Below are 205,000 nucleotides of genomic sequence, written 5' to 3' on the forward strand. Positions count from 1 at the left end.
ATCGAATTTTTGAGTGGCCAACGCCTTTTTCCAAAATAGTGGCCCTTAGAGAGTATCTGTGCCAAATTTCATGCTTGTATACCAAAGTGAACGATTTTTTTACTAATCTGCTGTACTAACAGAAGTACACACAACCTTATCACAGCTGAATATTTCATCACTGTTAGAGCCGACTTTTGGGTGGTCATTTACATTTAATAAAAAGATTTTTATTCTAGTTCAAATGAATTGTAGCACACCACAGTCAACTCTAATCAAATAAAACTATACTTATAATAATGTAATTTCCCACAAAATAGTGGCTAGCAAAAAATGCTGCGTCACTAACTAAATAATAGCCAGAGTGGGGAATGTCAAGCCCTGAATGTAGGCCTATGTAAGAAATGCACACAAAAACATTTTAAGTCTTGTATTACCAAGACACGCACATAAATATATCCAAAACAAATGCGATGATCATGTCATGCAACTGGTGAATTAGAGAACCAGCAGCTATTTTGGTCAGCTGTACTCAACAGTGTTTGGCAGAGAGTCTGCTCTGCTGCCCAGTCTGAGCTTTAGTGCTGCCAGTCAGCGCTCTGATGGGAAGGTTTTCACAGCAGCTTGAGACACTGACCTCCAAAGAGATTAAACTGCAGAAACACAAGAAGGAACAAAAAAGGACAGACATTGCACAGACATTTTGGGTGGCAGGGGCTCAAAGAAAAAAGGCCTAATAGAAGTAGTAATGGAAATTTAAACAAAATGTTAACTCCTTGACGCCTGAATTTATTCACAATTATACAAACAAAATATTATGTGTGTTTCTGGCTCCAAGCTGATGCTAAATTAAGTAGAGATTGTTAATTTGTCTATAGCATATGGAATAGATATAAATTTAGGTATGATGCAAATTAGTGACAACAGGCATTATGGTAAAATTCTTTACAAAATGGTAAAATTAATAAAACACATAGTAGATTTCATTCATGTCACAAAGTTGTTAGAACTTCTAAACTGTAAATGACAAATACATGGATCTTGACAACGGCAAGAAAGAAAACACTCTCCTACTCCCTAACATTGACAGTAGTTTCTTTAGGGTTAGGGGTAGGGTTAGGTTTAGGGGTAGGATTAGGTGTAGGGGTAGGGTTAGGGTTAGGGGTTAGGGTTAATTTCGCTTCTGTGAACCGGATATATCTCCCACTCCAACCGGTCCTACGAGAAACCAGCGCATGCAAAAGGTTCCTAGGTATGTATCGCATCTAAACAAACCGGCATTGGGGGGAATACACACGCTATCTCGCCTGCAGTCGGAATGGAAGGGGTTTGATGCAGATTAGCGACAGTCGGCGTTAAGGGGTTAAATATAAATATGTTAACACATTTCTGACTACCTTACCTTTTTTTTCCCTTAAGCAATTGTATATTTAATAAATACTCAACAAGTAATCAGTTCACACAGGCCTATATTAACACATTTCTGACTACCTTCCCAAATTATTTTATTTCCCTTATGCAACTGTTCAATAGATTTAATGAATACTCAACAAGTAATCACTTCACACATACTATTTAGCATTCACCAGGTTAATCATCAGCAAAGGAGACTCTGCTACAATGTGCAGGTTTCTAGTTTCAAGTATATATTTAGAATAAGCACCAAGGAGAGGGACTTAGTTTCACTAAGAATTGGTTTATTTTGCAAATGGTAATAAATCATGATCATCATTTTGGTGCTATTGGAATAAGTAACACTTCAAAAAATCTTTGTGAAAAATCTCAACAAAAATCTTCCCACTAAACTGAAAAAGGCTGTTGCTGCAATTTGCTGTTTGTTTTGGTGGTCAGCGTGGTAGCAGTACAGTAACTTGGTCTCGTCATTCCTTTGTGTTGTGATCCATCTAGTGGTCCTTCTGTGTCACAACACCAGGTAGTGGTCTACATGGAGGCCTGATGTTGCTGCTGCAGTGGAGCAGGGAGTCATGGAGACATGCTGGGACATGAGGAAGGCTGTCAGCTCTCAAGAACAGTTCAGAGTTTAAATTAATACCCCACATTCATCAATTATTGTTGTTTGACTCTTTCAGAGAGATTATACAACATGTGATGTCAGTATTAAAATGTGGCTTTAAACAATAATGTTAACTTACAACATACAAAACTAAAGTTATTGTTATTGTCAGACGTTACCTGCAAGAAGAAGCTCTGCAGAACAATTATAGATGAAAACAGGAAAAATGTCTCAGGTGCTATGGCAGGCCGTTTTAACATTTAATCGAACCATACTCCTATCTGTAATTACATTTTAGATATTTATAATAGCATTTCTCCGAGTCAAAATTATATTCTAACTAGTCAGAATTGTAATTAAAGATATCCACAATAACATTCTTACTTGTAGCAATTGTTTTTCAAGATATCTACAACTTTGATTTTACTAGTCAAAACTACATTTAAATCCTTAAATAGTATAAGTGGCCATTTTAACATTTAGTAGCTAGACTGGATATTTATTACAGGTATCTGTATTTAATTCTTCCTAGTTAGAAAGAACTTTCTAGATATCTGCAATAGATTTTATTAGAATATGTCCACATCCTGTTGTGTAGACCAGTTTTTTTAGGGAACAGCATTGTTAAAAAAGCTCTGCTTACTGTAGATTTCCTCCAGTGCTCAAGTCACTGCTTGCTCAGACCTTGAGTTCAACAACTGCTTTATTTTTGTTTTTATTCTACAAACAAATATTTACAGATTTATTTAACTCATAAACCATCTTACAGTATTCATGAAACAAATAAACAATGACCAAAGTGACCAGTAATTATCCAAAACACTTTTCAGCCGGTATAACAACAACAACACATACTGTGTTCTGTAGACATTATGGGATGTAATAGGCCTTACTCTTAAATGAAGCTTCATGACACAATGAAAGATTCAGCAATATGTTTTCCCGTGGCTGCAAATCAAATACAAATAAATGTGTATCTGATTACATAATCAACACATAATTTGATGCATCATGACACACGTTATTTGGACGATATCTATTTAGACATCTGTTAAACCCACAGACATTTATTATAACTTCCATAAGAAATCAGTTTCTAAAAGATACCAAATATGTCAAGATGAAGTTTGATTCAATTTGCAAAGAATTGCTGCACATTTAACCATATGATAATAAATGTAATATAGTGTAAATCAGTCACCACAGGAAACAGATTATGTAGAAAATAAGATGTCAAATATTTGTTCCTTTTGATTGAAAATAAATCAATACCTGAAATGAGATCAGTGATTAGTTTATTCTGACAGGAGAGATGATCAGAGGGGCAGAGTTTTTACCACCATCATTACTATATGGACCGAAGTACGGGAAGAGTTTCTCAGTGAAGGAGCAGCCAGTAAAGGAGTAGATAAGAGCTGCAGCATTTACGTCATAAAAGGAGACCAGACCCTCCTCATAATCCACAAACACCCCCACCTTCTGAGGAGGAGACTTCAGAGAGAGACGGACTGGAGGGTCAGCAAGAGCGTAGCAATCATTTCTCTTTATAACCACTATAGTCCAGAAACCTTTCTGAGGGCTCGCTGTGATTTCTCTCTTCCTGTTGATAGACTCTCTGGCCACTCCTAAAACCCATTCAGTGTTTCCTGTAAATTGAACCTCAAAGTAAAATCTGCCTGAAGAGAAACTCTGTTTTCCTAAAACAATACAGTAACGAGAAAATCTCTGTGGGTTGTCTGGGAGATTCTTCCTCACATCACCATGATTCACTTGTTTCCCATCATCAGACAGGATGAGTTCAGGATGTGCTGTATCAGGATCAAGAGTCACATCCACTGCATACTGCTGGACCCACTTCAGCTCAGACTCAAGCAGCTTCTTCATCTCTTTACTGAGTGTCTCCTCCAGCTGAACCACAGCTTTCACCACAGTCCCCTCATATGATGATGGACGGAGGCTGACCTCTGTCCAGTCCTTGGTGGGTGGAGGTTGTTGGATGTTTAGGGACTGGACACTCTGGAGAAGATGGAGGTGATCTTCAGAGCGTGAGAGCTGCTCCACCTCAGTGCTTCTCTTCATCAGCTCAGAGATTTCCTGTTCCAGCTCTTTGATGAAAGCTTCGGCCTGTTTTTCTGTTGTTTTCTGCTTCTCTTTGATGGTGTTGATGAGCTCATTCAGGCCTCTCTCAACAGACTCCTTCAGAGAAGTGAAGACCTGAACACCTTCTGCTATCTCTCTGTCTGCATCTTCCTCACTGAGGTAGACTGAGTGTTTGACCTCCTGAATCTTCAGTCGTCTCTTCTGGATCATCTGCTGAATTTCAGCCTCTGTCTTCCCCAGCTCTGCCTTCTTTCCTTCATATTCTTCTTTCAGAGGAACAACATCATGCATCTTGTGGTCTAAAACAGTGCAGAGCATGCAGACACATGTCTGGTCGGTCTTACAGAACAGCTCCAGAGGTTTATCGTGCTTAGTACACATCCTGCCTTCCAGGTTCTCCACAGGGACGATCAGCTGATGTCTTTTCAAACGTGAAGCTGTCAGATGAGGCTCCAGGTGAGTCTGACAGTAGGAGACGAGACACACCAGGCAGGACTTCAGGGCCTTCAGTTTGGTTCCAGTGCAGACGTCACAGGGAACTTCTCCTGGTTTGAACACTTGTTGCTCTGAGCTGCTGCTGCTGGCTTTCTGTTGAGCTGACTGTCTGAATTGAGCAACCATCTCAGAGAACAAAGTGTTGACTCTCAAATCAGGTCTTGTGGTAAAACCCTCCTTACAGATGGGACAAAGGCACCTGTTACTAGTATTCCAGTGTTCAGTGATGCAGTTTTTGCAGAAGTTGTGTCCACATGGTGTGCTGACAGGATCAGTGAACACATCCAGACAGATGGAGCACAGAAACTGATCTTCAGATGACAGATAGTTTGCAGCAGCCATATCTACACATAGTGTGAAAGAAGAGAAAAATATTATATTCTAAGTGCAGTTTTAATTTAAGATGCAAGGAGACCCACAACAGGGGGTACTGATGGGCAGCCAGTCATAGTCCCTGTGCATTTCTCGGTTTATCGAACACTGCACATGATTTAAGGCATTTACACATTGGGAACGTTTTTTTCGTGCTATTAAATTGCACATCAGTATTTTTTTTTATAACTGTTGTTTTCATCATCAGTACTTTCATGCAACTTGAATATTACACAGTGATAAAGCAATGTAATTGTTTTTATGGAAAAGGTCAGTTTTTATGAGCTTTACACTGCGAATATAAGCATCACAACCAATCACGTTGTGTTGTTTACTTATGAGGATCACAATACAACAACACAGAGGCTGCTGGCCAAACGTTACTTGCTTTCAACCTTAACAAAGCTTTTACCAAAGACACTTTCTGTTCTTACCTTTCACAATAAGAGCCCTTGACATATGCTAAACTGTTTTACCAGATGGAATTAAATTTACTTTTTAGTATTTAGCTAAAAAGAAAATCATAGAAATAGCTTGCAGTAGCTTAGGGTCTGGTCGGACAGCACAGGGGGAGGCGGGTCTGGAGTCTCCAGAGCTAACCCCCGTCACTCCACTCAGCAGCTGGGGAAACAAGACAGGAGACCTCAGGTGGTCTGGAGGAGCTCAAACTGCAGACTCTAGTTAATGTATATGCACTTAATCTGGCACCAATATTCAAACCTTTTTATTAAACAATTGTCGCAAATTCTGCCGGTAAGAAAAGTGGCCATGTTAGCTCAGTTGGTAGAGCAGGCTCATATATACAGAGGTGCATGCCTCGACGCAGAAGCCTGACCTGTGACGATTTCCTGCATGTCTTCCCTCTCTCCCAGCTGATTTGAATTGGTTCAATCAACTCAGAGTAGGTTAACTCAGAGTTCACCACCACAATAAAAAGGCAGCATGAATGGAGCCATCATACTACGATTCACCATGGTAACAACCACAAACAAACTAGTACAAACATGTGCACATACAGCAAGTTTGAACATACAGTACAGGCCAAAAGTTTGGACACACCTTCTCATTCAATGAGTTTCCTTTTTATTTTCATGACTATTTACATTGTAGATTCTCACTGAAGGCATCAAAACTATGAATGAACACATATGGAATTATGTACTTAACAAAAAAGTGTGAAATAACTGAAAACATGTCTTATATTTTAGATTCTTCAAAGTAGCCACCCTTTGCTTTTTTTATTAATAAGGGAAATAATTCCACTAATGAACCCTGACAAGGCACACCTGTGAAGGTAAAACCATTTCAGGTGACTACCTCATGAAGCTCATTGAGAGAACACCAAGGGTTTGCAGAGTTATCAAAAAAAGCAAAGGGTGGCTACTTTGAAGAATCTAAAATATAAGACATGTTTTCAGTTATTTCACACTTTTTTGTTAAGTACATAATTCCATATGTGTTCATTCATAGTTTTGATGCCTTCAGTGAGAATCTACAATGTAAATAGTCATGAAAATAAAAAGAGAACGCATTGAATGAGAAGGTGGGTCCAAACTTTTGGCCTGTACGGTATATTTCGTTAAAAATGCAACACAGCAGCTGCTGCAAAAGAGAGATTTTGCATGGGAGAAAAATGCTGCTAGAGTAAATATGTAAGCTCTAATATAGTGTATTAATTTCATTTAATCATAAGTATAATATTAAAGCTGCGTTGTACGTGCCCTCGCACCTCTTTGCACGTAGGAGTTACTGGCGGACGCCGCTCCTCTTTGCGACCGTGCATTTGTGTGGCACTCAGACACTGCAAATCATCACCAATGAAAAGGGAACTCCCTGCTGAGTTCAATGATTTCTCACACAAGATGTCATACAGTTCTTTAGCTGTGAAAGGGGCGTGGCTAAAGCATAGGGGGCGGGCCAAACCATGACAATCAAAAAGGAAATTTGCTGAGTTCAATGATACCTCACACAATAATGTACATCAAATGGGTCATTAGTTATTAAAAAGGGGCGTGGCTAAAGCATAGGGGCGGGCCAAACCATCACCAATCAAAAGGAACTCTCTGCTGAGTTCAATGACACCTCACACAAGGCTCTACCTTAAACGGTTCAAAAGTCATAAAAGGGGGTGTGGCCTGAGTAAGTGGGCATGTTTGAACTATAGGGGTCGACTCAGTATCACATGTAGACCACACATAAGTTTCGTGTAAATTGAATGATGTTTGTCATATGAGGCGGATTTGCTGTTGCCAGCGGGGGGCGCTATGACAAAAAGTCAATTTTGGCCTGTAGATGTCCTCAGGCCTGGACCTTTGTCAATCATGAGAAATTTGGGGCAGATATGACAACATACACGAAGTTACGACTTCTTCGTTCATCGATAAATGCTCAAAATGGCCGCAACGCCACGCCCACACCGTTGGACGAAAACTCATGCTTTTAATAACTTTTCATCGGTAAGGTCTTGAGATGGCACAAATTAATTTTAAGTTGATCGGATAAAATCTCTAGGAGGAGTTCATTAAAGTATAGGACCTTGACTTTTAGGCCTACTTCCTGTTGCCACAAGGGGGTGCTATGACTTTAAGTAAATATCGGCCTTTATTTGTCCTCAGGGTTGGACTCTTATGAATTCTGAAAAGTTTAGAGCCAAATGGACAATGTACACTCAAGTTACACCCACTTCCTGTTTCGATGGCAAAAGACACAAAATGGCTGAAAATGACGAAAACTCAAGCTTTTAATAACTTTTCATTTCTAAGGTCTTAAGATTGCAAAGACCAAATTTGAAGTTGATCGGATTAAATCTCTAGGAGGAGTTTGTTAAAGTGAAGCCCCTCAAAAAGGCAATTCATTTCCACAAAAGAATAATTCCTTCAATTCCAATAGGGCCTTCGTCGCTGTCGGCGCCCAGCCCTAATTACTGGTGAAATGGTATTGAAACTTAATTTATTTCATTTAGGTGCAATACTGCGGACAAAAAAAGTCCTAGTCCTACTAATCCCATTCGGAGGCTGCAGCACCATCAGTAACAGCATTTTAATTCATAATCTTTTATTTCAAAGGGTTTACATCATTCAACTGCAATACTGTGGAAACTCTTTTTTTTAAATGGCTCCTACTGGTTTGTGTCCAGGAAACATTACAAAAATGTTTAAAAAACGAGCGATTCATATTCATCTGACAGCGCTTTGCATACAGTGGCTTTACTAATATGCTCCGCATCACCAATGTTGTAAAGAAAGAAAGCCATTTGCTAAAAAACGTAATGCGACACAAAGAACCTGCTGGGATTTAAGAGCATGTCCACGAGTCAGTTACCATAGTAAGGAGGAGTTACCCCTCTCTTTCAGGTTTGATTAACCTCCCTTTCTGAAACAAAAAACCCAGAGTTTCCCTCATCTCAGGGTTAACAAACTCCGAGTTTTCACTAAACCTGCTTTCTGAAACGGACTCCTTGCACTGAGTTGTGCACAAACAAGCCCTTTAAAGTGGGGGCAGCAAACTGAAGCCCTACTCCAATAAAACAGCACAGGATATGTCCACAGTTTTTATTAAAGAATAGTTCTGCTAACAATGCTCTGCTTACTGTACATTTCCTCCAGCTGCTTCACATTAAAAGCCTCCCAATGGTTCTCTGGTGTAAAGCTTTTATTGTGAAACAGCCAGAGGAAATAGAGAAAGTAGTGTGTAGGAGGCGATCAGTAACCAGTTCCTAAAGTCCTGAGAACTGACACAGAGAGACTGTTTAAAGCTGTTAAAGTGGACTACTGTATAGTGGGCCTGCAGACAAACAGCCATAGTTATATTGTTACAAATTTCACAAGTAATTAAAAGAGTGGAACATCCTTTGTGAGTAGAGCTGAAGTTTAGTGTTAATCCTGGTTGTAGAAAGTGTAAATGTGATCAGCTGTACTCACCAGTGTTTGGCAGAGACTCTGCTGTGTTGTTGAGAAAGACCTGATGAAGTCAGTTTGAGTTTTCTTTCAGAGAGAAACAGAGACTTGTCTCGACTGCAGCGTGGCTGACACTCTGACAAACTTAACTTTCATTTCTGGAGTGTGACGTTGTATCTCTCCTCTTTCCAGTGTTGCTCCTCCTCTTACTGCAGCTCTGTGGTCTGTTTCCTCCCTCTCATGGTCACTCTTATTGTGAAATACCAGGATGTTGTCTGGTTGATATGGAACAAAGGCCATGCTATAACTAACAATTTATTATGTGTCTTAAAATGTTAATGTGTCTCAGCTTTATTTTAACCAGAAGAGTTTAGTTTATAGTTTATTGGACACAAAGAGAGAGATTTCACACACATCTGCAACGTTGCATCAAATCGTCCAACAAATATAATATGTATCATCAACAAGACAATCAGAATATCAAGAAATAAAATATATACTTACACATTAACTATAGGTCTTTTCACACATTGAATATGTAACATTGGGGAGTTAAAAATATCATCAAAGATAAAGAGAGTTACTTCCTGTTTGCTCTCATGTTGTATGTAAAGTGTTTTGCTGGATTCATTCATTCATCCGAACAGTTTACATGAATGAAGACTGTAAATAAAGGTTTTTTAAACATCTGCCTCTGTAGAAGCAATATATTATTTTATATTGTAATAAAAGTGATATAATGTGTAAAATAAGAATGTTTTAGATATGTTACTATAGTTCTGACCTGTTTCTGTTATTTAGTCTACCCTCATTGAGATTAATTTGATTTACTGTAGTATCGTCTTAGATTTCATTAGTTTTAGCAGGTGTTCCTAATAAACTGGCAACTGAGTTTATTTCTCAAAAGAGGAACCCAACATGTGGATTAATTCTACTTCTACCGTTCACCAGATTTCTTTGTTTCAGTGATTTTTCAGAAATAAACTTCTGTGTTAAAACAAGACGAGAATCAAGAAAATGAGACTTCAAAAAAAGTTCTTGGAACAAGCCGTGGCGTTTTTATATCTAAAAAATTGGTGGGGCACAATTTCAAAAGATGGGCTAATGGTGCGTTCTATTATTCTCAGTGAACCGACTCGGACCTCGGATATGACGTAATTTCCACACTTCAAGCGTTCTGGTATGTTTTGCGCATCCGAGTCGGAGAAAAAACACAGACACCACCCGGAAAGCTGTTGCTATGGTAGCACTGGCCGAGTAGTAACGCTAGCCAAGTTAACAAACAAGGCTTCATTCAATATTGCACTCACAACAAGACCGATTCCCATACCAACAGGCAGAGAAACAGAAGCAGTAAGGTACTGCAGTAATACGAGTGATTAAAATCTTCATTTAAACAGCCAAAGCGGTCCAAAAATAATGACAACAATTCATACTACAAGTCACACAGGGCGCTTCCATCTTGGAATCCATGTCGGAGTTCTTGCTCGGTGTCCTCACGGTTGTCCGAGGAAAGGTGGCGTGTTGGTGCTTGTTGCTAGGCAACGTCTGTTTTCCACTGTTTTCTACAGTATCTCACTCTGTTACCATGTCAACAAACTGCATGGCTCCACAAAACAGACAGCGTTGTAATGTGAACATGTGTGATGAGGCTACCAGCACCAGTTGTTTAGCTGTCAACTGCATGCCCGGCTACAGGCCCCGCCAGATCACGGTGCTTTTAGGGGCCATGGTAGTAACGTTAGAGTTTAGCCAGAAAAAGTTAACGTCATGCAGCGATGCATACATATCCATTCTATGACAACAACCGAATATGTACACACTGGTCACCATATAACGCAGCCAATATCAATCAATCCAACACAAGATCATAAACATACGGACCAGCACCACAAAGGAAGGATGATAAAATGGGTTTTCACTCACCAAGACTGAGGGCTCTCTAAGACAAAGGCCACGCAGCGGTTCTACCTCTGGGCAAACTTGACTTATTTTGTAAGCTAACCACTCCACGTTAAACCAAGGTTACTTTTACCAGCAGTTTGAGTGATGACGATATCCAGAGGCTGGTGGGCACCAAGGTGTTTTAATTCCAGTTTCTCCTCCAACATGTCGACTTCATTCACAAAATGAAAAAAAATTCTTTTCTTATGCATGGCACTAATACTGAAAGTTCAACTTTATTCTCGACATTATCAATGTTTTCAAAATTCTAAAAAAATAAGCTAAGATCATTCTCGACTGAAATACAACTTGTGTGTAAACCAGCTTTTCTGTTCAGTTTTTGGTGCTCAAGTCACTGCTTCCTCAGGCCTTGTGTTCAACAACTGCTTTATTTTACAGTTTTTATTCTACAATCACATATTTACAGATTTCTTTGACTCATAAACCATCTTACAGAATTCATAAAAAAAATAAAAAATGGCCAACGTGACCAGTAATTATCCAAAACACTTTTCACACAAGATAGACACATCCATTGACTTTGAATACCCGGTATAACAACGACACATCCTGTGTTCTTTAGACACTATGGGATGTAATAGGCCTTACTCTTAAATGAAGTTTCATGACACAATGAAATATTCAGCAATATGTTTTCTGTGGCTGCACATCATATACAAATAAATCTGTATGTTTTGCAACATTTGTTTGCAAATGAACTCAAACTTAGTTATAATAAATGTCTGTGGGTTTAAAAGAGGTTTATATAGATATTGTCCAAATAACGTGTGGACGATCCCACATGTAATGGGATACATATAATAAAACCTCTTAACAATTAAGTGTAAATCAATCAACAGAAAATAGAAATAAATCAATAAATGAAATAAATGAGGAGAGGATAATGCTATTCAAAATACTATCTACGACTCCTCCCACCCACTCGACAACACACTGTCTACACCCAAACAGTGCCACAGAAGGTCATTCCCGCCTGTGGCTATCAAACTATATAACTCATCCTCAAGTGTTACACACTTGGAATGTCAAAACTGGACTTATAGTAACACATAGTATGTCTACATCTGAGTCTCAATATTATTGGACAATTATGTGCAATAATTGCTCAGTTACATGTACAATATCTGTTATTTATTCATTGCTGCCACTTATATTTACGTTGTACTTTATTTTCATACTGTACTCTATGTTTACACTGTACTTCAATAGCATTTGCAAATCCATTGTTTTAGCAACAGAATCTTTTCAACCATGGCTGTATCTACCATTAAGGGTCACTAAACAGTGCAGTGGTCATTGATGCCATCCAATAATAATGTAATGTTAGCTAGTTTTCACTTGGATGAACGTTAACGTTACCTGATATGGTTTGCTAGCTGGTTAATTGTATGATTAATGTTGTTATCCTGACATTATCAGAGAACAGTAACTTTTAATGTTACCCTACGCTGTTACTATATAAATATATCAACTTAGTTGTTGTGTTTAATTTCTTCACTGAGACAAACTAAAATGAAGAGACTACTTCAGAAAAAAGCTTTCCTTTGGGAAGGCACGAGATGAACAAGATCATGAGGAGACCCAAAGAAAAAAGAAGGTGCTGAATTCTTACTGCCCGCCCCCCCAGGATTTTGAAGCTACTGTTATACAATAGTTACTCTCCAAATGTCTTAGAATGCGCATATTTAAGTCAGGGAAATAAAATCTAAAGTTGGACCTCTGTAATGCTAAAATCCTGGATACAGTCCTGTTTTTGACCTAATCTTACTTTTTAACATAATCTCACTTTACTTCTGCTTAACTTTTTATTTCTTGCAATGTAGCTATTATTACTTTATACACTTATCGTCTATCTTTTTTCTTACTCTTATTTTTTACCTTGACTGTGAGCAACTGCAACTAACAATTTCCCTGAGGGATCAATAAAGTATTCTGATTCTGATTAGTTTACTCTGACAGGACTGATGATCAGAGGGGCAGTGTTTTTACGGCCATAATTATTACCAGGATTGAAGTATGGGAAGAGTTTCTCAGTGAAGGAGCAGCCAGTAAAGGAGTAGATAAGAGCTGCAGCATCTACGTCATAAAAGGAGACCAGACCCTCCTCATAATCCACAAACACCCCCACCTTCTGAGGAGGAGACTTCAGAGAGAGAAGGACTGAAGGGTCAGTAGCAGCTTTGTACTTATTTCTCTTTCTCAACAATATAGTCCAGTAACCATCCTCAGGACTCAGTGTGATGTCCTTCCTGTTGATCGACTCTCTGGCCACTCCTAAATCCCATTCAGTCTTTCCTTTAACTTGAACCTCAAAGTAACATCTGCCTGAAGAGAAACTTTGCTTTCCTAAAATACAAAAATGGTTAGAAAATCTCTTTTGGTTGTCTGGGAGATTCTTCTCCACCTTACCAAGATTCACTTGTTTCCCATCATCAGACAGGATGAGTTCAGGATGTGCTGTATCAGGATCAAGAGTCACATCCACTGCATACTGCTGGACCCTCTTCAGCTCAAACTCAGGGAGCAGCTTCTTCATCTCTTTACCGAGAGTCTCCATCAGCTGAACCACAGCTTTCACCACAGTCCCCTCATATGATGGACGGACGCTGACCTCTGTCCAGTCCTTGGTGGGTGGAGGTTGTTGGATGTTTAGGGACTGGACACTCTGGAGAAGATGGAGATGGTCTTCAGAGCGTAACACCTGCTCCACCTCAGTGCTTCTCTTCATCAGCTCAGAGATTTCCTGTTCCAGCTCTTTGATGAAAGCTTCGGCCTGTTTTTCTGTTGTTTTCTGCTTCTCTTTGATGGTGTTGATGAACTCATTCAGGCCTCTCTCAACAGACTCCTTCAGAGAAGTGAAGACCTGAACACCTTCTGCTATCTCTCTGTCTGCATCTTCCTCACTGAGGTCGACTGAGTGTTTGATCTCCTGAATCTTCAGTCGTCTCTTCTGGATCATCTGCTGAATTTCAGCCTCTGTCTTCCCCAGCTCGGCCTTCTTTCCTTCATATCCTTCTTTCAGAGGAACAACATCATGCATCTTGTGGTCTAAAACAGTGCAGAGCATGCAGACACATGTCTGGTCGGTCTTACAGAACAGCTCCAGAGGTTTATCGTGCCCATACACATCCTGCCTTCCAGGTTCTCCACAGGGTCGATCAGCTGATGTCTTTTCAGGCCTGACGTGGTCAGATGAGGCTCCAGGTGAGTCTCACAGTAGGAGACCAGACACACCAGGCAGGAATTCAGGGCCTTCAGTTTGGTTCCAGTGCAGACGTCACAGGGAACTTCTCCTGGTTTGGACACTTGTTGCTCTGAGCTGCTGCTGCTGGCTTTCTGTTGAGCTGACTGTCTGAACTGAGCAACCATCTCAGAGATGAAAGTGTTGACCCTCAAATCAGGTCTTGTGGTAAAACCCTCCTTACACATCGGACACAGGTACTGGTCATTGGTATTCCAGTGTTCAGTGATGCAGTTTTTGCAGAAGTTGTGACCACATGGTATGGTGACAGGATCAGTGAACACATCCAGACAGATGGAGCACAGAAACCGATCTTCAGATGGCAGATAGTTTGCAGCAGCCATATCTACACATATTGTGAAAGAAAAGAAAACAAGTTATTGAAATTACAGTTTTAATTAAAGCAGCAAGCAGTGGTGAATGGGCCCTCACACGTTTGCGTTGAGGATACTGATGGAGCGCTGGTCAACATGGCTGTGCATTTCCAGGATAATCAGACACTGTGTGCATGAGTTAGACATTATTTTACGTGGAGCATGTGGCACTGAGAAATAGGTGTTGTACATTTTGTATCACTTCCTGTGGCCACAATGTGGCAATAGAGAATATACACTAATGAAACGTCATGTTGCTGTATACCATGTGTAGACAACACCATGTCAATTTCATGTTAATCGGATGATCTGTGTCACATACAACTTACTTCCTGTTGTCAGTAGTTGGCGCTATGACTATGACTTAATATAGGCATGTAGATGTCTTCAGAAATTTAGGGCAGATTGGACAGCGTAAAACTTCCTGTGTTATGGTGAAATATGCAAATTGCCTCCTCCCATCCCTGATGAGTATTTAGGAGCACTATGGATCCCGCTGGTCAAGTCCGACCTCGATCCTTGCACAACTTTGCAATTTTCGCAAGCTCTGACATATATTGCAATTTTAAGAGGTTTTTAAGCATCCCAAGTTCCTCAGAAATGTAAAAAAAAAAAAAATCTCTACAAAAAAAACTCTTTTAGTGACAGGGAGCGTTGAGCGCCTCATTGTTTGTGTAAAAAGAAACAAGTGTGATGACTGTTGTCTAAGTAAATCATATGATGGTGAAGTTGTTAGCGTTGTGGGTTTCTGTTATATTTCCTGTTTTATTTTGTTAACTGTTGCTCTGTGTTTTGATTGATTCCTGTTTCACTATTTGTTGTTTTTCCTGAATTCACCTATATGAATATATGTTTGGCTTGGTTTACTTCCTGTATTATTTTGTAGTGTTTGGTTTCATGTGTCTTGGTTTAGCTTTGTTTCCTGTTTGAGTCTAATTTGTCCCTAATACGTTTCACTTGTTGGCCCCCTCCCTGCATGTTTGGCCCTGTGTTTAATATCCTTTGTTCTGTTCAGTCCTTGTCATGTCATCATTGTTGTTGACTGTTCCAGTTTTCTACTTACCCCTGTGTTTTGGACTTTTTGATGCCATAGTGGAGTCCAGCTACTACTTTTGGAATTTTTTACCTTGTTTAGATTCTTAAAGACTCACATAAGCCTGGATTGTTTTCTGTTATAATTAGGGCTGTCAGTATTAACGCGTTAATCGCGATGCGATTAAGGGCCGAGCATAACACGTTAATTTTTTTAATCAAATGCTGCCATTTATTAATTTATTTTTACATCACTCGGCTTCACGTCATGCGTAACAGGCTACTATTTTGACCCTTTGCCACACCTTTACTTATCATCAAGCTGCCATACTTCCTCGTAACACATCCTACTGCTGCAGGCATGATGGAGAAATGCAGCAGCAACACGATGCTGAATGGCGCTTTTTATTTTCCCGAACTCCCGGACGGCTCGTAGACAAGTCGAAAGCCATATGCACATTGTGTAAAGCCAAATTTAAATATCACTGAAGCACGTCAAGCTTGAGCTACCACCTACGAGCTAAGCATAGTACAGTTAACGTAACTCACATTTTTCACGGCAGACATGTTGACATGTCATAGTAGGAAAAGCACAGGTGTATTCAAAACCATTAATGATGGCTGCATTCCACTTAGGAGAGACCCTTGTATTGTGCATGCTGACTCACTGAAATACCTTACTGGGACACTTGACGGAATTGAGCCATCGTTAAGGTTATCAATTTCAGCTGTCCTTCTCCTGCTATGAGAAGTCTGCTGTGAAAAAGGTCCATAAAGCACTATTTTGGAGAGTGCTACTCGCCGACCTGTTATTGAAACCAAAGTGCAAACGCTGTCTCATCAACCGGTGATCACTGGACGTCAGTGAGTTATCAAAATTATTCAGAAGTTACTGCACACCATATTGACTCTGGTAAGTAGGGTTGGGTACCGAAACGTGCCGACCTAAACGGTAGTAACAAGACTGAATAAGAACGAAAATTTCGGTGCCTCATTTTGGTGCCTGACTTTACACTACACCTGACAGCAGGTAACGCTTGCCTACCTTTAGCTAGCAGCTGGATTAAACACGGTTAAAATGCTGACAGCTAACGTTAAACAGTGTAAAGTGTGACTGTATTTCACTGTAGAGGATTCCAACACTGGGACCTAACAGTCTGCTCTGCAGCAGAATTAAACAACCCAGACAGTGCATTAACAGATATGCTTAAAACAGGTAGCCTTGTGGTGCATTCACAGTAATTGTAAAATACCCTTTTCCCATCTGGTGGTTATATTTGTCGTTCAACAGCAATTTCTTCTTTTGTTTACAGTAAATAAATAATAAACAAATACAAATCTTAAAGTCAAGTTCATAAAATAACTTTCTTTGCATTCATTTGATTCCCAATCAAGATACGCTGGTAATAATTGCTTTCCATTGTTAATATGTACTTAAAAACAGTTCTGAAATGCAAAATTATAGAATTTTTTTATCGTTTGACAGCCCTAGTTATAATGAATTCTACACCTGCATCTGCCCTATCATGTCGTGCACTTTGGGTCCAGAATCCTGTTCCTGTCTCAGCACTTGGCCAGCCCTGACGGAAGTGTTTTAACAAGCCCGGACAAGCTGAAGCGCTATTCTGATAAAACAGCACAGAATATGTCCACACCTTGTTGTGTAGACCAGTTTTTATTAAATAAAAGCACTGCTAACAAAGCTCTGCTTACTGTACATTTCCTCCAGCTGCTTCACATTAAAAGCCTTCCACTGGTTCTCTGGTGGAAAGCTTTTATTGTGAAACAGCCAGAGGAAATAGAGAAAGTAGTGTGTAGGAGGCGATCACTAACCGGTTCCTAAAGTCCTGAGAACTGACACAGAGATACTGTTTAAAGCTGTTAAAGTGGGCTACTGTATAGTGGGCCTGCTGACAAACAACCATAGTTATATTGTTACAAATTTCACAAGTAATTAAAAGAGTAGAACTTCCTTTGTGAGTAGAGCTGAAGTTTAGTGTTAATCCTGGTTGTAGAAAGTGTAAATGTGATCAGCTGTACTCACCAGTGTTTGTCAGAGACTCTGCTGTGTTGTTGAGAAAGACCTGATGAAGTCAGTTTGAGTTTTCTTTCAGAGAGAAACAGAGTCTTGTCTCTACTGCAGCGTGGCTGACTCTCTGACAAACTTCACTTTCATTTCTGGAGTGTGACGTTGTATCTCTCCTCTTTCCAGTGTTGCTCCTCCTCTTACTGCAGCTCTGTGGTCTGTTTCCTCCCTCTCATGGTCACTCTTATCGTGAAATACCAGGATGTTGTCTGGTTGATATGGAGCAAAGGTCATGCTATAGCTAATGATTTATTATGTGTGTTGAAACGTTAATGTGCCTCAGCTTTATTTTAACCAGAAGAGTTTAGTCTGTAGTTCATTGGACACAAAGAGAGAGACGTCACATGTCACACATCTGCAACGTTGCATCAAATCGTACAACAAATATAATATGTATCAATAAATAAAATATATACTTACACATTAACTACAGGTCTTTTCACACATTGAATATTCAACATTGGGGAGTTAAAAATATCATCAAAGATAAAGAGAGTTACTTCCTGTTTGCTCTCATGTTTTATGTAAAGTGTTTTGCTGGATTCATTCATTCATCCACACAGTTTACATGAATGAAGACTGTAAATAAAGGTTTTTTAAACATCTGCCTCTGTAGCAGCAATATAGTATTTTACATTGTAATAGAAGTGATAGAATGTAATGTGTAAAATAAGAATGTTTTAGATAGGTTACTATAATAGTTCTGACCTGTTTCTGTTATTTAGTCTACCCTCATTGATGTTAGTTTGATTTACTGTAGTATGTTGTCTTAGACGTCATTAGTTTTAGCAGGGGTACCTAATAAACTGGCAACTGAGTTTATTTCTCAAAAGAGGAATACAATATGTGAGTTAATTCTACTTCTACCAGTTCACCAGATTTCTTTGTTTCAGGGATTTTTCAGAAATAAACTTCAGTGTTAAAACAAGACGAGAATCAAGAAAATGAGACTTCCAGAACGTTCTTGAAACCACTAGATGTTCTCTTTATAAACTGGTGAAGATGGAGGAGATGGTGTCTCCTCCTGAAGGAAAACATATGTGAGGTTGTTGGTTGTGTCCTCGTCCATCATGAGTGATTATTCTGTACATGACCGACAGTGTGTTCACTCTCATGTATCAGGAGTGTTTGGTGGTCAGCGTGGCAGCAGTACGGTAACTTTGTCTCAACATTCCTTTGTGTTGTGATCCACCTAGTGGTCCTTCTGTGTCACAACACCAGGTAGTGGTCTACATGGAGGCCTGTTGTTGCTGCTGCAGTGGAGCAGGGAGTCATGGAGACATACTCGGACATTAGGAAGGCTGTCAGCTCTCAAGAACTGTTCAGAGTTTAAATTAATACCCTGCACTTATCAATTATTGTTGTTTGACTCTTTCAGAGAGATTATACAACATTTGTTGTCAGTATTGAAATGTGACATTAAACAATGATGTCAACTTACAACATAGAAAACTAAAGTTATTGTTATTGTCGGACACGCAAGAAGACAATCTGCTTAACAACTATAGATGAAAACAAGAGAAATGTCTTAGGTGCTTGTTAGGGCTGCCGTCGGCACCCTCATGTGTATGTTTAATTGAGTGTGATATGTGTGATGCAAAGCAGGCTGTGTCATCCCATGCTGAGGATTGGATGGACAAAGGAAGTCCCGCCCAGTTCCTGGAGGACAAAGCTGATTGATGCGGCATGCCACCACTGACCGGCCAATTGAGGACGTCTGCTTTGATTGATTGTAGTGATGGGACAACCGACTCTTTTACGTGAGTCGGTTCAACCGGAGGGTCGTTAGTTGGCCTACCGAGTTAACAGATTCGGTCACCGGTTCGCGTGCCCTCGGCGGCGGGGGGGTGATCGCGTTCCCCCGCCAGGAACCAAGACACCACAGAAGATTCGAACGGTTGCGGTTACATTCGGTCTCGACATACTATTTACACACTCACACTGACCGACACTAGAATCACGCACTGGCCACGGTTACATTCGGTAGCCTGGTGGGCGGTCTACTTGTGACAGTCTAACTACCATGTAGCAACATTCACTTCTAACATTTAACTTCACATAACTACCAAGATAACATGACGTGTATTTGTATGTCATATAATACTTTCCCCTTGGTAATGTAGCCTATGATTTTCCATGAATACAATTCTAAAATGCACGAGACATAAAGGCTTCTGGGATCGGTTGATAACTCAAACTTGCCGAGAACCTAGACACCCGTTTGATTACATGACTCATGCATTAGGCACGGTTACGGTCTTGTACGCGGTCTCCTGGTGACAGCCTACCTATCATGTAACAAACATTTAACTTAACATAACTACTAAGATAACATGACGTGCATTTGTATGTGATATCCATTAATAATGTAGTCTATGAATTAGTATGTACACAATCATCTAAGATGCACGAGAAATAAAGGCTTCTGGGATTGGTTGATAACTCAAACTTGCCGAGAACCTAGACACCCGTTTGAATATAGACTCGTGCAGTAGCCTCGGTTACGGTCCTTACGGTCTCGTTCAGTAGCCTGGTGCGCGGTCTCCTTGTGACAGCCTAGCCTAGCTACCACGTAGCAACATTCACTTCTCTAACATTTAACTTAACATAACTACCAAGACAACATGACGTGGATTTGTATTTTATGTACTTCCCCATCGATAATGTGTAAATTGACATGAACACAATCCTCTAAAATTCACCAGAAACAAACAAGGCTTGGTTAATAACTCAAACTTGCCGAGAACCAAGACACCACTTGATTACATTAGACTCGAGCAGCCGGTTGCACGGTTACATTCGGTCTCGTTCAGTAGCCTGGTGCACGGTCTAGGTAGCTCATTTCCTGATTGATTCAATCACCACCACACCAGTGGAGGCGCTAATGAGCTAGATTACTACACACACAGTAGCAGAAGAATACCAGCTACACACAACGGCACGAATGTTCTCTTAATACATCCATGCACGAATGATGTAAAAGAAAAAAAGAGGAATGAGTCGGTTCATTGATGTATGGCACTCGAGTCTCCCGGGTTAAGTGACACGAGTCGGGTTAATTAACCGGCTCTTCGGTCAGTTCGTCAACACTAATTGATTGCAGCTGAGGGCAGCTGCCAGACCAGATTTGTTTGTGAAAATGTTTCTAAGGAAGGCTTGAGTTTTAAAACTGATACCATCTTTGCATTTAACAGGTTTGTCGTGTTTAGCCACATTAGGTTCAGGGGTGCTGTGAGTATTGTGTTTTGTTTTGCAAAGTACCTTAGTTAGAGAGGATTCTTGTTTAACCTTTTGTTTTCTTATAAGTGTAGAAATAGTCTTCCTTTTGAGGATCTCTTTTTGTTATATTCTGTTTTTGATTTACATAGGACCCACCGGCCCATTTTTCCATTTGTAAGCTTTTTTGTTAAATTTGCCTGATTCTAAAATAAATATCCTTTCAAATACCAATTACATCTGGTTTTATGTTTATGTCCTGATGCCCCTAGCTACGGGACGTAACAGGGCTATAGCAGGCCGTTTCAACATTTAATCAAACCACACTCCTATCTATAATTACATTTTAGATATTTATAATAACATTTCTCCTAGTCAAAATTATATTCTAACTAGTCAGAATGGTAAATAAAGCTATCCACAATAACTCAAAATTAAATTTAAATCCTTTAATAGTATTAGTGGCCATTTTAACATTTAGAAGCTAGACTGGATATTTATTGCAGATATCTGTATTTAATTCTTTATAGTCAAAAATAACTTTCTCTATATCTGCAATAGATTTTATTAGAATATGTACACATCCTGTTGTGTAGACCAGTTTTTATTAAAGAACAGAACTAATTACAAAGCTCTGCTTACTGTACATTTCCTCCAGTGCTCAATTCAAAAACAATGACTGACTGAGTCCTTCCACCTCATAACTCAGCTGTACGTAGCTTTACGTGTTGAAAGTTGAAAGCAAAAAATAGTAAAGCAAACACTGCTTCTTCTAATTAAACTATACGCCGAATTATTAATTGAGGTTTATTATTTCACAAAATCTATTCAATCAACGTCTTTGACATTTGTGCTTCAACATTTAAGACCAAATCCTCTTTAATTGTCACATATTGTAATGGAGTCTGGTGTGACGTTTTCTCCAGACAAGAGAACAGCAGATATCGGCTGTAGGGACTCCTGTATAAAGCCTAGCTCACAATAACAGTGTTCTGGCGCCATGTTAGATCCATTTTATTAATGCGGTGTAAACTAAATGTGTCAGTAATTAGCTTGTAACAAGCTCCGGTTTGCTGCAGCCCAACTAGCTAGCTGGAGGTCCCCGTTAATCCCCGGGCTAAAGAACGGCAGCTAAATTACCTCCGGTGGGAAATACGGCGGCGGTGTTCTGTTGTTCCTGTTCTTTTTATTCCTCCTTTTCCTGCCTCGTTTGCCTCTTTTCGTTCGCGACTTTTTCGACGTTTTCTTGCCGTTATTGCCGGAGCCAGAGCCCTGTCCGTGTCTGCTGTGTCCGGGCGACACTGCACCACTCTCGGAGAAACCCCCCATCGCTGAGCTCAGGATGAAAACGGTTCAAACTCACGGTGATAAAATAACATGTAATACCAATAATAAAGACATCACATGTCCCTAAACACACGGCCTGCCTGTGTGGAGACCTGCCGCGGAGGATGCTCTCTCCTCAGCATCACAAACACCGTCAACTTGGCTCCGCTCAACAGCTTCCGGCTCTTTCAAAATAAAATGCAACAGTGTGGCTCCGGATGTCAAAATCCCATTCAGTTTCTCAATAAGTGTTACCATTGACCATGCAACTTTGTGTTTTTCTGGGTCGAAATTTCAACATTTTGTAGTTATTTTTCTACACTTTGACATTTTTGTCGATTTTATTCCAATTTTTTTTTTTTTCACAGTTTCCAATTTTTTTGTCACTTTTTTGATGGTTTTTTTATTATGTTTTTGAAATTTTTTAAAGTTTTTTTTGTCGCTTTTTCCAATATACAGTACAGGCCAAAGTTTGGACACACCTTCTCATTCAATGAGTTTCCTTTTTATTTTCATGACTATTTACATTGTAGATTCTGACTGAAGGCATCAAAACTAGAAATGAACACATATGGAATTATGTACTTAACAAAAAAGTGTGAAATAACTGAAAACATGTCTTATATTTTAGATTCTTCAAAGTAGCCACCCTTTGCTCTGATTACTGCTTTGCACACGCTTGGCATTCTCTTGATGAGCTTCAAGAGGTAGTCACCTGAAATGGTTTTCCAACAGTCTTGAAGGAGTTCCCAGAGATGCTTAGCACTTGTTGGCCCTTTTGTCTTCACTCTGAGGTCCAGCTCACCCCAAACCATCTGGATTGGGTTCAGGTCCGGTGACTGTGGAGGCCAGGTCATCTGGCGCAGCACTCCATCACTCTCCTTCTTGGTCAAATAGCCCTTACACAGCCTGGAGGTGTGTTTGGGGTCATTGTCCTGTTGGAAAATAAATGATGGTCCAACTAAATGCAAACCAGATGGGATGGCATGTCGCTGCAGGATGCTGTGGTAGCCATGCTGGTTCAGTATGCCTTCAATTTTGAATAAATCTCAAACAGTGTCACCAGCAAAGCACCCCCACACCATCACACCCTCACACCTCCTCCTCCATGCTTCACGGTGGGAACCAGGCATGTAGAATCCATCCGTTCACCTTTTCTGCATCGCACAAAGACACGGCGGTTGGAACCAAAGATCTCAAATTTGGACTCATCAGACCAAAGCACAGATTTCCACTGGTCTAATGTCCATTCCTTGTGTTTCTTGGCCCAAACAAATCTCTTCTGCTTGTTGCCCCTCCTTAGCAGTGGTTTCCTAGCAACTACTTGACCATGAAGGCCTGATTTGCGCAGTCTCCTCTTAACAGTTGTTCTAGAGATGTGTCTGCTGCTAGAACTCTGTGTGGCATTCATCTGGTCTCTAATCTGAGCTGCTGTTAACTTACGATTTCTGAGGCTGGTGACTCGGATGAACTTATCCTCAGCAGCAGAGGTGACTCTTGGTCTTCCTTTCCTGGGGAAGTCCTCATGTAAGCCAGTTTCGTTGTAGCGCTTGATGGTTTTTGTGACTGCACTTGGGGACACATTCAAAGTTCTCGCAATTTTCCGGTCTGACTGACCTTCATTATTTAAAGTAATGATGGCCACTCGTTTCTCTTTACTTAGCTGATTGGTTCTTGCCATGATATTAATTCTAACAGTTGTCCAATAGGAATGTCGGCTGTGTATCAACCTGACTTCTGCACAAATCAACTGATGTTCCCAACCCCATTAATAAGGGAAAACATTCCACAAATTAACCGTGACAAGGCACACCTGTGAAGTGAAAACCATTTCAGGTGACTACCTCATGAAGCTCATTGAGAGAACACCAAGGGTTTGCAGCGCTATCAAAAAAGCAAAGGGTGGCTACTTTGAGGAATCTAAAATATAATCTATAAAATATAAAAATGTTTTCAGTTATTTCACACTTTTTTGTTAAATAAATAATTCCATATGTGTTCATTCATAGTTGTGCCTTCAGTGAGAATCTACAATGTAAATAGTCATGGAAATCAAGAAAACCCATGAATGAGAAGGTGTGTCCAAACTTTTGGCCTGTACTGTATGTATATATATGTTTTTCAGTTTTCAGTTTTTTCAGATTTTGTTTCAATGTTCTGTTGTTCTGATATAGAGAGATTTTATAAACAGGTTAAATTTGACCGAGGATAACCCTCGTATTGTCCTCCTGCCCACAATACAACTTTTTCTGCTGCTTTTTCCTTGACGTTTTTGTCACTTTTTTCATCGTTGTTACTCCCCCCCCCACACCCCCATCACTTTTCTTCTGCGCTATTTTGACGTTTGTTGTTTTTTCCCCAACGTTTTTTAAGCTTTTTCCATAATTTTTGTCACTATTTAACATTTTTATAAATTTTTGTTCAAATGCTATGAATTTAAATGAAACACCCAAATTCAATGAAAGTAGTGACCTCGTCATTTATTTCAGTTGTGGGGAGCGTTTTAGGGAACCATCAACGTTATTATTTTGGACATTTTGGTTGATAGAAACACAAATTTCTTATATAACTGTTGAACGAGAGTATGTGAAAACCCCAAAAAACAGCTAAAATTATACTCCTGCTTTTTGAAATGCATTTGTATTAATCCAAAGAACAGTTGAGAATGTACTTCTGCTTCTGATATAAGTTAACCCAAAAACAGCTAAAATATATTTCTATAATACTGCTTTGATTTTGGTTTGTGAGTATTGATTCGCTTTTAAAACTATGTCATTGCTTAGAAATGTAATTATGCTAAACGTCGTGTTACTGATATTATTATGAAACATGCTTAGAGACATCTTAGTGTGAATTACTGTGTGTAGCTGCCCTTTTGACCCCGCAGCTTAGAGAGGAAGTATGTGCAAGAGGCCGCAAACGGATAAGGTGTGTTGTGTAACTATCTGCTTGAACCTGCGGCTGGAAAGAGGAAGTGCCCTAGATACACCCAGGAGAGAAAGATGTCTGCGTTTACCTGGTGATGAGCTGAGCTGTTAGATTGTATGTTTGATAGTAGAAGGCATATGCATACAGGAAACGTCGTCATATGAGATGTTTTTACGAATATCCAATAAAATGGTAAAACACACCTCACTGGGATAGGGTTGAACTCCAAGAAATGTACATATAAAAATGGGTGCTTGGCCAAAATCCGGCGCTCTTGGGCTTATTTTCTGCTCTCTTGACCTGAACCCTTGCTGTAGGGACATCCTGTGTCTTAAGAGCGTTTTTAAGTGATTGAACTTAGTTCATTTTTCCATTTATTCATTTTTTTCTTATTTGTTTTTTCTTGTTAACTTTTTGCTTCAAATAAAATAAAACCACCTGTGTTAGTCTTGAGCAAGGGGACCCAAAAAACCTTGTAAGTCTTTTTTGCCTTTTTAGAAGACTTTTCTCCTTTTTTCCTTTTTCTTCTCTTTGTCCTCCACTTCACCCGTGTGAGCGGGGAACACCCTTAAAGGATGAAGTGGGGCCTCCTCTTTAACCACGTGGTTGGCAGCAAACCCGGGGACCGACCTGATAAGCAGACTTTTGATCCTCCAGCTGATCGGAAGCTTCTGTGACCAAGGCAGAAGTGGCTGTCCAAGTGTGAGTAATTAATTGTAATGGTTTGGTTGTAAAGACCTAATGTGTGCTGTGTATTTCACATACGGGGGACATCTAGGTTGTCAATCAAAAGCCTCTTGTCTCGTCATCGGGTTTCCACCGCAGCGAGGACCCGTAAATGCGGCTGTGTGTGTGTCTCTCTAAAAATAATCCAAACCATAGGGAAGTATCTGAACTAACTCCTTTGAAATTATAATATTTCTGATAATATAATATTTTTAATTTATAATACAATATTTATAATATTTGAACCTATAATGTTTCAATACCTACAGTATTAAATATGGGGAAGTATCTGAAATAACTCCCTTAATATAGGCTTAACCATCTGCCCCACTGACAGTATCTGTAACGGCTGTACGGCAGAAGAGGGCATAGAGGGCGAGGGTTATCGAGGGGGAGAAAAGAGGTTGGCTTTAAAAGAAAAAGTGATACTATGCCTCGATAACTGTCAGATCGTTCCACATAACTTACTTTTAGAAAATGGACCCGAGGACAACAGGATGGTTAACCATTATGTCTAAAAACTTGAAATGATCAATTTCATAATAACAACAACAGCAGGTTCTCCAAATAGGAAAGTGGCTTACATTTAAAAGTAAAAGGTACAACTGTTGTGGTAGGAAGACCAAAACCAGCAGTTTAAAGTGATCTAGGAATAACACCATAGAACTGATTTAGGAATAACACCATTAACATTCTTGGTCTCAACAGACTTTGTTTCTGCAATTATGCCACAATAATTCAGACTTTTTCTTTCCTGTCTCATTATTGAGGAATATAACAAATAAAAATATCAGACAACCACTTTATTGTCCCATCAGATTTGCACTTTACCTTTAAATTTTAGATATTTGAAATGGGGAAAAAAAAAATTCATCAACACATTAATTTGATGCATCATGACACACGTTATGTGGACAATATCTATTTAAACCTCTGTTAAACCCACAGACATTTATTATAACTTCCAGAAGAAATCAGTTTCTAAAGACACCAAATATTTCAAGATGAAGTTTGATTCAATTTGCAAATAATTGCTGCACATTTAACCAGACACGTAGCTATCGGTAAGCAGGGTAAGTAGTGCTTATGGGCTCAGACCAATCAGGGGCAGGGCCCCCTATCAAATTGTCATTACTCACACAATCCCAACAGTCCCACCTGCAGCCACTGACCAAACGGGTCAAATTAATTCCCTTGTTTCTGTTATGAAGACAAGACGTGTGTGACTCCAACGTCTCACATTTACCAACAAAACGTACAGCGAAAGACCATGCAAAACATTTCAGACCGTCCTGCCAACATGTATACATTGTAACATCAATGTATGCTGTTACAGTTTTTCACTATAAAGTCAGCGGCTGCTGTTTTAGTACTGTCAGCTCTCTGCAGTGGGCAGGGCTGCTGCTCCATCTCCCCCGCGACTGACGGCGCACACACAAACACACACACACACACACACACGGTGGATGCAGGAAAAACCGGAGATGAGACGTACAGGATGAGTTAAATTGAGGACAGCTATGCTCATTTAAGTGCAATGATAAGTTAAAGTCCAATAAGTTTATCAAACCGTATGAATGTGTGTGTGGCCAGGAAAGGGAATTAATTAACAATATATAGAGCAACAAGCAACTGCAGTGACATATATGTTCATATTTGATTAATTCAATAAATTATAATTTTTTTGTCTTAAATACACCAGCCATTTTCATATTATACCAACATTTGCAGCATCCTGAGCCTTTTTGGTAAGGTTCCTAGGAAATCTCAGCCCAGAGTAATTAATTTATGGTTATAATTATTATTCTCCCCAAAACAAGTTTCCTTTCTATTTTTAAAGAACTATAAAAATTGCAACTTTCTTTTGCAACTTTCACGGTCTTCTGCAACTTCATTGCAACAAACATACAAAAGAAATTGCAACTTTCATGGCAATTTTTTACAAAAGATCCCGTGAAATCAGGCATTTTGGGCTGCAACAATCTCCAAAAAAAGCCGCCAAACCCTTGAAGGACTGCCCTTGTGTGTTTTTTCATGTTTTATGGTCCACATTCACCAGTGTTTTTGTTGTTGTTGTTGTTGTTGTGGTGTGCGTAGGCTATTCCTGATTTTGTCATCTCCTCTCTTATATGCTGTGTCTCTATGATCCTATCCTGTCCTATTCATGGTAGCCTACTCATGGACATTGCGCCGTCATCACGTGCTGTAGTAGGGGTCCCGCCTTGATAATCCTGCATAGGGGCCCGGTGTTGGCTTGTTACACCACTACATTAAACCATATGATAATAAATGGAATAAAGTGTATATCAGTCACCACAGGAAACAGATTATGTAGAAAATAAAATGTAGAATATATTAATATGTACATTGCTTCCCTTGATTGAAAATAAATCAATACCTGAAATGAGATCAGTGATTAGTTTACTCTGACAGGAGACATGATCAGAGGGGCAGAGTTTTTACCATCCTTATTAAGACCGGGACCAAAGTAAGGGAAGAGTTTCTCAGTGAAGGAGCAGCAAGTAAAGGAGTAGATAAGAGCTGCAGCATCTACGTCATAAAAGGAGACCAGACCCTCCTCATAATCCACAAACACCCCCACCTTCTGAGGAGGAGACTTCAGAGAGAGACGACCTGAAGGGACAGCACAAGCTTTGTACTCATTTCCATTTCTCAACACTATAGTCCAGTAACCATCCTCAGGGCTCAGTGTGATGCTTTCCTTCCTGTTGATCAACTCTCTGGCCACTCCTAACTCCCAATCAGTCTTTCCTTTAACTTGAACCTCAAAGTAAAATCTGCCTGAAGAGAAACTCTGCTTTCCTAAAACAATACAATAACGAGAAAATCTCTCTGGGTTGTCTGGGAGATTCTTCCACACATCACCATGAATCACTTGTTTCCCATCATCAGACAGGATGAGTTTAGGATGTGCTGTATCAGGATCAAGAGTCACATCCACTGCATACTGCTGGACCCTCTTCAGCTCAGACTCAAGCAGCTTCTTCATCTCTTTACTGAGTGTCTCCTCCAGCTGAACCACAGCTTTCACCACAGTCCCCTCATATGATGATGGACGGATGCTGACCTCTGTCCAGTCCTTGGTGGGTGGAGGTTGTTGGATGTTTAGGGACTGGACACTCTGGAGAAGATGGAGGTGGTCTTCAGAGCGTGAGAGCTGCTCCACCTCAGTGCTTCTCTTCATCAGCTCAGAGATTTCCTGTTCCAGCTCTTTGATGAAAGCTTCGGCCTGTTTTTCTGTTGTTTTCTGCTTCTCTTTGATGGTGTTGATGAGCTCATTCAGGCCTCTCTCAACAGACTCCTTCAGAGAAGTGAAGACCTGAACACCTTCTGCTATCTCTCTGTCTGCATCTTCCTCACTGAGGTCGACTGAGTGTTTGATCTCCTGAATCTTCAGTCGTCTCTTCTGGATCATCTGCTGAATTTCAGCCCCTGTCTTCCCCAGCTCTGCCTTCTTTCCTTCATATCCTTCTTTCAGAGGAACAACATCATGCATCTTGTGGTCTAAAACAGAGCAGAGCATGCAGACACATGTCTGGTCGGTCTTACAGAACAGCTCCAGAGGTTTATCGTGCTTCGTACACATCCTGCCTTCCAGGTTCTCCACAGGGTCGATCAGCTGATGTCTTTTCAGACGTGAAGCTGTCAGATGAGGCTCCAGGTGAGTCTCACAGTAGGAGACCAGACACACCAGGCAGGACTTCAGGGCCTTCAGTTTGGTTCCAGTGCAGACGTCACAGGGAACTTCTCCTGGTTTGGACACTTTGTCAGATGGCGCATTGCTGGTAGCAGCCATAACTACAGTGTGCGAGAAAAAAATAATTTAAAAGACAATTTTTATTATTTGTTTAAAAAGAAATGTGTGCATTTGTGGGCGTTATGGAGCTGTGTGTGTGCGTGTGCATGTGTGTGTGTGTGTGTGTGTGTGTGTGTGTGTGTGTGTGTGTGTGTGTGTGTGTGTGTGTGTGTGTGTGTGTGATGGAATAGTGGCATTCAAACGGGACTAAGGCCACTAAATTTGGACTTTCATGGTCAAAATGTTTGGTGAGTGTAATTAATAATGTGTAGATTATCCTTTGGACACTTGGATAGGCGCACTGAGCAATCTATTGGTTTAAAGTTGTTATTCTGTTTGTACCAGGGGTTAAGTGGGACCTGGCAGTTGGGGGAACCCTAACATCCTGGTAACAGCTAGTTCACCTGTTACCAAGGCCGTAGGTTTGATTAAAACATTGGAGGGGGGCACATTATAACTGGGGTGTCTGGGGGTCTTCCTCAAAACTTGTTGAGAGTCTAACACTTAATTTCCTGTCTAATATCGTTGGAAAAAGAAGTAAGGCTGGATCCGAATATCCGACTATACGGATACAAATCTACCTTTTCTAAATGTTGGGGGCTTATTCCCTGCAAATCTACGCCTTTGCCTGTTACTCCTTCTTCCAAATTAATCAGAGCACAAGGACAAATTGCTTCCTAAGTTACATAAGTAACATTGCATATTAAACTGAGTCTTATTCAGTCAGTCCACATAAAACACACCGCAGTTACATACTTAATAGAGATCACGTAGAACATTAAGGACAGAACAGCATCACCGATCGGTTTTAACTGAATATCCTCAGCTAAAAACAACAGACCTGCACCACGTTACCGTGCCGATAACGAGCCTATTTGTAACCGGTAGGCTACCGGCAACATGATCTTCACCTATTTAAGTGACAGGTAGTACCCGACTGTCCTGCTTTTATTACAGTGTGAACTCACCACAGACTCTAGCCTTGTTCATGGACTCACAGCAGTGCGCTGGAATAGATATTTGGCGCTATTTTAAACAAACGGGAAACAGGGATGTATGAAACTGGCAATGATCCAAGGTGCCGGAACATCTATCCGATTTGGTCTGACCCAACATAACTGTTAAAGAAAAATTCAGGCGCAGCACAACTCCTCTACCATTCGTGAAGGAGGTTCAGGGAGACTTTGACTACTTACACAGAAGCATTTAATGAATTCTCAATTGAGGAGAATTTAGGATTACACATTACAGTGTTATTGCCATCCCAACATTCTGAAGTTCCTGTCTTTCTGAAGGTTTATTTAAACTCATGCTGGATGCATTAGGTTTAGCTGAACCTTATAAAGACCTGAAAGATATTACGGGCGCCTCAAACAGACAGGCAGAATGTGTTATGTGTTGACTTCCTGCGTGACCTTGGCAGTCTTATCAAACAGCTGTTACTGTTAGAGACAAAGTTGAAGTACTTGTCCACCTGGAAAGGTTATGAGGTTATATTGGCCACTGACCTGAATGAGACCTGGGTACCACTAACTCAACTTACAGAGCATGAGCTTGGAATGCCACTACAGTAATGTTACAACAAATAGAGACTATACTGAAATAAATGTTAATGTTTTGTTTTGTCTATAAATAGTTTTTTATCTGTTTACAATCTTGAATCATTCATGGCGTCGTTTACAGCTGGAGAATGTGTTGCTGCCGAGTGCACAAGTTGTATCAGCAGGTCACAAATAACAATCTGTTTCCTTACAAGTATTGTGTCTCTCATGTCCACCCACTCTTTCTTCCTGAAAATACAAATTAAAAAGGGAGACTGACCTGCTGGTCCTGAGCTGGTGTCTGGCAGACTCTGCACCAGATCATTCCTGTTGATCTCCTCTAAAACCTTCTTGGTCACCTTCAGAGCTCCGTGAAGTTTATAGGTTTTCACCATCTCATCCACCGTGTCCTGCCTTTCTGCGTTCTCTAACTTTGACACTTTGATGCTTTGGTAGCCTTCCAGGATGTCTTGCTGCAGACACCATTTAAATTTCTTAAATTCCTCTTCTTTTAAATCCTCCAAAGTGTTGAAAAGGTCCACTGCCGTCATCGTGGCTTCCTGCTAAAATCAGAAAGTTTTGTCAATCTGAAAGAAAATAGCCTGGATGCCAGCCGAACTTAGCCCCGCCCACACATTTGAGGTCGGGGAGTTCGGTCTGGACTTGATCCGTTGTGGAACAACTACGCTCGAACAAGAGCTGGTAGGACGAATCAAGGACACTGTAGGTAGGACACTGGGCCGCGGCTGCAGCCCAGTGTCATCGCAGTTCGTGAAATGGTCACATTCCGATATCGTGTTGACGACTATGAAATAAACAAGAAAATCGTGTCCCTGTACACGAATCAATAGATCAAAATAATGTGACCATTTCACGAACTGCCGTGAGCCCGGATTGGTAATAATGAATATAGCTAATGGTTGTAATTCACCATGTGTTCTATTAATACATCCATGGTATTATCTTATGTTACATCCGAGGAATGTATGTATGCTGTAAAGCCTGTAACGTGGATGTAACGTCATTAGCGTTTTCCAAACGGTTAGTAGCTAACATCAGCGGTAGCTAGCAGTTGAGTTCTGTTGACAACTATGCGCCTCTCAACATACGTCACATACTCCGTTGCTCTGATTGATTGTAGGTCTATCCAATTGAGTGCAGAGGCATTTTCGTTTGAAATACGCCCCATAATCACAGCCCAGTGGAGCGGTATCAGACTCATATTCTGACTAGAATCTGAGTATGACGACATCAGGCTGGAAAGAAAACTGAAACACAAATGTATCCGAGCATTAGTTCTCATTGGCCAACACAGGAGCTGTGTTGATGTGATGTATGTGTAGTTTAGTCAGTTAGAGCTCCTGCTGCTGCTCTGTGGGCTGGACCTAATGTCATTTTGAAGTGGCTCGTTGACGGGAGACCAGGGCTCGAGCTTAAGGACCTCCCGTTGTCCCAGGGCCGATGAAATTTATTTTTGGGACGAATTTGGGTGGTTGATAAAATAGAGATTAGTTGAAAGAAAAAGAAAAACCGCAAATGTTACAATGAACGGCAAAGTCACCGCGAGTATTGACTGTCAGAGTGATGTATAATTACATAACAACGGTGTCCCGTGGTGGGGTACTTACTTTAACGTAACAGCAAGGAAACAAACACAAACCAGATCCAGACCCTGATAACGTTAGTTCTTGAATTAAAGGCTGTCTTGATGTTTTAGCATCACACTAAACACTACTATAATGTACAAGAAAGATAACATCGTCATGAAACTACAACTTTAGGCTTAACACATCTGATTGGAATGAGTGGAGCACTCCCCCGTAAGTTTGCCCCCCCCCACAGGTATCTATCTTGTATTGTCTATCTGGTGAAGTCTTACTTGATTAGGTTTATATTTGATTTTAGAACTAAGCTTGTCTAATGAAAAGACATTGAAAAGACAGAGTCATTACCTGGAGAGGCCTGAGGGCACAATGGCAGGAGCATCTGATCTTGACTGAGACAACCCTCCATTGGCCAGCTTTCATTTTGCCAGATTGTTGACTGAAGTTATTTATATTATACACCACAAACTGTCCCAGCCTATCACACCTCAGCTCTACCCAACCCACGCGCTCTTTGCCCATATTAGGATTACCCGGCTCCAGTAACTGACAGAGACAAACTGCAGGTTTCAGCTTGTCCCTTCAGAAACCTCTGGATGTGTTTTTAATCAGTCTATAGTTCAGGATTAACATTATTGATATTTATAGTCATAATATTAATTAAGTATTAAGTATCTTTTATGTTGTTGTTGAGGACGTGTGTCCACCAATCAAAACCAAGACAGATTTACACTTTTGATGGGATGAAGTCTGTGACACACACCTGCCAATTAAAAACAACTCTCTGTTTTCTCATCCGATCAAACCCAGGGAATACAACACAGGCCCCGCCTCCTAAAGGCTTTGAGTAGTTGTGTAGAGTCAGAATAAACAGCTGATCAAGTTTCAGAGAATAAAGTATTCAGGTTGATAGAGATGTTCTGACACTCCCTCATATCTCAGCAGTGAAGTCAGCGGAGATTAAAATCTAACTTGTTTCCTGGTGCTGATTAAATCTGACTCAACTGAAAATAAAAAGGCTCATTTTGGCCAAAACGTCACACATCATAGAATAATTACCGAGTTATTTCAAAACTACAAACAGTTTACAATAGTGCTGAAAGAATATATCTCACTGCTTTCATCTTAAAGTATATTATGTAGCCCCAAAATATCACAAATGATAGTTGAGTTTCTTATTAAAGGTTTTTAATGTTACCTGTCAGGCTGCTCCGCTGTTAAAGTCCCGTTCAGATGAGGTCAAAGAGACGTGGTACCTTCATCAGCAGACACTGACAGATGCTGCTGCTGTCTGAGTTCATCTGACCGACATCTGTCACATCGTAACACCTTTATATCTAGAAACATCATGTGACGTGAGAGCAGGACCCAGTCACACCTGTAGTGCTGCCAGTCAGCGCTCTGATTGGACAGTTTTCAGGTTAATTATGTAATGTGGGAGAAACAGTTTGAACTCATAACAACATGTACAAACCTCGAGTTTCATTCCAAGAAACTGAAGTAGGAATGTTGTTCGTCCAGCGTTGGCTCGCCTCTTACTGCAGCTCTGTTGTTAGGGTTTGTTTCCTCGTACGTTTTTATTATTTTAGTTACGTACAGATTTTAACATAAGGTGTAGTTGGTACTGTCCCTTCGTCGGTTGCATGTTTTCATACAGAAGGAGCTTTACCTGACAGCCTACATTTGGGTGGTCATTTACATTTAAAAAGATTGTAATTCTAGTTCAAGTGAATTGTAGCACACCACAGTCAACTCTAATCAAATAAAACTATATTTATAATAATGTAATTTCCCACAAAATAGTGGCTAGCAAAAATGCTGCGTCACTAACTAAATAATAGCCAGAGTGGGGAATGTCAAGCTCTGAATGTAGGCCTATGTAATGAAATGCATACAAAAACACATTCCTGACTACCTTACAAATGTACTACAGGTGTTACCTCCAAAACGTTTAAACTGCAGAAACACTGAAGCCCAAAAACAAGAAGAAACAAAAAAGGTTGATGGACTCGTGACAACATGTACAAACCTCAAATTTCATTCCAAGAAACTGAAGTAGAAATGTTGTCCGTCCAGCGTTGGCTCGCGTCTTACTGCAGCTCTGTAGTTAGGTTTAGTTTCCTCGTACGTTTTTATCACTTTAGTTACATACAGATTTTTCCCTGGCTCAAAGGAATACACCACCGTTTGTTGAAATAGAGCTTATCACGTTCTCATCTAGCTGTAAATAGGTGGGCCAATGCATTTTTTGTCTCAGTGCATGCATTGTTTTAGTCCGGTGTAACACCGGCATTGCCGCCGCTAGTTAGCTTAGCGTAGTGAATGGAATCCTATGTTGCCGGTTAGCATGTTGTGAGTAAAAGTGAGCCAAAAAGAAAAAAAAACCTGATTACTTCTTGTGGCCTGCGTATTCACGAGTACAAATAGCAATGTAGATTAAGACTAGACCATTTCCTAGGCAGATATTGATTTGGGACTATATTGGATGGAAGTAGGCTACAGCTAAAGCCTTGCTACATGGTGACGAGAAATCACCCAGCAACTCCGTGTGAGTACAGGTCTAATATGGGTCAATCTATCCCGTAAAATAACCATATGTCATGTTTACAGTAATCACTTACTCTGTGGACAGCTGTTTATTGGGTCCATTCAGCGTTTTTTTCCAATTGACTTTATCACACCGAAAACAAAGTCGAGGACTGCAGGATGCCTCACGTCCTCGGGCTGTTGAGCGATCCCAACCTCGGCCTCCCGTCGTCCTGTTTCCAAAGCACGCAGCTCCTCTTCTGAAAACTCTGGTTGGTAGAAGTATGCTTCTGGCTCTGGACAGTCTGAGATCCAATCCTCTTTGTCTCTTATTTAACTTGTGGAGAGCGTTGTAGGGAACCATCCACGTTATTATTTTGGACATTTTGGACACTCAGACGCCGCAAATCGTCAACAATGAAAAGGGAACTCCCTGACGAGTTCAACGATAGCTCACACAAGACTCTATGTCATACGGTTCATTAGATGTGAAAAGGGGCGTGGCAAAAGCGTAGGGGGCGGGTCAAACCATCACCAATTAAAAAGGAAGCCTCTGCTGAGATGAATGATACCTCACACAAGACTACCTTAAATGGGTCAGCATGTATGAAAGGGGGCGTGGCTTGAACATAGGGGGCGGGCCAAACCATCACCAATGAAGAAGGAACTCTCTGCTGAGATGAATGATACCTCACACAAGACTCTACCTTAAACGGTTCAAATTTTATGAAAGGGGGCGTGAGTAAGTGGGTGTGGTACACGTAGACCACACATTCTGAGTTTCATGTAAATTGGATGATGTTTGTCATATAAGGCACATTTCATGTTGCCAGCAGGGGGCGCTATGACCAAAAGTAAATTTTGGCCTGTAGGTGTCCTCAGACCTGGACCCTTGTCAATCGTGAGAAATTTCGGGCAGATACGACAACGTATACTCAAGTTACAACTTCTTTCCATCCATCCATCCATCTTCGTCCGCTTATCCGGTGTCGGGTCGCGGGGGGAGCAGCTCCAGCAGGGGACCCCAAACTTCCCTTTCCCGAGCAACATTAACCAGCTCCGACTGGGGATCCCGAGGCGTTCCCAGGCCAGGTTGGAGATATAATCCCTCCACCTAGTCCTGGGTCTTCCCCGAGGCCTCCTCCCAGCTGGACGTGCCTGGAACACCTCCCTAGGGAGGCGCCCAGGGGGCATCCTTACCAGATGCCCGAACCACCTCAACTGGCTCCTTTCGACGCAAAGGAGCAGCGGCTCTACTCCGAGCTCCTCACGGATGACTGTGCTTCTCACCCTATCTCTAAGGGAGACGCCAGCCACCCTCCTGAGGAAACCCATTTCGCCGCTTGTACCCTGGATCTCGTTCTTTTCGGTCATGACCCAGCCTTCATGACCATAGGTGAGGGTAGGAACGAAAACTGACCGGTAGATCGAGAGCTTTGCCTTCTGGCTCAGCTCTCTTTTTTCGTCCTGGCGGTGCGATAGATTGAATGCAATACCGCACCCGCTGCGCCCGATTCTCCGACCAATCTCCCGCTCCATTGTCCCCTCACTCGCGAACAAAACCCCAAGGTACTTGAACTCCTTCACTTGGGGTAAGGACTCATTCCCTACCTGGAGAAGGCATTCCATCGGTTTCCTGCTGAGAACCATGGCCTCCGATTTAGAGGTGCTGATCCTCATCCCAACCGCTTCACACTCGGTTGCGAACCGATCCAGTGAGTGCTGAAGGTCGCAGGCCGATGATGCCATCAGGACCACATCATCTGCAAAGAGCAGCGATGAGATCCCCAGCCCACCAAACTGCAACCCCTCCCCACCCCGACTACGCCTCGATATCCTGTCCATAAATATTACAAACAGGATTGGTGACAAAGCGCAGCCCTGGCGGAGGCCAACCCTCACCTGAAACGAGTCCGACTTACTACCGAGAACCCGGACACAGCTCTCACTTTGGTCATACAGAGATTGGATGGCCCTGAGTAGAGACCCCTCACCCCATACTCCCCAGCACCTCCCACAGTATCTCCCGGGGGACCCGGTCATACGCCTTCTCCAAATCCACAAAACACATGTAGACCGGTTGGGCATACTCCCAGGCTCCCTCCAGGATCCTTGCGAGTGAAGAGTTGGTCCGTTGTTCCACGACCAGGACGGAATCCGCATTGTTCCTCCTCAACCCGAGGTTCGACTATCGGCCGAACCCTCCTTTCCAGCACCTTGGAGTAGACTTTACCAGGGAGGCTGAGAAGTGTGATACCCCTATAATTGGCACACACCCTCTGGTCCCCCTTTTTAAAAGAGGAACCACCACCCCAGTCTGCCACTCCTTTGGCACCGTCCCCAGACTTCCACGCAATGTTGGAGAGGCGTGTCAACCAGGACAACCCCTCCACACCCAGAGCCTTGAGCATTTCTGGACGGATCTCATCAATCCCCGGGGCTTTGCCACTGTGTAGTTGTTTGACTACATCAGTGACTTCCGCCTGGGAAATCGACGACAATCCCCCGTTATCCTCCAGCTCTGCCTCTAACATAGAGGGCGTATTAGTCGGATTCAGGAGTTCCTCAAAGTGCTCCCTCCACCGCCCTATTACCTCCTCAGTGGAGGTCAACAGTGTCCCATCCTTACTGTACACAGCTTGGATGGTTCCCCGCTTCCCCCTCCTGAGGTGGCGAACAGTTTTCCAGAAACACTTTGGTGCCGACCGAAGTCCTTCTCCATGTCTTCTCCAAACTTCTCCCACACCCGCTGCTTTGCCTCTTTCACGGCAGAGGCTGCAGCCCTTCGGGCCCTTCGGGCCCTTCGGTACCCTGCAACTGCCTCCGGAGTCCTCCGAGATAACATATCCCGGAAGGACTCCTTCTTCAGTCGGACGGCTTCCCTGACCACTGGTGTCCACCACGGTGTTCGTGGGTTACCGCCCCTTGAGGCACCTAAGATCCTAAGACCACAGCTCCTCGCCGCAGCTTCAGCAATGGAAACTTTGAACATTGTCCACTCGGGTTCAATGCCCCCAGCCTCCACAGGGATGCACGAAAAGCTCCGCCGGAGGTGTGAGTTGAAAGTCTGTCGGACAGGGGCCTCCTCCAGACGTTCCCAATTTACCCGCACTACACGTTTGGGCTTACCAGGTCTGTCCAGAGTCTTCCCCCACCCCCTGACCCAACTCACCACCAGATGGTGATCGGTTGACAGCTCTGCCCCTCTCTTCACCCGAGTGTCCAAAACATACGGCCTCAGATCAGATGAAACGATTATGAAATCGATCATTGACCTTCGGCCTAGGGTGCTCTGGTACCAGGTACACTTATGAGCAAAAGCGTAGGGGGTGGGTCAAACCATCACCAATTAAAAAGGAAGCCTCTGCTGAGATGAATGATACCTCACACAAGACTACCTTAAATGGGTCAGCATGTATGAAAGGGGGCGTGGCTTGAACATAGGGGGCGGGCCAAACCATCACCAATGAAGAAGGAACTCTCTGCTGAGATGAATGATACCTCACACAAGACTCTACCTTAAACGGTTCAAATTTTATGAAAGGGGGCGTGAGTAAGTGGGTGTGGTACACGTAGACCACACATTCTGAGTTTCATGTAAATTGGATGATGTTTGTCATATAAGGCACATTTCATGTTGCCAGCAGGGGGCGCTATGACCAAAAGTAAATTTTGGCCTGTAGGTGTCCTCAGACCTGGACCCTTGTCAATCGTGAGAAATTTCGGGCAGATACGACAACGTATACTCAAGTTACAACTTCTTTCCATCCATCCATCCATCTTCGTCCGCTTATCCGGTGTCGGGTCGCGGGGGGAGCAGCTCCAGCAGGGGACCCCAAACTTCCCTTTCCCGAGCAACATTAACCAGCTCCGACTGGGGGATCCCGAGGCGTTCCCAGGCCAGGTTGGAGATATAATCCCTCCACCTAGTCCTGGGTCTTCCCCGAGGCCTCCTCCCAGCTGGACGTGCCTGGAACACCTCCCTAGGGAGGGCCCCAGGGGCATCCTTACCAGATGCCCGAACCACCTCAACTGGCTCCTTTCGACGCAAAGGAGCAGCGGCTCTCCGAGCTCCTCACGGATGACTGAGCTTCTCACCCTATCTCTAAGGGAGACGCCAGCCACCCTCCTGAGGAAACCCATTTTGGCCACTTGTACCCTGGATCTCGTTCTTTCATGACCATAGGTGAGGGTAGGAACGAAAACTGACCGGTAGATCGATACAACTTCTTTGTTCATCGCTAAACACTCAAAATGGCCGCCATGGCCACACCGTCTGACGAAAAGTATTTGTTTTAATAACTTTTTATTGTTAAGGTGTTGGGATGGTACAGACCAAGTTTGAAGTCCATCGGATGAAATCTCTAGGAGGAGTTCGTTAAAGTATAGCACCTTGACTTTTTTTCTTCTTATGAATCCTGAAAAGTTTCGAGGTAATCGGACAACGTACACTCGAGTTACACCCACTTCCTGTTTCAACGGCGAAATGCACAAAATGGCCGCCCTGCCACGGCCACGCCCTATGACGAAAAGTTTTTCTTTTAACAACTTTTCATCTTTAACTTCTTAAGATGGCACAGACCGAGTTTGAAGTTGATCGGATGAAATCTCTAGGAGGAGTTCGTTAAAGTACGACAAGTGGAAATGGCCAAAATCGCACTAATTTCGAACATTTAATTCAAAATGGCGGACTTCCTGTTGGGTTTAGGGTATGGCGCTAATGAAGTGTTTTGTACATCTTGACATGTTACATATGTGTACCAAGTTTCGTGAGTCTACATTAAACGCACTGCATGGGCTCAATTTTCTTAACTTTCTAAAATACGTAAATTTTCACCAGACTTGAATATATTAAGCCCCTCAAAAAGCCAATTCATTTGACGGGAAAATAAAAATAATTAAAGCTGCGAGCAGCGATGGACGGGCCCTCGCGCCTCGCGGGTTACCGGCGAACTCCGTTCCTTGCGACCGTACATTTGCGCAGCACTCAGACGCCGCAAATTGTCACCAATGAAAAGGGAACTCCCCGCCGAATTCAACGATACCTCACACAAGACTCTACGTCATACGGTTCATTAGCTGTGAAAAGGGGCATGGCTAAAGTATAGGGGGCAGGTCAAACCATCACCAATGAAGAAGGAAGTCTACGCTGAGTTCAATGATACCTCACACAAGGGTTTACCTTAAAAAGTTCAAATTGTATGAAAGGGGGCGGGGCTTAAGCATAGGGGGCAGGTCAAACCATGACCAATTAAAAACGAAGTCTCTGCTGAGTTCAATGACACCTCATACGAGACTCTACCTTAAATGGTTCAAATGTTATGAAAGGGGGCGTGGCCTGAATATGTGGGCGTGGTCATATTATAGGGGGCGGCTCAGTATCACATGTAGACCACACTAAGTTTAATGTAAATCGGATGATGTTTGTCATATAAGGCGCATTTCCTGTTGCTGGCGGGGGACGCTATGACCAAAAGTCGATTTTTGGCCTGTAGGTGTCCTCAGGCCTGGACCCTTGTCCATCGTAAGAAATTTCGGGCAGACACGACAACGTACACTCAAGTTACAACAAAGTCTTTGTTCATCGCTCTTACACTCAAAATGGCCGCGACGCCACGCCCGCACCGTCTGACCAAAAGTTTTTCTTTTAATAACTTTTCATCGTTAAGGTGGTGGGATGGTACAGACCAAGTTTGAAGTCCATCGGATGAAATCTCTAGGAGGAGTTTGTTAAAGTATAGCACCTTGACTTTTAGGCTTACCTCCTGTTGCCACTAGGGGGCGCTATGACTTTAAGTAAATATCGGCCTTGATTTGTCCTCAGGGTTGGACTCTTATGAATCCTGAAAAGTTTCGAGGTAATCGGACAACGTACACTCAAGATACACCCACTTCCTGTTTCGGCGGCGAAACGCGCAAAATGGCTGACCCATATATATGAATATGTACATTTGTTCCCTTGAATGAAAATGAATCAATTCCTGAAATGAGATCAGTGATTAGTTTACTCTGACAGGAGAGATGATCAGAGGGGCAGAGTTTTTACCACCAACATTCATACAGGGACTGAAGAATGGGAAGAGTTTCTCAGTGAAGGAGCAGCCAGTAAAGGAGTAGATGAGAGCTGCAACATCTACGTCATAAAAGGAGACCAGACCCTCCTCATAATCCACAAACACCCCCACCTTCTGAAGAGGAGACTTCAGAGAGAGATGGACTGGAGGGTCAGCTAGAGCTTTGTACAGATTACTATTTCTCAACACTATAGTCCAGTAACCGTACTGAGAGCTCGTTGTGGTGCTTCCCTTCCTTTTGACCGACTCTCTGGCCACTCCTAAATCCCAATCAGTCTTTCGTTTAACTTGAGCCTCAAAGTAAAATCTGCCTGAAGAAAAACTGTTGACAGGATGAGATTAGGATGTGCTGTATCAGGATCCAGAGTCACATCCACTGCATACTGCTGGATACTCTTCAGCTCGGCTTCAAGCAGCTTCTTCATCTCTTTACTGAGTGTCTCCTCCAGCTGAACCACAGCTTTCACCACAGTCCCCTCATATGATGATGGACGGATGCTGACCTCTGTCCAGTCCTTGGTGGGTGGAGGTTGTTGGATGTTTAGGGACTGGACACTCTGGAGAAGATGGAGGTGGTCTTCAGAGCGTGAGAGCTGCTCCACCTCAGTGCTTCTCTTCATCAGCTCAGAGATTTCCTGTTCCAGCTCTTTGATGAAAGCTTCGGCCTGTTTTTCTGTTGTTTTCTGCTTCTCTTTGATCGTGTTGATGAGCTCATTCAGGCCTCTCTCAACAGACTCCTTCAGAGAAGTGAAGACCTGATCACCTTCTGCTATCTCTCTGTCTGCATCTTCCTCACTGAGGTCGACTGAGTGTTTGACCTCCTGAATCTTCAGTTGTCTCTTCTGGATCATCTGCTGAATTTCAGCCTCTGTCTTCCCCAGCTCTGCCTTCTTTCCTTCATATCCTTCTTTCAGAAGAACAACATCATGCATCTTGTGGTCTAAAACAGTGCAGAGCATGCAGACACATGTCTGGTCGGTCTTACAGAACAGCTCCAGAGGTTTATTGTGCTTCGTACACATCCTGCCTTCCAGGTTCTCCACAGGGACGATCAGCTGATGTCTTTTCAGACGTGAAGCTGTCAGATGAGGCTCCAGGTGAGTCTCACAGTACGAGACCAGACACACCAGGTACCACATGGTATGGCGACAGGATCAGTGAACACATCCAGACAGATGGAGCACAGATACTGATCTTCAGATGACAGAATGCTCACAGCAGCCATATCTACACATGGTGTGAAAAAAAGAAAACATGTTATTGAAATCACAGTTTTAATTAAAGCAGCAAGCAGTGGTGAATGGGCCCTCGCACATTTGTCGCGGGAATACTGATGGAGTGCTGGTCAACGTGGCTGTGCATTTCCAGAATAATCCAACACTGTGCGTGTGATTTTCAACCACTGTGCTGCGGCACACTTGAGTGCCGTGAGAGATCATCCGATTTTACCTAATTGGTCCAACAAATTTTTTTATTGAGTTACTGCAAGTAATTTGCCATTGTTGCGCATCTGCGCCTGCAATATGATGACTGGCAGAGAAATTAAATACTATTCTGTATCAGTAGGTGGCAGTACAGCGCAATAAGTGTTTGAGAGTGTGTAAGCGCTGGGTGGGCATAGAGCAGGTTGTTTACATCGTACTGATTCAAGATCAGCTTTCTATGAACGAGTTGAGATTGAAAGAGTGGAATTAATTAGTAACGTTTAGTAACCCGGTCAGATTGGGTTGTATCAGCGAGTGAAAGTGTGGAAAAGGGAGAGAAAGTAGTGGCTGCTATAAAAATGTCCCGCGAATAAAAAAGCTTTTTTAAAAGAGCTGGGAATGACGAAGAGGAGGATGTCGAGGAGCTAGCCAACGTTAGCTTGGAAGAATCGCTGCCTTCTACCAGCTACACTCAGCCACAGCTAACGGTGGCTAACGTTAACTTTAGCGAAGTTGTTGTGGAAAAAGACAGAGATGAGGCCGGTGGTCATCAGCATTACAGAACAAGGTAATGGCCCCTCAGGTACCATCATCTCTGAAGACCCTGCACTACGGGGACCGATTACAGAGACCGTCCGGGAGGAAGTTATACCCAGAGGGATATTAGCCTTTCAGAATCAGGCGGCTAAATGTCCAGCATCTCGGAGGGGGGACGAGGCTGGCGGCAGAAAGACCCGCTCTCTCACTAACGAGGCACTGACCCGACACCTTCACAACGGTGAAACGGTACCACGGGAGTGGATTCTAGATCACTGTCCACCGGAGACATTTGTTGCGTTGCCTGTAAAGTGCTCCCAACACACAGCAGCGCATGTGTAGTAGGGTTTAGCGAGCTGCTGAGGGAGCTGGACTTTGAGGATTTGATCTGCGACTTTGCAAAGAAAAAGACAAGAAATTAGAACTTCTAAAGGTAAGAGCTATTATGCTATCTGTAAATTGACTAGGCTAATATAATCTGTTGTGACCGTGTGACCAGATAATGTACATATTTAGTTTAGTTTATTGAAATGCCATGCATATCAGACGTATTGCATCATAATTTTGTGATGCTGCTATAGGCCTGTGTGAGACTTAGTGGTCAAGTGCAGTAGCCTATATGTTGGCTTTTGCAATTTGTGAAGTTGCAGCTGACTAAGTGACTGTTATTTTGCAACCTGCACTCAGCTGTGTTGTGTGATGGCATTGTTGTATCTTCAGTCAATCACGTTTCAGAATTACTATTGTGCTTTCTGCTTGGGTGATTTTTAGTGAATACTATATTGCCATAGTCTTGAGCCATACAATGCTTTGGTATGATATAATTCATTGTAACATGTCTTGTGATGGGTGAGTCAGATGGCAGTACTTGGTTTATTGAACTGGAAAGGCAAACTTCTTTTTTTGATTATTTTTTATTTAATAGTGACAGTGGATAGACAGGCAAGGGGGAGAGAAAGAGAGGGAATGACAAGCAGCAAAGGGCCGCAGGTCGGATTCAAACCCGGGCCGCGCAGCCTAGCCTACATGGGGAGAACGCTCTTACTGGGGGTGTTAGAGGCCGCCCCAATTCATTAATGTTTTGACCAGTAGTGATTTGGCATGTGATTTATGTATGCCTATTATATAGAAACAAATAGGCTAATCTGTAACTTTAGAATTTGTCACATACTTCTGAGTTCGCGGTGCAGTACGCACCGTAAGACGTAGTCTATTACTGTGTAGTAGGCTACATGTTACCCCACAGATACACATGTGAAAATGAAATGAAAGCAGTCCTACATACAGTACATACAGTATATACAGTAATCATTACTCCAAATCTTTTATTCCTTCCACCATCAGGTTATTGTATTTAGACAGTAGCCACTTTAAATAGGATCCGTATTAATATCTTACATGATAAAGTATGCAGTGATGCCTATTCTTTTTCTTGTACTGCTATTTTTCATATTTGTTTAACTTACCAACTTATTAGCTGTTTGGCCTCTGTTAGTTTTTGGACATTTTGGATGATGTTTCATGTGACCACTTTGCATTTTGAAGTCAGGAAATTAGCCTTAGGGTTTAGTTTTATCTTAAAGGATAAGACAAGGAACTGAGTAGAAATGGAAGAAGAGGATATGTCTGTCACTTTTGACTTGTTAACATATTGGTTTCTTGACTGGTGGTTGACATATGTGGAGCTCTAATACAGTAACGGAAGATGTGAGTGCAAAGATTTTGCAAACGCAAGTTACACATACCCTGGGGGCTAAGCCCCCCCCCTGTCTTTCAATCCTAGTGACGTCCCTGGGTTTGTTTAACGGTAAAGAGCGTTTATTCCCCGCCACACTCTACGAGCGTGCAGCTGACTCAGCTTGTACAGTAATTCCTCCTCGGCGGGAGTTATCAGCTACAGTTCAACACAACTTTCAACAATATCTGGATCAGTGATATTCTTCACAACAGCACATAGGACGCAGTGGTCCGATCACACATTAATGGTAAACAAAATAGCAATACCTTTTACTCATCAATAAACACCCTAGTTCTCAAATCTGCCCAGAACTATAAAAGCCTCTTACTTTTTGGTGTACAGTCCGTTGCTTATCCGGCGGATTTCCCGGTGAACAGAACTGAGTTAACTCTCACCAGAGATTAACGACCCGTACCGTCCAGGGCAGTGGCGCGGAAACACGGTCCAGTCGACTTGCAAAGAAAACGCGTTGTCTCTTCTTCCTTGAGACGGGGCTGATTCACCCCTCTGCAGATTTGGTGTAACACGGGCTTCGTATCCACCAGGACCCTGTGGTATCACGAACGATACAAACGTCTCACTCGACCAGCGAATGATACAATGTTGATTCTCGAACAGCGCTGAACGATGTGTCTTCTTACGGCGATGAAACCACGAAGAGCCCCGGGCTGTGACCTCCGGCTACTTTTATCTCCCCTCCGCCGCCTGCTGGCGGCGAGTGGTGCGTTCAAGGAGCCGCGGCCAATCAGAAATCCCGAACTCAACGAAGGTGTGAGAATTCGTCATTGCAGTTCTCAAGCCCTCCACCAGTCTGCCATTTTCCTCATGTCTTGGAGGTACAATCTCCATTTTGGAGACTCCTTTGTTAGGAGTGAGGGGTCACAGGCCGGTCTTTGGCCTCAGGGGAAGCTTCAGGCCTCACAGAATAGTCTGGATCATAACTGTTAGGTTCCAACACCAGTTCAAACCCATGCCCACTTGGACCATAAATATGCCATTCAAGACCCATATATGTGTTCCCAGATCAAACCCATGCCCACTTGGCCCATAAATATGCTATGCAGGACCCATATATGTGTTCCCAGATCAAACCCATGCCCACTTGGCCCATAAATATGCTATGCAGGACCCATATATGTGTTCTCAGTTCAAACCCATGCCCACTTGGCCCATAAATATGCTATGCAGGACCCATATATGTGTTCCCAGATCAAACCCATGCCCACTTGGCCCATAAATATGCTATGCAGGACCCATATATGTGTTCTCAGTTCAAACCCATGCCCAATTGGCCCATGCCTGTCCCTTATGGGGCCCATGTAATCAGCTCATATGGGCTTCCTATGTGGGACTCATACTACAAAACCTACATGGGACCCGCTGATTTCACCCAGCCAAAGCCCATGCCCACATAGTAACCATGGAACCCGTACTTAACCCATCTGGGCCCCATATGCCATTGCTGGCTGGGTTAAAACCAGAGATTATTTCTAAAATGCAAAATGTGAAATTATCACATCATCATCATGAAGCAGGCAATCAGTGTGTATGGAGTAAAAGTCAATTGGCTACACTGTTGCATGGAGTTCACAGTCAAGATCAGGTTTATTGTTTCACAATCAACTATATTAACATTTTATGTTGATGCACTACTACAGTATATATTCTTATTATTTTTATTTTAACCAATTGGCCTTACATCTGGCCTCTTCCTCCCTGTCATCTTCATCCTCCTGATCACTCTCTACCTCTGTCCCTCTCTCTGAATCTATAGCCTCCTCTTCATCCCTCACAGTCAATTCTTCCTTTCCCTCTTTTCTTTCACTTATTTCTACATATCCCTCTGTGGTCTTCTGCTCTGACCTGCCTGGTCTCTCCAGTGTACTGCCTTCTCCTTCTTCATTTTCCTCCTTCTCTTCCTCCTGTGCACTACTCTTTTTTTGAATACAAATGATCGGTCTCAGCAAGCTCTGTGTAGTGTGTTGTAACGTAACGCCACCGAAATGGCAACCCTCTGTAAACGTTATGAATTCAAACATGCCAGTTTGTAATATTTTGTATTATGCTGTTCTTTTTTTTTTACTAATATCAAAACTAATCAAAGGGCAGAAAGCTCTTAGAAATCACGAGGGAGCGATTTGACTTTTGGTTAACGTAGCTAATAGACGCGCTGTTGTTGATGCTGAGTCGCCTTTACCAATTTTAAATTAAATGTGTGTTATAACTTCCCCTGGGGAAACTAACTTCACTTTCAGAGGCTCGGGGTGCAGCTCAGTCGCTCCGGTCTTTGCCGGGATGCAGCACCACCACTCCGCAGCAGACTCGCTGTGACAGACCGTGGTAAAGTTGGTTTTATATTGGACGTTGGATATTCAACCATCCATCCATCCATCTTCGTCCGCTTATCCGGTGTCGGGTCGCGGGGGGAGCAGCTCCAGCAGGGGACCCCAAACTTCCCTTTCCCGAGCAACATTAACCAGCTCCGACTGGGGATCCCGAGTTCCCAGGCCAGGTTGGAGATATAATCCCTCCACCTAGTCCTGGGTCTTCCCGAGGCCTCCTCCCAGCTGGGCGTGCCTGGAACACCTCCCTAGGGAGGCGCCCAGGGGCATCCTTACCAGATGCCCGAACCACCTCAACTGGCTCCTTTCGACGCAAAGGAGCAGCGGCTCTCTCCGAGCTCCTCACGGATGACTGAGCTTCTCACCCTATCTCTAAGGGAGGCGCCAGCCACCCTCCTGAGGAAACCCATTTCGCCGCTTGTACCCTGGATCTCGTTCTTTCGGTCATGACCCAGCCTTCATGACCATAGGTGAGGGTAGGAACGAAAACTGACCGGTAGATCGAGAGCTTTGCCTTCTGGCTCAGCTCTCTTTTCGTCACAACGGTGCGATAGATTGAATGCAATACCGCACCCGCTGCGCCGATTCTCCGACCAATCTCCCGCTCCATTGTCCCTCACTCGCGAACAAAACCCCAAGGTACTTGAACTCCTTCACTTGGGGTAAGGACTCATTCCCTACCTGGAGAAGGCATTCCATCGGTTTCCTGCTGAGAACCATGGCCTCCGATTTAGAGGTGCTGATCCTCATCCCAACCGCTTCACACTCGGTTGCGAACCGATCCAGTGAGTGCTGAAGGTCGCAGGCCGATGATGCCATCAGGACCACATCATCTGCAAAGAGCAGCGATGAGATCCCCAGCCCACCAAACTGCAACCCCTCCCCACCCCGACTACGCCTCGATATCCTGTCCATAAATATTACAAACAGGATTGGTGACAAAGCGCAGCCCTGGCGGAGGCCAACCCTCACCTGAAACGAGTCCGACTTACTACCGAGAACCCGGACACAGCTCTCACTTTGGTCATACAGAGATTGGATGGCCCTGAGTAGAACCCCCTCACCCCATACTCCCGCAGCACCTCCCACAGTATCTCCCGGGGACCCGGTCATACGCCTTCTCCAAATCCACAAAACACATGTAGACCCGGTTGGGCATACTCCCAGGCTCCCTCCAGGATCCTTGCGAGAGTGAAGAGTTGGTCCGTTGTTCCACGACCAGGACGGAATCCGCATTGTTCCTCCTCAACCCGAGGTTCGACTATCGGCCGAACCCTCCTTTCCAGCACCTTGGAGTAGACTTTACCAGGGAGGCTGAGAAGTGTGATACCCCTATAATTGGCACACACCCTCTGGTCCCCCTTTTTTAAAAGAGGAACCACCACCCCAGTCTGCCACTCCTTTGGCACCGTCCCAGACTTCCACGCAATGTTGGAGAGGCGTGTCAACCAGGACAACCCCTCCACACCCAGAGCCTTGAGCATTTCTGGACGGATCTCATCAATCCCGGGCTTTGCCACTGTGTAGTTGTTTGACTACATCAGTGACTTCCGCCTGGGAAATCGACGACAATCCCCGTTATCCTCCAGCTCTGCCTCTAACATAGAGGGCGTATTAGTCGGATTCAGGAGTTCCTCAAAGTGCTCCCTCCACCGCCCTATTACCTCCTCAGTGGAGGTCAACAGTGTCCCATCCTTACTGTACACAGCTTGGATGGTTCCCCTTCCCCCCTCCTGAGGTGGCGAACAGTTTTCCAGAAACACTTTGGTGCCGACCGAAAGTCCTTCTCCATGTCTTCTCCAAACTTCTCCCACACCCGCTGCTTTGCCTCTTTCACGGCAGAGGCTGCAGCCCTTCGGGCCCTTCCGGGCCCCGCCGGTACCCTGCAACTGCCTCCGGAGTCCTCCGAGATAACATATCCCGGAAGGACTCCTTCTTCAATCGGACGGCTTCCCTGACCACTGGTGTCCACCACGGTGTTCGTGGGTTACCGCCCCTTGAGGCACCTAAGATCCTAAGACCACAGCTCCTCGCCGCAGCTTCAGCAATGGAAACTTTGAACATTGTCCACTCGGGTTCAATGCCCCCAGCCTCCACAGGGATGCACGAAAAGCTCCGCCGGAGGTGTGAGTTGAAAGTCTGTCGGACAGGGGCCTCCTCCAGACGTTCCCAATTTACCCGCACTACACGTTTGGGCTTACCAGGTCTGTCCAGAGTCTTCCCCCACCCCTGACCCAACTCACCACCAGATGGTGATCGGTTGACAGCTCTGCCCCTCTCTTCACCCGAGTGTCCAAAACATACGGCCTCAGATCAGATGAAACGATTATGAAATCGATCATTGACCTTCGGCCTAGGGTGCTCTGGTACCAGGTACACTTATGAGCATCCCTATGTTCGAACATGGTGTTCGTTATAGACAATCCATGACTAGCACAGAAGTCCAACAACAAACAACCACTCTGGTTTAGATCAGGGAGGCCGTTCCTCCCAATCACGCCTCTCAGGTGTCTCCATCATTGCCCACGTGTGCGTTGAAGTCCCCAGCAGAACAATGGAGTCCCCCACTGGAGCCCCATGCAGGACTCCAGTCAAGGTCTCAAGAAGGCCGAATACTCCGAACAGTCAGAGTTTTCCCCCCACAACCCGCAGGCGTGGGGAGGCGACCCTCTCGTCCACGGGGTAAACTCCAACACAGCGGGCGCTCAGCCGGGGCTTGTGAGTATCCCCACACCCGCCCGGCGCCTCACACCCTGGGCAACTCCGGAGAAAAAAGAGTCCAACCCCTATCCAGGAGTATGGTTCCAGAACCGAGACTGTGCGTGAGAGGTAAGCCCCACCAGATCTAACCGTGGCGCTCCACCTCCCGCACCAGTTCCGGCTCCTTCCCCCACAGAGAGGTGACGTTCCACGTCCCCAGAGCCAGCGTCTGCCGCCCGGGTCTGGTCCGTCCGAGGCCCCTGACCTTCACTGCCACCCATGTGGCATCGCACCCGACCCCAACGGTTCCTCCCACAGGTGGTGGGCCCATGGGCTGGAGAGATGGGAGCCACGTAGCTTGTTCGGGCTGTGCCCGGCCGGGCTCCGTGGCAAACCCGCCACCAGGCGCTCGCCCGACGAGCCCCCCGTCTGGGCCTGGCTCCAGACGGGGCCCCGGGCTTCCTCCGGGCAGGGTCACTCCATCTCTACCTTGCTTCTTCATTGGGGTTTTTGAACCATTCTTTGTCTGGCCCCTCACCTGAGACCACTTTGCCTTGGGAGACCCTACCAGGAGCACAAAGCTCCAGACAACACAGCCCTCAGGTTCACAGAGACACACAAACCTCTCCACCACGATAAGGTGATGGTTCACGGAGAAGTGGATATTCAACGCATTTGAAAAATCAATTATTCAGCATGACCTTCCAATATAAAACCAACTTTACCACGGTCTGTGACAGCTCGTTCTCTCCTTGCTCGCTGTGCAGGAAGCTACAGACACTGTTCTTGACGTGATTTAACATAATATTTTGATGGAACGGGTTGCAGAAATCCGCATATAATTAGGAAAGTGAGGACTGCGTTTATAATGTGATCTGACATAATACTTGACGGGGCCAGGGCCCCTTAGATGTCCTGTGCTCCTGGGCAAGTGACCAGTTGCCCTAATGGTTAATCCGGCTCTGGGAAGAACTGGACAGGTCTACAGCCCTAACCCATCCACAGCTACAGAGAGGTGACCTACAGAAAGATGGAAACATGTCCACCTCTTCTTCAAACCTGAGAATTAAAATGAGACACGCTGTGGATCCAGGGACTTTATAAAGGACTTCCTTAACTAGGACATTTGTTTGGTTGAAGAAAGAAACTGTTGGTGAGCCTGAAATGCAGCCCTGGAGGAAATGACTATTAGGGTATATAAGCATTTTGTAAATACATAACACTCCGATTACATGAACCGACCAGAACACTTACTAACATAACGTTATAGCATAGCACTCATAATATAATAAGCCAAAGCTTTCTATTTCATACAGCTGTCAATTTGTTAAATATCACTTGGGAAAGAGAGAAAAATGTGTTTTTAGCTAACTGTACTAACACCACAGCCACATTTTCCCGCAGCGCGCCCAAAGGAAAAGATGTCGACCAGATTCCATTAACTATTCTTGCACTTTAAAGTTTGTTTCGATATTGGGAAAGTTAACTAAAACATAATGACTGACTGAGACCTTTACCTACATCGAAGAGATGAACTTGTCAATTCGGCATACAGTGACATTACCTGAATATCTGTTAACACAACAGTTTGCCCTGTAATTCCAGAGTCCTTCCACCTCATAACACAGACACACGTTATGTGGACGATATCTATTTAAACCTCTGTTAAACGCACAGAAATTTATTATAACTTCCAGAAGAAATCAGTTTCTAAAGACACCAAATATGTCAAGATGAAGTTTGATTAAATTTGCAAAGAATTGCTGCACATTTAACCATATGATAATAAATGGAATAAAGTGTAAATCAGTCACCACAGGAAACAGATTCTGTAGAAAATAAGATGTAAAATATGTGAATATGTACATTTGTTCCCTTGATTGAAAATAAATCAATACCTGAAATGAGATCAGTGATTAGTTTACTCTGACAGGAGAGATGATCAGAGGGGCAGAGTTTTTACCAGTAACATTAGGACAGGGACTGAAGAATGGGAAGAGTTTCTCAGTGAAGGAGCAGCCAGTAAAGGAGTAGATAAGATCTGCAGCATCTACGTCATAAAAGGAGACCAGACCCTCCTCATAATCCACAAACACCCCCACCTTCTGAGGAGGAGACTTCAGAGAGAGACGGACTAAAGTAGGGCCAGCTAGAGCTTTGTACTCATTTCCATTTCTTAACCATATCGTCCAGTAACCGTACTGAGGTCTCAGTGTGATGTCTCCCTTCCTGATGACCGACTCTCTGACCACTCCTAAATCCCAGTCAGTCTTTCCTTTAACTTGAACCTCAAAGTAAAATCTGCCTGAAGAGAAACTCTGTTTTCCTAAAACACAAAGACAATCAGAAAATCTCTCTGGGTTTTCTGGGAAACCTTTCCATAGTACAGAGTATACAAATTTAGGAAAGAATGATAGGAAATCACTAGCATTCACTTGTTTCCCATCGTCAGACAGGATGAGAGCAGGATGTGCTGTATTAGGATCAAGAGTCACATCCACTGCATACTGCTGGACCATCTTCAACTCGGCTTCAAGATGGTTCTTCATCTCTTCACTGCGTGCCTCCCTCCACTGAAGCCGAGCACGGAACCCGAGCTCTGGTTTGGCCACTTCTTCTTCAGATGGCACATTGCTGGCAGCAGCTATAACTACGAAAATCAATACATGTAATTAAAAAGACAATTTTATTTGTTTAAAAATAAATGTGTGCATTTGTAGACGTTATGGAGCTATGTGTGTGTGTGTGTGTGTGTGTGTGTGTGCGTGCATGCATGCATGTGTGTGGCTAAGTGTATATGATGGAACAGAGGTATTAGTATATAATGTTTATGTAATAATGTATATTTTTTATCTGGAAAATAGTTTTTTATCTGTTTACAATCTTAAATGATGCATCGTTCATGGCGATGTTTACAGCTGGAGAATGTGTTGCTGCCGAGTGCACAAGTTGTATCAGCAGGTCACAAATACCAATCTGTTCCCTTCCCTTAAGTATTGTGTCTCTCATGTCCACCCACTCTTTCTTCCTGAAAATACAAATTAAAAAGGGTGACTGACCTTGTGGTCCTGAGCTGGTGTCTGGCAGACTCTGCACCAGATCATTCCTGTTGATCTTCTCTAAAACCTTCTTGGTCACCTTCAGAGCTCCGTGAAGCTGATAGGTTTTCACCATCACATCCACCGTGTCCTGCCTTTCTGTGTTCTCCAACTTGGACTCTTTGATGCTTTGGTAGCCTTCCAGGATGTCCCGCTGCTGCAGATGCCATTTGAATTTCTTAAATTCCTCTTCTTTTAAATATTCCAAAGTGTTGAAAAGGTCCACTGCCGTCATCGTGGCTTCCTGCTAAAATCAGAAAGTTTTGTCAAACTGAAAGAAAACTGAAACACAAATGTATCAGAGCAGAAGTTCTCATTGGCTAACACAGGAGCTGTGTTGATGTGATGTATGTGTAGTTTAGTCAGTTAGAGCTCCTGCTGCTGCTCTGTGGGCTGGACCTAAAGTCATTTTGAAGTGGCTCGTTAACGTGAGACCAGGGCTCGAGCTAAAGGAGCTCCTGTCGTCCCGGGGCCGATAAAAAAAGGGTTGGGGATGATGAAAATTATTTTGGGACAAATAATTGGGGGGTTGAAAGAATAGAGAATAGTTGAAAGAAATAGAAAAACTTCAAATGTTACAATGAACGGCGAGGTCACCGTGAGTATTGACTGTCAGAGTGATGTAACGTTACTATAACAACGGCGTCCCGTGGTGGGATACTGCTGCGATTTTTTACGTAACAGCATGAAACAAACTGCAGGAAAACACAAAGCAGAGCCAGACCCTGATCCGCTAGACTCTGACCTCACGGCAGCTGCAGCGGGGAGACGGTAAGTTTGCTAGCCACTTTATTGGTCGTTAACATTGCTGTTAGCGTTAAGTTACAGTTAACGCTATATAACAAGACAGCAGCCGACGTTGGCATTTACAGTGAGCGTGCTGAAGATAACATTATAAAGTTATGTTAAGAGTTAAAACGGTGGTAAAACTCTCCTTACAGATGGGACAAAGGCACCTGTTACTAGTATTCCAGAGGTCAGTGATGCAGTTCTTGCAGAAGTTGTGTCCACATGGTATAGTGACAGAATCAGTGAACAGATCCAGACAGATGGAGCACAGAAACTGATCTTCAGATGACAGATAGTTTGCAGCAGCCATATCTACACATAGTGTGAATAAAAAGAAAAACATATTCACAATCTGTGAACACACTGATCTTGGCCTACGGTTACTTTAGTAACGTTAGTTCACTTTGTCCCGTGTTGTTAGGCAGATGTTTCTCCATGTTCAACTATTGGTAAGTGACACCTTTCAGTGTTGACCGACTCTCAGCTGATCTCTGATCTCATGTTAGTTTTCTCAAACTGTTAAATGCAGAAATTCATGTTTGTGTGTGAAAAGCTGCAGTCTGTGTTGAGAAGCCACCATGACCTGTGAGTAGCAGAATAACTAGAGTTGATTTGATTCTCAGTAATCTTTAATGTGCAGTAAAACTAATACCAATACTAATACCACCAGTTCAGCATTGAAAAAATTACTTATACATTACTAGATAAAATTACACAAGTATCAGATAAATGTACTTAAAGTACACAAGGCAGTAACATTTCCCCTGTGGGTGTGGTACTATGATCTGTATACTTACTGATTACTGCCTTCAGGTGTAAGCTGCATTTTACTGCTTTACATGAAGATGAAATTATTCTTTTCATTATTGAACAACCTGCTGATTATTTTATTTGTCTTTTAAAAGACCGGAATGTGAGAAATGTCCGTCACAAAGTGGCGTCTTCAGTCAAATCTTCAAACCCCAAAATAATATCTTAGTGTTATTTAAAGGTCCAATGACATGCTTTTATATAGACCTTAGTGGTCCCCTAATACTGTATCTGAAGTCTCTTTTATATAGACCTTAGTGGTCCCCTAATACTGTATCTGAAGTCTCTTTTATATAGACCTTAGTGGTCCCCTAATACTGTATCTGAAGTCTCTTTTATATAGACCTTAGTGGTCCCCTAATACTGTATCTGAAGTCTCTTTTATATAGACCTTAGTGGTCCCCTAATACTGTATCTGAAGTCTCTTTTATATAGACCTTAGTGGTCCCTAATACTGTATCTGACGTCTCTTTTATATAGACCTTAGTGGTCCCCTAATACTGTATCTGAAGTCACTTTTATATAGACCTTAGTGGTCCCCTAATACTGTATCTGAAGTCTCTTTTATATAGACCTTAGTGGTCCCCTAATACTGTATCTGAAGTCTCTTTTATATAGACCTTAGTGGTCCCTAATACTGTATCTGAAGTCTCTTTTATATAGACCTTAGTGGTCCCCTAATACTGTATCTGAAGTCTCTTTTATATAGACCTTAGTGGTCCCCTAATACTGTATCTGAAGTCTCTTTTATATAGACCTTAGTGGTCCCCTAATACTGTATCTGAAGTCTCTTTTATATAGACCTTAGTGGTCCCCTAATACTGTATCTGAAGTCTCTTTTATATAGACCTTAGTGGTCCCCTAATACTGTATCTGAAGTCTCTTTTATATAGACCTTAGTGGTCCCCTAATACTGTATCTGAAGTCTCTTTTATATAGACCTTAGTGGTCCTCTAATACTGTATCTGAAGTCTCTTTTATATAGACCTTAGTGGTCCTCTAATACTGTATCTGAAGTCTCTTTTATATAGACCTTAGTGGTCCTCTAATACTGTATCTGAAGTCTCTTTTATATAGACCTTAGTGGTCCTCTAATACTGTATCTGAAGTCTCTTTTATATAGACCTTAGTGGTCCCCTAATACTGTATCTGAAGTCTCTTTTATATAGACCTTAGTGGTCCCCTAATACTGTATCTGAAGTCTCTTTTATATAGACCTTAGTGGTGATGTAGCCATGATGTCTCTCTCTCTTTCATGGGTGGGCCAAATTCTCTGGGCGGGCAAAGCAGAGAAAGGGGAGGTAACCTTCCCCCTTATGACCTCATAAGGAGAAGATTCCTAATTGGCCCATCTGAGCTTTCAATTTTTCAAAGGCGGAGCAGGATACCCAGGGCTCGGTTTACACCATAGGCAGGCTAGGGGAACTCATATTAAAGTGCTCATATTCTGCTCATTTTCAGGTTCATAGTGGTATTTTAAGGTTGTACCAGAATTGGTTTACATGGTTTAATTTTCAGAAAACACCATATTTTAGTTGTACTGCACATTGCTGCAGCTCATCTTTTCACCCTGTGTGTTCAGCTCTCTGTTTTAGCTACAGAGGGAGACATCACACTTCTTTACCATCTTTGTTGGGAGTCGCACATGCTCAGTACCTAGGTAAGGTTTACATCAGATAGCTAGCTGTTTCTCCAACTTCAGTCAGTACAAGGCAGGATTAGCAGAGACTTCCAACTTTGTGTGGAATACCTGCAGGACAGGGACATAAATAGTTCTTTTGTAGATTATGGTTAACTAGTGTGTGTTGTAGCAGTGTTTTTCCATTGAGAAGGAGCTAGCATGCTAGCACTAGCATGTTACGGTTAGCCGTTCGTTTCGGCTAGTGACGTAGAAAGCCATGCAGCTCAGCCAAAAACTGAAGGCAGGACACATTCTGAAACCTGTATCTCACTTTTCCAACTTTGTATGCGTGTGGAAGCACCAGAGACACAAAATAACACCCCAAATCCCAGAAAAAGTGATTATTTCATAATATAGGCACTGTTAAAAAACCTCATGGAGTGAAATTTTCATTCCATGGGAACTTTATAATAATTAAACACCACTGCTGATGTTGGACATGTTAGTTAATGTTTACTTAACCCTAATTATTTTGTTGTAGATGAAAAATCAATAAATCATTTACCAGTTTATAAGTTCCTTGGAGTTCAAAGTGCTGCAGTAAATCCTCCTTTTTTAAGATTAGATAAAACTTTATTGATCTCCAGAGAACAAACTCAGTTGTTGTAGCAGCACAAAGACAGATGGAAGTACAGGGTGCATGTTTCTAGTGTTTATAATATTTCATAAAGTGCTGTAACTTGAGCTCCGTAGACATATTTTGATAAGGGAGATTAAAGCTCAAAGTCGATCTCTCCAGTTAGTTCAACAAGTAACGTTATCTGTCCAAAACTCGTAATCACCTTGATACTGAATTCACTCTCACCAAACTGGTCTTATAACTCCATGACAGGTCCAAACTGTTCCACTTTAGTTGAGGTTATGGAAAAATATTTATGACATGATTACAATGGTCTCATGACAGCCAATGTAAAAAACAACCACTTCATTACAGTTTAATGTGATGTCGACACATAAAGCTAAATTGCTTTTGATAATTGGGCCTGCCATGACATATTTATGACAGGGTAGCCTAATGCCAAGTTGTCAAAACACAAACATGTCAAACAATGCTAACTTAGCATTAAAAGTGTCATCATTTAAAAATGACACTTAAAGCTATAGTGCATAGTTTCCACCGCATCCATGAGGAATTGTAAGTAATCACAACAATTCTGCGTTTGTTTCTTCATCCCATATCCTGTTTAAATAAATATCAATATAAATGTAAAAGTTGATATATCCCCCAGTCCTGGATGTTAAAGGGGTAGAAATGGAAACTAAATGTTAAAGCAGCATGCTAATTAATGCCAACCACACATGAAAAGCTGAAGTCATATATTCTGTATATTCTTCTTTTCTTCAACCAGCTTTTAGTTCTTGAAATAAAGACTGTCTTGTTGTATTAGCCTTGCTAGCAGCATGACACCAAACACTACTATAATGTACAAGAAAGATAACATCATCTCAACTTTAAGCTTTACGTGCTCATACGATGCTCATTTTCAGGTTCCTAATTGAATTTAGAGTTTGTACCAGAATAGGTTTACATGGTTTAATAAAAAAAAAAAAAAAACATATTTTTGTCGTACTGCACATAGCTGCAGCTCTTTTCACCCTGTGCGTAAGACATCACACTTCTGTTCCATCTTTGGTAGGTCCAGCTAGGTAAGGACTACTAGCCAGTCAGAAGCAGAGTATGAGGGAGACAGTAGCTAGGTAAGGACTACTAGCCAGTCAGAAGCAGAGTATGAGGGAGACAGTAGCTAGGTAAGGACTACTAGCCAGTCAGAAGCAGAGTATGAGGGCCCTGACAGTACCTAGGTAAGGACTACTAGCCAGTCAGAAGCAGAGTATGAGGGCCCTGACAGTACCTAGGTAAGGACTACTAGCCAGTCAGAAGCAGAGTATGAGGGCCCTGACAGTACCTAGGTAAGGACTACTAGCCAGTCAGAAGCAGAGTATGAGGGAGTGTCCTGCCAGTACCTAGGTAAGGACTACTAGCCAGTCAGAAGCAGAGTATGAGGGCCCTGACAGTAGCTAGGTAAGGACTACTAGCCAGTCAGAATCAGAGTATGAGGGCCCTGACAGTACCTAGGTAAGGACTACTAGCCAGTCAGAAGCAGAGTATGAGGGCCCTGACAGTACCTAGGTAAGGACTACTAGCCAGTCAGAAGCAGAGTATGAGGGCCCTGACAGTACCTAGGTAAGGACTACTAGCCAGTCAGAAGCAGAGTATGAGGGCCCTGACAGTACCTAGGTAAGGACTACTAGCCAGTCAGAAGCAGAGTATGAGGGCCCTGACAGTACCTAGGTAAGGACTACTAGCCAGTCAGAAGCAGAGTATGAGGGCCCTGACAGTAGCTAGGTAAGGACTACTAGCCAGTCAGAAGCAGAGTATGAGGGCCCTGACAGTACCTAGGTAAGGACTACTAGCCAGTCAGAAGCAGAGTATGAGGGAGTGTCCTGCCAGTACCTAGGTAAGGACTACTAGCCAGTCAGAAGCAGAGTATGAGGGAGTGTCCTGACAGTACCTAGGTAAGGACTACTAGCCAGTCAGAAGCAGAGTATGAGGGCCCTGACAGTACCTAGGTAAGGACTACTAGCCAGTCAGAAGCAGAGTATGAGGGCCCTGACAGTACCTAGGTAAGGACTACTAGCCAGTCAGAAGCAGAGTATGAGGGAGTGTCCTGACAGTAGCTAGGTAAGGACTACTAGCCAGTCAGAAGCAGAGTATGAGGGCCCTGACAGTACCTAGGTAAGGACTACTAGCCAGTCAGAAGCAGAGTATGAGGGCCCTGACAGTACCTAGGTAAGGACTACTAGCCAGTCAGAAGCAGAGTATGAGGGCCCTGACAGTAGCTAGGTAAGGACTACTAGCCAGTCAGAAGCAGAGTATGAGGGCCCTGACAGTAGCTAGGTAAGGACTACTAGCCAGTCAGAAGCAGAGTATGAGGGCCCTGACAGTAGCTAGGTAAGGACTACTAGCCAGTCAGAAGCAGAGTATGAGGGCCCTGACAGTACCTAGGTAAGGACTACTAGCCAGTCAGAAGCAGAGTATGAGGGCCCTGACAGTAGCTAGGTAAGGACTACTAGCCAGTCAGAAGCAGAGTATGAGGGCCCTGACAGTACCTAGGTAAGGACTACTAGCCAGTCAGAAGCAGAGTATGAGGGCCCTGACAGTAGCTAGGTAAGGACTACTAGCCAGTCAGAAGCAGAGTATGAGGGCCCTGACAGTACCTAGGTAAGGACTACTAGCCAGTCAGAAGCAGAGTATGAGGGAGTGTCCTGCCAGTACCTAGGTAAGGACTACTAGCCAGTCAGAAGCAGAGTATGAGGGAGTGTCCTGACAGTACCTAGGTAAGGACTACTAGCCAGTCAGAAGTAGAGTATGAGGGCCCTGACAGTACCTAGGTAAGGACTACTAGCCAGTCAGAAGCAGAGTATGAGGGCCCTGACAGTACCTATGTAAGGACTACTAGCCAGTCAGAAGCAGAGTATGAGGGAGTGTCCTGACAGTACCTAGGTAAGGACTACTAGCCAGTCAGAAGCAGAGTATGAGGGAGTGTCCTGACAGTACCTAGGTAAGGACTACTAGCCAGTCAGAAGCAGAGTATGAGGGCCCTGACAGTACCTAGGTAAGGACTACTAGCCAGTCAGAAGCAGAGTATGAGGGCCCTGACAGTACCTAGGTAAGGACTACTAGCCAGTCAGAAGCAGAGTATGAGGGCCCTGACAGTAGCTAGGTAAGGACTACTAGCCAGTCAGAAGCAGAGTATGAGGGCCCTGACAGTAGCTAGGTAAGGACTACTAGCCAGTCAGAAGCAGAGTATGAGGGCCCTGACAGTAGCTAGGTAAGGACTACTAGCCAGTCAGAAGCAGAGTATGAGGGCCCTGACAGTAGCTAGGTAAGGACTACTAGCCAGTCAGAAGCAGAGTATGAGGGCCCTGACAGTAGCTAGGTAAGGACTACTAGCCAGTCAGAAGCAGAGTATGAGGGTGTGCTACGCTAGCAGCTAGGTGAGCATTATAATGTGTGTTCCAAAGTGACCACGTTGGTCTCTGAAGTAAAGGCTGGACTACAATAGAGCTGTTTGGAGCAGTTGGTGAACAGTGTTTTCTGTTGGAGATGGTAAATCCCTTTGAGGGACTTTGGGCTTTTCACTTTATAAACCTATAACATGCACAAAAAGATATATAACACAATAAAGGAAAAGGAAAAAGCCAAACAGCATAATATGAGCACTGATTGGAATGAGTGGAGCACTTGTAGAGATCATGGGATTTCCCAAACTGAATAATTACCGCAATATAAACACCAAACTGCTTTGCTAGCTCTAGCCTGTTATAACTAAGAGATCTGCAGATATTTTCCTCCTGATTTTCCTCCTTACCGTCTGTGAGATAGCGCCGTCACCATCAGCTGACCCAAAACATTTCCAATGAAAGTTGACTTCAGAGCGTTGTTACAAATGAGTAGTTTAATCCGATGAATCACTTTATATACTAGTTGGAGAGATGTTGTGTGTTCCACTGTGGCTCCTGAATTACTTACATGAATACAAATGTTTTTTATTTCAACTCCGTAATGTTGACAGAGAAATGGTGGAGTGATATTTAAAGTGGTGCTCAAATGCCTCTGGCTAACCACTCAGTATGATGCATAATACAGTCACTAATCATTAGTGCTGAATCGCAGTTAATCAATAACTACTCATTAACTAACCAGTCGTTCCTCATTCGGCCCTTATTTATTGATATAGTAACTACCAGTCTGTGTATCAGTAACTAATCATTAGTGCTCCAATCACAGTTAACTAAACAGTTCTCATCAGTAACTACCTACATTTTTGTGTACCTTATTGTCCTTGCGTCTCGGTGTTTGAGCCCTTATTATTATTTCACATTTTCTCTTCCTGAAGGGCCCCTGACAGCTGAGGGGCCCTCAGCAGCCACTAAGTTTCCTCCCACCCTTGGCTGGCTCTGGTCCATCTAGAAAGGGTTTTAAAGCCTCTTACTATTGGCTGTTTAGAGCCGAGCCCTCTCAGTGCCAGATCAATGTCATTTACCTCAGAGAGAAATTCTGAAGAATATCTGCAAGCATCAAATAGATATTTTGAATCAGCCAATCAGCATGAAGAAACCTTTCTACTGTCCAGTTAAACAGCGACACATCACAATGTGATCAAAGTGATCCTTATTATCAGACATTTTCAGATTCCTCTGGTAGGATTCTCACCTGCTGAACTCTTCAGGTCCACTTCTAGACTCTTTCCACCTCCGTGTGTCGAGGAAACACTGGCAGAGACCAAGCTGCTCTTTACTTTTCTTCCTCGTCCGTCTGGGTGCATCTGATCTGAAGACGCCGACACACCTTCATAAGTTCAGAGTCCAAGTCTTAAGTCTAAATAACGTCAGACCCTGTCCAACAGATAGTAGATGTCACTCAATTAGAAATGTGATTTTATCACCTGTGTTCGGTGTTGGAGATGTGTAAATGTTTCTTGTGATCTAACAGGTGTCAGACACATTTAAGCTTTTATACAGAGTTTTATTTAGCACATTTAGCAGGACCAGGGCAGCAGCTTGGATCACAATCCAGGTGCCGCCACAATCCAAGAAAATCTGGAAGAAGGCACAAGAACTCTGGAGAAGAAGCTAAGTTAGTAACATGCATTAATGGGACATGAATGCACACAGATAGAGGGAGAGTTATAATAAATACATAAATAAATGTCACAATCGAACTGCATTCAAATTCTAAATATCTAGTTGACAAATCAGATTGTGGGATCTACTTGTTGTTTAATGATCCTTCCTTACCTATTAAGGGTTTTTGATTGGTTATCTGGTTTCAGGATTCTTAGGGTTAACAATCTCTTAATGGAGGAACATGAAGTAGGGGTTTATAAAGAATTGACTTTGGATGCAGTCAGCCTTACAGTGCAGACGCTCTATTGCTTGCTCCTGCTTCTGCTTGCATATATTTGCTGATAATCTTGCTTTTCCTCTGAGAGAAACTATGAGCAGCGGCTCTTGGATGCTTATAAATCACTGGACTATACATTTTTTCTAGACATAGTAGGCTATTGTCATATCTGAACATTTTTCTGCGTGAGCGTGGCCTACCAATAGCTCAAGCCTGTCCTAAAGTGACTGTAGCTAAAGCTAATTAGCAGCAAGATGCCACCCTTCTCCATAGAGGACTACTACAAACTCCTTCAGAAGATTGCAGTTCTGGAAACCAAAATGTACCGGTTAGAAGTAAACGTGGAAGTGAACGGATCGTGTGGAAATGACACCACTTTACCACTGAACCAAAACAATGGACAAAAGCATGCTAACACACGGCTAACTAGCACCAGCAAGACCACAAAGAAACAGGAGGGCTGTGGAACGGATAATAAATCTACAAGCGGTAGTCCTCCCTGGAACTCTTTTGGTGCAAAGCCTAAGAATAAATCATTTTCCTGGGAAATGGGAGGACGACTAACGGGCAGGACACAGCGCCCTGAGATTTGTGATATGACCGGCTGGCCTGCATTACCACCCAGGCAGAGCGCCTCTTCAACCCCCTGTACTTAGTAGGACACAGCCGTGGACAACTGCAAAAGGGAAAACCACCAACAAAATGCCTCCCCAACAACTGAGTGTGCAGGTGAAGAACAGATTTGCTCCTCTGCTGCAGGACCCTGGACATGACCTGGATTACGTCTCATCGTCACACAGCAGGGTAAGGACTGAGAGCAATTCTAAAAGTAAAAAGCTACAGGGAAAGCTAATGACTGGGCCCCTAACTCTGATTGTGGGTGACTCTGCTGTAAAAGATATAAAAAGCAGTAAAAACACAAAAATACTCTGTTATCCCAAAGACATGGTGTCTGACTTGGCCCAAAGAATCCCAGATATCGTAGCAGCACACCCAACTACTAAGAACATTATACTGCATATAGGGTCAAATGATGTTGTAAAGCAAGAGTCTGAAGTGCTGAAACGTGAGTTTATGGATCTGCTGAACACAGTCAGCTCCATAGATGCGAAAGTGTTTATCAGTGGCCCTATACCGCCAGTCAGAAGAGGAGTTGAGAGATTCAGCAGACTGCTGGCACTGAACACATGGCTTTCATCTGCATGTACCGACCATTCTCTGCAGTTCATTGACAATTTTAACATTTTCTGTGGCTGCAGACATCTTTTTAAAGCAGATGGACTATTAACAAGTCAGGAGTAAAGCTGTTCACCACTAGCCTACTTTACTCTCTGCACCACCCATCTGCTCCCTTGGCCAAGGGCACGAGACAAGATACATCAACACAAACAAAACAAGAGGAAGACACAACAAAGTGCGGCAGTGATCCACTACAGCCCCCACCTGAGCAAGGATTTGACCATGGGAGACTACAGAGCGGAGACAAGAAATCTCAACTCCCCTGTTCACCTATCCAACACTCCTCAAACCCCCTTACCAACCTCGACGAGAACTCATCGCCCTCCCCATTCCATAGGAGACCAAAGAGCGGAGATGAGAAATCTCAATCCCCATTCTCACCCGTCCAACACTACTCAAACTCCTTTAACAACCACGACACCTTTGAGGACGTCTCTGAGGATGAGTTGCTCTCTCCTCTTTCCCCCATCCCCATGTTGGAGTTCACTGACCAGATGAAGCAGCTGGTGAATGCTGGAACCAAGTATGCCCCCCTTCCTTCTCCCATCGTTCGCCCCCAGCCAAAAGTAAAACGCCAGGCACCTCTGCCCCCTCAAGAGCGGCAGCTAACTCATTTTCCCCAAACTGATAAGGATGCTTGTTTGCAAAATGCAGCAACCGTTAACTGATATGGACCGGGTCCAGGCTGCATGACTAGTAGCACTCATGACTCTTTCCAAGACAAGCCTGGGCCCTGCGTATCAGATTCTTCCACAATTTATGTTGTAATACGTAATAAAAAAAGAATAACGAATAAGCACTTAACGGCAAACTTTGCAAACTTAACATCCATTCCTCGTCAGCCACAGTCAGTCACAAAAAATGAAAACGCACTAACACTAGCACTACTAAACGTTAGGTCCTTGGTAGGAAAATCATTTTTAATCAATGATTTTATTATCAACCACAATCTTGATTTTATGTTTTTAACTGAAACCTGGTTGGACCATAATAACAGTGCTGCTGTTCTCATTGAGTCAGCCCCCCCTAACTTCAGTTTTATGAGTGAGAATAGAGTGAATAAGAAAGGAGGTGGAGTCGCCATTTTGTTTAATGTCTCATTCCAATGTACGCAAATATTTTACGGAAATTTTGCTTCTTTTGAATATGTGGCTCTTCAGCTAAGATCCTCCCCTCAAGCTATACTTATAAATATCTACCGGCCACCTAAATACTGTGCAAACTTCTTTGATGATTTTAATGAACTGCTGTCTATAATCTGTATTAACATTGACCGTGTAATTATTGCTGGTGATTTTAACATTCATGTTGACAAACCCCAGGACCGAGGAACTAAAGAACTATGCTGTGTTTTTGAGAGCTATGGACTGACTCAGCATGTGACACAGCCCACGCACAATAAGGGGCACACTCTGGACTTGATTATCTCCAAGGGTCTGAACATTTCCAAGGTTGTGGTGACTGATGTTGCTCTCTCTGATCATTCCTGTGTTTTCTTTAACGGCACTATCTCTCTGCCCAAAAGTGTTCAAACAAAGTTAATCAGAAAACGGTATATCACTGAAAACACCAGTGAATCATTCATTCATCTTTTCTCCTCTACACCCACCCTCTCAGGGGTCTCAGTCAATGAGCTTGTAGATAACTTCAACTGTAAAATTACGAATGTTATTGATGCTATTGCTCCCACTAAGGTCAAAGCTGTCTCTGGTAAGGAAAGATCTCCATGGAGAAATGTTATAGTGGTGAGAACAGAAAAAAGAGAGTGTCGAAAAGCTGAACGTAGTTGGCGAAAATCTAATCTCCAGATCCATTATAACATCTATAAAGAGAGACTTCGCATTTATAATTTGGAACTAAGGAATGCAAGGCGGTCCTTTTTCTCTGACATTATCGCCAGAAACAATAATAATTCACGTGCTTTGTTTACTACTGTTGATAGATTAACAAACCCTCCAGTACCAATAGCATCTGAACTGTTGTCTACCAAGGCTTGCAATGACTTTGCCTCCTTCTTCAAAATTCAGAAAATTAGACAAACAGTCAATGCTTCCATATCAAGTACAGGATATGTGTTGTCACAGTGTTCACACAAAACAAAATCAAACATGACACAATTTCATACGATCAACCTTAAAAACCTGGAGGAAATTATACAACATCTGAAAACCTCCTCCTGTTGCCTTGATATTCTACCAACGGGTGTTTTCAAAGTGTTTCGAATTGTTTGGCTTCTGATCTTGTAAATATTGTAAATACATCTCTGCTCTCAGGTATCTTCCCATAGGCCCTAAAAACTGCAGTCATCAAGCCACTCCTAAAAAAGAACAATCTAGACACGACACTAATGAGCAACTATAGGCCAATATCAAACCTTCCATTTTTAAGCAAAATCATAGAAAAAGCGGTTTTTCAACAACTCAACCTTTTCTTATCACTAAACAATAGTTTTGATGCCTTCCAGTCAGGTTTTCGACCACACCACAGCACTGAGACAGCTCTTATCAAAGTCTTTAATGACATCCACTTAAACACAGATAGTGGCAAAATTTCAGTCTTAGTATTACTTGATCTCAGTGCTGCATTTGATACGGTAGACCACAACATATTACTTGACCGATTGGAAAACTGGGTTGGTCTTTCTGGCTCAGTACTAAAGTGGTTTGAATCATATTTAAAGAATAGGGACTACTTTGTGTCTATAGGTAATTATACATCTGAGCATACAAATATGACATGCGGAGTTCCCCAAGGCTCAGTTCTGGGGCCTCTTCTGTTCAACATCTACATGCTTCCACTGGCTCAGATTATGGAAAACAACAAAATAAGTTACCATAGTTATGCAGATGATACACAAATTTACATTACCTTATCGCCAGGGAATTATAGCCCAATACAACAACTGAATATGTGCTTGGAACAAATTAACGACTGGATGTGCCATAACTTTCTTAAATTAAATGAAGAAAAAACTGAGGTGGTAGTTTTTGGAGCAAAAGAGGAACGATCAAAGGTCTGCACTCACCTTCAAACGACAATGTTAAAAACAACAGACAAAGCAAGAAATCTTGGTGTAGTCATGGACTCAGACCTGAATTTTAACAGTCACATTAAGACAATTACAAAATCAGCCTATTATCACCTTAAAAATATATCAAGGGTTAAAGGACTTATGTCTCAGCAGGATTTGGAAAAACTTGTCCATGCTTTTATCTTCAGTAGACTTGACTACTGTAACGGTGTCTTTACAGGTCTCCCTAAAAAATCTATCAGACAGCTGCAGCTGATTCAGAACGCTGCTGCTCGAGTCCTCACTAAAACCAAGAAAGTGGATCACATCACTCCAGTACTGAAGTCTCTACACTGGCTTCCAGTACCTCAAAGAATTGATTTCAAAATACTTTTGCTGGTTTACAAATCACTAAATGGTTTAGGGCCAAAATACATTTCTGATCTGGTATTACACTATGACCCCCCCAGACCTCTCAGGTGGTCTGGGACAGTTCTACTACACTATGAGCCACCCAGACCTCTCAGGTGGTCTGGGACAGTTCTACTACACTATGACCCACCCAGACCTCTCAGGTGGTCTGGGACAGGTCTACTTGTTGTCCCCAGAGTCAGAACTAAACAGGGGGAAGCAGCGTTCAGTTTTTATGCTCCACATATCTGGAACAAACTCCCAGAAAACTGCAGGTCCGCTGCAACTCTCAGTTCTTTTAAATCCAGGCTGAAGACATATCTTTTTAATGTTGCCTTTCTTTAAATAACCTATTTTTAAAATTGTTTTCTAACTGTTTTTAATGTTTCATGTCTCATGTAAAGCACTTTGAATTGCCTTGTTGCTGAAATGTGCTATACAAATAAAGCTGCCTTGCCTTGCCTTGCCTTGCCTTGCCTTGCCTTGCCTAAAACAGGCAATGTTGTCAAAGTAACAGGAGGAAAATGCAGCCTCACTGTAATTTACAGTTAAAAACTTTTTTAGAACACTTTTGTATTTTTTTTGCCACGACGCAGTGATTAGAGACAATTCTCTCCGACCAAATCTGCAGGTTTTTTGACATTTTGGGTGGCAGGGGCTCAAAGAAAAAAAGCCTAATGGTAGTAGTAATATAATGTTAAATAGGCCTATATTAACACATTTACATTTACATAACACTTACTACCTTCATATTATTCCTCCTTTTCCTGCCTCGTTTGCCTCTTTTCGTTCGCGACTTTTTCGACGTTTTCTTGCCGTTATTGCCGGAGCCCAGACTGATCTCATGAATTAGCGTATCTATGACACGCCAATTTGTATTCCGTTTTTGCGTGTTATCAAGACGCATAATTGCATTTTTGCGTGTATATCAACGCAAATCGGCCGCCATTGACCTACATTGCGAAAACACAGGACTTTCACCCGGGAGAGCCGTGCGGCGATTTTTCAGCCGTTTATTTTTTTATTTTTTGTTTTAATAAGCCTTACCCAATGTTTCTTTCCCAAACCCAACCATTTAATGTGTTCCTAAGCGTGTTTTTGTCGTTATTGTCCATGTTTTTTGTCACTGTTTTGTTACTAAAGCTTTTCCCTGTGTCCTTTTCCTAAACCCAACCTTTTTTTTTTTTTTTTTTTTTTTTTTACAGGCGTGTGACGTTGTGTTGGGTATGTTTACATCAGCTGTATACAGCGTAGGCATACACGTGGATAGCTGAAAATGCGTACAATAACACGCCATTTTGCTTTATGAAAGTGGCGTGTATATTTACGCAGTCATGATGCCATGTTGCGGAGCCAGAGCCCTGTCCGTGTCTGCTGTGTCCGGGCGACACTGCACCACTCTCGGAGAAACCCCCCATCGCTGAGCTCAGGATGAAAACGGTTCAAACTCACGGTGATAAAATAACGTGTAATACCAATAATAAAGACATCACATGTCCCTAAACACACGGCCTGCCTGTGTGGAGACCTGCCGCGGAGGATGCTCTCTCCTCAGCATCACAAACACCGTCAACTTGGCTCCGCTCAACAGCTTCCGGCTCTTTCAAAATAAAATGCAATTTAGGAATAACAACATTAACATTCTTGGTCTCAACAAACAGACTTTATTTCTGCAATTATGCCACAATAATTCAGCCTTTTTCTTTCCTATCTCGTTATTGAGGAATATAAAACAATTTAAAAAAAAACATCAGACAACCAATTTAAATTAATTAAAATTTAAGAAATACACAAGATTTCAGAGTTCACAGTTTGCTGAGACTTTGCTCGTTTTAGTAACCGTGTCAAAAGACACGTCATATATTTATGATTGTATACGTCTTAGATCCTAATTGTCACATCAGATTACCATTTTACCTTTAATTTTAGATATTTAAAATGAAAGAAAAACAACACAAACATTTGTGGTGTTGTTTTTTTTTTCCATTTGTAGATATCTGCAATTGCTAGTTTCTAGTCATAATTCTTATTGTAGATATCTGAATTTGCATAGCAGTCACAATGCCAACTTTCCACATAGACCCAGACATAAGGGAACAACATCAGAGGAGGAACATCTTCAGTTTGGCTTTAGCATTTTGAAAATAAAGTCAAAATGTTTAGAAACTCTGTTTTCCTAAAACACAAACACAATAATAAAAATCTCTCTGGGTTGTCTGGGAGATTCTTCTTCACATCACCATGATTCACTTGTTTCCCATCATCAGACAGGATGAGTTCAGGATGTGCTGTATCAGGATCAAGAGTCACATCCACTGCATACTGCTGGACCCTCTTCAGCTCGGACTCAGGGAGCATCTTAGAATTTTGAATATCATCCTCAATATTTTGACTTTAGTCTCTATATTTCAACGTTATTCCTTTGGACCATAGTCTCGAAATGGGATTTAGACTTTCATTAAAAAAAGTTTTCCTCCTAGACTGAAATACAACTTGTGTGTAAACCAGCTTTTCTGTTCAGTGTTTGGTGTTCAAGTCAGTGCTTCCTCAGGCCTTGTGTTCAACAACTGCTTTATTTTACAGTTTTTGTTCTACAATCACATATTTACAAATTTATTTGACTCATAAACCATATTACAATATTCATGAAACAAATAAGAAATTACCAAAGTGACCATTAATTATCTAAAACATTTTTTACACAAGATAGAAACATCCCTTAACTTTTAATACGCGGTATAACAACGACACATCCTGAGTTCTGTAGACATTATGGGATGTATTAGGCCTTACTCTTAAATGAAGCTTCATGACACAATGAAATATTCAGCAATATGTTTTCTGTGGCTGCACATACAAATACAAATAAATGTGTATCTGATTACATAATCAACACATTAATTTGATGCATCATGACACACGTTATTTGGACGATATCTATTTAAACCTCTTTTAAACCCACAGACATTTATTATAACTTCCAGAAGAAATCAGTTTCTAAAGACACCAAATATGTCAAGATGATGTTTGATTCAATTTGCAAAGAATTGCTGCACATTTAAACATATGGTAATAAATGGAATAAAGTGTAAATCAGTCACCACAGGAAACAGATTCTGTAGAAAATAAGATGTCAAATATATGAATATGTACATTTGTTCCCTTGATTGAAATCAAATCAATACATGAAATGAGATCAGTGATTAGTGTATTCTCTAATGCCACTATTCCATCATATACACTTAGCTACACACACACACACACACACACACACACACACACACACACACACACACACACACACACACACACACACACACACACACACACACACACACACACACACACACACACACACACACACACACAGTAAAAACGTCAGAGATTTAAAGAATGTGACAAATGACCAACCAGTATTTCTTTAAACAATGTTCAAAGTTTATTCAGAAATCTTTTTCAGTAGTTCTGTCTCCATCTAGAGGCTGAAACTAAGAACACTCCGCTCCTTCCTTGACTGAATCACTTTCAGAGTCAAAGTCCACTTATTAAAAACGGACTTTAACAGCTTTTCATTTAAAAGAGACAATGTGCAACAGTCAGTTATCATAGAGATTCATCACAACTCTCAGATTAATCTCAGCTCTCTGGAAAGGACTGGATCCAGCTCACAGAGAGCAGCGATCAGAACTGAGCTGGCTGCCCTTCCTTTTCTTCTCACCGTGTCCATCACGTCTCGGGCTTTGTCTGCTCTGCCTCTCTGTGTTCTGGCTGACTGCATTTCACCATCAGTTATAACACCACGCTCAAGGAGTTTATCCAGAAGCTGGTTCAGAACAGGATCAGACACTCGCTTTACAAACTCTGGCCGAACTCGCCACAGCCTGTCCTCTGCTGGGTCATTCCTCCGTGGATTTGGTCCAGTTGGACCTGGAAGATAACCGGGGTAAATACTTTGTCAGTTTGTGTTATCCTTTAAGAAGTAATCAGAATTCAAAAGACAGACATTTATATTTAAAATTTTATTTATATGTATTTTTATGATGGCGTTTAGTGTGATGCTTCTCTTCCTGTTGATCGACTCTCTGGCCACTCCTAAATCCCATCTAGTCTTTCCTTTAACTTGAACCTCAAAGTAAAATCTGCCTGAAGAGAAACTCTGTTTTCCTAAAACAAATACAATAAAAAAAAAATCTCTCTGGGTTGTCTGGGAGATTCTTCACATCACCATGATTCACTGGTTTCCCATCATCAGACAGAATGAGTTGAGGATGTGCTGTATCAGGATCAAGAGTCACATCCACTGCATACTGCTGGACCCTCTTCAGCTCGGCTTCAAGCAGCTTCTTCATCTCTTTACTGAGTGTCTCCTCCAGCTGAACCATAGCTTTCACCACAGTCCCCTCATATGATGATGGACGGATGCTGACCTCTGTCCAGTCCTTGGTGGGTGGAGGTTGTTGGATGTTTAGGGACTGGACACTCTGGAGAAGATGGAGGTGGTCTTCAGAACGTGAGAGCTGCTCCACCTCAGTGCTCCTCTTCATCAGCTGAGAGATTTCCTGTTCCAGCTCTTTGATGAAAGCTTCAGCCTGTTTTTCTGTTGTTTTCTGCTTCTCTTTGATGGTGTTGATGAGCTCATTCAGGCCTCTCTCAACAGACTCCTTCAGAGAAGTGAAGACCTGAACACCTTCTGCTATCTCTCTGTCTGCATCTTCCTCACTGAGGTCGACTGAGTGTTTGATCTCCTGAATCTTCAGTCGTCTCTTCTGGATCATCTGCTGAATTTCAGCTCCTGTCTTCCCCAGCTCTGCCTTCTTTCCTTCATATTCTTCTTTCAGAGGAACAACATCATGCATCTTGTGGTCTAAAACAGAGCAGAGCATGCAGACACATGTCTGGTCGGTCTTACAGAACAGCTCCAGAGGTTTATCGTGCTTCGTACACATCCTGCCTTCCAGGTTCTCCACAGGGTCGATCAGCTGATGTCTTTTCAGGCCTGACGTGGTCTGATGAGTCTCCAGGTGAATCTCACAGTAGGAGACCAGACACACCAGGCAGGACTTCAGGGCCTTCAGTTTGGTTCCAGTGCAGACGTCACAGGGAACTTCTCCTGGTTTGGACACTTGTTGCTCTGAGCTGCTGCTGCTGGCTTTCTGTTGAGCTGACTGTCTGAACTGAGCAACCATCTCAGAGATGAAAGTGTTGACCCTCAAATCAGGTCTTGTGGTAAAACCCTCCTTACACAGGGGACAAAGGCACCTGTTACTAGTATTCCAGTGTTCAGTGATGCAGTTCTTGCAGAAGTTGTGTCCACATGGTGTGCTAACAGGATCAGTGAACACATCCAGACAGATGGAGCACAGAAACTGATCTTCAGATTGTAGGTAGTTTGCAGCAGCCATATCTACACATGTAGGGTGGGAGAGAACAAAAACATTTTATTCAAAATACAGTTTTAGTTATTTGTTGAAATAGAAACATGTGCCTTATCTGTCCTTTTAAGCATATGCTAGCATAACTAATTGTAGCTACAGCCCACACATAATTCAACGCATAATCAGCCAAATCAGCCATAATCAGTGCATTATTCGCCGCACTTTCGCCACATAAATTGCTGATTTCCACGCAAAATATGCAGGGCTTGCATGATTTCATAATCCCCGCATTTTCGTTGCAAAAAAGTCAAATATATCTTAGCAGAAAGTTTAAAATGTGGCGATTACTTCACACAAGAGCAGCCATTTTCCCTTGTTGCCATGGGAATCGTTATGAACGTTATGAAGTGTCAGCTAGCAAGATGGCGCCTTTGTCCGGCACGGCCGCTGCTATGTCACATTTGTGTTGTTTTGATTGGTTTGTTTTTGTCTCTTATGGTCACATTAACCCTGCCTTTTAAATGATTGTGTCACCGGAAGGGTGTATATGGAAGGACTCTGTAACAGCTGGGAGACATATAGTCAAACTTTTCCACCCCCGTTGGTGTGTGTACCCAGTCTATATGATTACCGATTTTTGTTTCGGGGCCGTGGAAATCCCAAGAAGAGACGAAGGAGAAGGGGTTGCAGAGCTGGCGTTCAGGTCGGGATGGGGGTGCCCAAGCTTCTTTGCGGGCGGCGGCCACGGTGGCTGCTGCCGGTTTTTCCCCCGGGATACGGGTGCTGGGGGCGCTCCCTTGTGGGGTCGCCTGCAGCTCGCCCTGCCCATTCGACAAGATCCCCTTTGGTCATCGTGGGACGGTGGTGGAGACGCTGTTAGGAAACTGCAGTTTGTGGCCGACCGGTCTGACCAGCGATTGACCGCACGGCACCGCTGGAAACCTCGTGACTGCACCAGGTGTTTATACCGGCCATCATCGCTCCGTTTAGCGCTGCTTAATGCTCGTTCCATCACTAATAAGGCGCATGCCATCAACGATCTTTTCACCAAGGAAAAGATGGATTTTATGTTTCTTACAGAAACGTGGCAGAGGGATAAGGAAGCTGGACATTAAATTGAGCTCTGCCCTGCAGGCTGCTCTGTGATTGGGAGACGCCGAGGCGGCGGCCTTGCTGTTGTGTATCGTGACAGATTCTTATGCAGAGTAATCCCTTCTGAAACTTTCACCTCTTTTGAATCACAGATGATTAAGGTCGGTTCTGGTAACATATTTTATTGTTTGCTAATTTACCGCCCTCCTGGTCCTGCAGGCATCTTTCTTATGGATTTTACTGATTTTTTAACCTCTATAATTAACCTGGAGAAAGTTTTATTTATTGGAGATTTTCATCATATTGATGATATGTTATGCTTTTAATAGCCAATGTTTAGCAATTTTAGATGAAGTGGCTCTTATGAAATCAAACATGGTCTCTCTTCAAAAACCCTGCCCCTGGATAAACACATCTATTCAGAGCTGTAGAAGTAAACGTCAGAAAATAGAGCGCTTATGGAAAACAACTAAACTTGAAGTTCACAGGCTTTATCTTAGAGAAAGTGGTAGCAGAGCAGCTTACTACTTTCTTAGAGATTAAATATCAGTCAGGTTTCCGTAAAAAACATTCTACGGGAAACTGCACTAGTTAAAGTTTCGAGTGATATTTTGATGTCAGCAGATTGTGGAAAGCATACAGTGTTAGTTTTATTGGACCTTACATCTGCCTTCGACACTATTGATCACAATATTTTGATTAATAAACTTCAGGATCTATTAGGGATATCTGGATCAGCTTTAAAATGGTTTTCGTCTTACCTTACCGGTAGAAGTTTTAGTGTTTTTATAAATCAGATCATGTCAGACACTGCAGGTCTATCGAGTGGTGTTCCTCAGGGTTCTGTCCTGGGACCGATTCTTTTCCTTTTGTATATACTCCCTCTAGGACAATATAATCGGCCAGTTTAAGGATGTTTCTTATCACTTGTATGCAGATGACATTCAGTTATACTGCTCTTTTAAGCCTACTGAGTTATATAAACTGTCATCCTTACTCAACTGTCTGAGTGGGATTAAGCAGTGGTTAAATGATAACTTTTTACTGTTGAACTCAGCTAAGACTGAAACACTAATCATTGCCCCTGAGCAGAGCATCTCTCAGATAAAACAGCATCTCGGTGCCTTAGGCTCGTCTGTTCAGCCGAGTCTCAGGAGCTTAGGGGTTGTTTTGGATGCTGCCATGTCTCTGGAGAAACACTCGAAGCAACTTATTAAAAACTGTTTCTTTCAATTAAGGAACATTTCTAAGATAAGAGCCTTGGTGTCAAAGGCTGAATTGGAGATGATCATTCATGCATTTATTTCGTCTCGTTTAGACTATTGCAACAGTCTTTTTATTTGTCTTGATAAGAAAGATCTTTGTCGCCTCCAGACGGTCCTGTATTCTGCTGCTAGGCTCTTAACCCACACTAGTAAAAGGGCACAAATCGCTCCGGTTTTATTTTCACTTCATTGTTTATCAGTGAAATTTAGAATACACAAAAATTCAAAATTTTGGTTCTAACTTTTAGAGCCTTACAAGGTCAGCGCCCCCATACATCTCTGACCTGATACAGCTGCGTACGTCCTCACGTAGTCTGAGATCAACAGGTCAGAGATTTTGAGTTGCCAAGCTGTGGCACCTAGGCTGTGGAATGCATTGCCTCCTTCCGTACGTTGTTTGGACTCAGTTACAAATTTTAAAACCGAGTTGAAAACTCTTCTTTTCAAAGAGGCGTTTAATTAGACTATAGTGTGGTTATGCCGGTTTTATGTGGTTTTCTGCTTATTTTGTTTATGTACTGTAATGTATATTGTGTAGCCATCCATTTGTTGTGAAGCACTTTGTGATTTTTATCTGTGAAATGTGCTATACAAATACATTTTACTTACTTACTTACGTGAACATCATCGAAAAGCAGGGTGTTGGAGGTTGATTTTGACATGTAGAGTCTCTTAAGTTGGTATCCAATAAGAAAGCTATCTTAATATCTGATGTCTACTCAAATTTCTTTAAGTGCTCCTGCTGTCTGTTATTAACGATTTTTGAAAGTCTCTTTTGTATCTTTTATTTCCCTCTGTTTAGATTATTACTTTTATTTTTACGTTCATATATTATTTGTATATATTTTTGTATCTTATTTGTTTACGTACTGCGATGACTGAATATCTGTAAACTATTTTTTGAAATAAAGTTTTTTTTTTAAAAGCAGGGTGTTGGGGAAATCTTTTGTTTTTTCTCTTTTTCTTCAAAGCGCAAGTTCCCGCAATTTCATTGCATAAATATCCCACATATTCCATTGCATTTTGTAAGAAAACCTAACTTTCCTGCAGCGGCGCAGGGTTCAAATCCGACCTGCTGCCCTTTGCTGCGTGTCATTCCACATCTCTCTCCCCCTTTCATATCTATCCACTGTCCAGTAAAAGGAAAAGCCCCAAAAAATAATCTTTAAAAAAAAATGTAGCCTAACTTTAGAGCATTATTAACCCCTTCCTGACAAGCTAGCATAACATAGTTGGTACCGATGTATTCCTACGGTCTTCTAGTAACTATGTTACAGACAGAAATCGATGCTGGATTGTAAGACTCGATATTGGATCATTGAAATGAAAATTGCTTTAAATCGAAAACTCGATTTTTTAAAACCCAGACTTAAAAACGTCTGGGTCCTTGTGGCCATAGACTACGTTATGAAGTGGCCTGAGGCATCGGCTTTACCTGACCGAGTGAAACTGGATCATATTTCATGAACAAAATGTTTTCTATTTTTTCCTCTGATGTCCTCCGGCTGCTCTGCCTGGACTCAGCTCAGCTGTGCTGCCAGGACGAGGAGCTTGGAGCACCGGGGGAGTGTTGGTGTTTACACGATGGGAGGAGGAGGTTTTCAGACCCGGGTCGGGGGGGGAATGCTGGTGGGAAGCTGCGCCGGTGTCGAGCCAGAACCGTAGTCTAGCAAAATGTCTATCTTTAACTATCTTTATTTATCTGTCGTTTATTGTTGTTTTACTGTTTGCTAAAAGTTTATTGTTATTCTTATACTGTATTTTTTCTATTGAAAGAGTGTTTTGTAAGATGCTAAAATCTGCTGCTGGAAATCTAATTTCCTTGCGGGAGTCATCCCAAAGGGATCAGTAAAGAGAAGTCTAAGTCTAAGTCCTCCGTGTCATGAGCGCTGACAGTAAAAAGTCCACTTCTGATGTACTGTATGTTTCTGTAATAATGGCTGATCTCCTGTTGCATTACTTACTTGAAGCTAGATTTTTGGTTTTGCGGATCATAGCGTTTGTGTTTTAACAACATGACATCATGACAGTGCCTAGCAGTGCTGTTTATGCTAACCAGTAGAACAGGCATTTGTTAATATGACCCCCCCCCCCCCCGGGACAAGTGCACTACCCTATCCCACCCATTGTGTTCTATTTATTTACAAATGTACATACTGTAATTACACTTATACATAACCATACTGCTCTTCGTACTATTCATCCTGCACATACACTTATTCTTAGTACTCTTATAATGGTACTGTTACCACACTGCACATAGCTGTACATACTGTACATATCTGTCTATATGGTTCAGACTGAATATCCATATTTAGTCTGTTTTTCTGATAATATATTCTGTTAATACACCGCATCTATCTATATTATTCTCACTACTATTATAAAATTACTGCTATAAAATTGCACATATCTGTACATGTTGTTCATACATTGTTCATATTACATAGCCATATTTATTCTGCTCTTATAAGGTAACTGCTAATACACTTATAGATAATATAATAATACAGATATTTATATTTAATTCATATTACTCTAAACCACCATCTGTAAACCAACTGTATACTACTGTGCACTATATTTCTTGTCCTGTCTAAGCCGCCTTTTTTTTTTTTTTTAAGTAGTTATCTACTAACTACTCTCCCCCAAAACCGTTTTTTCCATTTGCATTCCCACTGGCCCAGTGGCCACAGGGACTGACCTTTAGTTATTATAATTACAGCCATCTAACCACCACTATATGGGAAAGTGCTGAAGTAGGAGCTGAAAGAGTTACTGTGGTCAGAGGAACTTAATAATCCCCAAATTGGTCCAATCTAATCTAATCTAAATTAAAAGTAGTCTCCATTAGCAGCCTGGGCTGATTAATCCAACTTGTATCACCAGCAGTATTATGAAATAGTGTGACTAGTTTTCCTCCATCTTAATACCAAGCCTGTTCTCTGAACTAAACAGCTTTGGAGTAGTTTAGCTCTTTTATCAAGTACAGTCTGACATCAAACTAGTAAGATCACTGACGTCACCACCAAACAATGACGTGGATGTTGTGTTCATGGCTGGGCATCTAAACTACTTTAACCCTTGTTGCTGTAGCTTAGCTTGCTCCGTGTCTTTGTGGGCTAATGTTAGCTTCATTTCATGTAGAATAACCAGTAGGTTAGCTCCCTAAACTTTCCCAGTAGCTTGCCTAACATATGACAAGGAGATGAATATATATATTCTATAAGCCATGAGAGGAAGAGTGGGACTTGGTGCCTGAGTAGAGCTCAACTTTAGTCTCCATCCGGGTGTTGAAAGTGTAAATATGATCAGCTCGTGATGAACGGTACTTACCACCGGGGGGGCTGCGGTGTGTTCAGGGACACAACCAGACGCTGGACAGCTGCCCGTCCTCTTTAAACGGTACCGTTGTGTTCCTGTTGGGAGTCCAAAGCGAGCTAAACTCTGTCGGACCAGTTCTATCTCCACAGCAACAGCAGCCCGACTAGCACGAGGAGAGATCACGGGGGGTGCTCCACGTGGATTTACGTTTCCTAGGACGGCGACGGCATGTCCCGCCCTATTCTGCCTTACTCCGCTCTGATTGGCTTATCATTGCATTCTTTCTGCAACCCTAACCAATCACACTCCTCGTGCCTTAACGTAACCAATCCGACCAACCAGGGCAACACGTACTAGCCAATCAGAGGCAGAGAAGGGCGGGACACACACACACACACAAACACACACACTCACACACACACACACACACACACACACACACACACACACACACACACACACACACACACACACACACACACACACACACACACACACATACACACACACACATTAATATTCTTACATAGCATTTGCTAAATGGCACAACAGCATTGTAATCAAAGATAGACATTTTATAAAACAGGATTAAGAATTAATTACAAAGGAGAATCGGCGCAGCGGGTGCGGTATTGCATTCAATCTATCGCACCGTTGTGACGAAAAGAGAGCTGAGCCAGAAGGCAAAGCTCTCGATCTACCGGTCAGTTTTCGTTCCTACCCTCACCTATGGTCATCAAGGCTGGGTCATGACCGAAAGAACGAGATCCAGGGTACAAGCGGCTGAAATGGGTTTCCTCAGGAGGGTGGCTGGCGTCTCCCTTAGAGATAGGGTGAGAAGCTCAGTCATCCGTGAGGAGCTCGGAGTAGAGCCGCTGCTCCTTTGCGTCGAAAGGAGCCAGTTGAGGTGGTTCGGGCATCTGGTAAGGATGCCCCTGGGCGCCTCCCCTAGGGAGGTGTTCCAGGCACGTCCAGCTGGGAGGAGGCCTCGGGGAAGACCCAGGACTAGGTGGAGGGATTATATCTCCAACCTGGCCTGGGAACGCCTCGGGATCCCCCAGTCGGAGCTGGTTAATGTTGCTCGGGAAAGGGAAGTTTGGGGTCCCCTGCTGGAGCTGCTCCCCCCGCGACCCGACACCGGATAAGCGGACGAAGATGGATGGACAAAGAAAGTGCTTTTGGTAATCATTTCTGAACAGAATTATAAAATCAAAGACACACACACACACACACACCAATAACTCAACGGTGCATCTCCCCTAATGATATTATGAATTAATAAACTGCTCTGTGAACTTAAACCCACATTATAAGTTATTCTCACTTCATAATTGAGCCTAAATATGATTCTATGAATGTGTCAAATGCATGCAATAAAAATACTATAAATAATAAGTTTAATTCACTATACAAGTATATTTTAACACTCATGTTGTCCTCTGGTCAAATTTGACCCGTTTTCAAAGTTTTTTTAGAATCAGAAAATATGGGACATCGAAATAAGCGCCAAAAATGTAAAAAAACTAAATAAGAAATGACAAAACATTTGGAAAAGCAACAAAAACGATGAAAAGAAATGTCAAAAACCCAGGAAGAAAACGTCTAAAACTTCAGAAAAAGTGACAAAAACGTCAACAGAAAGCAACTAAACCTCAGAAAAAAATGACTCAAATATAGAAAAAAGGAAACAAAACGTTAAAAAAAGCTCCTAAAACGAGGTGTTTTTTATGGCTGTCGGCAGGGGCGTTGGACCGGGGGTAAAACCAATACTGATTACCAGGGCCCAAGGGGAGAGAGAGCCCTTGAAAAGTCTGGAATATATTTGATTTTACCTGAATATTTTCATTTTCTAATTACATTTCATAATGCATGTCAGATGAAATGTAAAGTGTATTGGCTGAATAACTTGGTTGATTGACTGACTACATTTTGTATACAAAAAAAGACTATCTAAGGTCTCACCCACCCCTTGCTAATGCGCCAAAAGGTGTAGTCCATCTGCACGCATTTTATTTAGTTCAGTTGAGCGTCTGGTGGAGATGTGGAGCGCAAATTCTAGTATAGAAATGTCTTTCTCAAAGAAAGCCAAATCAGGCTGCCAGAAAAGAAAGGAAAGACAGGAGAAGGAGAGAAAACTAAATGAGGGGAAGCAATTGGTAACTGACTTCTTTTCAAAGAAAGCTGAGCACAAAATAGAAAACGAAATGGTGCTAAACTGCTTGAATATCTCTCCGTGACTGTTAGCGCTAAAAACGGACTAAGACAACCCATATAAAGAGCAGAACATACACTTTGAAATGATAATTTGGTTATACATGTAATCTGAGGTAAAGACTAAACACATAAACACTAACAATGCTGTTTGCATTCAACACACCATTATAATAGCCTAATTTAAAACACGTTTAATTTTAAATGAATAGGCTATAATGTCTATAATTAGCAGTAATAGACTAATCAGTGTCATAGGTAGCTTGGTAGCTCATCGTTAGATACATATCATGTCAACATTATAGTTATGTCAGATTTAGAAGCAGCACATCTTAACATTGTGAAACACATGGCCCTCAGTTTCAGAAACTGTCCCACCAGGGAGTGGAGTAGCAACAGACCCCTCAGCCTCCTTTTTGGATTTGAGACAAGGTGAGCTTATATCAATATTAAAGCAAACCATGTTTAGCCATTTTGACTGAAAGGTGTTAAGTAACACTAGCATGTTAGTGTGTTTTGTTATATTAGGTTACAATTAGGATAAGAGGTTAATATCAGATGTATCCTTCATAGAGAAAGATGATGGAGAAGATGTGATTGAGGATGATGGGAGTGAAGACAGCAGGGAGCTCTGAGCACAGTGTGGAAATGAGAGATGAGGAACTGGAAAGTAGGCAGAGCAGTGCAGACCAGTTTTTGCCAGAGGATCCAGGACTATGGCCAGATAAATTAACGAATGATCAGAGAGACACCATAGTACGCAGGCTGGCAAGTACAGAGAAAACAAACAATTCATAGTTATTAGTCATAGGCTTATTCATAGTGAGAGTGCAGATGCTTTATATTGCATCCCATGCCTTCTGTTTTCTCATGAGCTGACAAAGCCATCAAGAAGTGCTCTGAACAGCAAGGATGGAGTTAAATTAGCACACATTAAATGGCAAAGAATGTATATCAGATTGCCAGAACATGAGGCAAACATGCCTCATAAACAGTGCTATGTGAAATGGAAAAGCCTTCAGCACTCATTACTGGCAGCAACTGGAGTTGATGGTCACCTTCAAAGACAACTACTTGCAGAAATAGAGAAGAATGGGCTGATTCTACAGAGGCTTTTGCATGTGACCCTTCATTTGGCATCACAAAACCTTCCATTCAGAGGCAAAAATTCTAATTTAGATGATGTCCACAATGGGCATTTTCTTGGCACTTTAGAGTTGTTGGAATATTATGATCCTATTTTCCACGAGCACTTGGAAAAAGTAAGGGAAAAGAAGAAAGAGGGGTCAAGGTTAACACACTATCTGAGTCCTGAGATGCAGAATGAATTCGTTGACCTCTGTGGCAAAAGAGTGTTGAACACTATCCTGGCAGAAAGAGAAGCTGCAATTTACTTCTCAGTGATATGTGACTCAACACCAGACATCTCTCACACTCAACAGAATGTGCTATTGTTGAGATATGTACATCAAGATGTAGAAAGTGATGTATAGAATTTGAAGACTTTCGTAAAAAGACAGGCAGGGAAATCTCTGAAATGATTCAGGCAGTATTGCAAGACAGGGACATACCATTAGAGGACTGTAGGGGACAGGGTTATGACAATGGAGCCAACATGTCAGGTAAAGTGAAAGGCGTGCAAGCTGAGATTTTAAAACAAAACCCGCTTGCTACGTACTCCCCCTGTGCTTCCCATACCCTCAATTTGATGGGGATATTTCTTTGGACATTGAGGCTGCAAACATCAGGGCACTACAAGTGGAAATGCAGGATCTTCGTTGTGAATGGGACTCCCTCCTTGCCGAGGCCTGCTTAGTAGCCCAAGCCATGGAGATCCCTGCTCAATTTCAGGGTGAAGAGAAGCGGAAACGGAAAAGGAAATGTATGCCAGATGAGAGTGAAGAAGATGAAACTGAAGAGAATGCTGCAACTGCATTCAGAAACCAGGTCTTTTTTGTTGCAATGGACAACATAATCAGTGATTTAGGTGCAAGGTTTCAGACCACAGCCACCATATGCGAAACATTTGCACCAATTCTGAAGTTGGCAGATATGTCAGAAGAAGAGATTAAAGTATCATGCCGGGCTCTGACAAGAATATACTACAAAGACCTCACTGCTGAATTTGAGGATGAAATGCTGCACCTGAAAACAATACATGTGGCCACATTTCCTCATAATCAGTCCCCTCTTCAGCTCCTTAATGACATATACAAGCTGCAGCTACAGAGCATTTTTGGACAAATCTGTATTGCACTGAGGATTTTCTGCACCCTACCTGTCACTGGTGCTGGTGGTGAACGGGCTTTCAGCAAACTTAAATTAGTTAAAAACTACTTGAGGTCATCAATGTGCCAGGATAGGCTCAACAGTCTTGCTCTTCTCTCGAATGAAAGCCAATTGGCAAAAAGACACGCCGGTGGGCATTTACTGGGGAATAAACTTCAGCATAAGCTATACATTTGAGGAAGCCATAGCATGTAAGCAATAGCATTAGTTTCGTTTTGCCTTTTTTCTTCAGATAAAAATGACTAGTGAGAAGTTTTGTTTGTCTTTTACTATGAATGTAGCTTTTTCTTAATGTACAAAACTAAAATGGCATGTTTTAAGATTTAATTTATGCCTTGAAGTAATAAAGCATAATACAAATAATGTTCTCAAGTAAAAATCATTTAAGTAAAGTGACTGTAGACCAGAGTATGTTAAGAAAGTCTGAAATGATGACTTAAGCACATAAAGGGGTGGGGTCTTCTGCTGGTGTAGCCCATCCGCCTCAAATGCTTTACTGCATACCTCGGTTGTAATTTGAGTCAAAGTTGATCTGCTATCAGTTGAGTCAGTCGGCCCATTCAATCAATCGGCATTTTTGCCCACAGGACTGGATGTTTTTCCTTTTTCAGATTATTCTTTGTATGTCTACTCAACATCTCTGATCAATAGATGATTCTTAACTAAACTTTTAAATCAACTTTTTCTGCTTTTTTGTGTAATTTGTTCAGGAAGTATGTTCCATTCTTGCATTGATCTATAAATGACCATTAGCTTTTGGTAAAGTAAAGTTATCTCTTGTGGCATGTCTAGCAGAGATGGGGACTCAAGTCTGAGACTCTGACTTGCGACTCGACCCAAAAGACTTCAGACTTGACTCAGACTCAAGCTTCGAGACTCGTCAGCAACCTGTTTTCATGCAATTGTAACCCTATGGTGGTAGTTCTGGTTATAAGCAGGCTAAGAATCTATTGTAGGAGTTATCTAAATCTAGATTCGATGAGGTTGGTTTTGTACTAATCATATGGCCAGAAAACTCACAGGTTCCACCCCAAATGAAGCACAGGACAACAGATTAAAGTTTGAATGAGGTTCTTATTAAAATAATTTTCCTTATTTTCTTATTCAAAATTTTTAGTTGAGTTCACACAGCATTACTACCACTAATATACACAAATCGGCCACAAGTTTTGAGACTCATGAAACAAAAAACAAAAGGAAAATCTTTCAAAAGAAAAAGTAGTTACCCTTGAGTGCACTCAAACATTTTAACTGTCCAACCACCCCTTCAATACTTAGCGTCCATATCAAACCACCCAATGGAACCGTTGTTAGATGAGGCAGTGGACCAAGGAACCAGGCACCAGGGCGAACACAGAAGAATCCTGCTCCGATGGAAAGAACATCAGGGATCCGGGACCAGAAGAAGCCTAAAAAAAAACCAGTCTACACAAAAATGTGCAGAAAATTAACTAATGTTCAACTAAATGTCCTTTTTTCATCTTTTCATCATATTCATTCATAAAATGGAATTGGACAAACAAAAGTACAGTATAGCATAGTAACTCAAAATTGGCATACTTGACTCAAAACAAAATTATTTCCTTTCAAAATGCATTTTTCATTGTACTAAACATTAGAATATACAACAAAATGTACCTGTGGGGTAACATCAGATGCTATTGTTGATAGCCAGACTGGTTTTTAATCCACTGAAATCCACTGTAACGTTGAAATGTAAACTTTGTAGTCATTTCACTATTTTAGCTTCAAGCTAATCAACACTAAATAAGAGTTTCACTCACCGAGATAACTTTGTTTACAAAAGATGTTGTATAATGTTCAATATAGTTCAACCTCAAGGATATATTTCAGCTTCTAGATCAATTTTAATCGTAATAGTTACTTCTGCTCGAGCTCCCATTTTTCAGGCTTTTTTCAAGGCAAAAACGAATGCCAGGAACAGCAGAAGAAGAACGAATGCCAGGAACAGCAGAATTAACGTTTCATTGTGCACTGCCACCTAGTGGCGAACTAGATATTGCACCTTATTCCATGTTTAAGCGTTTGCATTAAAGATAATTTCAGGGCTTTATTGGGGCAAAATGTCTGAAATCTAAAATTCATTCATGTATTTATATTTTCTTTTATTGGTGCATATACGTTGGGGAAAGGTATGACAAGCTGCATGTCCCCTGCCCTTTGCCATAATGTGCAACATAACGCATGTGCTATGCCTATGTGCGCGCACTCACATATCAAAAAATGCATTGATGATGGCGACACCAAGGCCTCCCAGAGTTGTGCCTTTTGTCATTAGTTTGGCTTTCAATAACTTTGTGAACAGTGGCAGTAAAAGAACAGCTACATGCAAGGTGTGTGGCACCAAGATAATTGATGCCGGATCAACAATGTCAAACTTCATCAGGCATCTCCAAACGCAGTTAAATAGGTCAGTCACTTGCTAATATGAAAGAGGCGTTACATTTAGCATATATCATCACAGGTAACAAGCTAACCATTGCAAAGTGTTGTGCTAATGCTGGGAACAGGCACAATGTATCTTTATAGTTGTATCCATATGATGTGACAGACTTGGGTTAATATTTCACCAGGTTGTTGTTAAATAGCAATACGGAAAGTATCAGTTCTCACATGTTTGCACCATGGTTGGTGTATTAACTTTCAATACAGATGTTTACCTCAAACTTTGAACACTGAAAATGTAATGTATGATGAGTTTGGGCTTTCCAGCCAGTTAGTAACACAGACAAACATGTATTCTTTGGTGCAGATACCAAAATGTTTAAAAATACACTTATGAAATTGAAACAGAGTTCTTAATTTGTGTTTCTTCAGATTGCATTGCAGAAGACCCCATAACGTTATCCTACAACTGATTTTGATACTGTACTGTATGGAAGGGAGCTACAGGACATGCTTTGAATTCATAAGATTTAACAATACAGTGTTAGGGACAGATCAGATGGCCAGAGACTTGAAACTTGACTCGGACTTCCAAAAAATGACGTGTGAACATCTCTGATGTCTAGTGGCATAATCTTTTATTTAAACTAAACGTTACATTATTTAAAAAAAAATAGATGGTTTCTTTGTTACAAGAATGTTCCTAAAAAATACAAATTATGATTAAAGTAGTCTGTTTTTCACAAATAACCAACCTAAACATTTGTGAATTGCAACATTTGTTCTATATCCACACCTGAGAGTAATACAGGCTGCTGTGTTTTCTACAATTTGCAATTTTGTTATTTTTTCTTGAGTTGTATTAGGCCATACTGTTGAACAATAGACAATATTAGACAATATTAAATATTGAATCACCACTTTGGTTGAGCTTTGTGACAAACATGGTGCAGATCTTTTAACAACAGAAACACCACTTCCAACTTATAACTTATCAACCATCTTATTTATATGTTTTGTCCATGACAATTTACTATCTAAAATGACTCCAAGAGGTTTTGGTCTCTTGGACCTGTTCAACAGTTAGATCATTTATGCAAATGTTCAGCTCAGGTTGATTATAAAGAGTATGATCTGAACCTAATATTCTTTTCATCTTTAAAAGATTAAAGCCCAATTCATGGTTGTGTGCAAGATCTATGTCTAAAAAAAATGGAACTACATGTCGCGGCGACACAGAACGCAACAACTGTGATACTGGATATTTATTTCAGATATCTACAATAAATATCTAGTATAACTATTAAATGTTAAGTCAACTTACCATGTAAGACCAATAAGGGAACAACATGGGAGGAGGTAGATCTTTCAACATTGTTCCTGATATTTCAACCTATTTTCAATATTGCAAATTTTTTTGATCATTTCGACTTCATCCTAGTCATTGATTTTTCTCTATTGCAATTTTTTCAATTAATATTTATTCTTTTTCTTATTTCTGGCACAAATACTGAAGGTTCAACTTTATTCTCAACATAATGTATGTTTTCGAAATAAAAAAATAAATAATAAAGATCGTCCTTGACTGAAAAACAAATTGTGTGTAAACCAGCTTTTCTGTTCAGTGTTTGGTGCTCAAGTCACTGCTTACTCAGGCCTTGTGTTAAACAACTGCTTTAGTTTACAGTTTTTATTCTACAATCACATATTTACAGATTTCTTTGACTCATAAACCATCTTACAGAATTCACGAAAGAAATAAAAAATGGCCAAAGTTACCAGTAATTATCCTAAACACTTTTCACAGAAGATAGAAACACCCATTAACTTTGTATACCCGGTATAACAACAACAACAACAACAACAACACATACTGTGTTCTGTAGACACTTACTCTTAAATGAAGCTTCATGACAAAATAAAATATTCAGCTTTTCTGTGGCTGCACATCAAATACAAATAAATGTGTATCTGATTACATAATCAACAAATTAATTTGATGCATCATGACACACGTTATGTGAATGATAACTATTTAAACCTCTGTTAAACCCACAGACATTTATTTAAACTTCCAGAGGAAATCAGTTTCTGAAGACACCAAATACATCAAGATGAAGTTTGATTCAATTTGCAACGAATTGCTGCACATTTAACCATATAATAATAAATGGAACTAGAACTGCAAGCAGTTATGACGGGGTCCAAGCCTCCCGGCCCCAGATGCCCCAGACGACCTGGGGAGTGCGTGAAAGCGGGACCCAAAGCGTAACGGTGGAGAGGAAAATGTCATCAAATATCGAGAGGTTTGAGCCACATGGTCTGCGGTACGTTGCCGTTGAAAATATCCTATTAACATTGATTGAGTAAAAGGGCCAAAACTGGTCTATGTTGACTATAGCGCCCCCTAATGGCGATCTTAGCCAAATTTGGTACAGAGCCTCAGTGCGGTATGCCGAACGAGCATCACAAGTTTCGTGTTGATAGGAATTACTACGGCAGAGAAATTGCAATCGCAAATGTCCCATTTACATGCATTGAGTTATGTTTTTTGGAGCCCCAGAGGGTAATGGCAAACAAGAATATAAAGTTTGGCTTTGATAGCATTTATTTTGACCAAGATATGGCAAAGTTCATGTTTTTGTAGCTAGCTACACAAATTTGTTCATGCGTAATCTGCGCAATTTTAATCCGATAAAAATTCTTTTGATAACATTTTGTCAGGTAGACCTAGAGATGCTACGAACCAAGTTTCGTGCAGCTCTTGGAGGAGTTTGAAATTTAGGATAAATCTAAATTTTTTGCGCATAAAAGTATAGGCAGAAATGGGCGGGGCCTATATCAGGAGATTCAGCTGAATTCAGGGAAAGCGTGGAAATGTGTATTTTTAATTTGCAATGTACAGTTTAGGAGTTATAAGGCCAAACACGTTTTCTCTGATATAGCACCACCTAGTGGTGGAAATGGCTGAATTTTTTGGCCCAGGTCATTGCAGGGATCTGGAACAGTCCTGAAAACGGCAACCCCCCACCAAATACGGTTTAAACTGTAGCATCACTTTTAGGCGGAGAAAAATAATAATCCTCAGGAAAACAATAGGGTTCCACAGCTTCGCTGGATCTGTGAACCAGCCCCCTCAGGCTTGGACCTCTAATAAAGTGTAAATCAATCACCACAGGAAACAGATTCTGTAGAAAATAAGATGTAAAATATATAAATATGAACATCTGTTCCCTTGATTAAAAATTAATACCTGAAATAGTTTATTCTGACAGGGGAGATGATCAGAGGGGCAGAGTTTTTACCACCATCATAACAACAGGGACTGAAGAATGGGAAGAGTTTCTCAGTGAAGGAGCAGCCAGTAAAGGAGTTGACAAGAGCTGCAGCATCTACGTCATAAAAGGAGACCAGACCCTCCTCATAATCCACAAACACCCCCACCTTCTGAGGAGGAGACTTCAGAGAGAGAAGGACTGGAGAGACAGCATTAGCTTTGTACTTATTTTCACTTCTCAACGACATAGTCCAGTAACCTTTCTGAGGGATCGTTGTGATGATTCCCTTCCTGTTGATCGACTCTCTGACCACTCCTAAATCCCAATTAGTCTTTCCTTTAACTTGAACCTCAAAATAAAATCTGCCTGAAGAGAAACTCTGTTTTCCTAAAACACAAATGCAGTAAGAAAATCTCTCTGGGTTGTCTGGGAGATTCTTCCTCATATAAATATCAGTTACTTCTTTCCCATCATCAGATAGGGTGAGATTAGGATATGCTGTATCAGGATCAAGAGTCACATCCACTGCATACTGCTGGACCCTCTTCAGCTCAGACTCAAGCAGCTTCTTCATCTCTTTACTGAGTGTCTCCTCCAGCTGAGCCACAGCTTTCACCACAGTCCCCTCATATGATGATGGACGGATGCTGACCTCTGTCCAGTCCTTGGTGGGTGGAGGTTGTTGGATGTTTAGGGACTGGACACTCTGGAGAAGATGGAGGTGGTCTTCAGAGCGTGAGAGCTGCTCCACCTCAGTGCTTCTCTTCATCAGCTCAGAGATTTCCTGTTCCAGCTCTTTGATGAAAGCTTCGGCCTGTTTTTCTGTTGTTTTCTGCTTCTCTTTGATGGTGTTGATGAGCTCATTCAGGCCTCTCTCAACAGACTCCTTCAGAGAAGTGAAGACCTGAACACCTTCTGCTATCTCTCTGTCTGCATATTTCTTACTTTGGTCAACCGACTGTTTGATCTCCTGAATCTTCTGCTGAATTTCAGCCACTGTCTTCCCCAGCTCTACCTTCTTCCTTTCATATTCTTCTGTCAGAGGAACAACATCATGCATCTTGTGGTCTAAAACAGTGCAGAGCATGCAGACACATGTCTGGTCGGTCTTACAGAACAGCTCCAGAGGTTTATCGTGCTTCGTACACATCCTGACTTCCAGGTTCTCCACATGGACGTCACAGGGAACTTCTGGTTTGGACACTTCTTCAGATGGCACATTGCTGGCAGCAGCCATAACTACACGCAGTGTGAGAGAAAAAAAAATACATGTAATTAAATAGACAATTTTTATTATTTAAAAAGAATGTGTGTGTGTGTGTGTGTGTGTGTGTGTGTGTGTGTGTGTGTGTGTGTGTGTGTGTGTATATGATGGAATAGTGGTATTAGAAGGGGACATAGGCCACTAAATTTGGACTTTAATGGTCAAATGTTTTGGTGAGTGTAATAAATTATATGTTGATTATCATTTGGACACTTGGATAGGTGCACTGAACAATCCATTGGTTTAAAGTTGTTATTCTGTTTGTACCAGTGGGTTAAGTGGGACCTGACATGTGGAGGAACCCTAACATCTTGGTAACAGCTAGTTCAGCTGTTATCAAGGCCATAGGTTTTGTTACAAAATTGGGGAGGTGGTAGGGCACATTAGAACTGGGGTGTCTATGGGGGTCTTCCCCAAAACTTGTTGAGTGTCATTTCCTGTCTAAAATCGTTGGAAAACATATTAACTGGTAAGAAGTTAGGCTGGATCCGAATATCCGACTAAACGGATATTCGTTTGTTAGATAGGTTTAAGATTTTACAATTTTGTCAAATATTTGCTTTTTGTTTTGTTTTTCCTCCTTTTGTTTTTACTGTAATAAAGTTGAAAGGTTTCAATTTATGGAGTGACCCAATCCAAAGTCATGTATAACCAGCGACAGCTCAAGTAAGAAGGATATATTATTATTTTTATATCTTTAGGGACTGGGTTCTTTTGTATTTTTTAAGAGGGACAAATCTACCTCTTCTAAATATTGGGGGTGGGGGGGCATGGGGACAAATCCCCTGCAAATCTATGCCTTTGCCTGTTACTCTTGTTATGTTCCTTCTTCCAAATTAATCAGAGCACACAAGGCCAAATTGCCTCCTAAGTTACAACATTGCAAAGGCCAAAATATTAAACTGAGTCCGACGCAGTCAGTCTAGATCAAACACACCGCAGCAACATGCTTCATGGAGCTCACGGAGAACAATAAGGGCAGAACAGCATCACCGATCTGTTTTAACTGAATATTCTCTTTCTACCTCAGCTAAAAACAGACCTGCAGCACGTTACCATGTCGACAACAAGCCTATTTTTAACCGGTAGGCTACCGGCAACATGATCTTCACCTGTTTAAGTGACAGATAGTACGTGACTGTCCTGCTTTTATTACATTGTGAACTCACCACAGACCCTTGTCTTGTTCATGGACTCACAGTGGTGCACTGGAATGGATATTTGGCGTTATTTTAAACGAACGGGAAACAGCAATGTATGAAACTGGCAATGATCCAAGGTGCCGGAACATCGTTCCAGATTGGTCCGACCCATTTTAACCTCTGGTGTGTACACATTTTATTTTATAAACAATTAAAGGTATACAAACATAACTGTTAAAGAAAAGTTCAGGCACAGCACAACTCCTTTCCCATTCGTGAAGGAGGTTCGAGGAGACTTTGATTACTTACACAGAAGCATTTAATGAATTCTCATTTGAGGAGAATTTAGGATTACACAGTACAGTGTTATTGCCATCCCAACAATCTGAAGTTCCTGTCTTCATGAAGGTTTATTTAAACTCATGCTGGAGGCATTAGGTTTAGCTGAACCTTATAAAGACCTGAAAGATATTACAGGCGCCTTAAACAGACTTCCTCCATGACCTTGCCAGTCTTATCAAACAGCTGTTACTGTTAGAGACACAGAGTTGAAGTACTTGTCCACCTGGAAAGGTTATGAGGTTATATTGGCCACTGACCTGAATGAGACCTGGGTACCACTAACTCAACTTACAGAGCATGAGCTTGGAATGCCACTACAGTAATGTTACAACAAACAGAGACTAGACTGAAATAAATGTTAATGTTTTTTCTATAAAATAGTTTATCTGTTTACATTCTTGAATCATTCATGGTGTCTTTTACAGCTGGAGAACGTGTTGCTGCTGAGTGCACAAGTTGTATCAGCAGGTCACAAATAACAATCTGTTCCCTTACAAGTATTGTGTCTCTCATGTCCACCCACTCTTTCTTCCTGAAAATACAAATGAAAAAGGGTGACTGACCTGCTGGTCCTGAGCTGGTGTCTGGCAGACTCTGCACCAGATCATTCCTGTTGATCTTCTCTAAAACCTTCTTGGTCACCTTCAGAGCTCCTTGATGTTTATAGGTTTTCACCATCACATCCACTGTGTCCTGCCTTTCTGCGTTCTCCAACTTGGACACTTTGATGCTTTGGTAGCCTTCCAGGATGTCTTGCTGCAGACACCATTTGAATTTCTTAAATTCCTCTTCTCTTAAATCCTCCAAAGTGTTGAGAAGGTCCACTGCCGTCATCGTGGCTTCCTGCTAAAATCAGAAAGTTTTGTCAATCTGAAAGAAAATGCCAGCCGAACTTAGCCCCGCCCACACATTTGAGGTCGGGAAGTTCGGTCTGGACTTGATCCGTTGTGGAGCAACTATGCTCAAACAAGAGCTGGTAGGACGAATCAAATTGTCAGACTTTATACGATGATAGACAGATGATCAACAGTAACGTAATGATGAACGCGAATGGCCCGCGGGACTGCCCCCGCCTATGTCACCCTGCGCTGCGCATGCTCATATGACGGTTCTCTCGAGGTCCTGTAGCTGTAATAACAGCCCAGTCTCATGGCAGTGTGAAATGGTGACGTTATTTAATCTATTGATTCGTGTACAGGGACACGGTCATGTCATTTTTTTTGTGCTTGTGAGCACGAATTTTAAACTAATGTATTTCAATGGGAAGCATATTTCATGATAACAGCACGATTACGGTAGCAAGTAGTTTTGAAAACCCGAAAATCCGCCTAGGGAGGTTGGTTGTGGTGGTGGATAGGTCAAACAACACAGGACTTTCACCCCGGAGACCGGAGATCACGTCCCGTGTGTGGCGGTCCGTCCTATTGTTGTTGCCGGCGTTTGGCGTTTCATTTCCCCGTTGTTGCGTTCCCCCAGAGGCCGCGGCTGCAGCCCACTGTCATGGCAGTCCGTGAAATGGTCACGTTCCCATTTCGTGGTGACCACCATGAAATAAACGAGAAAATCGTGTCCCTGTACACGAATCAATAGATCAAAATAACATGACCATTTCACGAACTGCCGTGAGACCGGGTTGGTAATAATAGATATAGCTAATGGTTGTAATTCACCATGTGTTCTATTAATACATCCATGGTATTATCTTATGTTACATCCGAGGAATGTATGTATGCTGTAAAGCCTGTAACGTGGATGTAACGTCATTAGCGTTTTCCAAACGGTTAGTAGCTAACATCAGCGGTAGCTAGCAGTTGAGTTCTGTTGACAACTATGCGTCTCTCAACATACATCACATACTCCGTTGCTCTGATTGATTGTAGGTCTATCCAACTGAGTGCAGAGGCTTTTTCGTTTGAAAGACACCTCATAATCACAGCCCAGTGGAGTGGTATCAGACTCATATTCTGACTAGAATCTGAGTATGACGACGTCAGGCTAGAAAGAAAACTGAAACACAAATGTATCCGAGCATTAGTTCTCATTGGCCAACACAGGAGCTGTGTTGATGTGATGTATGTGTAGTTTAGTCAGTTAGAGCTCCTGCTGCTGCTCTGTGGGCTGGACCTAATGTCATTTTGAAGTGGCTCGTTGACGTGAGACCAGGGCTCGAGCTTAAGGAGCTCCCGTTGTCCCAGGGCCGATGAAACTTTTGGGACGAATTTGGGTTATTGATAAAATAGAGAGTAGTTGAAAGAAAAAGAAAAAACGCAAATGTTACAATGAACGGCGAAGTCACCGCAATTATTGACTGTCAGAGTGATGTAACATTACAATAACAAAGGTGTCCCGTGGTGGATACTGCTGCGATTTTTAACGCAACAGCAAGGAAACAAACTGCAGGAAAACCCAAAGCAGAGCCAGACCCTGATCCACTAGACTCTGACCTCACAGCAGCTGCAGCTGCAACGGGAGTCGGTAAGTTTGCTAGCCACTTTATTGGTCGTTAACGTTGCTTTTAACGTTAAGTTACAGTTAACGCTATATAACGAGACAGCAGCCGACATTTGCATTTACAGTGAGCGTGCTGAAGATAACGTTAGTTCTTTGAATTAAAGGCTGTCTTTATATTTTAGCCTTGCTAGTAGCATCACACTAAACACTACTATAATTAGTTGATCAATCCTGGGTGTGTAAAGAAAGATAACATCATCATGAAACTACAACTTTAAGCTTAACACATCTGATTGGAATGAGTGGAGCACTCCCCAGTAAGTTTGTCCCCACAGGTATCCATCTTCTTATGTCTATCTAGTGAAGTCTTTCTTGATTAAGTTTACATTTGATTTGAGAACTAAGCTTGTCTAATGAAAAGACAGAGTCATTAGCTGGAGAGGCCTGAGGGCACAACGGCAGGACCATCTGATCTTGACTGTGACAACCCTCCATTTGCCAGCTGTCACTTTGCCAGATTCTTGACTGAAGTTAGTTATGTGGCAGTCTTGTCACACCAAAACACCACAAACTGCCCCAGCCTATCACACCTCAGCTCCACCCAACCCACCTCCAGTAACTGACAGAGACAGACTGCAGGTTTCAACTTGTCCTTTCAGAAACCTCTGGATGTGTTTTTATTCAGTCTATAGTTCAGAATTAATATTACTGAAAATTATAAACATAATATTAATAAGTATATTTTATCTTGTTGTTAAGGATGTGTGTCCACAAATTAAAACCAAGACAGCTTTACACTTTTGATGGGATGAAGTTTGTTACACACACCTGCCAAATAAAAACAACTGTCGTTCTGACACTCCCTCATATCCCAGCAGTGAAGTCAGTGGAGATTAAAATCGAACTTGTTTCCTGGTGCTGATTAAATCTGAATCAACTGTAAAGGCTCATTTTGGCCAAAATGTCACACTTCATCAAATAATAATGACCGAGTTACTTCAGATCTACAAACAGTTTACAATAGTATCAATAATATCTGAAAGAATGAATCACTGCTCTCATCTTAATTATGTAGCCCCAAAATATCACAAATGATAGCTGAGTTTCTTCATCAAAGGTGTGTAATGTTACCTGTCAGGCTGCTCCGCTGTTAAAGTCCCGTTCAGATGAGGTCAAAGAGACGTGGTACCTTCATCAGCAGACACTGACAGATGCTGCTGCTGTCTGACTTCATCTGACTGACATCTGTCACATCGTAACACCTTTATATCCAGAAACATCATGTGATGTTAGAGCAGGACCCAGTCACACCTGTAGTGCTGCCAGTCAGCGCTCGGATTGGACAGTTTTCAGGTTAGTTATGTAATGAGGGAGGAACAGTCTAACCTCATAACAACATGTACAACGAGTTTGACTCCAAGGAAACTGACATTAGAATGCTGTATATTTTTTTTTTTACATTCATGTATTGTGAAATTGTGTCTCCTTATTAGGGTCCATTAGTCTACTAATCCAGAATTATTTATTTATTTATTTGTCTGTTAGTTGTGTATTGTGTTTGATTGCTGTATGGTTGGTGGCAAACCAGTTTCCCTATCGGGATAAATAAAGTTTTTTCAATTCAATTCAATTCAATCCAGTCACTCCGTCACTTACTGTAATGGAGGGCTGTGGTATCAGGACTACACGTTGCTGTGAGCTTTGTTATTCTGGTAATTTGCTGCCGCCACAACTGAACCCATTAACTAACTAACTTTATTCTTACTCATCACCTACACAGAGTGTATATAGTGAAATTTGTTCCTGCAGTTTAACCCATCCTAAGTATTAGGAGCAGTGGACAGCTAACAGTCGTTTGGGTTTTTTTCTGATACCGGTGCTAAAGCGATACTTTTAAAAATATTGCTGCTGCCTGAACCGATAATTTCAAAAGTAAAATTTAAGAACGGCTTGTTTGCTGCTAAGGCCATTTGGTCTAAATGACATGATTTATTAATAATGGAATAACAATAACTTATTTCACCTTTAAATTGCTGTTAAACAACAAAAAACAACCACCAGATGGGAAAAGGGTATTTTACAATAACTTTCCAATCCAATCCAACTTTATTTGTTAAGCGCTTTAAAACAACCAAAGTTGACCAAAGTGCTGTACAGAAGAATAAATAAGACATCATAAAAAAAATACATAACAATATGACATGAATAAAAATAAATAACTGCGCAATGAAAAACAATCTAAATAATTAAAAGAAGTAAATTAAGTCAACATCTTACTAGGTGTCAAAAGCCACAGAGAAGAAATCGGTTTAAGACGGGATTTAAAAACAGACAAAGACGAGGCCTGTTTAACGTGCAGAGGCAGATCAGTCCATAATTTAGGAGCTGCCACAGCAAAGGCCCGGTCTCCTCTGAGCTTCCGCTTAGTTTTAGGCACACTCAGGAGCAGCTGATCGTCTGACCTGAGAGAGCGAGTGGGGATATAAGGGCGTAGAAGCTCTGAGAGGTGGGGGGGCTCAGGGCTTTAAAAGCAAATACAATTTTAAAATGGATCCTAAATTGAATAGGCAGCCAGTCGATGGGGAAATGTGCAGCATATATATATATAGATTAAAAACGGGCAGACCATATGATAAGACAATATCAAGTGTGTGTCCGTGTTCTTGTGTGGGTCCAGACACAGATTGCACAAGATTAAAAGAATCAATAAGGTTTAAAAAAGGAGAGCAGGGGCCACGGGGCTGGAACACCTCTTCCGGGCCAATGACAGGTACCAGCCAGGCGTCGACAGGGTACAGCGAGTGTCGAGGAACAACGAGGCCAGGCATGGCTCCAATCTCAGTCCAAAAAGGTGTAGAACAACGCAGGACTGCAGGATCCTGCACGAGACAGGCCTTCAACCTCACCAGCCGGCGGCTGTGTTTTCCCCGAGAAGGTGGGGCCAGGGCGCGGCAAAGGTGAGGCCAGAACCCTCGCCAGGAGCGGGGGAAAAGTTTCACGTCCACCATCATCCAATTTTACTACTTCTTCGGCAGAAAATCGAAGATCCAGCAGTGTTTGCCGATCATACACCAGTAGAGAGTTGACATCCAGAGCAAGGAGCGAAACAAACAGCACAAACACACACAGCACAGGCGGTGACAGACGGAAGGCCACATACACTGGCGCCATCTTCCAATTTTAAATGGAGCAAGGCTACCTGTTCCCAATCACTAAGAGATGGTAGTTTGCTGAAGGGCTGAGCATTTAACAGTCATGTCCTTTGAACTTTGAATGCACCACGAGGCTGTCAAGGTTCAAGTGAAGTTTCAAGTCTGTTATTCTTCCAGACAACAACAGCTGCAGGCTGCTACATCCCGCGGTTGTAATCCTCTACAGTCAAATACAGTCACACTTTCATATTTTTAACCGTGTTCAATCCAGCTACTAGCTAACAGTAGGCTGTAACGTTGCCTGCTGTCAAGTATAGTGTTAACTAGCGTCAGGTGCAGCGATGCTTCTGTTGTAACGTCTGTTTCGGAGCATCAGAGAGAAGTGCAGGCATTTCAGTGGCACCAAAATGAGGCACTGAAATCTGTGTTGCTATTCCGTCCGGTAGATACCGGTCGTTTATAGGCACCGGTGCACTGGGTTTCTGTACCCAACCCTTCAGCTGATAGCATTTGAAGAGCAACTTGGGGTTCAGTGTCTTGCTCAGGAACACTTGACTTTTATATTACTCTAAACCACCTTCTGTAAACCAACTGTATACTACTGTCTACAATGCACTAGACGTTCTTGTCCTGTCTATGCACCACCTGTGCCTTGTATATCACATTGCACTTTTCTGCTTCTTTGCACTTCTGGTTGGACGCAAACTGCATTTCGTTGTCTTTGTACTGGTACTCTGCACAATGACAATAAAGTTAAATCTAATCTAATCTAATCCTGAACCACAGAGATGCAGTTCCAAGTAGCCTAACTAAAATCCTGAGAACTGACAAAAAAGTGGGCTATTGTTACCAATTTCCCATGAAAGGAAGAGTGGGACTTGGTGCCTGAGTAGAGTTGAAGTTTAGTGTCCATCCTGTTGTTGAAAGTGTAAATATGATCAGCTGGAACGGTACTTACCACCGGTGTTTTGGAGGAGACTCTGAGTGGTCTGCACTGAGGTGTGTTCAGGTACACAATCAGACGCTGGACAGCTGCACATCCTCTTTAAACGTTAAAGTTGTATTCCTGTTGTGAGTCCAAATCAAGTGTGTATCCAGTGTGTATCCAACAAACATTCTAAACGTGTGGCCAGGCTGTTGCCTAGCAACGGAAGCTAAACCCAAACCACAGAGATTCAGTTCAAAGTAGCCAAACTAAAAACAGAATTATAAAATCAAAGACACACAAACACACACACCAACAACTCAACGGTGCATCTCCCCTAATGATATTATGAATGACCTGCTTTGTGAACTTAAACCCACATTATAAGTTATTCTCACTTCATAATTGCACCTAAATATTACTCCATTATAAATCTGTCACATGCATGCATACTGACTGAGACAAAAACTCTTCTTTTAACTCATTTATTAAAGGGATAACCAAGGAATCATCTCATTTTAACACAAATAAAGAAAATACTAAATACACACACATAACACTCCCAAGCCTAATTACTCCAACACCGACCGATTTCCCCCCTAAAAAATACTACTAATAACATATAGGTTGTCCTCTGGTCAAATTTTTCCCGTTTTCAAACTTTTTTTTTTATAATGAGAAAATATGGGATGTTGAAATAAAATGTAAAAAACCTAAATGACAAAACGACAAAGCAACAAAAACGATGAAAAGAAACGTCAAAAGCACCGGAATAAAATGTCAAAAACTTCAGAAAAAGTGACATAAAAAAAACATCAAAAGAAAGCAACAAAACGTCAGAAAAAGTGATTCAAAGTTTGAAAAAAGCTTCTAAAACTACAGGTTTTCATGGCTGTCGGGAAGACAACACGAGGGTAAAGAAACACAAGAACATCAACAGCTGTACACACAAAATAAATGACATTGAAAAGTCAAAATAAAACTTTTACTGTCTTTCTTCTGTTATGGCTTTTTAAAGATACTTTTACTGTCTGTCTGTCTCTTGTATATATATATGTTTTGTTGTTGTTCCCTTTATGTAATATGAGGTAGTCTGTATGTCTGTATGTATTTATTTGTGTGTACCCCTCTTGTACTATGTTATGTGTACTTTTCTATCTGGACCTTGAGTCTGTAAAATAAAGTTATATGTAACTGTGAAAAGGCTTCCTTTCTCCCTTTTCACTGGGCCTTATTTCCAAAATTTGGTGTCTGCTTATATCTTAATTTCACTGTAATGTTGTAGGTTATTTTAGTTTATTTGTTACTTTATTATTTGACATAGGCCTGGGTCCGTTTCAGGTAGGAGGTTTAACAAACTCTGAGTCTAACCCTGAACTCTGAGTTGATTTACCCTGAGATGGAAACTCTGAATTTTCGGTTCCAGAACAGCTGATTTTAGTTGGTTCAATCAACTCGGAGTAGGTTGACTCAGAGCTAAGCGCGTGCACCACCACAATAAAAAGGCGGCATGAATGGAGCCATGATACTACGATTCACCATGGCAACAAACAAACAAATGGGTCGGCGGAAATACTCATGCGCACAAACAGCGAGTTTGAACATGCATTTCGTTAAATATTTAATCACAGGTAACATTATATTACTGGTGAAAACTGGAATTGTATTACACCTATTTCATTTAGGTGCAATCCTAAAAAAAAAAAAAGTAAGCTACTACTAATACCATTCTGAGCCTGCAGCACCATGATCATTAACAGAAATATAATTTATAATCATTTAATTCTTTTTAATGGCTCTCACTGGTTTGTGTCCAGCGAACACTACAAAAACATTAAAAAAAAACATTTGAGAGCAAGGCACACTTTCCTGACAGCTCTGCATACAGTGGCTTTAATAGGATCCGCATCACTATTTTGTAAAGAAAACTTCCGTTTGCAAAAAAAAATAATGTGACACAAAGAATCTGCTGGGATGTTAAAGTCTGTCCACGATGTCCCCTCTCTCTAAGGTTTGATTAACCTCCGTTTATGAAGGATTTGAGCCAGAGTTTCACCACCATCATTACTACAGGGATTGAAGTATGGGAAGAGTTTCTCAGTGAAGGAGCAGCCTGTAAAGGAGTAGATAAGAGCTGCAGCATCTACGTCATAAAAGGAGACCAGACCCTCCTCATAATCCACAAACACCCCCACCTTCTGAGCAGGAGACTTCAGAGAGAGAAGGACTGGAGGTTCTGCAGCAGCTTTGTACTCATTTCCATTTCTCAACCATATAGTCCAGTTACGTTTCTGAGGGTTCAGTGTGATGTCTCCCTTCCTGTCGATCGACTCTCTGACCACTCCTAAAGTCCATTCAGTCTTTCCTTTAACTTGAACCTCAAAGTAAAATCTGCCTGAAGAGAAACTCTGTTTTCCTAAAACATTAGCACACTTAGAAAATCTCTCTGGGTTGTCTGGGAGATTCTTCCTCACATCACCAATATTCACTTGTTTCCCATCATCAGACAGGATGAGATTAGGATATGCTGTATCAGGATCAAGAGTCACATCCACTGCATACTGCTGGACCCTCTTCAGCTCAGACTCAATCAGCTTCTTCATCTCTTCACTGAGTGTCTCCTCCAGCTGAACCACAGCTTTCACCACAGTCCCCTCATATGATGATGGACGGATGCTGACCTCTGTCCAGTCCTTGGTGGGTGGAGGTTGTTGGATGTTTAGGGACTGGAGACTCTGGAGAAGATGGAGGTGGTCTTCAGAGCGTGAGAGCTGCTCCACCTCAGTGCTCCTCTTCATCAGCTCAGAGATTTCCTGTTCCAGCTCTTTGATGAAAGCTTCGGCCTGTTTTTCTGTTGTTTTCTGCTTCTCTTTGATCTTGTTGATGAGCTCATTCAGGCCTCTCTCAACAGACTCCTTCAGAGAAGTGAAGACCTGAACACCTTCTGCTATCTCTCTGTCTGCATCTTCCTCACTGAGGTCGACTGAGTGTTTGACCTCCTGAATCTTCAGTCGTCTCTTCTGGATCATCTGCTGAATTTCAGCCCCTATCTTCCCCAGCTTGGCCTTCTTTCCTTCATATTCTTCTTTCAGAGGAACAACATCATGCATCTTGTGGTCTAAAACAGAGCAGAGCATGCAGACACATGTCTGGTCGGTCTTACAGAACAGCTCCAGAGGTTTATCGTGCTTCGTACACATCCTGCCTTCCAGGTTCTCCACAGGGTCGATCAGCTGATGTCTTTTCAGGCCTGACGTTGTCAGATGAGGCTCCAGGTGAGTCTCACAGTAGGAGACCAGACACACCAGGCAGGACTTCAGGGCCTTCAGTTTGGTTCCAGTGCAGACGTCACAGGGAACTTCTCCTGGTTTGGACACTTGTTGCTCTGAGCTGCTGCTGCTGGCTTTCTGTTGAGCTGACTGTCTGAACTGAGCAACCATCTCAGAGATGAAAGTGTTGACCCTCAAATCAGGTCTTGTGGTAAAACCCTCCTTACACAGGGGACACAGGTACTGGTCATTGGTATTCCAGACAGATGGAGCACAGAAACTGATCTTCAGATTGTAGGTAGTTTGCAGCAGCCATATCTACACATGTAGGGTGGGAGAGAACAAAAACATTTTATTCAAAATACAGTTTTAGTTAATTTTTGAAAAAGAAACATGTGCCCTAACTGTCCTGTTAAGCATAACTTATTGTAGCAACAGCCCACATTTCCCATCATGCCTATTGAGTAGTTTAAAGGGATACTTCACCGATTAGCATTAAGCTTTGCATCAGTAGAAACCCGGTAGTATTTTTGAATGACCGTGCTTCGCCCCCTCATGTCCCCCTTAGACGAGAGATCTCTGTATTGTATTGACCCTCTGACACTAAAATCGTCGTTTTGCGTCATCTGAGGTAGGCCTGCACGATGAATTGTTGTAAAATTGCAATCTCAATTCACCCCTGTTCGCAATTTAATTTTTTGTATGACTTCAATTTTTATTTCTTTTTTTTCTCCTTCAATTAATTCATTGAAAGCATTTGACATTAACATGTTTTAATTATGTAAAGACTATTAAGATTATGTTCAAGGAGTTCAGATAGAGCCTGTATCAGGGCCATATTTAGTTGTGCTATACGTCACTATTTTTGGTAGCCTACTGTACTTAAATGGCCAGTATGTACTTTATTTTCTTTATTCATTGAAGCCTCTGTGTTTACGGGCTTGTGGTGATGCGCAATGTGCTTTATGTGCCAAAAACAAAATCTATGTTTGGTACTGCCATTTTGTTTTGTCTTCTCATTGGTTCATGTGAGCAATAAACATTACACTTTGTAAGAAAACAATCGTAGCAGAGAACCGGGACAACAATTCTTCAGCTAAAAAATACTGATTCTTATTTGTGCCCGAATCGTGCAGGCCTAATCGGAGGCTTTTTTGGCCGAGGCTATGAGACTATAGCCAGATCTAGTTCCGCATGTTTTCAACCCGCCCATAGGGGCTGGGACTGTCACTACCCGATGTGAGTCAAGTGTCAGCCATCTTGAAGCTAAGATAAAAGGCTCTCTCTCTCTCTTTAGTACCAAGAGGCGAAACTCTATAGAACGTTGTGTTGCGTTCAGTCCAATTCTAAAGAGTGCAGCTCCGCCATCTTGGACTGAACGCAACACAAAGTTCTATTGAGTTTCGCCTTTTGGTACTTTGATACTCTTTGTTATGTGCATTCAAACTACCGCACGGGATACATTGGTACAGATCGGAGAATATGCAGGAAACGTTATTACAGACTCAACAAAGTTCAGCTCTGAGTAGAGCTGAACTTTAGTCTCCATCCGGGTGTTGAAAGTGTAAATATGATCAGCTGGTGATGAACGGTACTTACCACCGGGGGCTGCGGTGTGTTCAGGGACACAACCAGACGCTGGACAGCTGCCCGTCCTCTTTAAACGGTACCGTTGTGTTCCTGTTGGGAGTCCAAAGCGAGCTAAACTCTGTCGGACCAGTTCTATCTCCACAGCAACAACAGCCCGACTAGCACGAGGAGAGAAGACGGGTGGGGGCGTTTTCCTAGGATGGGAACGGCATGTCCCGCCCTATTCTGCCTTACTCCGCTCTGATTGGCTTAGAATTGCATTATTTCTGCAACTCTAACCAATCACACTCCTCGTGCCTTAACGTAGCCAATCCGACCAACGAAGGCAACGTGTTCTAGCCAATCAGAGGCAGAGTAGGGCGGGACATAACGTCGCCAACTTAGAACACACACACACTTTTTTTTGTACAGGACCGACATGGCTACATTAATATTCTTACATAGCATTTGCCAAATGGCACAACAGCATTGTAATCAAAGATAGACATTTTATAAAACAGGATTAAAATTACAAAGAAAGTGCTTTTGGTAATCATTTCTGAACAGAATTATAAAATCAAAGACACACACAAACACACCAATAACTCAACGGTGCATCTCCCCTAATGATGTTATGAATGAATAAACTGCTCTGGGAACTTAAACCCACATTATAAGTTATTGTCACTTCATAATTGCGCATAAATATGATTCCATAAATGTGTCAAATGCATGCAGACTGACTGAGAGACTGAGACCAAACCTCTTCTTTTAATTCATTTATTAAAGGGATAACCAGGGAATCATCTCATTTTAACACAATAATACAGAAAATACAGAACACACACACACACAACACTCCCAAGCCTAATTACTCCAACACCAATCGATCCCCCCCATAATAATAATAATAATAATAATAATAATAATAATATTATTATTATTATTATTATTATTATTATTATTAATATTAATAATATATAGGCCTATATAAGTATATGTTAACCATCATATGGTCCTCTGGTCAAATTTGACCCGTTTTAAAAGTCTTTTTATAATCACCAAATATGGGACGTCGAAATTAGCGCCGAAAATGTTAAAAAAAATTAAAATAAAAAAACGACAAGAGGTTTGGAAAAGCAACCAAAACGATGAAAAGAAATAACACCAGAAGAAAAACGTGACAGAAACTCACCCAAAACATTGAAAAAGGGACAAAAACGTCAAAAGAAAGCAACAAAAAGTCTGAAAAAGTGATTCAAATTTTGAAAAAAGGAAACAAAACAGTTAAAAAAAGCTTCTAAAAGGAGGTGTTTTACATGTGGGGAAGACAAAACGAGGGGAAAGAAACACGAGAACATCAACAGACGTACACACTAAAGAAATGACATGGAAAATTCAAAACTAAAATCAAAAATCCAACTTTTATTGTCTTTTTTTCTGTTATGTCTTTTTTAAGACTAATTGAAAAGGTGAAACTATAATAACCTTGCTTGGATGTTGATGTACAGATTATAAAAAAGGTTTACTGTATTTGGAATGTAGAGGAAGTTTTCTTTTTGCAGCAGGGGAGAAGTTTTCAAAGTTTAGTAAAGTGAAACAAATAAGACAGTCTGAGACTAAAACCAAGTTGTTGTTTTTTTGTATTTTTTTAAAGATATATTTGCAAATATAGGAGGAAAAGAAGTTCACAAGAAGCACTACAGCTCAGTGTGGAAAAGATTATTCAAATGAGGTAGACGGTATAGTGAGCTTAAATGCACATAGAAAAAGGGGAGTGACATTCAAAGACAATCAATTCTTAACATGACTTTGCACTTTCTTACAGCAATGAAGATACAGATGCTCTTAGACACATAAAGATATAGATCCAGTGCTGACACTAGCTGAAAAAGCCTGAAAGCGCCATAAAACCCACTTGATCTAATCCTGTGTTCCTTGCCCCCCCTGCTAGGGTCACGTTCCCCGTCCATCTAAACTGACAAGGAAGGATTGTAGATTATCAGTTCACACGAAGGGCATACACTCTCTCCCAGACTCTCTGTCTCTTGTAGTTAAGCAAAAATCAAACCCACATGGGAAACTGAGTTAGACTGCTGCTTCATTAATGCAAGAAAATACCATGTGCTAATAAAACAGGATTATAAGGAATAATGCTTAAATGTGATTTTTCCCACTACAGGAAATATGTTTATTTACTTTTATGTAGAAAACAAACTTTGTACATCATTCTGACCCAAAATGAAAGACTGTATTTATTTGAAGGCCATGTCAGGAACAGCAAACACTAGAATACAACAGGGAACAAGTTCCAGATGATGGCTCGGTTTGATTTAGCCTGGGTTAGACAAGTGGGATAAACTTGATTTGAGTTGGTTCAGCTTCTTGGACACGATGACAGGACAGGATGATGAAAGGCTCCGTTGTTAGGATGATTTTAAGGTTGTTCAAATCATTTCTGATTGGCTATTTGGGTTGTATATTACAGCATTGGGACAGCTGTTTGTGACTGTTATATATCTGTAAATATGATTCAATAGTTTGAGTTATGGAGGAGCAGATAAGAGTAAACTTCTTCCTATTTCTTTTCAGTTATGTGATATTTATTCACGTTTATGAGACTTTGTTATATGTTCATTTTAATGTTATTCTTGTTTTGTCAGAGGCTACATCCTGGGCTTTAACCCTGCTGTTGTCCTCGGGTCAAATGTGACCAAAAAAAGTTTCTATATCAGAAATCTGGGTTTCTTTCAAACAGTTGGTCTGGTCAAGACATTTGGGCGTTTTTTTGTGTGTTTTTGTTTTCTGGGAGAACTCAATCTTTATCTGGAGACAGTGCTTGAGTGCTAAATTACTTCCGGTGGGAAATACGGCGGCGGTGTTCTGTTGTTCCTGTTCTTTTTATTCCTCCTTTTCCTGCCTCGTTTGCCTCTTTTCGTTCGCGACTTTTTCGACGTTTTCTTGCCGTTATTGCCGGAGCCAGAGCCCTGTCCGTGTCTGCTGTGTCCGGGCGACACTGCACCACTCTCGGAGAAACCCCCCATCGCTGAGCTCAGGATGAAAACGGTTCAAACTCCCGGTGATAAAATAACATGTAATACCAATAATAAAGACATCACATGTCCCTAAACACACGGCCTGCCTGTGTGGAGACCTGCCACTCTTTTGGCGTTTTTTTTTTAATGTTTTTGGCAATTTTGTACGTTTTTTTTCCGCTTAATCCAATGTAGGCCTATTTTATTTCACTTTTTCCATTTTTTTTGGTCATTTTTTTCAGATTTTTATTTTGTTTTTGTTTTGCTTTTTTCCTACACTTTTGTAGCTTTTTCCTTCGTCACTTTTTTTAACGTTCTTTTGTTCGATATAGAAGTTTTTTTGTAAACGGGTTAAATTTGACCCAAGGACCCTCCCACAATACAACCTTTTCTGCTGCTTTTTCCCGACGTTTTTTTCTCACTTTTTTCAACGTTCCTTTATCAATTTTTGTTCAAATGCTATGAAATTCAATAAAACACCCAAAATCAATGAAAGTAGTGAATTGGTCATTTATTTCACTTGTGGACAGCACTGTGGGGAACCATCCACGTTATTATGTTGCACATTTTGGTTGATAGAAACCCAAATTTCTTATATAACTTACTTTTAGAAAATGGACACAGATTCTGTAGAAAATGAGATGTAAATATATGAATATGTACATGTGTTCCCTTAATTGAAAATAAATCAATACTTGAAATGAGATCAGTGATTAGTTTACTCTGACAGGAGAGATGATCAGAGGGGCAGAGTTTTTACCACCATCATTTCTACACGGACAGAAGAATGGTAATAGTTTATCAGTAAAGTAGCAGCCAGTAAAGGAATAGATAAAAGCTGCAGCATCTACGTCATAAAAGGAGACCAGACCCTCCTCATAATCCACAAACACCCCCACCTTCTGAGGAGGAGACTTCAGAGAGAGAAGGACATCAGGGTTAGCTAGAGCTTTGTACTCATTTCCATTTCTCAACCATATAGTCCAGAAACCATTCTGTGGGCTCAGTGTGATTTCTCCCTTCATGTTGATCGACTCTCTGGCCACTCCTAAAACCCAGTCAGTCTTTCCTTTAACTTGAACCTCAAAGTAAAATCTGCCTGAAGAGAAACTCTGTTTTCCTAAAACACAAACACACTTAGAAAATCTCTCTGGGTTGTCTGGGAGATTCTTCCTCACATCACCAAGATTCACATGTTTTCCATCATCAGACAGGATGAGATCAGGATGTGCTATATCAGGATCAAGAGTCACATCCACTGCATACTGCTGGACCCTCTTCAGCTCAGACTCAAGCAGCTTCTTCATCTCTTTACTGAGTATCTCCTCCAGCTGAACCACAGCTTTCACCACAGTCCCCTCATATGATGATGGACGGATGCTGACCTGTGTCCAGTCCTTGGTGGGTGGAGGTTGTTGGATGTTTAGGGACTGGACACTCTGGAGAAGATGGAGGTGGTCTTCAGAGCGTGAGAGCTGCTCCACCTCAGTGCTCCTCTTCATCAGCTCAGAGATTTCCTGTTCCAGCTCTTTGATGAAAGCTTCGGCCTGTTTTTCTGTTGTTTTCTGCTTCTCCTTGATCGTGTTGATGAGCTCATTCAGGCCTCTCTCAACAGACTCCTTCAGAGAAGTGAAGACCTGAACACCTTCTGCTATCTCTCTGTCTGCATCTTCCTCACTGAGGTCGACTGAGTGTTTGCCCTCCTGAATCTTCAGTCGTCTCTTCTGGATCATCTGCTGAATTTCAGCCTCTGTCTTCCCCAGCTCTGCCTTCTTTCTGGCTTTCTGTTGAGCTGACTGTCTGAACTGAGCAACCATCTCAGAGATGAAAGTGTTGACCCTCAAATCAGGTCTTGTGGTAAAACCCTCCTTACAGATGGGACAAAGGCACCTGTTACTAGTATTCCAGTGTTCAGTGATGCAGTTCTTGCAGAAGTTGTGACCACATGGTGTGCTGACAGGATCAGTGAACACATCCAGACAGATGGAGCACAGAAACTGATCTTCAGATGACAGGTAGTTTGCAGCAGCCATATCTACAAAAAGTGTGAATAAAAAGAAAAACATATTAAAAATCTGTGAACAGACTTATCTTAGCCAACAGCCTATGGTTACATTAACAATAATGTTATCTGTACAAAACTCTTAATCACCTTGACAGGTCCAAACTGTACAATGGTCTCCTGACAGCCAAGCTAAAGAAAAAAAACACTTTATGGGCACCTGGGTAGCTGACCTGGTAAAGCAGGCGCCCATATATAGAGGTTTACGCCTCGACGCCGCGGCCGCCGGTTTGACTCTGACCTGCAGCCCTTTGCTCAGGTCTCTGTTTTAGCTACAGAGTGAGACATCTCTTCTTCTGTACTATCTTTGATTGCACTCGCACATGCTCAGTAGCTCAGATCGTAGAGCATGTCAGCTAGCTCCATAGACAGTAAAAGAAAGGCTGTTTCTCCACCTTCAGTCAGTTCCAAGGCAGGATTAGCTGGGAGACTTCTTCTAAACCAGGGAGCACATGGAAGTAGTTCTTTTGGTAGATTATGGTAACGCTAGCATGCTAACGTTTGCAGTTAGACAGCTCGTTTCGGCTTGTGACGTAGAAAGCCGTGCCGATTCTGACTAGCTCGCCCGGAGACTGAAGGCAGGACACAGTCAGAAACCGAATCTCACTCAGAACAACATGGATGAATTTTTTTCACAGTTTGTATGTGTGTGGAAGCACCAGAGACACAAAATAACACCCCAAATCCCAGAAAAAGTGATTTTTTCATAATATGGGCATTTTAATTAACCTGATTTGTGTCACTGAACCAGGAAGAGTGACTGATTTAGAATCATCCAACCTGTGATACATACCTGTGTTTTCAAAGTCCTGGTCAAACCAGAAGGAGGTCCACTGAAATGGGTCTCAAGTTCCAGAAGCTTGTTGACGTGGTGTTACGGACACTGAAAATGATAAATCATATGAATGTAATGTTAGTAGTTATGGCAAATACATTTTCCTCATGCATTTATGTCTGGTAATACCTCCTGATAGTATGACTTAGAGTAGTTCCAGTTCTAAAGTGTTCTTACCTGTGTTGTTGGTCTGTGATGCTGAGGAGGCAGAGAGAGAACAGTTCATATATCAGTAGAGAGGGAGGATGTCCTGGGGTCACATGATTTAAGAGAAACAGGAAGGGACAGAGGACACTCTGTGGTCACGATCTCACAAACTCTCTCAGAGACGGAGGAACTTCATAGACTGCAGTGAAGTGTTTTTTTGAAGATTTGAATGTCACGTGATTTCACAGAAACAGTTTGACTTCAAATCATCAGTTTAACCAGAGGGGAAGTGAGGGAGGAGTTCTCTTTAGAAGACTTTTATTGGTCACCTAAGACAAAGTTCAGCTGTACATGTAAAATAATAAGTGTTAAAAATAATAAATAAAATAATACCATTAAATACTCACAGTTAATGCTTTACCCCACAGTGACATTAGTTACAAGAGACAGAGACAAAGCGACAGGCTGCCATTCATTTTCAACAGGAGGGGCCGTTTGCCAGCGACAAGCGACGAGCTCGCCACTGCCACGAGCAAGGCGGGGCCAAAATAGTCTATTTTATGCAAATGCTGAGCGATGCAACAAAGCGACAGCCAATCGGAGCGTGAGGGCAGCGTGACGTATGTCAGTGGCTCGAGTCGAAGAAAATAATTCAAGATGGCGGAAAACGCTTCAGGACATCGTATTTATGGATATATCTGATAAGTTTGGCATTTTATCTCATATATTTTGTTACTTTTATCGAGAAATAAATACGTTTAAATCCAAAAACATCATTCTTGTGACTTAAGAATACCTCTGAAGTAACTTTTAAGACGTGCTTGAAGGGGGCACCGGAGAATTTCTGTTTACGGTTGCCAAGCAACCAGGAGTAGGATAGGCACGCCCAGGAGCGCCCACAAGCGAGTGCATGTTGCTCTCTTTTGTAGCTAATGTTACTGTGGGGTTCAGCCGCAGATGTCAGTTTAAGGTTGTTGTGGTTTCGTTGTGCATCTCATTGAGGAAGTTGTTAAAAGAACTCTGGGTGAACTCTAATGCACCAAAGGTTAAGCTTAAAGGTGTTCTCAGTGATGTGACGAGTTTTTTAGGCTAGCCTACAACATTTTTTGTCACATACAGCAAACATCTCCTCACTATCTGCTAGCTACCTGTCCCCTGAACACACTGTAAAAACATCTCCTCACTATCTGCTAGCTGCCTGTCCCCTGAACACACTGTAAAAAAACGCAGTCTCTGGAGACATCCCAGGCTCCACAAACGGGTACAAAAACAAACTGCTCCAACCTGCACCACCAAACATAACAAACAGTGTTCCAGCCAATAACCATCAAGAAGGAGCAAGTTGACCCATCACTGCATCAGTGTTAGCACGTAGGCTACTTCCACAATGTGCATTCATGACTCAACCAACTCCTAGTTCTAGTTAGATTTGTTTTCCTCATGTTCAAAGCCAATTCTGACTTACCAAACATTTCTAAATGGTTTCAGTGAAACAAATTATAAGAACTATATTATAAGAAGATTCTACTGGTTACAGTGCCACATGTTGAGTGCCAGTAGCATTTGCTTTCTTTTGAGTTTATAAACTCATATGTGTTGATTAATAAGAACTCTTTTGCGGATTTAGTAACAAACTACTTAAAATGATTTCATAGTTACTTAAAACTCTATAGTTTTAAGATTATTTATGTCCTATTTTTTGACAGAACAAATCAACAGCATATTTAAATAAGATATTAGAATTATTGAATCCATATATGTTGCTACACAGACTAGGCAGAATCAATACAGTATAGTTATGTAACAAACATTTTCCTCATGCATTTATATCTGGTGCATCTCCTGACCTCTGGCATTATAAAATTAGAGGAATCTGTATGTGGAAACTCTCTCTAGACTCCATCTTTAGAAACCTAAGTCCTGTTAAATGGCCATCTATCAAACGGACTAATCACTTGACTACTTTTTCTTTAGTTTTTTAGGAAACCCTTTGAAAGGCCTGTTGATCTCAGGAGCAGAGCAGTAGCTGATGTAACATGCAGGACGACTGACTGATTCAGAATCATCCAACCTGTGATACATACCTGTGTTTTTAAAGTCCTGGTCAAACCAGAAAGAGGTCCACTGAAATGGGTCTCAAGTTTTAGAAACTTGTTGACGTGGTGTTAGAGACACTGAAAATAATAAATCATATGAATGTAATGTTATTAGTTATGGCAAATACATTTTCCTCATGCATTTATGTCTGGTAATACCTCCTGATAGTATGATTTAAAGTAGTTCCAGTTCTAAAGTGTTCTTACCTGTGTTGTTGGTCTGTGATGCTGAGGAGGCAGAGAGAGAACAGTTCATATATCAGTAGAGAGGGAGGATGTCCTGGGGTCACATGATTTAAGAGAAACAGGAAGGGACAGAGGACACTCTGTGGTCACGATCTCACAAACTCTCTCAGAGACGGAGGAACTTCATAGACTGCAGTGAAGAGGGGAAGTGAGGGAGGAGTTCTCTTTAGAAGACTTTTATTGGTCACCTGAGACAAAGTTCAGCTGTTGCAATACAAGTAAAATAATAAGTGTTGTAGAAATAATACCATTAAATACTCACAGTTAATGCTTTAAGCTGCAGATGTCAGACAGGAATGTCAGTTTAAGGGTGTTGTGGTTCTTGCTAAAGAAGCTGTGTGCATCTCATTGAGGAAGTGGTTAAAAGAACTCTGGGTGAACTCTGATGCACAAAAGGTTAAGCTTAGGTCTTTAAATCCAGAATTAGCCTTATATGGTAGATTCAATCAGGAGAGACTTCGTTTGCAGATATGCCAAGATATTTATTGTACAACTGCATGATATTGAATGTACAAAGTCTTTTGGAGATTGGACTCCATCGAATTAATCTTCTTAAAGGGGTAGGGAATAGGAACATAAGCCCCAGATGGAGTCCAGACACTGGTGGCGGCGGCGAAGAGACCAGAGACTGGACCGAAGAGGCAACGGAGCGGACAGCCGGGAGAAACACAACGACCGGAGGCAGCAGGGGAGGCAGCAGGACAACCTCCTGTGGTGCTCGGTGGTGCATTGTGGGTGTCTGAGTCTGGTAATAAAGGTTCTCCTCAGACTGACTTAGACTTGGACTTCTTAGTTAGACGATGACTCCCGCAAGGAAATGACATTTCCAGCTGCAACTTTCAGCAGCTTACAAACCACTTAGAAAAATAAAGAGGTATAAAAAATACAGTATAGAAAATACAGTATAAGAATAACAATAACTATAAACTTTTAGCTAAATATAGGATGTAAACAAAAAGTAAAAAAACAGTAAAAAAACAATTAACTACAGATAAATAGAGATAAATATATATATAGGACTGTGTATGGCATTGTGTTATTATACAGTGAATAAATTTGCATAAATTAGCAGTTAGAGCAGATAGAGTGTCCAGGTATGTATGTGAGTAGATTATTGTTGGGACCATCAGTGGTGTTAAACCTGATTTTAACCAAAATGCCTCAGATTAAACTGACCTCTGGATACAAGACACACATGTGCTCAGAGGCAAAGAGCTCAGAAACAAAAGACTACAGGCCTACTTGCCCCAGCCTGGTGAGTTCACAGTCCCAGCCAGAGGGGAAAGAGCCTCACAACTGGCAGGAAGTCAAAGAACTACAAGACTGTAGTCTTCACACTTTCAAGTGTTTCTAGTCTTCCTATTGGTTCAGTGGACCATAAACACAACATGAGGTCTTAACCTATAAATAGCCAGCGCCAGGGACTCGTTCTGTTTCATTTCTGTGGAAATCTATGGACAGAAACAAACGGACTGAACGCACCGTAAGAAGGCTTACGTCTGGGCAGAGATAAATAGTGTGTTTCATTAATGAGCAAAGGTTATTGCTACCACTTGTTTGCCATTAATGTGATCTGATTTTAATCATGTGCTACTGGTCCAGGATGTGATTATTAATCTGTTATCAGTCAAATTACTCTGTTGATGGTTTATGTTTGAGACTGTGTACATTACTTCCCACCTTTGAGAAGTTTATTGTCTGCAATCTGAGTCAGTTGTCCGATCGCTGAAAGTAGCAATGAAAATAACTCTTTCTCTTTTATCAATCAAATTTTATAAAACACCAAAATTCACTGAAAGTAGTGAATTGGTCATTTATTTCACTTGTGGAGAGCACTGTAGGGAACCATCCACGTTATTATTTTGGACATTTTGGTTGATAGAAACCCAAATTTCTTATATAACTTACTTACTTTTAGAAAATGGACCCAAGGACAACAGGAGGGTTAACCATTATGTCTAAATGCTTTAAATTATCAATTTCATAAAAAGTGCAACAGCAGGTTCTCCAAATAGGAAAGTACATTTGAAAGTAAAAGGTACAACTATTGTGGTAGAAAGATCAAAACCAGCTGTTTAAAGTGATATCAGAAGAACTGATTTAGGAATAACACCATTAACATTCTTGGTCTCAACAAACAGACTTTATTTCTGCAATTATGCCACATTATTTTTTTCTAAACTTTTTCTTTCCTGTCTCATTATTTAGGAATATAAAAATATCAGACAACCACTTCACACCATATACCTCTTAGATCCTAATTGTTCCATCAGATTTGCACTTTACCTTTAATTTTAGAAATTTAAAATGAAAAAATAAAAAAAACATTTGTGTTGTTGTTTTTTTCTCTCTATTGTGTTTCTAATCATAATTAATCAACACATTAATTTGATGCATCATGACACACGTTATGTGGATGATATCTATTTAAACCTCTGTTAAACCCACAGACATTTATTATAACTTCCGGAAGAAATCAGTTTCTAAAGACACCAAATATGTCAAGATGAAGATTGATTCAATTTGCAAAAAATTGCTGCACATTTAACCATATTTTAATAAATGGAATAAAGTGTAAGTCAGTCACCACAGGAAACAGATTCTGTAGAAAATAAGATGTAAAATATATGAATATGTACATTTGTTCCCTTCATTGAAGATAAATCAATACCTGAAATGAGATCAGTGATTAGTTTACTCTGACAGGAGAGATGATCAGAGGGGCAGAGTTTTTACCACCTTCATTATTACAGGGACTGAAGAATGGGAAGAGTTTCTCAGTGAAGGAGCAGCAAGTAAAGGAGTAGATAAGAGCTGCAGCATCTACGTCATAAAAGGAGACCAGACCCTCCTCATAATCCACAAACACCCCCACCTTCTGAGGAGGAGACTTCAGAGAGAGAAGAACACGAGGGTCAGCTAGTCAGCTTTGTACTCATCTCCATTTCTCAACCATATCGTCCACAAACCTTTCTCAGGACTCAGTGTGATTCTTCCCTTCCTGTTGATCGACTCTCTGGCCACTCCTAAAGTCCATTTAGTCTTTCCTTTAACTTGAACCTCAAAGTATAATCTGCCTGAAGAGAAACTCTCTTTTCCTAAAACGCAAACACACTCAGAAAATCTCTCTGGGTTGTCTGGGAGATTCTTCCTCACATCACTATCATTTACTTGTTTCCCATCATCAAACAGGATGAGATTAGGATATGCTGTATCAGGATCAAGATTCACATCCACTGCATACTGCTGGACCCTCTTCAGCTCAGACTCAAGCAGCTTCTTCATCTCTTTACTGAGTGTCTCCTCCAGCTGAACCACAGCTTTCACCACCGTCCCCTCATATGATGATGGACAGATGCTGACCTCTGTCCAGTCCTTGGTGGGTGGAGGTTGTTGGATGTTTAGGGACTGGACACTCTGGAGAAGATGGAGGTGGTCTTCAGAGCGTGAGAGCTGCTCCACCTCAGTGCTTCTCTTCATCAGCTCAGAGATTTCCTGTTCCAGCTCTTTGATGAAAGCTTCGGCCTGTTTTTCTGTTGTTTTCTGCTTCTCTTTGATGGTGTTGATGAGCTCATTCAGGCCTCTCTCAACAGACTCCTTCAGAGAAGTGAAGACCTGTACACCTTCTGCTATCTCTCTGTCTGCATCTTCCTCACTGAGGTCGACTGAGTGTTTGATCTCCTGAATCTTCAGTCGTCTCTTCTGGATCATCTGCTGAATTTCAGCCCCTGTCTTCCCCAGCTCTACCTTCTTTCCTTCATATCCTTCTTTCAGAGGAACAACATCATGCATCTTGTGGTCTAAAACAGTGCAGAGCATGCAGACACATGTCTGGTCGGTCTTACAGAACAGCTCCAGAGGTTTATCGTGCTTCGTACACATCCTGCCTTCCAGGTTCTCCACAGGGTCGATCAGCTGATGTCTTTTCAGACGTGAAGCTGTCAGATGAGGCTCCAGGTGAGTCTCACAGTAGGAGACCAGACACACCAGGCAGGACATCAGGGCCTTCAGTTTGGTTCCAGTGCAGACGTCACAGGGAACTTCTCCTGGTTTGGACACTTTTTGCTCTGAGCTGCTGCTGCTGGCTTTCTGTTGAGCTGACTGTCTGAACTGAGCAACCATCTCAGAGATGAAAGTGTTGACGTGCAGCTCAGGTCTTGTGTTAAAAACCTTTTTACACATCGGACACATGTACTGGTCATTAATATTCCAGTGTTCAGTGATGCAGTTATTGCAGAAGTTGTGACCACATGGTATGCTGACAGGATCAGTGAACACATCCAGACAGATGGAGCACAAAAACTGATCTTCAGATGGCACATTGCTGGCAGCAGCCATATCTACACGCAGTGTGAGAGAAAAAAAAATACATGTAATTAAAAAGACAGTTTTTATTATTTGTTTAAAAAGAAATGTGTGCATTTGTGGGCGTGATGGAGCCCTTTGTGTTTGTGCGTGTGTGTGTGTGTGTGTGTGTGTGTGGCTAAGTGTATATGATGGAATATTGGCATTAGAATGGGACAGAGGCCACTAAATTTGGACTTTCATGGTCAAAATGTTTGGTGAGTGTAATAAATAATGTGTAGATTATCCTTTGGACACTTGGATAGGCACACTGACCAATCCATTGGTTTAAAGTTGCCATTTCATTTGTACCATGCGTTAAGTGGGACCTCACAGGTGGAGGAACCCTAACATCCTGGTAACAGCTAGTTCACCTGTTACCAAGGCTGTAGGTTTAGTTAAAACATTGGGGAGCGGGGGGGACACATTATAACTGGGGTGTGTGGGTGTCTTCCCAAAACTTGTTGAGCGTCTAACACTTCATTTCCTGTCTAAAATCGTTGGAAAGATATTAACTGGTAAGATGTAAGGCTGGTTTTAGATTTTACATTTCTGCAATCAAATATTTGCTTTATGTTTGGTTCTTCCTTCATTACTGTAATAAAGTTGAAAAGTTTCAACTTTTGGAGAGAGGCAACCCAACATCATGTATAACCGGCGACAACTCAAGTAAGAAGGATATATTATTGTTTTTCTATCTTTAGGGACTGGGTTCCTTTGTATTTTTTAACAGGGACAAATCTACCTCTTCTAAATGTTGGGGGGGGGGGGATATCCCCTACAAATCTACGCCTTTGCCTGTTACTCTTGTTATTTCCTTCTTCCAAAACAGCCAGGAGTTGAGTTTCTATTCAAACTAAATAGTGACTGGTGTGATAACTGCATGCCAAATTAATCAGAGCACAAGGACAAATTGTCTCCTAAGTTACAACATTGCAAAGGCAAAAATATTAAACTGAGTCAGATGCAGTCAGTCCACATAAAACACACCGCAGCTACATACTTAGAGATCACGGAGAACAATAAAGGCAGAACAGCATCACCGATCTGTTTTAACTGAATATTCTATTTCTACCTCAGCTAAAAACAGCAGACCTGCACCATGTTACCATGTCGATAACAAGCCTATTTGTAACCGGTAGGCTACCGGCAACATGATCTTCAACTTTGCCATTTTAACCCCTGGTTTGTACAAATTTTATTTTATACACATTTATACATACACAAAATTAACTGTTAAAGAAAAATTCAAGAGCAGCACAACTCCTTTCCCATTCGTTAAGGAGGTTCAGAGAGACTTCATTAATTACACAGAAGCATTTAATGAATTCTCAATAGAGGAAAATGTAGGATTACACAATACAGTGTAGGTACCATCCCAACATTCTGAAGTTCCTGTCTTTCTGAAGGTTTATTTAAACTTATGATGGAGGCATTAGGTTTAGCTGAACCTTATAAAGACCTGAAAGATATTACAGGTGCCTTAAACAGACAGGCAGAATGTGTTATGTGTTGACTTCCTCCGTGACCTTGGCAGTCTTATCATCCAGCTGTTACTGTTAGAGACACAGAGTTGAAGGACTTGTCCACCTGGAAAGGTTATGAGGTTATATTGGCCACTGACCAGAATGAGACCTGGGTACCACTAACTCAACTTACAGAGCATGAGCTTGAAATGCCACTACAGTAATGTTACAACAAACAGACTACACCTCACTTTGAAGCATCTTGAAAGTCCTGTTGCATATGCTAGACTGCTCTTTGTCGATTTTAGTTCTGCCTTTAATTCAATCCAGCCAGATATCATGCTTAGGAAATGAGTTCAGTTAAATGTAAATCCCTTTTTAATCAGGTGGTATCACTCATTTTTGTCAAATAGGCCACAGCAGGTGAAGTTTAATTCCTCCTTGTCTGATCCAGCAGTGTGCAGCACTGGTGCCCCCCAAGGGTGTGTCAGTTCACCTCTTCTGTTCACACTGTACACCAATGACTGCATCAGCTCTGAGCCAAACCAATATATAGTTAAATTTTCAGATGATACTGTCCTTCTCAGTTTGCTTACTAAAAACAGCAATATCAGCTTCCACCAAGTTGCTGTGGACAAGTTTGTTAACTGGTGCGATTTACATCAGCTTCACATTAATACTAGTAAAACTGTGGAAATGCTGGTAGATCCTAGATCAGCTGGAGATCAGAGCCCTGTGGCCATTCATGGTTTTGACATCAAGCAGGTGTCCTCCTTTAAATATTTAGGAGTGCATATTGACAATGACCTAAGTTGGCGCACACATGTAACAAATGTCTGTGCCAGAACTCATCAGCGTCTTTATTTTTTACGCAGACTTAGAGTGTTTGGGGTCTGTACAAATATCATGTTAATCTTCTATAGAGCAACAATAGAGTCAATTCTTCGGTATGGTATAACCAGCTGGTTTGGAAATTTGACAGTTAAATCCAAGACACAGATTTTTAATTTGGTTAAGACGGCAGGCAAAATTATGGGAACACCTGCACCCCTCAACCTGCAGGAGCTTTTTAATTATGCAACAATCAGGCAGGCTAAGATCATCCTATCTGATAACTCTCATGTGTTGTTTTCGGAGTTTGAGTTATTGAACTCAGGAGTGAGGTACAGGGTTCCTCTTTGCAAATATTATAGGTATAAGCACTCATTTGTTCCTCTCGCAGTTAAGCTCATAAATGAGCAGCACTAAATGTAGGACCATGAATTCTATTAATGTAAATTTGTGACTGAATGTATGTATGGATAGGACTGAAGGAATTACTGCATTTTGTAAAATGGATTGTAAGTATATTTATATTTCCAAATGGATACATTTTTTATACTGCCTTTTTAGAAAATGGTAACTTGTAATTTTGCACAGCTACTTGAGTAGCCTTTATGTTTAATGTCTAACTGTTTTAACCCTGTGTTTGATGTGTGTCTATGTTACTCTTGCAGCAATTTCTCTCTGTCCAAAACGAATTTCTCCTTTGGGAGACTAATAAAGAGACTTTGACTTGACTTTGACTTTTGAAATAAATTTTAATGCTTTTTTTTATCAATAAAATAGTTTTTTATCTGTTTACAATCTTAAATGATGCATCGTCCATGGCGTTGTTTACAGCTGGAGAACGTGTTGCTGCCGAGTGCACAAGTTGTATCAGCAGGTCACAAATAATCTGTTACCTTGCAAGTATTGGGTTTCTCATGTCCAAATACAAATTAAAAAGGGTGACTGACCTTCTGGTCCTGAGCTGGTGTCTGGCAGACTCTGCACCAGATCATTCCTGTTGATCAGTTCTAAAACCTTCTTGGTCACCTTCAGAGCTCCGTGAAGCTGATAGGTTTTCACCATCACATCCACAGTGTTCTGCTTTTTTGCGTTCTCCAACTTGGACACTTTGATGCTTTGGTAGCCGTCCAGGATGTCTTGCTGCAGACACCATTTGAATGTGTTAAATTCCTCTTCTTCTAAATCCTCCAAAATGTTGAAAAGGTCCACTGCCGTCATCGTGGCTTCCTGCTAAAATCAGAAAGTTTTGTCAAACTGAAAGAAAACTTAAACAATAATGTATCAGATCAGAAGTTCTCATTGGCCAACACAGGAGCTGTGTTGATGTGATGTATGTGTAGTTTAGTCAGTTAGAGCTCCTGCTGCTCTGTGGGCATTTAACTGTTTACATGCTAGATCTAGTTAACGGCGTAAGGTTACTCGCATAGTGATGAGGCTGCCACAGGGGGGCGTGATACACATTGCTTAAGGCAGTCAGGAAAATGTCCTAGGATGTAATGCTGTATGTTACGGCCCATACTGTTCACATGTCAGGAGACAAATAAATGAGAAGCCTCTCAAGTTGTATGAACGTGTCACAGAGCATTCATTCCGCAGGCTGGACCTAATGTCATTTTGAAGTGGGAAGTTGACCTGAGACCAGGGCTCGAGCTTAAGGACCTCCCGTTGTCCTGGGGTCAATACATTTTTTTTTATTTTGGGACAAATTTGGGAGGTTGAAAGAATAGAGAGTAACAGACCGTTGCCATGCAGAGAAGAGCGTTACTATGGACGCAGTTCTGTTCACTCTGAAGCACAGCTATATCAATCCGCTGAAAGAAGTCCGGATCATTCATCAGCTGTGGCAAAAAGTGGGGAAACGTGGAGCAACTTCTGTCCTCCAATTCAATCAATGACAGCAGATCTGGTCAGCGCCCATTCGCTCTACATCTTTATATACAGTCTATGATCTCTACATCTATATATATGGTCTATGATCTCTACATCTATATATATGGTCTATGATCTCTACATCTTTATATACAGTCTATGATCTTTACATCTTTATATACAGTCTATGATCTCTACATCTATATATATGGTCTATGATCTCTACATCTTTATATACAGTCTATGATCTCTACATCATTATATACGGTCTATGATCTCTACATCTTTATATACAGTCTATGATCTCTACATCTATATAAACGGTCTATGATCTCTACAACTTTATATACAGTCTATGATCTCTACATCTATATATACAGTCTATGATCTCTACATCTTTATATACAGTCTATGATCTCTACATCTATATATACAGTCTATGATCTCTACATCTTTATATACAGTCTATGATCTCTACATCTATATATACGGTCTATGATCTCTACATCTTTATATACAGTCTATGATCTCTACATCTATATATACGGTCTATGATCTCTACATCTTTATATACGGTCTATGATCTCTACATCATTATATACGGTCTATGATCTCTACATCTTTATATACGGTCTATGATCCCTACATCTATATATACAGTCTATGATCTCTACATCATTATATACGGTCTATGATCTCTACATCTTTATATACAGTCTATGATCTCTACATCATTATATACGGTCTATGATCTCTACATCTATATATACAGTCTATGATCTCTACATCTATATATACAGTCTACGATCTCTAATCAGTAACAGCCAGGTACAACAACGCTATTTAGTTAGCTTACATTGCAACATGTTTATCTTAAAGGTGTGTCAACATGCAGCGGCTGTGCAAAAAGGAAACAAGATGAATAAGGACATAAAAGTCAACATAAATATTCCCAAAGAAGCCATTTACAGTGTCTCACTCCACCATTAATGGAAATGTTTAGTTTAATGTGAATAAGAGCAGCCGATAGCCCGCTAGCTCTCTACAATGCCTCAGCTAATGTTGTGCCAATTCCTGCAGTGATTAAAACAGCAGCTGGGTCATTTGTCCACCACGGCAGAGCCCCATAAAATATACGGCTACTACCACAGCCCATAAGGTGGTGTTGAGTAATGAGCTACAGAGTTGATGTTGCTATGGACGCAGAGAGACGGAACAGACTATTTTCTTTAGCGGAAGCAATACAATCGTAGTTAAATCAATGAACTCCTTTTTAAATCAATATTTTGTGTCAAATTATTGATTTATTTGGTAAGTAGCCATTCAAATTCAAGACAGGTCCTGATCACCCTGTCGGGGTTGTATTATATATAACAACCGCCTCGCTCTACATTATCCCTTACTTAACGTTACAGTTAATCATATATAACGAGACAGCAGCCGACGTTTGCAGTGATCAGTGATGCAGTTCTTTCAAAAGTTGTGAATCAAAACTATGAATGAACACATATGGAATTATGTACTTAACAAAAAAGTGTGAAATAACTGAAAACATGTCTTATATTTTAGATTCCTCAAAGTAGCCACCCTTTGCTTTTTTTGATAACTCTGCAAACCCTTGGTGTTCTCTTAATGAGCTTCATGAGGTAGTCACCTGAAATGGTTTTACCTTCACAGGTGTGCCTTGTCAGGGTTAATTAGTGGAATTTTTCCCTTATTAATGGGGTTGGGACCAGAGCATGGGGGAGCGGGAGTGGACCAGAGCATGTGATGGGGGTTGAGGAGGAGAGGGAGTGAGCGGGGAGGCGAGACAGAACGGGCGGGTCTTAGACAGAACGCAGAGCGGCATTTTTAAAAGGATAGCAAATTGAATACGGTAACTTGTAAGGCTGTGGTCTAAGCTAAAAGTGACATACATTAGATTTTTTCCTTTTTTGGAGCGAGCGGGGGGCGATTTGAGAGGAGCGTGAAGCAAACAGCGTTGAGCGCTGAGCGATAATGAGCAGAACGGCGGGGGAGCGGAGGGGTGAACAGTTCCGTGAGCGATGAGCACCTGGGAGGTGATGGCACGGTGGATTTGACCCATGCCTTTGGTGCAGGAGACCAGGGTTCAAATCCCACTGTGATACATCAACCAATGTGTCCCTGAGCAAGACACTTAACCCCTAGTTGCTCCAGAGGCTTGCGACCTCTGACATATCTAGCAATTGTAAGTCGCTTTGGATAAAAGCGTCAGCTAAATGACATGTAACGTAATTCTCAGCGCTCCGCTCATATGCTCTGGTTGGGACCATCAGTTGTGTTGTGCAGTCAGGTTGATACACAGCCGACAGCCCTATTGGACAACTGTTAGAATTCATATTATGGCAAGAACCAATCAGCTAAGTAAAGAGCAATGAGTGGCCATCATTACTTTAACAAATGAAGGTCAGTCGGTCCGGAAAATTGTGAAAACTTTGAATGTGTCCCCAAGTGCAGTCGCAAAAACAATCAAGCGCTACAACGAAACTGGCTCACATGAGGAGCGCCCCAGGAAAGGAAGACCAAGAGTCACCTCTGCTGCTGAGGATAAGTTTATCCGAGTCACCAGCCTCAGAAATCGCAAGTTAACAGCAGCTCAGATTAGAGACCAGATGAATGCCACACAGAGTTCTAGCAGCAGACACATCTCTAGAACAACTGTTAAGAGGAGACTGAATCAGGCCTTCATGGTCAAGTAGCTGCTAGGAAACCACTGCTAAGGAGAGGCAACAAGCAGAAGAGATTTGTTTGGGCCAAGAAACACAAGGAATGGACATTAGACCAGTGGAAATCTGTGCTTTGGTCTGATGAGTCCAAATTTGAGATTTTTGGTTCCAACCACCGTGTCTTTGTGCAACGCAGAAAAGGTGAACGGATGGATTCTACATGCCTGGTTCCCACCGTGAAGCATGGAGGAGGAGGTGTGATGGTGTGGGGGGGCTTTCATGCCTGGTTCCCACCGTGAAGCATGTAGGAGGAGGTGTGATGGTGTGGGGGTGCTTTGCTTTACTGTTGGGGATTTATTCAAAATTGAAGGCATACTGAACCAGCATGGCTACCACAACATCCTGCAGCGACATGCCATCCCATCTGGTTTGCGTTTAGTTGGACCATCATTTATTTTCCAACAGGACAATGACCCCAAGCACACCTCCAGGTTGTGTAAGGGCTATTTGACCAATAAGGTGAGTGCTGCGCCAGATGACCTGGCCTCCACAGTCACCGGACCTGAACCCAATCGAGATGGTTTGGGGTGAGCTGGACCTCAGAGTGAAGGCAAAAGGGCCAACAAGTGCTAAGCATCTCTGGGAACTCCTTCAAGACTGTTGGAAAACCATTTCTTTGACTACCTCTTGAAGCTCATCAAGAGAATGCCAAGAGTGTGCAAAGCAGTAATCAGAGCAAAGGGGGGCTACTTTGAAGAATCTAAAATATAAGAGATGTTTTCAGTTATTTCACACTTTTTTGTTAAGTACATAATTCCATATGTGTTCATTCATAGTTTTGATGCCTTCAGTGAGAATCTACAATGTAAATAGTCATGAAAATAAAGGAAACGCATTGAATGAGAAGGTGCGTCCAAACTTTTGGCCTGTATTGTATTTTGAATCAGCCAATCAGCATGAAGAAGCCTTTCTCCTGTCCAGTTAAACAGCAACACAGCACAATGTGATCAAAGTGATCCTGATTATCAGACATTTAATAAAACATTTCATTTGGCACATTGTTTTTTGAAAACTGAAGAAACATCAAAGGAACAAGATTGTATACAGAAACATATATATATATATATATATATATATATATATATATATATATATATATATATATATATATATATTTTCTGTATACAATCTATAATAGAAGACTACCCACAATCCTAGGCATATATATATATATATATATATATATATGCCTAGGATTGTGGGTAGTGTTGTACTTCTCCATAAGATCATGATTAAAATGAATAAAAAAGAAATAATTGATTTAAAACATATTTGTGTCTTCTACCGGAGCAGAAACATTTTTTTCCCATCCTCAGAGCTCGGGTTCGGTCTACCTCAGATTGTCTTTAGACATTATCTCTGATAATCTAAATCAATCAATCAATCAATGGGATTTTTACTTCCAGAACCACAATGTTGAGCTCTATTATGAATTATTCTTATGGCTCTTTTTTGAAATATAGATAGTGATGATAGTTAACATTTATAAGTATTACGACAATCCTCACTTATTAGGGAATTGTCTCACTCTGATGCACAAAAGGTTATTATAATAAAGGTTGTCCTCAGACTGAACAGTAGTAGTTCAGCATAGTTCTAGTTAGATTTATTTTCCTCATGGCCTAAGCCAATTCTGACTTACCAAACATTTCTAAATGGTTTCAGTGAAACAAATTATAAGCAATATATTATAAGAAGATTCTACTGGTTACAGTGCCACATGTTGAGTGCCAGTAGCACTTGCTTTCTTTTGAGTTTATTAAACTCATATGTGTTGATTAATAAGAACTCTTTTGCAGATTTAGTAACAAACTACTTAACATGATTTCATGATGTTACTTAAATCTCTTTAGTTTCGAGATTATTTATGTCCTATCTTTTGACAGAACAAATCAACACATACAGTGTGGGAAATAAGTATTTGACCCCTTGCTGATTTTGCAGGTTTGCCCACTTACAAAGAATGCAAAAATCTACAATTGTAATCATATGTACATTCTAACAGTGAAAGACAGAATCCCAAAGAAAATTCCAGAAAATCACATCATATGAATTTATTAAAATTGATAACCATCTGATGAGGAAAAACAAGTATTTGACCCCCTGGACAAACAGCAAGTATTCTGGCTCCTACAAGCCAGTTAGTCTTTCTTTAAGACACAGCCCCAATCCGAACCAATTATCTACATCAAATACACCTGCCTCACCTCGTTACCTGTATAAAAGACACCTGTCAACACCCAAACAACATCACCACCATGGGCAAGACCAAAGAGCTTTCTACGGACATCAGGGACAAGATTGTTGATCTGCACAAGGCTGGGATGGGCTACAAGAGAATCGGAAAGCAACTTGGAGAGAAAAGATCAACTGTCGGTGCAGTTGTCAGGAAATGGAAGAAGCACCACACCACCGCCAACCTCCCTCGGTCTGGGCCTCCACACAAGATCTTGCCTCGTGGGGTGTCCCTGATCATGCGAACGGTGAGGAATCATCCCAAAACCACAAGGGGGGAACTGATGAATCAACTGAAGGCAGCTGGGACCACAGTTACAAAAGAAACGGTTGGTAACACACTACGCCGTAATGGATTGAAATTCTGCAGCGCACGCAAGGTCCCCCTGCTCAAGAAGAAACATGTACAGGCCCGCATGAAGTTCGCCATTCACCACCTGGACGACTCAGAAGAGGCCTGGAAGAAGGTGATGTGGTCAGATGAGACCAAAATAGAACTTTTTGGCCTCAACTCAACTCGTCGTGTTTGGAGGGCAAAGAACACCGAGTACAACCCAAAGAACACCATCCCCACCGTCAAGCATGGTGGTGGCAACATCATGCTTTGGGGGTGCTTTTCAGCCAAGGGGACGGGACAACTCCATCGTATTGAGGGGAGGATGGACGGGGCCATGTATCGTGGAATTCTGGACCGACATCTCCTTCCCTCAGTGAGAGAGCTGAAGATGGGTCGAGGATGGGTGTTTCAGCACGACAACGACCCTAAGCACACCGCCAAAGCAACAAAAGAGTGGCTGAAGAAGAAGCACATCAAGGTTCTGGAGTGGCCTAGCCAGTCTCCAGACCTGAATCCGATTGGAAAATCTTTGGAGGGAGCTTAAAATTCGAGTTGCCAGGCGACAACCTCGGAACCTGAATGATTTGGAGGCTGTCTGCAGGGAGGAGTGGGCCAACATCCCTGCCGAAATGTGCACAAACCTTGTCGCCAACTATAAAAACCGTTTGACATCTGTGCTGGCCAATAATGGCTTTTCTACAAAATATTAACATGCTGTTTGTCCAGGGGGTCAAATACTTGTTTTTCCTCATCAGATGGTTATCAATTTGAATAAATTCATATGTTGTGATTTTCCGAAATTTTCTTTGGGATTCTGTCTTTCACTGTTAGAATGTAAATATGATTAAAATTGTAGATTTTTGCATTCTTTGTAAGTGGGCAAACCTGCAAAATCAGCAAGAGGTCAAATACTTATTTCCCCCACTGTAGAATAGGCAGAATCAATACAGTATAGTTATGTAAAAGACATTTTCCTCATGCATTTAAATCTAGTGCATCTCCTGACCTCTGGCATTTTAAAGGTCCCATGACATGGTGATCTTTGGATGCTTTTAGTGGTCCCCTAATAATGTATCTGAAGTCTCTTTTATATAGACCTTAGTGGTCCCCTAATACTGTATCTGAAGTCTCTTTTATATAGACCTTAGTGGTACCCTAATACTGTATCTGAAGTCTCTTTTATATAGACCTTAGTGGTCCCCTAATACTGTATCTGAAGTCTCTTTTATATAGACCTTAGTGGTCCCCTAATACTGTATCTGAAGGCTCTTTTATATAGACCTTAGTGGTTCCCTAATACTGTATCTGAAGTCTCTTTTATATAGACCTTAGTGATCCCCTAATACTGTATCTGAAGTCTCTTTCCCAAAATTCAGCCTTGGTGCAGAATTACAGCCACTAGAGCCAGTCCCACAATGAGCTTTCCTGAGGATGTGCCATTTCTGTGTTAGTGTTAACGAACTGACCGAAAAGCCGGTTAATTAACCCGATTCATGTCACTGAACCGGGAGAATCGAATGCCATACATCAATGAAGTGACTCACTCCTGTTCTCACATCAATGCATTTGTGCCGTTGTGTGTAGCTGGTATTCTTCTGCTACTGTGTGTTTAGTAATCTAGCTCATTAGCACCTCCACTGGAGTGGTTGTGCTAGAATCAATCAACAAATGAGCTACCTAGACCGTGCACCAGGCTACTGAACGAGACCGAATGTAACCGTGCAACCGGCTGCTCGAGTCTAATGTAATCAAGCGGTGTCTTGGTTCTCGGCAAGTTTGAGTTATTAACCAAGCCTAGTTTGTTTCTGGTGAATTTTAGAGGATTGTGTTCATGGCAATTTACACATTATCGATGGGGAAGTACATAAAATACAAATCCACGTCATGTTGTCTTGGTAGTTATGTGAAGTTAAATGTTAGAGAAGTGAATGTTGCTACATGGTAGGTAGGCTGTCACAAGAAGACCGCCCACCAGGCTACTGAACGTAACCGTGGCCAGTGCGTGAGTCTAAAGTAATTGTACGGTTTCTGGCGGGGGAAGTAAACGCGCGATTCCAGATTGTCCATCTGAGTTTTCATTTTCTCAAAGGCAGAGCAGGATACCCAGGGCTCGGTTTACACCTATCACCATTTCTAGCCACTGGGGGACCATAGGCAGGCTGGGGGAACGCATATTAATGTTAAAAAACCTTATAAAGTGAAATTTTCATGCCATGGGACCTTTAAAATCAGAGGTGTCTGTATTTGGAAACTTCTCTCTAGACTCCATCTTTAGAAACCTAAGTCCTGTTAAATGGCCATCTATCAAACGGACTAATCACTTGACTACTTTTACTTTAGTTTTTTAGGAAACCCTTTGAAAGGCCTGTTGATCTCAGGAGCAGAGCAGTAGCTGATGTAACATGCAGGACGACTGACTGATTCAGAATCATCCAACCTGTGCGACGTGGTGTTACGGACTGAAAATAAGAAATGATATGAATGTAATGTAGTATGCTCAGTTATTAGTTATGCCAAATACATTTTCCTCATGCGTTTATGTCTGGTAATACCTGCTGACAGTATGACTTAAAGTAGTTCCAGTTCTAAAGTGTTCTTACCTGTGTTGTTGGTCTGTGATGCTGAGGAGGCAGAGAGAGAAGAGAACAGTTCATATATCAGTAGAGAGGGAGGATGTCCTGGGGTCACATGATTTAAGAGAAACAGGAAGGGACAGAGGACACTCTGTGGTCACGATCTCACAAACTCTCTCAGAGACGGAGGAACTTCATAGACTGCAGTGAAGAGGTTTTTTGAAGATTTGAATGTCACGTGATTTCACAGAAACAGTTTGACTTCGAATCATCAGTTTAACCAGAGGGGAAGTGAGGGAGGAGTTCTCTTTAGAAGACTTTTATTGATCACCTGAGAGCTGTTGCGGCAAATACAAGTAAAACTACCACTACCACTATCCGCTAGCTGCCTGTCCCCTGAACACACTGTAAAAAACATCTCCTCACTATCTGCCTGTCCCCTGAACACACTGTAAAAAAATCTCCTCACTATCTGCTAGCTGCCTGTCCCCTGAACACACTGTAAAAAACATCTCCTCACTATCTGCTAGCTGCCTGTCCCCTGAACACACTGTAAAAAACATCACCTCACTATCTGCTAGCTGTCTGTCCCCTGAACACACTGTAAAAAACATCTCCTCACTATCTGCTAGCTGTCTGTCCCCTGAACACACTGTAAAAAACATCTCCTCACTATCTGCTAGCTGCCTGTCCCCTGAACACACTGTAAAAAAACGCGGTCTCTGGAGACATCCCAGGCTCCACAAACGGCAACAAAAACAAACTGCTCCAACCTGCACCACCAAACATAACAAACAGTGTTCCAGCCAATAACAATGCATGAAAAGTGGGATTTTCGTCAGTAACTGTAGATCAGGGGTCACCAAACTTTTTTCTCTGGGGGCCACATTATCGTTCCTGACTGTGATGGGGGGGGCGGGGCCAGGTCAGCTATATAACAGAATTGTATGACCCAGACCAAAATGACCACCATTGTGTAGCAGAGATTACTAGCCTGGCACAGCCATCCCCACTACTATATCCACACTACTATATCAACACTTGATTCCTGGCATATATTTGTTTATCTTTACTAGTGGTTTGCAAAAGTAGTAATCGAGTCTTAAAACTTTGTTTAAATTTGAAATACCACAGATATTTCATTTATTTATTTTCTAATAAAAATAACATCAAAGCTGTCAAGGTAAGAAACATCTGCCTAGTTGATATCAATTTTTAAAAGAAAAAATAAAAAAAAAACCAGATGCAGACATGTTATTATTTTCCAAAAAGCAATTTAAAAAAAAAAATTGGCCATGAAGACTTTTGGGGTAGTGGGGGGCAGAAGGGCAGGGGGCCGGTCAAAGGGGCGTGGCGGGCCTGAGTCGGCCCGCGGGCCTTAGTTTGGTGACCCATGCTGTAGATTGTCGTGGAACTTCAGGTTTATGACTGCACACGGCAATTTACAGGCAACACCGAAAACTTCCGTGAATTGTTGGAAATTGACGTGGGCTTTGCTTGGCAGTTGTCCCCCCATGACACCCCCTCCCTCTAATTCTAGGGGAGGCTTTAACATGTAAATGAAAATGCTGTGAGCTATACAAATACAAATCAGGGTAGCAGCAGGGGGAGTTTTACCCCAGGTGACATTTTTCTAAAAGGTATTAACTTCATTTTAAGAAAATCTCTTAAAGTGCCCATATTATGAAAAAATCACTTTTTCTGGGATTTGGGGTGTTATTTTGTGTCTCTGGTATTTCATACAAACTTTGAAAAAAATCCATCCCTGGTGTTCTGAGTGAGATACGGTTTCAGAATGTGTCCTGCCTTCAGTCTCCTGGTGAGCTGGTCAAAATCGGCCCGGCTTGTGACGTCACAATCCGAAACGAGCTGGCTGAACGCAACCGTTAGCTCGTAGCGTTAGCATGCCAACGCTAATGCTAACGCTAGCATGCTACCTCGTTCTCAATAGCAAAGCACTGCTACAACACACACAAGTTCACCATAATCTACAAAATAACTACTTCCATGTGCTCCCTGGTTTAGAAGAAGTCTCCCAGCTAATCCTGCCTTGGAACTGACTGAAGTTGGAGAAACAGCCTTTCTTTTACTGTCGCTAGAGTTAGCTAGCTGACATGATCTACATCTGAGCTACTGAGCATGTGCGAGTGCAATCAAAGATAGTACAGAAGAAGAAGAAGAAGAAAAGAGGTCTAATGTTTTAAACCATGCACGCAAGTTTAAACGCGAGCAGCACACAGCTGTGTGCCTGGCTGCTTTCAGAGCCATTCATGACAGAGCTAAGCGGGTTGTTTTATTAAAGTGTATTTTTTTATTATTAAATTAATAATAATGGCCCAGGGTGACCAATAGCCTAACCCATGACAGACCTGCCAACCAATCACAAGAGATTTTTCTTGTTTAAAAGTAGTGGTTTCATCCAATCCTGAGTGAGGAAATTCCAGCCGGGCCAGATACTCTCTGGCCAGGTGCGCGTCGCTGCTATTCATATGCTAATTACAGCCATTCACACCTCCGCGGGGGCTCTCCACATACATCATGGTTTGTTTCCGACAATATGTGGCACAGACAAACGCGACGTTCACAGTCTGTAAATTGTCGATAACTGCCGAAAATTAGGGGGATTTCCGGGCGTTTACAGGCATTTACGGGGATGGAAATCCCACTTTTCATGCAGTGTAACCATCAAGAAGGAGCAGGTTGACCCATCACTGCATCAGCGTTAGCACGTAGGCTACTTCCACAATGTGCGTTCATGACTCAACCAACTCCTAGTTCTAGTTAGATTTATTTTCCTCATGGCCAAAGCCAATTCTGACTTACCAAACATTTCTAAATGGTTTCAGTGAAACAAATTATAAGAAATATATTATAAGAAGATTCTACTGGTTACAGTGCCACATGTTGAGTGCCAGTAGCATTTGCTTTCTTTTGAGTTTATAAACTCATATGTGTTGATTAATAAGAACTCTTTTGCGGATTTAGTAACAAACTACTTTAAATGATTTCATAGTTACTTAAAAAGTCTATAGTTTTATAGTTTTATAGTTTTCCTCTCTTTTGATAGAACAATTCAACAGTGCATGTAAATAAGATATTAGAATTATTGAATCTATATATGTTGCTACACAGAATAGGCAGAATCAATACAGTATAGTTATGTAAAAGACATTTTCCTCATGCATTTATATCTGGTGCATCTCCTGACCTCTGGCATTATAAAATCAGAGGTGTCTGTATGTAGAAACTCTCTCTAGACTCCATCTTTAGAAACCTAAGTCCTGTTAAATGGCCATCTATCAAACGGACTAATCACTTGACTACTTTTTCTTTAGTTTTTTAGGAAACCCTTTGAAAGGCCTGTTGATCTCAGGAGCAGAGCAGTAGCTGATGTAACATGCAGGACGACTGACTGATTCAGAATCATCCAACCTGTGATACATACCTGTGTTTTTAAAGTCCTGGTCAACCCAGAAAGAGGTCCACTGAAATGGGTCTCAAGTTTTAGAAACTTGTTGACATGGTGTTAGAGACACTGAAAATAATAAATCATATGAATGTAATGTTATTAGTTATGGCAAATACATTTTCCTCATGCATCTATGTCTGGTAATACCTCCTGATAGTACGACTTAAAGTAGTTCCAGTTCTAAAGTGTTCTTACCTGTGTTGTTGGTCTGTGATGTTGAGGAGGCAGAGAGAGAAGAGAACAGTTCATATATCAGTAGGGAGGGAGGATGTCCTTCGGTCACATGATTAAAGAGAAACAGGAAGGGACAGAGAACACTCTGTGGTCACGATCTCACAAACTCTCAGAGACGGAGGAACTTCATAGACTGCAGTGAAGTAGTTTTTTTGAAGATTTGAATGTCACGTGATTTCACAGAAACAGTTTGAATTCAAATCATCAGTTTAACCAAAGGGGAAGTAAGGGAGGGGTTCTCTTTAGAAGACTTTTATTGGTCACCTGAGACAAAGTTCAGCTGTTGCAATACAAGTAAAATAATAAGTGTTGTAGAAATAATACCATTAAATACTCACAGTTAATGCTTTAAGCTGCAGATGTCAGACAGGAATGTCAGTTTAAGGGTGTTGTCAGCGCCGGCCCGAGCCTTTTGGGGGCCCTAAGCACAATTTGATTCGGGGACCCCCCTCCCACCACGCGGAGTCACCTGTGCTTGACGATTATTGACACAAATGTCACGCTATAATGTTACATTATAAATGAATACAGTGAGGTTTATGAACTACTGTCCCCCCGGGGCACAGATGCATAAGGACCCTCCCCCCCTATTCTATTTGTGCAAAAGTGGATGCAAACGGCGAGGGGGGTCTGGGGGTGCTCCCCAAGAAAATTTTGTATTTGGTAGATGTGATTTCCTGTATTCTGGTGCATTTTGGGGATGGTCAGCTAGAGAAGGGCAATACCTAAATTTGTTCAGATTCATAGCCTTTTGCTTTTTGATTTATTAAGGTAGTGACTTCACCCAACTACTTCAGGGCCAAAAATCAATACTGACATACTCTGTGTCATTAGGAAGTAGGGCTGGGCGATATGGCCTCAAAAACATCCCTGATTTTTTCACAAAGAATCTGATTCATGATTTAAATCGATCCCCCCCCCCCACTTAAAATTAATCTGCAGATGACAAATGACAAGATCTCAGACACACTCACACACACACACACACACACACACACACACGGGGCATGTATACCATTATGATTATTCATGCCAATTTTATCTAAATATTGGTTTGAGTGTTTTCAGTATCATTGTATTGGGGGGGCGCCCTCTGTGAAAGAGTGAAAAAATGATATTATGCTATATATTGAACAACTTACCGGTATATAATAATGTTATATATTCAACAACCACTAAACGGATGCGTGAGATAAAGCTGTTTTCACACATACAGGTAATTCACTTCTCGTTAAAATTTCATTTTAACTTTAGTCGCGCAACCTTGGTTTTCACCTGTTGCTGAGTAACGTACATTAACATGCCATGGTCTCATGAGTGTAGTATACCTGTAGCAAGCTCCTTCGTAGTAACTAGCGATAAAAACAAACGTCGAAGAGGAGCTCCGTGCTACAGGGTGCCGATTGCTAGTTGTTGTAAGCCGCTACAGACCTCCGTCACAGCTCGTTCGTATCAGCGGCTTTTAGCTAGTAGATGTGTTGAGCCGCATCAGAGTTCTTCAACACCAGGTCCGGTGCTCCATGGTGCTCCGTTAGGTAGGCGGTAGTTCAGTAATCCGAAAATAGGTGACTTTGAGCCGGGTACAGAGCACAATGAGCTGCCGGTCATTTTGGCGGATATTACGGTTAAGTAAGTAATGAAGTCACTGCCATGTTGTTTGTGTATCACTATGGCAAACGCGCGGGGGGAGGGCTGGGCCCATTCGGAACTACGGGAGCCCAGATGGGACCGTCAGCAAATGTTAAGAGGGAAAAACAACACTCGGTTGGGGGCCCCCTAGTGGCCAGGGGGCCCCAAGCAGCCGCTTAGTTCGCTTATGCCTCGGGCCGGCTCTGGGTGTTGTGGTTCTTGCTAAAGAAGCTGTGTGCATCTCATTGAGGAAGTGGTTAAAAGAACTCTGGGTGAACTCTGATGCACAAAAGGTTAAGCTTAGGTCTTTAAATCCAGAATGAGCATTATATGGTAGAAATAAGCATTATGAACCAGAAAGTTGGTAGAGAAACCGGAAATGTGTAAAAGGTCTAAGCGTGTAACACTCAGAGGAGGAGTTATATATTTTGATGGCCACAGGCAGGACAACCTCCTGTGGTGCTCGGTGGTGCATTGTGGGTGTCTGAGTCTGGTAATAAAGGTTCTCCTCAGACTGACTTAGACTTCTCTTTATTGATCCTATTGGGATGACTCCCGCAAGGAAATTAGATTTCCAGCAGCAGATTTCAGCAGCTTCCAAACCACTTGTATAGAAAATAAAGAGGTATAAAAAATACAGTATAGAAAATACAGTATAAGAATAACAATAACTATAAACACCATGTTCGAACATAGGGATGCTCATAAGTGTACCTGGTACCAGAGCACCCTAGGCCGAAGGTCAATGATCGATTTTATAATCGTTTCATCTGATCTGAGGCCGTATGTTTTGGACACTCGGGTGAAGAGAGGGGCAGAGCTGTCAACCGATCACCATCTGGTGGTGAGTTGGGTCAGGGGGTGGGGGAAGACTCTGGACAGACCTGGTAAGCCCAAACGTGTAGTGCGGGTAAATTGGGAACGTCTGGAGGAGGCCCCTGTCCGACAGACTTTCAACTGACACCTCCGGCGGAGCTTTTCGTGCATCCCTGTGGAGGCTGGGGGCATTGAACCCGAGTGGACAATGTTCAAAGTTTCCATTGCTGAAGCTGCGGCGAGGAGCTGTGGTCTTAGGGTCTTAGGTGCCTCAAGGGGCGGTAACCCACGAACACCGTGGTGGACACCGGTGGTCAGGGAAGCCGTCCGACTGAAGAAGGAGTCTTTCCGGGATATGTTATCCCAGAGGACTCCGGAGGAAGTTGCAGGGTACCGAAGGGCCCGAAGGGCTGCAGCCTCTGCCGTGAAAGAGGCAAAGCCAGGTGTGGGAGAAGTTTGGAGAAGACATGGAGAAGGACTTTTGGTCGGCACCAAAGTGCTTCTGGAAAACTGTTCGCCACCTCAGGAGGGGGAAGCGGGGAACCATCCAAGCTTTGTACAGTAAGGATGGGACACTGTTGACCTCAACTGAGGAGGTAATAGGGCGGTGGAAGGAGCACTTTGAGGAACTCCTGAATCCAACTAATACGCCCTCTATGTTAGAGGCAGAGCTGGAGGATAACGGGGGATTGTCGTCGATTTCCCAGGCGGAAGTCACTGATGTAGTCAAACAACTCCACAGTGGCAAAGCCCCGGGAATTGATGAGATCCGTCCAGAAATGCTCAAGGCTCTGGGTGTGGAGGGGCTGTCCTGGTTGACACGCCTCTTCAACATTGCGTGGAAGTCTGGAACGGTGCCAAAGGAGTGGCAGACTGGGGTGGTGGTTCCCCTTTTTAAAAGGGGGACCAGAGGGTGTGTGCCAATTACAGGGGTATCACACTTCTCAGCCTCCCTGGTAAAGTCTACTCCAAGGTGCTGGAAAGGAGGGTTCCGCCGATAGTCGAACCTCGGGTTGAGGAGGAACAATGCAGATTCCGTCCTGGTCGTGGAACAACGGAGCAGCTCTTCACTCGCAAGGATCCTGGAGGGAGCCTGGGAGTATGCCCAACCGGTCTACATGTGTTTTGTGGATTTGGAGAAGGCGTATGACCGAGATACTGTGGGAGGTGCTGCGGGAGTATGGGGTGAGGGGGTCTCTACTCAGGGCCATCCAATCTCTGTACGACCAAAGCGAGAGCTGTGTCCGGGTTCTCTGCAGTAAGTCAGACTCGTTTCAGGTGAGGGTTGGCCTCCGCCAGGGCTGCGCTTTGTCACCAATCCTGTTTGTAATATTTATGGACAGGATATCGAGGCGTAGTCGGGGTGGGGAGGGGTTGCAGTTCGGTGGGCTGGGATTCGCTGCTCTTTGCAGATGATGTGGTCCTGATGGCATCATCGGCCTGCGACCTTCAGCACTCACTTTACCCTATTTCCTCCTGTCCTCCGAGTGAGGAGTTGTAGAGTATGATGGCATGAGGGACAAAGGAGTTCTTGGGTCTGTTGGTCCTACACTGGGGAAGGAGCTGCCTTCCACTGAACAGGCTCCTCTGGTTGCTGATGACGGAGTGCGGGGGGGGCTGGCATTGTCAGTAATGTCCAGCAGTCCGGTAGTAGTTCAGCATAGTTCCGGTCAGATTTATTTTCCTCATGTTCAAAGCCAATTCTGACTTACCAAACATTTCTAAATGGTTTCAGTGAAGCAAATTATAAGAAATATATGATAAGAAGATTCTACTGGTTACAGTGCCACATGTTGAGTGCCAGTAGCATTTGCTTTTGGAAGTTTGGGAAGTGAGGGAGGAGTTCTCTTTAGAAGACTTTTATTGATCACCTGAGACAAACTTCAGGTGTTGCAGCAAATACAAGTAAAATAATTAATAATTATGTGTATAAAACCAAACTTGTCACAGGTGATTAGAGAGCCTGTTAGGTTTAATTTATACACACACACAGAGACACACACACACACACACACACACAGACACACACACACACACACAGACATGCACAGAGATACGCACACACATGTTGAATTCCGCCTTTTCCTGCAACGTTTGCCTCTTTTCGTTCGCGACTTTTTCGACGTTTTCTTGCCGTTATTGCCGGAGCCAGAGCCCTGTCCGTGTCTGCTGTGTCCAGGCGACACTGCACCACTCTCGGAGAAACCCCCCATCGCTGAGCTCAGGATGAAAACGGTTCAAACTCCCGTTGATAAAATAACATGTAATACCAATAATAAAGACATCACATGTCCCTAAACACACGGCCTGCCTGTGTGGAGACCTGCCGCGGAGGATGCTCTCTCCTCAGCATCACAAACACCGTCAACTTGGCTCCGCTCAACAGCTTCCGGCTCTTTCAAAATAAAATACAACAGTGTGGTTCCAGAAGTCAAAATCCCATTCAGTTTCTCAATAAGTGTTCCTGTTTACCATGCAACTTTGTGTTTTTCTGGGCCAAATTTCAACATTTTGTTGTTCTTTTTCTACATTTTTTGACGTTTTTGTTGATTTTATTCCAATTTCTTTGTCATATTCATCCAATTTTTTGTCACTTTTTTGGCGTTATTCTTATTATGTTTTTGTCATTTTTGTCTCTTTTTCCAATGTATGTATTTCACTTTTTTTCCAATTTAAGTCATTTTTGTCACTATTTAACATTTTTATCAATTTTTGTTCAAATGCTATAAATTTAAATAAAACACACAAATTTGATGGAAGTAGTGAACTGGTCATTTATTTCACTTGTGGAGAGCATCGTAGGGAACCATTAACGTTATTATTTTGGACAATTTCTTATATAACTTACTTTTAGAAAATGGACTCGAGGACAACAGGAGGGTTAACCATTATGTCTAAATGCTTTAAATGATCAATTTCATAATAAGTGCAACAGCAGGTTCTCCAAATAGGAAAGTTGCTTACATTTAAAAGTAAAAGGTACAACTATTGTGGTAGAAAGACCAAAACCAGCAGTTTAAAGTGATATCCGAAGAACTGATTTAGGAATAACACCATTAACATTCTTGGTCTCAAAAAACAAACTTTATTTCTGCCATTATGCCAAAATAATTCAAACTTTTTCTTTCCTGTCTCATTATTGAGGAATATACAGTACAAATAAAACATTAGACAACCAATTTACACCATATACCTCTTAGATCCTAATTGGCCCCTGAGATTTGCACTTCACCTTTAATTTAGATATTTAAAATGCCAAAAACACAAACATTTTTGTTCTTTTTTTCTCCATTTGTGGATATCTGTAATTGCTTTGTTTCTAGTCATAATTCATCAACACATTAATTTAATGCATCATGAGACGTTATGTGGACTATATCTATTTAACATTCTGTTAAACCCATAGACATTTATTATAACTTCCAGAATAAATCAATATCTAAAGACAACAAATATGTCAACATGAAGTTTGATTTAATTTGCAAAGAATTGCTGCACATTTAACCATATGATAATGAATGGAATAAACTGTAAATCAATCATCATAGGAAACAGATTCTGTAGAAAATAAGATGTAAAATATATGAATATGTATTTTTTTCCCTTTATTAAAAATAAATAAACACGTGAAATGAGATCAGTGATTAGTTTATTCTGATAGGAGAGATGATCAGAGGGGCAGAGTTTTTACCATCATCATATAGACAGGGACTGAAGAATGGGAAGAGTTTCTCAGTGAAGGAGCAGCCAGTAAAGGAGTAGATAAGAGCTGCAGCATCTACATCATAAAAGGAGACCAGACCCTCCTCATAATCCACAAACACCCCCACCTTCTGAGGAGGAGACTTCAGAGAGAGACGGACTGGAGGGCCAGCATTAGCTTCGTACTTATTTCCATTTCTCAACCATATCATCCAGTTACCTTTCTCAGGGCTCAGTGTGATGTCTTCCTTCCTCTTGATCGACTCTCTTGCCACTCCTAAAGGCCAATCAGTCTTTTCTTTAACTTGAACCTCAAAGTAAAATCTGCCTGAAGAGAAACTCTGTTTTGCTAAAACATAAACACACTTAGAAAATCTCTCTGGGTTATCTGGGAGATTCTTCCTCACATCACCGTGATTCACTTGTTTCCCATCATCAGACAGGATGAGATTAGGATGTGCTGTATCAGGATCAAGAGTCACATCCACTGCATACTGCTGAACCCTCTTCACCTCGGCTTCAAGCAGCTTCTTCATCTGTTTACTGAGTGTCTCCTCCAGCTGAACCACAGCTTTCACCACAGTCCCCTCATATGATGATGGACGGATGCTGACCTCTGCCTTCCAGGTTCTCCACAGGGTTGATCAGCTGATGTCTTTTCAGACGTGAAGCTGTCAGATGAGGCTCCAGGTGAGTCTCACAGTAGGAGACCAGACACACCAGGCAGGACTTCAGGGCCTTCAGTTTGGTTCCAGTGCAGACGTCACAGGGAACTTCTCCTGGTTTGGACACTTGCTGCTCTGAGCTGCTGCTGCTGGCTTTCTGTTGAGCTGACTGTCTGAACTGAGCAACCATCTCAGAGATGAAAGTGTTGACGTGCAGCTCAGGTCTTGTTTTGAAAACCTTTTTACACATCGGACACAGTTGCTGGTCACTAGTATTCCAGTGTTCAATGATGCAGTTTTTGCAGAAGGTGTGACCACATGGTGTGCTGACAGGATCAGTGAACACATCCAGACAGATGGAGCACAGAAACTGATCTTCGGATGACAAAATACTCACAGCAGCCATATCTACACATGGAGTGAATGAAAAGAAAACATTCAAAATACAGTTAATTTTATGTTTCAAGCAGTCATGAACAAGCCCTCGCCCATTCCTGTCGAGGATACCAATGGAGCCTTGGATGTTATTTCCTGCGTGAATCGTGTGGCACTGAAAATGAGGTATTACATGTTGTACCACTTCCTGTGTCCACTATATGGTGCTAGAAAACACACACTGATGTAATGTCATGTTGCTGTGTATCATATGTAGACCACAGCATGTAAATTTCATGTAAATCAAATGATCTGTTTCACATACGACTAACTTTCTAATGTCAGTAGGTAGCGCTATAAATTTGACTTAATATAGGCGTGTAGATGTCTTCAGCAATTTGGGTCAGATTGGACAGCGTAAAGTCAAGTTACTTCCTGTGTTATGGTGAAATATCCAAATTGCCCGACACATCACATCATTCCACGGTAACACAGAAGCTTCCTAATTTGGCACTGTGAAGGTCTTGAGATTCTGCTGACCCAATTTCAGATGGATGTGTTGAATCTCCAAAGAGGACTTTCTAACAGTTTCATACCTGTAAACTGCCTAAAATGGCATTTTGTCACATGACTTATGACATCATCATTCGAGGTATCGACTAATCTCTCGCAAATTAGCGTCACATTATTTGTATGGTTATACTAATAAAATACGAAACAAATCCAATAACCCCTCTAGCCTGGTCCTACCAGTCCATTTAATTTGTCCAGAGAGTCTGGCCTCTCTCCATTGACAAGTGTTAACTTCCTTGAAGACGGGTCCTCTGTTGAAGTTTAAAACTATTGGATCTGCCCAGAGCCACTCTGGATCTGCCAGAACCAATCGCTAACTTTTGGTCGTGATGTATATCATGCGCATGTGCAACAAGAGGGGAGACCGACAACAACTATTGGCTTATATTTAGCACTAGCATCGCTAGCGTTAGCCTTAGCCAACTCCTTCACCACTAACAGAGCGAGCAGGAAAATTTGGAAACATGTCTGAAAAGATGTGAGCAATGTAGGTACATAAAACCGTGAATACGAGAGAAACGCTTTTCCAACTAAGTCCTTCCATACGTTAGGGGGAAGCTGTGAAGCTCGCTATTAAAGCATGAACCCGCTGCTGAATATTCTCGCACCGTTCACAGGTTTTGATGTGTAAGTTGAATTTTGTGAGTTTTCATGTAGGGGTGTCAACAATGAATTAAGGGAGTCAAAAACATTATCAAAGGCTGAAAGTAATTGGGAGCGCACATTGACACTGGAGCACATCAAATCTAAATTATTACTTGTTTGAATATGGGTGTAACACATTGTACGTTTGAGTACATCCTAAAGACCTCAAACATGAAAATAAACACACGCAATCCAAAATGGCTGACCCTTGTCAAAATTAAAAAAATTTTAAAACATTTTAATATATTCTTAAAGATGAGAGCAATGATCCAACCACATTTCCTGTAAAATTAAAGGAATTTTATCCAGGGCTTTAAATTGACACGCCAAATGCGCATGAAAATTAACTTTGGCGGGTAACATTTTAAAGTTACGAGCCAATTTGGCCGGTGATGGATGAAGCAAAGCGTCTTTTTGAATCTGCCGACTGCAAACATTTTTCAAGATTGGTCTGTTTTGCGCCAAGACATTTGGCCAGTTTTGTGTGTCTTTGGCTTGGAAAACATAATCTTTATTTGGCAACACTGCTTGTAGTTCTAAACCTACATTTCCCATGAACACTTTGTCATGACGTGTCATACCACCGTTGGCTAGATGCCTAGCGTGCGTAGCCAGGTCTCATGGCAGGACGTGATACGGTTACTGAATTATTGAATCTATTAAGTCGTGGACAGGTTACGTAGGTTGGTCGGCGTGGTGGATGGGTCAAAAAACACACAGGACTTTCACCCAGGAGACCGGGGATCGCGTCCTGCGTGTTACAGTACCTTTTGTCGTTCTTACCGTCCCTCTGTTGTTGGCGTGTCCCGCGTGGGGCGCCTCATTTCCCCATTGTTGCGTCCCCCCGAGCAGGTTCGAAAATCGTGACCTGTACACGTTCAAAAGTCGTTGCACACGAAATAAACATCAAAATCGTCACCTGTACACAAATTAATAAATCAAAATAACGTGACTATTACACGACCTGGCGTGGTATCGATGACGAGCTAAACCAGAGGAGCTGAAGTTAAATAGTAGAGTTAGTAAGGAAAAAACAAACTTGGCTAGTGGAAAATCTGATTGGCTGGTAACTTAAAAAAAATCTAAAAAGTTAATTTGAAGCCCTGATTTCATCCCAACCCTGGCGTGTGCTTGGGAACGCTATGGAGCCCGCTGGCCAAGCCCGACCCCAAAGACTACAGAACTTTGAATTTTTGGCCAGTTCTGACATGTATTGCAATTTTCAGAAGTTTATCAGCATCCCAAGTTTCTCAGAAATGTAAAAAATACTAATTTCAACAAAAAAAATATCTTTTAGTGACAGGGAGTGTTGAGTGACTCATTGTTTGTATAAAAAGAAACAAGTGTGATGACTGTTATCTTATCTAAATCTAAATCATATGATGGTGAAGTTGTTAGTGTTGTGGGTTTCTGTTATATTTCCTGTTTTATTTTGTTAACTCTTGCTCTGTTTTTCGATTGATTCTTGTTTCCCTATTTGTTCTGTTTATTCTGAACTCATCTTGTATGTTTGGCTTGGTTTACTTTCTGTATTATTTTGAAGTGTTTGGTTTCATGTGTCTTGGTTTAGCTTGGTTTCCTGTTTGACTCTGATTTGTCCCTAAGACGTTTCACATGTTGGCCCCCTCCCTGCTCATTTGCCCCTGTGTTTAATGTCCTGTGTTCTGTTCAGTCCTTGTCATGTCACCATTGTTGTCGAGTGTAACTGCTTGTTCCTATTTTTTCTACGTGTCCCTTTGGTTTGGACCTTTTGATGCCATAGTGGAGTCCAGTTACTACTTCTGGAATTTTTACCTTGTTTGGATTCTTAAAGACTCACGTAAGCCTGGATTGTTTTCTGTTATAATAAATTCTACACCTGCCTCTGCCCTATCATGTCGTGCACTTTGGGTCCAGAATCCTTTTCCTGCCTCAGCACTCAGCCAGCCCTGACAGAAGTGTTTTAACTTGCACTAAGGTGTGCACAGATAAGCCCATTAAAGTGGGGCGGCAAGCTGAAGCGCTATTCTGATAAAACAGCACAGAATATGTCCACACCCTGCTGTGTAGACCAGTTTTTATTAAAGAACAGCACTGCTAACAAAGCTCTGCTGACTGTACATTTCCTCCAGCTGCTTCACATTAAAAGCCTCCCAATGGTTCTCTGGTGGAAAGCTTTTATTGTGAAACAGCCAGAGGAAATAGAGAAAGTAGTGTGTAGGAGGAGATCAGTAACCAGTTCCTAAAGTCCTGAGAACTGACACAGAGAGACTGTTTAAAGCTGTTAAAGTGGACTACTGTATAGTGGGCCTGCTGACAAACAGCCATAGTTATATTGTTACAAATTTCACAAGAAATTAAAAGAGTAGAACTTCCTTTGTGAGTAGAGCTGAAGTTTAGTGTTAATCCTGGTTGTAGAAAGTGTAAATGTGATCAGCTGTACTCACCAGTGTTTGGCAGAGACTCTGCTGTGTTGTTGAGAAAGACCTGATGAAGTCAGTTTGAGTTTTCTTTCAGAGAGAAACAGAGTCTTGTCTCTACTGCAGCGTGGCTGACACTCTGACAAATTTAATTTCTTGTATCTCTCCTCTTTCCAGTGTTGCTCCTCCTCTTACTGCATCTCTGTTGTCAGGTTTTATGCCCTTCTTGCCTTATTTACACAGTTATTGTGAAATACCAGGGTGCTGTCTGGTTGATATGGGGCAAAGTTCATGCTATAACTAATTATTTATTATGTCCTGAAACGTTAAGGTGCCTCAGCTTTACTTTAACCAAAAGAGTTGGTGTTTCTCAATGTCAAGGAAGGATCCTTCGAAGCCGGAATTTCGATGAGTCCTTTGTTCGGAGAATTTCCCATAGACAGCAAAGGATGCAGCCAGCTCGTTAAAAACAATTAAATGGCGGACCATGGAGGGAGTTGGAGTGGCATCGCTGACGGCGAAATAATCATTTAAATGTAAGTATCTTTAGTGTTTGTCATACGTGTGTTATCATCATTAATGTGTTACATCAATGTAAAGCTTAACGCTTTAATGCTGGTACAAATTGCTATAGTATTTAGGTAGATACACCTGAGCTAACGTTAAGCTAACTGAACCTATCATTAACATTAGGCTGTTAGCTAGCTAGCTAGCTGTCTTTTTGTGCCATTTGTGTTTTTAAAGTTTAATGTCCGGTGGCATTTTCATCTCTTTTATATGTTGTTACTCTATATGCGTAACGTTAGCAGAGATTTAGAAATGTGTGTGTTTATCAGTTGTAGCTGCAGGGTGGTAGGTAACGCTGCACCTTATTTAGCTTCACTATCATCGTTACATGAAGGCTAAAATGTATGAGTCGCTTCCCATGTAAAAAGTATAACGTTTCATAAACGTTATATTAACGTTAAGTAATAGCATTCATAATGGTAAACATATTTTTCTTGTGTTTGCTGTCTTTTAACAGGGACACACGGAGGCGGTCACTGATGATGGGAAAGCAAAAGACAAGCAGGGAGACAGAGGCCAAAGAGAGATGTTGAATAGCTAGATTATCTGCTAAAGCATTTTAAAGATGGCATTCTGAAAATAAATGCATTAAATTAACTGGTTTGTCTGTGTCATTACGTTTTTGGGTGTGTATGTAATATAAACTGTTTTTCAATGTCTATTTCTAACTACCTAATTATATTCAGATGGTGCCTGTTTCAATAACTTGTAAGGTATAGAAGCTCTAAAAATACATTAACGAAACGTGTATCTTCATTACAACATTTATTCAAACATTACTATATACCGTACACAATATTCAACATGAAGCGGCGATCAGACTCAGCTGCTGATGATGGTTCCAGACTGCAGACAGAAGGAGAAAGCTTTAGGTTAGTCCAGTAGTTATCCAACCCGTCCTGGTAAGATTAGAATTGTATCACAAATATATGTAAGCATACTGTTACATTAAGGTACTTAATGTAACTGTGTAGTGGTCTCCATTATAGTCTTAACTGACAACTGTTGACCATTTAACACACTTACACCTAGCTACCTTTACTGTGTTAGTGGGTGTTTATCAATGGTGTTGTTATGACTTATCATATGTTGGTTGTAGCCTTGTAGCTTGTGTGTCTATAGTACTATCTAACCTTTCTCACTTGCAGTTTACTGCATATCATACTGCCTGTGGTAGCTCATTAGCTGGTAGCATTTAACTTGTAGTTGCTGATCATATTTTGCACCGCATTTGTTTGAAAGCTAGAAGCTACTGGACAATGAGCTAATGTTACATACATGCAGTAAACTACAAGCTATTGTAAACTGCTACAGTAAACTTAATCTAATTAAGATTAATTAATACAATTCTCCTTACCAGTTAAGTGTTATGACAACTACAAACATGAACTCCCACGAATTTTAATTGTATTGACATGGGATAAATAAGAGAAAACGACTATTGCTTAAGTAAAGCCTGTCAGTGTTGGTAACGTTACCTACCTTAGCACGTTGCGGCAAAGTTGCCGACAGAATATTCTCCTCCTGCAAGCAGAGTGACGCTGATTCATATTCTCCATCTCAAATAAAGAAATTAAACAAAACAGTTCACAGTCCATCCATTTCGTCCAGTGTTTTGAAATGCAGCGCGGAAGTGAAGGCGGCAAAACATTTTCAATGATGCAAGCACGCAATGACGTGCACTTGCTAGCCTGTTCCAATGTACATGCTCTCCGAATGCTAAGGAGTTGCCTGGCCTAGCCTCTGAAGGATCCTTCCTTGGAAGGACTAGTCCTACCAAGGAAGAATCCTTGACATTGAGAAACAACTAGTGTCTTCCATGGGTAATGATAATTATACCTCTCGTTTGTTCTGTAATTCAAAAATGGTGGGATTAACGGCAATAATATTATCATCACAAGAAAGATAAAAGGTCTGGTGAACGCATTGATGTGGTTTTTATGTTTGTGGTGTCAAATATATGGGACACAGAGCAGGTAACAAACAGGGAACCATCTGCGTCCATCCAGATATTTATTTTTAAGTTTGTATTGGCAGTTGCTCTGTAGAGAGCCAAAAGTTTAGGTCCGGTGGATTTCATAGTTACATGTCAAAATTTCCTACATTTTGACCAACAATGATGTATGAAGAGTGAAAACTGTAGGATGGAGAGCAAGTTGTTTGGAAAACTTTCAGAGAATCATAATGCAGCTTCACACTCCCATACACACACATTGGAAAATCTGGACACGTACTGCAGCTCCAATTTTTTCACAGCTTCTATCGGCAGTTGGTTTCAAAATAACAAAAAGTTTAGGTCCGGTGGATTCCATAGTTACATGTCTGCGACCGGGACAAGATTTCCTACATTTTCACCAACTATGATATATGTAGAGTGAAAATTGTACGGGAGAGGGCAATTTGTTTGGAAAAAATTTCTGAGAATCGTACCGCAACTCCACTGTTTCCATCGGCAGTTGGAGTGTCTAGAGCAAAAAGTGTACGTCCGGTGGATTCCATAGTCACAAGTCTGCGACCGCCACAAGATTTCTTACATTTTGACCAAGTATGATGTATGAAGAGTGCAAACTGTAGGGGAGAGAGCAATTTGTTTGGAAATATTTCCGAAAATGGTGCCGCAGCTCCACTCTCTGACCTCCACTCTAACTCTCAACATTCCGGCCCCATACACACACATTGAAAAATCTGAAACTGAGGACGATACGTAAACTGTGATTTCGTAGAAACCGTGCTTGATATCCGAATGCCCATTTTTCTACATTAAAATATGGCAATACAGCATGGTCCCAAATGGGGGTTGTTTTGTTCGATTTCGTGAAAACCGTGCAGCAAATCTCTTAGAAAACACATAGCACACCATTCCTGAGCATTACACACGTTTCGATGCATTTTGTGCGCGCGTGTTGGCAACGCTTCGTGAGCCTTAGCGGGACAAAAAAAACGGACGGAATAATAAGTATGAGAAACAGTCATTGTACAGATTGCTGCTATGCAGCACATTGGCACACTGAATAATAAAGCTCTTCTTTCTGACATCACATGTCCCTAAACACACGGCCTGTCTGTGTGGAGACCTGCCGCGGAGGATGCTCTCTCCTCAGCATCACAAACACCGTCAACTTTGCGCCGCAACAACACCTTCCGGCTCTTTCAAAATAAGTGCAACAGTGATTCTGGAAGTCAAAATCCCATTAATTTTCTCAGTAAGGGTTTTGATTATAAAACATTATGTCTAAACATTTAAACAAATAATCAATTTCATAATAAGTGCAACAGCAGGTTCTCCAAATAGGAAAGTGGCTTACATTTAAAAGTAAAAAAAAAAAAAAAAAAAAAAGTAAAACTGTTGTGGTATAAAGAACAAAACCAGCACTTTAAAGTGATATCAGAAGAACTGATTTAGGAATAACACCATTAACATTCTTGGTCTCAACAAACAAACTTTATTTCTGCAATTATGCCACAATAATTCAGACTCTGTCCGGTCTCATTGAGGAATAGAACAACTAAAAACATCAGACAACCAATTTACACCATATAGCTCTAAGATCGTAAGTGGCCCATCAGATTGGCACTTTACCTTTAATTTTAGATATTGAAAATGAAAAATAAAAACATTTGTGTTGTTTTCTCCATTTGTGGATATCTGCAATTGCTTTGTTTCCAGTCATAATTCATCAACATTAATTTGATGCATCATGACATGTTTTTTGGACAACTATTTAAACCTCCGTTAAAGCCACAGACATTTATAACTTCCAAAAGAAATCAGTTTCTAAAGACACGAAATATGTCAATATGAAGATTGATTCAATTTGCAAAGAATTGCTGCACATTTAACCATATGATAAATGCAATAAAGTGTAAATCAGTCACCATAGGAAACAGTCTGTTGAAAATGAGATGAAAAATATATGAATGTAAATTTGTTCCCTTGATTGAAAATACTTGAAGTGAGATCAGGGATTAGTTTACTCTGACAGGAGAGATGATGATCAGAGGGGCAGAGTTTTTACCACTATCATTACTACTAGGATGGAAGAATGGGAAGAGTTTATCAGTAAAGTAGCAGCCAGTAAAGGAGTAGATAAGAGCTGCAGCATCTACATCATAAAAGGAGACCAGACCCTCCTCATAATCCACAAACACCCCCACCTTCTGAGGAGGAGACTTCAGAGAGAGAAGGACTGGAGGGACATTAGCAGCTTTGTACTCATTTCTCAACACTATCGTCCAGTAACCTTTCTGAGGGCTCAGTGTGATGCTTCCCTTCCGGTTGATCGACTCTCTGGCCACTCCTAACTCCCATCTAGTCTTTCCTTTAACTTGAACCTCAAAATAAAATCTTCCTGAAGAGAAACTCTGTTTTCCTAAAACACTCGCACACTCAGAAAATCTCTCTGGGTTGTCTGGGAGATTCTTCCTCACATCACCAATATTCACTTGTTTCCCATCATCAGACAGGATGAGATTAGGATGTGCTGTATCAGGATCAAGAGTCACATCCACTGCATACTGATGGACCCTCTTCATCTCAGACTCAGGGAGCAGCTTCTTAATCGGTTTACTGAGTGTCTCCTCCAGCTGAACCACAGCTTTCACCACATCATTTGATGATGGATGGACGCTTGCCTCTATCCAGTCCTTGGTGGGTGGAGAGTGGTTGGTGTTTAGTGACTGGACACTCTGGAGAAGATGGAGGTGGTCTTCAGAGCGCAACACCTGCTCCACCGCTGTTCTTCTCTTTTTCAGCTTTGAGATTTCCTGTTCCAGCTCTTTGACGGAAGCTTCAGCCTTTCTTTTTGTTATTTTCTGCTTCTCTTCTATTGTTTTGATGAGATTGGCTTGGCCCCTGTCAGCAGACTCCTTCAGAGAAGTGAAGACCTGAACGCATTCTGCTATCTCTCTGTCTGCATCTTCCTCACTCAGGTCGATTGAATGTTTGACCTCCTGAATCTTCAGTCGTCTCTTCTGGATCATCTGATGAATTTCAGCCTCTGTCTTCCCCAGCTCTACCTTCTTTCCTTCATATTCTTCTTTCAGAGGAACAACATCATGCATCTTGTGGTCTAAAACAGTGCAGAGCATGCAGACACATGTCTGGTCGGTCTTACAGAACAGCTCCAAAGGTTTATCGTGCTCCGTACACATCCTGCCTTCCAGGTTCTCCACAGGGTCGATCAGCTGATGTCTTTTCAGGCCTGACGTGGTCTGATGAGGCTCCAGGTGAGTCTCACAGTAGGAGACCAGACACACCAGGCAGGACTTCAGGGCCTTCAGTTTGGTTCCAGTGCAGACATCACAGGGGACAGCTCACTGCAGCCATATCTACACATTGAGGACAAAAGGTATTATAAAATGTTGTTACACACATAATTGTCATATAAATAAGTCAAAGTATATATCAAAGTATGATTACTGCAATTTTTACAAACTTAAACACTTAAACACAGTATGATATTTCTATCGCTCAGGGTCTTCTAAAGAGAGCATTTGGAATCTGAACTAAAAACTTGCTAACACGTTGGCTTCAGTTGCAAAACGTGAAGGTGCTTTTATTTACAAAAAAAAACTGGTTAAACAACGTAGGACGTCCACAGCAAAAAAACAAACAACAAAAAACATAATTTTACACAAGGTTTTCACAAGCCAAGTTTCTCACCATTTCACATTACCTGTCTGGATCATAGACACTCTCAGAAGGAGCTCCATGCTCAGGTGGCCAGAGGCTTATATATGTTAAGCCCCTCCCACTAGACCAAACCACTCTTAACTGCTTCAATTAACTCTCAATTATGTTACCATTTAGACATTTATAATTTCACTGCTGGTCTCTACAATAAACAAATAACAGACTCTCGAACAAACTATTTTCCACTCATCTAACTTTGGAAAACACAAAAACTTACACACATTTCCAACAAGAAAATCTACCCTCACCTATGACCCAGATATATGGTACCTCCCACCATCAGCACCCCTGAGTGGGACTGCTGTAGGCCCTATATGAAGCAACACTTTGGTTCAGCTCTGGTTCAGACCCAGGGTGTGTAGCGCCCTAAAACTTCCCCTGCTATGACCAGACAATATATTACTGGCATATGCTGTTTACACCAATAATATGATGCCATGACTTCTCTATTTTAGCCTCCCTGCCATTACCTTGCTGAAAATTACAGATTTCTCTGGTTTTCAAACATTTGGTAAATGTAAATACACAGCTCATTTTAGACATTTTCACAGCACAGTCTTTTTAGACATTTTAATGCAAAAATGTTACATGTTATACCTTGAAGTGAAATATGCATCTGACAAGTGTTATTAAAAAAAAAAAAAAGAGTGTAGCTTCCTGTTTGAATAAAGCTGCTACATTTAGCTGTACGTTTAGTTTTAATGCTGTTTGTTAAAACAGGAAATATAATCAGCTGCACTCACTGGTATTTGTTGAGAAAGACTTGACGCACTCAGATCAGTATTTCTTCAGACAGAAACACAGAGACATGTCAGACTATATATTACTGGCATATGCTGTGTACACCAATAATGTGATGCCATGACTTCTCTATTTTAACCTCGCTGCCATTAACTTGCTTAAAATGATCTATAAAGTGACCATTTGCTTTTGGTAAAGTAAAGGTATCTCTTGTGGCATGTCTAGTGGAATAGTTATAGTTATTTAAACTAAATGTTCAATTATTATAAAAAATAATAATAGATGGTTTCTTTGTTACAAGAATATTCCAAAAAATACAAATAATGAATAAAGTAATCTGTTTTTCACAGATAACCAACCTAAACATTTGTGAATTGCAACATTTGTTCTGTATCCACACCTGAGCGTTATACGCTCTGCTGTGTTTTGTCCAATTCGCATTTTTGTTATTTTTTTCTTGAGTTGTATTAGGCCATACTGCTGAACAATAGTCAATATTAGATATTGAATCCCCACTTTGGTTGAGCTTTGTGACAAACATGGTGCATGTGCAGGTGATGTTTTGTCCATGACAATTTACTATCTAAAATAACTCCCAGAGGTTTTGGTCTCTTGGACCTGTTCAACAGTTAGATCATTTATGCAAATCTTCAGCTCAGGTTGACTATGAAGAGTATGATCTACACCTAATATTCTTTTCTTCTTTAAAAGATTAAAGCCCAATTTATGGTCCTGTGTAAGATCTATGTCGTGGGTACAAGTGTTGATAGCTGCAGTCTGATGTTCACCTTTAAAATAAAGTAACTACATGTCGCGGCTACACAGACTGCAACAAGTGTGATAAATACCTAGTCTAACTATTAAATGTTCAACATGGCATCATGACTTTGCGTAAACATACACGCCACTTTCATAAAGCCAAATGGCGTGTTATTGTACGCATTTTCAGCTCTCCACGTGTATGTCTATGCTGTATACAGCTGATGTAAACATACCCACCACGTGGCCTCGCCACGTTGCGTACTATCGCGAGAACAACGTCACACGCCTGTTAAAAAAAAAGAAAAAAGGTTGAGCTTAGTAAAAGAACACAGGGAAAGGCTTTAGTAACAAAACGGTGACAAAAACACGGAAAATAACGACAAAAACACGCTTAGGAAAACAAACGGTTGGGTTTAGGAAAGAAACATCGGGGAAGGCTTAAAAAAAAAAAACAGCTGAAAAATCACCAGACACGGGACACAAACCCAGCTCTCCCAGGTGGAAGTCCTGTGTTTTACCCATCCGCCACCCCAGCCTATCTCCTTACGTGTTCCTTTATACTACTATTTGCCAATTTGCGTTGATAAACACGCCAAAAAGCGATTATGCGTCTTGATAGCACGCCAAAATGGCATACAAATTGGTGTGTCACACATACGCCAATTCATGAGATCAGTCTGAAATGTTACGACCAATAAGGGAACAAATGGGAGGAGGTAGATCTTTCAACATTGTTCCTGATATTTCAACCTATTTTCAATATTGCAATTTTTTTTGATCATTTCAACTTAATCCTAGTCATAGATTTTTCTTTATTGCAATTTTTTCAATTAATATTTTATACTTTTCTTATGCCTGGCACTAATACTGAAAGTTTAAGTTTATTCTCGACATTATGAGTGTTTTCGAAATTCATCCTCGACTGAAATACATGTCACACCCCAGTGACTCTCTGGTCTGGTGTGACTGTGTTTTTGTTTTTACTTTTGGTTGCTTGCAGTGTGACTGGTGTGTTTTTGTTTTCTCTGTTCCATAATGGAATTTTCCACAGTGTGTGGACACGCCTCTTCCTGCTGCCTTCTCCCTGCACCTGGTTCCTATTCCCTAATCAACTCACTTGCTACTCATCAGCTCATCAACCTCCTTTAAAAGACCGGTGTGACCTTCTGCTCGACGTCGGATTGTTACTCATCCAGAGTATGAATTCTTTGCTGCTCTCGCTAGTATTTCCTTGTTTTGACTTTTTGCCTCGTTCTAATTTATCTGTTTTCCGTGTCCTAGAAGAAAGAATGCACCTTCAGCAGCCACAAAATCCTGACAATACAACTAATGTGTAAACCAGCTTTTCTGTTCAGTGTTTGGTTCTCAAGTCACTGCTTAGTCAGGCCTTGTGTTCAACAACTGCTTTATTTTACAGTTTTTATTTTACGATCACATATTTACAGATTTCTTCGAATCATACACCATTTCAGAATTCATGAAACAAATAGAAAATGGCCAAAGTGACCAGTAATTACCCAAAACACTTTTCACACAAGATAGAAACTTCCATTAACTTTTTATACCCTGTATAACGGCACATACTGTGTTCTGTAGACACTATGGGATGTAATAGGCCTTACTCTGTAATGAAGCTTCATGACACAATGAAATATTCAGCAATATGTTTTCTGTGGCTGCACATCAAATACAAATGAATGTGTACCTGATTACATAATCAACACATTAATTTGATGCATCATGACACACGTTATGTGGACGATATTTATTTAAACCTCTGTTAATCCCACAGACAATTATAACTTCCAGAAGAAATCAGTTTCTAAAGACACCAAATATGTAAAGATGACGTTTGATTTAATTTGCAAAGAATTGCTGCACATTTAACCATATAAGTGTAAATCAGTCACCACAGGAAACAGATTCTGTAGAAAGAAAGATGTAACATATATGAATATGTACATTTGTTCCCTTGATTGAAAATAAATCAATACCTGAAATGAGATCAGTGATTAGTTTACTCTGACAGGAGAGATGATCAGAGGGGCAGAGTTTTTACCACCATCATTATTACCAGTATGGAAGAATGGGAAGAGTTTCTCAGTGAAGGAGCAGCCAGTAAAGGAGTAGATAAGAGCTGCAGCATCTACGTCATAAAAGGAGACCAGACCCTCCTCATAATCCACAAACACCCCCACCTTCTGAGGAGGAGACTTCAGAGAGAGAAGGACACCATATTTCCCAAGAGCTGTGTACTCATTTCCATTTCTCAACCATATCGTCCAGTATCCATACTCATGGTTCAGTGTGATGAATCGCTTCCTGTTGATTGACTCTCTGGCCACTCCTAAAGTCCATTTAGTCTTTCCTTTAACTTGAACCTCAAAGTAAAATCTGCCTGAAGAGAAACTCTTCTTTCCTAAAACACAAACACGATTAGAAAATCTCTCTGGGTTGTCTGGGAGATTCTTCCTCACATCACTATCATTTGTTTCCCATCATCAGACAGGATGAGATTAGGATGTGCTGTATCAGGATCAAGAGTCACATCCACTGCATACTGCTGGACCCTCTTCAGCTCAGACTCGTGGAGCTGCTTCTTCTTTAGTTTACCGAGCGTCTCCTCCAGCTGAACCACAGCTTTCACCACAGTCCCCTCATATGATGATGGACGGAGGCTGACCTCTGTCCAGTCCTTGGTGGGTGGAGGTTGCTGGATGTTTAGGGACTGGACACTCTGGAGAAGATGGAGGTGGTCTTCAGAGCGTAACACCTGCTCCACCTCAGTTCTTCTCTTCATCAGCTCAGAGATTTCCTGTTCCAGCTCTTTGATGAAAGCTTTGGCCTGTTTTTCTGTTGTTTTCTGCTTCTCTTTGATCGTGTCGATGAACTCATTCAGGCCTCTCTCAACAGACTCCTTCAGAGAAGTGAAGACCTGAACACCTTCTGCTATCTCTCTGTCTGCATCTTCCTCACTGAGGTCGACTGAGTGTTTGATCTCCTGAATCTTCAGTCGTCTCTTCTGGATCATCTGCTGAATTTCAGCCTCTGTCTTCCCCAGCTTGGCCTTCTTTCCTTCATATCCTTCTTTCAGAGGAACAACATCATGCATCTTGTGGTCTAAAACAGTGCAGAGCATGCAGACACATGTCTGGTCGGTCTTACAGAACAGCTCCAGAGGTTTATCGTGCTTCGTACACATCCTGCCTTCCACGTTCTCCACAGGGTCGATCAGCTGATGTCTTTTCAGGCCTGACGTGGTCAGATGAGGCTCCTGGTGAGTCTCACAGTAGGAGACCAGACACACCAGGCAGGACTTCAGGGCCTTCAGTTTGGTTCCAGTGCAGACGTCACAGGGAACTTCTCCTGGTTTGGACACTTGGTGCTCTGAGCTGCTGCTGCTGGCTTTCTGTTGAGCTGACTGTCTGAACTGAGCAACCATCTCAGAGATGAAAGTGTTGACCCTCAAATCAGGTCTGGTGGTAAAACCCTCCTCACACAGGGGACACTTGTACTGGTCATTAGTATTCCAGTGTTCTGTGATGCAGTTTTTGCAGAAGTTGTGACCACATGGTATGCTGACAGGATCAGTGAACACATCCAGACAGATGGAGCACAGAAACTGATCTTCAGATTGCAGATAGTTTGCAGCAGCCATATCTACACGTAGTGGGGATAAAAAGAAAAACATATTCAAAATCTGTGAACGGACTGATCTTAGCCTACAGTCTACAGTTACTTTATCAACAAGTAATGTTATCTGTCCAAAGCCTTTACTCACCTTGATACTAAGTTCCCTCTCACCAAACTGGTCCTATAACTCCATGACAGGTCCAAACTGTTCCACTTTACTTGAGGTCAAGGAAAAATATGTATGACACAATTACAATTGTCTCATGACAGCCAATGTCAAAAACAACCACTTAATTACAGTTTAATGTGAGGTCAACACATAAAGCTAACCTTTTTCTCTAAGTTTGATAATTGCGCCTGCCATGACATATTCATGACAGGGTACCCTAATGCCAAGTTGTCAAAACACAAACATGTCAGACAATGCTATGCACTTAAAAGTGTCATCATTTACCAAATGACACTTAAAGCTATAGTGCGTAGTTTAAGGTACATTCATTAATATCAAAAAGTTACGTAATAAAGCTTTAATGACAAACATTCATGAACATTATAAAAGACGTATAGGAAAAAAAAATGAAATCGAAAGCACTCTTCTTCAAAATTATTTAAAAACCCTTTATTTTACTGGCTATTTCATAATGGAAAATTTAAAAGACATTGGGAGAAGCAAGCCATGCGTAGCGGCACAGACAGCCTTCTTCAGGGTGTGCTTCCCAGACAAACAATTCCCCCTTTTGTGTGGACTAATTGGAAACACCTGAGTGACATGGTGAGTTACCACATGGAAACATGCCAAAACAATCCACTAGGTGGCTGGCTGTAAATGTTCACATGCAAGAAATCTAAAAACTAAAAACTGTTCACTAGGCGGCTATACATTGTAAATATCCACATTTACCCCCAATTTCCACCGGCTGCTTAACGGCTGCGGAACGGCTGCTTTCCGACTCCGTCCCAGCTCCGGCGATCCGCAGCGCTTGTATTTTTGCCGGACGTAAGAGAGCTCCGCAGCAATTCAGCACACGGCAGATAGAGCCGAAACAAATCCGGACCCGGTGGGTGTTGACGGACTTCGGAGCACACAGCCGGCATGCAGCGGAGCCGGCATGCAGCGGAGCCGGTCCGCAGACGTTCCGCATCCAATCCGGAGTCAGAGAGTCACTAGGTAGCTACATTACAAGTTAAGCCCAAACAATTATATACAGAGAAAATGATTACAAGAAGGGACTGAAATCTATTTCTTCATTCAACCCAGGGTACACCGTGACCTGTAAATTGTATATATAAAATGTTTCTATCTGTAAAAGTAATTTTAATCAGTTACCACCCCGCATGTTCCTTTTGATCGTTTTTAAACCCTCAACCATTAGGCCTTCTGAGGAGACCTCACCTATCTACAGCTAGAGGAGACCTCACCTATCTACAGCTAGAGGAGACGCCACCTATCTACAGCTAGAGGAGACCCCACCTATCTACAGCTAGAGGAGACCCCACCTATCTACAGCTAGAGGAGACCCCACCTATCTACAGCTAGAGGAGACCCCACCTATCTACAGCTAGGGGAGACCCCACCTATCTACAGCTAGAGGAGACCCCACCTATCTACAGCTAGAGGAGACCCCACCTATCTACAGCTAGAGGAGACCCCACCTATCTACAGCTAGAGGAGACCCCACCTATCTACAGCTAGAGGAGACCCCACCTATCTACAGCTAGAGGAGACCCCACCTATCTACAGCTAGGGGAGACCCCACCTATCTACAGCTAGAGGAGACCCCACCTATCTACAGCTAGAGGAGACCCCACCTATCTACAGCTAGAGGAGACCCCACCTATCTACAGCTAGAGGAGACCCCACCTATCTACAGCTAGGGGAGACCCCACCTATCTACAGCTAGAGGAGACCCCACCTATCTACAGCTAGGGGAGACCCCACCTATCTACAGCTAGAGGAGACCCCACCTATCTACAGCTAGGGGAGAGCCCACCTATCTACAGCTAGAGGAGACCCCACCTATCTACAGCTAGGGGAGACCCCACCTATCTACAGCTAGGGGAGACCCCACCTATCTACAGCTAGAGGAGACCCCACCTATCTACAGCTAGGGGAGACCCCACCTATCTACAGCTAGAGGAGACCCCACCTGTCTACAGCTAGGGGAGAGACCCCACCTATCTACAGCTAGAGGAGACCCCACAATCTACAGCTAGGGGAGACCCCACCTATCTACAGCTAGGGGAGACCGTGATAAGCCCTATTTCAACAAACGGTGACGTATCCCTTTAAGGACCTCCCGTCGTCTCAGGGCCAATTAAAAAAGGGTTGGGGAAGATGAAAATTAATTTTGGGACAAACTTGACTTATTTTGTAAGCTAACCACTCCACGTTGAACCGTGGTTACTTTTACCAGCAGTCTGAGTGATGACGATATCCAGAGGCTGGTGGGCACCAAGGCCTTCTAAAATAAGTTTCTCCTCCAAAGGTTTCAAACCTCTGCTCGAGTATAAAATCCAATTTTTCCGAGTTAGCTAGTGACGATAACACAATCTCTCCTCTTCACTCTTCTTGCCAACTGTTGGCGCCGCGCCGGACAGCCAATCATATCTGAGATATGAAGTGATGCTGTGGTGGGGCTACGGGCCGTCAGCCCCACTGGCCATCAAATTTGTGTGATCTACATTAAACACACTAACACTCTGAGTATGCGTATTAATCATTTCCCACGTACAAGTCACATTGCATTGTGTGAGAGGGGCTAGCCCCATTCTGACACATTCAGGCTGCCGTAGTCTACCATGAACATGGGAGAACGTTGTCTGAAGCTCCAAGGCAGGGGCAGAATGTGAAATAAAATCCTACCACAAATGATAAACAATTTAGGAATATGTTATATTCATAGAAACAATAAATAATAGATGATAATAATCTTGAATTAATTAACAATAACAACATTTGTTTGCAATTCTTTCTGTTGACAAGAGGCCGTGCCCCACCTGCCCCTTATGACCAGTTGCCACTGGAAACCAGTAGATGTTCTCTTTCTAAACTGGTGAAGATGGAGGAGATGGTGTCTCCTCCTGAAGGAAAACATATGTGACGTTGTTGGTTGTGTCCTCGTCCATCATGAGTGATTATTCTGTACATGACCGACAGTGTGTTCACTATCATGTATCAGGAGTGTTTGGTACTCAGCGTGGCAGCAGTACAGTAACTTATGGTGCTTACCCACTGATAGTACCAGCTCTACTCTGCTCTACTCGGCTCGGCCGCGGTGCCCCGTCCTTCTTTTTCCATTGCAGATTTAGTACCGCTTCGTGCGTGAGGCGAGCGTGGCTGGTCGTCATAGAGACACCGCTGGAAACTGCCGTGACCTAACGCGACGGACACACAGAACGTGGAATGTGTGTTGTTTTTGATTCTCGGCAAGTGGCTGGAGGCAGCGAAAAAAAAACAATGCTGGCTAAACTATTTAAAAATGGCAGGTTTGTTCAGGACACTAGGAATAACAAGGTCACATGAGACACAGCCATCTTCTAACCCTTTATAAACTGGGAACTATATTCTCAGAAAGGCAAAGCATTGCTACTCTCTGCTCGGGGCTTCTCAGGTGCTGCAAGCATATCACTCCGCCCGAGGAACAGAAGTAGCACTGCTTTGCCTTTCTGAGAATATAGTTCCCAGTTTATATACGGTTAGAAGATGGCTGTGTCTCATGTGACCTAGTTGTATACACTCTCAAAATCACGACATGTAAATAGGAACATGTTGGCGTTATTTTGTCACTTATTCGGAGCATTAGGCTAGTTGTAACCGGTTACCTCCAGGATCTGTGCTAGGCTAAGCTATCGGTGGGGCCGTCATTCAGAGTTACAACACGCACGGAGATGAGAAGGGTATGAATGGACTTGTCTAACTCTGGGGGATACGGTGAATGAGCTAAAATCCCAATAACTCGGCGTGTTCCTTTAAACCCACAGACATTTATTATAACTTCCAGAAGAAATCAGTTTCTAAAGACACCAAATATGTCTAGAGGAATTTTTATTTAATTTGCTAAGAATTGCTGCACATTTAACCATATGATAATAAATGGAATAAAGTATAAATCAGTCACCATAGGAAACAGATTCTGTAGAAAATAAGATAAACTATATGAATATGTACATTTGTTCCCTTGATTTAAAATAAATCAATACTTGAAATAAGCTCAGTGATTAGTTTAAACTGACAGGAGAAATGATCAGAGGGGCAGAGTTTTTACCACCATAATTATTACCAGTATGGAAGAATGGGAAGAGTTTCTCAGTGAAGGAGCAGCCAGTAAAGGAATAGATAAGAGCTGCAGCATCTACGTCATAAAAGGAGACCAGACCCTCCTCATAATCCACAAACACCCCCACCTTCTGAGGAGGAGACTTCAGAGTGAGACGGACTGAAGGGTCAGCAGTAGCTTTGTACTCATTTCCATCTCTCAATGCTATAGTCCAGAAACCTTTCTGATGATTCAGTGTGATGCTTCCCTTCCTCTTGATGGACTCTCTGGCCACTCCTAAAGTCCATTCAGTCTTTCCTTTAACTTGAACCTCAAAGTAAAATCTGCCTGAAGAGAAACTCTGTTTTCCTAAAACACAAACACGATAAGAAAATCTCTCTGGGTTGTCTGGGAGATTCTTCCTCACATCACCAAGATTCACTTGTTTCCCATCATCAGACAAGATGAGATTAGGATGTGCTGTATCAGGATCAAGAGTCACATCCACTGCATACTGCTGGACCCTCTTCAGCTCGGCTTCAAGCAGCTTCTTCATCTCTTCACTGAGTGTCTCCTCCAGCTGAACCACAGCTTTCAACACAGTCCTCTCATATGATGATGGACGGATGCTGACCTCTGTCCAGTCCTTGGTGGGTGGAGGTTGTTGGATGTTTAGGGACTGGACACTCTGGAGAAGATGGAGGTGATCTTCAGAGAGTGAGAGCTGCTCCACCTCAGTGCTTCTCTTCATCAGCTCAGAGATTTCCTGTTCCAGCTCTTTGATGAAAGCTTCGGCCTGTTTTTCTGTTGTTTTCTGCTTCTCTTTGATGGTGTTGATGAGCTCATTCAGGCCTCTCTCAACAGACTCCTTCAGAGAAGTGAAGACCTGAACACCTTCTGCTATCTCTCTGTCTGCATCTTCCTCACTGAGGTCGACTGAGTGTTTGATCTCCTGAATCTTCAGTCGTCTCTTCTGGATCATCTGCTGAATTTCAGCCCCTGTCTTCCCCAGCTCTGCCTTCTTTCCTTCAAATCCTTCTTTCAGAGGAACAACATCATGCATCTTGTGGTCTAAAACAGTGCAGAGCATGCAGACACATGTCTGGTCGGTCTTACAGAACAGCTCCAGAGGTTGATCGTGCTTCGTACAAATCCTGCCTTCCAGGTTCTCCACAGGGTCGATCAGCTGATGTCTTTTCAGACGTGAAGCTGTCAGATGAGGCTCCAGGTGAGTCTCACAGTAGGAGACCAAACACACCAGGCAGGACTTCAGGGCCTTCAGTTTGGTTCCAGTGCAGACGTCACAGGGAACTTCTCCTGGTTTGGACACTTGTTGCTCTGAGCTGCTGCTGCTGGCTTTCTGTTGAGCTGACTGTCTGAACTGAGCAACCATCTCAGAGATGAAAGTGTTGACGTGCAGCTCAGGTCTAATGTTGAAAACCTTTTTACACATTGGACACAGTTGCTGGTCACTAGTATTCCAGTGTTCAGTGATGCAGTTTTTGCAGAAGTTGTGTCCACATGGTGTGCTGACAGGATCAGTAAACACATCCAGACAGATGCCGCACAGAAACTGATCTTCAGATTGCAGAATGCTCACAGCAGCCATATCTACACATAGTGTGAATGAAAAGAAAACAGAACATTCAAAATACAGTTTATTTAATGATGCAAGCATTCATGTACGAGCCCTCCCACATTCGGTCGGGGATACTGATGGTGCACTGGTCAATGTGGCTCTTGCATTTACCAGGATCATCAGACACTGTGGGCATGAGTTATTGACGTTATTTTCTGTGTTTTGCGTGGCGCTAAAAATGAAGTTTTGTACATTTTGTACTACTTCCTGTGTCCACTATGTGGTGGTAGAGAACACACTAATGTAACGTCATGTTGCTGTGTATCATGTGTAGACCACACCATGTTTATTTCATCTAAATTAGATGATCTGTGTCACATACGACTAGCTTTCTGTTGTAGGTAGCACTATAAATTAGACTTAATATAGGCGTGTAGATATCTTCAGCAATTTGGGGCATAATAGACAGCCTAAATTCAAGTTAACGGCTTCCTGTGTTATGTTGAAACATGCAAATTGACCGACACATCACGTCATTCCACAATAACACAGAAGCTTCCCAATTTGGCACCATGAAGGTCTTGAGATTCTGCTGACTCAATTTCAGATGGATGTGTTGAATCTCCAAAGAGGACTTTCTAACAGTTCCATACCTGTAAACGGCCTAAAATGGCATGTTGTAACATGACTTATATGACATCATCGTTCGAGGTATTGCAACTTTTAGTGTTATTTTTCTTTGGGCACTATTCCTGAAATTTTTGCCACTTTTTTTCAAAGATTTTGTCCCTTTTTCCGATTTTTTTGTTGATTTTTGCTGCTTCTTTTGACTTTTTTTATTTATTTTTTTAGCAACTTTAGAAATCGTTTTTTATTAAAAGCGTTACCGGAGGAGTTTTGGGATCTTTAGTCCGACCCTGGGAAAAAAGGCATGACCCTCCCCAACAATTTATTGATGCCTTCTGTTCTGGTTTGCACTTGGCAAAGATGTACAGATAACTAGTTTTTTTTTACAACCATAACATACATGAGTTAACCTCTGCTTTCTCATCTTACACATCATACTCCACTATTGTGGTGGCCATTTCAGTAGATTTAGTCACTAACATTGTTGTGGACACACAATAAGCATGGAAACTAAATGCACACTACTGCATTACTGCATTACTTCAAATACTAAGTTACTCCACTAGTAAACTAGTATTCATACAAAATAATAATTTATTTATTTTATGAGTTGGCTCCTTTTTGTGCATCTACTAAAATGAATGTATGCAAATTTACTGTGTTTTTAATTGTATGTATATGGGGGAGGGGGATCAGTTGTTGTTGGAGCAGTTAGGCTTGGGAGCGATGTATGTATTTGAAAATATATTTTGTGTTTTGTATTTACTGTTTAATTGTTTTAAGGACCCCCTCGAAAATGAGATGATTCATATCAAGGGGTTATCCTACTAACAAATACATCTAAATAAAACAATAAAACATTGAGACCATTCAACAAAGCACACTGGGTAATAACCCATATTGTCAGCTGGCCCGCTCAATCAGAAATTCAAAGTTAAATCAACACTAGAGAACTTTTCCCGCTTCGGTCCCCCTACAGGTTGTCTCATAGGAACTACAACTGGAAACTTTATACATTGTTCGTCTGCTATTTCATCACTAAATTCACTTCTGAGACTTTTTTATGCGATAAATCAACTATTTAGAGCCCAAAAATGGGCCAATTTATGAAAATTTAAATACTTATTTTATTTTATTCAAACATTAAGGAGGCCACGCTGTTGGATGCTGTCCTCCTTTCCTACTCTTTCTTCAATGCCTAACAAATCTATCTCGTTCTCTCCCTGACCCTGTCTTTCTGCTTGAGCAGCACTAGTTGAAGCCTGAAAATATTGTAAACAAATTAATAACATAACTATTTACACTGGTCGGACTGATACTTCCAGTTCAGGCTGGCCCTCATCCTCAACACGGGCCTTTTTCAGTCGCGGAAAATACTTTTCAATACTCATCTGGATTGAAGCAGCAAACATTCAGTGTAAGAGTAAAAAAAATGACATAACATTATTTATAATAAGTTTATTTGATTCACAGCTGCTACATATAGTGTTTTGACCTCAACAACCCAACTGCATTTTACCACAAACTTGCGACTGATTAACTTTCTAAAGCAGGCGCAATCACTTGTTTGCTAAGGGTCGGGACTCCAACATCAACTGATTGTATTCAGAATATAAAATATTTTTTAAAGGACTTTTTTTATGTGTGATTGTGTAATGGTGTTCACGAGATACCAACCTTTCGTGAACTTGTGAATTTTGCCAGCTGTCTCTTTCGTTTTGATGGAGACAGACACTGTGTGCACGGAGGGAGGAGCTGTGTGTTTATCTGTGTGTGAGAGAGAGAGACGGAGGAGAGCAGGGAAAGGAAATGCAGCTGAACGAATATGCTGCGTGTTTTAAATAGCGTTAAAAAAAATTTAATAAAGAAACGCAATATGTGGCGGCCGGTGCTGATTGTTTGGCGCACCTCCACAAATTAATCTATGTGTGGGAAACACTGGGTTGCATTCTCAAAGAAAGCAACTCCAAACTCGTGCTGCTGTCATGTTGCAATTTTTGTTGGGTAAGACCCATCTGCTAGCGATGGGGGAGGCCGAGACTGAGATCTACATCGAAAAGTATGCACCGAACAAGCCACTTTGAAATGTTGCTGTTTTCATGAATACAAAAGTTGGGTGACCCACCCTCGTAGACTAAAAAACATTGGGTGACCATCCCCTCAACAAAGAATAAAAAAACATGACCCTCCCCTATTTTCCTCCGGTGGTCCATTCCATAAATACCGAACAGCCCCTTACGTTCTTTTATATAAAAAACTATTAAAATGCTATAAAATTGAGCTTGGACTTCAAATTTGGTGTGTGCCATCTCAACACCTTAAGTTAATAAAACCAAAACTTTTCATCAAACGGTGTGGGTGTGGCATGGCGGCCATTTTGAGTGTTTAGCGATGAACGAGAATGTGGCCGTAACTACAGTGTACATTGTCCATTCTGCTTGAAATTTCCCATGATCAACAAGAGTCCAGGCCTGAGGACATATACAGGCCAAAATTTACTTTTGGTCATAGCGCCCCCTGCTGGCAACAGGAAATCAGCCTTATGACAAACATTCGATTTACATGAAACTTATAATGAGTGATCTACATGTGATACTAAATCACCCCCTATACTTTAACCACGCCCATGTACTCAGGTTACGCCCCTTTCATAACTTTTGAAGCTTTTAAGGTAGACGCTTGTGTGAAGTATCATTGACTCAGCAGAGAGTTCCTTTGTCATTGATGATGGTATGACCCACCCCCTATGCTCGCCTCCTTGCATAACTAGTGACCCGTTTATCGTAGACTATTGTTTGAGGTATCATTGAAATCAGCAGAGAGTTCCTTTTTCATTAATGACGGTTATCCCCGCCCCCTACACTTGGTACAACTTTTACAATACACCATCTCAAACTGTGCACACTCCACCGTGTGTGCTGTGTTGCTTTTTGATTGGTCATGGTTTGACCCGCCTCCTATGCTTTAGCCACACCCCTTTTCATAACTAATGACCTTTCTGATGACGACTATTGTGTGAGGTACCATTGAACTCAGCAGAGAGTTCCTTTGTCATTGGTCATGGTTTGGACTGGCCCCTACACTTGGTACATTTGCAATACACCATCTCAAACAGCACACACTGCACCGTGCGCGCTGTGTCTGACGGTTGCGCAAATGCACGGCCGAGTGGAGCTGTCTGCCAGTAACCCTGACTTGCAAGAAGGTGCGAGGGCCCATTCAACGCTGCTTGCAGCTTTAATTAGGGCCCGAGCCCATACTCAAAAACTTGGTGGTGAAAAATTTGATATTTATCCCAACGCGTGCAGAGGACCGAGGGCTCGTCCAACGCTGCTTGCAGCTTTAATTACATTTGTAGTCAAAGTGTATTTTAGATATTCAAAATGACATTTATGATATCTGAAATTAAAATGATGACCCTATTCTTGGGGTTTAGACTTTCATTCAAATTCTTTTTCAACATTTTGACTTGATTCTCAAAATGCAAAAAGAACCACAACTTCTATCTCGGAATTATTCTTTTAATAACTGGCACGAATACTGAAAGTTCAACTCTATTCTCAACAATAAAGATCATCCTTGACCAAAACACAACTTGTGTGTAAACCAGCTTTTCTGCTGTGGTTGTTTTTTACATTGGCTGTCATGAGACCAATGCGTTATGTGTTGACTTCCTCCATGACCTTGGCAGTCTTATCATCCAGCTGTTAATGTTAGAGACACAGAGTTGAAATACTTGTCCACCTGGAAAGGTTATGAGGTTATATTAGCCACTGACCTGAATGAGACCTGGGTACCACTAACTCAACTTACAGAGCATGAGCTTGAAATTCCACTACAATGTAATGTTACAACAAAAAGACTATACTGAAATAAATATTAATGTTTTTTTTTTTATCTATAAAATAGTTTTTTATCTGTTTACAATCTTAAATGATGCATCGTTCATGGCGTTGTTTACAGCTGGAAAATGTGTTGCTGCCGAGTGCACAAGTTGTATCAGCAGGTCACAAATAACAACCTGTTCCCTTAAGTATTGTGTCTCTCATGTCCACCCACTCTTTCTTCCTGAAAATACAAATTAAAAAGGCTGACTGACCTTGTGGTCCTGAGCTGGTGTCTGGCAGACTCTGCACCAGATCATTCCTGTTGATCTCCTCTAAAACCTTCTTGGTCACCTTCAGAGCTCCTTGATGTTTATAGGTTTTCACCATCTCATCCACCGTGTCCTGCCTTTCTGCATTCTCCAACTTGGACACTTTGATGCTTTGGTAGCCTTCCAGCATGTCTTGCTGCAGACACCATTTGAATTTCTTAAATTCCTCTTCTTTTAAATCCTCCAAAATGTTGAAAAGGTCCACTGCCGTCATCATGGCTTCCTGCTTAAATCAGAAAGTTTTGTCAAACTGAAAGAAAACTGAAACACAAATGTATCGGAGCAGAAGTTCTCATTGGCCAACACAGGAGCTGTGTGATGTGATGTATGTGTAGTTTAGTCAGTTAGAGCTCCTGCTGCTGCTCTGTGGGCTGGACCTAATGTCATTTTGAAGTGGCTCATGAAAATTGATTTTGGGACGAATTTGGGCGGTTGAAAGAATAGAGAGTAGCATATGCGCGATGACAATAACATGATAGCTTAAATAAATTTCTCTGGTTTTTGTTTCTGTTCCACGACATTTTGTATGTAATGTTTGGGGTGTGGGATAATTTTGAAATTATTTAATTTATCTTCAGTGTGTATTGGCCAATCAGATTTTTCTTGACACAATTGCGATTCGGCCTACGCTTAGCACGCACGCACACTCACAGCCACACACAACAACAAGTTAGTTTCTACTATATCTATCAGCTCTTCGCCACCTGAAAACCTGGCTCCATAGCACTATCACTCAGAGTAGACTTTCACACATGGCACTGCTTCACCTCCACAAAGACATTTTGGATGAGCTGGATATTCAGGGTCTCATGGCAGAGTTTATCAGCCGAACTCCAGAGCGCAAATCTACGTTTGGTGTACCAAAATCATCGTAAGGTAGAGACACGGTGTCTTACATCTCTGCGTCTTTTTCCTGCCACCGTGCAGGCCCAGATGGTAGCCTATATTTAGCCTAGTATTATTGTGATTTATGCATGACTATTATAAAGAAACAAATACTCTTTAAACTCTAAAAACTTTTTAGAATTTTTCACATACTGTCGGAAAATTCTCACATCCGGTTTTTAAAAACCAAGATTAGAAGAAAAGCCCAACGCCAAACTCCTGGCCAAACATCCATTATTTTTACAGCCTATGTGAGCGAGTGACCTGGTGTGAAAGGGGTAGAAATGGAAACTGCAAATGTGAAAGCAGCATGCTAATTTATGTAAACCACACATGAAGAGCTGAAGTCTGTCATATGTTATGTTAGCTTTTGTTCAACCAGCTTTTAGTTCTTGAAATAAAGGCTGTCTTGTTGTTTTAGCATTGCTAGCAGCATGACCCTAACCCTAACCCCACAGGTATCTATCTTCTATTGTCTATCTGGTGAAGTCTTACTTAATTAAGTTTAAATTTGATTTGAGAACTAAGCTTGTCTAATGAAAAGACATTGAAAAGACAGAGTCATTGGAGAGGCCTGAGGGCACAATGGCAGGAGCATCTGATCTTGACTGAGACAACCCTCTGTTTGACAGCTTTCATTTTGCCAGATTCTTGACTGAAGTTATTTATGTGTCTTTTCAAACCAAAACACCACAAACTGTCCCAGCCTATCACACCTCAGCTCCACCCAACCCACCTCCAGTAACTGACAGAGACAAACTGCAGGTTTCAACTTTTCCCTTCAGAAACCTCTGGATGTGTTTATACTCAGTCTGTACTTCAGGATTAAAATACTGCTTTGCTGATAATAATATTAATCTATCTTGTATCTTGTTGTTGAGGACGTGTGTCCACAAATCAAAACCAAGACAGATTTACACTTTTGATGGGATGAAGTTTGTGACACACACCTGCCAATTAAAAACAACTCTCAGCCTTCACAAACGGCTCTGAGTAGTTTTGGAGAGTCAGAGAACAAACAGCTTATCCAAGTTTCAGAGAATAAAGTCTTCATGCTGATGGATCTAACTTGTTTCCTGGTGCTGATAAAATCTGACTCAACTGAACATAAAAAGGCTAATTTTGGCCAAAACGTCACACATCATACAATAATACTGAGTTACTTCAGATATACAAATGGTAAATAAAAGTGCTGAAAGAATGTATCACTGCTCTCATCTTAAAGTATATTATGTAGTCCCAAAATATCACAACTGATAGCCGAGTTTCTTCATCAAAGGTGTGTAATGTTACCTGTGAGGCTGCTCCGCTGTTAAAGTCCCGTTCAGATGAGGTCAAAGAGACGTGGTACCTTCATCAGCAGACACTGACAGATGCTGCTGCTGTCTGAGTTCATCTGACTCCTCCTAACACCTTTATATCTAGAAGGGTCCTATGACATGTGAGCAGGACCCAGTCACACCTGTAGTGCTGCCAGTCAGCGCTCTGATTGGACAGTTTTCAGGTTAATTATGTAATGTGGGAGGAACAGTCTGAACTCATAACAACATGTACAAACCTCAAGTTTCATTCCAAGGAAACTGAAGTTGGGATGTTATCTGTCCAGCGTTGACTCGCCTCTTACTGCAGCTCTGTTGTTAGGTTTTTGTTTATTATACATTTTTCTTACTTTAGTTACGTACAGATTAATCCCTGGCTTAACATAATGTGAAGTTGGTACTGTACCTAACTTCTATGTGAGGTAATTTTGAGGGGAAACACTGAGCCGGGAGGTGTGAATTTCTTGTTTTTGACTGACCCCGTTGGTACTGGTCATTAGAAAAGGACTGTAGGGCACTTGAAAACATGATACTGTATAGCTTTTTTAATGTATCCAGATTTATTACAGAAACATAGTTAGCATAAAACAACAACTCTCCCTTCGTCTTCATGCAGCAGGTTTCTATGCACGGTAAACCAGCAGGTTTGAAGGGCGACCTGTGAGCAGGCCACCCCCCAACTTCCCACGGACATGCACCCGAAACACTAACATTAGCCACCATAAGCTACTGGTCACACCAGACCAAGAATGGCTGCATCAGGAGTAGTGTATTGTATTGTAATTGAGAAAGGATTTGTTTTATTGCTGTTTTTTTTCCTTTCTCTGAAGAGTTACTTAGCTTCACTTTAAGTAATTTAACCAGCAGTCACAGTCCATCATGGGGACCTTTGACATCCACAGTTAAGATGTCCAAACCAAAATCATTCTAGCCACATTGTTGACATGCTCCAATAAATCATGACACAAAAGAAATCTTAGGGTTTACTGCGTTATGCTTAGTTCATTAAAGGGGAACTCTTTTTCATTTTTATTTTATTTAACCTTTATTTAAGGCAAGGCAAGGCAAGGCAGCTTTATTTGTATAGCACATTTCAGCAACAACGCAATTCAAAGTGCTTTACATGAGACATGAAACATTAAAAACAGTTAGAAAACAATTAAAAACAATTTCAAAGCATTAAAACAATTAACAACAATTTAAGATCATTAAAAGACAAGAATGAAATGTACAGTGCAGTATAAGAATTTTAAAGAAAGAGCAGTTAAAAATAGGTTATTTAAAGAAAGGCAACATTAAAAAGATATGTCTTCAGCCTGGATTTAAAAGAACTGAGAGTTGCAGCGGCCTGCAGTTTTCTGGGAGTTTGTTCCAGATATGTGGAGCATAAAAACTGAACGCTGCTTCCCCCTGTTTAGTTCTGACTCTGGGGACAACAAGTAGACCTGTCCCAGACGACCTGAGAGGTCTGGGTGGGTCATAGTGTAGTAGACCTGTCCAGACCACCTGAGAGGTCTGGGGGGGGTCATAGTGTAGTAGACCTGTCCAGACCACCTGAGAGGTCTGGGGGGGTCATAGTGTAGTAGACCTGTCCAGACCACCTGAGAGGTCTGGGGGGGTCATAGTGTAGTAGACCTGTCCCAGACCACCTGAGAGGTCTGGGTGGGTCATAGTGTAGTAGAACTGTCCCAGACCACCTGAGAGGTCTGGGTGGGTCATAGTGTAGTAGCAAATCAGAAATGTATTTTGGCCCTAAACCGTTTAGTGATTTGTAAACCAGTAAAAGTATTTTAAAATCAATTCTTTGAGCCACTGGAAGCCAGTGTAGAGACTTCAGTACTGGACTGATGTGATCCACTTTCTTGGTTTTAGTGAGGACTCGAGCAGCAGCGTTCTGAATCAGCTGCAGCTGTCTGATTGATTTTTTAGGGAGACCTGTAAAGACCCCGTTACAGTAGTCAAGTCTACTGAAGATAAAAGCATGGTCAAGTTTTTCCAGATCCTGCTGAGATATAAGTCCTTTAACCCTTGATATATTTTTAAGGTGATAATAGGCAGATTTTTTTATTATGTTAATGTGGCTTTTAAAATTCAGGTCTGAGTCCATGACTACACCAAGATTTCTGGCTTTGTCTGTTGTTTTTAACATTGTCGTTTGAAGCTGAGCGCTGACTTTCAATCGTTCCTCTTCTGCTCCAAAAACAACCACCTCCGTTTTTTCTTCATTTAATTTAAGAAAGTTCTGGCACATCCAATCATTAATCTGTTCAATGCACATATTTAATTGTTGTATTGGGCTATAGTTCCCTGGCGATAAGGTTATGTAAATTTGTGTGTCATCCGCATAACTATGGTAACTTATTTTGTTGTTTTCCATAATCTGAGCCAGTGGAAGCATGTAGATGTTGAACAGAAGAGGCCCCAGAACTGAGCCTTGGGGAACTCCGCACGTCATATTTGTATGCTCAGATGTATAATTACCTATAGAAACAAAGTAGTCCCTATTCTTTAAATAGGATTCAAACCACTTTAGTACTGAGCCAGAAAGACCAACCCAGTTTTCCAATCGGTCAAGTAATATGTTGTGGTCAACTGTCTATCTGTATTTAACCAGGTAGGCCATTGAGAACAGGTTCTCATTCACAACGTCAACCTGGCCAAGAAAAGGATAAGCGTGCAAGACAACATACAGTTTCACATTCAATACAATACAAGAATACAGAATACAATAGGCTACATAAAGTGCAGATTAAGTAGGACACATTAACATTTTACACATCAAGGTCTGCTTGCAGGTTTTGGGGAGTACTCCTGCATATGTGGAAACAGTTGTAGAACCTTTTATGGTTTTAGAGGAAGCTATGTGAAGTCTTCAATTAAATTGCCTCATGTGACTTGAGTCAGTGTCATTGGGGGGCTGATCAATATAAAATCAAAACAATGTGGGAGTGTTGACTTAGAGAGCTGGAACAGCAGCAACCGGCAGGCAGGCAGAGAGCTCAGAGCTGCACTGCTGCTACGCTTAAACAACCAGGAAACACTCAGGTGTACGCAGCAGAAGTCTCTCATCAATTATGCTACGTTCAGACTGCAGGCCAAAGTGACCCAAATCTGATTTTGTTGCTTATACAGGTCAGATTTAAAAAATAATGTGACCTCAGTCGTAATGTGAACAGTCAGTCAAGAAAATCGGAATTGAGCATTAAGGCCTATAATCTGAACATAGCCTTAAACATCACAGCTACAGTTCACTAACCCGCCCTGCTGTGTGTGTGTGTGTGTGTGTGTGTGTGTGTGTGTGTGTGTGTGTGTGTGTGTGCCCTGTGTGTGTATATGTGTCCCCTGCAGCATTCCTCCTGTTCGAGAAACGTCTCTATCTTTTTGTATCAGCTCGTGTTTTCATTCCAATCACTCCTCCGTCACGTAGCTTCACTGGAAGATTAATATCTGTTCTGTGTAACGTGTGTGTGTGTGTGTGTGTGTGTGTGTGTGTGTGTGTGTGGCAGCATGCCCTGTATTAACTGCCAGTCATACTCCATTAAACCTGGTTTCATGTTCTTGTTTATTGCTGATATCTGTATTTAATTCTTCCTATTCAGAAAGAATTTTGTAGTTATCTGTAGTAATCTATATTTTATTAGAATGTGTCCACATCCTGTTGTGTAGACCAGTTTTTATTAAAGAACAGCACTGCTAACAAAGCTCTGCTTACTGTACATTTCCTCCAGTGCTCAAGTCACTGCTTACTCAGGCCTTGTGTTCAACAACTGCTTTATTTTAGTTTTTAATTCTACAATCACATATTTACAGATTTCTTTGACTCATAAACCATCTTACAGAATTCATGAAACAAATAAAAAATGCCCAAAGTGACCAGTAATTATCCAAAACACTTTTCACACAAGATAGAAACATCCATTAACTTTTTTTCACATACTGTGTTCTGTAGACACTATGGGATGTAATAGGCCTTACTCTTAAATGAAGCTTCATGACACAATGAAATATTCAGCAATATGTTTTCTGTGGCTGCACATAAAATACAAATAAATATGTATCTGATTACATAATCAACAAATGAATTGATGCGTCATGACACACGTTATGTGGACGATATCTATTTAAACCTCTGTTAAACCCACAGACATTTATTATAACTTCCAGAAGAAATCAGTTTCTAAAGATACCAAATATGTCAAGATGAAGTTTGATTCAATTTGCAAAGAATTGCTGCACATTTAAACATATGATAATAAATGGAACTGAGTGTAAATCAGTCACCACAGGAAACAGATTCTGTAGAAAATGAGATGTAAAATATATGAATATGTAAATTTGTTCCCTTGATTGAAAATAAACGGATACCTGAAATGAGATCAGTGATTAGTATATTCTGACAGGAGAGATGATCAGAGGGGCAGAGTTTTTACCACCATAAGTATTACCAGTATGGAAGAATGGGAAGAGTTTCTCAGTGAAGGAGCAGCAAGTAAAGGAGTAGATAAGAGCTGCAGCATCTACGTCATAAAAGGAGACCAGACCCTCCTCATAATCCACAAACACCCCCACCTTCTGAGGAGGAGACTTCAGAGAGAGAAGGACATCAGGGTCAGCAGCAGCGTAGTACTCATTTCCATTTCTCAACCATATAGTCCAGTAACCTTTCTGAGGGTTCAGTGTGATGTCTCCCTTTCTGTTGATCGACTCTCTGGCCACTCCTAAAGTCCATTTAGTTTTTTCTTTAAATTGAACCTCAAAGTAAAATCTGCCTGAAGAGAAACTCTGTTTTCCTAAAACAATACAATAAAGAGAAAATCTCTGTGGGTTGTCTGGGAGGTTCTTCCTCACATCACCGTGATTCACTTGTTTCCCATCATCAGACAGGATGAGATCAGGATGTGCTGTATCAGGATCAACTGCATACTGCTGGACCCTCTTCAGCTCAGACTCAGCGAGCAGCTTCTTCATCTCTTTACTGAGTGTCTCTTCCAGCTGAACCACAGCTTTCACCACAGTCCCCTCATATGATGATGGACGGATGCTGACCTCTGTCCAGTCCTTGGTGGGTGGAGGTTGTTGGATGTTTAGGGACTGGACCAATGATGAAATGTACAGCCGTACGTCATCCTTCCACCGCTGGTTGTCGGGGTGGTGTCCAGCTAACGATGTGGGCTATGTGAATAACTGGGGGGCGTTCTGGGGAAAGCCTGGTCTGATGGAGAGAGACGGCATTCATCCCACCTGGGACGGAGCCGCTCTCATATCAAAAAATCTGACCGAGTTTATCAGACATAAACCATGACAACCCAAGTTTGATATTAGTAATCAGGGGTGCAGTGCAATACACCCCCCTGTGCTTCCGTTGGAGCAGTCACCCACTCATAGTCTAATAAGCACGGTGTCTGTTCCCCGACTCAGATCGGTTAAATCAAAGGTAAACAAAAGATGCGCTATACTTAACAACCTAATTGGAATTAAAACGACTGCAACGATAGAACAAAATAAGAAAATTAGATGTGGACTATTAAATATTAGATCTCTGTCTTCTAAAGCATTATTGGTTAACGAGTTGATATCAGATAACAACATTGATTTATTTTGTCTTACTGAAACCTGGCTGGGCCATGAAGACTATGTCAGTCTAAATGAAGCCACTCCTCCCAGTCATATTAATACTCAAATTCCTAGAGGCTCAGGCCGAGGAGGGGGAGTTGCAGCCATCTTTGATGCAAGCCTGTTAATTACTCCTAAACCTAAATTAAATTATAACTCCTTTGAAAGTCTTGTTCTTAATCTTCAACATCCAAAATGGAAAACATTACAGCCAATTATATTTGTTGTTATTTACAGGGCTCCAGGTCCGTATTCTGAATTTTTATCTGAATTCTCAGAGTTTTTATCATGTTTAGTCCTTAAATCAGACCAAGTACTTATTGTAGGTGATTTTAATATCCATGTGGATGTTGACAATGATAGCCTTAGTACTGCTTTCAACTCATTACTGGATTCAATCGGTTTCAGTCAGAGTGTGCACAAGGCGACGCACTGTTTCAACCACACCCTCGACCTTGTGCTGGCATATGGTATTGAAATTGAGGATTTAATAATATTTCCAGAAATTCGGTATTGTCAGATCATTCTTTAATCACTTTCGAATTCTTACTACCTGACTATATTAAATTAGATAAAAGCTTCTACACCAGATGCCTATCTGACAGTGCTATAGCTAAATTTAAAGAAGATATTCCAACAGCATTCGACTCTATGTCATGCCTTAACATAACCGAGGACCTCTATGTTAACCTCAGTCCCTCTCAAATTGATACATTTGTAGACGGTGCTACGACTTGCCTACGGACGACCTTAGACTCTGTTGCTCCCCTGAAAAGAAGATGATGAAGCAAAGGAAATTAGCACCTTGGTATAACTCCCAAACCCGCAAATTAAAACAAATCTCGCGAAACCTCGAATGTAGGTGGCGTTCCACCAAAGTGGAAGAATCCCGTTTCGATTGGCAAGAAAGTCTGAAAACCTATAGGAAGGCCCTAAGAAAGGCCAGATCAGACTATTACTCATCACTAATAGAAGAAAACAAGAACAACCCAAGGTTTCTTTTCAGCACTGTAGCCAGGCTGACAGATAGTCACAGCTCTACTGAGCCATCTATTCCTCTAGCTCTGAGTAGTGATGACTTCATGAACTTCTTTAATGATAAAATTACAACAATTAGAGATAAAATTCATCACCTTTTGCCTTCAACCTCTAACGGTTCACCTTTAAACGCAGAGTCGCTAGAAATAACGACTAGTCTCGACATATACTTAGACTGCTTTTATCCTATAGACCTTCAACAATTAATATTAAAGATATCCTCAGCAAAGCCATCTACCTGTCTCTTAGACCCCATCCCAACGAGGCTACTTAAAGAAGCGTTACCCGTGGTATACACTTCATTACTAGATATGATCAATATGTCCTTATTAACAGGTTATGTACCGCAGTCATTTAAAGTAGCTGTGATAAAACCTCTTCTGAAAAAACCCACCCTCGATCCTGAGGTCTTAGCAAACTATAGACCTATATCTAACCTTCCCTTTCTCTCCAAGATCCTTGAGAAGGTGGTTGCTAATCAGTTATGTGATTTTCTACATAGCAATAGTTTATTTGATGACTTTCAATCAGGATTTAGAAAGCATCATAGCACAGAGACGGCACTGGTGAAAATTACTAACGACCTTTTAACTGCTGCAGACAAAGGACTTGTCTCCATTCTTGTTTTACTAGATCTTAGTGCTGCATTTGACACTATTGACCATTCAATCCTGTTACAGAGATTGGAACACTTAATTGGCATTAAAGGAATTGCTCTAAGCTGGTTTAAGTCCTATTTCTCTGATCGATCTCAATTTGTTAATGTTAATGATAAATCCTCCAAGTACGCTAAAGTTAGCCATGGGGTTCCTCAAGGCTCAGTGCTTGGACCAATTCTATTCTCCTTATATATGCTTCCTCTAGGCAATATTATTAGGAAACACTCAATTAACTTTCACTGTTATGCGGATGACACCCAATTATACTTGTCAATCAAACCGGACGAAACCAGTCAGCTAGCTAAATTTCAAACGTGCATTAAAGATATAAAATCCTGGATGACCTATAATTTTCTGATGTTAAACCCTAACAAAACTGAAGTTATTGTACTGGGACCTAAACACCTCAGAACCTCATTATCTAAAGATATAGCTACTCTGGATGGTATTGCCCTGGCCTCCAGCACTACTGTCAGAAATTTAGGAGTTATTTTTGATCAGGATATATCCTTTAATGCCAATCTACAACAAACCTCAAGAACAGCCTTTTTTCATCTTCGTAACATTGCCAAAATTAGGAATATCCTGTCTCAAAACGACGCTGAAAAACTAGTGCATGCATTTGTTACTTCCAGGCTGGACTATTGTAACTCCCTACTGTCAGGTTGCTCAAATAAGTCCCTTAAGACTCTCCAGCTGATCCAGAATGCTGCAGCACGTGTTCTCACAAGAACTAAGAGAAGAGATCATATTTCTCCTGTATTAGCTTCTCTGCACTGGCTTCCTGTTGAATCCAGGATTGAGTTTAAAATCCTTCTATTGACCTACAAAGCTCTAAATGGTCTAGCACCATCATATCTAGAAGAGCTCCTAATACCTTTTATTGTCCCACTAGAGCACTGCGCTCCCAGAATGCAGAGTTACTGGTGGTACCTAGAGTCTCTAAAAAGTAGAATGGGAGCAAGAGCCTTCAGTTATCAGGCTCCTCTCCTATGGAACCAGCTCCCGATCTGGGTTCGGGGGCAGAAACTGTAATCGCTTTCAAGAATGAACTTAAAACTCTTCTATTTGATAAAGCTTATAGTTAGGGGAGTGAGGAGTTGCAGTGTTCACCTAACTGGCCCACCTGCTTCTCTTCATAATTGTTAGACTAATAATACATAACAAAGTAGAGGGAGGCAGGCCAGCCAAGCCCGATCCGGCAGGGGAGAGTTCTAAGCCCGAAAAAGCTACCTTTCCTTATGACCTGTCTCTCTTAGTTACGCTGTTATAGTTACGCTGTTATAGTTCTAGACTGCCGGGGGACTTCCTTCCTTCCTTTGACACACTGAGCTGCTCTCTCCTCTCCCTTTCTATTACTTTTACTATTACTATTTGTGTGTATCCAGTCCCAGAAATGCTTGTTACTAATCCTAGCTTCTGGGGAGTTTACTCCCGGAGTCCTTATGTTTTTTCCCAGCGTATTTCCTTGGAGAACGTTGGCACCAAGATCCTGGTTCCAGCTGTCGCCGTGGTCCTGCTGCACTCCCTGCCGAGCTCAGCGGTGCCCTGCAATGTCATGCTGCTTCCGGCTGAACCCTGCAGCTTCCCGCTACATCCAGTCACTGTTCCATTATTAATGTGACTATTATTGCCACTGTTCATCACACCCCCAACCGGCCCGTCAGACACCGCCTACCAAGAGCCTGGGTCTGTCCGAGGTTTCTTCCCAAGAGGGAGTTTTTCCTTGCCACTGTCGCACTGCTTGCTCTTGAGGGAATTACTGTAATTGTTGGAATTGTTGGGGCTTTGTAAATTATAGAGTGTGGTCTGGACCTACTCTATCTGTAAAGTGTCTCGAGATAACTCTTGTTATGATTTGATACTATAAATAAAATTGAATTGAATTGAATTGAATTGGACACTCTGGAGAAGATGGAGGTGGTCTTCAGAGCGTAACACCTGCTCCACCTCAGTGCTCCTCTTCATCAGCTCAGAGATTTCCTGTTCCAGCTCTTTGATGAAAGCTTCGGCCTGTTTTTCTGTTGTTTTCTGCTTCTCTTTGATCGTGTTGATGAGCTCATTCAGGCCTCTCTCAACAGACTCCTTCAGAGAAGTGAAGACCTGAACACCTTCTGCTATCTCTCTGTCTGCATCTTCCTCACTGAGGTCGACTGAGTGTTTGATCTCCTGAATCTTCAGTCGTCTCTTCTGGATCATCTGCTGAATTTCAGCCTCTGTCTTCCCCAGCTCGGCCTTCTTTCCTTCATATCCTTCTTTCAGAGGAACAACATCATGCATCTTGTGGTCTAAAACAGTGCAGAGCATGCAGACACATGTCTGGTCGGTCTTACAGAACAGCTCCAGAGGTTTATCGTGCTTCGTACACATCCTGCCTTCCAGGTTCTCCACAGGGTCGATCAGCTGATGTCTTTTCAGACGTGAAGCTGTCAGATGAGGCTCCAGGTGAGTCTCACAGTAGGAGACCAGACACACCAGGCAGGACTTCAGGGCCTTCAGTTTGGTTCCAGTGCAGACGTCACAGGGAACTTCTCCTGGTTTGGACACTTGTTGCTCTGAGCTGCTGCTGCTGGCTTTCTGTTGAGCTGACTGTCTGAACTGAGCAACCATCTCAGAGATGAAAGTGTTGACCCTCAAATCAGGTCTTGTGGTAAAACTCTCCTTACACAGGGGACACAGGTACTAGTCATTGGTATTCCAGTGTTCAGTGATGCAGTTTTTGCAGAAGTTGTGTCCACATGATGTAGTCACAGGATCAGTGAACACATCCAGACAGATGGAGCACAGAAACTGATCTTCAGATTGTAGGTAGTTTGCAGCAGCCATATCTACACATGTAGGGTGGGAGAGAACAAAAACATTTTATTCAAAATACAGTCTTAGTTATTCGTTGAAAAAAAACTGCCTTAACTGTCCTGTTAAGCATAACTTATTGTAGTAACAGCCTACATTTCCCATGATGCCTATTGAGTAGTTTAAGTGTTCCGTTTCATGTCCCAAAACCCAGATGTTGCTTTTTGTTGTTGGTTATTGCCATTTTAGAGCTTGTTTAGTTCTAACCATCAGTGAGGTGGCTGTTACGTTTCGTAAACCCAGCTGTATTTTGTTACTGTGTTTCTGAGTTCTTGTCATTAAAGGCTTGACATCACTAAAGGCCCCGACACACCAAGCCGACAGCCGACGACTACTGCAGACGACAGCCACCTGTGGCGTCGCCTCTCGTCGGCCCTTGTTGGCTTTGTCTTGGCCAAAATTTAGCACTGGAACACACCACACAGACTACAGCTGACAGCCAAGTACCACGTCTCCCTACCCAAAGAAGTCTCCCTACGGTTGGAGCGGAGTGGAGTGACCAAACAGCCGGCTGCTGGCTCGTTGGCTAACGTTAGCTTGCTAATTTCACCCACCCAACATGGCTTCATCATACACCTGTTACCGAAAATTTGCGAAAATAAATTGTCACTCCTCTGGCAGCAAATAATGATGTATATCTCGTTGTATGTTATATCTTATGGACATAATATAACATTCTAGGGCTGCAACTAACAATAATTTTAATAATCGATTAATGTGTCAATTATTTTTTCGATTAATCGATGAATCGGATAAAAAAAAAAAGGATTAATTAAAGTAAAGGTAAGGCCCCCAAAGAGCAGAGACAGACACACTGGGGCTTCTTGGACGGCCTAGCAGACAACAAACCCTCATCTCACAGACACACACACAGACAGACACACACACACTTCACTTAAAGCTTATTCATTAAATGATTACCATAATTGTAGTAACGTGCAAGTTAAGTTCATTTATACACCACATTTAAACACAGCTTAAGATGACCAAGTACAATGCACACAACTATATATGTCAACAATAACAACACACAGAATATACATGACAGACTGAAAAATTAATGGGCCAAAAAAGGCGAGTGAATAAAAACTACCTTTAGTCTTGCAAACTAGGCTATACCAGCCCTGCTTTACGAGCCTACTGTTATTAACGAGCCAACGCTAACTGGTCACGCTTGTCGAGCTGGATAACGAGTAAACACCAGAAGAGCTACCGGAAGGGCATTACGTTCCTCACGTACGTTTTCCTTCGCTCCCTTTTCCGCCGGTTGAAACCGGTTAACCGTTTTAGTTTAAAATATGCTACGCTATTTGAAATAGCAGCCATTTCGAGCCGTGCCTGCAATTTCTCAACTCTGTCGCATCTCTCACTCACACACACACACACACACACACACACACACACACACACACACACACACACACACACACACACGTCACGTTTTTTAAATCCCCTACAGCGCGAAACAAGTCCCGCTAATGCGGCGCAGAGGAGCTTGTATGTAATCGGAGGACAAATGGCTCCTTAGTCGAAATAGTTTGGGTACAAGCCAGGTGATGGCGTTTAAAATAAAGTGGTTTGTCTAGCGTTAGAAGCTCGTTAGAAACATTGCCGCGGCTCATTTGAGAAAATGGCCGCTCCGAAGAGACGCCGCTTTAGTTTGAGTGTAGTGCTAACAATAATAAAGAAAGATGATCATCATCACCTTATCTGTTACCACTGAAATGCAGATGTAATGTGTTTCCAAATATAAGCCCATCTTATGCGGAATATTACCTAATACAGAGGTTCCCAACCTTTTTTCCTTGGCGCCCCCCCTACTCATGTCTGAGAAAAGCTGAGCCCCCCTAAAAACCGAAGTTGAGGTAACTCTCGAGATGAAGCCTTACTTTCTTTTTTGATACAGAGCAGTTATCAGCACTGTTACGTTTCTCCGCCATGTTTCATTCATAAAATAGTGATGCCGAGGCGGCAGGAAAGACGAGGATACAACAAAATATATAGTTTTCATACAGACTTTTGTATACATAATATATTTTAGTGTATTATCATAATTTGTTTAACGTGCAAATATTTCTTTTTTACCTCAACCTTAAACCAGATAAAGACTCGCGCCCCCCCTGTGATCTTTGCCGCCCCCCCTGGGGGTGCCCGGACCCCAGGTTGGGAACCACTGACCTAATAGACTACAACAGGATACAACCAGGCACGGCGCCAGGATTCCAGTTTTGGATGGGCCAGACCAATTGTGGGTGGGCCTTAAATTAAAAACGTTATCAAATCCCTGTTTAACCTAATACAAATGACTGGCTAATATACCATTATATTATATATATTATATGTGCTTACATAATAAAGATTGTAATAGCTTGATGCTATTTATATGTTGTTGCATTGTAAAAGGTTTCGGTGCAAAGGACGGACCTATCCGCGATCGCTCTCCTTGGTTCTGACCAAAAGAAGAGCGCTTTGGACTCTCCATTACCACCATACCTGGCTGTGCTATAGCGCATCTCTCCTAACCTCAGGCCTATAGACGGTAAAAGTGGTCAGGAATCTAATATTTCCCCAAAACATAGTTTAGTTCTGCTCGTATAACATGAGGCCGAATATTTGTTTAAAAAAAAAAAAATTGTTTTAAGTTTTCAACAATATACAGATCAACAACACTGCCCGACAGTTTCAATCAATACTACACAGAACGTGTTCATTGACAACGTCATCTGTCATGTAAAACAAGACTCAAGTTATTTCCTTACTTTAGTGTGATGATTCATGTTATAAACATGTTTAACAAAAATAAATAAATCGCATTAACAAGCCCTAAAGCATCATTGGCCATAACAAGAGAAAACCATGAGGGAAAAAACAACTTGACAGTAACAAGCTGTTATAGAAATAGAACTGCGCCTGCAGCTTCTGTAGCAGGTTATGAATTGATTATTTTAATCCATATATCTCAAATAACAACATAATACAATACAGGCAGAGTAGCCTTCACATACCTTACTGTTATCCTCTGGGGGTCCTACACAATTAAACTCCCTAAAGCAGAAGAAGTGACCGGATACTTTAGCACTGGTTGAGTTATATAGGCTATATCCATAGGGGCTATATCATCCACTCGCGAGGCAGAGACAAAGGCACTATAGCACCGGCGCTGGTCGCGCTAGCCGCGTTAGCATCGCTAGCATCCTGCGGTGGCCGAGACAAAGACGTGCTCGGCGTTGTGGATCTCAGCTCTCCTTCATCTCCTGGTTGCAGCGATGACTCTGAGAACGTTCGTGCACCTTTAAGGTACCTAAACAACGACTGTTGCAACCTTGTCCTTTACTGGAAATGATTTTCACACTCTCAGATCACTGGGAGCTAGCCTAGCCTAGCATACCTAGCTACAAGCTACATCCGATCCGAACCTCACTGTCTGCTGAACTTGCGCAGAAACATAAAAATAGACGTGACCAGTTTTTTAAAATTGTTTTTGAAAACTAAACATTTAGACAATTTTAGCACAAATTATAAGATTATTTGCCGATTTTTAATAATTCTTCACCAAATTATAATTATATTATTATATTAATTAATTAATGTTTTTTGAGGAAATGTTTTGGGTGGGCCTGTTGAAAAGTGGGAGGGCCTAGGCCCGTCAGGCCCACCTCACATTTCACTTCACAGAAAAAAAAATATTGGAATGAGATGGCTAACTGTAGTAGCGTTTATTCCAATAGCTATAATTGCCTAATTTAGAGATCACTTTTTTTTCTTTAACCGACTAACAATAATTTTGACAAACGGTCATCGGTTAACATCCCTAGTCAGCGTGTGTGAAGAAGATAACAAGTTTGCAATATGCTATGCTATATTTATATAGTTTATTTTACTATATATTTCATAGCGATCAATTTACCTGTAACATTTTTTCTATGTTCTATGCAAAATGTAAAATGTTCTATTAAAGAAAAGATGGAAAATAAAATATTTGTGTGTGCTGTAACGTGGTTAGAAAAAAATGAAAATTGGAATTGGCTAAAAATGGTATCGGCTGGTCAAACTCGGCCTAGAAATTTGTAATCGGTGCATCTCTACTGGTAACGAAATCCAAGACTTTTTATACCAAATTCAAGGCTTTTAAAGGCAAAAGTCCAGTTCTGATGTCTGTTTTTGCAATAATGGCTGACGTCCTGTTGCATTACAATACTTGAAGCTAGCTTTCATGTTTTGCGGATCATAGCGTTTTTGTTTTAACAACGTGACATCATGACTTTGCGTAAACGTACGCCACTTTTGTGTGTTATCAGTACGCATTTTGAGCTACCGACCAACCTCCCTTTGCAGATTTTGGGGCTTTCATACTACTCTCTACGGCGTCAACTGACACACACTCGCAAGGTAATGCAAGTCAATGGAGGCCAAACGGCGTTGATAAACACGCTAAAAGGCGATTATGCGTCTTGAAAATGGCGTACTAATTGGCGTGTCATACATACGACACTTCATGATGGTTTTAATGTTGTTTAAATGTAGGCTATTATCTGGCTATTTGAGGGATAAACTGATCTAACTTTTTTATTCACGCAACCGACGATGCAACACTGGAGCTTTGGGTATCAAGTACAGAGCAGATGCTAGTGTTTAATAAATGTATTGATTTAATGCTAACCGGTAGAACAGCCATTTGTTAATATGTTATTATATAATTAAAAGTAGCCTCCATTAGCAGTATTGGGAAATAGACTAGTTTTCCTCCATCTTAATACCAAGCCTGTTTTCTGAACTAAACAGCTTTGGAGTAGCTTAGCTCTTTTATCAAGTACACTCTTTAACTTTAACCATGTTGCTGTAGCTCAGCTTGCTCCGTGTCTTTGTGGGCTAATGTTAGCTTCATTTCATGTAGAATAACCAGTAGGTTAGCTCCCTAAACTTTCCCAGTAGCTTGCCTAACATATGTGAAGGAGATGAATATATATATTCTATAAGCCATGAGAGGAAGAGTGGGACTTGGTGCCTGAGTAGAGCTCAACTTTAGTCTCCATCCGGGTGTTGAAAGTGTAAATATGATCAGCTGGTGTTGAACGGTACTTACCACCGGGGGCTGCGGTGTGTTCAGGGACACAACCAGACGCTGGACAGCTGCCCGTCCTCTTTAAACGGTACCGTTGTGTTCCTGTTGGGAGTCCAAAGCGAGCTAAACTCTGTCGGACCAGTTCTATCTCCACAGCAACAGCAGCCCGACTAGCACGAGGAGAGAAGACGGGGGGTGCTCCACGTGGATTTACGGTTTCTAGGACGGCGACGGCATGTCCCGGCAATGGGAAATTACTATGTTCTGTGTCACATACGGCAGCAAAATATCAGAAACACTTTATAATTGAGCCTAAATATTATTCAATGAATGTGTCAAATGCATGCAGACCGACTGAGACCAAACCTCTTCTTTTAATTGATTTATTAAAGGGATAACCAGGGGATCATCTCATTTTAAGACAATAATACAGAAAATACTAAACACACACACACACACACACACACACACACACACACACACACACACACACACACACACACACACACACACACACACACACACAGACACACAGGCCTAATTACTCATATCTTTAACGTGGATCAGATATCAGATATGAACGTTTTTTTTTGGCTTCTTTGACTTCTTCTTCTTCTTCAGTCCTTTCTGTTTGTTCGGTTTGTTCGGGTCCACCATCTCTCCCTTGAAGGAGCCCGAGCTTTTGCCCGACCTCGGCTGCGTTCCCGAGAACTTCTTCGGGGACTTGAAGCCTCCTCCTCCTCCTCCTCCTCCTCCTCCTCCTCCTCTCCTGTCCCGGGCCCTTGCCGGGCCTCCCCGCGGCACCTTTTCTGTCCGTTTTCTTCTTCTTCTGCTTCTCCTTCTTCACCGACCTCTTCACCCGGATGGCCCTGGCCTCCAGCTGGCTGCCGTCCAGCTCCAGCGCCAGCTGCACCGAGTCGGAGCTCTGCGGGTCAGACGCCAGTGTGATTTAATGTGATCTACCTTCATTTTAGCCATGCAATATTCTGTCATATCGTCACCTTCCTAAAATTATTGCCTATGTCATTTTTTAACAAAAATGATTTTGTTGCCTAAATCATCTCCTCGTGGTGCTGGCCACCTCTGGTAAAATTGCCTACATCCTCAGTTGAACAGGTCATGTGATTCTACACCTTTAGTATAATTGCTTATGTCAAGCATGTGACTCAGGCGGTTTTATTTTTCGTGTTTTCCGAAAAAACCTGAAAAAATGACTTTGTTTTCAAGGGATTTCTCTATGCTGTTTATTACTGTTTTCATTTCATTTTAATTGTAATTTTTCTTCTCGTTATTTAGTTTTGTAAGCAGATATTGTTACATATATTTTCTTTGTTTGAATTCTTTTCAGTACGTGTTGTGAAATGTTTTAATATTGTCTGATTAAACGTGGTCTGGGCGTCAGCTGATGGGGATCCTTAGAGTAAATACAAATACCATGACATTCAAACCTTGTTTTTTAGTATATACAGATATCAGTCCTTCCAGAAAAATTTAGAGTTTTTTTGTGATTGTTGCGGGCAAAAATCCTTGATTATGCGGCACGTTTTATTAAAAAATGCAATAGAATATGCTATATATGATATTTATGCAATTTTATGCAATTAAATTGCAGGAACTTGCAAAAACTGCAGTTTGATGAAAAAGAGAAAAAACAGTGATCCCCCCCCCCCCATCAACCTGCTTTTTCGATGATGTTCACGTCGCATATTTACGTCACTTCGTAATGTTCCCATGGCAACAGGGCTAAATGGCTGCTCTTGTGTGAAGTAAACGTGACATTTTTTAACTTTCTGCTAAGATACAGTACAGGCCAAAAGTTTGGACACACCTTCTCATTCAATGCGTTTACTTTTTATTTTCATGACTATTTACATTGTAGATTCTCACTGAAGGCATCAAAACTATGAATGAACACATATGGAATTATGTACTTAACAAGAAAGTGTGAAATAACTGAAAACATGTCTTATATTTTAGATTCTTCAAAGTAGCCACCCTTTGCTTTTTTTGATAACTCTGCAAACCCTTGGTGTTCTCTCAATGAGCTTCATGAGGTAGTCACCTGAAATGGTTTTACCTTCACAGGTGTTCTTTGTCAGGGTTCATTAGTGGAATTATTTCCCTTATTAATAAAAAAGCAAAGGGTGGCTACATTGAAGAATCTAAAATATAAGACACGTTTTCAGTTATTTCACACTTTTTTGTTAAGTACATAATTCCATATGTGTTCATTCATAGTTTTGATGCCTTCAGTGAGAATCTACAATGTAAATAGTCATGAAAATAAAAAGGAAACTCATTGAATGAGAAGGTGGGTCCTAACTTTTGGCCTGTACTGTATATTATGGGACTTTTTTTGCAATGAAAATGCAGAGATTATGAAATCATGCAAGCCCCGCATATTTTGCGCGAAAATCAGCTATTTATGCGGCGAAATTGCGGCATATTTGGAAAAATGCGCCCCGCTCCCCCCACCCCGCATATTTATAATATGTGGACTTTGGCTGATTATGTGTTGAATTATGCGATCGCATAATCACGTTCTTCTGGAGTAATGTACAAACTTCATTTTCAGCCTATTTTGGCAGTCCTGGTCAGTCTGATTGGTTGGAAGAGAGTGTGATTGTTGTGATTGTTGTGATTATATGGCCCCCCAGACTATCTTTCAGGGCGGGGGACAGCCTGATGTGTTTGAGGGAAGCAGCGACTGAGTTCTCGTACCTCAAACAGGACGTAGCCGAACCCTTTGCCCAGTCCTGAGTTCTGGTCCCGGACCAGTCGCACAGCCTCCACCGGGCCACACTGCTCAAAGTGGCGCCGGAAGGTCAGCTCCTTGATCTCTGAGGACGGAAAGACAGACAGACAGACAGACAGACAGGCAGACAGGCAGACAGAGACACACACACGCAGACACACACACACACACACACACAAACACAGAGACACACACACACAGACAGAGACACACACAGAGACACACACACACAGACACAGACAGACACACACAGAGACAGACACACACAGACACACACACATATACACACATATACACAGAGACACACACAGACACACACAGACAGACACACACAGACAGACACACACACACATACACAGAGACACACACAGACACACACAGACAGACACACACATATACACAGAGACACAGACAGACACACAAACACAGAGACACACAGACAGACAGACAGACAGACAGACAGACAGACAGACACACACACAGTCAGACACACACACACAGTCAGACAGACAGGTTAACGTGTGCTCTTCATCCCGACCATCATCGATGTTGAAGCTGCAGAGTCTCACCAAACGAGAGGTTCCCCACGAACACCGAGCGCTTGTGGTCGTGCTGTAAGACAGAGACAACGTCACCAAACATCACCACACCTCCGTCCTGCTATAAAACCCCCAAATCAGACGGGCCGGGACGCCTGGAGACTCACCGCCGAGCTGTCCGTCACTCGGTCCACCCGGATGTGGAAGTCCTTCTCGATCTCCATGCCGTTCCTGTCGGCAGAGACAAACACAAGGACACGCTGGGTGATAGGGGGACGCACAGGGACCGGACGGGGAGCGTTTGGGGAGAAGCAGTGGCAGCAAAAACTGTCCTGTCCTGTCAGCAGTGTCCATGGGAGTCACAGGACAGTGTCTGGGTGTCCCAGGACAGTCATAGGAGTCACAGGACAGTGTCTGACTGTCCCGGGACAGTCATAGGAGTCACAGGACAGTGTCTGGGTGTCCCAAGACAGTAATAGGAGTCACAGGACAGTGTCTGGGTGTCCCAAGACAATAATAGGAGTCACAGGACAGTGTCTGACTGCCCCGGGACAGTCATAGGAGTCACAGGACAGTGTCTGGGTGTCCCGGGACAGTGTCTGGGAGTCACAGGACAGTGTCTGGGTGTCCCGGGACAGTGTCTGGGAGTCACAGGACAGTGTCTGGGAGTCACAGGACAGTGTCTGACTGCCCTGGGACACTCCTCAGGACACTACTAACAGGACAGGACAGTTTTAGCTGCCAGTGCTGCTGCGTTTGTGAGAAAGATTCCCCGTCTGACCTCTCTAGCGCCCTGGAGACCCCGTCCTCGTCTTTGAACACCACGTAGGCGTTCATGCTCTGCTTTTTGGGATGGACTTTACGCCTGTGGAGCGGTAAACAAACAAACAAACAAACAAACAATGGTCATTCACACAGAAGAGGAGACGTTTGGGCAATGCTGGAGCAGAGCGGACAGACACTCACTGGATGGCGGCTACTTTGCGGGACATGGCGGGATCCTCTCGGACCTGCGGGGGGGACGACACACAGAGCAGGTCAGCAGCAGGTCTTACACGGAGCCAGCCCCAGCCGACAGTGTTGTCGTAGTAACCGTTTGCTGGGATGTTTGTGTGTTGTCGTAGTAACCGCTTGATGGGATGTTTTGTGTGTTGTCGTAGTAACCGTTTGCTGGGATGTTTGTGTGTTGTCGTAGTAACCGTTTGCTGGGATGTTTGTGTGTTGTCGTAGTAACCGTTTGCTGGGATGTTTGTGTGTTGTCGTAGTCACCGTTTGCTGGGATGTTTGTTTGTTGTCGTAGTAACCGCTTGATGGGATGTTTTGTGTGTTGTCGTAGTAACCGTTTGCTGGGATGTTTCGGTGTTGTCGTAGTAACCGTTTTCTGGGATGTTTGGGTGTTGTCGTAGTAACCGTTTGCTGGGATGTTTGTGTGTTGTCGTAGTAACCGTTTGCTGGGATGTTTGTGTGTTGTCGTAGTAACCGTTTGCTGGGATGTTTGTGTGTTGTCGTAGTAACCGTTTGCTGGGATGTTTGTGTGTTGTCATAGTAACCGTTTGCTGGGATGTTTGTGTGTTGTCGTAGTAACCGTTTGCTGGGATGTTTGTGTGTTGTCGTAGTAACAGTTTGCTGGGATGTTTGTGTGTTGTCGTAGTAACAGTTTGCTGGGATGTTTGTGTGTTGTAGTAACCGTTTGCTGGGATGTTTGTGTGTTGTCGTAGTAACAGTTTGCTGGGATGTTTGTGTGTTGTCATAGTAACCGTTTGCTGGGATGTTTGTGTGTTGTCGTAGTAACCGTTTGCTAGGATGTTTGTGTGTTGTCGTGGTAACCGTTTGCTGGGATGTTTGTGTGTTGTCGTGGTAACCGTTTGCTGGGATGTTTGTGTGTTGTCGTAGTAACCGTTTGCTGGGATGTTTATGTGTTGTCGTAGTAACCGTTTGCTGGGATGTTTGTGTGTTGTCGTAGTAACAGTTTGCTGGGATGTTTGTGTGTTGTCGTAGTAACAGTTTGCTGGGATGTTTGTGTGTTGTAGTAACCGTTTGCTGGGATGTTTGTGTGTTGTCGTAGTAACAGTTTGCTGGGATGTTTGTGTGTTGTCGTAGTAACCGTTTGCTGGGATGTTTGTGTGTTGTCGTAGTAACCGTTTGCTGGGATGTTTGTGTGTTGTCGTGGTAACCGTTTGCTGGGATGTTTGGGTGTTGTCGTGGTAACCGTTTGCTGGGATGTTTGTGTGTTGTCGTAGTAACCGTTTGCTGGGATGTTTGTGTGTTGTCGTAGTAACCGTTTGCTGGGATGTTTGTGTGTTGTCGTAGTAACCGTTTGCTGGGATGTTTGTGTGTTGTCGTGGTAACCGTTTGCTGGGATGTTTGGGTGTTGTCGTAGTAACCGTTTGCTGGGATGTTTGTGTGTTGTCGTAGTAACCGTTTGCTGGGATGTTTGTGTGTTGTCGTAGTAACAGTTTGCTGGGATGTTTGTGTGTTGTCGTAGTAACCGTTTGCTGGGATGTTTGTGTGTTGTCGTGGTAACCGTTTGCTGGGATGTTTGTGTGTTGTCGTAGTAACCGTTTGCTGGGATGTTTTGTGTGTTGTCGTAGTAACCGCTTGATGGGATGTTTTGTGTGTTGTCGTAGTAACCGTTTGCTGGGATGTTTGTGTGTTGTCGTAGTAACCGTTTGCTGGGATGTTTGTGTGTTGTCGTAGTAACCGCTTGCTGGGATGTTTGTGTGTTGTCGTAGTCACCGTTTGCTGAGATGTTTGTTTGTTGTCGTAGTAACCGCTTGATGGGATGTTTTGTGTGTTGTCGTAGTAACCGTTTGCTGGGATGTTTCGGTGTTGTCGTAGTAACCGTTTTCTGGGATGTTTGGGTGTTGTCGTAGTAACCGTTTGCTGGGATGTTTGTGTGTTGTCGTAGTAACCGTTTGCTGGGATGTTTGTGTGTTGTCGTAGTAACCGTTTGCTGGGATGTTTGTGTGTTGTCTTAGTAACCGTTTGCTGGGATGTTTGTGTGTTGTCATAGTAACCGTTTGCTGGGATGTTTGGGTGTTGTCGTAGTAACCGTTTGCTGGGATGTTTGTGTGTTGTCGTAGTAACCGTTTGCTGGGATGTTTGTGTGTTGTCGTAGTAACCGTTTGCTGGGATGTTTGTGTGTGGTCTTAGTAACCGTTTGCTGGGATGTTTGTGTGTTGTCATAGTAACCGTTTGCTGGGATGTTTGTGTGTTGTCGTAGTAACCGTTTGCTGGGATGTTTGTGTGTTGTCGTAGTAACAGTTTGCTGGGATGTTTGTGTGTTGTCGTAGTAACAGTTTGCTGGGATGTTTGTGTGTTGTAGTAACCGTTTGCTGGGATGTTTGTGTGTTGTCGTAGTAACAGTTTGCTGGGATGTTTGTGTGTTGTCATAGTAACCGTTTGCTGGGATGTTTGTGTGTTGTCGTAGTAACCGTTTGCTAGGATGTTTGTGTGTTGTCGTGGTAACCGTTTGCTGGGATGTTTGGGTGTTGTCGTGGTAACCGTTTGCTGGGATGTTTGTGTGTTGTCGTAGTAACCGTTTGCTGGGATGTTTATGTGTTGTCGTAGTAACCGTTTGCTGGGATGTTTGTGTGTTGTCGTAGTAACAGTTTGCTGGGATGTTTGTGTGTTGTCGTAGTAACAGTTTGCTGGGATGTTTGTGTGTTGTAGTAACCGTTTGCTGGGATGTTTGTGTGTTGTCGTAGTAACAGTTTGCTGGGATGTTTGTGTGTTGTCGTAGTAACCGTTTGCTGGGATGTTTGTGTGTTGTCGTAGTAACCGTTTGCTGGGATGTTTGTGTGTTGTCGTGGTAACCGTTTGCTGGGATGTTTGGGTGTTGTCGTGGTAACCGTTTGCTGGGATGTTTGTGTGTTGTCGTAGTAACCGTTTGCTGGGATGTTTGTGTGTTGTCGTAGTAACCGTTTGCTGGGATGTTTGTGTGTTGTCGTAGTAACCGTTTGCTGGGATGTTTGTGTGTTGTCGTGGTAACCGTTTGCTGGGATGTTTGGGTGTTGTCGTAGTAACTGTTTGCTGGGATGTTTGTGTGTTGTCGTAGTAACCGTTTGCTGGGATGTTTGTGTGTTGTCGTAGTAACAGTTTGCTGGGATGTTTGTGTGTTGTCGTAGTAACCGTTTGCTGGGATGTTTGTGTGTTGTCGTGGTAACCGTTTGCTGGGATGTTTGTGTGTTGTCGTAGTAACCGTTTGCTGGGATGTTTTGTGTGTTGTCGTAGTAACCGCTTGATGGGATGTTTTGTGTGTTGTCGTAGTAACCGTTTGCTGGGATGTTTGTGTGTTGTCGTAGTAACCGTTTGCTGGGATGTTTGTGTGTTGTCGTAGTAACCGTTTGCTGGGATGTTTGTGTGTTGTCGTAGTCACCGTTTGCTGGGATGTTTGTTTGTTGTCGTAGTAACCGCTTGATGGGATGTTTTGTGTGTTGTCGTAGTAACCGTTTGCTGGGATGTTTCGGTGTTGTCGTAGTAACCGTTTTCTGGGATGTTTGGGTGTTGTCGTAGTAACCGTTTGCTGGGATGTTTGTGTGTTGTCGTAGTAACCGTTTGCTGGGATGTTTGTGTGTTGTCGTAGTAACCGTTTGCTGGGATGTTTGTGTGTTGTCTTAGTAACCGTTTGCTGGGATGTTTGTGTGTTGTCATAGTAACCGTTTGCTGGGATGTTTGTGTGTTGTCGTAGTAACCGTTTGCTGGGATGTTTGTGTGTTGTCGTAGTAACAGTTTGCTGGGATGTTTGTGTGTTGTCGTAGTAACAGTTTGCTGGGATGTTTGTGTGTTGTAGTAACCGTTTGCTGGGATGTTTGTGTGTTGTCGTAGTAACAGTTTGCTGGGATGTTTGTGTGTTGTCGTAGTAACCGTTTGCTGGGATGTTTGTGTGTTGTCGTAGTAACCGTTTGCTGGGATGTTTGTGTGTTGTCGTAGTAACCGTTTGCTGGGATGTTTGTGTGTTGTCGTGGTAACCGTTTGCTGGGATGTTTGTGTGTTGTCGTGGTAACCGTTTGCTGGGATGTTTGTGTGTTGTCGTAGTAACCGTTTGCTGGGATGTTTGTGTGTTGTCGTAGTAACCGTTTGCTGGGATGTTTGTGTGTTGTCGTAGTAACCGTTTGCTGGGATGTTTGTGTGTTGTCGTGGTAACCGTTTGCTGGGATGTTTGTGTGTTGTCGTAGTAACAGTTTGCTGGGATGTTTGTGTGTTGTCGTAGTAACCGTTTGCTGGGATGTTTGTGTGTTGTCGTAGTAACCGTTTGCTGGGATGTTTGTGTGTTGTCGTAGTAACCGTTTGCTGGGATGTTTGTGTGTTGTCGTGTAACCGTTTGCTGGGATGTTTGTGTGTTGTCGTAGTAACCGTTTGCTGGGATGTTTGTGTGTTGTCGTGGTAACCGTTTGCTGGGATGTTTGTGTGTTGTCGTGGTAACCGTTTGCTGGGATGTTTGTGTGTTGTCGTAGTAACCGTTTGCTGGGATGTTTGTGTGTTGTCGTAGTAACCGTTTGCTGGGATGTTTGTGTGTTGTCGTAGTAACCGTTTGCTGGGATGTTTGTGTGTTGTCGTGGTAACCGTTTGCTGGGATGTTTGGGTGTTGTCGTAGTAACCGTTTGCTGGGATGTTTGTGTGTTGTCGTAGTGTTTTTACCACAGATCGAAAGCGGACGGACTCGATGGATCCTTTGTCCCTGAAGAGGCTCTGCAGCGTCTGAAACAGGACCAACACGCATCAGGCTCTCCTGTCTCTCTCTCTGGGTCGCGGTCTCTCTCTATGTGTCTCTCGCTCTCTCTCTGTCTGTCTCTCTCTCTCTGGGTCTCTCTCTCTGGGTCGCTGTCTCTCTCTCTGGGTCGCTGTCTTTCTCTATGTGTCTCTCGCTCTCTCTCTCTGTCTGTCTCTCTCTCTCTGGGTCTCTCTCTCTGGGTCTCTCTCTGTCTCTCTCTCTCTCTGGGTCTCTCTCTCTCTGGGTCTCTCTCTCTCTCTCTGTCTCTCTCTCTGGGTCTCTCTGTCTCTCTCTCTGGGTCTCTCTCTCTCTCTCTCTCTCTCTCTCTCTGTGTGTGTGTCTCTACGGGTCATGTTCTAAAGAGACCTGAGCCTTGTGTGTGTGTGTGTGTGTGTGTGTGTGTGTGTGTGTGTGTGGTGTGTGTGTGTGTGTGTGTGTGTGTGTGTGTGTGTGTGTGTGTGTGTGTATATGTATGTGTGGGTGTGTGTGTGTGTGTATGTGTGGGTGGGTGTGTGTGTGTGTGTATGTGTGTGTGTGTATATGTATGTGTATATGTGTGTGTGTGTGTGTGTGTGTGTGTGTGTGTGTGTACCTTCCTGGTGCAGCTGATGGGCAGGTTTCCCACGAACACCGTCCTCTTCCTCTTCCTCTCCTCCTCCTCTTTCCTGGCCTTCAGCCTCTGCCTCTTCATCACCCACTGCTCGGCGTCGAGCTCTCCGCCCGGCTCCACCTCCGCAGCTTTCCTCTTGCTGCTCTTCCTCTTCTTCTTCCCCGGCCCTCCCTTCTCCTCGTCAGCGTTCTGTAAACTGATCTCCCTGATACCAGCGCAGGAAAGGGAGGGAGAGAGAGAGAGAGAGAGAAACCAGACGGACGGATGGTAAAGAGTCCCAAGAGTTAAGTAGACATCCAAGAAGGAGAGCTGCCGTGATACGAGGCTCATTTAGTTGACCAACCCTTCAAGAATTACAATAACGGTAGTTTCATATGCAAGGAGGAAGAAATAAAAGGAAGAGAAAAGAAAGAAACGATGAGCAGCTCTGTGGATTTATGAATGGACAGATGGAGCGAACATCTACATCTTATAACTTATTCCCTGTTAAGATTTAATAATAAGCTATTGCACTGTTCACTTTTGCACCACCACCACTGCACACACACTACCAGAGCACCTTATCAGGGTCATTGCATCACATGGTCAGCCCAGAGCAGACCTCTGTCATCACTTCACAGATTAATAACTCTTTACATTTCTGGAAGTGATTTTTATGTATGTGAGACATATATGTGTGTAAGTGTGTTTGTTGTGTTTTTGTCGTTGTAAGCTACTGGATGCTAGGGGTGGGGGAAGAAAAAAAAAATCGATACAGCATAGTATCGCGATATTTTCCGTGGCGATACAGTATCGATACACAGACGTCAGGTATCGATCTTTTATTATTATATATGTGTTGGTCAGTCTGACTGACAATCCCCATTTTGCAGCAATAAAATTGAAGTGAGATGAATAGAGAAATGTCTTTTTTTTATCTATCTATCTATCTATCTATCTATCTATCTATCTATCTATCTATCTATCTCCGTTTCTAAACTCTGCACCTGTTTTCCAGCTTCTGGTCGGCTTCGGTTTTCTCTTTCAGCTGCTTCTTCTTCTTCTGAGGCTGACCTTTGACCTCTGGATTTTGCTTCTGGGGCTCTGTTGTTTCTGGGCTCTTCTGAACAAGCTGCAATGAGAACAACAAAACCACACAGGACATGTTAAAGTACAAGTCTGGTTAGATTGTGTATTTCTCCTAGTCTGGCTATCACCAGACCTAGCTCAATCTTTTAAGATTGAACATTAGTCTGGGGAGTCTGCTCTGGATTTTCTACTGCACAAGAGGTGGAGCTTAGATCGGGCCCAAAAAAAAAAATCAAGCCTGACCCTATCCGAGCCCAGCCTGGCCGACACATTTACTGGAATTATGAGCCCGAGTTAAACCTGACAATTTTTTAATACGTGGGCCGTTATAACTGACGTTCTCAACTAAAATTCAGAGTTGATAACTACAGAATTCGGTTTAGGATTAGCTTAATGAATAATGCAACAAGGACGAAGCATGTAAACTGCGCTGTTCGTTTATTCAGACTGGAACGGATCCGAATGAAGAAACGTAAAAAAAAAAAAAACCCTGACCCTCGCTCTCTCAGCTGAATAGTGAGGGTAACAGATCGAGGCAGCAACATAATCACAGCCCAGGACCCATACAGGAGACTGTCTCGTCTCCATCACCTAATTAATACTGTCCTTCACCACGGTCTGCAGGCTGACGCACTGGCTGCACTACCCAGAGCTGTGTGTGTGTGTGTGTGTGTGTGTGTGTGTGTGTGTGTGTTACCTTGGGAGCAGGCTGGAACAGCAGAGGTCCAGCTGGCGCGGTGCTGCTGAACAGAGACGACAGCGACCCGGAGGCTGCAGACTTCTCCTGGAACAAGCTGCCACACACCTGACCAATCACGTAGCCGGCTGCCGGTTGCCCCGACGACGCCTCCTCACTGAGGACAAGACAAACCGTGTGAAGGCGTCACATTGGACTCTGGGTAATTATTTCACTTACAAACCAAACTATCAACCACGGTTGCAGCACATGGGGAGAATATCGGACTGTGTGATTATTTTTGACTGATGATTCCCGATACTGGAGGGAAATGATCATGTTTGTATCATTATTCTCATTTAAAATATTCAAATTAAAATGATTATGGTGTGATTTTAGGTGAAGATCTGCACCAAAGAAAGAGGTTTTCTTCAGTCTGTAGGACACTTCATCCAGAAAGGATGTGTCTTTAACAATAAAAACAATTATTTCACCTTTAAATGTGTCTCTCTCTCCCTCTCGCTTTATTTCCATACAATCAAACAACCAACTGATTAACAGAGAAAACAATCAGCAGATAAACCCAGAATAAAGAAATAATCATCAGATAATAATTCACCTCAAACAACTCCAGCAGTAAACTTACAATAAAGCCTGAGGAATAACACTAATAGTTGTAATAGTACAACAGTCACACGGGACATGTTTAAACTTTAACTACTGATGAGACTCACAGACTTTTACTGAAGTAATATTTTCAATGCAGGACTTTTAACTTGTAACAGAGTTTGTTTACAGTGTGGTATTAGTACTTGTACTGCAGTAATCTGAATACTTCAGTTTAACGTTAGTTAATGATAACAGAAGACACTCTGTCGTGTCTGCTGTCCACCTCCAGCCCGCCCTTAGTCCATCTGTCCTCAGACTGTCTTCATTCACATTCATTTAGTGTGTAAACAAACCTCTTCTGCTCGCTCTTCTTCATGCTGTCTTCCAAATTGTTCCAGCGTCACTTCCGTTGACTTCTATATATTGAAACTGCTAATTTATCTGGTTAACTGTAGTTTTTACACGTATTTCTACTACTTTAAACTCTCTACATAATACTAGAGATAAACACACGTTCACACGTTTTCCCCCTCAGCACACAGCGCGTTCTACTGCGAAGTATCTCCCACCGGGAACACGGCCACAGCGGCACAATGGTTCCTTTTTTTTTTTTTAAATATGCCTCGATTAACGTTGATTTAACACCAAACAAACTGGACACTTTAGTTATAAAAAAAAAAAAGAGTCAGAATTAGACTTGAAGATAGAGCACATAAAATTACATTTTACATCTAAGGTATTAAGTTTTGTTTTGAAATGTTCTGAGAATTGAGTGCAACTTCGAAATGTGTCACTTCCGGTGACGCAGAGACGTCAGATGTTTTGGGTCGTTGCGTTGATAGCTTAGAAGCTAAAAAAAAAACAACATCAAAAGCTACATTTGAGAAACACCAACGGTAATTTTTTTCTGTATGTGTTATTTATATTATGTATCTGTTTATATGTCAGTTATGTTTCTCATTGTGGCGGTTATTTGTAGGAAAACGGTTAGCTAGCGTCATGCTAACGTCATGTTGTGGTGTGTTAAAAAGGTGGCTTCGATGGGAGTGGACCAGACGGAACCGGGTATGCCGGCGGACCCGGTGGGCCGGCGGGTGTCCTGCGACGGGGAGCGGGCCACGGTGCGGTATGTGGGCCCGGTGCCACCGACAGCAGGTGAGAAAGAACCGGGCGTTTCTCCCTCAGTCCCCCTGTCAGTATCCATAGCTAGTTAGGTCAGTGGGAAGTAAGCAGTGGTGTAGTCTAATGTATTGTACTGGGTACACTGTACTGTACTGTATTGTATGTATGGGCCTGTACTCAGGGGTTAAATTGCTAAATTTATAAATAAAATAAACCGTTAAATCGCACTTTTCTGGAGAGTTTTGTGCAAAGAAATGGAGAAATCGAGTCTTACATGATATGTGCAAAACTGCAAGGTTAAGAGCCTATAGGCTACTTTGCATTGTTGTAGTATCATATAACAGGTATTAGGCCATTTAGCATTTACATTACTGTTAATAGGTCATCACTTTATTACACATTGTATTACCTTGTTCTGATATAAGAAGAGACCCGTACAATGTGCCAAACATAATGTGCCACATGAAGAGACAGCAGCATATGACAGTAGCAACAGCTGGGAAGATTTGGGTCTGTGGTGACCAGGTCCACCTCACACAAACTTCCTTCTCCCATTCTCTCTCTTTACTACAACACACACACACGCACACACGGCACCGAGTGGGGCTCTCCGATGCTCGGAGCCCTGCCGCTGGAGGAGATGCGACAGCGAGGACCGGTTCCACGGCTCGGTCAGCGATCATGACCTCGTAGCGGCCGGTGGAGCTTCCGAGCACCGGGCTTCCAGCGCTGCGAACGGGGTTTTTAGCTTTAGGAGAAGACATTTTGTCTGTTAATCCTACCGATGTAGACACTAGGCGTTATGTAGTTGACCCGCAACGGTGAATTGTCTGCAGTTCTGGGCGGGTTGTTGCCGTGTTCTGATTGTTCTCATCTCAGCTCCGCCGAGACAAAATAGACATGCCATTTCAAAAATCTTTCATTTATTATCAGAAATATCATGTTTTCAAAAGCATCACTTTCAGCCAATTGTATGTGACATATTTAGACTGCAAGCAGGCACATCCAGACCCAGGGAAGTTTTGAGCATCAACAACTTAATTTCGGGCATTCTGATACACTTTAATGCACCAACTTACAGTGGAAATCCCTTCATTTAGCCTATGTGAAGAAGAAATACACAGATGACAATTCAAACTATGTCAAAATAATAAAGCAAAGTATGTTGTTGCGTGTCATTGGGTATTTTTAAGTGGGTATATGGAAATCCTGGACCTTTCTTAGTGGGTATACTGCGTATCACGTAGACTACACCACTGGATGTACTGTAAGTACATTTGATAAAGTAACGTTACTTTAAGCCCCCCCTCCAGCCAGTTTGACTTCCAGTTTAATGGTTAAACAGAACAGAAAAGAGTACACACACACACACACACACACACACACACACCACTCCCCCTCCTCAGACACTGTCTGCCCAGCATCACAACATCACTGCTCTCCAAACAGCAATCACAGTAAAGCAAACTACAACACAATTTCAAGTTTACATTTGTGTTATGATTTGCTTTACCGAGAGAGGGTTTTTAATCTGGAACATTGGAAGGAAGAAACTAACGGCTAAAGTATCAGAGCTGCATCTCACAGCCCTTATGTGTGGCAGACACGTGTGGATCCTGAGGCCACTACCACTAACCCAGTTTGTGTTTTCTGTGCTCAGGGCTGTGGCTCGGCGTCGAGTGGGATAACTCAGAGAGAGGCAAACACGACGGCAGCCACGAGGGAGTCCACTATTTCACATGCAGGTATATGAGTGCTGCTGTGAGGAAAACGAGATCGCAAAGATGATGTAAAGTGAGTTAAAAGTGAACAATAACACAACAAGCTAGAGCTTCTCAGGACTTCATCGGCTTAAACCTTCCAACGAGAGTTGCAGCCCCGAGTGCTTCTCCGTTGATCTGTTCCACACACATGTTCAGAAAGCTCTTTTGTCAACAAAGTAAAATGTAAATAAAAAATAGTTTGGAGATAATGCCGAGTGCAGCCGAGCAGAGAGGGCGACTCGGCAGTTCGCTCTCTACCGATACAAGCCGCTCTGTTCTAGGCTACGGAACGTGCACGCAGGCTGAAATTCAACCGCGGCGTTTTGTCGGGATGAAGCTATAAACGGAAGGACACTCCGCTAGCTGCTAGGCGACGAGCTGTTCCAGCCCTCGTTACCGTCACGTTATCACAGCAGGAAGCTACAAGCTACAAGCAGTGTTCCTGTGCTGCTCCCTCTACCTGGAACAAGTTACAGAAATCCATGAAACTTAGTGAGCTGATTCCCATTGGTCGCTTTTAAGATGACGTCGATTGACTCGGAGGCAGCCACATCTGGCTGCAGATGTTTTGTGCATACAGTACAGGCCAAAAGTTTGGACACACCTTCTCATTCAATGTGTTTCTTTATCTTCATGACTATTTACATTGTAGATTCTCACTGAAGGCATCAAAACTATGAATGAACACATATGGAATTATGTACTTAACAAAAAAGTGTGAAATAACTGAAAACATGTCTTATATTTTAGATTCTTCAAAGTAGCCACCCTTTGCTTTTTTATTAATAAGGGAAATAATTCCACTAATGAACCCTGACAAAGCACACCTGTGAAGGTAAAACCATTTCAGGTGACTACCTCATGAAGCTCATTGAGAGAACACCAAGGGTTTGCAGAGTTATCAAAAAAAGCAAAGGGTGGCTACTTTGCTTTTAGCGCACGCCAGCGTGTGAACTATATTCTCCCAAAAGCTTCAATGCTTCAATGAATGGCTGAAACCGGAGCTCAAGCTCACCACACACACACACCTGAAAGCTCGGGACGTAAACATATCACCAGAATGATTGACAACCAGGAGGACCAATAGTCTTGATGATCCACCCGGAAAAAGAAAATCCTCCACTATACCTTTTTAAGTACATAATTCCATGGTATGTCCAAACTTTTGGCCTGTACTGTAAATATAATAAAGTAGAATAAAAATGAGGAGCTCAATCCACAACAATAATAAAAAAGTAATCCGTGCTTATTTGAAACGTGTAATCTGAAAGCTTTTTGTCCCCGACGGATTCTCTCAGGAACCCTAAAGGCGGCTCCTTCGTCCGTCCAGCAAAGGTGAGCTTCGGCGTGGACTTCCTGACCGCCCTGCAGCAGGTCTACCAGATCAGAGCCCTGCAGCAGGTCTACATCAGATCAAGAAGCTCAAGTGGGCCTCAAGGACTGAGGAGATCGCCACACTTTGTGTCCTCTCACCGAGCGATCTGTCTGGCAGCCGCCGCTCACACGATCGGACTGGTCTGCAATTTGGTCTTAACTTAAAGTGCTGCTCATTTTCAGGTTCAGGACACTTTTAGTTGTCCCACAGTATGTTTACACGGTTTAATTTTCAGAAAACACCATATTTTAGTCTGGCAGCCGCTCAAGTCTCTGTTTTAGCTGCAGAGTGAGACATCTCACTGCTGTAACATCTTTGTTGGCAGTCGCTGCTCAGTAGCTAGGTTTAGCCAGTCAGCAGAGTGAGGGCCCTGACATCACTGTAACATACACAGGTCACACCGTTTGTAATTTGGTCTTAACTTAAAGTGCTCATATTCTGCTCATTTTCAGGTTCAGAATTGTATTTTAGAGGTTGTACCACAGTATGTTTACACGGTTTAATTTTCAGAAAACACCATATTTTAGTCAGGAGCAGAGTATGAGGGCCCTGACAGTACCTTGGACTACTAGCCAGTCAGGAGCAGAGTCCCTGACTTTTCACCCCAGTCAGTTTCAAGTCTCTGTTTTAGCCAGTCAGCAGAGTGAGGGCCCTGACATCTCACTGACTGTAAGTCAGGAGCAGAGTATTTGACAGTACCTGGTAAGGACTACTAGCCAGTCAGGAGCAGAGTATGAGGGCCCTGACAGTGCTCTAGTAGCTAGGGGCCCTGACAGTACCTAGGTACTACTAGCCAGTCAGAAGCAGAGTATGAGGGCCCTGACAGTACCTAGGTAAGGACTACCCAGTGACAGTACCTGACAGGGTAAGGACTACTAGCCAGTCAGGAGCAGAGTATGAGGGCCCTGACAGTACCTAGGTAAGGACTACTAACCAGTCAGGGAGCAGGTATGCCCTGACAGTACCTGGTAAGGACTACTAGCCAGTCAGGAGCAGAGTATGAGGGCCCTGACAGTACCTAGGTAAGGACTACTAGCCAGTCAGGAGCAGAGTGAGGGGCCCTGACAGGGTAAGGACTACTAGCCAGTCAGGAGCAGAGTGACCCTGACAGTACCTAGGTAAGGACTACTAGCCAGTCAGGAAGCAGTACCTAGGTATGCCAGGGAGCCCCCTGACAGTACCTAGGTAAGGACTACTAGCCAGTCAGGTACCTAGGTAAGGACTACTAGCCAGTCAGGAGCAGAGTATGAGGGCGTCCAGAGTATGGGGCCCTGACAGTACCTAGGTAAGGACTACTAGCCAGTCAGAAGACTACTAGAGTATGAGGGCGTCCTGACAGTACCTAGGTAAGGACTACTAGCCAGTCAGAAGCAGACAGTAGTATGAGGACTACTAGCCAGTCAGAAGCAGAGTATGAGGGCGTCCTGACAGTACCTAGGTGAGGATATATTTCCCTTTGTTTCCTTATATTGATTCCACTGTTCTCCTCTTTTTTTGTTTTTATCTCCCTCGACAGTTTTGAGAGTCGTACGTCGGTGTTGTTTGATTTCTGCGAAGTGAACGGGCCCGGGGCGGAGGGAGAGATCAGAAAAACTACACCACGTATCTTTTTACACCCACACGGGACCTTCTGACGTGGCTTTATGTTTTAGGCTGCAGGTTCTCTCACCATACGTGATGAAGATCTGGATGTTTCAGGAGTCAAACTGAAACAAGTAGATGATCAATCGTTCAGGCGATTTAAAAGGAAATTCATTTACAGCTATTTAGATTATTATTATTATATTTCAGTATATTTAAGTTACCCTTTAGATAAGATAAGCCTTTATTGCTCATTCCCAAGAGGGGAACATCTGTTTTTGCAGCAGCACAAGGACATAATTAAGTACAGAGACATCTAACAGGTATTTAATATATATTATAATGAATAAGGGTTTGCGGGGAGATGCTTCAGTGTTGTGTTGAACAGTTTGTCGTGTTGTGGTTGTTAACTTAACAGCAGCGATCAGGCGTGGCGTGGCTGGGCCTGAGTGGGACTCTGCTGTCCTGCTGGGAGGACATGGCTGCTATCGCACAGCAGCTGGACCAGCTGGACTCACTTCAGCTCAGGTACACCTGTCTGTCTGTCTGTCTGTCTGTCTGTCTGTCTCTGTGTGTGTGTCTGTGTCTGTGTGTGTGTCTGTGTGTGTGTGTATGTGTTTGTCTGTCTGTGTGTGTGTGTGTGTGTGTGTGTGTGTGTGTATGTGTTTGTCTGTCTGTGTGTGTGTGTGTGTGTCTGTGTCTGTCTGTGTGTCTGTGTGTGTGTGTGTGTGTGTTTGTCTGTGTGTGTGTGTCTGTGTCTGTCTGTGTGTATGTGTCTGTGTGTATATGTGTGTGTGTGTGTGTCTGTCTGTGTGTGTCTGTCTCTGTGTGTGTGTGTGTGTGTGTGTGTGTGTGTCTGTCTCTGCGTGTGTGTGTGTGTGTGTGTGTGTGTGTGTGTCTGTCTCTGTGTGTGTGTGTGTGTGTGTGTGTGTGTGTGTGTGTGTGTGTGTGTGTGTGTCTGTCTCTCTGCGTGTCTGTGTGTGTGTGTGTGTGTGTGTGTGTGTGTGTGTGTGTGTCTGTCTCTGTGTGTGTGTGTCTCTGTGTGTAGTTCTCTCCTTCCACTAAACACCTCTCGTATTGTTTTTCAGTGACAACCGACTGCGTTTGCCCTCCGACCCCTCGGCTCACTGCCAGGCTTTCTGCAACCTCAAAGTCCTGGCGCTGAACAGATGTGACCTCACCTGGCCACAGGTACGATCGGAGAGCCTACACTGTAGCCCGACATGCACCTCTCCCGAAATAACTACCCCCCCCCCCCCCCCCTGACTCATTTCCTGGTTCTCCTTCTCCATAAACACCATGAGATCAAGGAGAGGGGTAACTTCTCCTGCTGCAGATCTCCCACTGTGCTCAAAAAGAACAGGGGAGACCCTTAGAGTCACTACTCACTCTGAAGATAATCACACACATACACCCACACAGATACACATGCACACACACAGGAACATACACACTGGCTCTGCTATCCTCATCACAATGGCTTGGACACTTACGTAAGGCTATGACATAGGCTCTGCGTGGAGCCTACTGCTATAAATCAGCCTGAAAAAATTGCAGAGTTTCTTAATGGTCTCTCTCTCTCTCTCTGCTGGTCTCTGGTCAGATCCTGGAGTGCGCCCCCATGTGGCCACAGCTGGAGGATCTGTGTGTAGAAGACAACAACATCACAGAGCTGCAGAGGTAACGCTGTCGCTTGTTTCCTTCAGTCCAAGGGGCGGGGTCCAGATGCTGTAAACGTTCGGGGGCCCAGCCCAAAACCTCGGGCGGTCCATGGGGATTTTTTTAGTTCGTCTCCATTTCTGGCAGCTTATTTGCACTATTTTTTCGAGCCATTTGATAATAGAATGCCTACAAATCGGTACAACTGCGTAGGATTGTCATAAAGTGTGCGTGTCTGTATAGGGGAGACTCATGGGTACCCAGATAACCCATTTTTATTCACTTATCTTGAGATCAGGGGACCCGTTTTTGAAAATGGCCATGCCAGTTTTTCCCTTGCCAAAATGTAGCCTAACTTTGGAGGGTTATTTAGCCTCCTTCACGACAAGCTAGCATGACATTTCATATGATACCACTGTCTCCTTTATCTTCTTTCTAGCTTTAAACCGGAGCTCGCAGCCTCTGAAAGACAGTAAAGTTGTCCTAAAAGATTCGGGGAGGAGGAGGGGGGGCTGGGGCTGGAGCCCCAGAAGCTCCGCCCCCCTGCTCCAGTCTGATGTACAGTATGTGGCGTTCAGGCTGTGTTCACGTCGTGTACCTGTGATGCGTTTGATGTTTTAAAGGCCTGTGGGAGTGCTGCAGTCGCTGAAGAGTCTCAATGTGTCCTGTAATCCTGTAGAGCAGCGCAGCGTGCTCAGCTTGGCGGCTCTGCCCAGGTACGGTACACTGCAACATCATCACACCAACGCTACGGTACACTGCAACATCATCACACCAACGCTACGGTACACTGCAACATCATCACACCAACGCTACGGTACACTGCAACATCATCACACCAACGCTACGGTACACTGCAACATCATCACACCAACGCTACGGTACACTGCAACATCATCACACCAACGCTACGGTACACTGCAACATCATTACACCAACGCTACGGTACACTGCAACATCATCACACCAACGCTACGGTACACTGCGACATCATTACACCAACGCTACGGTACACTGCAACATCATCACACCAACGCTACGGTACACTGCAACATCATCACACCAACGCTACGGTACACTGCAACATCATCACACCAACGCTACGGTACACTGCAACATCATCACACCAACGCTACGGTACACTGCAACATCATCACACCAACGCTACGGTACACTGCAACATCATTACACCAACGCTACGGTACACTGCAACATCATTACACCAACGCTACGGTACACTGCAACATCATCACACCAACGCTACGGTACACTGCAACATCATCACACCAACGCTACGGTACACTGCAACATCATCACACCAACGCTACGGTACACTGCAACATCATCACACCAACGCTACGGTACACTGCAACATCATCACACCAACGCTACGGTACACTGCGACATCATTACACCAACGCTACGGTACACTGCAACATCATTACACCAACGCTACGGTACACTGCAACATCATTACACCAACGCTACGGTACACTGCAACATCATCACACCAACGCTACGGTACACTGCGACATCATTACACCAACGCTACGGTACACTGCAACATCATCACACCAACGCTACGGTACACTGCAACATCATTACACCAACGCTACGGTACACTGCAACATCATTACACCAACGCTACGGTACACTGCAACATCATTACATCATCACAGCAACGCTACGGTACACTGCAACATCATTACACCAACGCTACGGTACACTGCGACATCATTACACCAACGCCACGGTACACTGCAACATCATTACACCAACGCCACGGTACACTGCGACATCATTACACCAACGCTTACGGTACACCGCGACATCGCCACACCAACGCCACGGTACACTGCAACATCATTACACCAACGCCACGGTACACTGCAACATCATTACACCAACGCTACGGTACACTGCAACATCGTCACACCATCGTCACACCAACGCTACGGTACACTGCAACATCATCACACCAACGCTACGGTACACTGCAACATCGCCACACCAACGCCACGGTACACTGCAACATCATTACACCAACGCCACGGTACACCGCGACATATCATTACACCAACGCCACGGTACACTGCAACATCATTACACCAACGCCACGGTACACTGCAACATCGCCACACCAACGCTACGGTACACTGCAACATCATCACACCAACGCTACGGTACACTGCGACATCATCACACCAACGCCACGGTACACCGCGACATCATCACACCAACGCCACGGTACACTGCTACATCATCACACCAACGCCACGGTACACCGCGACATCATCACACCAACGCTACGGTACACTGCAACATCATCACACCAACGCTACGGTACACTGCAACATCGTCACACCAACGCTACGGTACACTGTGACATCATTACACCAACGCTACGGTACACTGCGACATCATTACACCAACGCCACGGTACACTGCAACATCGTCACACCAACGCTACGGTACACTGCAACATCATCACACCAACGCTACGGTACACTGCAACATCATTACACCAACGCTACGGTACACTGCAACATCATTACACCAACGCTACGGTACACTGCAACATCATTACACCAACGCTACGGTACACTGCAACATCGTCACACCAACGCTACGGTACACTGCAACATCATCACACCAACGCTACGGTACACTGCAACATCATTACACCAACGCTACGGTACACTGCGACATCATCACACCAACGCTACGGTACACTGCAACATCATCACACCAACGCTACGGTACACTGCGACATCATCACACCAACGCTACGGTACACTGCAACATCATTACACCAACGCCACGGTACACTGCAACATCATCACACCAACGCTACGGTACACTGCAACATCATCACACCAACGCTACGGTACACTGCAACATCATCACACCAACGCTACGGTACACTGCAACATCGTCACACCAACGCTACGGTACACTGCGACATCATCACACCAACGCTACGGTACACTGCGACATCATCACACCAACGCTACGGTACACTGCTACATCATCACACCAACGCTACGGTACACTGCGACATCATTACACCAACGCTACGGTACACTGCGACATCATCACACCAACGCTACGGTACACTGTGACATCATTACACCAACGCTACGGTACACTGCGACATCATTACACCAACGCTACGGTACACTGCAACATCGTCACACCAACGCTACGGTACACTGCAACATCGTCACACCAACGCTACGGTACACTGCAACATCATCACACCAACGCTACGGTACACTGCGACATCATCACACCAACGCTACGGTACACTGCGACATCATCACACCAACGCCACGGTACACTGCGACATCATCACACCAACGCTACGGTACACTGCAACATCGTCACACCAACGCTACGGTACACTGCGACATCATCACACCAACGCTACGGTACACTGCGACATCATCACACCAACGCTACGGTACACTGCGACATCATTACACCAACGCTACGGTACACTGCGACATCATTACACCAACGCCACGGTACACTGCGACATCATTACACCAACGCCACGGTACACCGCGACATCATTACACCAACGCTACGGTACACTGCGACATCATCACACCAACGCTACGGTACACTGCAACATCGTCACACCAACGCTACGGTACACTGCGACATCATCACACCAACGCTACGGTACACTGCGACATCATTACACCAACGCTACGGTACACTGCGACATCATTACACCAACGCTACGGTACACTGCGACATCATCACACCAACGCTACGGTACACTGCGACATCATCACACCAACGCTACGGTACACTGCAACATCATTACACCAACGCTACGGTACACTGCAACATCATCACACCAACAAAACTATTCTCTCTCTCTCTGTGTGTGTGTGTGTGTGTGTGTGTGTGTGTGTGTGTGTGTGTGTGTGTGTGTGTGTGTGTGTGTGTGTTTGCAGGCTGGAGCAGCTGAAGTTGATGAAGATCGGACTGTCTGACATTAGATTTGATGACGCTGCTCCCGGTAAAAAAATAACACCCATTTTAATGAATACTTTTATTCCATTTCACTGTTGTGTTATATTTCATTTGCCTCCTTGCACAAGTGTTTTAATCCTGGTTCAGTGATGTTAACGCACGTTGACATTATGACCTGGGTTATTCAGCTGATTATTGAGTGTAAATGCTGAGTCTTTCTTTCCCCCGTAGGGTCTCAAACGGCCTTGTTCCCAGCACTGAAGAATCTCAACCTGGATGACAACAACATCTCTGAGGTCAGTGGTGTTGATTTCTGCTCAGACGTGGAACACAACAACAACATATTCTGGAGATATTCAGGTCACACGTACACAGGTATATGTTTTAAATGTTGCTTTTTCTCAGCGTTTTGGCCTTT

The 205,000-nt window shown here is 42.2% G+C and overlaps 13 protein-coding genes and 2 pseudogenes across 16 annotated transcripts in view; 1 reads left to right on the forward strand and 14 right to left on the reverse strand.

Annotated features, from left to right (window-relative positions):
- Positions 1 to 8,963, reverse strand: part of LOC114565326 (E3 ubiquitin-protein ligase TRIM21-like) — a 54,488-nt gene extending 45,525 nt beyond the window's left edge. Inside the window, exon 1 of the mRNA XM_028593324.1 lies at positions 8,881 to 8,963. The gene's annotated coding sequence lies outside the window, so the exon portion shown is untranslated. The remainder of the gene's footprint in view (positions 1 to 8,880) is intronic.
- Positions 2,679 to 17,627, reverse strand: LOC114565317 (E3 ubiquitin-protein ligase TRIM21-like). 2 transcript variants are annotated; one of them, XM_028593306.1, is made up of 2 exons: positions 17,513 to 17,627; positions 2,679 to 4,932 (listed from the first exon to the last, which is right to left on the reverse strand). In XM_028593306.1, exon 2 carries the CDS (start codon positions 4,928 to 4,930, stop codon positions 3,284 to 3,286), a length of 1,647 nt encoding a protein of 548 aa, XP_028449107.1. In that variant the 5' UTR covers positions 4,931 to 4,932; positions 17,513 to 17,627; the 3' UTR covers positions 2,679 to 3,283. The 2 variants fall into 2 exon arrangements, with proteins under 2 accessions (XP_028449107.1, XP_028449097.1); XM_028593296.1 differs by lacking the exon at positions 17,513 to 17,627 and adding an exon at positions 8,881 to 8,967.
- A 10,438-nt stretch (positions 17,628 to 28,065) lies between these two features.
- LOC114572125 (E3 ubiquitin-protein ligase TRIM39-like) lies at positions 28,066 to 31,659 on the reverse strand. The gene is made up of 2 exons (XM_028603588.1): positions 31,389 to 31,659; positions 28,066 to 29,569 (listed from the first exon to the last, which is right to left on the reverse strand). The coding sequence occupies exons 1-2, from the start codon at positions 31,657 to 31,659 to the stop codon at positions 28,167 to 28,169; spliced, it is 1,674 nt and encodes a 557-aa protein (XP_028459389.1). The 3' UTR covers positions 28,066 to 28,166.
- A 9,578-nt stretch (positions 31,660 to 41,237) lies between these two features.
- LOC114572250 (tripartite motif-containing protein 34-like) lies at positions 41,238 to 42,451 on the reverse strand. The gene is made up of 2 exons (XM_028603785.1): positions 41,636 to 42,451; positions 41,238 to 41,438 (listed from the first exon to the last, which is right to left on the reverse strand). Exons 1-2 carry the CDS (start codon positions 42,449 to 42,451, stop codon positions 41,238 to 41,240), a joined length of 1,017 nt encoding a protein of 338 aa, XP_028459586.1.
- An 11,566-nt stretch (positions 42,452 to 54,017) lies between these two features.
- Positions 54,018 to 89,020, reverse strand: LOC114572311 (E3 ubiquitin-protein ligase TRIM7-like). The gene is made up of 5 exons (XM_028603902.1): positions 88,781 to 89,020; positions 69,189 to 69,330; positions 61,650 to 61,766; positions 54,115 to 54,252; positions 54,018 to 54,031 (listed from the first exon to the last, which is right to left on the reverse strand). Exons 1-5 carry the CDS (start codon positions 89,006 to 89,008, stop codon positions 54,018 to 54,020), a joined length of 639 nt encoding a protein of 212 aa, XP_028459703.1. The 5' UTR covers positions 89,009 to 89,020.
- On the reverse strand, positions 70,414 to 78,284 carry LOC114569952 (E3 ubiquitin-protein ligase TRIM47-like). 2 transcript variants are annotated; one of them, XM_028600135.1, is made up of 4 exons: positions 78,068 to 78,284; positions 72,069 to 72,403; positions 71,225 to 71,810; positions 70,414 to 70,926 (listed from the first exon to the last, which is right to left on the reverse strand). In XM_028600135.1, exons 2-4 carry the CDS (start codon positions 72,399 to 72,401, stop codon positions 70,625 to 70,627), a joined length of 1,221 nt encoding a protein of 406 aa, XP_028455936.1. In that variant the 5' UTR covers positions 72,402 to 72,403; positions 78,068 to 78,284; the 3' UTR covers positions 70,414 to 70,624. The 2 variants fall into 2 exon arrangements, with proteins under 2 accessions (XP_028455936.1, XP_028455928.1); XM_028600127.1 differs by having other exon boundaries at positions 71,225 to 72,403.
- Positions 89,021 to 89,161: 141 nt separating the features above from the next.
- LOC114572329 (E3 ubiquitin-protein ligase TRIM50-like) lies at positions 89,162 to 97,630 on the reverse strand (the record flags this gene model as incomplete). The annotated part of the gene is made up of 3 exons (XM_028603922.1): positions 97,549 to 97,630; positions 91,551 to 91,833; positions 89,162 to 89,478 (listed from the first exon to the last, which is right to left on the reverse strand). Coding segments are annotated over exons 2-3 (588 nt in total), but the record flags the coding sequence as incomplete, so codon positions are not given.
- Positions 97,631 to 106,101: 8,471 nt separating this feature from the next.
- LOC114572361 (E3 ubiquitin-protein ligase TRIM21-like) lies at positions 106,102 to 141,884 on the reverse strand. Its single transcript, XM_028603964.1, has 3 exons — positions 141,711 to 141,884; positions 107,195 to 107,423; positions 106,102 to 107,065 (listed from the first exon to the last, which is right to left on the reverse strand). Exons 2-3 carry the CDS (start codon positions 107,419 to 107,421, stop codon positions 106,102 to 106,104), a joined length of 1,191 nt encoding a protein of 396 aa, XP_028459765.1. The 5' UTR covers positions 107,422 to 107,423; positions 141,711 to 141,884.
- LOC114569931 (E3 ubiquitin-protein ligase TRIM21-like) lies at positions 113,413 to 118,492 on the reverse strand (annotated as a pseudogene).
- LOC114572407 (E3 ubiquitin-protein ligase TRIM39-like) lies at positions 135,609 to 153,103 on the reverse strand. Its single transcript, XM_028604026.1, has 3 exons — positions 152,129 to 153,103; positions 137,155 to 137,640; positions 135,609 to 135,719 (listed from the first exon to the last, which is right to left on the reverse strand). Exons 1-3 carry the CDS (start codon positions 153,101 to 153,103, stop codon positions 135,609 to 135,611), a joined length of 1,572 nt encoding a protein of 523 aa, XP_028459827.1.
- LOC114569967 (nuclear factor 7, brain-like) lies at positions 145,671 to 148,012 on the reverse strand. Of its 2 annotated transcripts, none has more exons than XM_028600147.1 (2): positions 147,913 to 148,012; positions 145,671 to 147,578 (listed from the first exon to the last, which is right to left on the reverse strand). In XM_028600147.1, exon 2 carries the CDS (start codon positions 147,399 to 147,401, stop codon positions 146,217 to 146,219), a length of 1,185 nt encoding a protein of 394 aa, XP_028455948.1. In that variant the 5' UTR covers positions 147,402 to 147,578; positions 147,913 to 148,012; the 3' UTR covers positions 145,671 to 146,216. The 2 variants fall into 2 exon arrangements, with proteins under 2 accessions (XP_028455948.1, XP_028455958.1); XM_028600157.1 differs by having other exon boundaries at positions 147,926 to 147,977.
- A 4,193-nt stretch (positions 153,104 to 157,296) lies between the features above and the next one.
- LOC114569939 (zinc finger protein RFP-like) lies at positions 157,297 to 158,943 on the reverse strand. Its single transcript, XM_028600104.1, has one exon. The coding sequence runs from the start codon at positions 158,941 to 158,943 to the stop codon at positions 157,297 to 157,299; it is 1,647 nt and encodes a 548-aa protein (XP_028455905.1).
- An 11,289-nt stretch (positions 158,944 to 170,232) lies between these two features.
- Positions 170,233 to 176,036, reverse strand: LOC114569947 (E3 ubiquitin-protein ligase TRIM21-like; annotated as a pseudogene).
- Positions 176,037 to 181,509: 5,473 nt separating this feature from the next.
- On the reverse strand, positions 181,510 to 193,687 carry rbm34 (RNA binding motif protein 34). The gene is made up of 11 exons (XM_028601629.1): positions 193,449 to 193,687; positions 192,508 to 192,664; positions 191,729 to 191,853; positions 190,725 to 190,947; positions 190,060 to 190,119; positions 185,386 to 185,429; positions 185,201 to 185,284; positions 184,587 to 184,650; positions 184,450 to 184,492; positions 183,847 to 183,965; positions 181,510 to 182,050 (listed from the first exon to the last, which is right to left on the reverse strand). The coding sequence occupies exons 1-11, from the start codon at positions 193,469 to 193,471 to the stop codon at positions 181,679 to 181,681; spliced, it is 1,314 nt and encodes a 437-aa protein (XP_028457430.1). The 5' UTR covers positions 193,472 to 193,687; the 3' UTR covers positions 181,510 to 181,678.
- Positions 193,688 to 193,884: 197 nt separating this feature from the next.
- tbce (tubulin folding cofactor E) overlaps positions 193,885 to 205,000 on the forward strand; it is a 19,963-nt gene continuing 8,847 nt past the window's right edge. Inside the window, exons 1-12 of the mRNA XM_028604167.1 lie at positions 193,885 to 193,991; positions 194,127 to 194,250; positions 195,878 to 195,962; positions 197,279 to 197,495; positions 197,591 to 197,643; positions 198,872 to 198,957; positions 199,365 to 199,464; positions 200,025 to 200,127; positions 200,540 to 200,616; positions 201,219 to 201,311; positions 204,564 to 204,628; positions 204,814 to 204,878. Coding sequence (XP_028459968.1) covers positions 194,136 to 194,250; positions 195,878 to 195,962; positions 197,279 to 197,495; positions 197,591 to 197,643; positions 198,872 to 198,957; positions 199,365 to 199,464; positions 200,025 to 200,127; positions 200,540 to 200,616; positions 201,219 to 201,311; positions 204,564 to 204,628; positions 204,814 to 204,878 — 1,059 coding nt within the window. The 5' untranslated portion in view covers positions 193,885 to 193,991; positions 194,127 to 194,135. The remainder of the gene's footprint in view (positions 193,992 to 194,126; positions 194,251 to 195,877; positions 195,963 to 197,278; positions 197,496 to 197,590; positions 197,644 to 198,871; positions 198,958 to 199,364; positions 199,465 to 200,024; positions 200,128 to 200,539; positions 200,617 to 201,218; positions 201,312 to 204,563; positions 204,629 to 204,813; positions 204,879 to 205,000) is intronic.

This window comes from Perca flavescens, chromosome 2 (genome assembly GCF_004354835.1).
Source record: "Perca flavescens isolate YP-PL-M2 chromosome 2, PFLA_1.0, whole genome shotgun sequence".
Lineage (NCBI taxonomy): Eukaryota > Metazoa > Chordata > Actinopteri > Perciformes > Percidae > Perca > Perca flavescens.

What these genes read in the sequence shown, in the direction of transcription:
- LOC114572361 (XM_028603964.1), bottom strand. Translation starts at nt 107,421, where the DNA reads ATGGCTGCTGCAAACTACCTGTCATCTGAAGATCAGTTTCTGTGCTCC. An exon ending in ATCTCTGAGATGGTTGCTCA is followed by an intron (nt 107,066 to 107,194) that starts GTTCAGACAGTC and finishes AGTCGACCTCAG; the next exon opens with TGAGGAAGATGCAGACAGAG.
- LOC114569939 (XM_028600104.1), bottom strand. Translation starts at nt 158,943, where the DNA reads ATGGCTGCTGTGAGCATTCTGCAATCTGAAGATCAGTTTCTGTGCGGC.
- LOC114569967 (XM_028600147.1), bottom strand. Translation starts at nt 147,401, where the DNA reads ATGTGTACGGAGCACGATAAACCTTTGGAGCTGTTCTGTAAGACCGAC.
- LOC114572250 (XM_028603785.1), bottom strand. Translation starts at nt 42,451, where the DNA reads ATGTGGTACCTGGTGTGTCTGGTCTCGTACTGTGAGACTCACCTGGAG. An exon ending in CTAATCTCATCCTGTCAACA is followed by an intron (nt 41,439 to 41,635) that starts GTTTTTCTTCAG and finishes CTCTCTCTGAAG; the next exon opens with TCTCCTCTTCAGAAGGTGGG.
- LOC114572407 (XM_028604026.1), bottom strand. Translation starts at nt 153,103, where the DNA reads ATGGCTGCTGCAAACTATCTGCAATCTGAAGATCAGTTTCTGTGCTCC. An exon ending in CCACCAAGGACTGGACAGAG is followed by an intron (nt 137,641 to 152,128) that starts GTCAGCCTCCGT and finishes TGGAAGGCAGAG; the next exon opens with GTCAGCATCCGTCCATCATC. An exon ending in TGAAGTCTCCTCCTCAGAAG is followed by an intron (nt 135,720 to 137,154) that starts GTGGGGGTGTTT and finishes TTATTTTGAAAG; the next exon opens with AGCCGGAAGCTGTTGAGCGG.
- LOC114572125 (XM_028603588.1), bottom strand. Translation starts at nt 31,659, where the DNA reads ATGACGGCAGTGGACCTTTTCAACACTTTGGAGGATTTAAAAGAAGAG. An exon ending in CACCAGCTCAGGACCAGCAG is followed by an intron (nt 29,570 to 31,388) that starts GTCAGTCTCCCT and finishes CGCACACTGTAG; the next exon opens with TTATGGCTGCTACCAGCAAT.
- LOC114565317 (XM_028593306.1), bottom strand. Translation starts at nt 4,930, where the DNA reads ATGGCTGCTGCAAACTATCTGTCATCTGAAGATCAGTTTCTGTGCTCC.
- LOC114569952 (XM_028600127.1), bottom strand. Translation starts at nt 72,401, where the DNA reads ATGGCTGCTGCAAACTACCTACAATCTGAAGATCAGTTTCTGTGCTCC. An exon ending in TGGGAAACCAGTGAATCATG is followed by an intron (nt 70,927 to 71,224) that starts GTGATGTGAAGA and finishes GTTATCTTCCAG; the next exon opens with GTCCAACTGGACCAAATCCA.
- rbm34 (XM_028601629.1), bottom strand. Translation starts at nt 193,471, where the DNA reads ATGAAGAAGAGCGAGCAGAAGAG. An exon ending in AAGAAGAGCGAGCAGAAGAG is followed by an intron (nt 192,665 to 193,448) that starts GTTTGTTTACAC and finishes TCTTGTCCTCAG; the next exon opens with TGAGGAGGCGTCGTCGGGGC. An exon ending in CCGTCCGCTTTCGATCTGTG is followed by an intron (nt 185,430 to 190,059) that starts GTAAAAACACTA and finishes TCCCCCCCGCAG; the next exon opens with GTCCGAGAGGATCCCGCCAT.
- LOC114572311 (XM_028603902.1), bottom strand. Translation starts at nt 89,008, where the DNA reads ATGAAGAGAAGCACTGAGGTGGAGCAGCTCTCACGCTCTGAAGACCAC. An exon ending in TTGAGTCTGAGCTGAAGAGG is followed by an intron (nt 69,331 to 88,780) that starts GTCCAGCAGTAT and finishes GAGCTGAAGAGG; the next exon opens with GTCCAGCAGTATGCAGTGGA. An exon ending in AGAGAGATTTTTATTATTGT is followed by an intron (nt 61,767 to 69,188) that starts GTTTGTGTTTTA and finishes CGGCGTCTTCAG; the next exon opens with ATCAGATGCACCCAGACGGA.